The sequence below is a fragment of the Venturia canescens genome, chromosome 7, assembly GCF_019457755.1.
Source record: "Venturia canescens isolate UGA chromosome 7, ASM1945775v1, whole genome shotgun sequence".
Lineage (NCBI taxonomy): Eukaryota > Metazoa > Arthropoda > Insecta > Hymenoptera > Ichneumonidae > Venturia > Venturia canescens.
In genome coordinates this window covers 15,414,844-15,675,735 of record NC_057427.1, presented here as the reverse complement: position 1 = coordinate 15,675,735, position 260,892 = coordinate 15,414,844, and the positions used below count along the sequence as shown (strand labels likewise).

General features: G+C 39.5%; 14 protein-coding genes and 4 long non-coding RNA genes across 44 annotated transcripts; 9 read left to right on the top strand and 9 right to left on the bottom strand.

Annotated features, from left to right (window-relative positions):
* Window positions 1-5,247: 5,247 nt before the first annotated feature.
* LOC122413690 (uncharacterized) lies at window positions 5,248-7,977 on the bottom strand. The gene is made up of 5 exons (XM_043424204.1): window positions 7,822-7,977; window positions 7,179-7,698; window positions 6,029-6,325; window positions 5,801-5,933; window positions 5,248-5,729 (listed from the first exon to the last, which is right to left on the bottom strand). Exons 2-5 carry the CDS (start codon window positions 7,542-7,544, stop codon window positions 5,707-5,709), a joined length of 819 nt encoding a protein of 272 aa, XP_043280139.1. The 5' UTR covers window positions 7,545-7,698; window positions 7,822-7,977; the 3' UTR covers window positions 5,248-5,706.
* A 2,532-nt stretch (window positions 7,978-10,509) lies between these two features.
* Window positions 10,510-22,179, top strand: LOC122413019 (serine protease 33-like). 2 transcript variants are annotated; one of them, XM_043423084.1, is made up of 10 exons: window positions 10,510-11,628; window positions 15,438-15,983; window positions 16,092-16,148; window positions 16,678-16,947; window positions 18,861-18,946; window positions 19,024-19,109; window positions 19,193-19,330; window positions 19,416-19,552; window positions 20,016-20,173; window positions 21,415-22,179. In XM_043423084.1, exons 2-10 carry the CDS (start codon window positions 15,452-15,454, stop codon window positions 21,571-21,573), a joined length of 1,623 nt encoding a protein of 540 aa, XP_043279019.1. In that variant the 5' UTR covers window positions 10,510-11,628; window positions 15,438-15,451; the 3' UTR covers window positions 21,574-22,179. The 2 variants fall into 2 exon arrangements, with proteins under 2 accessions (XP_043279019.1, XP_043279020.1); XM_043423085.1 differs by lacking the exon at window positions 16,678-16,947.
* A 26,377-nt stretch (window positions 22,180-48,556) lies between these two features.
* LOC122413671 (segmentation protein even-skipped) lies at window positions 48,557-52,027 on the bottom strand. Its single transcript, XM_043424176.1, has 3 exons — window positions 51,591-52,027; window positions 50,329-50,492; window positions 48,557-49,534 (listed from the first exon to the last, which is right to left on the bottom strand). The coding sequence occupies exons 1-3, from the start codon at window positions 51,730-51,732 to the stop codon at window positions 48,701-48,703; spliced, it is 1,140 nt and encodes a 379-aa protein (XP_043280111.1). The 5' UTR covers window positions 51,733-52,027; the 3' UTR covers window positions 48,557-48,700.
* Window positions 52,028-72,130: 20,103 nt separating this feature from the next.
* LOC122413523 (uncharacterized) lies at window positions 72,131-79,431 on the bottom strand. Its single transcript, XR_006261566.1, has 4 exons — window positions 79,117-79,431; window positions 77,599-77,825; window positions 76,514-77,152; window positions 72,131-72,410 (listed from the first exon to the last, which is right to left on the bottom strand). It is a non-coding gene; the product is annotated as an uncharacterized lncRNA (long non-coding RNA).
* A 628-nt stretch (window positions 79,432-80,059) lies between these two features.
* Window positions 80,060-82,095, bottom strand: Alg2 (alpha-1,3/1,6-mannosyltransferase Alg2). The gene is made up of 2 exons (XM_043423930.1): window positions 81,724-82,095; window positions 80,060-81,582 (listed from the first exon to the last, which is right to left on the bottom strand). Exons 1-2 carry the CDS (start codon window positions 81,964-81,966, stop codon window positions 80,542-80,544), a joined length of 1,284 nt encoding a protein of 427 aa, XP_043279865.1. The 5' UTR covers window positions 81,967-82,095; the 3' UTR covers window positions 80,060-80,541.
* A 173-nt stretch (window positions 82,096-82,268) lies between these two features.
* LOC122413522 (uncharacterized) lies at window positions 82,269-82,964 on the top strand. The gene is made up of 2 exons (XR_006261565.1): window positions 82,269-82,572; window positions 82,721-82,964. It is a non-coding gene; the product is annotated as an uncharacterized lncRNA (long non-coding RNA).
* A 346-nt stretch (window positions 82,965-83,310) lies between these two features.
* Window positions 83,311-90,718, top strand: c11.1 (maestro heat like repeat family protein c11.1). The gene is made up of 19 exons (XM_043423293.1): window positions 83,311-83,660; window positions 83,746-83,891; window positions 84,057-84,268; window positions 84,435-84,601; window positions 84,681-84,993; window positions 85,065-85,359; window positions 85,425-85,577; window positions 85,675-85,818; window positions 85,910-86,187; window positions 86,284-86,809; window positions 86,998-87,155; window positions 87,255-87,339; window positions 87,427-87,614; window positions 87,696-88,132; window positions 88,214-88,407; window positions 88,498-88,878; window positions 88,954-89,271; window positions 89,351-89,871; window positions 89,989-90,718. Exons 1-19 carry the CDS (start codon window positions 83,618-83,620, stop codon window positions 90,182-90,184), a joined length of 4,755 nt encoding a protein of 1,584 aa, XP_043279228.1. The 5' UTR covers window positions 83,311-83,617; the 3' UTR covers window positions 90,185-90,718.
* Window positions 90,719-91,731: 1,013 nt separating this feature from the next.
* LOC122413136 (coiled-coil domain-containing protein 28B) lies at window positions 91,732-96,972 on the bottom strand. 3 transcript variants are annotated; one of them, XM_043423297.1, is made up of 5 exons: window positions 96,919-96,972; window positions 94,519-94,992; window positions 94,022-94,262; window positions 92,707-92,787; window positions 91,732-92,404 (listed from the first exon to the last, which is right to left on the bottom strand). In XM_043423297.1, the coding sequence occupies exons 2-5, from the start codon at window positions 94,672-94,674 to the stop codon at window positions 92,196-92,198; spliced, it is 687 nt and encodes a 228-aa protein (XP_043279232.1). In that variant the 5' UTR covers window positions 94,675-94,992; window positions 96,919-96,972; the 3' UTR covers window positions 91,732-92,195. The 3 variants fall into 3 exon arrangements, with proteins under 3 accessions (XP_043279232.1, XP_043279229.1, XP_043279230.1); XM_043423294.1 differs by having other exon boundaries at window positions 92,707-92,841; window positions 96,919-96,965; XM_043423295.1 differs by lacking the exon at window positions 96,919-96,972 and having other exon boundaries at window positions 92,707-92,841; window positions 94,519-95,139.
* Window positions 96,973-97,722: 750 nt separating this feature from the next.
* LOC122413137 (uncharacterized) lies at window positions 97,723-98,831 on the top strand. The gene is made up of 2 exons (XR_006261517.1): window positions 97,723-97,813; window positions 97,887-98,831. It is a non-coding gene; the product is annotated as an uncharacterized lncRNA (long non-coding RNA).
* Window positions 98,832-103,136: 4,305 nt separating this feature from the next.
* On the top strand, window positions 103,137-117,305 carry LOC122413906 (facilitated trehalose transporter Tret1-like). 2 transcript variants are annotated; one of them, XM_043424580.1, is made up of 8 exons: window positions 103,137-103,430; window positions 104,991-105,210; window positions 112,214-112,343; window positions 112,448-112,583; window positions 114,096-114,552; window positions 114,633-114,882; window positions 114,978-115,377; window positions 115,840-117,305. In XM_043424580.1, the coding sequence occupies exons 2-8, from the start codon at window positions 105,191-105,193 to the stop codon at window positions 116,088-116,090; spliced, it is 1,644 nt and encodes a 547-aa protein (XP_043280515.1). In that variant the 5' UTR covers window positions 103,137-103,430; window positions 104,991-105,190; the 3' UTR covers window positions 116,091-117,305. The 2 variants fall into 2 exon arrangements, with proteins under 2 accessions (XP_043280515.1, XP_043280516.1); XM_043424581.1 differs by lacking the exons at window positions 103,137-103,430; window positions 104,991-105,210 and adding an exon at window positions 111,869-111,991.
* A 55-nt stretch (window positions 117,306-117,360) lies between these two features.
* Window positions 117,361-144,468, bottom strand: chb (chromosome bows). 8 transcript variants are annotated; one of them, XM_043424568.1, is made up of 27 exons: window positions 144,206-144,467; window positions 142,903-143,294; window positions 139,338-139,443; window positions 139,022-139,193; window positions 138,677-138,853; window positions 138,460-138,536; window positions 128,597-128,628; window positions 127,733-127,820; window positions 127,323-127,480; window positions 126,972-127,208; window positions 126,364-126,617; window positions 125,797-125,981; window positions 125,283-125,429; window positions 124,857-124,967; window positions 124,687-124,722; window positions 124,407-124,505; window positions 124,038-124,218; window positions 123,549-123,750; window positions 122,835-122,900; window positions 122,132-122,463; window positions 121,736-122,039; window positions 121,474-121,646; window positions 121,259-121,388; window positions 120,859-120,988; window positions 120,609-120,771; window positions 120,058-120,517; window positions 117,361-119,722 (listed from the first exon to the last, which is right to left on the bottom strand). In XM_043424568.1, exons 2-27 carry the CDS (start codon window positions 143,089-143,091, stop codon window positions 119,525-119,527), a joined length of 4,407 nt encoding a protein of 1,468 aa, XP_043280503.1. In that variant the 5' UTR covers window positions 143,092-143,294; window positions 144,206-144,467; the 3' UTR covers window positions 117,361-119,524. The 8 variants fall into 8 exon arrangements, with proteins under 8 accessions (XP_043280503.1, XP_043280505.1, XP_043280504.1 ...); XM_043424570.1 differs by lacking the exon at window positions 144,206-144,467 and adding an exon at window positions 143,994-144,008; XM_043424569.1 differs by lacking the exon at window positions 144,206-144,467 and adding an exon at window positions 143,399-143,947.
* Window positions 144,469-144,880: 412 nt separating this feature from the next.
* LOC122413905 (uncharacterized) lies at window positions 144,881-151,518 on the bottom strand. Of its 3 annotated transcripts, XM_043424577.1 has the most exons (12): window positions 151,502-151,518; window positions 150,865-151,040; window positions 150,590-150,652; window positions 150,024-150,152; window positions 149,817-149,951; window positions 149,525-149,682; window positions 149,058-149,123; window positions 148,638-148,815; window positions 148,325-148,552; window positions 147,421-148,189; window positions 147,060-147,345; window positions 144,881-146,897 (listed from the first exon to the last, which is right to left on the bottom strand). In XM_043424577.1, the coding sequence occupies exons 2-12, from the start codon at window positions 150,937-150,939 to the stop codon at window positions 146,762-146,764; spliced, it is 2,223 nt and encodes a 740-aa protein (XP_043280512.1). In that variant the 5' UTR covers window positions 150,940-151,040; window positions 151,502-151,518; the 3' UTR covers window positions 144,881-146,761. The 3 variants fall into 3 exon arrangements, with proteins under 3 accessions (XP_043280512.1, XP_043280513.1, XP_043280514.1); XM_043424578.1 differs by lacking the exon at window positions 151,502-151,518 and having other exon boundaries at window positions 148,638-148,788; window positions 150,865-151,445; XM_043424579.1 differs by lacking the exons at window positions 149,058-149,123; window positions 151,502-151,518 and having other exon boundaries at window positions 148,638-148,788; window positions 150,865-151,444.
* A 188-nt stretch (window positions 151,519-151,706) lies between these two features.
* On the top strand, window positions 151,707-177,739 carry ced-6 (PTB domain-containing adapter protein ced-6). The gene is made up of 9 exons (XM_043424582.1): window positions 151,707-151,916; window positions 172,337-172,441; window positions 172,602-172,669; window positions 174,024-174,206; window positions 174,947-175,273; window positions 175,342-175,601; window positions 175,690-175,925; window positions 176,039-176,325; window positions 176,446-177,739. The coding sequence occupies exons 2-9, from the start codon at window positions 172,366-172,368 to the stop codon at window positions 176,518-176,520; spliced, it is 1,512 nt and encodes a 503-aa protein (XP_043280517.1). The 5' UTR covers window positions 151,707-151,916; window positions 172,337-172,365; the 3' UTR covers window positions 176,521-177,739.
* A 1,628-nt stretch (window positions 177,740-179,367) lies between these two features.
* On the top strand, window positions 179,368-242,531 carry LOC122414090 (uncharacterized). Of its 10 annotated transcripts, none has more exons than XM_043424945.1 (19): window positions 179,368-179,733; window positions 180,726-180,809; window positions 209,615-209,895; window positions 217,658-217,903; window positions 221,055-221,243; window positions 221,780-222,293; window positions 222,420-222,653; window positions 223,103-223,471; window positions 223,556-223,690; window positions 224,241-224,983; window positions 225,377-225,551; window positions 226,088-226,399; window positions 228,537-228,573; window positions 230,253-230,395; window positions 235,030-235,365; window positions 236,818-236,823; window positions 237,134-237,568; window positions 237,732-238,205; window positions 238,571-242,531. In XM_043424945.1, exons 3-19 carry the CDS (start codon window positions 209,654-209,656, stop codon window positions 238,640-238,642), a joined length of 4,662 nt encoding a protein of 1,553 aa, XP_043280880.1. In that variant the 5' UTR covers window positions 179,368-179,733; window positions 180,726-180,809; window positions 209,615-209,653; the 3' UTR covers window positions 238,643-242,531. The 10 variants fall into 10 exon arrangements, with proteins under 10 accessions (XP_043280880.1, XP_043280881.1, XP_043280877.1 ...); XM_043424946.1 differs by having other exon boundaries at window positions 225,362-225,551; window positions 230,274-230,395; XM_043424942.1 differs by having other exon boundaries at window positions 225,362-225,551.
* Window positions 242,532-243,930: 1,399 nt separating this feature from the next.
* On the bottom strand, window positions 243,931-247,854 carry LOC122414094 (ubiquitin-conjugating enzyme E2 N). Of its 4 annotated transcripts, XM_043424959.1 has the most exons (4): window positions 247,709-247,854; window positions 246,781-247,038; window positions 245,974-246,220; window positions 243,931-244,083 (listed from the first exon to the last, which is right to left on the bottom strand). In XM_043424959.1, exons 2-3 carry the CDS (start codon window positions 247,023-247,025, stop codon window positions 246,010-246,012), a joined length of 456 nt encoding a protein of 151 aa, XP_043280894.1. In that variant the 5' UTR covers window positions 247,026-247,038; window positions 247,709-247,854; the 3' UTR covers window positions 243,931-244,083; window positions 245,974-246,009. The 4 variants fall into 4 exon arrangements, with proteins under 4 accessions (XP_043280894.1, XP_043280891.1, XP_043280893.1 ...); XM_043424956.1 differs by having other exon boundaries at window positions 243,931-246,220; XM_043424958.1 differs by having other exon boundaries at window positions 243,931-246,220; window positions 247,617-247,741.
* Window positions 247,855-249,188: 1,334 nt separating this feature from the next.
* Klp64D (kinesin-like protein 64D) lies at window positions 249,189-253,392 on the top strand. 2 transcript variants are annotated; one of them, XM_043424954.1, is made up of 9 exons: window positions 249,189-249,365; window positions 249,596-250,014; window positions 250,319-250,509; window positions 250,632-250,771; window positions 250,893-251,090; window positions 251,167-251,558; window positions 251,704-252,121; window positions 252,372-252,497; window positions 252,728-253,392. In XM_043424954.1, exons 1-9 carry the CDS (start codon window positions 249,351-249,353, stop codon window positions 252,860-252,862), a joined length of 2,034 nt encoding a protein of 677 aa, XP_043280889.1. In that variant the 5' UTR covers window positions 249,189-249,350; the 3' UTR covers window positions 252,863-253,392. The 2 variants fall into 2 exon arrangements, with proteins under 2 accessions (XP_043280889.1, XP_043280888.1); XM_043424953.1 differs by having other exon boundaries at window positions 249,191-249,365; window positions 252,725-253,392.
* On the bottom strand, window positions 253,303-256,264 carry LOC122414093 (lysosomal Pro-X carboxypeptidase). Its single transcript, XM_043424955.1, has 7 exons — window positions 256,043-256,264; window positions 255,585-255,725; window positions 255,209-255,489; window positions 254,856-255,013; window positions 254,589-254,761; window positions 254,145-254,494; window positions 253,303-253,869 (listed from the first exon to the last, which is right to left on the bottom strand). The coding sequence occupies exons 1-7, from the start codon at window positions 256,199-256,201 to the stop codon at window positions 253,638-253,640; spliced, it is 1,494 nt and encodes a 497-aa protein (XP_043280890.1). The 5' UTR covers window positions 256,202-256,264; the 3' UTR covers window positions 253,303-253,637.
* A 118-nt stretch (window positions 256,265-256,382) lies between these two features.
* LOC122414096 (uncharacterized) lies at window positions 256,383-257,328 on the top strand. Its single transcript, XR_006261699.1, has 2 exons — window positions 256,383-256,495; window positions 256,739-257,328. It is a non-coding gene; the product is annotated as an uncharacterized lncRNA (long non-coding RNA).
* The last annotated feature ends 3,564 nt before the right edge of the window (window positions 257,329-260,892 follow it).

Below are 260,892 nucleotides of genomic sequence, written 5' to 3'. Positions count from 1 at the left end.
GAATCGGATATCCACGTATACCGAGAGCTAATAAACCTACAATTTGTCGTTCGTGCCCAGCACATCTCATTCGACCAGTCTGCCCGTCGTTTTTCCAATCGGCTCGTAGACCTGCAGCACTGTATTTACCGCTGATCGATTCGACGAGTGCGTGCACTTGTTATTTCTTCTCATTTTCTTCGCACGATTGTAAGGAAAAAAAATAACGAAGCTTCGCAGAGGGAGATCGAGAGGCGGGGAGTCGGTCAGCTGGACTCGGGATATTTCTCTTACGAAACATTATCGAACTCTCGGTGGTGAGCCGCGTTGAATTAACCATCCGGAATGATTGTGATTCGCCCGAGCGGATCGCACATACAAATGTTCACGAGTGCACGCGCGCACAGTCCGAGTGAAAGTGAACGGATCGGCGAGGTTTTTCATCACGAAATTTCAGAGAAAACCCACTTTTATTCTCGTTTGTTTTCCTCCGAATTTAGAGCGACGATTGTCCAGGGGAAAAGAAAAAGGCTTTTGCCCAATTCCTGCTGATTCTCCTGGAATCCTTAAAATAGTTGCCCCGAGGAGAAACGAGACGGTGCCCGCGACGAGGCTGCCCCCGTAAATCGACAAGCTGGACGATCCACCTGCCGAAGACATAGAAAATATGACTCCGCATTGCTGAACCGGTCAGTCCCGTTTATTAGAAACGTCGTCACGTCTCATTCACTTTCACTAATGAAAACGCGAGGAGGATTCGCACGCCTGCTCTCATCTTTATTCCTCAGCAGTTATATTCGCTCGTTGTTACGTATCAATGACAGATTCGAATAATTCGGTTTCGTCGCAACAGCTGCTCCATCCGTCATTTTAATTCGACGACTCATTAGCGCTCATTCAAAATTCATCGAGAAGAAACGAGTCCTCTCCAGAAGAGAGGGAGACGAGATTAAGCAGTTGGAAGAGAAGCGCTCGTAGTTTCCACTTGCGAAGATATGTGTGGCATTACAGAAATCGTAGCCAGTCAGCATTATCAGAGCAAACGCTACTGAGAAAACCAACCAGACAGCCCGACCGATCCCTCATTACCGAGAGAGAAAGAGAGAGAGAGGTGAGGAGGCGCCCATTAAAACCAGTACTCGCTTCTGTACGTTACATATTTATACGTATGTATAAATCGCTTTTTATGTTTCTCTATAGCGTAGTGCACGGTCATGAGGATAATTGGATTGAGACTCGGTGGCTCTCCAACGCATGAAAGTCGCTCGAGATTTCAGGTGCGAGAGCACACGACCGATCGAAAAATCACGAAGCACTAGACTGAAAAAACGAAACAAGACTCTGATACTAATTGATAAAGCGTGAATTCGCTTTCGATCGCACATTAAATTCTACATTTGCGTGCGTCAATGCTCCTTCCAAGCGATGAAAACCAAATCGTCATGTTATTTTCAATTTACCACGAATTCTAGAACGTGTCGGCGCGGTTGTGCGTTCCGAAATTTTATTGGAGGACCAATCGTACAGGGATTCTCCGTGAGTCGCTCCAGCATTGTTTCAATATTAATGAAAATCTTCGGTTTTCCTTTTCGAGATAAAGTCGCCTCTGTTTGGGGAGCCCGAAAATTTAGGGTTTTCGGCGTTTTTTCTCCCGCGCGAATGACGAAAGGACGCCTCGGCCAACCACGCATACGTACTCATATTTTTGGGACCTACTTTTGGAGCATTCACGTTACTTTGGAGAAAGTAAAAGATGAATGTATATACGTAGTTTAAAATACGCGAAGCCTCGTGTATGTACTTACTATATTGTGACTTATGAGAAGAGAGGAGGGATCCATAGTGACGTTCGCGCTCTTGTCTATGCTCCTCGATTCCGCTTGGGCCGCGAGCCGTCCACACGTGAAAGTCTTCAAACTGTTTTATTGGCGTAGATTCTTATTGTATTCGTGGAACGTGTCACTTGGACTGCCAGATGACATAAAGCCATAAAAAGAAAAAAATTGATGAAAGAAATGAGCGACACGTTACGATTTAATGATACACGTTACGTTGCAAAAGGAGCTGAATGACTGCGTTTAACAACATGCTCGTTTCGTGAGGTCAAAAGTATCAACACCGCTTGATTATCATAAGGGAAATATATTCGAGGTGGTGATTAATGTCGAATTGATGGTATTCGAAGATTAACGTCGTATTTATTAAATCCGTAGACAGCGAGTAGTTTTTTTTTTATTAAGGTTTTATATACATTTGTGATGGGCGGAAAAATGGAAAATTTTTTTATTAGATATTCTTCAAGTACAATGTCTGAAGAATATTTTCACCAAATTTCAAAAAGAAGAGCATTAGATTCGTAGCTGTGGGTGGGGGTATTTCGACCGGCCGACCAAAAGCGAATCGTCTTTTTTAAAAAATGCCTTTGCGGTGGACACGATTACTAAAAAACTATTGATCCGATAATAGCTAGAGCCTGGACGAAGGATGTCGTATTTTGTTGGAAAAAAAAATTGTAACAAAAAAACCGAGAACTTAGCACCTCAAAAGGTGAATTTTTTGTTAAAACTGTCGCCATTTTTTTTTAAATCGAAATTTTTACAAACTCTTCGTCCAGGCTCAAAAGCTATTATCATAATAAATAAGTGGTATAAATTTTGTATGGATCGGATTAATAGTTTTTAGTTATCAAGTCCACCGCAACTGATGCACAAAAGAAGGTGCTACTGGAATACAGCTGGGCCGTTTTAAGACATTTTTTGATGGAAAAAATTGTACGAGTACCCGAACATATGGTGCTAATGAATGATGTTCACAGTTTTTTAATAAACATTTATTTTCTTGTCGAAAAAAAATCAAGAAAATCACGTTTTTTCGTCCACTGCAATAAGTGCATATAAGGCCTTAAGGGATCTACCCTAATTAGAATTTTCAAAAAGTCGATTTTTTTATTGCATTTTTCGAAAGTACACATATTTAAAAGTATCATAGTTAAGTTTTATAAACATCTGAGCAGTTCAAGTGTCCTTTTGAGCGACGTTTACTCGGCTATCTGATGAGCGCGCTAATACGCACCGCTCAGTGCGGTATCGCGTACCTGCGCCTTTGTTTAAACGCGTTTTTCTCAAAATGACGTTTTTCGACGGCTCGTTCATAAAATCTCCGAAACCATTCAACCGATCCTTACCAAAATTTTACCACATTTTTTTTTTTTTTTACGAATTTTGAAACTTGGAGAGTTTTTTTTTACAAAAAACGACGAAAAATAAACATTTTTGAAAATGAAAATTTTTTTGAATCTACAACGAATATTTTTTTTTTGTCATCATCCATTATTCCATAGATTTTATCAACAGCCTACGCCCACTTTTTTGTACGAAAATTGAGTAAAATAAATATGAAAAAACTTTTTTGTGTACCTTAAGAGGGCATTTTTTAGGCTTAACACTTTTTATATGAATTTTTATATTTTATTCTGATAAAAAAAATTTGTGAAAATAGTATTTTTTTTTGTCCCCTTAATATCTCGCCGTTATCGAATGTTATTATTTTGTTTTTATAAGCATACTGTTTCAACTCGTTTGCGCATCTCGATCGTTTAAAGGACCCAGCGATGATATTTCTTTGAAAAAAATAAAAAACGCATTTGAAAAATTCGCGTGATTACGAGACGTTCGAGCGGTAATTAGCCAATTAGGTTGATCCTTCACTTTCGTTTTTAAAAAGTTCTACTCATGCAGCACACACGTGCTCGCGTCGTCGCGTACCTTATTTGCCAAACGGTGCTCTCTAAACCGGACGATCTTTATCGAACCTGTGCGGAACGCTCTCCAAAGCTGTGCGAGGAAAACTGGCCAATTTTATCGACTGCGCCGAATTAAGACGTTTATGGAGAAACAATCGCAGCCGAAAATAACGTTCAAATTCAAATTCCCAAAATCGAAAAAATGACCTCCAACGATGGGTTCGAAACGCGTTTCACGCGATTCTGAGTCGAATGAGACAAAGTTGTAATGACCGAAAAAATTCCGAGATTCGAAAATTTTGAAAATTATCGAAAATTTCAAAAATCGAAAAAATGACCTCCGACGATGGCTTCGAAACATGTTGAACCTTCAAATTCCCTAAAAAAATCAATGAAATCTCTGTGCAATAAAACAGCAACCGTAATTTTTGCGTGCTTCTTATATTCGCGACGAAAGTGAAATACTTTTTTCTCGAGTTCTAGAATTTGTTAAAAGTTGAGATGCGAGGAGTTGCCCACTCGGAGTGGGGCACACACCGCGAGTAAAAGCATTTGACTTTCGAGACCGGCCGCGCGGGCTCTTGGAGACTCGGAGAAAGTTACGGCCAGTCGATGCTATGCTTGGCTTCGGCAAGTTCCTCCGGTCGCTGCTACTAAGCGTATATAGATCTTCTCCGTTTCTTCTCCCCCCCCGGGCCGTCTCTCCTCGTCTTTCCTTGTATTTTATTCTCGCGCAAGCCTCTCACATCAGCTAGTACCATAGTCCAGGTAGCATCAATGATCGCAATCGTGATCTCGTATACGACCTAGATTTTTAAATCTCCGTTTGCAGAGTCCATATCCCCGTGCAACTTGACAATACAGCTTCCCCGAGGCAAACGGGTCTGACCGCCGACACTATCCGCTCTTTATTTCACTTTTTTGCATCTCAGTCGTTCGCTCTTTCGCACGTTCGAGACGTTGTTTCATCGCCCGGACTCTGCATTGTCTTCCTAATTTCCGGCCGACAGAGCACGTGGGCTGGCGGACGAAGAATAACATCTTTTCGTTTCACGACGACCTTTCGTTTTCTAAATTTTACTTTATTATTACGTTACTGAATGCAAACGCGATCTGGACCACGACTCTCGGCCGGGCTGCATGCGCTTAGACAATTTTTTACGTTTTCCTACCTTCGACTTTTCGTTACTTCTCATCCGCGGTGTGCGCAACGTTCGTTCGATCTCGTTACACGTTGCTTAAGGTATGAAACGATTTAATTAACAGATTACAAAGAACATTCGAGTGGATTTTCTACGCGAGCAATGGTGTCGAGCGCGTCTAGAAATTCCAGGATGATCGGGACCCCCCCCCCTGCTGTGGCTACGGGTTCACGCAGCAGACTGACACACGCGTGCACAGACGAACGCGCATGGGCACCGGATCTTGAATAGCCCGTTATGACCGTTATGACAACGGGCTCGACGCGTTTTTACGAGATATAGCTGCTGACGAAAAGCTGTAGACTGCACTGCAAAAACAAGCGTGTTGTTAGGTGTGTTGAAACAACGCACAACACATCTCGCAGGTGTGTTGTTTTAACTAATCGTGTTGCAACAACACACAATACATCTCGCAGGTGTGTTGTTTTAACGAATCGTGTTGAAGCAACACGTAACGCCGTAAAATTTCGAACAACACGGCAATTTCCGTTTTGTAATTTATATAATACTGATAATGTGTGTTGTTTCAACACGGATGATTTCAGCACGGTTTTGGGAAGTTACTCATACTTATATGTACAACACATTTTAGAAAGTAAAATAAAATGGCAAATATCTTGTCGTCAATGTCGACCTAAACGAAATTGCCGTTTTATGATATCCAGTATATTTGTGTAAATATTTTTATCCATTTCTTCCGTAAATTCACAGACTCTTTGAGCAATAGACGTACGTGCGGTGTGTCACCGGAATTCATATTTCTTTCGAGCTCTTTTAACGCATCTACTCCATGTACATCAGGACGCCTGCGAAAAATAAAAATGTAACAAGAGATCCCCTAATATTTATGGAAATTAATATAGAAATTCAAACGTACTCTTTATGAATCGTAAAACAGTTGGAATATTTTGACTGATTTTCAATTTGTCTTCGCCAAATTTCATTACAGATCGTTCTGAATTAGCACGTCGATTCCGCACATTTGTACTTGACTGATGTCGTACAATCCCCTGCAATAATAAAAGAAAACTCAATAAAGAAAAATTTAGCACATGACGGCTTTGACAATTGTAGTAACTGGAAATGTAAAGAAATGAAAACTTACACATCCATGGTCTCCGCCGCTGAGCTCTGGATAAGCACTAACAATGGCTTTTGCGTAGTTGAAATAATCATTTTTACTCAGCATGCCATTAGTGCGATGCAAAAGATCAGTTGCCCAAAAATACGTTAATGACTTTTGAGCAAGTAACATTCCTCCGTTGTTCACTTTTTGAACCAACTCCGGGGTCAGTTCTGGCAATGATGTTGGCGTTCCAACGAAGCTTGAAATTATGCTTCTTTTTTCAGTGAAGTCATTTGTTTTCAGTTTTTTAAATTGACTGTTGATTGATTGGTTTTCCTGAAATTCCAAAAAATAAGCTCAACAGTTTTATTTCTCAAAGCATAAAGCAAATCTTATGACCGTTCGACCTAATAAAAATCTCAGGAGTTCAAAACTTTCTTTACAATAAAAGAAATTTCATGTAAGCTTTCATCTTTGAGTACACTGAGTTCATTGGTTACAATAGAATATTCATAATTTTCTTAATGATTTTTTCTTGTCAGCGGTAAAAGTCTGGATCAAATTCCTTTCTCTGCAAAAAAATTTGGATCAAATTTCTTTTCTCGCAACAATTTTGATGAACTTTCTTTCTAAGTAATGAAAGTTTTGATCAAATTTGTGTACCGCAACAGTATTCATAAGATTTTTTTTCTTGCAGCGGTGAAAGTTATGGTTGAATTTTTTGTACAGCAGTAAAGTTTTGAAAACATTCGCTTTATAGCAATCAAAATTTTGATAACGTATTGATATTTTATTAAAATTTTGATCACTTTAAAAAGAATGTTTTCAAAACTCTACTGCTATACAAAAAATTGAACCATAACTTTTACCGCTGCAAGAAAAAAAATTTTATAAATACTGCTGCGGTAAACAAATTTGACCAAAACTTTTCTTGTTTACAAAGAAAGTTCATCAAAACTGCTGTCAGAAAAAAATTTTGATGCAAATTTTCTTGCGGAGAAAGAAATTTAATCTGAACTTTGATCACTGGCTTAAGAAACACTTATTAAAACTCATTGACGCAAAGAGATTTATGAAAAATCTTATCGCTACCAATGAATTAAATGTGTTATAAATTCTTTATCCTATTGTAAATCGTTTAGATTCATTATTCTACATTTTATATAATAAAACATCGAGATAATCTTACCTTTTCTTTCTCCTCCACACATTCACTTATTTTTTCTTGGGTTTCAATGAGAGAGCCGTCTTGATCGATAGCGTAGATCGTTGAACACGATAGAAGACTTTCGCCTAACGGAACAATGCAGGTTATTTCCAATTCATCGATTATTTCTTCCTCTGCTTCGATGTCACATAAAATGTTTTGATTTTGAATCAGCTTCTGTAACACGATGGCTTGATTTTCGATTTTCTTTTTCAGAAGCAAGTCGTTTTCACAAGCTTCGCGGATTTTTTGGGTGACACATTCGGAATCACTCATTTTTTCGTTCACTTTGCAAAATTTAATTTTTTTGCATCGCTCTTCGTTTTTGCAATAAATCGTTTTTTCCATTTTTATGCTCGCTGAGTGGCACAAATAATAAGTGAATTAAACGTATGCGTCTTTTCGCCGACCGAATCGAACCGAATAATCACGAAAACGAGAAGCAAGTTTTCATCACATGGCCGTATGGTCTTAACGCTATAGGAGCGCAGACTCGAGCCAACTACAAACAAAAAGAAAAAGAAGAAAGAGTCTGGCTGGACAAAGGACGAAGACGAGGTTAGCTCACACTTACAAACGTAAACAATGTTTGCGTTTCGTATAACGGACTTTTTGACAACATTACCTCATGAGCGAATTAGTGTAGTGGGTAGCGTGCGTCCGTTAAGTTAGAGCGTGTTAGGTAGGTAGGTCGATCGAATCCCCCCTCGTTGTATACGAATTTTTCTCAGAAATAATTCGTTTCCAAATCTTCGAACTTTGATATCCGAGGTTCACGAACGAGACGCATCCAGTAGTAATTCTCGGTAAAAAAAAAATATTTTGTTGTATTTTTCGCCATTCTTGCGAGTGAATTTACTCGCAAGCCAACAACGCATTTCAAGTGTGCGGATATGCACAACAGCAACACGCCATGATATGTGTCGAATCGGGCGACAAAGAGGAAAATGCCTAAAACGTGTTGTAACAACACGGAAAGCCGTTTTTTTACAACACGGGAAACCGTTTTTTAACAACACGGAAAGGCGTTTTTATAAAACACGATTAATATGTGTTGTTTTCATGAACAACACGGCAAAAAGCGTGTCGAAAATGGCGACAACATAAACACGCTGGAAACGTGTTAAAACAACACGCTTGTTTTTGCAGTGTGACGAGAAATTCAAGGGCATGGAATTCCGTAATGTCTCTGCGGAGAGGTTGGAACGCGCGTCGAGAAATTATTCGGTGAAAGTAAATAAATAACTTGTTATAACGCTCGATTATTCGATGCCCAGGAACATTTGATGCTCGAACGAGTAAATAATGGTCTAATTGATGGAGGACAGGATTATTTTGAAAACGGACTGACAATCGGGTCAGACAGTACCGCCAATAAAGTGACGTAAATTCTGGTGTTGCACAATGATGGAAATTCCCAAAAGACTCGAGCGCTGACGGAACTGTAAAGATTTCGAAAGGCGGATGTAAAAAAACGGCGACTTTTGCTTTTCAAGTGTTCACAAAAAGACTTCAAGTTCAAACAGGTGGATTGAGATTTTTTCGTCACATCGTTTATCTCAACAGGATGAGATTGTCGAGAGTGTCGATGAAACGGAAAAACAAATAGCAGTCACGGACACTCCGCGGCTCGACTTATCGCACCTCCGCTCGAGACTCGGTTTCTTCCCTTTTTTTCAAAGTTATCTACCGAATTACTCGCCATGGATCATTAATATCGCCGGACACGAGCGGAAATATTAATCTTTTCGCAGCCCTCGAATTCCGCGCGGCGGTTCATTAATTTCTGATGGTGGATTTTCATGACATTTTCTTGGCAGCGGACGGAGGGGAAGGAGGAAGGACAGGATCCTGGTACGGTGAGTCGTTCCCAGGACAACGGACTCTCGAATTTCGTAACGTCGCGCTTTTTGTTATTCTTATGATTGTTTTCGAATACCGTGGAACGAGAAAAAAAAGGAAATAAAGTGTTTTTAATACTAATTCGAGTTAATGAAAAACTGACAAAATTTTACTCGACAATTATTATTATTCTTCGGGCCTTGTTTTTTGTGTGGCGATATAATTGAGCGAGAGGTGCGAAACGATTTGTGCTTCTCGCTCCGTTTCCCCTCGGGACAATGGACAATGATGATGAGTTCATGACAATCGAGGTACAAAATTACGTCCAGCTATACTTGTCCGACAATTATTTTCGACACTTATTCGATTGCAAAATTCGTTAAATAGTAACGGAAGAAAAAGGCTCGAAGAGTTACCTGCTACGACGATCGATTCTCGGGACTGAAAAACTACGGTGCGATTAAATTGTCCATTAAGCAACGTGTTATTTTCATCGAATATTAGGTACGACGGATGAAGCATCGAGGAAAAGAAGCCAACATGCAGATTTCTCGAAGAGTTTATTTGTAGAGGCCGAGTCCCCGCTGCTGCTGCTAAACACGCGGGAGAAATGACAATCGATTGCCAATATTTGACGGATTTAATTGTTCAATTAAGTTACCGATTTATTAGGAAAGCTCGTTGCAAAATACTACTTGATAGACGTCGCACCGCAGAGAGGAAACAATCTCTCGTTGGTCACGCGATTTCATGCGGACCCTTACCTTAACTCCTCTCCTTCCGTCCCTCGGAGCGCTCCAACAGAAAATAAAAGAAAACCTCTCCTTTTAATATATTGTTTAAGAGGAAGAGGTTGCTCGGCGATTACTAAACCCACAACTGTATATAAATATATAAAAATGAGCATCCGTCTATACAGACAGAAACGACGAGCATTATTGCCTTCTCAATTTCACGCTTCGAGTTCGTTTTCACATTGCAAAATAATCTTCTAAAATAGAGACGGAAAGTTAAAAAACGGTGCTTCGGTACTCGAAAGTTTAGCGTTCGTTTTCATCATTTTTTTTCCTTCCCTGCTCGTAGCAGCGAGGCTGAAATAATTCAATAGTGAATAGAAGCGAGAATTTGATCGGTGAATTTTTCCAAGAGTCCCGCACACTGGAAGAGAAACATCGATTATTCGATGAGTGTCAAACGCATTTGAATCGGTTGTTCGGGCAGGTTTGCAAACAGCCTTTAAAAATGAAAGTCGAATGGAACTGGGGAATGAAAAATAATGGTGAAATCGGGCAAAATTCGCGTTGGAAATAGGAAAAAAATGAAGAGCGGATCGGAGGCTTTGAAAAGTTGTGGATTGATAATAAAAAAAAAGGGGGAGAGGAAAAGGCGTTACGCGGGAGATGCGGTGGGAGTTGCCGCGAGGGGCAAACACACGGTACATCACTAGAGAGTTTTAACAGTCACCGAAATGAAACTACAAGCGAGCGAGTGGAAGTCAGTCAGTCAGTCAGTCAGCCAGTCAGGGGAAGAAGAAGCCAAAGCGGCGAGCCACCAGCAGAGAAAGTGAGAACGTCGTCGACGACGACGACGACGACGACGTCGAGGACGAGGTGGACACCGAAGAGAAGAAAGACGACGACGACAACGGCTGCGAGGAGCCCGAGAAGCACGAAGAGAAGGCGGCCTGTTCAGGGAGCTCGTGCCTCTGTATACGTTAGTCGGGCTTTGAGTCAGCTTGCCTCGAAGGCAGTTTATCTTTAGCGTTGGGGGCCTGACGGACTCCTCGGTGGAGCGCGCGAGGTAGCCGACTCGAGTCCCGAGACAGTGGAAAGTGCCTCGTTTAACCATCCTGCGCGCCGACTATTTATTCAGCTCTGTTTAAGCACAAACTTTGTTTATATTCCATTTATTTCGAGCCAATTCATCGATTCGAAAAGCTACGAGAGACCTTCCGGAGTCAGTGCGCTTGGCAGTTCCTTAAAGCTGGCTGGTTTGAATTGAGCGGAAAATCGTCGCGTATACCAATGTGAAAATAATATCGATCGTTGAAAGTGATTTTTTCCGACCCTTATGGGTCTGGAGTGCGCGATTCAGTCGTCAACGAGCAGCCCTTTGAAGAACTCTCGAAAAACAGACCTCAAGGGGGTTTAAAGTTGAAGAATTTCTTGCACGAATGGCCAACGGAAACGTACGAAGAGCGCATATAAAATGATCAAATGAGAGAGGCGCGATGCGGGGGAGGAAACAAGCCGATTAACGCTGTCGAAAGGAAGAAAAATTCTTTTAGTGATCGCACTTCATTTCGTATCGAATAAATAACTCATTTAGGAAAGGAACGACGGATCGATGATGCGGAGCAAGCGCGATGAAGGCGTGCGAATCGGTGCGAAATTTATAATACTTCAAAAATTCGGCGTTTTTCAAAAACGAGTTTAGTGCCTTGGCATTATTGAACCGACCGTTTGCTTCATCGACGACGAAAAAACACTCGGACTATTTGGACTCCCCGTTCGGGCGATATCAGACTTTTGGATTATTTGGAAGGAAAAATAAAAAAAAAAAAAAAAATCGACAAACAAAATAGAAATCGGTAAGTTTCGTTCCACTCAACAAACTATTGTTATGAAAACAGAAATTGGGATAATTTCTTCGGACAAATGAACATGTTTAGCCTGCTCGTTGTTCTCATATTGTTGTCTTCATTGTTGTTGAAATTTCCAAGTGCTCAAAGGATTTGCCTTGACCATGGAAATGTGATACTACTTTCACTGCCCACGTGCGTCCCGCGATCTCACAGTACACATGTACATTTATACACGTACATAATCTCTCGGTTGACTTTCAGTGTCGGTACTGGCTGATTTTGCTCTTTCTCTTTCATCGAAAACTCGTGAGAGTGAAAGAGTCACGGACTGAGAACAAAAAAATTGTTGATTCAATAGCAATCGATGTTATTGGAAGAACTGCAGCGTTAAATTATTTTATTCGCTTAATCGTTTTTAACCCTGTGACGATCATTTAATCGGCACTTTTTGCAGTCTCCGAAAAACGAAGCGTGGAATTTGGAAAAATGATCGTTGAAGGAGTTTGATTTAATATCGCGAATAAGATAAGATACGAATGAAAATGGTTACAAATCGAAAACGAGCGAGCGGCTATTTTCGACGGGAGAATTCATCGCGCGTTTTGTTGATTGTTTTTTTCAATTCATTTTCGATCGTGTAGTATTACGTAAAAGTAGAGAAAGCAAGGGAAAAATACGCGTTTGTGTTTATATATATATATGTATGTCGACGTCTTATCCAACATTTGGAGAATTCCACGAATCATCGAGAGACTCGGAGTCGAAATGAGTGTTAAAATGAAATACTCGCGCGGTCGTCTTCGAGTGAAAGTGCTTCCGGGGACTTTCGAAACAAAAAGTGGCCGTTCTCGCTTTATTGCACCGCGCGCACCTCCACGTTGAAAAAAAGGTGCTTCGTTTTTGTTCCCGAGGAAGAATAAAAATATTCATTTGATAAATATATACGATTAACCGATCGGGATAGAGGTCGAGTTATTGGGAATGAATTTTACTCGATATCCGCAACGATTTGCCAGCGGTCAAAATCGCAAAGACTCGGCATATCTCACAAAAAATTGCGCTCTTCACCGTCGACGAATCTTCATTTTCCACGCGATCGCGCGGTGAAGAAATTGGAAAATTTGCGCAGTCTTTCGAATCCACGAATAGCGTCGTAATGACACTTTAATCAAAGTTTTATCAACTTTTAGAAAGTTTTATTTCCCAAATGTACGAGGGATCGTGATCTAGGAATTAATAATTCATTTAATGATTGACGTGTTTTTTGAAGGCCGGGAAAAAGGGGCGGAGACCGGGCCAAAAAAGGGGAATGAAGTCCGCGGTGAAAAGTGGCGAGTGGGAGGGGTGGGGGGTCAAATTTCCGTTACACAATGGAAAGTATTCGTCACGAGAGCGGCTGCTGGCTATCAGTGAATTAGACCGAGAAGAAGGCGCCGCGCTCTCTTTCAAGGCCACGAAGAAAGAGTGGAACTGCTTCCAGCATACACGAGAGATTCATTTTTACAGGCGCACACCGCAAGCCCAGCGCGTTCCCATACGAGTACGAGATCCATCTGGGATTTCTTCGAACCGGTTTTCCAGGTGCCGCCGGAGCCTCCCGTAATTAATAATAACAACGGTATGTTTTCGGCTGCCGAGGTACACCGAACTTTCGTAGGCGGGAAAGAAAATGTTTTACGCGCCGATGCAACGGAGCATCTCGGATGCACACGTGAGCCGCGACTCATACGAAGACTGAATGCGCGTTCAGCATCGAAAAGAAAATATGAAAGATGCTAGCTTGGAAAATCATTTGGCCATGAAATTTTGACGTTGCGACATCGAGTCAGATTTCTCGAGAGCAATGGACCGTTCGTTAGTAGATTGGGATCGCGTTTCGTCACGAAATCTTTTGTTTTCACTCAACGATTGCACAATTAATGAATAATTGAGTCGTACGGTTTGATGGACGAGGTGTATTCGAGCAGCTGAAACGACGACGAATTTTGATAATCGGGATGATAAACTTAAATAACGAGTTCGCGAGAGAAAAGTGGGAGAGAAAGTTTTACGCGGTCCAGCTGACGAGGAGCAGTAGTGAAGCAGCGTCGGGTGATGCTCCGAACTCGTAACGAAATAAACAACGTTGGAAGAGAACTGGGGGAAAAATATAATGAAAACAAATAAAAAGATTACGAGGAGGAAGCGTTCGCGTACGACCGCGGCCTCGAAAATCTTCAACACTTTCGTATTTTCATGGACTCGGACACGAAGGCTGCTCCAGCGCCGGATACAGGAAGGTGAAAGTTCGTCTAAATCTTCGCTAGACCAGACGCGACGATAGAGATCTTTGGAGAGAGAGAGAGAGAGAGAGCGCGCAAGAAGACAGAGAAAAAATGAAACGAATTACGATCATTATAATATACGAGGTAAAATGAAGAAATATTTGCTACAGAGAAACGCTCTCGTGATTCGAATACAATAATGGAAGCATCAAAATTCGAATTAGCATAAATAATAATCGGGAGAAAAAAATGAAGAAAATGCGAGATAACGAGGTAAGTTGGAGGAGAATCCATTCGGTCGCATCAATTATGCGCTCAAACGTTGATGAATTGCAGAGGACGAAATTCCCCGAGATGTCGTCGGAGAAAGTGAACGCGACTCGTCCATCTGCTTTAATATCCTGCGTCGCACAAGTGTATTCAATGATTTCACGGAGCGATATCAATTTGCCATTTCAACGATAGCTCGAACGACTCGCTCTTTGAAAAAGATGGAAAAAGGAAAATGAACGTGTCACGCGGAGAGTGCATATTATTTATATAATTCATGAAACTCGTTGCGAATGACAGTGCAAAAGCGTGGAGAACGTGAAAGTGCGGGTCTCATCACGAAGATTTGTTCATCCGGAAAGCATTTAACTCCTCATGCGGGCGGCGTTCGATCCGCGACTGCAAAGAAGCGCGATTTCGAGCAAAAGTAATAGCGAACGATTGGGCCGCGAAGCCAACGTTTATCAAACCTTTATTATTGGCGTTTGCGATTGTTTGCGATAAATTAGTGGCTGGAGAAGCGGGTGGATCGAGCTGGAACGGCGTGAACGTGAACTTCACACCGCGCGTACTTTGAAAAACACACGAAGAATTATTATTGTACGTGCCGGCGCGCACTTTCACTTCTGCCGAGTCGGTGCCGCGTGGCCGTTGCGAGTCACGATGGATCCGCACGAAAGAGTTCATAATGACCCACTAACACTCGGGATCGTTCGACTCGGCTAAGCTCGCCGCGCGCCGGCAAGGACGCTCCTCATTGGACCAGCGACTTTCGTCTCGACGTCTCAGCCAAAGTGATGCTGATAACGAGAAGGAAACACGCGCGGGAAACTCCCTCACCGAGTTCCGCTAAAAAACGAGATTCCCGATCGACCCGAAACGCGCGTTTCGAGTTTGCCGCTGGATCCACGAGATTCGAGAAGACGCGGGCTCGGGAGCGGGCTTTTCTCTCAGCTCGATTGCCTAACACCACGCGAGTCGATAAAATAATTCGGTTCCGGGTTGGAGCGAGGAACGTTACTCTTCTACTTTCACTTATACGCGCTTCCTGGCGCACGGAGTCACTTTTTCGATGCATACGCGTACGGGTTATTTCCATCCGATCGCATCGCCGACGCAGGCATATGCGAGCGCGATCTGCTCTCTCACGACGAATCGGCGAATAACGCGCCGAGCGCTCCGCCGACAATAAAATTGTTTCCTGCTCGAATATATACTGGTTTTCTCAACACGCCGAAACGCGCGCGCGCGCATCATTATTTTTTTAAATTTCTGCTGCAGAGGCCCCGCGTACGATGACGACGTTGAGAAAGTGCCGCTGGTTTCTGACCTTGGGAATGATAACTCTGTGGGTTGACATCGCTCGCGGATCATCGAGCGGTCGCGCCGGGGACATTGGCCTCCGAGCGCCATTAGGAAAATCGCCCGCGGCAGTGGGCGCGATATCGAGCGGCCTTGAGAGCATTGCCAACCGAACGGATCCGAAGGACGAACGGGTCGCGAGGGAAAGACGTTTCATCCGTTTTCCGACGGGCCCCGGAGCCATTTACGAAGGGCCCGGACCGACCGGGAGGAACATCGCTTTCACTGGGATCCGCTTCGCGCCTCAGCATCCGCAGTATCCGCCGTGGCGACAGCAGAAATCTTCTTACTGGAGATCGCCGCCGTCGTCCTCGTCCGCACCCAACGAATATCCCAGGCCGGTGATGGCTCATCGCACTCCGAGGCTCATTTTCAGGGACGATTTCCCATCCTTGCCGACCGGTGGAGCCGGTGTCTCCTTCTTTCAGTCGAATCAACTTCCCGAATTGGACGAAGATTATCGAGGTAGAGCTCACTCAGTCAAATATTTCTACGGCGACGTTATTCCAAATACAATTTATCCATAATCGAGCGCTCCTCCCATTAATCCACACAAAATCGTATGAATTTTAGATTTTTTTCCAGACCACCGCAAGCCCATTGCCAACGATTTTCCAAGACTGGACACAGGTACGTGAATCCTTGGCAATATATTTCCTGAGAATATTTCATACCGTCGCTTCGGCTCGAGATACACGCGAGCCTGCCGCTCTTTAGTCGCATATACTCATGCCGCCAGTCCCTGCTGCTTTTTGTACATGCAATTGTGCGATGTATGTTCGATTGTCTTTAGATTTATAATCATTGATCGTGTACTCGTTAAACATGGCTTGTGTCCACTAACATTTCGTCGCATTATTTTTGCTCTCTCGTGTTCCTTTTTATCACCGACCGGAGTTAATACGACGACGATGACGACGACGACGACGACAACGACGACGACGACGAATCAGACGGAGCTTTTTGGACTTGGAGTGTTTGTTTTCCTCGGGGTAACGAGACGCGGTGGTATACCCGGGTGGATAAACTTTTGAAAATACTTTTTCATATTCCTTTTACGAAGCGTGTATGAATGAGCGTTGAAGCGAGTGGGCAAGGGAATGATAAAGGGAGGGAGAAAGAAAGATGGAAAAAAGAGAGCTTGTGTATTTGTCAGCAGAATCGCGGAAAGAGAGCAAAAGACCGCTGTGGGAAGGTGACGATACTTTGTGCGCTGACGGACGGAGCTGTGAATTTTTTCTTAAGTGCTGGATGTCCGCCGGCCTTTTGGACGGCAGTTGTGGTGGGATTATGTACGCTTGTTGCCATCGCAAAGACGCTAAAGCTATTAGCTCATCACCCGATTATAATACTATCACGAGCGAATCGACCAGAGATCATTTACAGCCTCAGTTTCCACCGGATATCGACGCATCGAATATCGAGCATCGTAAGTTCAGCAAGGCGTTGTGTATATAAAAACAACAACCTTCGCATGCTTCACGTACATTGCAAGTTCATCGAAACCAAATCCAAATGACGTCCTCGTCGTTACTATTTCATTAAGGTAGATCATGCCCGAAGAATCGTATTTTACCGGTGTTTAAATTCGATCGACTTTCATTCCCTAATTAAAGACATAATCACTTTAAATTCATGTTCAAGTTACTAATTCGAAATTTTAAATACATTTTTTCAACTTATCTTTCGGCGAATGAACATTTAGACAGCGCAAAGGAAGATGGATCGAGAAAAAAGTATTAATTAAAAGACAGAAAGCTATATGACAGGAATGGGCCGAGCCAAGAAGAAACGAAATACCGAAATAAGCAAATGTGAGGTTACACGAGTGCTCACTACCAACTTCGTTCTATCTTTAACGCAATGTATCTTTATTACTAGTAAGACAATCGTCTCGAATTTTTTCCCATAGCATCGTCGTTGTGTACGTTTTTCATAAACTTCGTAAGAGGCGTTCATTCGTAATGTGCGAAGACAAACGATTTTTTACGCATAATCTCTATGACCCTGTGCATTTTTATTCATATTTAAAGACGATTATATCAATAACGATTGAAGAGGGTGGATCACGAAATCAAAATAATCAGAATTTGAAACATTCTTTGGTATCAAGTATACAAATACAATTTTTTTCAAATTTTTTTACCACATTCTTATCGAATAATTGAACGTTAAGGAGGTTGAAGCGTATCTTATGTTAAAACTATTTTTCAACTTTGCACGTTAAAATTTTTTAAACAGAAAGCTTAAGACAGTATTAAACTTTGGTTTCCTGTCGTGAAATTGAGATATTTATTGTTGAAGTTTGCAATTTTTTGAAAGCTTCCATAAGAGCCCATGCTTAACCTTGTCATTTTCGACAATGAATATCTCGATTATATATTATTTTATGCACGAGATGTATATGTGTAAACTCTATGCTTATACAGGTGAACTTTAGTGTTCAATTACTCGAGAGCTATGTGGTAGAAAAATCAAAAGAATTTGTATTGTCTTATATATTTTTAAAGAATAAATTTATCAAATTTCATTAAATTCTTATTATTTTGAAATTCTTCATATTTTTAACATGGTTTAGCTTGGCAACATTGTATCGTCGCGATCCACCCTCCTTAAAACGAAGCCTTGAATATTTGATGTGCGTGTCAGTCGACTATTCATTTAAACTCTGCGTAGATTTAAAGACTTTAGAAAATCGTTTCGTGCATGAGCTACCTTAATTATACTACTTCGAAGAATACAATCGATTAAGTTTGAAAAATGTGTCTGATGTACACAGAATAGAGTCGCTTGTTTCACCGCCTCCAAAATTTCTTGCTTCTAAAACCCGACCGATTTTGAAGAACTGTCGAACGAGCTCACTTCGCTGAGCTTCCGATTTTACGTTTTCTCCCATTCACAGTCGCAATTCGCAATTATTTCAACTCACGAATCTATTCTTCAAATCGGATAACTGAGCTTGTTCAAATGAATTTCATTGCCACTTGTATATTTCCGAGTCGATTTAACGTGGAAACATTTTGAGAGATTAATCGAAAAATGGTGCATGCTGCAGCAGGATTGGCCTGGGATTGCGTGTTGTGCATTGACTAACGAACGAAATGCTCGCCCTTAATTCTGCCGGTGGATGCCGATAAAAGGTCTCGCTCAGAGAATAATCGGTGGCGAATGTACTGTTGAAAAAGTAGGGAAAACAAATATCGCTCCAAGTCTGAAAGTCCCATAGTTTGTTTGTTTGTTTCGTGCATTATCAAAGTAAAAACAGCGACGAAGATTTTAGCATAAATAAAGTAACTGAAAAGTGATTGATAATTGAACGATTGGGGTTGACGTGGTCGGCAGGTTGTGGAATATCGACGACGAAACAAACGGCTCAGAGACGAATAGTTGGCGGTGACGAAGCCGGCTTTGGAAGCTTTCCGTGGCAGGTACGTCGATTTTTCAATCGGAAAAAAGTTTCTCAACGACGAATTCAGACTAATTGTATTTTTTGCTTCGACTTTAGGCTTACATAAGAATTGGGTCGAGTCGGTGTGGCGGAACGTTGGTCAACCGATACCACGTGGTGACCGCTGGTCATTGCGTTGCCAAGTAAGTCAATCGTTTTTTCCACCGAATTGCAGAATGTCTGCCGCGATCAATTCTTCGCGTGATTACAAAGTGAATTTTCCTAGGGCAACTGCTCGTCAAGTTCAAGTGACTCTTGGCGATTACGTCGTCAATTCAGCCTCGGAAACGCTGCCGGCTTACACTTTCGGTGTTCGCGAGATCCGAGTCCATCCCTACTTCAAATTCACTCCCCAGGCCGATCGGTAAGAAACTTTTTTCCACTCTTTCCTTCGCGAGGAATCCGAGGTGATCGAATCTTTCGTAATTCTTATTTTATTCCGTCAAAAGGTTCGACGTCGCGGTACTGCGACTCGATCGCCCGGTCCACTACATGCCTCATATTTCTCCGATCTGCCTGCCCGACAGAAACGAAGATTTTTTGGGACAATATGGTTGGGCTGCGGGTTGGGGTGCTCTGCAAGCGGGTTAGTAAACAAATATGAAATCATTGTGATTTAGAACCGTTTTAAAAACGCTGCTGAGTCGATAAAAAAAGTATTTCGTCTGCCATTTCTTAATGCCTTTATTTCGAAATGATATTTTTTGACTCAAGAACATTTTTTCGGAGCAGCGAATCGTTAGCAGCAAAATAAAATTCGTTCGTTCAACGAGAATCGTGTTGGTTCGAACACTCGATTTCCTAACTCAAACGAATATTTCTCCCTCCAACAAAAACATGGTTGTTCGAATCGACAAATATGCTTTCTCAGCGTAATGAATTTTGAATTAATCGAACAAAATCATAAGAGAGAGCAAACGAATGATCAGAAAATCTTAAGTTCTGACCGTGTTGATTCGTTGTGAAATCTCTAATAAATGAAGTCACAAAACGTGGAACAATCCTAGAGAAATTTTCAAAAGAACTGATCTTTCGATGATTTTCAAAAGGATCGAGGCTGAGGCCAAAAACTCTGCAAGCTGTCGACGTGCCAGTGATCGACAACAGAGTCTGTGAGAGGTGGCATCGATCGAATGGCATCAACGTTGTTATTTACGACGAGATGATGTGTGCTGGATATCGAGCAGGGGGCAAAGACTCGTGTCAAGTGAGTAGTGGTCGAAAAATCATTTGAGGCCTTATACATACACTTGCAGCGGGTGAAAAAACGTGATTTTCTTGGTTTTTTTTTCGACAAGAAAATAAATGTTTATTGAAAAGCTGTGAACGACATTCAATAGCACATATTTTCATGTACTTGTACAAGCCGTATTCCAGTAGCACCTTTTTTCGAGCATCAGTTGCGGTGGACTTGAAACTAAAAGACCATTAATCCGATCCATACAAAATTTATACCACTTATTTATTATAATAATAGCTTGGGCCTGGACGAAGGATTTGTGAAAATTTTGATTTAAAAAAAAAAATGGCGACAGTTTTAACGAAAAATTCATCTTTCGAGGTGCTAAATTTTCAGTTTTTTTGTTACAATTTTTTTTCCAACAAAATACGAAATCCTTCATCCAGGTCTTATTAGCTATTATTATAATAAATAAGTGGTATTAATTTGGTATTGATCGGATTAATAGTTTTTTAGTAATCGTGTCCACCGCAAAGGTATTTTTCAAAAAAGTCGATTTTGAGATAATCGCGCTTCAAAATTCAAGTATTAGACAGTGAAATACCCACAGCTACGAATCTCATGCTCCGGTCTTTATGAAATTTGGTAAGAATATTCTTCAGACATTGTATACTTGAAGAATATCTAATGAAAAATTTTCGACTTTTCCGCCCATCACAAGTGTATATAAGCCCTTAAGATGATGGATCAGTCGGTAATCACAACCGTGAGTGCGAGAGAGATAGTTGCAAATTTTGAAAAGGAAATTTTTCCACATCGTTCGGCTGATCAAAAAAATAAAAATTTCATCGGATTTTTGCGATCGTGCTACGTACGATGACATTTTTATTATTTTAATCGGACGAACGATGTCAAAGAGTTTCAATTTCAAAAATTCGAGGTGTGATTACCGACTGATCCATTATCTTAAGGCGTTAAATCAAAGTTCTTATGGAAACTCTATGCTTATACACGTGAACTTTAGTGTTCAATTACTCGAGAGCCATGCGGTAGAAAAATCTAAAAAATTTTATATTGTCATAAATATTTTTAAAGAATGCATTTACCAAATTTGATTAGAGTCTTATCATTTTTAAATTTCAATGTTTTTAACATGGCATGGCAACATTGTGTCGTCGCGATCCAACCTCCTTAAGAAACGGGATAATTCGTGAGTTTCCGTTGATACAAATGCAATCGAAACGTTGTTTGTTCTCCGGGTTTTCTAGGGCGATAGCGGAGGTCCACTGATGCTGGAGAAAACGGGACGATGGTACTTGATTGGAATCGTATCGGCAGGATATTCCTGCGCTCAGCCAGGACAGCCAGGAATTTATCATCGTGTCGCAAAAACGGTTGATTGGATAACTTACGTTATAAATTCGTAGCTCAGTGAAAGCGCGCGGTGATTCATAAGTGAGAGGAGCCCCGAGAAGATAAAATTCTTTCGGGGTTATTTCGATTCCGCCCAATCCTTCGACAACGAGAAAAAAAAAAAACGGTCGAAAGGGCAAACATACGTGAGCAAAATGAGTGATTCTTTATTAATGACACGACGATATTTATTACTTTTCGATTTTTTACTTGTCCGCGTGCGAATGTGCGAATGTGTGAACGACTGTTTTATCCAGAGCATGAATTCGGATGGAAAATTGGCCTGTTGATACGTCGCCGAATCAACTTTCGTTGTAAAAAAAGGGACCAACTGTTTAGGCATTAATGTGATACATCCGTTGTGTAAATATTTAACGTCACATATCTTTACATGTTTTTATATCTATTTTATTGTCAGTATAATTATTTTTATCCAAGATAATAAATTATGACGCATTAATTAAATCGCGACGAGTGTTGATGAATTCTGTTGAAATTCACACTCTGTCGATTCATCGACGAAGCAGTACTTTTTCTTTCTCGTTTCAAATATCTTTCTTTAATTTACGTGTGTTTTTGTTTATTTATATTTATTATTTGTATCAAATAAACACGACTTTCCCAATGTCTATCGAGAGCACCACGTTTTTCTCAATTCCATATACATTCGATGTGACGGATTTGAAAGAAATTTCATTTCTTTCCCCCGCCCTCATTTCCACCTTACCGTCAGTCAACAACTCTCGTCCCAGTCCAAATACATCCGGAGAACCAAGCGTACAGAGTGAACTGATCTCATTTTTACCGTCTATGCTGAGCTTTCCCACGCGGTGATCGACTCAAACTCTGCTCGAGAACGTTATCGAGCAATTTGGAGCGCAGGAGCGAGGTTTCTTTACCCTCGAGCGATGTTGCAGTAAACGAATGCCACAAAATTTGTTCGCGCCAGTTTTCATCTTCGACATTCGATTACGCGTGGCCTGTTTTCAGCTTTTTCTGTTCTCTCTGGCAGATGGCTCTGGTAGATTTGTTCGAGGAGGACGAGCAGGATTCCCGAGGCTCAAGCTTTTGTATTTTATTTTTTCAATGAAGAAAAAAAATTGAACAGGATTAACACGTAAAAGAATTTCAATGCTGAGAGAAAATGAAAAGTTTTTCGTCTTCGATGAAGAATGGTCAGGTCGCGAACAGTCGAAAAATTTGATGAGGAATTCGATGACGAAAATGGTAGCAAAAATGCTGCTTGATTCTCTCGAAGCCTGCTCAAAAAACGTCGGACAATAAATTCCGGAGAGACATTCCCCGCCATAATTGTGCATCAGTGATTTCATTGGGGCAGAAGTACCCAAGGAATAATCAATTATGAGTTTAAATCTGTAAGGAGTGTATATATAAGTATCGGTGGAAGGTAGACGCCGAGGAAGAGGAAAATCGTATCGCACCACGAACTGAAAAAAAGTTTCGTCTCCCCAGGGAAATTATTCAAGGACGATTGGCGAGAAGGCTTGAAAAACAAGCGAAAAAAGCTCCGAGTTATCCCCGTGGGCTCGTGACAAAACAGGGGAAGAAAATTCGATCGAATATTCTCGTTCTCCGCCTTTTCAACCAAATCATATTTCTTCCAGTCCGTCGTTTTTTTTATCCATTGCACACCTCTACATTCTTTGCCTGATTGTGTTCATTTTTATAATTGCAAAAAAAAAGAGCTTTTTCAACTGCAGACGTTCAGTGATTCATTCGAATGTTTAGAAAAAAAAAGGGGGAAAGTCTCTCTTCGCAATCTACACGGCTGATGGGAATTTTTGTTCGTCATTTTTCGTTCGCACACGATGCGGTGATCCGACGCGGTATTGCTTCGGGCTCGGAGTCAGCCTGCTATTGTATGCATTTACACATCGACGTCGCGAATCGCACTGACTGCACGGGTCGAATCTCGTCTCTATTAACTGCAATACGACACACAGATATAGAGAGCTCGAGTTTAGCTCGATACTTTTCCTCCTGTCGAGCGATAAATCCAACAAGCGTACGAAACGTCGAGCTCGACGAAAGGCAGAGAACGAGAGACTTTCCCGATCGAAGGTGTATACGTGTATAGAGTTCGGTGTGGATACGCGCCGGCTCGAATTCACGGAGCAAATGAATGCAATAAATAAGCTCGCACTGCCCATTATTTCTTTCCCATCTCGAAATATACGAACGCCTTGTTTTTCCCGTGTTGTTTTTTCTCCTGCTCCTTCCTCTTCCGATGTCGCATCTTCCCCTTTTCCCAGTTGATAAATTTTCATGAAAAACAGAGCCAGCGCTCGGGGCCGCAAAAACGCGAAAGGCGTTCGCGGGGCCAGCGTCGCCGAAACTCGGAGGACGGTTCGTCTCTTCGTTGTTATACGAACCTCGGCCAAATGGACAAATTATTTTCAGAGGGTCACATATATTTCATCATTTTGAGGATGGATCAATGGTTTTCTCGTGCACGCGAAAGAACGAGCAGGAAATTCAAAGTTGGAGAAAACCTTGAGTTCGGATGACGTTTGACAGGGGGCGAAGCTATTTTGTGGTCTGATATTCGTGGCTGCTGTGCTCCAGGCGAACATAAAAGGAGCGTGGGGCATGTTTTTATTGCAGTTGCCACCACGAGAGTCCCCGACATGATCGCACCCGGGAAAGGGAGGTTTTGGAAGCCTTAAGGGGGCCCCCGGAAGGTCCTTTGAACGAGCGGGGGGGCGAAAGCGCTCTCTCGCCCACGCGATGGCATATGGGTCAGCATCGCTTCTTCCTCTTGACCGATCGTTTTCACAGGCTGGCCCTCCTGCCCCTCGCTCCCGGGCTCATCTCTCTTGACCATCGCTCGCATTGCGGGGGTGTCGATCGCTTTTCTTAAACGCTCCAAATGAGCGTCGCCGTGCGCACGCTCCATTACATTCCACAATTATCTTCATCCCCCATTTAATCACGAGCCGCAACTGGCCAAATGTCCTTGCTTCCTCCTCTCGCCTAATTTCCAAAGGGCCCTCATTGAATTCGCTCGCTCGAGCCGTCACCGGATTCGCACCTGGACCGAGGTCGATTGGCATCGATTAAATTTATTACCGAGACCATTCTCGACACGTTGTTCAGGCTCCTGTTTTCATTTTATCCTGTACCACAATGGGAAAATTAGTCGTTGAAAAATTCTAGGCTATACGAAATTGTTGGTCCAACAAGACACTTTGGTTGAACCGCAGCGAGCACCTTGCGGACGAGAAGAAATTCCTTGGATCGTCAAAAAGTTGAATTTGCTGCTGGCTCGAACAAAAATCGCACGCTGCACCGAAAGCGTCGCCAAATCGCAACGCGAGCTTCTTCCTCGATCGAACGAAAAATCCTGTTAAATCGACAGTTTTCTTCGGCAGCGGCCAGCAGCAGTGCTTCGAGAAAACCATCGAGAGCGCTGCGGAGAAGAAAAAAGTTAATGAGATCGTCGCTGACGAGAATGATTTCCCGGTCCGTTAATAATCCGACGAGGAATATAATAATGTTGGAAGGAGGGTGAGCCGATGCTTACGGTGGCGGGCGTAACGAAAGTTAATTTCACGCCTTAACACCCGTTCGTTCTTCACAATGTGTTTTGAGAGACGGTACAAGAAAGAAAAAGACGGAGAAAGCGAGAAAGTAAAGACGTCGCGGCACTTTCAAGAGCCACCCGCAATTTCTGTCGGCAAACAGACATCGTAAATTTACGGAAAACTCGTCACGGAAATTGGCGAGCTGTCCTGGAATGACCTGGGCGAGCAAGGAAGGCACCGCGGAGAGAGCGAGAGAGTCAGAAAACCGAAGGATATCTCACGTTACACCGACGGAAAATATTCACGGTTGAAAAAGGGCCTCGTTTCGACGATCCGACGGAAGCCGAACGCGTACCTTTCCGCTCTCGTAATTCTCTTCGCTCGCAGTTGCCCTTAGCGGTGCTCCCTGCACTTTGGCTATACGCACAAACATAAATATATAGATACATGTTCGCAAGCAGGTTCTTTCGGTACTTTCTCACGTCTCTGAGTATCCATGAGGAGGCCTCGTAAGTGTTCCCGAAGAGAGAGAGAGTCAAAAATGTCCCCGCGCGAACTATTCGTTCACCGCGGGGATCGTTGTTGAAAACGATCACGAAACTCCTCGTTTTAACACCAGCCCAATTTTATGTAAGAAGCAAACAGAATGAATAATAAATAGAAAAATCACTTTTCCTTCGATCCTCACTTTCCTACGTTTACTCGCTTATTTATAATATTTTATACACACACACACACACACACAGATATCTTTAGATACTGCAACTCTGTAGATGGGGAATTGTCGAGGGGGTTCGGTGGTCTCAGGTGGCGATGCTCAGAGCCAATTATGCGAACGGCCTCGTCCCGGCCACGTTCCCACTCCCCGAGCACAAACTTTAACTCGTCTGCCAGCTCGTCTATATACACATCTAACTAACTATCTATCTATCTATCTGCGGGTACGGGCTCTGTCTGTACATGCGCCCCTCCATAACGTATCGGTCGAGGAGGCGGCGGGGAGCGGGAGGGAGCAGTTTATATTCCCGCGAGTAATGGTCCGTAGAGGCTTTAATTAACTCGCATTTATTTCGCGTAATGCGACTGAGAGAGCTTTCTCTCTTCTCGCCCTCGCCGCGAGCAATTTATACACGGACGGCGGGGAGGGAGAGGAGTTTAAAAAACGAGTTAAAACGGCCACGGGAAAGACGATCTATTTCGCGGAGAAAATATCGCATTTGCGGGAGAAAAAGTTTGTGGGGAGAATCGTGTCTGATGATTCGGAGGGTACGCGGTGAGTTTTTTCCCTCCTTACGGACCTTACGGACGGAGAGCGCTTATAAATAATGTGGAAGACAGTTCTCGGGCAAGCACCTTATCTTTCCTATTATCGATAGCTGGCTCGGGACCAGCGCGGCGAAGTTCGACCTCGAAACAACCCCCGGAATCCAGCCTCGAAGAGATAGCACTGTTTTTTCTCTAGTATCTATATTTATTACTTTTTTGCGCAGTTACTCGGATGCGCGTACGTGGATAGGGTCGTAATGTAGCGCAGAAACTCCGAGCCCATCATACGCTCCATTATCGTGGCTTTTTCCATAAATAGGGAAAAACCGACCGAGTCGCCCCAAACGGGAGACTATTTTGCGATGAATATTCCGCAGGAGTGTGCTCGCAGATAAACATAAAGAAAAATCCAAGAAGCGAAGTGAGTCTCTCGATGGAAAGGAAAAAAAGTAATAAATTCTCTCGCAGCTAAATGATGTTTTCGTAGCGCTATCCGCCGCTCGGAACTATTCCATTATGTTCTCCTCCCCGATGATAAAGTAAATAAAAAGCGAGTGTATATATATTCATACGGAGAAAAATATATGCGGAGAAAAGGGAGGAGCGGAGAGAGAGAGAGAGAGATTGAGCCGGGGAATTTCTTCGGCAAGCAGAATTTTATTGCTTCTCTGATTTTCGGGTACTGGCCAATGTATCTTCATCTCGTTCGTCCGTGCCGAGCTTCGTTCGTGCTCAATGTTGGAGGGGTAGTTCTCGATAGGGGTCGCGAGGCGGCCCCTCCGGATAAACCCTCCTCGGGAGCAGCTCCGTAATAGCCAAGATGGCGTCTCGCGCCCTTATCACCCGTTGAGTCGAAGCCGCGCACGGGGATTTACTCCAGTGCGAGGGGATGGAAACGCGGCGCACACCACCCTCCGCTTCTTCCATTGAGACTTCGTATAACCCAATTGGATTGGACCGGAGCCAAATACGGCGTCTCTCGTCAGCGATATCATCGTGCTTCTTTTTCGGATGCTATCTCTCTAGCTTGAAACCCTCCCTCGCTCCCTTCCTCCCTCCGCTTCTTCCCCGTTAACTCTGTACCACCCTCGCTCTGACGAGACGATTTCACCCCGATTATCCCAGCATGGAATTGGATGAAGATTCGCCGCCATTATACGCGTCAATAGCCTTATGTCGCAGACGTGTCTTTCCTTTTTTTCACCCCCTCTATCTCTGATGGTGGATCATGCGAAATGGTGACCGTATTTCGCGTAAACCTATTCGGAGATTCCATTTTTACTAGCTTTTCGAGCTATTCTTTACTTTACACTGGAATAAATATTTTGGTATTCGAGTCGATCGGTTTTGGTGGACGGAAATGTGCGGCGGATGCAACGATTTCTTTATTGCATGGCAAATCGTTCGGTTCGTCCGAGTAAATCGCATGAAAGTTTCTTACGCATAGATCAAAGTGTTTTTCGACTCCTTCAGAAATATTTTTTCGGATCTCAATTGCGTCGACTATTGTTGGAATTAATTAATCGTCGTTTCAATTCGATGATATTTTATTGTATATCAACGTGCATATGGTTGCACGAAAGCTTTGTCGGTTCTACCAAACACCACTTACTTCAACAACTACGAATTATTTCGTGTGTTATCTAACGAATAAAATTCATTTTTTTTTTCACTTCCTCGATCGAAATACCAGTTTACAAATTACATTTTTCTGGAAGCCCAAAATCTTATTGCATCTTGAAGTAGTTCGGCCGTGTTCTATGACTAGTCTAATTTGCAACTATACTTTGTGTTGATTAAATTCAAGTCTAAATTATTAATAGAATTGACGAATAACACTTACGTTGAGAATATTTTTATCACAAGAACGTAATAAAATGCTTTAAGAATATCATAAAAGATAAAATTTATCAACTTTTGACTGGTTAATGATTGAGTCTGACCCTTCGAATACACATAACCTAGGGAACTTTTTTACTGTGCGAAAGAAAGTTTATATCGGTGTAATGGCGCCGATAAAGAAAGGAATGGTCAATTCGTTGAAAAAAGCGAAGCTACTAAACGAATAAAAGTACTTGGGTCAGTCTCAAAAATAAATTTAATGAATGATTTTGACACGTCAAAAACTAAAGTTTTTTCATGTTTTTTCTGTCTTCAAAGTCCCGTCAGATAATAGTTTTTTTAAGAAACGGAATCTGTGATAAATTTTCTCCACGATATGAACTTTTCCGCGCAGCTCGAACGCTGTAGAATGAAATAATTGAAAAATTTGTCCCGTAAGAGGCCCCGCGGAGCTGTGCTTATCGTTATTAGGGAAGCTTAAATTATTATTTACCGGAAAAAAGTGGACTTTCACCGTACTTTATCGAACGGCCGAACTACTTTAGAGACTCTAGAATTTTTTAAGTTTTTTTTATTATACCCTCGAGCTATTTTGTACTTTGGAATAAAAATTTTTCGGCCTCCAGTGCGCGTCCGCCGGAAATTCAATTTTTTAGCATTTTTTTCTCTCCGACATTTCGCTGGCTAAAAATATTTTTCCACCTGCGTGCGAGTCGACGTTGGAAACGTGAAATTCCGAGAGTCAAGTCCGAAGGATATGGACGATTCGAAAAATCACATAATTTTCGTTCAATAGGTCGAGGACGAATCTCCCCGGGATATCCTTCCTCGTAATTCTCAAACTTTTGGGTCACGCGAGGCACCTTGAATTTTCCCGCGTGCCGAGAGAAAGAGAATAAGAAGAAAGAGAGGCTTCGAGCACGATTTTCCGGGGTGAAACACGCGTGCACGCGTCCTTGACACAATATTTTGACTCGTTCGTTTCTTAAGCGGCTTCCACGCCCTCGGGATCCTCACAAAAATATACCCGCCCTTTAGCCTCGCAGACTCCTTTCATCCTCTTATCCCTTCCACGCGCTAACTTTCTAGTTCCCCTTTCTTTCGTACCCATGCACGATGGGCGCATCATCGGAGTCAACCGGAAGTTTTTTGCATTCATTTTGCAGGACAAGAGTTCCGATCAACGAGAATGAATATGTATAAAGCTTTTTGATCGGAGCACAAAATCAATTGAATGAGAAATTTTTTAATTGCAACTCGAAAAAAAAAATTATCATGAAAATACGCTCCCTTTGAAAGCTCGCAATGCACTTTTGCTCAATATACAAACTCATTTGAAGGCGAAGCTTATTGCGTCTTGCAGGAAAAATCACTAACTTGGAACGAGGCACGTCCGTTAGAACTTAAAACGGCTTCACCGGACTTGGTGTCTACGGGGAAATAGAAAATGTGTAATTTGTAAATGAATTTAAGGGTATTGAGCGTACGAGAGAGCCTTTGAAGTTTCAGGTTGCACGGAGAGAGGAGAGAAGTGTGTCAAATGGGAAAAGATATAATTTCGAGCGCGTGTCCTACATAAATTTAGTGCGAGACCTTGGAAAATGAGCCTACCGAGTGGTCCGGTGGATCCCTACGCGCAATTTTTTTTCCTCGTTCTCTCTTTCACTTTTCGTGTGTAAAACTGGTAAATATTTTGAAAATATTTAGTTGGACCACCCGTGGACGAGCTCGGCACGCGCCACTCTGTCCGTCGCGTTTCTTTTTCTCGCGTTCCGCCCTCCCCGATGAGGCTTCCTCCGCATTCGTTCTTCTTTCTCCTTCTCTATTTTTCTTTCTACGAGTTTTTATTTATTTTCTTTTGTCACTTTAGCGGGATAGAATTTTGGCGGAGTGTCCAAGTTGACCTCGCCCTTGACCTTCAGCCGGTAAACGTGGCCCACTGTCCTCAGGAAGACCCGAACATTAATATTTTCTCACAAAACGTTCTCCGGCTTTCGTCGCATCACGAGAAAACAGCAGCCACCCAACGGAAGTTCTCTCCCTCGCTTTTCCTCGTCAGTATCTCACTAATTTGCGCGGCTATGAACCGAAGAAAGTTGCTTTATTGGGACGCATAAATTTTCGACTCGCCCCGAGAGCAGATCCCCCGACAAATTTCATATACACTCGAGAGAACGCCTTATGCCAGTTGAATTTTACGACTCACCCCCATCTTCTTACCCCGATTCTTGCGAAATTTGACCTTCATCATCGCGCCTTATACCCGCTCATTTTCTCCCCGATATACTTCGGACAACCTCTTGGCTACCAGCTTCCGTGTGTATTTTATTGACCGAGGCAGCTCGGTCCTTAAACTTTCCACATCACAGAAATTCATCTCCCCTGACAGCGAATTATTTAAGGTGGTAGTTCATGCACGATACGATTTTCTTAGGAAAGTCTTGAAATTTACTCAGAGTTTAAACGAGTATTCTTATTGAGGATTGAGATGAACGTGTTTAAATATGAAGAAAAAAACACAGGGTTATAAGGACTAAAAAATCGTTTATCTTTCCATATTACGAATGAAGGCACACAATGACAATCAAGTATATTACAATTGAGGTCTGGGAAAAAATTCGAGACGATTGTCTTACTAGTAAAATAAAAATATATTACGTTAAAGATTGATGAACGAAATTGGTAACGGAGCACTCGTGTAACCTCGCAGCACATTTGCTTATTTCGACATTTTGTTTCTTCTTGGCTTGGCCCATTCCTGTCATAGCCTTCTGTATTTTTATTAATCTTTTTTCTCGATCGATTTTCCTTTGTGTTTTCTCTTTGTCCTCTCTAAAGCGTTTTTTCACATAAAAATAATAGTATTTTCGCCAGGGACGAATGAAATTTCGGGTTCGTTCAGTGATGGATGCCCGATTAATTATAATAGCTTGTTATTTCATTCGCCAAAAGATAAGTTGAAAAAATTTATTTACAATTTCGAATTAATAACTCTGACATTAATTCAAAGTGATAATATCTTTTATTGGGAAGTAAAAACCGATACAATTTAGACACCCATAAAATACGATCTTTCGGGCATGATCTACCTTAACAAGTCCTCCCACGAATATCTCATTCGAGACTCGAATTTTTTCTTTTTAGGTATTTTTCAACATTCTTTGAAATAAATCGAATCTTTTTCTTCTCCTAATTCTTCTTCATTTTTCGAATTTCATTACAACGAAATGCACAAACGAAATAACTTGCTGGGCGAATTGGATTTCATTCAAGAATTTTTGTTGTTGTTTTGTTGTTGTTTTTTTATTTTTTATTTTTTTTTATTTTTTGAAGAATCGCACAGAATCGCACGTCCATCCAATGGCGGTACAGTAAACCGGTAGCCGGGTCCATACGAGCCTACGAGGCCAAGCAGCAGCAGCTTAGCGTTGTATTTTAAGGGTCAAAGATATTGACGTCGCCCTCACACGCGTGCGAGTATACGTGTGCAGAACTATTGTAAGGAGTTATATTGGCCTGTAAATTATTTTTGGTGCGCTATGTGCAATCGTGGACTTTCGATTTTAGTGCCGCCTTCGAGATGGCTTCGGTGACTTTCCGGCATTGGGTCAGTAGGCTCAGTGACCTCGTCCTTCGAAACTTGTTCCGTTTTCATCTTCGCGCTTCCGTACTTTCACTCGTTACAGCATTTTTCTCATTTACAGCTGCATTCTTTTACTGTTCTTTCATTAGATAATCGTGCGCGAGCTTCCAATCCTCTCGATGAAAATTCGTCGGAAAGCCTCGATCGAGAAACCCCCTATAGTTGAGAGCTTGATGAATCTTTCCTATCCGCGAGTATTCCCGAAAGCATACCGACCGAAGGAACGTTCGGGAAACGTCCGACGCAACGATTTCTCACGTTGCAACGAGCCCACGACCGAGTCGGTCATCACCCTTACTCAGCACTAAATCATAACACGAGAATCAATAGGATTTGTCTATTCCACTGGAGACACTTTCCCTTTTCCACAATTATATTTTCCTCTAATTTACCGTAGACTCGTATTATTTACAGTGGCCAAACGGGGTTCCCTTCGGCGACGGGCATTTCGAGCCGTTTCGAAAATCGTACCGAAGAGATCGATCGGAAAATATATGCGATCGGCATACTCGGAATACTCGGATTTTTTCGCAACTTTTATCGAGATTTTTACAATGATTTATTCGTTTCATCTTCGTCTCCGCACGAGAGCTGCTCCTATTCGGTGAGAGGCTTCCGGGGACTTTGTCAATATAATAATCAACAGAGGCAGAAATTGAGTAACGTTGCGCGTAAAAAGAGAAAAGTCGCAACCGATTCGAGGAGCCGATTGGTCAGCGCGGGGGCTACCGTTCGACTGTGAAAATCCAGTTGCATGATTTACGATGATAATCGACGTCAACGAGAGGGCAATAGCAAACGTAAGAATAAGAAAGAGGAGGAATATTTGTGAAAAGAAGAGAAGAGAGGAATGAGCAAGCCCGAGCCTCTGACTACGAGTCATGTGTACACACAATGCATAAGGTTAGCATCGTAAAATAATAAACCGGGCTATTAGGGTTGCTAGCTTTCGTGCCTATCTCTCCCTCTCACTCGGTTTCTTCGTCCCTGTGAATTCGTTGCAGAATATAAAAATGAGGAGGGAAAAAGTGGAGGAAGAAATTTGAGGACTGCCGGTTTCCTTGGCGACGGAAGATGCAGACCCACAGAAACGGCTACCTTTTAACGTTATTTATAACGGGCGTAACTAATTTGCCGCTGCTTCGCTGACTATGTAACCATGCCGATTCGTTGACGACACACATTCTTTTTTTTTCTCTCTTTCTCTCTCTGTCTCTCGATACCAATTTTATTCCCCTTCCGCCAAACTCTCGCGTGCTATTCCGTTGATCCTTCATCCTTCGCTTGTGATCGTTGGAAATAGTTGAAATAATTGAACTCGTTTGTTTCCGGGCTCAAATTCGTTCGGTGCCGAAGAAAAGAAAAATTGAAGAGAGTGAGCGGAGGTGAGAAGACGACGTGGAAAGGAGGAGGAGAAGAGATAGAAACGGGGGAGACGCGATAAATTATTTGCTACGTTCGAGGATTTACGATGTCCTATATTGGATAATGAATCAGGTTTCCAAGCCAGATGGAATTAAGTTGGGCTGTCGTTGGCTCTACACCCAACGAACGAGATCTCGTCGTCTCTCTTTTCTGCAGTTCTTTCCTTATTCCCCGTTTTATCCGAGCCTCGATGCTCTTTTTCCCTCCATTTTTTCTTTACTTTCATTAGACTTCAGAAGCGTCGAATGTCGGGAAAAAACGTGTGCTGATAGACGCGTCGAAGGGAGGAGGGAAAAGCGAAAAAACCAGACGCAACGAATTCACGTATTCGTTCGAAAATTGTATTTTATGACGACACAACGAACTTTTGCACTCGATCTCTCGACCTTTCGAGACGCGTCGACGTTGCATTCGTTTTTGTAAACTTTTCTTTTCTCACTCCCGAGTAAATACAACGCGCTGAATAAAGAACGGTGGAGAAGGACAATGAAAAAAAAACACACGGTCGAGCATTCAGGACGAATGATTTTTCAATATCTGACGCAACGTTTCCGCTCCTCGCAGGGGAATGATGCTCCAGCTAGCATTTGTGCGAGCGCTGCGAACGAGTATGGGGATGAGTATACACGTTCGTTCGCGTGTTTCCCTCGGTTTTGGGTCGTAAATTTCGAAAATTCTTCGCATCCTCCGCCCTCTCGTTGAAGAATCTCCGTTCGCCGTTCTTCTTCTTCTTCTTCTTCTTCTTCTTCTTCTTCTTCTTCTTCTTCTTCTGTGGACGGGGGTTTATGTGTTTATGTATTTATTCGCGTCGTTGTCCCCGAAGCCATTGGTTTTACGATGCCACCACAGAGGTCTTGTTGCTGCAAATATGTATGGGCAAAATACCTCACTCGGGGAGCGAAACCTCCTCGCCACGGCCTAATCGTTCCCGGCAGGAACGGATCTCCGGATTCGAACGTACGATTTTCCAGAGCCCTCAAATTCCGACTCATTTTCCCTCGGCTCTCCGGGCGTCGTTGCGTCCCTGCGTTACTTCAAAGAGAATATGCCTTTGCATAAGGATAACTGCTGCGCGACCGTTTCGGAAGCTCTTCTCTTCAACAATCTTTCTCACCCACCACTTTACCGGCTTCTTCGTAAATCTTCTCCTGGTTTTATTCCCCTTTATTATTTCCACCCGCGCTGCTTCATTTACACGCGCTTTTTTCCTGCTTCTCTTCTTTCGTACGGTCCTCGCTCTTGCATCTTTTTGCTATTCTCCTTCGTATTAGGTACCGTAACGACTCTGCTCTCCGTTGAGTAACAACCCTCGACAGCTTCATCAGCGAGCATCGCCGAGTTGTCACTGGCGCGACAAACTTTCCTTTACTTGCTACGTATTTTATGGTAAAATGAACAAATTGATTATTGCACCAGACTTTAATTTACGATGAAATATTTCATTCAACAAATGCGGTCTGAAATTCATTTTTCTGTTCTGCTGAACAATTACCGAAGAAAAATAAGTCAGTTAAGTCATTGTACTGAACTTTTTAACAGTTTCGTTCTGTTGCACAGACAAAAGGTTTGTACGTTTATTACGAACAATGATAAAATATTCTCTTTGTCTCTGAGAATGCGAATGACTAAAATTTTTTTCGCTTTTATAAAAAAAAATATATGCCTTCGTAAGGAACAACCTTTCCGTTGTTTCAATAGCACGATTTATATAAATCGGAATATTTGGCGGTGCAAAATCTTAATCAGCTGATTAAAAATCCTGAGAAATCAACCAAATATCGATAGTTGTAACAATCGATATTTGGTTGCAACAAAATAAATTTTGACCAAATGAATTTTGTTGGATCGCCAAAATTCCGTTTTCAGTATCAACGAAAAAAATTGGCTCGAGTCAAATGAGATCGACCTCGGAGAGACAAACCGCCAGGAAATAAGACGCATTTTTCTGTACTCCTTCCTATTTCACCCGTGCCGCGGAAATCAAATGAACGAAATTGAATATTTTTCACATGCATTTAAAGTCTCGACGATTCCCATAACTAATTTTCGCCCTTTCCCCCCGCTCCCCGTCAACATGCGTATTCGGCAGGGGTGCTTTTGGATAATTGCCCGATCGTGGTGTATCACTACAGTTTATCGATATGCGATAGACGTCACATTGGAATAAAAGCACTCTTATGCTCGTTGCCAGGCTCGGAGGGGAGAAAGATCCATTACAATCGAGTCTCTCGCTCTCGCGTTCTCTCGCGCAGCGAACACACCCCAACGTTTAGCCGAAGAATAAATTTATCTTCCGGAATCCCGGGAGGGGTTCGAAATTGACTCCAAACTCGCTCAAACTTCAAATTACGAGAGGTTCATAAAAAAAGATTCTGCCAAAAAAAAGAGATTTTGTTGGACCAACGAAAGCTGTTTCCAGCGTAGAATTATATTATTAAGTTTGTTTGGGATTGTTTGTTCAACGATATCCTGGGAACAAAATGAGCACCGAATTATTGAGTAAAAATGACGCAATAAAAAGTAACTTTTTCATGATTCGACTCTCTCCAATGCGCTCCAATGTCTGCTACCAAACCGCTGGGTTTTGGCCTAATCTAATGATTTTTCTTCGCGCAATGTAGAATCGTTTCCCACGTCCAAAGATACGCGAGTTAATTCCCAGGGTTTGTCTCATTCATTATTAATTGTATCAGTATATTATGCAATTCGTTCCATGGATAGGAAATCGATTTTCGATAGGTTCGACTCTATTTCTGTGTTGCATTGTCGAGTGATTATTTTCGTCTATCAATGCACGGTACGATTTGACACGCCGAAGGACTCTATAGCTGGTTATTATTTATTGACATCGAGTCTCTGTCGGGTATGCGAGAAATTCTGGATGCTTGTGCTGTGTGCTTGTGTATTACATTCTTCGTACATACACGTGTAACAGGAGAAAATAAGGTTGAGCGTTTTCACCCTGTAGCGATGGGTTGGCACGAGAGAGGGAGAGAAAACGATGCCGGGGGATGATTCGCAACGCGTTTTCTTCTTCGTGTTTATACGAACGAAATCCCATTCGATTTATCCCTCGGAAGAAGATGGCAACAGATCAAACGGGAGATTAACTTTATGCTCTCAGCGTATTAAATTGATTCGTCATAAAAATCCCAAGCAGTTCGCCTGCGATAGACGACAATTATTGTATATCATTCTTCGCCTGCTTGTATAACTGTTTGGACATATATTTATCTATTCGAGTTTGGCATGAGCTAGCAATCCTCGATTTTTCTACTACCGATAATTGAGTTGGATATAATTTATTTATCAGAGCAATCGCTTTTCCATTGTCCCAACGCTTGACAACAAGAAGGATTCTTGTTTTGTCGAGAGCAGACGAAACGCTACTGCGATCGATCGAATGATTCTGTACATTTTTTCAATTTTTCTTGCTGTTCACATGTTAAGTTAAATTATGCCCGAAGGATTTTATGGGTGTCTAAAATTGGGTCGATTTTTTACCTCCTAATTAAAGATATTGTCACTTTAAATTGATGACAGAGTTGTTAATACGAAATTGTAAATAAATTTTTTCAACTTATCTTTTGACGAATGAAATCACAAGCCATTAATTAATCGGGCATCCATCACTGAACGAACCCGAAATTTCATTCGTCCCTGGCGAAAATACTATAGTTTTTTAAGCAAAAAATCGCTTTGGAGAGGGCGAAGGGAGAACACAAGGGGAAATGGATCAAGAATAAAGTATTAAATAAAAAGTCAGAAGGCTATGACAGGAATATGGCCCAAGCCAAGAAGAAGCAACATGCCGAAATAAGCAAATGAGAAGTTCCGAGTGCACATTTTATCAATTTCGTGCAATCTTTAACGTCTTTATTACTAACAAGACAATCGTCTCGAATTTTTTCCCAAACCTTCATTGTATATTTCATTGTTATTGTCTACGTTTTTAATAAACTTGGTAAGAAGCGTTCATTAGTTATATGGAAAGATAAGCGATTTTTTACGCATAATCCGGATAATCTTGTGTTTTCTTCATACTTGAAGACGTTTATCTCAATAACCAATGAGACGAACCCTTTAAAATTTGATTTGCGTGTCAGTTGACTACCCATTTAAGGAGGGTGGCTACGTTCGTCAAATTGATAAGAAATTGATGAAATTTGGTGATAATGTTCTTCAACATCAAGTGCGAAGACACAATTTTTTTCAAAATTTTCTTCTGCTTAGTTAGTTATCGAGTAATTGCGCATTGAAGCAGATTTCTTATGCCCCGAATGTAATCGATCGATAACTGTACAGAAGAAAAATCTTAAAAAAATTGTATTTTCAAATTTAACTATGCTCACCAAATTTTATTAAATTCTTATCATTTTGAAATTTTTAATGTATTTTACATGGTTTAGCATGGCAACATTGTATCGTCCCTAGCCACCCTCCTTAAACTCTGAGTAAATTTCAAGACTTTCTTAAGAAAATCGTTTCGTGCTTGAACTACCTTAAAATTGCTATAACAAATATTCTGAATCAAATTGAGCATCAATATTCTGGTTTAACACCATCTTGTGTTGCGCATGCACTTTTTCTGCTTCGGAACTCGTACCATTATCAACTGCGGGTGCTATCGAAAAGGCCGAATCGTTTTGGAAAATCTCGTCTCAGTAGATTCGTTCCGTGTTGTTTTCCACTCATTTCGGTAGTTTTCGCAGCCTCTACTGCACCCGTCACTTCGTAACGAATTATCAGCAAATTCTCAAACCATATAACGAGCGAAATAGAATTTTACAATGAAAATTTCACTTTTTTTCCTTCGAATATATATATACTAATTGAGGGACTGTGAGTTCGATAACCAGTTTTCGAAACTTCGATAACTATTTTCTTCGAATTCGATTCGAATCTACTGCTTGATTCGATAAATAAAAACTGGGAAATTTATTAATACTTCAACTGAATATATTGGTCGAGTAAATAATGAGATAAAAAATGAAAATTGTGCAAAAAATTTATTCTTTTTGCATGTTTTCCAAGAAAAAGAGTTTTCGAATGTTTATGCATTTGCATTTTCCAAGTGCTCGCCGTCTCAATAAAAGTGTGAAAAAAACGTCACTAAAAATCACAATTTTTTCACCCGCTCCAACGATGCCTTCTCTCTCATTAGTGCGAATTTTTCGTACTCATTTATTACTATTTCATCATGTCTCTCGTTATGAAAAACAAATGAAATGTAACGTGGAGTCAAAAAATTCAGACAAGAAAGCAGCAATTTTCAATATTGTATGGGCCCTGAGCGTCGAACTGTTTTGGAGTTTCGCAAACGGTGTAAAAAACCCCTACGAAATTGAGGCTATTGCACGAAGCGTTACGGGGAAGGAAAAAAATATATATATATATAACTACAATAGAATCTGAGATGGTAAAAAAATTTCGGTAAAAATTCCGTAAGCGTGAAAGATCCAGAAGTTAAAACGCATTTACGATCTTACCTCGGATGTTTTGTCGCGTCGTTGGACGCTCAGATTTTTTTCGTGCCCCTCGAAAAAACGGTTCATTTTTTAAAAATTTCTCGGATTATTGCCCCGAAAAAATATAACTACGTTCAAACTGTTCGAAGAGCAGGCAAAAAATGAGTGAAAAACGTGGCTCAAGTGACGGTGAAAAAAGACCGAAAATCATGACGACTTTGGTGGATGAAAAAAAACGTACATTTTTTTCAAAATTCGCTTCATTTCCGATGATCGAACACTCTGAGCGTGCATCATTTTGCATCATTACGATGTTTACCCGAAAAAATTCTGATTTTTTTTCATAAACAACGAAATAAGAGGGAGCAAAAAGTTTGCATGGGTATCCGGAAGTTTGGAGAGAAGAAGAGGGGAAAAAATCGTAGGAAGAAAACACGTGTTCGTGCCCGGATAATTGAATTGTCATCCCTTAAATTTAACCCTTTCTCCCTCATCTTCGGGTCTTCTTCAAAATTTTAAAGCAAGATATTCTTTATTTGAGCCCAAACGTCGCGTAAAAAAAGTGGAAAACAGAATCGGAAGATATGCGTGGAAAAACCACCAAGTCGAAGTGCTCCGAAAAAAGGGACTTTCAAGCCGAGAGAATTTTTTTTTCTGGGTCAGAGGGTTGCCTCGGTCAAAATTTCTGAACGGTATAAAAAAATATGCGAAAAAAGAGCAGTCCACGAGAAGCGGTACGGGAAAAAAACGGGGCAAAAAGTGGAGCGTCTAGCTGATTTTTTTGAATACGAGGATTCCGTGCGGCGCAGTATTACCCTCGATTCTGTCCGTCCGAGGAAAAAAAGGGTTGAGCCAGTAGCGAAGAAAGGAGAGAATGAAAAAACGGCTTTTATGCACTTTGAGCTTTTGTTTGGGCAAGAGGTAAAGGGTTGACTCCCTGAAGCCGACGTGTTAACGTGGCGGGCGGCCGTGCGGTATCGTAAAAGTTTGGAAAACTTTGAGGGTTTTATATACTTGGGGCCCGAAGAATATTCGAGCCAGGAAAGCGCTACTTATGGGCTGCGTAGGCTCACTTAGAGGGAGTCTGAAAAACGCCTCGAACGCATCGACTAGTTAATTCTGAAACGCACACTGAAAAAAAAAAAAAAAAAAAAAAAAAAAATTTCTCGGTTTAACAAATTTTTCTTCACTCAACGATTTTCTCTTCGTAGCGAGCAATATTTGTTGTAGCTGGTAGAAACGAAGCGACTGAATCGACCTGATTTTTTTCTCCAGTTAACAAACTGCGTGAATCAACAAAAATGCATAAATGTTGCTGAATCAACGAATTCTACGAGGCTTCAACAAACGTCAAAATTTTTCTCTTCGCGGGCTCCCTGCACCTTTTAACTGGTTCCCCAACGCAGTAGCCTCAACTTCCGGGACATCCTGTATGTACGGACTCGAGTTAGAGATATAATAAATGGTAATGAGCCAAACGGCACCGAAAATTTCACTGGCGAGGTGTCTGTTGTTGCTGTAGCTTGTTGTTTATGACCGGTCATCGCTTCGACTGCCATTAGGTCCCGTGTGGTACGGCTATCCGAGACTTACTTGTCGGATCTGCACCCAGGACTCCCCAAGACGAAGGAGCTGACGATTATCATGTACTACGATATATATCCAACCATCATCACTCACAAATCTGTGTCAATCGGACTAGGGTATAATCGGTAGGTAGGATTTTCGAGTATTTCAAAATCTCATCAATCCTCAATCTGAAAGGTAATGACTCTAATTTTCTGGGTGGTATTGAGTGGATTAATATTTGTTCGTTGAATCAACAAAGTTTTTGGTAGTCAATAAATTGGCAGAATAACAATCGTCCTCTTTATGGCTCTACTGAAAAACAACGCTGCTCCAAACGGCTCTATAGTCTCAAATTACAGAATCGATAAAATGCAATTTGTCGCCTCTTTTGTCATTAATAATCTGAGTTATCCGCCTAGACATGTTGAAGAGTAGAGACGTTATCCATGCATAAAATAAAAATAACCTTTAAAATGGAAACGTTGTCGAGTAGGCGATTTATAAGAGTCGAGTTATGTGGCAACAAGTCAATGATGCTATTCTCAGTAAATGTATTCAACAACAGTTTGCCTCTAAATATACACGTTTAAGGTATTCCTTTCGCATTATCGTATTTTTTGGTGGCACAAATCGGGGCACTCGAAATTTGGACTGATTTCTAAACACTGAGAAGTCGCGGTTATATAGAAAAAGCTTCTGCAATTTTTCCAATTTCTATCGTTAATCTCTTTTAAGCATTCGCGGTAACTCTTTATTTTTATCGTCGTTCCTTACCTTTTTTCCATCTGTGAGACAGTTTGTATCAGGAATTTAGAATCATTTAGTACACGAAATATTGAATAGAAATTTGGTGATGGTGGAATCTCCATAAGCTCACGTATAAATTTTGCCATTTTTGAAGTTTTTATTCTTTATTGAATATTCGATAACTTGACCTGAAATTTTGCTAATCTATTCTCGCCTGCACTTTTACTTTACTGAAATAAAAAAACAAAAAAAAAATCAGTTAATTTTGCAGAATATTCGGGTTCGTGAAAGGAATACCTTAAAGAACGAAGTTGTTATCGAGTAGAGCTGCGATGAGTATAGTCATGAATAGCTGCTAGTTAACACTTAATAACTGAGGATCTACGTAGAGAACGTCTAGCCACCTTAACATATTTATTCCGGTGCGATATTTAATTCCCAATATCTCTAATCATAATCATTTCAGAACATATCTCATCATGAATAGAGATATCGAAGATCATGAATTATACATGAGTAGACTTAGAGTTGTTATGAATTTTGGAGTGAAGATTTTAGAAGCAGAGTTTTTTTTTTTAGTAGAGGCGTAAAGAGGATGGTTGTTATTCTGCCGATAAGTTGTGACGAGCTGAATGAAATTTGTTAATTGAACAAAATTTTTGGCGTAGTGACTGTTCAACGATTGCATGTTTTTACTTCGATTTATTATTTCAACAAAAACTTTGTTACTTCGAATCATTTCTCTGGACACTGTAAAGTCGTGAATTGGCTTCGATTCCATATCCGAAGTATTTGGTTGCTTGCGAATCGGTGAAGGGTCCCGCGCTACGTATTCCTGGAAAGGGCGTAAATAGAGTTGTTTTATCGACAATCCCTGTGAGAATTCACCGGATTGGGGGGTCCAGTTTACTTTCGAATGGGAGCTAAATCGTTCCAGGACGAAATCCATTATTGTTGAAACAATATTTGCAAATCTGCGGTGATTTTAAAAAACACAACAATATTTCCTTAACTGTCAACCGCACCGTCTAGTCATGCGACTCTTTGCTTACGCTTAGAGCGAAAAGTGGACGTATACGAAGCTCCATTAAAGTGGAGGATCAACTAGAAATGATGGAGGCATCAAGAAAAATGATTGCCACGAGGAAATGAAGGCGCGTATGATCGGTCGACTCGAACAAAATGTCGAGAAATCGAACGGCGGTCCGGACGGAGAAGAAGAAACGAACAATGGCGCTTGTTGTTGCAAAGTGATCCTGGGGGGTCCTTATTTAGTCGCTTCGGCAACACTCGGTGACTTTTCTCTCCCCCCTGTGGTGCAAAAGTACATAATCCTGGAGACAAAACGCCCCTCCACGCTTTCACGACTAACGCGAAGGCGGAGAAGACACCAGACCCAAACAGAACGGGCGCTGCGCATCTTTTCACCGGGCCCGCGCCTCTGCTCTCCCCTCGTTCCACTCTCTTTGCTTTCCACCTCGAGTTTTGACTTTTCAATTAGCCACAGACTCGCCTTCACCCAAATATTGAGCCTCGTTCCGTTTAGTCACGGACCGAGTGCGAGAGAGCAAGGGAGAGGGAGGATTCGGCGTTCCATCCCTCGACATATTTCGACATTACTTACCACATCGCAGGGTGCAAAAATCCATTCATTTTTTTCTCTCTCAAATACGACGCAGATGCTCACTCAGGACGGACTTATTGCGAGGTAGTGTCCATCATCGGAGTGCTTGATTTGTCTTCGATCGTTTACCAAGTACGAGATTCTTAACGGGGGGGTCCTGCTTTAAAAAGTCAAAAAATCAGTTGTTTTCGGGAATGCTTTTAGAATGGACGGAAACAACTCACGATAGTGAACTTTTCGGTACAGCTTTAAGGATATTTCAAAAGTACAAAAACATTTTTTTAATGCGAGAAATACTCATTTGTACATGGAGATCGTAATTATTGTTTCCAACAAAAATTCCAAATTCTTTTTACATTTTCATATATATTTTCCTCCCACATGAACCGATAAGAACTCGTTGAAGTGATATTCTTTTTCTTTAGAAACGTGTTTTTTTTTTTCAAACTCGATAAAAATATAGAATTCCGCAATTTTATCGGGTTCTTATAGGTTCATATATGGAAGGAAAATACATGAAAATGGGCAAACAACTTGAATTTTTGTTACAGACAATAATTACGATCTCCACATTGTAAGTATAGCTGAGAACCTTCGACAATCAGACTTGGTGTATAAACCATGAACAAATCAGTATTTCTTAAATAAAAAAAAAAAGTTTTTGGACTCTTGAAATATGCTTGAAACTATATACCGAAAATTTCGCTGTGTCGAATTATTTCCGTCTATCCAAAAACATTCCCGAAAACAATCGATTTTTTGACTTTCCGGAGCCCCTCCTTAACAGGCAAAGAAATGTCTATCACTGCGAAATATCATTGCTTCGAAAAAAGTACTGTCGTGAGCTCTGGCAACGAATAAAAGAAATCTCGAGTGCTGATTGATTAAGTAAACAGGATGAGAGGCCAATTTGCACCTCCTTCGGTGGTCCAAGTTTACACCGTTAGGCATTTTGAAATTCCTTCGTTTCAAAGTTTCTCCTGCTGAAGAATTCCGGCTCGAAAATATGCGGACGAAAAAGTGACGTTCTTTGGACTGATTGTGTAAATGATTTTCTAGTAAAGCCTCCTAAGCTCGTCCAATCAGTCGAGCCGCTTGATTGAGTCTTGAAATTAGTTTCGCTCACGATTGCACTGTAGGAGCGCGAAGGCCCGACGAATTCGGGAGCTTCGCTTTTTGCTACGCTCGAAAAAAATGACGGGGATAGCGTTCGAGAACCGTTTTGCCCCGCTGTGCCGAAACCGTCGTCTCCAAAATATTGTGTCCGAAATATTTTCGTCACGCAACACGTGGATGTTGTACCCACTAAAGAAAGATGTAGACTCAGATCGGAGGGTGTTTGTGCTGCACCGGAGCTCGAGAAAATACAAATTTCGTTTCGCATCTTGCTGGAAATTTAGCGATTTCAACGCTCCGCGGCGGTCGTAGTGGTCTGAAGAATCGTCCGAAAACATTCTCGCGCTTCCATGTCCGCACCATGTGCTTACACCCGAGGATTCGATGTGGCTCCGCGGAAAATTCTTCTCTTCGTTCCGGCCCTGGAAAAGAACCTTCTCCACGGTCTTATTTCGTGTTGTCGAAATATTGTGACCCGGGCAAACATTCAAAGCTGTGAGAATGGAATTTTCAAAGAAATTGGGCAATTTTATCAGTCCTGACGATTCAATTTTCGGCGAAGTTTAAACGTGAAAGCGACGGAACGCGTTTGAAAAAAACAAACAAAAAAAAAACAATTTTTTTTCTAAGAGAATTTTTTCTATTTGTAAGATTTTTTCTATTTGTTAAAAAAAGTTGTTCGCTTTGGCGGCCCGGATGGAAAAAAAATGGCAAATCACACTGCTACGGAATCGTCCAAGCCTCGTTGTTCCCCTCGACAAGAATTGTTTCTCCTATACTCCGGTCTTCCGCACTGGCGGACTGTGAGTCTAGGCATGCAACAACACCAAGATCCTTTTTGTCAAATTTTTTCGATAATTTTTTTACAGCCTCGCGACAAAACCAAGTAATTTAATATTTATGAGGGTAGATTAGCGTCTCGGGTGGTAAAACGAGCGCAAGACAGACCGAGAAAGAAGAAACCGGCAGAAAAATTGATGCCCAGCCTCGTTGCTCAAACTTTACGACTTTATCTTTCAAAATTTTTATGATTTTACGAGAGTTACCCTTGAAGCAACGCTCACTACAGTTTCCAAACGTATATATACGAGCAGCTGATGCTTATTATTTCACTCGAGGCTTTCCTCACCGCGTTAGACATGCCTGCTCTCCACTTCTTTTTTTGTTACGCGTCTATTTTAATATTGATTGAAAGATCAGAAGGCAAAAAAGAAGCGCATCAGTAGGCTGGAAATCAGACTAAAAATAGAATTTCGACTAATTGACTAGCCTTTAAAACACTTCTATAATCTTTTTACGAAAATCGATTCAACTACTTTATCCCTTTTTATAAAGTAAGGTTGTGACGCGTGAATTAGCTGTTTCATTGTCATCGCTTTTCCGCGATTCCAATTGGTTCTTGAAACACGACCAATGTGGGGCTAAATTCATTCGGAAAAAACAACGTTCATTCGTCCCGTCAAAATGACAGCTTGGAATTCAAACCATCTTTGACATTTTGTCAAAGCCATACCGTTTCGCTCGACTCGATTTTTCGAAAATTCTTCGAATTGGACATTCTTTCAATAGTTATTTAATAATTATTAATGAGTTGAATAAATCGAGTTGTTGATTAAATTAAAGTCTAAATTACTAACAAAATTGATGAAGACTTACATTGAGAATATTTTTATCACAAGAACGCAATAAAATGCTTTAAAAATATCATAAAAGATAAAATGTATAATTCAACTTGACTAGTTAATGATTGAGTCTGACACTTTGAATACATAAAACCTAGGGAACTTTTTTACGGTGTGAAAGAAAGTTTATATCGGTGTAATGGCATCGAGAGAAAAGAATGGTCGATTCGTTGAAAAAAGCGAAGCTACTAGACGAATAAAAGCACTTGAGTCAGTCTCAAAAATAAATTTGATGAATGATTTTGACACGTCAAAAACTAAAGTTTTTTCATGTTTTCTGTCTTCAAAGTCTCGTAATATAATAGTTTTTTTAAAAAACGGAAAATTTGACCTCGTAAGAGGCTCCGGGACTGTGCTTATCGTTATCAGGGGACCTTAAACTATCATTTACCGCAAAAAATGTGGACCTTCACCGTACTTAATCGAACGGTCGAACTACTTTAAACTACTATGAAAATAAATTAAATAATTAGAAACTTGTAATAATATTTTATTTCGATTATACCAAATTTCATTGTATTCAAATCATACGCAAACTCCAGAGATATTTTTCTTTTCAGGACCTTTAAATTTTCATATTCGCACAATCACCGATAACATTTTAGTCTATCTTTTGCAAATATGATAGTTCATCTCAATATTTCAGAATATAATTATTTTCTCATTCGCAACTTCATACGATATTTGCTATTTCCAATCATTTCAATTTTCATACGCGAATAATCGTCGATTACAATATTTTTGTTTGACTTGTCTCGTTCGTGACGAATTCTTTCCCCGCTCCAAGACCCCAATCTCCAGTCGAAGTAGTTGATATTGAATTCCATTTAGCCTCACGACAGCGAGTTAAACGGTTGGCCAACCCGATGATAGCAAGAATTCTCACGTGTATAGTTGATTGACGGTCCCGAATCGAAAGAAAACAAGATTTTCGTAGCACTCGCGAATTCGTCGTCTAATTTTCGTAGATATAACACCGAAGAGGGGATACCGTTTGGTCGAATCACCCCATTTATTTCAATCGCTTACGAAAAATCATCGTACGAAAAATTTAAGAAAAACAAATACCGTAAATTATAAATAAACCAATAAATAACCGCCGAATCTCAAAAAAAAACTCGTTTTCATCCATTTTTCCCTTTCGTTATTGCGAAAATCATCGTGAGCACAAATCGACACGTTAAATCCTGACGAGTCTCCTCAAGCTCTGAGCTAATTCGACATAAAACCGTTTCCACATGTATCGCGGAGTATGTTAATCCCGAATCACATGTTACCCCCCGTCCTTATATATATCCGGTCCAAATGTCATTCGCCCTTCTCCGAATCGCGTGATAGTTTCGAACGATCTTGAGTCATATGAGATAAGCGTATTGATGGCAAGCGAAGAAAGTCGTATGCGTTTGAGTTGAGAAATAGTTGAAGGGAGAGAGCGTTGTGGTTGGAGCAGGCGCGGCGTTTAGTATACAAAATTATCTTGTTCCCCATGCACTTTGCGTCGATGTTCAACGCCCTCCGACACGATGCGAGAGCGAGGGGGAGTCGCTTCTGCTCGACCGTCAGCTTAATTGGCCAATATATAAACACTGATACAAACACGAAGTGTGCCGCATATGTGATTTTATGTGCGAAGAGTTTCGAATAAAAACGTTTACGAATAATGTCTCTTCGTTGTGGGAACGAAATTGCTGTATTATTTTGATTCAGTCATCATTTGGAGTCGACGGTAATTAATCGGGTAACAGGGCATTTTACATTATGTAAAAAAAATAATGAGAATGCATATTTATGATAGATTTCGTAGAAAGTAAACGAGAAATGTCAACATTCATTCATAAAAATGCGATCTAAATTTTATAACTCAATTTTAAAAATCGTCTTTTTTCATTTGTTTTACAAATGTCTATAGAACGCCCTGTCGAACGCTCGTGAGCTCTGTGTTATTTTGAAATTTTACAAGCTATTATCACGCTTGTGGACTTTTATCCTTTATTTTATTAAAATCGTATCACGGAAGACGGTTTTGTGAAAGCAGAAAGTGCAAATCGCCACCAACGCTGCTAAATACGTTGATGGTGTCGAAACAGCACGGTGGTTAGCCGTTCCTCACGAAAATTCAAAATCGTAAATAAAAAATAGGTCTCAAGACACTTTTCGGTCTCATAAAATTAAAATTAAAATTAAAATTCTACTGATTCATTGCGATCTCGGGATAATTTACAACAGTTTAAAAAAAAAGTGTAATGCACCATATTTTTCTCGGTCGAACGCTTCAACGACTGGACATCTAATCACGATTCGGTACATGAGAAGTAAATAAGAAGTAATAGAGGATGAGGACGAGGTTACTGGCGAAAAAGGAAAAACGAGTCGGATATTCATGATTATATACAATATTTATTTTGTCCCACTTTCGCATCCCTGAGTTCGATGTGTGTGTGTATATATACAATATATAGATTCATATATATGTACGTAAATAATAATAGGCGCGTCGGCATTTCGACGCTCAGCTACAATTTTGTTTGTACAGTGACAATAATTCGATGTGATCTAATCACGATAGTCGACGAGGGGTGAATTTCTAGAAAACAATATGTACACACGAATGAAAAGGTACGTCGATACGATAATACATTAACGTTTTAAAAATCCGGTTGATTAATGCGCGCGCGATGGATCGATAAAAAATAAGGTTTGCATCAGTACAAGACGCGATTGACTGGATTCTCTCTGCCCTCTTTCTCACACGCGCTCGCCTACGCGCACACAGATGGCTCGACGCATAGGGAAGTGCATAAAAAACGAATAATTTCGTCGAGTCAATGTTCGCAAATATAAATAAGAATAAAAGTTGCTAATTAGATAAATGTTTTATTGGTCGGTCTAATCAATATACCGCCAAGGGATTCAAACTAAGACGACACGATTAACGTTGTTGTCGCGGCCAGCGATCTTCGACGTATTGACAACGGAAAAGGTTTCAATCTTTGAATCTCGTATGTACAATTCTCGTGATCCTCAATATTTACAAGCTTCTTATTTCGTTATAATCTAGAGACGCGGGAGCGCCTTGACGCCAAGTATATTGAAAAGAAAATTTTATGTACAGAAGAGAGAGAGAGAGAGAGAGAGAAATAAACGAGATTCGAATCTTTGGGTTGTTTGTGCGATTGCATGTGTTTTCGTTCAGCTGCTTGTTCGAAGAGGGAATTCACGCTCTTTCCGTAATGTCGGTTTTGTAGGGTTGAAATAGTTTCGGAGGCTCGATTTTGATCGTCGTCGTTGTGTTGCCGGTCGGCGAGCTCGGCAGCACCGCCGTGTGGTACGAAGCTGCGTTTTTGCTCTCGAATGCTCCCTGGATCGTTTGAATTTGTCCGGGTAGATTCGTCGCGTTGAGCTCCATCGGGAACTTCAAAATGGCACTTTTCTCGCGCGATCCCGAATGCGCGTGGCTGTGATGATGGCTCGCGTTGTTGTTATTGTTGTTGTTGTTGTTGTTGTTGTTGTTGTTGTTCGCGTTGCCGTTGGTACCGCTGTTGTTATTATTGTTCGAATTGCAGTCGCAGTCGCTCGAAGCATCCGAATGCGCCGGACTCAAATCCGGAAGCAAAGTCGGTCGATAAGTTGGCGCGGCCGTTGCCGCGCTCGGATTTACGTAGGCGTTACCGTGCACGCCCAAGCCCGCGAGGTGGAGGGGCGGCAGCGGGTGATGCGCCTGTATAAGATGGGGATGGTGATGCTGGCCGAAAGCCGACTGCTGGGGATGCGGCCTGTGCAGCGACGGACTCGATCCCATCGCCGGGTTCCCGCTCGGATAGGGACTGTAACGAGCCGCGTAGTAGGCCGCTGCAGCCGCCGCTGGGTAATTTGGCGCCAAATGCGAGGCCGGAATTCCGGAGGCCGGGTGATACGGGGGAGGCGGCAGACCCGCGGTCGCCGCTGCCAACAAGGTCGCTGCCAATGTTGGATCGGTGTACATGGCGTATGGCCATGCCATCGCGATGCGCTGCCGCTTGTCCTTCATACGACGGTTTTGGAACCACACCTGGAAAAGGGAAAAATCTTTCATCAGCGACTGCCTTTTCCTCGCACTTTTCTCCCGCTCGAATATGCGATGCTGGGCTTCAGCAGGGAGCTTCGCGTCGTCGCGTAATTGTTGATCGACGATCGGAAGTCGTTTTTCAGAACGGAGCCTTCGAAAGGAATGCAGTACTTTCGTAAAGACGGGCGGTAAATCCCGAAAAGAAGTTGCTAATTGCGTCGATTAACACCTCGTGTGTCGGTGTGCAACGTCGGTGGCTACCGCGCTTGTGTTTGTGTCCAGCAAACTTTGTCGAAAGAGGCTTTTCAATGCCTTTTATCTCGGAGATACTCTAGCGCGGGCGATAGTACCGTTTTATTTGCTCGGACGGTGATTGCTCGCAGCGGCTATAAGCGATGAAGAGGATTGAAGAGGGCGCGGGCGCCATCGCGGGGAACCGAAAGAAAGAACGCGGCGGGGGAGAACGCGCTATAATCGCTGATCAAACATGCCATATGAGACGAGCAAACAAGGCTCATGGCGAATGGAAAAGGGAGGGGTTAAGATCATCCCGAGCCGGCAAGGCGCGGCGAAAAAACTTGAGTTTCCAAGAGAAAAACGCTAATTGCTTCGATTAAATGGCGTGAGTAGGCGACCGGGAGTCTCCGACATCTGGCAACGAGAGATGCCAAATGGCTAGTTTTTTCGGCTTCTTCCGCGGAGTAAAAAGTCTCCCAGCGAAGACTTGTTCGCGGGTTTGAAACTGCACGGGAACTGGATGAGAGGTTGAAGATATAACGGAAGAAATTCGGACGCACCTTGATCGTCGATTCCGGGAGATGAAGCTGTGCCGCCAGCTCGCACCTGCGTGGACGGCTGACGTAGTTCTCGCGATGAAACTCTTTCTCGAGCCGAGCGAGTTGCTCCCTCGTGAATGCCGTTCTGTACCTCCTTATGTTTTGATCCATCGGCGGTGAAGAATCTGAAAGCAAAAGAACGAGAATAAAACGTTAGAAAACAGTGGGTCCAATTGGCGAAGGAAAAAGAGCGCAAAGGGCGGTTTCCCATCTCGAAAAAGCCACAAACCACTTTCTACCAATGTCCTCGGTCATGTCCACCCCGAAGGATGTTTATTTGTACCGGAGGTCGCGTCGGAACGAATCGTTGGGTTTCGCGGTATTTTCTCGATGCGATCGGGAGCCAAAAAAAGAGAAAATCTCTGAGCGCGGGGGTGAAAAGCGAGGCCGGCGGTCCACGGCGGGACAGGACCCCCGTCGTTTTTCCGGCGACTCTCAAAGAACTCGCGAGCTACACGCGTACCGAGCGTCTTTCCGCCGACAAAAGTCGGCCGGATTCTTTGATCCGGAAAATTTGTCGGACCACTGTCCAGCCCCGAAAAGACGACAAAAGTGTCGGAGCTCGTTGAGTAGGAACTCGAGCCGTTCGATCGAAAGAGTTCGAAATTCGATAATGCGCACGCGAAAAATTTGAACGAATTCATTAGAATTTGAAGAGAATTGAAGCCCGAGACGAGTTATTTCCGACCCATACCGCAGGGTGCTTACAGAAATTAATTTTTCCAATTCGAAAAACACGCCCCGTCTGAAGAATTATTATTGAAAATGTGCCATAAAACAGACGTCATCGAAATTCTAAGAATGGACTGGGCCGAAAGCGAGTTTAAGCGACGAAGAAAACTTACAGCGGTCAATTTACAGAAATGGGTGTTTTTCCATTGCCGCAATAAAGTTAGGACTGGGATCATTAAACGTTTGCGGGGGTTCGGTCAGGAAATTTTCTCAGAAGGATTACAATTAACCGGGCAAACACCCATTGACAAAACGTCATCGCTTCGCGAATATTGACCAGTGGAGAAAACTCTCAATCGCGCACAATTCCTCGAGCTCGTGCTTACACAGACGATCAATTTGGACTTGTTATCGTTTTTCTCTCTCTTATCGACGAATATTTGAATAAACAATATGGGCCTGTGTGAGCGAATTTCACGTGGAGGCACTTGGAATTTGATCGCTTTTTTCCACCCTCTTCATCGCTGAGATACAAATTCAACTATGCTAACCTTTTTCTGGTGTTTTCGGGATGTTGCCCGACTGCGGACTGTGCGGTGGGCTCAATTGGTACTGAGACGGCACCATATCCACCACTATAGTTTCGTCCTCCCTCTGCTGCTGCTCCTTGTAGTTTCTCTGATAGCCTTGCATCTTTGCAGAGTTTTTTCTTCGACCTCTTGAGTGTATCGAGAGTCTCTAATTATCCTTTGAGTCACAGATCCGACGTTTGAGCGTTGACGATAAGAGAATACGGTGGAACATCAATGGGGAATCACTTTGCACTGTTCACTCGAGTCATTTGTTCATTAACGAAACAATGGTCCTTCGGAGATGAAGTTTTTGGCACTTGTTACACGAGTAATGGGTCGGAGGGTTCTGATTTTCCGTCGATACTTTTTCGAACGCTCCGGAGTCTATTTTCGGGGACGTCAGAGTCGTAAGTCCGCGTTCCGAGTGAACTTGGGACGAAGCAGTGCCAAGGATTTATACGGCCACCCTTCGTGAGGGTATTTTCAAAAGTGGGGATCCGACCAACTGATTTGACAGGGGTTTAAAGGCGCTCGGGATTGGTCGGAATTACGGCGAGAACGTCTCTCTTTGGCCGAGCGTTTCCTCCTCGCGCCACGCCCACCACCGCGAACTCAATCCCCACCGTGCCATCTTTCCAGCATCCCAATTCTCTCTTTCTCTCGCTCCTTCTCATTTATGTATTATATACGCCCTGGAACACGAGCATATACATTTGCGTATAAAGATCAGGATCTTTTTTGTGCTGCATTTGGACCGAGCACCAAATCCAAATTATACGTGATTATTTGGTCTTATAAATTCTTACTACGCGAGATATCCTCGGCCCCGATATTCCAGGTCGATTCGCAGTGAAACGACACGGCGATCGGGAGGGTGCAAAATATCTTTCCATATTTTTTTTTTTTTTTTGACAAGAAACAGATAATCATGGTGAAAAATTCATGGGCGATCGCAACGTTTTTCAACGCGACTCGACGATCCGATCAGCTCATTTTGTCTCCCTATTGGACAACTTTTTACTGTTCGTTGCGTCTTTTGGCTCGCCAGAGAGCAGAGGAATTAGGTGTCGTGATTTTCTAACGAAATTCGTCACAAATCACGGGGTAGTAAAAAATTCTTGGGAAAAGGCGAGTTACGACGGCGAGAGGAAAATCGCGTTGACTGAAAACTGGTGTGCATACGCAAATGCGCGTGTGTACAACGCAACGGCAATACTCGAAGCGTCGTAAAAAGAGGTTTTTCCTTGAAAAATTGAAGAAACATAAATACGTAGCAGAAGTCACTTCGTACGATTTTTGCTCCATTTTAAACGTTTTTACAATCTCCGAGGTAAAGCGAAGCCGAGTCGAAATCAGGGCAGCCTCTTTTTGGGATACGCGGAGGGTCGAGAGTGTTTTTATATTTTTATGATTTTTCGAGAAAATATTTTTATGCTCGACGATGAGAGACTCGGCGGAAAATACATCGGTGTGAAATTTTTGCTCCGCATTTTTTCATCTCCGGAGCTGTGAATGTGCGGAGCCAATTTTTGGTGCGTAATATATCTGGGAACGAGCACCGCATCGCAGGTAAGGTCAAAACGGCCAGACCGTTGGTCGAAATTAGATTAAGAACCATTATGTCCTATAGTAAAGCTGTGAATTGAGGTGACTTATGTAGAGCACAAAACGTGCGGCTCGTAAATCAAAACATAGGAAAAACTCTCTTTTTCTGTTTCGTTTTCGCAGGTACGTCGCCAAGGTCGCGCTCGTTCGACGGAATTTTGTATCTCCGCTTCTCTGCGAACGGTCGCTCTGATAATTCCCAGTTTTTTATCCAACGGAGGATTCGCAGATTTACCTCGTTCGAGGCGAAACTTCGGAAACGCGGATTCAAAAAATTTTTCGAGCTCATGAAAATCCAACGACGCCCCCTCGTACCGCATACTTATTTTCGTAATTACTCCGAATTTTCAGAAGGCAAAAACCGAGAATGATACTCGTTGAACAAGATGAATCGGAGAGTAATGGAAGACCGTGACGGCTCTGCTAAATATTTGGAAAAAGTTATTCGAAGCGGCTTTTTACCGCTTGGGAAAAAGTCCGTTACGGTTTTGCGCAACTGTTTATAGAACGGACCTACTATAAAAATGTGTAACGGACTACCTGTAATTGGGGATGGAAACCGTCGAGAAAAATCTCGGGAGGCCGAATTTTATAGACCAAAAAGCAAAATGCCGTAAAAATGGTATTGCGCGTGGAAAAATGAAAAACCAAAACTGGATCAACGGTACCGCAAGAGACGGCGAAGGGAGGGGAGACCTCATAATTCTTTCGAAAAATACGATTTTTAAGATTTTAAGGTACGAGCCTAAGCTGAAACGGTGCCCGCTTTATCGAATTTTTATTTTTATTGCACGAATTTTTGCTTGTTACGTCTTTTTTGTTGGCCTGCTCCAAATGCTCGTGCTCCGTTTTGTTTTTTTTTCCACACAAACGCAACGAGAGAAACTTATTTTCTTTTCGTTCTCCATAAAATACGACCGATGTTTTAAACCGGGTCACTTTTTTCATGCCTCCTCGCAATGTCGTAACGACAAATTTTCACCCCCGCTTGGGAGTATCGACTAAAGTCAAATGCCGGGAATCGCTGGAACTGCATATATTTTCAAAAACGTAATATACGACATATCGCAGAAATGTTCGAACTCGCCGAAGCACTTTTTGAGCTCGGCAAAGCCGAGCGGAGACCACCGCAGCGAGCAGAGCCGACCGAAAAAAGGTGGGAATATAACTTTCCGTCGAATCGCTGCCCAGCCATTCGTCGAGAAACGTATTTATTTGTTTTTTCAAAAATCTCCATTTTTTTACTCTTTCATGATCTCTGAAAATAATCTACGAAAATCTCCAACCAGGTAAAAAAACCGGGACGAATGTAAAAAAACTCTGAGTGAGTAAAGTGGGATTAGAAAAAAATCCAGCACCGCATTGTTTTTGAATTTAAAGCGCAAGGAAAAAATAATGCGGCGTATATAATAGGAAGGGCCGAAAATCTGCAAGGGTTGGGGACGAGAAACTCTTTTCCAGATTTTATATCGTTGTTATTGTTATGGGTGCAATATTGCAAGTGAAATGGTATGCGTGGAGGAAAAGGTTAAACTTTTAAATGCGGACACGAGCCAGAATCAAAGCGTGCTCAGAACCGAGATGAGAGTGAAAGTTTATTTTTTCTTCGCTCATAGGGTCGAGAGAGTGCTGCATTTTTTGTTCGCCAAGCGTTGCTTCAACCCTTTTTTCAACCCCTTCATCGCGCTAATCCTTCTGAGCCACCGAGTTCTGACCAAAACCCCCACCATTTTTTTCACCGACTTAAGCGGATTAAAAATTGAGGCACGAAGAGAGGCAAAAAATCCAGCAACATTATAGCGCTCGGACGAAAATACGAAAAAGGGTTGATGAGACGCTTTAGCCGTACCCTAAAATATGCGAAATGTTTTCACTCCTTTCGGAGATTAAGAGGAATTAAAAGTACCAAAAGTTAACGCTACTTTCGAAAACTACTCGAGTCGGTATTTCAGAAAAGAGCCGAGTACAGTTGTTGGAATGTTTTTTTTATTTTTTTTTATTTTTATTTTTTTAATTATTTAACAGCGTAACCGGATAAGAGCTCAAAGTAATAAACAATAATCCTGGTTTCTTTTTCTGAGTCTTTTATTCCAAATTTTTCAGTCTTTTTGTAAAGAAATCTGTGAGATGGACGAAGAACACAGAGTACAACGGTGGTCCAATGAAAAATCAATTACTATAAAATAATCGGCAATTCAATCGACAATAATAAAATTATTAAATTATTGATAAAAATGTGTTCTCTTAAATTCTCGAATACATTACTGGCGATGAGCGTTATTTGGAAATAATTCATAAAAATCTGCCGTTACCCCACGCTACGACTAATGCGACCTGCTGAAAGTATAATTGGTAAATGATCGATCGCTATTAGCCAGCGAGATTTTTGGCTCATTCGTGCGACAGGTAAGCAGAAAACGAGAAGGCAATTTCACGCAATTAGTAATCGTGATTACGCCAGTTTAGCGGCATAATACGTGATATTTGCCCGGTGGATTGAGCCGGAGACGAGCGGATAAAGCCTCGAGACATAATCCCGCATCGGATTTTCCTTCTAATCCTAACGGAGCTGAGAAAAGCTGGGAAGAAAACCTGTGAGAGACCTCGACACCGAGCGCGACAACTTTATCGCACCAAGAAGAACCTTCCGTGTCTTTCGCTTTCTCTCTCTAAACATATATATCTGTATAGCAGCGTTAATCCTCAGCTTTACATTGATCCGTGGGCGGGTACACATCCAAACAAACCGTCCAAGCATATCAGTCTCGGATCAGCTCTCGCCGCACGGTCAACAAACTGTCTCTTCCATTTCCAATAATCATCCATGAAATTAAATCCTTCATTGAATGTGCGCACATTAATTTCATCGAATGGGACTACCGGTTTTGAGAGGCCGCAATCGATGCTCCACGAGAGAGAAATTCTAAGGCCAATGTCCAGCTGCTCATTGGACGCACATGCCCCAATTATTTCGTGCATCTAGTCCGGATGCCAACTGTTCCTGACGTCTTTTTCGGCTCCGATGGCTCCTCGTCAAGTGCATCCTTTCGACAGAAACTCGCCGCCGGGGAAACGCGAGGCCTCAAGTGCACTTTTCCCTGAGAAGTGCAACGCTACTCATCGCTCGAGATCAAGCGACGAATGTGCCTCCTCTTCTTTGGTCCAAAGGTTTCGAAGCCCGCGGTGCTTAAACGCGTATATGAAAAAAAAAGTGAGCTTTAGACCACACAATTGAAGTAAAACTTTTTTCGCAACGTACAGATGTATGGGTCATTCCACCAATTATGGAATTAATTTCTGCCGGAGGGTCTGAATTATGCATAATGGTCATTGCTTTTCAAAAATACGTGTCACTGTGAACTTTCATGATTTTTTTCAATTTTTTGTTCTCTAGCCGTTTCAAAGTTATTAGAAGTTTGAAAATTTGAAAATTTGCAATTGCTAACTTCTCGTGTTGAAAATATCGAACCCCTGAATTATTTTTCGGAACACTAAACGTAGTCATTTTTATGTGAAAAAACCTCAGCTTTTCAATAAAAATATTTTAAATATTCTCAGGGGTCAGATAAATGCTAAAAAAGCAATTATAACTTTAAATTTGCTTTTTCTCCTAATGTACCATTTTTTTAATATTTTAGAATATTTTTTTTCGTAAAGTTCAGACCTTTTTTTTTTACAAAGGAACAGTGCTATTTTATTTTGAGATTCTTCAAAAATCAAGTATAAAACAATCAAGTTGAATGATACGTCATGAATTATCGGTGTATGCCGTACTGCAGCAACGGCTGTCACGTCATTTATCCGTTGAAATTCAAAGATCTCGACATATAACATTATATTCAGTATCTGTGTACTTGAATATGTATACTAAAAACGTGAAATTCTTGTGGTTTTTCATAGATAATTAATTTCTCTAGTAAAAAAGTGTTACAATTATTGTAATTTAAAATTTTTTATAAAATCACTTATTTTTATTGTTTCGTGCTTGGTTTTCATATCGTTCGTTTGAAGCTACTGAACTCAAAACTCACACACGCTTTACTGAGATGTATATTAGAGTGGCGCAGAAAAATCGACTATTTTTTTTTTCAGCGTCTCCTATGAAAATATGTTAATTTATAATGTTTCACGAGCCCCCTCTAAAGATCAAATCAACAAAAATATTTTTAAAGGTTGCTCGAGATTTTAAAAAATTCCAAAAATAGTCGAAAATTGAATTTTTTTATTTAAAAAATTTGTTTGCTCGATACACCGGAATGTAGTCCAGAAAAAACCAATGCGTTTCTGAAATTTTTAATTAAAAATATTCATTTTAAAAGGTCGCTCATAAATAAAATTTCATCTTTTATATGCTTTGCTTTTAATGCTTCGAGAGACCTTTAAATAATTATATTGATTATTCATTTTAATTTTCACTTTCAATAAGTAAGATAATGGTTAGAAATACACAATGAGATGAAGGAAAAATCTGACGTAACAAGGTATGATTTTACAATAAGTCGATATTTTTATTTAAACAATTCAAACAATTGCGAGAACTAATTAGCAGAGAAAATGTAATTATGAATAGAGCATGCCTGTTTAATCAAAATATTTATTGACTCTCATAGTGAGTGAAATTGGTACAATACTGAGTGATGTTTTGAACAATTTGTTTTAATAATTATCAAGTAGATATTATCAACATAAATACTTCGAATTGTTGTTTGCAAACAAATACTTTATGATTGAATGAAAGCAAAAATAGCGCAGGCTCAAACACTGTTTGCTACGCCGATAAAAAAATTTCCGTGATTCTGGTCTATTACCTACATTGATATATACGATTTTTCCTCCGTTTCGTAGTGCATTTTCATCGGTTATCTTACTAATTGCAACTCAAAATTCAAATTGATAATCAATATGAATATTTAAAGGTCGCTCGAAACAATAAAATTTAAGTATTCAAAATTAAAATATATTTTTTCAGCGACCTTTTAAAATGAATATTTTGAGTTGAAAATTTCAGAAACTCATTGGTTTTTTCGGTACAAAAATTCACTGTATTGAGCAAAAAGATTTTTTAAATAAAAAAGTCGAATTTTGACTATTTTTGGAATTTTTTTAAATCTTGAGCGACCTTTAAGAAACATTTTTTGGAGCTGATTTTTGGAGGGGGCTCTTGAAACATGATAAATTAACATATTTTCATCGGAGACCCTGAAAAAAAAAATAGTCGATTTTTTTGCGCCACCCTAATGTATATATTTCATGAACTGGCAGTGAGAGAGAGAAAGAAAATGTGCGTGCGCATCACTCTCTCTCTTACTCTCAATTATCGTTCGCCTTGCCCAATCATACGAGCCCATGGCAATGAGCGTGAGAGAGAACGAAAATGTACATGCACATGCGCATTCACACCTTTCGTATAGCACTTCCGTTACACACTTCCGTAACAAGATTTTCATTCACCGGTTTACCTCCCGAGCCTATAGCGCGCCTATAGAAGTTTTACTTCAAAAAGCGCAGATACAACGGGAACCAATTCACCGAAACGGGGGTAAAGGAAAAGCGAAAATTGACACAATTGACAGGCTGGATTAGTCACCATAAAAATGACAGTCTGGTACGGGAGAAACACGTCAAATATTCAAATTCTTTGGAAAATCAAACCCTCCCACAACGCTGCTAATTGCCCACAGAGTCGATTCTTCATGCACTTAATAAACGCCTTCTTGAAATTCTCGCAGAACACTGACCCGGCGGGATGAAGTCAATTTTCAGTATTGTTCCCGAGCTGTCTGGCATACTAAATTTAGTACACGTAAAAATGCACGGAATCGAAGAGAGGTATGCTTGCGACCTGTGGTTACTCGCAACATTATGTGGGAAGCCGTTCCCGGCGAAAGGATACCTTAAGGATTTTGCAAATTTATGAAAATCCTGTTTTTAATAACCTTCATCGAAAGGGTTCGGCAATGCAATTTGACGAATTTCAAATAGACCGAAAACGCCTCCAATGTGAAATATTGCAGGCCGCTTCGCAGGATCACTCGATCCTCGCCAGGTTCATTTGTTCGTTAATAATTTGGAAAAAGGAGGCACAAAGATCATGCAGTTTTCACTCGTTCCGCGAACGTTGAACTGTGAACGAGATATTTGGTGTTTTTTATCGATCGTTTCAAATTATTGGTGCGTGTGCGCAAAATCCTTTTTTTATTCTTCCACCAACGCTCATATCGTTTCGTCAAATGATTTTCGCATTTCCGGCCCACGAAACGTAGTACCTGCATTCTGAAAATTGATGCTATTTCATTGCGCTGAAAATCCATCGATGCATATGCACGACGTATAGAGACCATACGGTTGGCCGGCTAATTGGAAGCAGAGCGAGAGGCTGCAGCGGGAGTGTGCGGTTGCAATCATGTAGCTGATTAAACAGTTTCATTAAGGTCCTAATTTAATCGTGGCCATCTCTCTGTCCTATCGCACGATACAACAACGACGCTGCGCTCCGTATGACCTCGGCTATTGGTTGTAACATGCACTGACTTTACGAGTTAATCAATACCGGGCCTCGACCAACTACGGAGGAAGGCTCGCCTATCGCAACAAGTACTTATACTCCCGTCAAACTTCACAGTGATTTCACTTGTATTATGAATTTCGATTGAATAAGTGTTACAAAAGAATGCGAATTCACTGGCTTTTACCCGCGGCTTTGCTCGCGTGGTAATTTGAAAAATTGAAAAACTCTAAATTGATGTCAGAGTTATTAATTCGAAATTGTAAATAAATTTTTCAACTTGTCTTTTGGCGAATGAAAGTACAAGTCATTATAATTGAACGGGGATCCATCACTGACTCGATTACTCAAGTTTTTTTATGTAAAAAATCGCATTTGAGAGCGCAAAGGGAAAACACAAAGGAAAAAGTTTATCTGCTTTAATGCGTAATACTCGATAGAAGAAAATTTTTTTAAAAAAATTTGTGTTTTCGCACTTGATGTTGAAGAACATTATCACCAAATTTGATCAATTTCTTAATATTTAGACATCAGCACCGAAACTCCTTAACGATGCTGAAGTTTGCAACGTTGGAGTCCAACGAAATGATGTAAAAAAAGCCTCCAATAATTCCAGTAATTCTCCAATTTCGTTCCCTCTCGAATTTTCAATTCGTAGTTTTTCAACCTGCACCGATACTTCGCGAAATAAAAAATTAGTGAATTACAAATGTTTTTTTTCCTCCATTTAGGTGGACTCCAACATTGCAAACTTCAGCGTCGTCTTTATTACCAGTAAGACAATTGCCTCGAATTTTTTCCCAGAACTTCGTTATATTCTTCATCGTTATTATGTACTTTTTCATAAACTTCGTAAGAAGCGTTCATTCGTTATATAGAAGGATAAACAATTTTTTTCGCACACTCCCTATACTCCTGTGTATTTTTCTTCATATTTAAAGACGTTTATCTAAATAACCAATAAGACGAACCCTTTAAAACTTGATATGCGTGTCAGTCGACTGTCCATTTAAACTCTGTGTAAATTTCACAGAGACTTTTTTGAGAAAATCATTTCGTACATGAGCTACCTTAAGGACGCGTGTGTAAATAATGTTTTGTGTCTTTTCCTTTAACTGCTAAGCCGTGTAAATTTCGAGTATTGGAAGAAGAGCAATTTTTACTTTGAAAATACGAGAATATTCCTGTAAATCTCCCTTGGGAACTTGATGTTTTTCCATAACCAAAAGTAGCCTATTTTACTCTCCATCCTTTCAACCAACTCTATGCCAAAAATCAAGTAGTTTGTTTGCTTAGTTAGGGCGTGAAGGAAGGACAAACAAATAAATTAACAAATACTTTCGTATTTATATTAGTTAGGTTAGGATTGATATGGAAAATGATGAAATAATCATTTGAGAATGATGATTAATCATTGGTACATGATAAGAGCCGGGAGCTTGATTTTTTCATTTCAAGAAACGTTTTTGGTTTTGCGTTGGCAAAACCCGAAGCCACCGGATCGCACATAAGTAAAAAGTTGGTTTCAAACAGTGAAATTTCAATAAAAGTTGATTAATTGCCAATTTTCACGAGCAGACAATTCGATTTGGCTGACCTAAATAATTTTCTATAAAATTATTTAGGTCAGCCATCGCGGTTTTTCCTTGTGTTTGTGTACGCGTGCGAGTATAAAATATAAGAAAAGAAATAGCCATCCGGTCTGCGGGCTTCGTATTGTCACTTGAAATGATTATTATAACTCATTAATCCTGTTAATCCCATTGTATATATAATAAAAGAAAAAAAAATCGATGCTGGACTTGGGTTCGCGTGGTCTTTTAACCATTTATTGCCTCTTTCCTCATTTCTCCCAGTCCTCGCTTCCTCTGTGCGATCAGACTCGCTGAGCGACCTCGAAAGTAGGACAAATATAAATATACGAAAATCACTTATTTTAGTCGTACTTTTAGTCCTTTCGTGTAAATACATATAAATACACTGCCTAAGCCGTTGAAAGGAAACAATGAAACCTGGGACCGAACGTCCTCAGGCACATGAATCTTTTGTTGATTTACATACGGTTACATTCTATGCGAAACCGTTACCTTTCACAATCGAATAAACTCATTGACTTTTGCTTCAAGCATACCGCTCATTTGTTCAATTTTTTCCCACTCTTTAGTCTTAAGGCTGTTGGGGGTCGGGCCGTCGAGGATGAAGCCTGAGGGGGCGCCCTACGCTTATGCACCAAGTCGATGAACTATTACCAACTGTTTGTCGTCAAATTATCGTCGTAGTGGATATAATTTTCCGAGGAAAAAATCCACATCAGTTTAAAATATACATTTTTGACAAAGTAATGGTTGCAGGAATTATTTTTAGTAGTTTATGGCATTATTTTCGATAATTTTTTAGAGATTAATTATTGCGAGACGTACTGGCAACAACGTAAATAATGACCCATGATAATATACTTGGGTTGGCTGCAGTGTCGCCAGCATTATCCACGCGCCCCGTTCCTAACCTCAAAATTGAAGCAGGGAGCACTTTTGCCGAATACGCTGCTGTTGCCATGTTTTCGAAGCCTTACATTTTGTGTGCTCAATTTCTGGAAAAATTCGCGATTATAATCATTGAATCAGTATTCTAAATAATTATTTTCAAGTCACCAAAAATTAGTCCGATATTCCATTTAGCTGCACCTGTTTTTTCAACTCCTTGGCATCGTTTTCTCGGCAGATATATATATAATAATATAAGCACACCGAATAGTCCAACTTTGCGATTTTTTTTCTAAATAACTGTACCGTGAATCGTTTTGAAATTTGACAGGTTGATTGGTAAAGGGATCATGAACGTCCACAAAAATTTTTATCTCAATTACATCGTTTCGTTCTGACCCCATAACAATCTTAACCGTGAGTGGGAGAGAGATCGCTGCAAATTTCGAAAGTAAAATCTTTCCACATCGTTCGTCCGATCGAAATAATAAAAATGTCAGCCCATTTTTGCCATCGCCCTGCGTGTGGGCTGACAAAGCCTTTTTTTAATCGGTCATTGCCGCATTTCTACATCGCAGTCTCAGTTAACCCAATATGATCGTGATGCAGTCTCATATTTTCGGTGATTTCTTGTCTTTTGAGTCGATAAACTGTCTTTTCTTTTCAGTAAAATTATTCTATACATCGTCCTGATCCGAATTCTTGTTTTTCTAATAAATTTCTTCATTAATAAGAGTGATATAAGCGAAAAAATGGGAAGGTAACGACTTCGTCCCGTTCAACCGATGCAACAAAATGACATTTTTACTCAACTTCGACGTTAACTTCTCCAAAATTAGTTCGGTACCTAACTTCAGTCGTATTCCTTGAAACAGTAAATTCAGGAGATATTTATCAACAAATAGAAACATTTTTCTAGACATCTATTCACCTCAAAAAATTTAAGCAACAACCTCAACTGAGTAAGAAAGAACTTTTTATTTATCGAATACTTCACATCGATGTTACAATTCAGTATTGTTGCGCTTGATGAAAACTCTCATAGGAATATGGCCGTCGAGTAACGGAGAATGTATCGTTCACAAATACGTACGAATTCTCGATCCAAAGCTGTATCGTCCGACTCAGGCACTGCATCAATTCATCCTCGTATACTTCAAATATTTACTTGTTTTCCAACACTCTTTTCTCGATTAATTAATTGGCGCTGATTTATTTTTAGTGCTGTTTTTACAAGCCCTGTTTCTCATCGAACTGTTATTCCCGCATCGCCGAGTCCATTGTGCTCAACGTGTATCCACATTTATATGTTTTTGACTTTTCATTTTGGTCAAAAGGGTCTTATTACTCATTTCGGCCGTTAGCAGCTGTATAATAATCAGGACGTACGGCAATTTACTATTATTTGAAAGTTGACTTTATTATTGGATTCTAATATGGTTAAAGCCTTAATGCAAAATAGTCCTTCTCTTGTCATGCTCGAACAATCGAAGGCATTTTATAACTGCACCGTATTTATGGGCTGCGACACACTATTTCGTGCCCAATGAGCACATAAAAACAGGTTCCAAAACTTATTCTACAATCAAATTGAAATAACGGTATAAACATTAAAATAAAGAGGATTAAATATCGACAAATGAAGTATCGGGAATCGGCATACCAATGAAAAATTCCGAGTTCCTACACCCCGCCACGCCTTCCGATCGCGACGAACATCCAATACTGAAATTTGGACAATCTCTTGGCACTTTGCGCTAGCGTTTTGACTTGTAAAGCAGTGGCTATCGCCTGGACTAAAATCATACGGAAATATTCAAAATTGAAGAATTTTCGCACTTTGAAACAGAACATTTCAATTTTCACAAATGTTAAAGCGAAAAAATCCTTCAATTTTGAATATTTCTGTATGATTTTAATTCAGGCGATAGCCATTGGTTTACAAATCAAAACACTTTTTGGTTTTTTCATCTCAAATCAACGAATCCCTCGGAATCGTGAAGACCATGGAGAAACATATATGAGTTCCTATGGACCAGTTTTACACCGAGAATTCATCCGAGATATGAGAGTTAAAAAAATTCTATTACAGAGTTGAAATACCGATAATAGGGTATTACACCTTTTTTTGAAAACTGTTTTAAAATAATCCTGAGATCGTAATAAATCAGTGGAATTTTTATTTAAATTTTATAAGACCGAAAAGTGTCTTAAAAACTATTTTTTATTTATAATTTTGAATTTTCGTGCGGAAACGCTAGCCGCCATGTTGTTTCGGTTTGTGACGTCACTCCGTTAGTAAACAATACGATTGCGAAAGACCAAGTAGCAAGATTCGTGAATATAATGAGTTATAATAATATATCATTGGGGTCTCGTGCCTGAGTGCGATAATACAAGTGTAAAAATGCCACAAAAATTGTGGATTCTTCGCCACCATCGACATATTTATCATTGGTAGATTTGTACTTTCTGCTTTCACAAAACCGTCTTCCATGATGCAATTTTAATGAAATGAATGATAAAAGTCCACAAACGTACATAATAACTTGTAAAATTTCAAAATAACACAGAACGCACGATAAGAATCTAGATTGTTTACTATCGGAGGGACGTCACGTTGGAATCCAATATGGCGGATGGCGTTTTAGACATTTGAAAAACAGATAAAAAAGGACGATTTTTAAAATTGGATTATAAAATTTACATTGCATTTTTATGAATAAATATTGACGTTTCTCGTTTACTTTTTACGAAATCTATCATAAACATGCATTTTTATATATTTTTTTACATAATGTAAAATACCTCTATTAAACCCTTCAAAATTTTGAATTCTGTTTTTTTTCTCGCAGGAAAAAGATCGCGAAAAAACCCCGCAAAGTCCGGCTGCCACAGGGGTGGCCCCCTTAACGAGAACTGAACTCGTTTGGGTTCGAATTCCGTTTTAAAAACCGGACGTAAACATTCTATTGAAGAGAAAGTGCCTCAAGTGATGTTTTTGGAAAAAGCAGGATAGAAAACGAGATCGAGACTGCTAACGATCGAAGAACAAAATGGGAGAAAATGTAATTCGAAATCCCGAACATCTATAAGAATAATTGATAAGTGGGAGCAGGTGCAAGCACGAGATAAACGAATTCAGAGACACATTGGCTCCGAGCTTTTTCCTCGTGCTCCTCGATCGTAACGTGAAGCGAGAGATCGAGATACACGCAGAACTCCGTGTGCAAGCATGCGAGCGAGTCTTTGTACCTCAATATTTTTCATGGCGCATTGCATGTTGCATTCCCATTCGCTTCTCCTTTCGGCGCAGTTTCGTCAATGAAAAAACTTGTGAGAATGAATATTCGTGACGAGATAAAGCATGCGACAAAAAGTGAATTAATACAAAAAGAGTTTCTCACAATCTCGAGTGAGTGCATGTGAGTTTCGATGCGAAAAAAAGTCGCTCCCGCAGCGACATAAGCGGTGTAAAAAGCCCGGGAATTACTGCGCGGGACTCCACGACCGTAAAAAAAATCTTTCAACTGTTTTTTACGCATAAATATTATGAAGAATATGGCAGGAAAAACCTCAATTTTCAAGGTCAACGAAGCAAAGGTCCGTAAGAAAAAATGGTAAAAATGAATAGAGTCGGTAGCGACCGAAAAATCATGTACCTAAGCCGGACATTTGCGGGCAAGATGGTGCGTCAGGGAAAAAGTGAGACCATGTAGACCGTCGTTGGGCAACGAGAAGACTTTTCGAGTTACGGAAAATGCAATAATGTACGCATAAAGCCATTATAGAGCCTGCCCGACCAGCCCCCATATAGACACGACCATGTTGGAATATCTTCGGCAAACTTTTCGACTCGCACAATGCTATGTACTAAATTCGTAAAATCCTGTGGCAAGAAATTTCAAGGTCACGTATACATAGATATATATACGCATAAACGTATATACCGTCAGCTTCATTATATCCGGTTAGGCTAACTATCGTTCAGTTAGGATTTCGTGGACGACACAATGGGAGCCATATTCACGGAGCTTGGGCAATCCTTAATGCCCGTACCAGAGAGAATTGCTCACATACACACATAAATATCTGGATACACAGCTTGTGTTTCATAAATTTTTATTACGCTGCAGTCTCCACGACGACTCTATTTGCACAACCAGCGAATCTTCCTGCTTCTATCTCTGGATCTCTTCATCCCCTCTTTCTCTTTCGTTCTCTCTCACACTCTTTCCCATCCTTTGTATTCATTTCGGTCACTAATTCGGCTCACCTTTTACGTCACGTTAAATAATGCGCAACACTCTCGTCTCGGCCCTTTCGGCCCCTAACCCGAACTAATACAGTTGACACCGTCCATATTTAGTGCGCTTCTTTCTATATATATAAATACTTCGAAGGAGACTTTTTCGTAATATATTATATAACTCGTCATCCCTTCGGGCCTGCCAATTCGTGAGAGAAAACTCGTTCCTCAAGCCGACGAGTTAATTTTATTATTGCCACCATTGTTATGAATGGTGATGCATATATTTTGGGCAAGAAAATATTGAAACACAAAATATATCATCTTGGGATGGACACCGAAGGGATGAAAGATTTTTCAAGCTTTTCTGTGTCCTTCAACGCCATGGAGAATGCAGATTTGGGCAAACGGTCTTTTTACGGTACTACACTTGTTTTTTTTTTTCTATTATAAAATCAACTTCGATTGGAATTATTGAGTTGACTCGGAATCAATGAGTGGCGGATGAGAAACGATGACTTATCATTGGATTGCTTAAATTACCATGAAAAATCTCATTTTTCGTAGCTTTCGGATTCTGTTTGTGATTTTTGCTCTTCGTGCGACTCGTCGAATGAAAATTCTGTGTCGATACGCGACAACGGCACAGTGAATCGATCAGAATCACGGAAAAGCGATGACATTTAACAATTGTTGCAAGCGTACTTCGAGAAAAGATGGTGAAATTTTTATTTTATGTGTAACTTACGATTTTTATAAAAGTGAAACACTGCTAATAACGAACGAATGTTTTTTACTTTATTTAGAGGAGGAAGCGACGTAACGTCGAATGAAAGGGAGAAAAAAAGTACTTGGAAATGCACTCTTCGTTCCGGAAGTCAGTGTATTTTACAGGACGCTCTAACCAATCCCACACCCTTGGAAGCTGGTGGTTCATTTTTTTTTGATAAAATGTAAGAAAGCGGCAATGACAGGAGAAGAAGAGCAGGCGGAAAAAATGAGCGCCGAAAAAAAACGAGCGCCCGGATTAGAATCGTTAAGAGGTAGGCAATCGGACCTAGACACTGCTTTCAAGTACCACGGGAACGCGGAGGCTCCGCTTACTATTTCCGGAGTTTAATATCTTTCTGGGCCTGGTATTTATACGCGCATGTGAGAATTATGGGAATTATTGTCAATAAATATCTTCTGGTGTGTACTTTTTAAGGGGTTACATGGGTTTAATCGGGGAAAAAAAGTCTATTTTCAACTTTTTTTTTTTTTTAATATAAAAAATGAAATATTTTATTCAAACTTTTCACTGTTTTTAAGATATGCATTGAAAAAAAATTTCTGAAATTTTCAAAGGAAAATATTCAAAACTCCGCCATTATGACGTCATTTCCGGTGACCCCTCGGAAAAAAGGTGCGTCCGCGTTGACAGTAGAACTCATGACGGGATCATCTGAAGTGAAAAAAAAAAATTGTGTTTTAGTTAAGATCGTAAACTAAAATTTGGACGAAGGAAAAAAAAGTGAAAATTGGATTTTTGGCAGATCATTTTTTTTTTAATAGTTATGATTGAAAAAAAATCCTTCGTCCAAGCCCTCGTGAATTGTATTTCGAAGATCTGTGTAAAATTTCATCAAGATCGGTTGAGTAGTTTTCGAGAACTTTTGACAACCCACTTTGAAAATACAGTTTCGAGAAAAACGCGTTTAAAGTTTTGAGTAACAATAAAACTGGAAAAAAAATTTTTTTGCAACTTACATTGAATCGTCGATTCCTGGGCCATACTATAAAGTAAAGAACTCTCGAGATGTTGTAGAAATTAATAAGACAATAAAAAAAAAAAAACGATTTTTTGAAACTGTGAAACCCACGTAACCCCTTAATTGAATTCTCTGCCCCGAGAGTGATGATTTGATTATGTTTTTGGGGGTTTATTGGCGAACGTGCAAAAATCAATGAGCGGTTGGTAGGTACGAAAAAACCTGATGATTATACAAACTTCGAGTCCTCGTTCAATTCTTTTTTTTTTATTTTTATTTTTTATTAGCCATCATAAAAGAAATATCTACGCAAACGTACGAAAAAGGTCCTTCACGAAAATAAAGTTTCCGTTCGTCAACGTATGCGTGTTCGCACGATGAGTAAAAAAATATAAAAAAAAATTGACGAAAGAAGGAGAATGGGAGAGGCGACAGAGTCGAGTGGAAAAAATGAAATACGAGAAGATGATCTACCCTCTGCGAGGGCAAATGGCGGCAATAATAATAATTGTTGGCCCACTGATGACAAAAGGCGAGCTGGGCCAAACTCGTTAATTGCCTCGATAAACGAGACGCCCAGTCTCGATTCTTTTTTTACCATCTTTTTATTTTTTATTGCTTCAACTCCTCAAAAAATCTTTCCCTCTCCTCTCTCTCTCTCTCTCTCTCTCTTTTTCACCTTTATTACGACGCGAATGAAAAGATACACTGTTATTTGTACGAAAGTCCGACTCGCTAACGAAAATGCTGCGGTATTGCACACTCGTCTCAAACACTTTTTTATTCCTATTTGTTCAAAAGTATCGGCCCGAAATTAGTAGCGTTTTTTGTGGCTATTTCACGCTGCGATACTCGCTCGTCTTCGATTATTCGGAAGGGCAACGGCGCCCTGGACCTCGTCCGTGTTGAGTTCGAAGAGTCAGAAATGAAGAATCGAGTTGAAATTTATTTGTGAAACTGGGAAAAATTGTTCTCTCAAATAACAATGTGGAGCATAAAAATAATGAATTTTATCGATATTTCATGAATCCCGAAAGACGACACGGTCGGTACATGCCGAGCGGAGAAATCCTCGGAGGTCGTGAGAGGATTTAATATCTCTAATTTGGCGCGATCATCCCCTAATTTAATCAAGCACGTTGAGAGTCACGAAGAGGAGAAAAGGAGAAATGGAGGGAAAAGGCGATGGAGAGATCTACTTCCGGTTTTCGAAGGGTTTAGAGCGGTACCGACGAATCGCGCCCACCATTTTCCTAACTCGATTATATCAAGTTTAGCCGAGGTGGAGTTCTCCAAGCGGGAGGGGTCCAACGATATTATTAAGGTTCCTACATCTCCCTCGTTATTTCTACCTCCCCCTCGTTCCCTCTTGCTCACTCTCGTTTGGGATTCGTGAGGAGAGGTCGAGATTTCGACCTAACGATTTTACGACGAGCGTTTACCTGGGGATTACGAGAGCATTGATTTTTAGACGCCGCTTTTTCGTAATGTTTTCCTTCCCTTTTTTAATCAGTCGTTGAGGCCCGTTTCCATTTCATTCGGCATAGAACCTTAAATGTCATTTATAGCAACGATGATGGAATTGGGAAAGAAGAAAAAAGTACAAATCTTCGTGACGTTCGGGATAAAGTATTTGGACACTTTGACATCCGGTTATGCGGGTACGCGGTGTGTTTTGTTTTTGAGCCCACTTTTCTCGCGTGTGGCGGCTCATATCTCGAAGCTTTTTCACCAGCAGCAAGCAGCTTGTCGGCACATCGTAAAGCTTTCACACGCTGCTTCATCTATTTATCCCGTTACGATCTTTCGAGAGCTCCCCCACTCTGCCGCACACTCATCCACTCAATGTCCTTATGATACGAGCGTTAAAATTCACTCGAGTACATGAGCGAGTGCACCAGATGCGTCTCTCCGTTCACGACTCTCATCCGCGCGTAGCTTCCTCATAGAGAAATCTTTGTTTTTTTCTCTCTTTCAAGTATACGACCGTAACACGATTTTCGGTTTCTCCGGTTTCCGAAAACGCGACTGAAGCTCGGACATTTTTTTCATAAACGCGAACCCTTCTCGCTAAAAATATAGAATTTCGCAATTTTTTCGGGTTTTTATAAGTTCGTGTGGAAGGAAAATACATGAAAATGGAAAACAAATTTGGAGTTTTTGTTGCAGACAATAATTACGATATCCGCATTGTACGCAGCTGAGAAACTTCGGCAATTACACTTTGCGCACAAACCATGTACAAATTAGTATTTCTCACATTAAAAAGATGTTTTTGTACTTTTTAAATATCATACCGAAAAGTTCGCTATGCTCAATTATTTCCGTCCATCCTAAAAACATTCCCGAAAACAATCGATTTTTTCACTTTCTAAAGCAGGACCCCCCCCAAAAGGATCACCATTTCGACGAAAATTCATCACTTACAAAATAAGAGAAAAAAATGTACGTGAAAATGGCAGAGCAAAAAAAATGCTTCCTCCTTGAATTTGCATGCAGATCTCTCTCGTTATCGCAAGACCGGAGGCAAGTTTTCACACAGCTATACCCGAAGCCCGGTAGAAATTACATTTTTTTAATTATCAACCCCCTGCGAAAGCGAGTTCATAATTGGTGCTCACTACGCGGGGGATGAAACTTATTAGCCGGTCGGGGGAGCGAGGCGTTAACCCACCGCTTCTTCAACCTCCACACTCGCAACCTTCCAAGTTTATATACGAATATATACGAATATCCGCATATACCTGGCTGACTCGTAAGCTGGCAACCTCGCTTTTACGCCCCCGATCTACCTCCCGACAACCCCCTTTAGCATAATACTGCTTTACATCCCGAGAATATCCGGCTTCCGCAAGAATATTGCCACTATAAGCTCAGGCACGTAACCTCGACAAATCGACCCTCTTTTCCAGCTCAAATATTCTCCCTTAATAATTCCGCCTATTTTTTCATCTCTTATTCGTCTCATTATATTTTTTAATCAACGCTACAATTTTATTCTGTTTGCAAGAAAAAATCGGTCAAAAATGATGGATTTCATCGAGTCGTTCACCGATAAAAAAAAAACCTTATTTCTTAACCAACTTTGTTGAATGAGGATTCCGTAGATCGAACCATTTTTTCGTCGTATGTGCAAATGATTCAACTTTTTACAAGCGAATCAGCCGAATCACCGGAATTTAATGAATTTATTGGAACAACTGCGTTCTCATGAATTCGACTGAACGTTAGGACGAATGCATGAATTATTTAATTTCAATGATGTTTTGTTGCTTCGACAAAGATTCGTCGAACTGCACCAAGAGAGTTGTGACAAACGAAATTCCTTTGAAAACGAATGAAATCCGATTAAAATGAATTTTCTCACTCACATCAATGAATTCCATTCAAACCGAGTTTAATAAACTCAACAATTTTTACTCATTCTCGAGAAAATGTTGCTCCTCTTTGTCGAGGAAAAAAAGAGATTTTTCAAGATTTTGCAAGCAGAGAAATTTCGTAGTTACGTCCCTGGTGCTAATCTCGAGTTAGATGGCAACATTTTCTCGTATAGGTGGTATATACAGGAGACGAGATAAACTCTTGGTAAATATAGTCTTAGCGAATGGGAAAGGGAACTTTCATCTTATTTACTCTGCTGGCTACCGAGATATTTCTATGGGCTGCTACTCTATGTACAAGTTTATTTTTCATGTACAATCTGCTCCATCGTTTTACGTTTTTTTTCTCGGATCTCTTCATTGACAAAAATTCGACAATCTTCTGCTTGCCAGATATTCATTGAAGCTCCAAATTGTCACCAAGGTTTTGTGTTTATTCGCAAAATTTTTTATGACAAAATTTAATCGTCAAAATTCCAGTTTATCGTTAAAAAATGTTATTACATTGGAATGAAATACGAAAATCCATAACGATACACGAGTTGCAGAGCCTCTCAGACGTCGAATACAAAAGCTGAGAGGTCCTGCTTTTCTTTCTCGCAATCCAAGGCACGACGCTAGGATAAGAAAAATACTGAGATACATAATAGATCGGGGTATGTACATGGAACGGTGGAAAATACATAAAGCCCGGGTGTGCTTCTGCTCGTCCTCGGAATGGCGTGTGCTGCAGCTTGGATGAGATTCCCCTGACGGGACGAGCTTTCGTTGCCCACCCCCTTTTCTACCGAAGCATGCTAAACCTGTTAAGCCTCCTCCCGGACACCTGTACAGAGTTTTTCAAAAAATTTCATCCCAACATCGAGCGAATCGAGAAATGGGGGCTCTAGAATTTTTCAATTTCCAGATTGATGTTTGGAAAATCGAATAACTTGTACGTTGTCATCGAAAAAGTCTGAATATTCATCAAAAAATTAATATATTTCAACGTCACAGTTCATAGTTTATTTAAAAGGGATGGCAGTAAAGTTTCCCACACCCCGTCAATATGAGCGTTATTCCAAAGGTCAATGAGATCCATTCTATCATATTGTTTTCCCTCTAAAGAAATTCGTAATTCTTTATCGAATTTCAAAGTAACTCAAACATGAAAGTTCAAAAAGAAGGTCGATTGGAAATTTTCTTTTCAATTTTAAGCCTGTGTCGGATCAGTTATTCGATCGACGGTTATCAAGGTAAAAATCATGCCCGAAGGATAGTATTTTATAGGTGTCTAAATTGGATCGATTTTTACATCCTAATTAAAGATATTATCATTTTCTATTAATGTCAGAGTTATTAATTCGAAATTGTAAATACATTTTTTCAACTTATCTTTCGGCTAATAAAATTACAAGCCATTAATTAATCGGGGGTCCATCACTGCAGTGTAAACTGCAGGGAAAATACAAAAGAAAATCGACCAAGAAAAGAGTTTTAATAAAAAGACAAGAATGTCCCGCCGAGCCAAGAAGAAACTAAATGCCGAAATAAGAAAACGTGAGGTTACGAGTGCTCGTTACCAATTTCATTCGATCTTTAACGTAATATATCTTTATACTGGTAAGACAATCGTCTCGAATTTTTCCCAGACCTTCATTATATACTTCATTGTTATTGTGTACTTTTTTAATAAGCTTCGTAAAAGAAGCGTTTATTCGTTATATGGAAAGATAAACAATTTTTACGCACAGTTCCTATGACTCTGTGTATTTTTATTTATATTTAAAATTTGACATGCGTGTCAGTCACCCATTTAAACTATGTGTAAATTTCAAGATTTTCTTAAGAAAATCGTAAGGTAGATTTGGGTGAATATTCGCTATTCAAAATTACGCGATGATATTTTTGGTAAGGAAAAATGAATACGTACTGGATGGATTTGCAAAATTTCGACGCTAGTTACCGTGTAGTTTAGCAGCAAATTAATTATTGAATATCGACTTTTCTCTGACACTTATCACTCCGGCATATGAAAGCCGTACACACATGAAAAGTTATTGAATTTTTTCGTTAGTTATATCCAAGATTTCGTAAAAAAAAATCAATCGTCATATTTCGTGGATATTCAAGAATACATGAGTATCTTAGTTTTTAAACCTTGCCATTGAAAATCGGCTGAAATATGAAAAAATATCTGATGAGAAATCATTCGGATTACACGACAAATGGATCAGTAACGTTTTGGTCATATTTTGTCGTTCGTTAGCTTCGCCACGTTTTTTGTAAATTTTTACAAAACGACGATTTTTATTCCGGTAAACTTTTTGATTGTTAATTTTTTCATTTTCCTCCACTGCAATACTACTTCGGACAGTAAACTCACTTCATAATCTATAAAATTTGTAAACAAAACTGACAGCGTGACATCAACAGCAGCGGCAGCTGCTGCACCACGCTGGTCAAAATGAACTCTTCAAACGTTTTTTAAATAATAAAATTGTATAAAAATGTTGGTTCTTTACCAATTATATTTCTAAAATAATAAAATTATTGTTTTCAAGCAAGTTTCGTCTTTTGAAATTTTCGAAAAATATAGTTGCTGCAAAAATTACGTAGCCGTCACACATCAACCTTTAATAATTATCATTTTAGATAAAACAGAACAAAAACCCATTGATCCTCCGGATGATTCGATCCTTACCTGGAGCTCACTTGCCCAGGATTTCAATCTATTGGGTCAATGACCACCGATTATGATTCGTGAAATCTCATCAGCGAGGCAATGGAGGAAAAAACGCAGGGCTTTTAGTTATGACAAGTTGTAATTTTCCAGGAGGCGCTCAACAACTTTTGCAGCGGCTTGTATCTATATGGATATAATGCGGGGTAATGCGGGCGGGAAAATGCGGCGGGTAGGCAATAAGGCGTTGGGCACCGCGCTGTTACGACCCCTGATCTCTCGTCGGCTATATTCCTACCTACGAGCTTTTCTCACCCCTGCTCCAAGGAGATGGGGGTGAGAAAGCTTCACATGAACTCGCGCACACACGAATGCGAGGTTTCTATTCAGCTTGCATTGTAATAGCCATAAGGCCTCCTTATTCGGACAGTTCGATCTTTCGATTTCACGTTCGACCAAAAAAATATGGTGTTTGAAAGAAACTCAGCGAATATTTGGAGCAAATTTATTTTTGGGTAGCACACAGCACAGTTGGGATTGGAGCGAAAAGAAAGCGGAAAGTGGAAAGCAAAAATTTTCGCAGTATTCAAGTGCTGTGACAATGAAATTTTTTGTATGAAATTTGAAGCCATTTCCTTCTCAAATTTTCGTATCTTCTTTCGTTTTGGAGCAAGTTTCCTCAGCAGAATTCTCTATTCCTGACGACGCGAAGACGACGACGACGAAGGCTGGGTCAATACTACGTTAGCCACCACCGGCGAGGGGAAGGGCGGCTAAGGGGTTGCAAACGAGAGAGAGCCCCTGGGTAACTCCTGTCGGGCTGTGTTCATACCAACTCGTGGGAGGCTCCCACCGTATAAACGAAAGCATCACCGGGGCGTTGCCGATTCGCGGGGGTGGAAACCACCACCTCCTGCGCTCAGCTAACATTATACGTATGTACGTACGACTAAATTCGTATCGCTTTATAACTGAAATTTTCATGTGTTACTCTTCGATTAGCATCAGGACTTTTAAACTATTTCTTTTCGTTCTTCCAACGTAAACAATTGAAACTTGCTCTCATTTTATATGAAGAAGCTATTTTTGAAAACGGGTAGAATCACAGGGATTTTTATAAAAATGTCTCATTACTGTTCGTACGCTTTAAAGTTTAATTATCGACGCTTCTAAAACTGGAATTTTGTTGTTACCTTTTTTAAATTGCAACAAAACATTTCAACGTTTCAACAAAATTTTATGTTCGAATAATCACTCAATCGGTCTTCAAAATATCAGGAATAAACTTTGTTATAAACAGCGCTAAATGAAACAAACTGTTTTCCAAAGATTCATGATTTTTTAAATCAGTTTCGAAGTGAAAACATTCGAAGATTGAAACAGCAATTGTTGTTTTATAGACGAAAGTTGTTTTTCGTTTATATTTAATTTGATGTTAAAACGTAATTCGTTTCCAATATTTCTCAGACAAGGTAGGTCTGCAGAATAAATCCTGATTTCATGATTCTGTGAACTCGTAAAATAATTTAATAAGCCGATGGCTCTCGAAGCTGTTCCGAACAACGATTACTGGTCTCTCGATCAGAGCTCTTGTTGCTGGATCATCTCAGCAGCGATTCAATCCGGAGTTATCCAAATGTCAAGGAGGATTGATATTTTATGGTGGGTATAAAAACAATTGGAGATTTCTACAGAAGAGAGGGAGTACTGAGTACTTTTTTCCAAAGCATCGATATCAATAAGACATAAAAAAAGTCATCACGTGAGAAAAGACATCGAAGAATAATGAAGCTCCGGAAAGCTCGAGAAGGCGAAATAAGGATGAAAGGGAGGATATCGAGAGGACGATCGATCAAAAACGCCCCACAATTTTTCGTGCAATAAAAAAAAATCATTCACGATTGGTAGTCCGACGGGGCGAGCGTAGTAGAGGGCGAAACGAGTCCTCGAGGGAAGACGATCCGAAAATGACTGGATAATCCATGGGACAAGATGGGCCAGCTTATCATATTAAAAAATCGAGCGAGTGGCGATCACAATTGATTACTATTATGATTTAGCTTGTGATTTTTTTTGCTCAACGCCTCAAGTAAAACGACCCCCGAGCAGTGTCACCGATTCGGCGCTTCTTCAATAGCGTTGCTCACTTTAACGCGTTCGAACAATCGTCAAGCATATGTCGAGGGGTAGTTGATAGTTTACAGGGAGCACGTTCGAAAAAGGGGGAGACCGAGGGGCAACGAAAGGAGAACTGGAAAGTGGCGTACCACCAGCAGTTGCCTCGTGTACACCGCACCGTATGTGGGGACACGAAGCGTAGGATCGTTTTGTCATCGGGATTTGATGAGTTCCTTTACCCTTCAACCATCCCCGGAGGATCCTGGCCCGATTCCTGTGGGATTATCATCCGAGGCACACGTATACCGCCACAAAGTTAGCCTGACCCTTCGAGCTCCGCAGACTCGTTTTGTTCCGATCGCTCCGCGTACACGCGGCCGCGCGCGCATGTGTGCCACCTTGCCGGGATTTACTGCACCGTTTACACTTGCTCGATTCGCGGGATAATCCTGTTTGACTGCGATATGCTATTAAATCCACTGTATTTGATGGCTGTGGAGCGTGCGTATAAAGCCGGGATAGTCAATTATCCTCCTCCGCCTTATTTTCCAACTCCGCGCTCTTCTTCCTTCCTCCGTTTATCACGTGTGGCCCCTTAATAATTTGTTTTATTTTCCTGACTGACGGTGCCCCACGGTTTCCCACTTCTTTTGAGAACGTATCGAGCTTCAAACTCGCCTGATCCCTCGAGCCATCGAACACTTTCGACTCGAAACAAACGAGCGAAGCTTCTTCCGAAGAGTTCCATTGGCGAATCAGCATCACGGAAAACCGTCCGAGTACATTGTCTAGAAAATAGAAACAAAAAGTACAAGCTACGTTGAACGACGAATAAATATGAGAATTACGGAGGGGCTTGAACCCGGGGACGGATTTTCATGCTCGATTAATTTTATCATGCACCCTTGGACCATTTCACCCTTTGAATCCTCGTGATGAACCCTCCCGTATAGCGCGACTGGTAGATTATAATATTCGAATGACAGTGTGTTTACTCGTTGACCGACAGAGGGTCGGGATTAACTCGTTCGACAAGTGTTTCCTTTTTTACGATTCCTTTCGAGCGAGGGGTGAAAATTGGTATGAAAACCGCTTCGGGGTGGGCAGCGTGTAAGTATATGAATTTCCAGGCCCTTCGGAGCAGCCCCCATTTTTGACTCGCCTCTTTTTTTCACTTGGAATATTTCACTCGAATAATAATAATGGAGCAAGTCTTTGATCCGTCTTTATTTACATCAATAATTCAGCAACCTTATGCCCTTGTGATGACGTTTTTTGGCTCTCTTGTGCACTCGAATGCAACAGCGAACGAGCGATTCCGAATGATTAATGGCCTCCTTTGCCTCCTCGGTGACTCGTGCTCGAGTCCATCGTTTATTCCGTAAATGCGAGACAACAAAGAGGATCGTAATTTTCATTTTTTCGCATCATCCAGTTACGGGGAAAAAAACATTTTCAGGCCTGAAAAAAGAAAAGAAAAGTTCGAGTTATCCGGAAATATCATCTCCGATTAATCAGTCGAGTGAAAATAAATGGATAAAGGAACAAAGAAAAGAACTGCAAAATGGAGCGACGAGAGACGTAGCCTGGAATCCTCGATCGGAGTGATTGGCGCACTTTCTTATTCATTCCTTCACATCTCGAGGGTACGCGCGTGTTGGCCGCCATCCTAATTCGAGGAAACGACTGCTATAAAGCGAAATCAGAGCCGAGGGGCTTTCAGGGATCAAAAAACTTCTCTCCGCTTCTTATATACACCGAAATCTCGCACATACGTACATATTCAATGTAAACTCTGGGTATTGTACGTACACAACACACACTATTGTCGAGCGTATGTACAGGAACGAGTGAATTTCTTGCTGCGAGACGGCTTGCGAAACTGCACCGTTGGGTATAACACTCTCTCGACCCCACCTTCAATTTCGGATTCGAGCGTCCCTTTTTTCTCCCCTTTTCAACTCGTCTACCACCTTTCTTCGTCTTCCGCATGCTCTCTCGCACTTGTTCCTTCTCCCTTTTTAACTTCTGCTCCTAACCTCCTCCCCGCACGTTCCTATCAACGCGAATAATTCGGGCAAATTGTCTTTCTCGTGCTTATTCTTTTGGCCCTTTTCTAGCATCCTTTAATCTCGGAGAGAAACCCTCAGCAAGGAGGAAAAATACGTACGAGAATCGAGATTCGAGCGTAGATCTTTTGCATCGTAACATAACGTTTTTTTCCACGAAACAATCATGCGTTTTTGTAACATTGACAATCGTTTTTTTTTCGTTATTCAATTACGTTCGAGTACAACTGTCTCGTTGAATTTTTAATGAATCGTTTGCTCGAAACCTCATATCGATGGAATTTATGTACCTGTTCCTCATACTCGAAGCACAAATTCTTCTCAAGTTTTCTAAATCCAAAGAATCCTTCGATTTCATATATTTTTCAAGTCGCTTCGATTCGCTCTAACCTCGAAATCTGAATGCACGATATTTATAATTGTCTCAAAGTGTTTTTTCTTTATTTTTAATTGAATACTTGATTGTTTATTCCAATCTCTCATTCGAGCGATACGCGTGCGTAATATACGTACAAATCTGGTGTTACAACGAGTATGAACAGTGTGTAAATGGGAAGGGGCTTGGCGTTCACCGACGGACAAATCATATTTTAAATATTTAAAGGACGAGCTTGGGTCCCATGGTGAATCTCTCGCAAGGACCTATTCTCGTATGTGTATAAAGTACATACGTTTATACATACCATGTAGCATGTACACACGCTGAAACGAGATTTGAGATCGTTTCATCCCTTCTGCCGTTTACCTCGACCATCTATCTACCGACGGAAATGAGAACCCCTCTTTGCATCGTCACTGCGATGCGATGCGACACGAATTACGCAGTCGTTTCACTGCTCGTTTCTATGATAGGAAAGGTTACGACTACAGATTGACTCACGCGAACGAGAAACCGGAGAAACAATGTATCTTCACATAGTACAAACAAATAAAAATACTGTCCCACATATATATAAAGTTATGTAAAAAATTGGTTAAGACAATTATCACCGTTTCGAGGAGAAAACTGACGACAAAGCAATATCCCCACCCACTGATCGCAGTGAAGGGCATCATAACTCCCACCTTTTTTTGCCCTATGGGCAGTCGGGAGTTAAAAAAAAGGGACGGTTAGGAAACAAAAGTACAAACGTCATGTTTTTAGGTTATATTCGATTAATGTACCATTTTTAGGAATTCATTTCGATTTTTCATATAATTCAAATACTTTTTCATCTCTCTTGTGTTCTTTGGATAAAACCTGCCTGTTGAAAACCCCTAAACGCGGAAAGATTCACTGCACACGAATAATTATGATGTTGAAGTCGAGACAGATGCTGCATGATTACATTCGAATATTCCTTCGATATTCGGATTCAGTTCGCAACATTCTGTTTTGTCAACTGCTTTTCTCGCGATGAATGAAATTTCATCTCGGTGGTTAATATCGACACCAAGTATCCTTACCTTTTTGGCATTTCTTATTAGGTTTTACCCAATGATTGCCACTTTATCGACACTATTTCGTCGACCGTTTCTTTTGGTCAACATTTGAAATTGAAGGTCTCGAAGCAAAAATAATTCTATTCATGTATTGAACCCTAAATCAAATTTCTAGTTATATTAATGATGAATAAAATCAAGGTATTCAATAATCATTCAAATATATATTTTATTTTTCTCTTCTTACTCTTCTCTTACACGTTATCGTATGTTCAACGTTACCATCATACGTGAGCGGAATTCTCAGTTCAATACGCGAAAATATGAAACAGAACTCAATTACCTTTGAAAAAAAAATAAATGAGTGTATGATAAGCTGAATAAAGTTGAAAGCAAAAAGTACAAAATAAGATCGTTCCGTTTGCGGGTTCGATAACTGTAAGTCGATGAAACGATTTATCAATCGAGACTACCGTTTTATCGTTTCGTACATTGAATTAACCCTAAAAAATATGCAAATGCAAGACTTCTGTATTTAGTATGGAAGTAAAAAACATTTCAATAACTAAATAACTTTCCTTTTTTTTTTAAATTACAGGAGAAAACCGTTCATCTTCTTTAAAGCTATCTCTTACCGACCAATAGATCGTTTTAAAACTTATATAGGATTTTTCAGCTATGGAAAACTATAGATTGTTCATAGCAGTTTTGAATTGCCCCATGGTTTTGTCCATGTTAGCATTCAGTTGTCGAATAATTGTTCCCATGCTGAGATTGTACACGGCTGTATGGAGCTTTTTGGTGAATGCTTGGAAGCTGAATGTTTCACAGAATCTTTTGTACCCAGCCTCGCCAAAAGAGATTAATAGTTGTTTATTGTTCAAGAGCATCGCTATTCGATCAGCAATCTCTTTGGAAGAAGGTCCAACAAGGTAACCAGTTTGACCGTCAACTATGGATTCAGTGGGGCCACCCGAGTTCTGAGCAATCACAGGCTTTTTGCAGTACATCGCTTCGAGAGGAACTATACCAAAATGTTCGTTGATAGGCGTATAAATCAAGAGGGTACAATTAACAAGGAGAGAAACTTTGGCAACGTCCGAAGGCGATTTGAGAAAAATGACTTTATCGTTGAGGTCCAATTGGTCCACGAGTTGCACAAGCTCCAAATGGTGCTCCACATTTTCATCCACTCTTTTGTCATACCCACCGGCCATCACGAGATAAACTTTATTGTAAACATCAGTGTCCAATACTTTTCCAAGATCGGCCAGCGCTTGGATCGCCAAGGACAAATTTTTCTTCCTCTCATATCGATTTATGGACAGAAGTACGATTGCTCCTTCAGGCAAATCCCCGTCCAAAACTTCACTCAAGTTTATAGACTGTGTTTCGTCAAAGAATTTTGTGTTTATCGAAGGATAAAGTACTTCTGGCTCAACCTCCAACGTCTTGAAGGTTTTCTTGAACACTATTTGTGTGTAAATGCTGTTTACAAATATTTTGTCCGCTTTGCCTGTTGTCACCTCTTCTAAGTAGTTCAAAGGCATTCGATACAATGACTTCCAGCGACCTTTGCTATCTGTCAACAACTGGTCCGGATGGTGACAGTAGAATATGACCTGACTGACAAATAGACGCAGAATTGGTATGCATACAGACACCAAGTCACAAAATACCATGTCTGGCTCGAGACCCAGAAAGTATATACAAATGGCTGCGTATGTCTGAAAATATTTTTTATTTTTTAATTATTTGATCAACAAAAATTTCAATTTTATAACTAAATATATGATATTGAAACAGAAACTCCAATAAAAGAGTCATTAAGACGTTTTCATTTCAATAATTCGTCATCAGATTCTTACCATTCGTAAATATGCACAAAGCGCGAACAATTTTCCAAATACGTGTCGCGGCAACCAATCTCCAACGACGATGACCGGTATCGTGCCATCCGTAGTCTCGGAAAACGCATGTTTAGGATCATGATGAGTGGTAACAATATTAACCTTATGTCCTTTGCTTTTGAGAGCCAAAGCGGCATCAACGACGAGCCGTTCAGCACCACCAATTCCCAAATCGGGATGTAAAAATGTTACAGAAACCATTATTTGAACATCTGTGCCAAGTTACGCACAATTGTACAGACACGACATCAAACGACGTCGTGGAATGGTGCCGGTGGTGCCGTCACTGCCGTCTTCTTCTTCTTCTTCTTCTTTCACTTTTGGCTGGACTAAGTCGGTTTGTTTTTATCATCTGTTCTCTTTCTTCCTTTTCCCTCTTAGAATTGCCATGCAACGTCATGATGGTCATGATTCATGTTTCAAAACAAGAGCGAACTAAATTTTCGTGAACTTTATCGACTGATTTTGGATTTCTGCCTTACCGGCCATAAGAAAAAAACAAATTCAAAATTAGTTGGCTAAGTTCACGGAGGTGACAATTAATAAAAATTTTGGAACAGGAAGTCCAAGGATGATATAAAATATATGATGATGAAATAATAATAATTGCCTCCGACACACGTACAGTCGGAACAGAAGCGAAGAAATCCCATCCCATTCATTCATCAACGAAACTACAAGTAAGCTGTGGTAGTGGTTCTTGCCATCTCTATTCAGAGTATTCAGTAATCATCGAACACGAGTAACAACAAATATGAGTGGAGTAACTGGATTCGTTAAAAGCGTCTATTACGATCCTTTCAAGTGGTGAATAATACAATATTTATGTTTTTTCTTTCTTCTTTATACTCACGCAAACCCATGTGGCGAACATTATATATACTAAACGAATAAAAAAAAAAAACATTTCAGTTTTTGAGGTTATAAAACGTGCGTGAAATTCTCTATGTTTCAGGTCGCTAGTAAAGAGCGTTGCATTATTTGCTCTTGGTATAACGATCGCCGTCGAACTTCGAGGTGTCGATTTAACCGCTCCAACGACACCGTAAAGTTTTTATAATCATTTTTTTTTAATTACACTTTTACGTATTTATGAAAATGAGATTCGGTTCATCATGGAAGCCGGAGCAAATTTCTTCACAATCTTCTCATGTACAAGATTTTTCAATGGTGATTAAATATATTTTATGTTGATGTAAGCTATGGATTGATATTTATTTCGTTGTAATTTCAAATAACCTACTCTTATCAATTGATTGATTTTGTTGATCGCATTGAGCTCAAAATTGATGAATTGTACTGAATACTATAATACTTTTGATATGGCGAATAACGATTATTACCAATATGACGGGGCTCGCAATGACCCGGCAGCAAAAATAATAAATAAAAATATCTGCAATCAACAATGTGGTAGGGGTGCCGTGGCGAGTCGATAAAAGAAGAAACGATGCAGTGCATGACATATATGATACTATATATGTTGAATGAATCATATATACAATATTGCTTCTACACTTTTCAATCTCTTCACGACGAGAAATGGCGCATCGGTACTCTGTACGTGCATACAATCAGGGGTTCATAACCTAAAAACAAAATAAAAGATCGAACGTTGGTTGCGCTTGACAGTTGAGTTGACTGTCAAAGCCTAAAATTCATTCATAATACATCAAAAACTACAGTTTTACGGTGAAGGTAGAAAACAGAATGAATATAATGGTAATGCGTGGAGATAAGAATTAAATTTCCACGTCGCGCAGTTGCGTAATTGTGAAAAATGAAAGATCATTGAAAAACGAGATACAAAAGGATTGGGACTTGCAGAAGTGCAGAAACAGATTTTTTCACTATGAAGGAAGAAATCGAAACGAATGGGAATTCGGATTTGTCAGGTATATAATTTTGGGAGAATCATTTTTTTTTTCTACTTATCTGGTGAAAAAATAATTATTTAAACAATTCGAAACTCGTCACAAGGCGTGGTCGGAGCCCTCTTGGATACTTTGGATGACAAAAATGAGGTTGTTAGAGAAGCCGTTGTCGAATCAGTACGAAAAATATCCCGTGAAAGTCCTGCAACGGTGATTCATGCTGCGGTTTACTATTGGGAAATGCATAGAAAAGTAAGGTCAAGAAAAGTTTAGGTTGAAATTCTCTGTTCTGTGTGATGAATTTCAAGACTTGACATAGAATACTAGTATAGGAATTTAGATTTTTCAATCAAAAAATGCATATTCCAGTTCATGTAATCAATTGATTTACATGGACTAATATTCAATCGTTTTAAGATGTCGACTTGTCATGTTGCCGCTGTTCTGAGAGTAATGATGGAAACATGTAGAGACGAACCTGTTATTTTGGTTAATGATCTAGCAGCATCTGTGGCAGAGCTAGCTGTGACCGAGCTTACAAATGGTAACATTGACAAAGAAGCCTCTGAGTTGCTTGTTTCACTCAGTCGATCGCATTGTACTCAAGCTATGGGTGGAATTTTGTGCAAGTAAGAAAGTGAATTTTAGTTCATAATCCGATGAACAATGATTGTCTTGTGATTATCATTTATATAATTTTATTATTGATATTTATATTATTAAGATAATAATATTCATTTTTAATTGGTGTATTCAAGTATACGAAATAATATTTTATGTTGAAATATAAAACAGATTCGAGCCGAACATCCTTCCAAATTGTGCAGTAATCAAAGCAATGGGGATGGTAGCTTCCTGCAATCCATTTGGAATGGTACCATTTATAAAATTAACATTGAGTGTGATGTTACCGATGCTTAATCTGGCTACAGAAGATGCACACAAGCGAGCTTTCTGTTTCAGTAAGTAGGAATGATTCTTTTTCTATGCAACTGAACTACTTAAATTTAATGGAGATTTAATTAATTTTCAAACTGTTAGCATTGGGAAAATTTGCTGAAGCAATAAATGATTACGTTATGAATCTGGATGAGGCACCTGACCCTGGAATAACGAAAGATGCATTTTCTGAAGAAATGTCACAAATATTTGACATTTTAACATACAATTGGTTGAAAACTGGTCGCAGCGAGGTAAAACTTGCTGAAGGTATTCTCAGCGCTCTATGCCCAATACTGCCTCTCCTTCCAATCGATGAAAGAACAAACGATAAAACAGGGAATCGAGCATCGAGGCTTACACCGATATTACTCAATTTGTGCAAATGGCCAACCGTTCGTCTGGCCTCGACCAGGTTATTTTTCGTTCAACTTTCCGTCACATCAATTTGTGACAAGTTTTAAAATCTACTCATTTATGAAACAGGGTTTTAGCGATGCTACTCAACTGTACGAATCCTGAAGACAAAGAATATCTGAGACCTTATCTCGAGCAAATGCATCAAGTACTCTTTGACCTTGTCAGCATAACTCCCTTTGAGACCTACCGAGATGCTCTTCTCACTCACTATGAAGTACTTCAGTGCTCGAGAGCCATCGTTGTGCTTTATCCTGAAGAAGGGCTAGATCGAATTTTGCAACAATTGAGATCCCCTGCTGGAAATCACAGGGCAAAAGCTCTTGTCATATTGAAACATTTGATAAATACTCTTCCAACTGAGGTAATCCTTGGTTGGAGCGTCCTCTCCAATAGTTCCCTCAAAAATAATGTTTGCATTGATTCTAGGATGACGGGACCCTGCAGCGAATCGCACTGAGCCTTCAAAATACTCTTGGTGATGGAAGTGCCCGACAAATGGTCGGGGCGATAGTCGCACTAGCAGCTCATCCAACCTTACCGCTTCTGCCTTCTCAGAGAGCAGCATTTATTCGATTCATGGTAGGATGATTTATTCAAATGGAGCGTTTCTAGTCTCATGGAAATTATGTCGAGATTGAGGTTTTATTCTAATTAAAAAATTGATGATTGATCAAAGGTTCTTCGATGCGGGTTGGCTAACGACGAGCCTCAAGCTTACGAAGAGGCGCTATATTTGTTAGCGACAACAGTCGAGGGCGCAGAAACTTGGTTATGGCCTTCATTGATTCGAGCTCTCCTCGATCCCGCGTACGTAGCTTCGGTAAGAACGCAATTTCCATTTCACATTATTCTTAAGTCTGGTAATTGAGAATGAATAATCAACATAATCGAAAGCTCATTCGACCTTGAAGGTAATTCCAGTGCTGAGAGCGCTCTCTGCACTAGCTGTAAAAATAATAAGGGGCGACAGTTCATCGGCTAATTTACAAAAGGAATTTGCCGGAACGAAAATTCTCGCTCGCTGCATCGAATTGATGGCAGATGATAGAAATCGTTTTGGTATCGTCGCATTTCTAAGATCATCAGCGCCTTTGATGGGACACAGTTTGAAGCCTAGATGGGATGCGAAGCTTTTAGAAATGACGAGAGCGTTGGAAGCGGAAGATGCTATGATTTCATCCTCCGAAAAGTCAGAGCGCAATTTTTATACAATTTCGCACTTTCGATCGGTATCTTTTCGATTCGAAAAATAAAAATTCGTCAATTTATTATTTACTGTTCACAGAGCAATCGTATGGGAGGAAAGTATGGTTGAGTTTTTAGAGCAGAGTGTGGAATTGGAAGGTGAATCGTGGGGTCAAAAGCTGGGCGAAGAACTCGTCAGTTGCAGTAATTTATCAGGAGTTGCGCCTTATTTGGCAGCGATTACGAACGACCCTCATCACTTATCCCTACTCGTTTCATTGACCAAGGATCATCCTTCCTGCGAAGAATTTTCGAGGGCCTTAGGTTTTGCCTCAAAAAGGCATCTCGATAAAATGTTGAGCCTTATGGAAGAAGCATGTGCAATTGAAGATACCAAGAGAAACCCAACGAGGCTTCTCGGTCTTGTTCGCGATACGAAAGCTGCTGCCAGCACCGAAGCTGTCAAGACTAATCTCTTAAGATCGTATGGGGAAATCGCAAAACGTTCCGAAGCTGCCAAACTGTTTCCGGCTATTGAGAGACACATTCTACCCTGGATTCTTAGACAATTGAACGAGAGTAAAGATTTGAATAGCAAAGAAGCTGGTCTCATTGCACTTGAACAGGTCCACTATTTTGTTTAATTAAACTATTTTTGTCACTCACAATACTTGAACTGTCGACCCGAGTGGAAAAAATCGGTATTACATCTTCGTTTCGAATATAGATTATCGTTGTACAGCCATTCATTCGCTAAGAGATTTTTCTCCGATAACTGTTGAAAGAGGAATCACTAAACGTTTGTCGCTTTCAGATTGGGGGAGCCGTACATCCGAATAGACTCGCCAATTCGACGGGTTTAAAAGCAAGAGGAGGGAGCCTTGCAAGCCTTCTCGCTCTTTTGCAATCGCACACAGGACACAGACCACTACCAATCTATCCAGCTATTCTAAAAGCTATCATAGCTCTTCTGTATCCTTTGTCATGGACTTCGTTAAAAAAAAAAAAAAAAAAAAATTTGTTGTTCACGTTATCTTAAAAAAAACGTAATTTCTTAATACAATAAATTAGACGAATTCCACCATTACTCAACGTCGACGAGAGGCAAATTTTGCTCAGCACCGTTCTTGATAAAGTCATCGGTGCCAGTACCGAGGTTTGTCGATCGATAACATAAAATATAAAATAATCTCGAATATAAACAAGTGTTTTTTGAAGTAAATGATTTCATTCGAAACATTAGATGGACACGTTACTTCCGTCGGAAACGTCAAAGAAAGTCGTGCTCAGTTTGTCAACAATTTGCAGCGAAGTCGTTCTCGATTCAGCCGACGGAGTTGCCGAACTCGTTGACATATTATTGCCTTGGATGCAATCAAAATCTACAGCTGAGAGAAGAACCACCTTGACAGTGCTTCGCTCCACTCTTAAGTAAAAAACATTGTGATAACTGCAGTATTTTTTTTGTGATTGTATTTCGTTCGTCTCTTTGAATGGTATTTTTTTTTTCAGATCGTATCACGATTGCCTGAAGTATACCTATCCTGGTGGTAAATTAGAGCCGGGTAAATTACTCGGAAGAATTTTGTCTTGGTCTGCCGATCCGGAAATTACACTGCGACCTTTGGTGGTCGATTGTGTTTCAATTTCGTTGGGGATCGCAGCTCGCCACCGATCGACATCACCTGACAATAATTTGACTCACGATCTGACTGAATCGAAAAAAATTCTAAACTCCCAGGACACAAGTATGCTTTACGAAGGCGTTAAAATATTGGCAATCGCCGGTTGCGAGAGAATCGCCTCAGGTGAAGTTGTTAGTCTCGCGGAAGGATTCGTCGAAGGTCTCCTTTTTCGAGGTGAAGGTGGACTAGCGGCTGGCATCGGACTTGCACAATTGTTTCGCATAAGAGGATCCGACATTCCTCGTGCCGATTTGTATTTAGTGGGTCAGTTTCATTTTACACTTGGCGGAATTCAATCGACAACTTTGATGAGTACTTGTAACGTTATGAACTTTTCTTCTGCAGATAATATTATTTCGCAGATGCGTCAAATGGAAAACATAAGTTGTCGAAGAGGTGCAGCAAGTGCAATCAAATCGTTAACTATTCATCATCCGGAGGAAGTGATGGAACACTTGTTGCATCAACCGTTGCCTCCAGATCGTGGTACTGAGGAATGTTGGTACGAATTGGGAACTGATGAAATTTTTGGACTCCAGGCAAGTTTTAACCAATTATTTTCCCCCGTTCTTTTTAAATGAGAAATTAATTTTTATCCACGTTCTAGAATAAATGTGTCATTTTTCCAGGCACTCGATTATCTCTTGACGCGCCTCGAAAACCAAAGCACACTGTCCGAAAGTTCAACGAATCACGGCCCGAATGGGAAGCACAACACTGCCGCATTCCCATCATTATCCGCCATCGTTTCCCTTCGTCACCTTTTACAGTCAACCAATGCAGAGGTTTTTATTGAAAAACGTTTGGCCGAGCTTATCGCGGTGTTATTGAAATATTTGGCTGGTTGGCTCCACGTCGATCCACCGGTGTCGATAATTAGTACGAAATTTGGTTTCGTGCCGAATCGTGAAGCTGCCAAACTCAACCCTCATCACGAAGTTTATTCAGTTCTTACGAATATTTTGACTGTCGTTAATTCGAGCGTGGCGTCAAGTTTGCTCAACGAATCGGTTTGTATTTACTTCCTTTTTTTTTATCCCTTGAGATTGTTCACAATCTTCATGATATTTTGAGGCTCCGTTAAGGTTTTCGACTCCGAAATTCGAGCAGAAGAGAATTTGGTTTCAACGGTGAGATCGGTAGTTCGATGTCTTTCAAATAAAAGTGAAGTTCTGGCAAGCCTGGCTCATTCGCTTGGAAAACTTGTGACAAGTGTCATAGCGGCTCAACGAGCAGTTGCCGCCGCCTTTTATGCCGAGTTAATTGGTCGGGTCGATTGCGGTGTAATATGGCTCGATGCTATTATAAATTCGCTTCACGAGGCTAAATCTGATTCGTCGCCACTAGTCAGGAAATTGGCAACGATCGGACTCACCAGAATCGCATTTCTCGATGCTAAACAGGTCTTTTAATATTTTTTTCTCTAGTTGAGATGTTTGCACGATTGGACAAACTAATTATGATAAATTTGGTGTGTTTCAGATCGAAGAATATTACGAGAATTGTTTGGAAGGGCTTTTGGAAGGATTGGAAGAACCGCCAAACGGGGAAGGGGGAGCCGGCGTCGTTCTCGAATCATTAAGAGGCCTCTCGATACTGTTATCAATAAAGACAGAACGGCCCCCGAGTCCGAGAGTCGTATTAGCACTTAAACCTTTTGTCGAGAAGGAAAATTGGGAAATGAGATTATCAGCAATAAGCGCGCTCGGCGCGATATCGAGCGGATGGTCAAAAATGTTCTCACAACCGAACGACGACGTTACCGATCATTTACTCGGTTGCCTTCCCTGTCTCACGATCAAAATCGAAGACTCCAATAATTTAGTCTCCAAAGCAGCTAAGGAGACACTCTGCGAAGTGGCTAATCTTTTGCAGTGTGAACCACTCGCGAAAATCATAAAAAGCCATTTGGCCCAAGGCAACGAAACGAACGTTGAAAATTTTCTCCGCGATTTAATCGAATGCTTGAAAAACAAATTGCCACAAAGAGCAGAAGAAATGAGGTGAGAGTTAATAATTGAAGAGATTAACGTGGTTTTATCGAGGTATTTCGAAACAAAAAACCAATTGAGAGACCGGATTTGGGTAGATGCCTTAAAAGAAAAATGTGATATTTACAGGAATGCTGTGGTACGTGGTTATTCACGGTCGGAGAACAGTTCAACGCGAGCCACCGCTGTCCTCGTTCTAGGTCTTTTTGGTCAGCCTAGGCCCGAAGACGTTCAACGTATGCTTCAACTTTTACGAGACAAAGAAAGCCTCGTTAAAGTTCGCGCTGCTAAAGCATTGGCCCTTGGATTTACTCAGGATCATTAGTCAAATAAGAACAGTTTTTAAACATACGTTCAATCGCCGAAAGAATGGTTGACTTTCGTTAACATAACTGCTCTAAAGCTAAGAACAGGAATAATGCAGTTGAATACTTTCTAGAACCTATTCTCGATCCCACCAGAGTGAAAATGTATAACGTATTCGTATTACCTTTACCCCCTAGAGGGCTGCGTCCTTCTCGATCTTAAAGCAAGCTTGAAAGAAACATGCCCGAGAAACGGGTATTCCTTATTTCAAACATTGTTTTTTTTTGTATTCCGATTTTGTGGTCTATTGATTTGAAAAAATTGTAAAAAAAAAAAAAAAAATAAGTGCAATTATATTTTTACGATAATTATATATGGAAAAAAATTAATATATTCTTGAGACTATTGAAAATGTCGGCGAGTTTCATGGCGAGAAATCATTGTCATTCGTAATTGTACGACTGCTTTATCGTGTTTATAAGAAAAAATAATAATTTGAAAATGTTGTTAACGCCATTGATGAGAAGAAAAATAGAATGATTTAAAAATAAAACGATTGTTTTCGTTTTTTCATGTAATTTTCACCGATGCTTCAGCCGTTTCCCTACAAAATAAAAATTCATATTCGAATGACAGGGAAACACGTAAGGTTTATAATTAAACAGTGAAATAATTTCTCACACGACAGAGGTTTGCGATTCTGCAGGATCTGGATGATTTGTGGATACATTTTTCTTCTCCAAATCGTTTCTACGTACTAAAGACTTTCGTCGACCATCGTAATTCGACAAAAGCTTTTCGTCGGGTTGACGTAATGTTCTTTCATTCTTCAATTCACGATCTTGAACAGGTTCACTCAACTTTTGTCGTCTTTGAAAGGAAAATAATTTTTTTTGTAAATATAAAATTTTTGTTAAAAGCAAATTTGAGGTGAAAATGAAGAAATACCGAGGTGGCTTTTGATCGTCGATGACCGTCCGATCTTGCAAAGAATCCCATTTTTTCGCGGCCCCTTTAAATCCTGCTGGTAAGCTTGGTAAGTGTTGGAATTCCGAAATGCCCTTGACAAATCAGAGATAACAAAATGAACTATTTTGTTGGTAAAATAAAAAAAATTTTCTCCGTGCACATCTATCGATTATTACCGAATTTACAAAATCGTTGCAAATCGGAACAGACGATTGAGATTTAATCAAATTTTGCCAGACTTCTTCAGCGTTCTGTAATTTCCACGTTTTGTAGGTGTAATCTAAAACAATTTTTCGCAAATCTGGATCTTCAACTTGGTCCAAGTCTACCGCGGGATTTGCCAACGCAAACGATTTTTCTCTGAGTCAATAATGGAGGGGAAGGAATGGATATCAATCAATTCAACCGACGAATTGATACATAATCAAATGACTTGTATAAGCGATTTAGCCTACCGAGAGACGGGAGGCTGCTTTTTAGAAGATGGTACGCAGAAGGGAACACGATATTTTAAGCCGACGGTTTTAGGCTGATCTGGCCAAAAAGCGTCGAAGGGAGGACGATTCGCGTAATCCAATTTTTGTAAAGTGTCATAACTCGTTGAGAATTTTGGAGGTTTTATTGTACTTTTTTTCGAAAAACTTTTTTCATCACAAACTTTTTTGATATCACGGTGAACCGGGTGAGGTCGAAATTCATCGAGATATTCGGTTGGTTCACCGCAAATCCCGAAGTGTTTTTTTGACGTCATGTCCATTGGATCAAACGCTTGAAATTGTCTCGTATTTCATTTTGTTTCACTATCATTATACTTTCATTTATTTAGTCCATAAAATTAACAAACATGTCAACGTATGATATTTCGATAAATATTCTCGTTAATTGTGCTTTTTTGCAGCTTCTCACATCACTAATATACATTATTAGATATCTGTATTATTGAAAATGATTTCAACGAGCACTGTCTGTTTACGGGAGCTTGTATGAAAATATCCAGTCTTAGAATAATCCTGCTCATAGCAATTTATAAGAAAAAGCGTTGTGCAATTGATCGCGGACGTTTATTTGCTGTGAAGTTTCTCGATGCAAACGCTCAGCTGCTGCAAACGATGGAGCAAGTGTCTCATATTCGCACTCGATTGTCTCAGATCAGTTTGTTCACCGCCTCCCATGCCAAAGTCCTGACGCTGACCTAACTCAAAATGAAGACGAGCCAAGCGTTCCTGTTGTTCTCTTATTTCTGTCATTTGTTCCATGCTACAATCCTTGCCTGTCAATAATCGACCATTTTATTATAGCAGCGAAAAATATTTAGAAAAAATATTCACAATCAGCGGAGAAGGATTATGTGAAATTTGCAAAGTTGGACAGCAACGAAATATGTTATTTTTCTTTCAATTCTGCTGAAATTTTCGTTTGCATTATTTTAGAATCCTTCCAATCGAATTAGCGATCAGCACAGAGTATTTAGAGGAGAATTGGGAGCTAATTTCGTCGAATTCCAACAAGGCAAACTGTTATTATGAAAAAACGTTGAATGAAAATATTCAAGATTTACAAAAAAAATCTCACCAAAAGCTCGGAGATTGCCACTGTGGAAATCCTCGAGCAACTGAAGCAGTGCTTGCTCCATACATCGAACGTCGGGTACCTCTGACAAAAAGCAATGATGTTTGCACACCGTGCTTGCAGTTTCAGTCATTCCGACTAGTGCCATTTATTGTGCCATTTACCAACAAATGAAACGAAACGAAACGAAAACAAGACAAACAAAAAAATATCAGAATAACTAATTGTTCTACATAGCAGAAATAAAAATTAACCAAACATAACAATGAAAAAAAAATAACAATAATAATAATAAACTTAAACAATAATATATTATTTGAAGAATACTGTTGAAAAATCATCGTGTGAAAATCAATGCAGTGGTATGGGGACGCCTAATTTAAAGCTTCTTGTAACCTAGCTCTTATACTAATTACTTTGCAAAGGTATTGGATGTCCTTATAGAAAATCAGTCTCACATTTTGATTATTGACTCATCAATTTCAAAAAGCTATGACCAATTCAGAATCCTTCATTTTCGATGACTTCATATTGAAAAGAGTTTTGAAATCAATGAGAAATGAATGTGTCAAGGGTGAGGTAACGTCTATTCAGTGGGAAAAGGCCCAATTTTAAGAATTATTTTAGATGCTACAGGTAATAGCAAATCCATTTTATTGATTGTGACATTGTATTACAATATATAAACAATATTTCTGGAATTTGTAAAACCCGAACATCTATCATTAACTCGATGGTAGCAAATCTTCAGAGGCACTTCAGAAAAAAGTTGTCCACCGGTGAACAGTGCAAATCGAAATCTACTCGACTTTTGAAATTTAGCATGATACTTCCTTACATAATTGACCAAGGATTTTTTTCTTCGATTTTTTGTATTTTTTGTGACACTTAGAAGTGAAAATACTGATTTTCTCCTAAAAAATAAGCCCGTTTGTTATTGTAAAATTAATAATTAGAAAAAAGCTCTCGTAGATACCTGGTCAATTGTGTAAGAAAATACATTGCCAAATTTCAAAAGGATCAGTCAAGTAGATTTCGATTTACACTGCTCACCGGTGATCGACTTTTTTTCCAAAGTGGCTCTGCTACCATCGAGTTGATTATTGATATTCGAGTTTTAAAAATTCAGAAAATCTTGCTCATAAATTGTATTATTATATCACAATCAATAAAATAGATTTGTATTATCTGTAGCATGTAAAAAAATTCTTAAAATTTTTTTCACCGAATTGACGTTACCGCACCCTTAATACGGATTGATTCAGGACGAACTGAAAAGTTGACAATTCAGCTAAATAAATCTGTTCTAATGGAATACCTCTGTGTTGTCTGGTAGTTCTTGGTGGATCTGGTCTGGACGGTTTCTGTGGCTTCTCTTGCTTCTCATTCAAATAAGTTATGCGAGGTTGATTGGCTGATGTGGTACCAGATGCTTGATTCGCTGAATTCGCTGCTTTACCAGAAGCCAAAGAGGCTTGGCTCGTTGTCGTAGGCCCTGAGCTACCATTTTTGCTCGCTATCGGTGATATCTGAGTGCTGCTTTCCCAAGCAACTTGTTGCTAAAAGTATGTTATTGATGGAAATGTATTTTATTGTTTCTGTTCTAAAAAATTTTTCACTATGTAATAGCTTCACACTATTTTGGTATAGCTTTTCTGTACTTCTTAAAACAACATCAAAATAGGTGGAGTATTTTCAAATGAAAAGAAGATTCCATAACACCACAGCAATGCAAATATCAGCTGACGATGCTTATCTCATATTTGGCAATTTTTTAAATAAGTGAAATAGGAAAACAACTGATAATCAATTTACCGTGTTATGAGACGGAGGAACTTCGATTTTACTGGTCCTATTTGACCTTGCTGGTGTCGAGGGTGGCGTAGCTTCACCCCCTCGACTTGTCGGTTCCTCACTCTCTTCCTCCTGAACCAATTGTTGCAGTTCTCCAAATCCCGAACCTTCGTTCATTTTTTTGGCTATTCGATAGAACGATGGCACTAATCCACAACAACAATTGAAAAGTTTTCTTCTTCAAATTTTGAAGGTTAGGTCACAACAAAACACCTTTCCATGGTCGTAGATAAATGGCAGGAAATTACAATAAACGTATCAAACCACAAATGTTCTTTCACTACATTCAATCGGCTCCAAAGTTGAGAAGCTTTTTACGGCTTCTTCAGTTTCTTGACTAAGTATCACTAAGTATACAGTGACAGTTGACATTCACTTCGAACAGGTGACAAGGAAGGGCCATTCGGGAAATGTTGCTTGGAGTACAAATTAAATCTGAAAGATGGAGCCAATGCTTTCAGAAAGTGGTGACCTCATCGTTACCGGTGTGAAATTTTCCATTTTCTTTTCCAATCTTTATCGTCAGTAAAGCGTATAGTAATAAATTATTGTTAAGAAAAATTGAACGTTTGAATTTAAAGATAAATCAATCAAAAATTATTTCCACAAGTTTCAGCACAAGTTTCTCTTCATCCGCTAGCGATAAAAAACATTCAAAATGAAACCATGTGAAATAAAGGCTGTAGCAATTTTTGCATGAAATGTTTTATATCGCGTTGTAGGTGTTTGAGCGGTTTCCGAGTAATCCGGATCACGACTTTTACAGAATCCCCCTCGGCCCCGTTTCGTACCACTTCACACAATAAACGCTTCACACTTATCTGAAACGTTCATAATAACGCTTATAACAATCCTTTCAAGTGTTAAATCTACTGTTTTATGCATCTCCACGTCTTCTCGATGACGAAAATAAATGTGTTTTCTTACTCTCACGTTTTAAACGAAAGAATAAAGATAGAAAATTATTCTAAATAAAAGTTCTTTAGAGGAGACCGGGCCAAGAGACAGAGGAAGTTTTTAGAAATTTCTCGAAACCCTGAAGTAATTTTTTGTAATTTTCGAAAAAAACACTTTTACTTGGAACCAAATAGAGACCCCACAAAAATTGTTGAAATTTTTTTTTTCGCTGTAATTTCAAAGCAATGCACCTTGATTATTCCTTTCAAAAAGCAGTCGAAAAGAGATTAGAATTGGTTCAATATTTCTTCTTTTTTCCAAAATTTCTTATTTTTCGTCCCTTTGAAGCTTTCTTTTAAAAATTTTCAAAGTATTCTTTTTTTTTCCTTTTCTGAAAAAATATACTGAATTTCAAGAATTAAAACAAAATGATTTTCTTCATTTTTAAAGTAGCCCGTTTGCCCCAATTTCCCCAGTATACATATAATAATATAAATGGTCAAATCTAAGAATTAAAACAATCAAGAAGTTGAAAAAAAAACACGATCGAAGCAATATTGAACAAATCATTGAAATATATTTTTAGAAAACCAAAAATTTGCACCGGAAAAAATAGTGCAAGTAAGAACTTATGAAAATTTTTCAAATTCTTTTGTCAAAATTAGCATGCATCCAGGCTAAGATATTTCCGGTGAATCGTGCGATTTAGTGGGATCAATACTGTGCATGTGGAAATTTAAAACCGAAAGTGTGGTGTGAATTATTAATTTTTGATTTTCCTGAGCGGAATAAAAAGACTCATATCTTTGTTCCTTATAAGCATATTCAAATGATCCGCTATTTTGTTTTTAACCTAAGCCGCAAATCTGAATCTGAAGGCTCAACGAACGAAAAATCTTCTTGAAGATCACAAAAGAAGCATCACATGTCCTCTCTCACGATTTCCGCGTTTCCTAGAGGCCGGTCTCCTATTCATTTCCAAAAACTAATAAGCTCTTAAACAAAATGAATTCCAAACTTGCAAGTTGCATTGAGGGGTCTAGCCTAATTAGAATTTTCAAAAAATCCACTTTTTTATTGCATTTTTCGAAAGTATACATATCTAAAAGTATCATACTAAAATCTTATAAAGATCTGAGCAGTTCAAGTGCACTTTTGAGCGACGTTTGCTCGGCTGCCTTTGTTCAAACGCGTTTTTCTCAAAATTACGTTCCTTGAACGGCTCGTTAATTAAACACCTCCGAAACTGTTCTATCGATCCTTACCAAAATTTGACCTCATGTTCTTTATGACTATAACTATAGCGCCTATCATACGAATTTTGAAATGTTGAGCGGTACTATTTTCTTTTGCAAAAAACGATGAAAAAGACGTGTTTTTTTCGTAGTTTTTGGAAAAATCGCCGCCGTTTTGTCATTTTTGAAAAAAATAAAAATCGTGATGATATACGATATAGCCATTTACCTACTGAATCTAAAACCACTTTTTTTCTCCGATCATCCATTTCAGAGATTTTATCAACAGCGCACACCCATCTTTTTTGGACCTGCCCCCACTTTTCTGTACGAAAACTGAGTAGAATAAATATAAAAAAACCATTTTTGTGTACTTTTGTAGTGTATTTTTTAGAGCTACACTTTTTATATCCAAATCTATAATTTATACCGGTCAAAAAAATTCGTAAAAATAGTCTTTTTTTTGCCCATCTAATCAGAGCAGACCCCTTAAAATTTCACAGACTCACGTTTCACAGACTGCACTGGGAGGGTCAGGGGGACTGTATTTCAATAGCACAGTTTCCAAGAGTACGAATAATTAGCCTATCACATGGGCTTTGTTATGTAAATATGTCAACTGCGTTTCGAGATTTATCTATTGACCACTGATACTGCGAGTACGTGGTGTTCGCAGATTCTGACCGAAAGTCTCGTTGAGTGCGGAGAGGATGATTCAACTAACCGAAAGTATCTCGATTAACCTTAAAACTCGATACGAAATTCGCGTTGTTATCGAAAGTTGTTGGTGTTTCTAAGGAACTTGAATTCCGTAAATTCCGAAGAAGTCCGATCCGATAATCAGCAGATTCATTATTAAACCGTTTCCTCGTTTGGACGATTTTTCAAGTCAATGCGCCGCTGGAATTTGTGACGAGTGAAAAGGGCCACATCAGATTGTTGCTGAACGGATTTTTGTACCACAAAAATAGTTATTACAAGAATACCGATAGCACCTACTGGCGTTGCATACATCGGGTGCACAAGCACTGCGGTGGTCGAGCGATCACGAGTATGGAGACGGAGTCATAAAGGTGGTCGAACACACGCACAGTGTCGAAGCTTCTTTTATCGCTAAGGAAAAAGTAATAGAGAATTTAAAACATCGCGCCCTGAATACTAGTCTCAGTAACGAAGAGCTGATTTCTGGTGTTGCAGATGAAATGTCAGACCGTGTTATTATTGCCCTGATGCCCTCGACCAGCTCGTTGAAAAGGACTTTGCGGCAGATTCGTCACGAAAGTGAAAACTACCCAACGAATCCGGAAAATCGAAAAGATTTTGTCCTCCCGCAAGAGCTTTGAGAGACGGAGAAGAAAACAGGTTTTCTGTCTACGCTTTGTTGCGAGACAAGAGGAAAGTCGTGTGTCGTCAAATGCTCCATCGTCCGATCGACATCCGGGCAGATCTGAGCCCTTCGACTGTACTCATGAACATGAAAAAAGCTGCTGTTCGAGCATTCCTGGACGTGTCAATCCGCTTTCCTAATTTCCACTTCAGTCAATCGGTACGGCAGAAGCTCACATAACTTGACATCGGTCTACGGCACGGGCCAAGTTTTTCCTTAAAAAATCAAGCTTCTCGCGACGCTCGCTTGCGTTCCAGTGGACAACGCGAAGAGTTTATTCGCTCGGATCGTGGACCAAGTTTTTCACAACCCCGAAAAAGATGCGGCAGATTTCCTTCTGTCCTTTGAAAAACGGTTCGTCGGTCGCCGTCACTACCGTCCTCGACGAAACAGGCACAATCTGAAAATTACCCAATAAAACATTGGAATCATTGCGACTCGTGTAAAGCGTGCCTCACGAAAATAACTACGTCGAAGGATGAAATCGCGGATATAATTCGTTTTTTAAACGAAAAAATTCAACAATGTTGTTTTTCATTGATTGTTTAAAAACGGGACAGTCAGGGAACGAAGAATTCATTATTGAACAGAAAAATTATTCCAGAAAACATTAGTGAAAAATAATTACAAAACTGTGAGAATTCGTTGACTTATTTCAGTTTTTTTCTAAGGAAAGCTGATTAATTATGTGCCAGATTAGAAAAAGACTTGTAACGATAACGTGCAAGAATCAAAATATATTATTTGGAACAAAACCTCGAAATTGTTATTTTATCTCAGTTCCCCCGATCTCTCAAACCAATACTCATGTCTGTGTCTTATAGAAATACAGCGTTCGATCCGCAACCGAGAACTACAACATGCCTCGCCCTCTCTCGGGAGAAACTGCGATCCGCTGCGGCCCGACTATTCAAACGAATATGAACCATTTACAGTATCACTAAAATATATAAATATATCGGACGCACCATGCAAAAGCGTTACGACTGTTTTGAGAAAGATAGTCTCTGAAGGATCATTTTTTTCACATACCGTAGAGAGAGCAGCATAAACAGGACTCCGAAACGAAGATAGAACGATGATTTTTGACAGTGTTGGTACCCTAACTGAACAGTCATTCCATGTGACAGTGCACGTCCCAATATACTTATCGCTCAGGATAATATTACTGAAGGATTACATCGAGCGCTAGCTGAAACGTTGTTACTAGGAATCGCTCCGAACAAAGTGAATTTAAGGTAATGGAGCAGTTGCTATCTCGCCACCGTGAGTGCGAGAGAGATAGTTGCAATTTTTGAAATTGAATATCTGCGACATGGTTTGATCAATAAAAAAAAGCCCCTGTCAGCGTATTTTTGCCATCTTTCCGCGTCCACTGACAGAGCCTTTTTTTGATTAGTCAAACGACAGCGGAGAATTTTCATTTCAAAAATTCGAGGTGAGGTTAGTCGACTGATCCTTTACCTTAACCAACAAAAATGGAGAAACAAGAAGTGATCGAATCACTGGAACACTCATTCTGGGGACACGCGTGAGCCTCTTCGCCATTCGTTGATTGTTGTGAAAAAAATTGTTCCAAATGGTTTACCGTTATTACTCGTAAGATGGCGCCGCAGTTTGACAAAACCACCGGGCTATGGATAATCTGGTAAACGCACAGCTGACAACCAGCACTCGGCAAAGCCATCTATTCGCGATATCTTAAATCGCAAATTTATAAATTCTGGATAGAAGGAAAGAATGTAAAAAAATACGCGTACCCGTAACATCGCCAAAAGTGTTGTATTCAAATATTATGGACAGAAACTTTTTATGAAAAAGCCGATGTGAAAAATCGGCGTTACGGCAACTGAACGAGTTCTATCATATTTCCTAAGTAGTTGCGGATATAAATAGAATTGCAAAATAAAGTAGAAGCATGCAATTCGTTCGAAGTGAAGCTGCATGAATTTCAACGAAAAAATATGTATTCTGAAGAAAAATAATGTGTTGTTGGATTGTATTCGAAAAACAAATATAAAAAGAGAATAAAAATGATTTGAGTCGGCTGTTGCTGCTGAGGGTTAATAGACCAATTGAGCTCGGTCAAAATGATTCTGAATTACACTGACACCCGCTCGCGTGCTCGAGTTTCCAGTGTTGTGCACGTGCACAAATGCATGTTACTTTATGAAATGAAGCACTTTAATTTACAGTTTGATTCTATGTGTATGAGTCAATTTCAGTTCGACCAGTCGAAGTCACCATCTGGCATTTTTTTAAAAAACTCAATCAAAATATCTCAAGGTTCCCTTCGACGAAGTGAGAAACTTCCGGGAAATTTTTATCCCTTAAGTTTTGAAAAGATTATGAATTGAAGTATGGAAAAACAATAATATGTGTGCTGCCGTACACAACACTAAAATCCCGAATCTTGATTCATTGCTTTTAACCAACCCCCTTGTTTTTATTGTTTTCTTCCAAATTATTTTTATTCCCCCATAGAGCATTGCGATAAACGTTCCTCCCAATTCACTGTCGAAAAGAGTGGTTCAGCCTTCACGATAGAATCGTACTCGCTTTGTGCTTGACATGGGATCAGGATGAGTACGAAAAAATTCCCTTACAAGCGAGACAACAGTAGAGTGAGGGGGGGGGGGGGCGCGCTGACGGGCCGTTTGTCCGAAGTTTGAGAGTTTATATGCACCGATACGTGAGAGTTACAAAAGACATATTTTTTTATGTGATTCGCCATACAGAGGCTCTCTAAGGTATAAAAATTGAAAAAGGGCCGACAGAGGAGGATTTCTCACTACCTGGCAACGAAGAAACACAAAGAACGTAGCAACGTCGTTGAAACGATACGGATTTTCGTCTTTTCCGAACTTTGTACTGTCGAGTCCAAGATTCTTTGTGGATACAGGTATAAAGCGTGGAATATAGATGTCGTGGATGAGGGACTGCATAAGCGCATATGCGGAGAAAGAACGTTTGCCACCTATTGGCAGATTGAATCACTTATTGAGCATTCGTAAAAAAGAAGGCTTCAACGACCGCTGTCTGTATTTTGCGCGTAGTCACAGACACATTCTGATGCAGGTTAACTATAATCAATCACGTTGAAACTCCTGTCAATATGCGATACATTGTCTGAAAACAGGTTTAATAAAGTGATTCTCTACAAAGGCGTAAGAATAAACAATTAAGTTGACCGTTGTTTTCCTGGGGAGTAATTTATGCTTTAGCAGAGTAGAATAGAAGGAAAGTGAAGGCGAAGAAGGGTCTCTACGTGGGATCTAATATCAGCTGACATAAATTGCCATCTGCTTGGCACGTGATTTACACGGGGCTACTTCATCACTCTCCATAGACTTGTTTCGAATTTCTTCTTTTTTTTCTCGCAAAACCTTTTTTGTTTTCGTTACTGTGCGAGCCGAGTTCACCTACGTAAAACAACATTCAGAGACGGGAGGCGAGCGTCGCGACGCCTAGCCTGGCGCTCTCCCTCCCTCCCGCTCCTCTCTCCATCTTTCCTCCCTGGCTTACAAATCGATACACTCGCCGGAGCGCCAACTTGCCTCGTTTGTCGTACGTTTCACTACGAAAATTTGTCCTGGCTCCTTTGGCACGCGGTTTGCACAATGACACGAGCCAACGAGCTTTGACCCTTCGATCGCAACTGCTGTATTTTTTGTTTACTTTTCTGTTCTTTCTATGCGTCACGGAAAATATGATTGCCTTTAACAATAAGCGACGAGGCTCGCGCGACTGTCATTACTCTGTTCGAAGATCCAATTTGTCGTTCCGTTCCGTTAATGTTTAAACATCGGTTTGGAACAGGAAAATTTTATAAAAAGTTAATAAATCATTCACCGTCGTTTGTCGATCCTGATAATCTTTTGTTTCATTCCTTCATTCGGACAAACTGCTACGGGACGTTCTTTCGTCGATGACCTACGACAACAACGAAACCCAAACCTTTCACCGCATCAACGGATCGCAAAGGCGACGTAGATCACGTCGCTAGTTGGCTACTTTTCCACTCTCGGCAAAGGCGACGCCACTGTTGCGAGTAAAACTCGGCGAAAGGGAAGAACAGATTAATTTTTCTTACGAAAATTATGTATGGTGCAATGGAAATCCAAGGACCCGGCATGTGTAACGTACGTCTTGCAAATGCATTGACATATTTTGACCACATTTTGACATTTCAAGCTTTTCGCTCAAATAAAATAAGAACGAAGGCACTATACCTCGAAATCAATGGGCTTGCGTGTTTACGGTGCGAGGGCGAATCAGGTTTGAGAAAGGAAGAAATCACCCAAAAAAAATTTTACTACTCAGGTTTCTTGAGTTTTCGGAAATCCCAAAAAGAATTCTATTGTTAATAGTAACAATATACCGTATAGGTTATGTTAACTTGGCGTAAAGCTGGTAGATCGAGCCCTCGGCGCCTACGACAACATATGAGCTTGGGGGCCGCCCAAATCTAGCGATTTCAGGAATTTGATTTTTGGTAGAGTCCAAACGAAACTGATATTGGCCTTCTTGGAAGAATACCAGTAAGAACCGTTGATTAATAGTGGCATTATCAATTTGTAAGAAAAAGGTTATCGTTATTGTTATATCGAGAATCGTCCCGACTAAATGAGGCCAAAATAAACTGAGATTTAAATACTGCTTACTCATTGTTTTTTTTCTCAATATTTGCGAAACTTCTCTCAAAGAGTAATGCAATAAATATACCAACAATATGCTCGATCATCGAATAAGACGTGTTAGTTGTGAATTTCAATAACGAATGCATTATTTCTGAAGTCAATAAACTCTTGGCTCAATTTTTTTTTTTTACTATGTGTTATATTGAGGTTGGCTTTCGTAGATACTTTTAGTTGATCCTTGCTTTTGGTCTCCGCCCCTGAGGAGTGTGTATTTGAGAATCGACGCAGCTGCGAACCAGTCTTCCGCGGAGGTTTCGAGTCGAGGGAAGAAATTACGTAGAAAAAGAAAAGAGAGGATATCGAGAGAAGAAGGTGCGCACGCACAATACCATCGCTATACGTCAAAATTGTTCGGGTTCGAATAGCTTGCGGTCAGTCGCGGTTCGACCATCGCGCCGTCGACACGTACAAATTTTTTTAGTTTATCCTCGCCCGTTTTCTTCCTAAATATATTTAGGACTCTTTTGTTTCATTTCTTTTTCCATCTCATACAATCAGGGCCGAGTCCGAAGTCCAAAAGTTGTCGCGTCGCCGGATTTTTTCTACGATATTTCTCGCGCGGGCCCTCCGCCGATAAACGTTATTTAATTTTTAATCGTTTTAATACTTTTGTGTATGTGGACGACCCGTCTGATCACCGAACGACTCATATAGGTAAGTTTTAAAATCGCTTATTCGAATATAAAATTTTCCGTTTTTTCGCTCGGATGCCAATGGAGAAGTGACAAAGGTCGGGAAAATAAGCGCGGATCATCAAAATTGTGAAGCAATTGTTTCTCTCTTTTCGATTGCGATTATTGTTTCGAACCTTCAAAACGAAATGAACAAGTATTGAGATTTCGTACAAGTCAATTGCATTGTAATGAATTTTTTCATTGCTCGACAACTTTTCAATAATCAACGTATATTCGATTGAGATCGTGAGTTCAATTTGAAGAGAACAACATTGAAGATACGCTCTCACAAATCAATTCGGAGGTGTTCAAAAAGCATGTGACAAAGAAATTTGAAAAAAATTCGAATATTTTCGAACATCGGAACAACGAAGGAGAGATTCGATGATGTAATAATAAATTCTCAAATAACTGTACATCGCCGAAGAGGCATTAAAACTTCCAACAGTCGAAAAATTTTGCACGAATGATTCTGTTCAATACTCTCGAACCTTGGTATGCAAAGCTGACACAGACGTGTACGGGCAAAAACGTTGGCAAGAGATCGCATTAATGTTTGAAAACAAATCACGAATACGAGATTAAGCATGAGAAGCGGCGAGGTCCTTGTTTCTCGTTCGCTCTTGCCAACCGTCGTTATATCATTTTCTTATTTATCAAAATTCCTTGTCAGCTAATGAATTTAGAGAAAAGTTAAATTAGCTCGTCAAATAAAAGCAATCGATTTCCTAATTAATTGAATCCTAGTAAAATGACAGAATTCATTTATTTTATTATATCGATAGCGAAAAGTAATTTTTTTTTGGACGATGTGACCTTTGTGCATTGATTCACATCCTAGTCGCGTTGAAAATTTGCACCTGCAAGGTCTCGTGTGTGTAGCACTTGTTGACTGGCGAGACACAAAGCCCACGCCTGAATTTGCTCTCTACGAGAAGTTCGGGTTCTACGAAAAAGAATCTGTTTGTGTTTTTTTGGTTCGATTCTTTTTGGCGATCCAAGAATTCTTTTAAATTTTTGAAATTGTTTTTGTTGCTACGCATACAAAATCATCGCACGTCAAAACAACTGTCACGAACACGTATCGAAATTTATGTTAATTGGTGTTAGAATCGCGATTATTCTCCAGTTTTGGTGTCGATATTCCGGTGACGATTAAATAATACGTGAGAATATTTGATTTTACAAGCTGTACAATCTATCGGATAAGCCCGCGAAGTGATGGACGAAACAAAATTTACGATCCGATAGGATATCTCGCCGACATTTTTGTTTCGTTAATCGCGGTTAATCGCCAGGGGTATATTTCGATTGATTCAACGAGGTGGAAAATTGTAGCAATGGGGGGTATTTACAAACATACACTTAAGGTCGTTGGTGTCGTGTATGAAATCCGGGCCGGGTGAAAGTCGTGTCTCTACGAAGCGCGAGTAATTGCGAATCCTATTTTTTTTCTGCCTCGACTCGCTCAAGCCTCGATCTGCATTGTGAATGAAAATAAATAAAAATGGCTGAGAGAGATGACATTTGATATTCGCAGTTCCTAAAACGACGGCTGCCGATAAAATGGCGGAGAAAAGTTGACGGTGCGTTCGGGTCGGGTCCACGGAGAAGAGAAATAACCAAAATTCCACGGCGCTGTCGTCGAGCAAAACAACAGACAATAACGCAGTAAAAACAAAACCAAAAATAAACGACTGCGAGTCAGTATTTTTGTTGGCTGTGTCGGAATAAACGATCATGGATCCTTATTCATTGAGGTGAGTCTCTTGCCACACTCGAGTATACATAAACCTCTCGCATGTGCTCGCTCTTTCCTTCTGTATTATCGCATATACGTGCACATGCTCTCTCGTACATATGTATCAAGAGCGAGAGCGAACGGCGGAGTCGTAGAAAGGAAATATATTGCGTGAAGATGTTGAAGCCCTGTCCATCTACCAGCGCGTTCCCGATCCTGGAGCCTCTGCACGCATATTCCCCTCTCACAATGTCAAAAGCACCAATCCCGCGCGAAATAATAGTTACGCGAGAGCCGTGTTGATGCTTGCGCCGCTCGGACGGTCTCTCAAAGCGCATGGCACTAACAACACTTCATTTTTCACAAGTAAACGCGGCGTCTCTCATTCGCTGAATTCTCCGCGCTAGTATATCGAGCTTCGAGCATCCTTTTTTCTCTCCTGCTTCTTCACTTGGTCGAATTATTATTCCCGTTCGAGCCGATTTCAACGAGATTTTCTGCCATCATATGATCTCCGGGTGCGCTAATCGATCGGGCAGCGATTAACGTTTCTTTATAACCGTTGGCCAAAATGGAATCGAAACCTGTCGATTTCGCTTGTACAAAAATGTTTTATCATTTTTCTTTATACATCGAAGACTCGTTTGAAAGCGCATACGATTTTAAATATTTTAATATCCGTCGTTTGAGTTGCAGCGTGCGTAACGACGCGTCGTACGTTTTTTCATTTTATTCTCAGCCTCAAAAAGCTGTTGCTCATCGACGAACGTTTCCGGTAGCATCGTTGCAGATTTGTGGAACGAGGAGCTTCGAGTTTCGTGTGCAAAAGTATCTGGGAATCGTATTCATAAATTCATAACGTCACTCTGTACACGGTTTCTCCGACGATTATGGACTTATGAACGGTGCAAACGTCGGAATTTCAGGTGTTTTTTGTTTATTGTATAAATAAAAATTGGTTGGATGGATTTAAATAAAACCTTGTACACTTTTTTTACATACTCAGAAGTACTGGAAAAATTGAAAAAAATAATTTTTTCGTCGTATTTTTTTGTACAATGGTGCGCCTTGAAAATGACATGCCTTAAATCCGCGTCGACAGCAAGCCTCAATAAAAATGCAACATCTCAGAACACAAAAAAGGAAAAAGATTCTTAAAATATATGCTGTCAGTTGTCACATGAAGTAGGAGATTTTCAAAATATTGTTTAGCATTAAATTGGCGACCATTTGAAAAAAAAAAATGCTGGAAATGGAAATTTGCAAATTGCTTCCTCAGAAATGGTCAAGATGCTCAAAGCTTGCTTGCATCGTTCTAAAAGCTTGAGAAAGCAATTTATTACTTTTAATTTTTTTTTTAATCAAATTATAACTTATTTATTGACTTTTAACTTTTCCAAATCCATTTCCAAAAAATGAAGCGGACTTTTCGAAAAACTCATATTTTCGTAAAATTCAAAAAATCATAAAATTTGAACCGCTTAACCGATATTTCCCAAATTCAATACCAACCTTCCTATTATGATAATCTATTTATGAAAAAAAAAAAAAAATTAGTAATAAATCTCGAAATTTCCGGAAGTTGGAGCGTCGACACCCTTTTTTTTAAATTTCAAAACGTCGCAGGATTCGTATTTTTTTTCAAATTCTGACAAAATAATGAGAGAATGAAGAGCTTCTTCAGATTAACATCTAGGCAAAACGGTTGCTCTATCTCAAATCGTTTTCGAGTTATAAGCGTTTGAATTTTGCAGTTCCATAACACACACACACACACACACACACACACACACACACACACACACACACACACACACACACACACACACACACACACACACATCCGGACACATTTTTTCTAGATAAGATTGTTTGATGTTTTTGAACATTTTGAGCACATTTCTCGATAGAAAATTGTTTATAAAAGAAGAAAAAAAATGTTATCAAAAAACGGCTACGTCATGCTGAAAAAATACGTTTTCCTTACAAAGTGCAATTTGAATTAAGTCGCTGGGATAAAAACTCGTCCCGTTTTGCTGTCAACGTCGATTCGAAGGGTGCCATTTCGATACGCCATTGTACAAAAATATTTATTAAAATGTATGTAAAAGATGCGTACAAGGTTTCATGTAAATCCATCGAACCAATATTTTTTAAATAAAATAAACAAAAAAGACCTAAGATTTCAACGTTTACACTGTTGATGGCCCTCAAAGCACGAAACCATTGAAATCAACAAACAGGACAGTGCTCTGAAATTCTTTTCGTTCTGTTTGATCGATCGGAATGTTGTCGAGTTTCCGGAAGAAAATGTACCCAATTGATAAAAACAAATAAATAGAGAATTTTATGAACTGTAAATCGTTCGATGGGCTCGATCAAAATTTTAATCAGTTTCGGACAGATAACAGAAATTTGTAGGAATTGAAATTGATGCGCGATCAGATGAATCGTCCAGAGTGCGTAAAAAATAGTCGAGCGAGTCTTCGTCACAGCTTATATTGGACAAATGGTTCGATACGAGCGAGATATCACCTTTGTCCTATCCCGAACTCGCTGTCGTAACAGGCTGATCGGCGTCGTTACATTTTCATTAGAATCTGTTAGCGCGAGTAAGGCGGATTGCGTAACGCGTGTGCTGAGTCGTCGTTGAGACGGGAGGCAAATCTCGCTGTGAATTCTCAGCGTCGCAAATTTTGTTTTAACAAGAGTTCTGAGCCTCGGGAGGTTCGGATATATTTGGAATATTTCATTCTCCGGAAGTACGGATGGGCGAAGGGAGGAAAAACCTTTGAGACACCCTTCGACTCGCGAATACTCGTATCCACGAGATCTCCGATGTCGCTTCACTAACGACCGTATTGAGAAACGAACGTATAAATAATAATCACGAACGTGACTGTGACACGCGATCATTATCCAGATAAGCGAAAAGAATTTTATTTTATTTGCAACAAACCACGCAAGTCCTCGCCGCTGTTGCGCAATCACACATTCTCGACTTTACAGCATTTTCTATTACGAATTAACACTTAAGGCTTTACATACGCACTTGTAATGAGCGGAAAAATGGACATTTTTTTTTATTAGATATTCTTCAAGTACAATGTCTGAAGAATATTTTCGTCAAATTTCATAAAGATCGGAGCATTAGATTCGTCGCTGTGGGTAAATCATTGTCTGGTACTTGAATCTTGAAACGCGATTATTTCAGAATCGACTTTTTTTAAAAATACCTTTGCGGTGGAGACGATTACTGAAAAACTATTAGTCCGATCCATACGAAATTTATACCACTTATTTATTATAATTGTTGTATTTTGTTGGAAAAAAAATTGTAACGAAAAAACCGAAAGTTTGGCACCTCAAAAAATGAATTTTTTGTTCTGTCGCCATTTTTTTTTTCAAATTAACATTTTTGCAAATCCTTCGTCCAGGTCCCAAGCTATTGTTATAATAAGTAAGTGGTACAAATTCGGTGTGGACAGGATTAATAGTTTTTTAGTTATCAAGTCCACCGCAGCAGCTGATGCTCAAAAAAGATGATGACACTGAAATTTGCAACGTTGGAGTCCAACGAAATGATCTGAAAAAACTCTCCAACGATTCCAGTAATTCTCCAATTCTCTTACCTGCTTAATTTGCAATTCGCAGTTTTTCAGTCTGCACCAACGATTCGTGGAATAAAAAATAGGAGAATCACAAATGTTTTTTTTGGTAATTTCGTTGGACTCCAACGTTGCAAACTTCAGCGTCGTAAAAGATGCCACTGGAATACAGCTGGAGTTGCGCCATTTTGAGAAATTTTTTGACGAAAAAAATTGTACGAGTCCACGAACATATGGACCAATGAATATCGCTAACAGTTTTTCAATAAACATTTATTTTCTTGTCGAAAAAAAATCAAGAAAATGACGATTTTTTGCCCGCTGCAAGTGTACGTAAGACCTTAATAAACAGCAGTTTCCAATTTTCTTTAAAACTCTCCGTTCCAGAGGCCTCGCGACTCATGACTAAAGTTTTCCTCCTCTAATGTTCCTTCAGAGTTCGCTTCTGTCACCCGGAGATTTGACTAGGGAAAAATTGACCGAAAATCTTGCTGAGGAAAAAATGAATAAAAATCATTGATTTTTTTCAAGCAGATTAGCACAAATTTTGCAAACCCGCTCAGTGTGCGGGTTGAGCGGACAGTGAAACGCAGCGATTCATTCGCCTTTGCATCAAAGGTTGATAAAGATTTTTCGTGACCTCAATGAATAAAGAAGTGAAACTGCACCTAAACTGTCCGTCTGTGCATACTCGTGGGAGTCACGCGTACGAGCTTTCAATCTGTATACTTTGAGCGTATAAACAAGCCGCTAACTTCCGCATTGAAACGATCGACGTGGTCTCTCGTTATAAATAGTTGATGCTACAGACCCGTTGAGGCGAGAAGTAAACGTACATTTGTCAAAAAATGTTTTGAGCGTGAGCAGAGGAATCGCGTTTCTGTCAATCGATCATTAAAGTGTTACGAATAACGCGAAAGCCATCGGAATAATGTGTCATGAGAAATACTGTCGTACACTTCCGATTGCGAAGCGTTCTACTATCAAAGAATTCAGGGTCGATGATACAGTTGAAACAACTGCCAAGTGCACGAACGTAACATTAGCTCTCAAAGAAGACGATCGATTGCAACACAATTAAAGTCCGATAATATCGATGATGTGGAACTCCGATAAGCTATCATTTCATTTGATTGAAAAAAAAACGAGAGAAAAAACTAGTAAAATAAACATTGTACCGCAATAAACGGGCTTTTTAAATCGCATCATTTCCCGATCAGGATAAACGAGTATTAAATGACAATTGATCGGGTGATTTGTATTTTGCCGATGCGACTGTGACGTCCGCGTGCTGTGTCGATCGATCGCGCAATCGTCTGATTTTCTATCGATCCCAAAAGACCAATTACTCTCAATAATTTCCGGATAAATGATAAATGTATAGGAATGATCCTCGCTCCTCTTCGCCAAGGATTTTCCGACACTTGTTTCCGCGGTGGAGCTTCGCTCGAGCAAATTCTTCGGGATAAGAAACCTCGCACTATTTCGCAACTTCAAAATAATATACTTTTTTGTTTCATTAATCGGATTTCGAAGGTTCCCCGCGGAAAGAAAGAGCCCATAAATAAAAGCGGAACTCCGACAGCAGCCTCGGGGGTTTGAAATACGAGATTGACTGGTACGAGCACGCAGGTGACATAATTACGTTGTAATTTTTCCCCGGAGCTCGCAAGCAAGTAAATTGCAGTGAATAATTGAAGGACAATTATCCCAACGCTGCGCGCACTCGAATTGTAGAAACCTCGAGTATAATCGCGCTATTTTTCGAACTAACTAATGCTTCGTGCTTATACGCGATGGTTAACCCGTATTTTTCCAATTTGAATTATCATCACTAGGCAACGTCGGAGTCCAACATCTAAAAAGAACTCTCCAATAATTCTAGTAAATCTCCAATTTTGTTCCCTACCCAATTCGCAATTCGTCATTTCTCAAGCTGCACCAATGATTCGTGAAATAAACAATTGGTGAATTACGAATCTTTTTTTCCTTCATTTCGTTGGACTCCAACGTTGCAAACTTCATTGTCGCGAATAAATAGATTTTTCTCACAAACTAATTGTGGTACGATGCCGTATCGTTGTTAGTGCTAACTCCACATTTTTTGCACTCCGTTAAGGCCTCGTACACACTTGCAGCGGCCGAAAAAACGTGATTTTCTTGATTTTTTTCGACCTGAAAATAAATGTTTATTGAAAAACTGTTAACGATATTCATTAGTACATATGTTCGTGTACTTGTACAATTTTTTCCATCAAAAAATTTCTCAAAAGTAGCACCTTTTTTTGAGCATCCGTTGCGGTGGACTTGATAACTAAAAAACTATTAATCCGATCCACACCGAATTTATATCACTTATTTATTATAATAATAGCTTGGACCTGGACGAAGGATCTGCAAAAATGTTGATTTGAAAAAAAAAATGGCGACAGAACAAAAAATTCATTTTTTGAGGTGCTAAATTTTCGGTTTTTTCCTTTCAATTTTTTTTCCAACAAAATACAATAATTGTAACAAATAAGTGGTATAAATTTCGTATGGATCGGATTAATAGTTTTTTAGCAATGGTCTCCACTGCAAAGGTATTTTTCAAAAAAGTCGATTCTGAAATAATCGTGTTTCAAGATTCAAGTATTAAAGGACCACGTGTGCACCGGGCGATCGGTTGAAATACCCATAGCTACGAATCTAATGCTCCGATCTTTATGAAATCCCGTGAGAATATTCTTCAGACACTGTACTTGAAGAATATCTAATAAAAAAAATTTCGATTTTTCGACCCATCGCAAGTGTACAAAGGCCTTAAAATTCCGATGATGAACGTATTTAAAAATTTGTCTCATTGCTAAATTCATGGAAACGAATGTCATCGAAACAAGCGGAATTATGATAAGGCGAGGGGTTAAGCAAATCGTCTGATACTTTAATCCACTTATTGCACGCTTTGCAAATTATCAACGTGCGTTAGTTTATTTGTCTCGACGGCAAAGTCCGCTCTTCAATATGATAAATGAGAGACTCGTCTCGCACGAGCCACGATTATCGGTCTAGACAGGTGTCAATATTACAGGTTACATGCGTTATTACATTTTTCGAGTGTCAACATTGTTTTTCACGCAATATATTTACCGAGTACAGTCCAATCCTTCGTCAATGTGTATGGTGACCGTTGGAGCGTTCCCCAGTAGTCTGGTAATTCTGTTTTTTTTTTGGCTCTGCACGTTTTTGCAAATTATTATCTCAATGAATTGAATAAAATGATTGTTACGAAAGCAGAAAAAAACGAGTCGGGAGCGCTCGTTCATTTGTTTGATCTCTTTCCTTTTTTTTACGTCGAGCCACATTTTTTCGAACTGTGAGCTCGAATCCCTACGCATCTCACATACGTACTAATTATTTGAAATATTTTTTTAGTGTGGAGCGCGAGGCGTCGAAAAACATCGAGGAAAACGAGAGGGAATGTTTCAAGGACGCAATTGTTTCGAGTCGGAGTCTCAACAAGGGTTTCGTCGAACCGATTCAACTAAAAAATGCCGTGCCCGAGGTACGTGAGCGAAGAAAATTGAAAATCAATGAATAAATAAGTCGCTGACAGAGAAAATGAAAAATTTAATGTGTTTGATGTGAAATAATGATTCTTGCGAACAGATCGTGGCGTGCGTGCTGGCGGCCAGTTTCCACATTGCCGTAGGACTGAGTATGGCCTACTCGGCCATCCTGATTCCTCACTTGGAAAAAAAAGATTCCGAGATTCCCGCGACAAAAGACCAAACTTCGTGGATAGGTACGTACACGCGAGAGTTCGTCACCAATATCCGTGTCGTGGCATCGGAAGAGCAAGAAAAGAGATTAGTTTCAATAACGTTCGTCAAAGACAAACAAGAAATACAAATTCCGGATATCATCCTTTATGGGAATCGAGAGATTAAAACTTTCGCTGAAAGCGTCGATTCTGATCAAATTTAAATGCCCTCTATTTAACTTTGTTGTGTACAGTAGGCAGAATCACTTGAAAACGTAAAGTCAAATGAAAGTTATACAAGTTCGTTGCGGTTTACAAACATGCGAGATTGTTTGGGTCATACAAATCGATTGAAGTTACGACCAGGATCCAAAGTGAGTGTAACGACTCGAGATAGTTATTTGTTTTTATTTTATTTAAAAAAGCCTTTTGCATATGTAATCAATTCTGATCTTCCATAAACGTAATTAAGAATGTACGTGCATTCATATATAGGAGACTATTAGTAAAAAAACATTATCTTAATTTTATAATCATGAATAATATTTGAGTTCATTGCAGAACACCTTTCATACCGAGTCTTTCACATGATTCGATAGTACATTGCGAAAAGATAACGTTGAACGTAGTCAGCTGACAGATTAGATCAGATGATGCTGAAGTTTGCAACGTTGGAGTCCAATGAAATTATGTAAATAAAACCCTCCGATAATTCCAGTAATTCTCCAATTTCGTTCCCTGCCGAATTTGTAATTTTTAGTTTTTTAACCTGCACTGATACTTCAGCGTCGTTAGATCAGAGATCACTACATAAAACCCTAAAAAGTACAGCTTTGATGTAAAAAATGTAAAAAGTACATTCATTGATGACATGATTTAGGTTGCGCTATATATGAGAAGTGACGTATGTGCCTGCAAAATTTTAAGATTGTGTCTTAAGATTCGTCGTCTTCGAGTCAATGTTTCTAATGCGGGTGGCCGTTGATCCCCGTTTTTTAACGTACCATCAGATTCCGTGCGATTCAATTCATATTAATAATGGTTTTAATCTTTGACATCTGAATTAGAAATATTTTACATTTTTAGTCGAAGATGGTTGGAGGGACCAATAAGCCATTGTAGCCATAAGCGACACGTTAATTTGTGTACTTTTCGACTGTAAATATTTCAACCAAACAGTCGATAAGGGGTCTTGAAATTTCACAGGCCTAGAAAAGAAATCTTGGATTGTAAGGCATAAAAAAATTAGAATGCTATTTAAAAACAGCCCTCGTGCTTTACATCCTCAAGATTTCTTTTGTTTTCGAAGGATACAACGATTTTCTGAATAATTATGTTTTCTAATGGGTTCGACATTTAATCGATTTTTATTGCTTTATGTTCTTGCGGATATATTATCGACGAATTCATCATTTTATTAGAAAATGTTCCTTATTGTAGGAAATTTTATTTTCAACGATACAAATATTTGTTGAACTTTGTCTTTCCACAAGTTTCAATCCCATATTGTTATCGATGAAACACCTTATTCTCATTCCTCTCTTTTCTCTGCAGCGAGTGTAATCGTAATAACGGCACCGCTGGGCTCTCTGATCGGTGGTGTCTTGATGGAATGGGTGGGCAGACTCAGGACCCTTCAAATTGGTGCGATTCCTTGCATCGCGGGCTGGATCCTGATCGCACTGGCGGAAAATATTCCGATGATATTGGTAGGTCGAGTGTTGGCGGGCCTCGCTTCGGCGATGGCAACTTCGCCGGCCATAGTGTACATAACGGAAGTGGCGAGACCGGAACTGCGCGGCTCTCTCATGTCATTCGGTCCGACACTGGCGTCCTTTGGGATGGTGCTTTCGTACGCGAAGGGCGCATTGCTTTCGTGGCGGCTGGTCGCTTGGTTGAGCATCATCTACACCTCGGTGCCGATTTTGCTCGTCCAACTTTTCGTCCCTGAATCGCCTGTTTGGTTGGTCTCCAAGGGTCGAACGGTCGAGGCTAGAAAATCTCTCGAATGGTCAGTTTCACAGAACGGAATAAAACAGCTTACATTTCGAGGACAAAATGATGTACTAATTAATGGATTTGTCAACGAAGGTTTTACAAATCGGAAGCAAAAGCGGGCAGAGTATCGGCGGCTGATCATCAATTTACTACGATTATGAAAGAGAACGAGATTAAATTGAACGAGCAGAGACGCAGCAAGCACGGCGGCTTTTCGACCAAAGTTCGTGCCTTCCTCAAACCAACCGGATGGAAACCTTTATTTATACTTTTCTTCTTCTTTCTTTTTCAACAATTTTCCGGGATTTATATCACCCTCTTTTACGCCGTTACATGGTTCGAGGTACGGATTGTCTTAACGAAAAGGTCAATCAATAAACAGTTTTTTTCATCTGTGATATATATTTTCTGATTTATCTCAAACTTTTATTATTGCAGGAAGTTGGAGCCGGAGTTGACCCCTATCTGGCCTCGATTCTCGTCGGACTCACACGTTTCTTTTGTTCGATGGTTAATACTTGGCTTCTGAGGAGATACAAGAGGCGACCTCTCTGCATTATATCCTCCCTTGGAATGACAGTATGCATGATCGTCTCGGGTTATTTCACCCTGAGAATAAACGAGGGTGATCGTGCCGGTGCTTGGATACCTGTCGTCTGTTTGCTTCTTTATGTATGCACTTCGATGATCGGGATGCTTACAATCCCTTGGACCATGACCGCCGAATTGTTCCCCACCGAAATTCGTGGCATTGCTCAATCCTTCAGCTACGCAATGGCCAACGTTCTTATGTTTGCTGCTGTGCAAAGTTATCGAGGACTCAGCGACTTTTTGGGAGGTAATTGAACTCTGCTGATTTCTTTTTGGAATTTAACATTTCACATCGCTGTTCATAATTCCTATTATTTTTTTTTTTTAACCAAAAACCAGAAAATCAGCTATTTTTTCTAGTATTTCGTTCAAAATAATTTTGTCTCCTGGTCGATATAAGGATTTCCTAAGACATGGCAAATTCCTGGCTCCAATTTAAATATTTTTCCTCGTATTTATATTAACTTTCTCCTCAAAAAATAGTCCTGTTTTTTTTTTTTTTAATTATTTGACTCAAAGATTCGAAATGGTTCAGTCAAATTTTGCGAGCAGCAACAAAGTCTGGAAGATTGAGAATTTGAACCAAACTCATTGAAAACTGACGTATTGCTTTTGCAGTAACAAAATGATATTTTGCCATTTGGCATTTATCGTTGGTCTAGATTTTTCGCATTGCAGTGGTCATAACGTTTTTTTTTCCTACCAAAAGGTGCACACGCAATTCAATGGTTTTTCGCGGCTGTATCGCTCGGATCGGCAGTATTCGTTTGGCTGCTTTTACCCGAGACTCACGGCAAGAAGCTTTCCGAGATCGAGGAATACTTCCACAACAATTTCCTAGCGGTTGGGGCTGAAGCGAAGGCGCGCAAGAGGCGTGCACAGAAACGAGCGCAGAAGAAGAACCAAGCGGCGGTGACGGCACCCCTGAATCCAAAATCGGGTATACCGGAGAACGTCTGAAATTCATTTTGTTCGAAATGAAAATGGACAATTGGAAAGATCAATACGAAAACTCATTCGCAATGAGTAAACAAAACTTAGGAATACATTTTTCGTAACAGGCGATTTAGGTTAACGACGGCAATCGAACAAAGCCGAGGCTTTTTGGCTGCTTGCATTCGCCATTTACTTGATACGCCCCATTAAGCACATACGACACGAAAACGACAATGATAGAGGAAGATGAACGAATAGATTAAGGTGCGGTGATCCTGCCGAGAGTCTTTCACCATTCGGTCGATTACTTCTATTGAATTTATATATATATATATAAGCATACACCCGCATATATTCATGTATACATATTATAAATGAAACATGAAAAAAAAAATATATACATTGTCGTCCGAAAGTGGCCTTTGTGATGCATTTTGCACGGTCAAAATATAATCCGTGTAGTACATGGAAGATATATTCTGTGGTGGCTCGTCTTTTCCTGGCGGACACACAATTTGTACATTTGTATTTGTCCCATTAAACGAATTGTCAACGTCCCTCTCGCACAATTGTAACAATAATATCTTCATAATAGTCACTCGAGTACATAAATTCGTGTGTATACACGTATTACGGAACATAACAAAGGTTCGAAAAAGACCACCCTGAAAGATAATTTTCTAATGGCCTCGGTTGTGTACTTTAATTATAGAGTTTGAACGAATTCAATGAAATATTTGAAGCGAACGAATATGTAAGAATCGTGTTTCTCAATGGTTTCATGACTCTTTGGTGAATTGACGTCAGTGTACCAGAATCTATAAGACAAAGGTCTGAATGAAGTAACGAAACAGTATATTTGAAAAATTGTAAGAAATACTTACCGTTAACATTATTATATTATTATAATTCCTATTATTGTGATGGCTATGAATGCCGAGAGTGCCCTTCCGCATTACTTATTCGTTCAGTTTTTTTTTCTTTACCCCCGTCTCCCACGGTTTATGAACACAGAGTATGCGTACAGTTAAATATTTAAATATTTTCTTATACACTTGCCCACAAATTGTACCTCTGGATAGTCCATTTTTATGTATCGCGTTTTTTTTCCCGAGTCTACGTTTTGCCATTGATGAAAAACAAAACAAAGCAAAAAAGACATTCGCATACAACCTGATTATGTTTAAAAAAAATGTAATTAATAAAGATACAAAGCGTTTTGTGATGAAAACAACAAAATGTGAGTGTTTTTTTCAAAAGGATCGTAGGGGAATTAAGAAATTTGACTACGTCATTATTTTTATCGCAATACTTTAATTTATTATATCAAGTTGGCAATTACAATAACAATACGGTAAATATTCTAATAATCAAGTCCTTAAGATATATTACAATAGCGTGAAAAAAATTGCCTGTGTCATTATGCCTTCGTTTAATTGTTTATGCTGTTTAATTGTGATAATTTTTTCGGTTTTTTTTTCTATGCATTTCTTCAATTGCTTCTTTGAGTTGTAAATAGACGTTTAATGTTGTTTTCGAGCTCGTAACAATATCCTTTTTTTTTCTTCAATTCATCGTTAACGCTGCCTTATGCAATAAATCAGAGGCGCAAAGAAATGGATAAAAATAGCGATGATTAAGAAAGGTCGTATGCGTTAACGAAATCTGCAGGATTTCACCAACTTTCTTTTCGTCGTTTATCACGTGAGAAGCGAATAATACTGTTGCAAAATCGAATAGAAAGCGCGCCGAGTAAAAGAAGAAACAAAAATTGGAAAAAAAAATCAGCAACACAAGATCTGAAAAGCCGATAGGCGCGCGATCGCTTTGCGACCCCCTTTGCGAATCCAATCGATCGTAGCCAATGATGCTTGCAACAGGCGTGAGTCTTCAATTTTTTATGCTTCGTTTTTTCCTCATAAGCGATAATAGCATTCCATATCACTCGGACGAACAATTCGTACAACTATATAGTATATAAAAATAGTTAATAGTACGTAACGGTGAAAAAATTACGCGCGCATAAATATTTTTTTTCTTTTGAGTTTGTGTACAACGCGATTGCAAAAGAGCGCTTAATATGATGAGCGCCGTGAAAAAATAAAAACGATAAAGGAAAAAAACAGCAAAGTCACGTCCAATCTTCACCGTATCATTTGGTTGAAAATGAATAAAACGTCCATCATGTCGATGCAATAGTTAATATATAAATTTCAATATCAATGCAATATAGTACTCGAGAAACTTAACAGAACAAGCTAAAATTTGTTATTCAACTAATTCTTTTCAATTGTCTTATTTCTCCATTGTTTTTCGCCTTCATGTTCGTCGGTTTTAAAATCAATGTACTATTTTTATTAGATCGTATTCTGTTGGTTTTTTTTTCTTTTCGTGTTTCAATTCGAGTGAAGAAACGCCGGTACGCGTGCGACGGTTCGTCTAGGACCGAACGCGAAACTCGAATTTCCCGAAATGTGACGTTCCGGCACGAGACGAAACCCGCGCCCGTGACCGAGAACACATGGCCCATCTCTTCCGCTGTTTTCACAAGTTTTTTTCCTTATCGATTAATCATTATTGTAGGCTTATTACTTAAACGTATGACGCAATGTATTTACAAAATTGTCACATAATCGAGACCGTCATCCTGATGATAATTCAAAAAGGAAAAAAAAACGAACAACATTTGATTTTTCTGTATTTTATACCGAGCAAAAAACAAAAAACTCACAATCAATGACAAGTTTATGAATGATCCTTACTTAGCTTTTAATTTTCCTTTCATGCCGTTAAGGCCTACGTATCTTTGGCACCGAGCGGCCATTCTCTCTCCTCGTTTCACGATATCGGACTTTGCTATACATACATATGATACACGAAGTAAGGAGTAAAGAGAGCAAGAACAGTTAAGGAGTTAGAGAAGGAGAGAAGAGAATTGTTGTTTTAGCTCGTCGGTTAATGGCACGAAATTGCAATTATTAGAGATAGAGAATTGACATCACGTGGATTTTGAAACGAGGGTAAGATGAAGAAAAAAACGCGCGAGGTAAGCACAAAAGAAAAATACGATAAAAAATAAAAATACGCGGAAATCGTGTGTCACTCTCGGCATTTATTCATCCTGGGATGCGTAAACTCGGTTATGTACAGTGGATATTTTAATACCGTTGTTTGTCCTGGACAATCGCACGCGCACGAGCTCATATAAACATAAATATATATATATACATCTTGTGTATATATATAAATATATTTATAGATGTATACGGGTACAGATTCTCTTTTGAGGGACTTTTGTTTGAGCGCTTTTGAGACTCTCAGGCGCTCCTTTTGGTGAGAAAGTGAAGGAGCATGAGCTCGTGCTTAGCTCCGAGTCTAGCGAATCTCTTGAGCAAGGAGATTCTAAGTGTCGCGATAGTCGCGGCGGTCGCGGCGCTACCACCGCTGTTCCCTACCAGTTAGTTCTTGCCACGAGGACTCGCTGGCTGACTCGCCGTCTGCTGTGCTCTTTGTATATAAATGTTCAACAGCTTGAGCTTACTTCCATACAGTGGAACCAAATGCGGCTTCATTACTTCTTGGCCAACCGCGTTGTGTATTGCTACCATGCAAAACACAGCGCTCTTTCGTACTTTACTCTCGTGGTCATCGTAAGCCTGAAAAATATATCAGACCAAGCATTTTCATGAATTATTTTTTTATTTCTTTCAAATTAATGATTTTGTCAAGGAAAATAAGGAATTTATGTAAGATCATGAACTCCAAATTGAATGAGACGATTTGAAAACTTGATCATAATCTTTGCCACTGTAAATTTTGTAATTGTTCACATAGGGCAGTTTTTTTTATTCAGATTATAAAATTATCAGTATGCTTTATAGCTTTAAGTCCCGAATCCGAACCATCGCAAGGAGGTTGGATTTTCATTTCATCATTCGTTTTTTTTACAAACTTTTGAGGGACTGTAAAAAAAAAAAGCGACACGGCTTACCGTGATCAGACCGGGCATGATTTCCGATAAGTATGGTTCGATTGCCTCACGACCTCGATGTTCGACAGCCTCGTGCAACATTTTGATGGCCCCAACATTTTTGGGAAAAGGTTCTGTCGTAATCGAGGTTGAAGCTAGGCGTATTATTTGATCGACCGGCAGTACCCTCGCAATCATTGCCGCACATTTTTCAGCTACTTTAAGCCCGTGCCACTGTTTGGCAGGTCTGTCAGGACTGGTAACAGCAACTGCGCTGGAACTCGTCGCGTCGCATGGTTTTTCTGGCGGCTCGTCGATTTTGTGAGCATGCAAAACCTTCAATACCACCAATTCCGCGTACTTGCTGAACGACTCAACAAGCTCTGGACACTTAAGCATCTCGATCAGCGTCTGAAGCACCTGAATCTCAAGCTGTTTATCCTCTGACGCTAGACACTCGAGAAGGGTCTTTAGTAATTTTCTGCAAATTATTAACGATTCGTCGTTATATATTGATGAAATAAATTTCTAGATAATTGCAAATGGATTAAATCATTCGGAATTTGACTAACTTGAACTGCTGTTTTATGTAGGCCGCGTCACAGTCGCGTACGTACAGTTGAAATTCTTCAAGGGCTTGAACTTTCGCAGAATTCTGACTAATCGCGGACTGGAGCGTCTTGATCGTGTTATCAACAACTTCCGGACCTCGGAGTAGCATGTCCGGAGAAGAACCTGCCAAAGTGAATTTTGATTGGTACTTTTCGCTTATACTCTCACTGTTACCGTAAATAAGTGACGTAGTATTTGCAATCAACTTACTATGTGTTCCGTAACCGTTATTTTCCTGCTGTTGCGGCAATATCAAATCGCCAGCTATTGTGTCACTCGAGCCATTATTGTTAACAGGCTTACCACGCTGCGTAGGCGAAGACACGGACGAAGAACGGCCCTTAATTTTTTACAATAAACGTAAACGAATATAAAATCCAGTTTTTATTATTGTCCAACATTCATTATTCAAGAGAAACGAAAATTAAGTGAAAATTAATGAATTGACGTTTCAAAATACTCAAAATCTTCCGAAGGTTCTCGATTTTTAGCAAGTTTTTACACATGATTTTTTTAAATTTCGTTGCACAGATTCACAACCACGGTTTTTATTTATAGATATCAACAAATATCTAAAATCAATCATATTTCATAAATAGGTTTAACTTACGGAATTTGTTAGAGTGAGACTCTCCATTTTCTCTTCGACATCAGCCATGTTGCTTATACCGCTATCTTTACTGGTTGTGGTTCTTTCGAAACCATAATTTTGTATTTCGGCTGTCGTGCGTCTCAAAGACCTGGCGATTGAAAATATCCGTTAAAATATCTGAGTATGAACGATTGGCAAAACGTTCTTCTTTCTAATTATCATGATATACCAACTTGTAGACTTCCTCGGGATTGAGATTGTCGGCATCTGTCATATCGACGTCTGTTTTCGTTCTCGTGCGAGCTGGTGAATGCAACAAACGTCCGGTTTCCATACCCGGTGACGACGGATTGCTCGAACTCGATGATCTTTTCAAATGTGCCTGAATGAGAGGCATAGCTGCGTCCTTCGAAATGAATTCACAAGAAATTCCGTTAGATTTCCTTTTCGTGCGTTCATTTTTTATTTTCTAATTGTCCTACAAGAGTGACGAACCTGATAGAATTTCGGCAATTCACCGAGAATCATTGGGAATTGAGGCGGGTTGAGATTATAAAGTGCGATTACGGCTTCTTCGGCGTGTCTCCTTACGTCCTGGCTCTTAACGTCCATTGTCCAATTAAGTAATCGCGCGAGAGCTGATTTACAAGTTGGGTTGAGAGCAGAAGGTTGCGAATTACCGGCAACGTGCATCAAAAAATTCAACGTTGCTACTTTGACCCGAGAATTGGGCGTTTGCGTAGGATCCGTAAGAAATCTCATGACTGCGGGTAACAACAGATCACCGGGAAAGGACTCTCTGTAAATAAAAAGAAAAACATCGTGAGAGTAATTCCGTTTTAGCTGTTCTCAAACTTTATATCAATTTTCCCTTATGATTGCCATACGAACCTAACAACATCAAGAGTTTTGTAAACTTTAGTCTGTACAGAGCCAAGAAGATCGGTGCCCAATTTGTTGAGGAGCCTCGCACAAAGCACATAAAGCCAATCATTTAAATCCTCTCGATGTGTCGTTATCAATACCGTTAGTGTATCAAGGAAAAGGCTAAACACTTTGGTGTGCGAATCCATAAACATTTTAGCAAATATGTCGGTGACTTTGCGGAGCTCCGAGGCTGATAGCGTATTTCCATTAGAGAGAAAGTTGTGAAGCCCTATGAGACCTTCTTTTCGATTGGTCCATGGGTTACGACCACAATTCTCGATTATTTCCTTGATGTCCTAATCCATTGCAAAAAAACAATTTCTATTAATCAAGAAAGCTGAATTTTCGTCTTGACTGAATTGCCAGGAAAATCTTTCGCGTGCATCATTCAAAATATTACTTCCCCCGTTGCTAAATCGTTTTAATAGAATGAATTTAATTAGTTGGATTCCAAGTAGGGAAAAGAAAGTGAAAGGTCAATGACGGGCGTACATAAATGTTGAGGAAAGAGAGGAATGAGGAGAAAAAAACAACGAAAAAAACGAGCACACATTTTGGACACCAAACCCAAAAATAAAAGCAATAAAAATATGTGAGTGAAATTGTACAGAGCAAATTTATAGAGAAAGAAGCTTTGAAAAATAAATAAGGTACTTGATGAACAAACCTTAACAATCGATTGATCCCAATGGTCGCGATAAAGTCTCTGTTGCGAGCCGCTCCACGAATACGACTGAAGGAATGCAGGAACGTAGGAATTTTGTTGCCAGGATACGCGGGTTTGGCAAAAGAAAAACAACAAATAAACATGATAAATCGCCAATTCGCAGTTTGTATAACATGTCATGGTGTCACGAATACGTAGGTCATTTGAATTTTTTGAAGATTCTACTACGCTCGTCACTCAAACACGTCAACGGAGTCTCGAAAATAAACATAAAAACAATTCGAGGTATACATCCATTATTTATTATAACTAATAACTAATTTTAAACAGAAATTGCAGTTTGTTAACTCAGCTTGAAATGAAAACTTTTCCAATGACCAACGTATACACGTACATATGAAAAAGATTTTTGAAACTTTGGATCCGATATTGAATGTTGTTCCTTAGCTGAAGGGAATCAAGCTGAGGTTTAGATTCACGAGTAAACTCCATGTTTTCGAATTTTATGTGAATGATCCAAAGAGATTCCTCAGAAAAAGGTATTGCCCAAATTTGAGAAGATCATTCGCGATTATGCGACATTTACAGAAAATGACGAAAGCACGAAATGAAGGGCAAGAAATAATTGAAATTACATTATGAGAAAAATTTGAGGCAAGGAATAGAAAGGACGTGAAAAGGGGTCAGAACGAAAATTTAAAAAGGTGTACTCACATCACTGGCACGTCTGATACCGTCGAAGCTGTGCTCCGAGCAGATACTGTTGGTTTCGCTGTCATCGCTGTGGTCACCTTTACCGGTGAGCGCATCAGCCAGAGCAGATTCCGCCTCGCGCGACTGTTGCAGCATTTTCTGAGCCATCACCGGCCTTGAAGTCGGTGGTCTTTCACTCGGTGACATATACATATTTCGTCCTCTGTTTCATAACAAAAATAAAAAGAACCATCCATTTAAATACGAAACATCGAAAGATATCGAGATTATTTTTTCCCAATGGACAAATAGCATTTATATTCATCCTTTTGTAAAAAAAAAATGTATAATGATTTTCTTCGTTTTAGATACAAAAATATATGCCTGCAAGAGAAAGTTCAAAATTAGTCCTTCGGTGGTTTTTATAATTTGCGACTGAAAATTAAATGACTCGTGGTCTCATGAATAACGTTATTGAACAACGAATAAATGTTCAATTTTTTCCATTACCTTATTTTCGAAGCGAAGCTCCGATCCATGGCAAATCTTTGAGGACTGGGTTCGCGACTATTGCTTCCGCTACGAATTCCCTGTCCGGAGAGACGACGTGGTCTAATCGCTGAATTTTCGTTATCGCGATTATACGTCGCGTAACTCGATCTCGACGACGGTGAACCTGATCTGCTGTTCGCTGAATACAAAAAACCAAAAGACATGAAATATTCGCTCGCACAATCATTTCCTGTTGGAAAGTCGATAATATATTTGCAGAAACAAATTTGTTACCAAATATCAAGTCCTTGAATTATTTCAAGTGAAGCAAAATCGACTTTTTTGAACGGCAAATAGAGAGTGAAATATTTTTATTGTTTGACTTACGTTGAGATTGAGAAACACCGGCAACTTTTGTGCGAGTCCTCGGTGTTCTTTCGGTGTTCGCGGCTGCTGCGGCCATGTCCGGTGATCTGTTGAAGCGAGCTGTAAAAATCGACAATGATTATATTTTTTACAGGATTAAATGTCAGTTCCTTCACAAGTTAACATCTGATGTTAATGTTTTCATCATGATCGCTGCATGCAAGATTAATCCAGCCAGGATTCTTGGCGTATTATCGGTCAAATTTACCAATCAATAAATTACATCGAGACGCTGCAATACCTTGTCTCGTAGCACCTTCACCTCCATGATCGTTATCTATCCGAGCGCGCAGCGATTCGCAAACGACAAAAGATTCACACAACTCTATTTTCAATTGTCGTTCGATTGTAGTGAAAATAACTTAATAAGGAGAAAGGTGAAGCCTAGAAGTGATTGGAAGTAAAACTCACGCGGAGTGGCTCGCATGCGGTTCAAATTGGCATAAACCGTTCTAGCCTGGGCTCGTTTCGCTGCTTGAAGATCGATCGCGCTCGTCGATCTCGGGCCGGGCGTGACTCGACCTGATTTTTCGATAATAAAATCATTAATTTCTCATTTTCTTTCTTCGTATTAATTTCATTACAACCAAAAGAATAAACAATCATGCGGACTATTGAAAATCATCGAAATTCTGAAGCGTCCAAGGATTTAGTGAACGAGAAGGATGGATTCGAATGGGAACTATGTTACTCGAGTGCATTTGGGAATGATTTATGGAACAATAAAAAAAAAAACGTGAAACATTTAGTGCCTGAAAAAAAAACGATCATATTTGCAAATTAATGAGGTCTTGCTCATCAAACTTTGAATGACGATTAAAAGGAACATGGAATTACAGTAATTGTCAGTGGACTGTCGCTGAAGAATTGGTATTCCGGACTGACGATAGGAGCGTGGCAGAGACGGTGTCCGCCTGAGGAGCCCGTGGGGCGGGCTCTCATTCGCTTGCAAATTTTCCGTGCTGCCCGTGTTCACGACAGTTTCTTTTGCACACGTGTTTGTTATTTTTTTTATTTCGTTCAATGGTTTTTTTTTATGATTTTTTATGTTTGAGCGCAGCATGGAAAGAGAAAAAGAAAAAAAAACGAGACAACTGTGGATTTTGATTTTTACTATTTTAAATGACAATGAAAATCGTCGAGAAAAAATTTGATATATCAAATGAATTGGCGTTGAATGAAATGCCTCGTGGCGCGTGTTCGAACTTCAGCGTCGAATACAAATATAGACGATAAATGAAAAATTTGTAGCAATCGATTCCTCACAATTGGAATTCAATGAATTATGTATTTCTAATGCAAATAATAATTTTTTTTTAAAATCAACAAGCGGGTGAGAAGGAATGCTAACCTGTTGAAGAAAGCCCCGGCCTCGAGGCACGAGGACTCGTGTTCATTGACCTTGGTACTGTATTTAGGCTGTTTATACTCCCGCTGTTACTCAAAGACATGAGGGATCTTTTGTAGGTAGCGTCAAGACTGTTCAAAAGAACCTCTGCTTGTTCCGGAAAATGATCTTTGAAAGCCCAGTAAGATCTGCGAGAAAAATTTTATTCGGTCAACGATTTAAACCGGATCGATCAATGGGATTTATTGCACGGCTGAGATTCGTATCAAGAAATACGTAATTTTTCTTATGCATGGAAATACGTAAGAGAAAAAAAGTACTTCGTCGTTAAACGCATTTAATATTCAAAGCAGTCCCATTTAAAAGTTTACACTTTGCAAAGAAATGAGACCAAAAAAGGAAAGAAGCAATTTTTTGGAGGAATTGATTTTTGAAAACTGCTCGAGATCGAGAAGAAATGCTTTTCCCGAATTTCTTAATCTTTATGAGACTTTCATAAGAAGATTCCCTCTGCTTAAAGAAAAATAAAATCCCATGTGAATATGAGGGAATGAATAAAAATAGACCTACTTCCGGGCGAATGCACGAGCTTCCGAGTCAGAATCAGCGACGCCTTTTTTTATCGCATCCTGAAGTACTGTCACATGTTTCTGAAGAATTAAAGTGGGCCACGATTGCAGTATGAGGTTGAGATACTCGCAAGAGGCGCGACGTATATCTTTACTCTTGTTGCTCAGAGAAGCTGCTATAATCGGAATGAACCGTCCGCTGTGGGTATTTTGAAATATGAAGCGTAGCGCCACCGCACCCGCCGTTGCGACCACCTGGAAACAAAAAATTAACTCGTCAAATCAAACAAATCTAGACAGTTGAGTGTTTCATTGATTCTTCCTTCGTCTTCATAACGAAAAAAAAAGAAAATTCGTTCATTCCTTTCGAAAATTCCGTTTTCTTTTGACCCAAGAATTCAAAGCTTCTATGTGAAAATGAAAAAAAAAAATGAATGGTGAATTGGATGTAAAAAAAATTGGATCGAGAATTTTAATTATGATGATCAAATTTGGAGAACACCGATGTTTTCTGGGGGAAGGTCGAGATCAATTTGAGATACGTGAATCGCCAAGGAGATTTTATGGTGCGCGATCCACGAGGATTGTCATAATATCGAGTGCACTCACCTTGGCACTATTTTGTATGAGGTTCATTATCGAGACTAGAATGGCCTCAACGAAGCCGGCGAGTTTGTTCTTCAAATGATGACTTAGAAAGGCCAGGGTTATGCACGCCTCCCTGACTACTTGAGACCTCAGATCTGTGCAGGCGCCCGCAAATGGCCGCTGGATACTTTTCAACAATTCCGTAAAGTTTTCGTAATTTGTACCACCCGCGACTATTATGCCTCGTAGCCTTTTCAACTGCAAAACAAGCGCAAACATTTCGATAATTCAAACACTACGAATTTCCAGGCGTTTTTTCCCTTCTTTGTTTTTTTTCTTGTTAAACTTGAACCAGTTTCTCTCGAGACTTACGCTGTCGGTTCTTTGTTTCCAGTCTTTTTTGTCGTCGCCTATGGTCTCGCTTATCACCTTCATTTGCTCCTCGAGATCCTTGGCCGAGAATAATTTAACAGACGGAACATCTTCGAACGCGGTCAAAAAGGTCTCCTCGTCCACGGCACCGGCTTGGCCTAAAATCATTTCGTTTTTTTTTACAATCATCATAATTAGCGTGAAGGATTAAATAAATTGAGCGGCTCATCACGATTCTATACGCTTTCGTAAATTGGACCAATTATTATAACCATTAGTTTGTGAAAGCAATCATACGATTCTGAAAATTCTCCACTTGCTGAGTCATCCGAACGCTCAGGTTTTAACGAAATGGACACAAAAACGTTTTTTTAGATACTTTAATTGGTATGTAGAAAAAGTATACATACCTGGAGTACTCAAAGGGGCTTTTGCAGGACCAAACTGACTTCTCTTGAGTGGAACGCTCGTCGTTCTCTTGACCGGCGCGGACTTGATCTACGTAAATTGTTTATTGAAATTTAGTTATTTCGTCAAATTTCCATTTCGTCATCAAAGTAATTCGATCACGGGGATTCGATCGAGTACACACCGAGAAAAAATGTGTACATTGAACTTAATTTGTTTTGATGGTCGAAAAATGGTAAACCGAAGAATTTCTTAGTGTAACAGCGCAAACGATTAAACTCATTGAACCGAATTACGAACATTTCTTTATGATTCGAAACGAAATGGCGCGAGATTAATTTTTCCCGAAATGTCAGTTGCTTCCTCGACATGATTGAATCTCGAATATCGATTACTCGACGGTAATAGTTGGGACGAACGAATATCGATTAATTTATTCGAGTAATATTTTGTTACTTTGACGTTCATTTTTTGAATGTTCCTCAGTTTCATCAGTTCGGGGAATACTTGCAAATTATTTCGTTTCCTCCGAAAAAAATGTTGGAGAGAAACAAAATTTTTGGTCAACGAACTTTTTCTTCGTACCAAGCTCCATTTGTATAAGCAGTAAAAATCTTTTTAAGGTCCATTTGTATTGACTGGCTCGAGTTTGACAATTTTCATGGTTCGCACAAAAGTACATTTTTACTGGCATCGTAGTGGCACGAAAAAGTGATCTCCAAAAAACTTCATTATTTTCGTCAAGCAAATAGTTCACGTCGAACGATAAAAAAAATCAAGAGTAATTTTCTCGGTGATCGAACTACTTTGAAGTTGTATTGATCGGATTGGATGAAATACGTGGTGGAAAATGGCTGGTGACTCACCGCTCTATCTGGCTCGTCGTTATCTTTACCAACTGTAACAGAAGAATAAAAAAAGAGTATAAATGATTAGTGAAAGAAAAGTATGGGCGAACGTTTATTAAAAAGGGAATATAACGGAATCGTCGAGTTTCGAATGTCAACGACGTCAAAGTGCGTATCGTCGTAAGGCAACAAGAAATATTCGTTAAAGAATATTCATCCAGTAATCGAATTAAGGGCTATGAACAGTGTAAATGTTGGAATTTCAGGTGTTTTTTTGTTTCTTTTATGAATTGGTTGGATGGATTTACATAAAGCCTTGTACACATCTTTTACATACTCGAAAGTACTATAGAACATTTTTTTAAATTTTTTCAATGGTATATTTTTGTACAATGGTGTGTTGAAAATGACACGCTTTGAATCGATTTTGACAGCAAAACAAAAAGAGTTTTTATCCCAGCGACTGATTTGAATTGCATTTTGTAACGAAAACGTATTTTTCCAGCATGACGTATCCGTTTTTTGATAACATTTTTTTTCTTTTACAAACCATTTTCTACTAAGAAATCCACAAAAATTGTGATTTTTTTTTAAACAATGTTTTGAAAATCCCCTGCGTCACAAGAAAACTAATAGCATATATATTAAGAATCTTATTGGTTTTTTGTCCTGAGATGTTGCATTTTTGAGACTCGCTGTCAACGCCGATTCAAGGGGTGCCTTTTTCAACACACCGTTGTACATAAAAATACTATATGAAACAAATTAAAAAAAAAAAAGTTCCAGTACTTTCGAGTATGTAATAGACGTATACGAGATTTTATTAAAATTCATCCAACCAATTTTTATTTATAAAACAAACAAAAAACACCTAATATTCCACCGTTTACACTGTTCGCAGCCCTTAAAAAACCGACGATGACGATAAATATTGAAATACAGTATTTTGCGGTTTCCCGTCTGTTTACATGAAATTCGCAAGCATCGACAAACATGTACGTAAGAAACTTTGACAACTGTGAAAAAAAAATCCAACAATCGCTTGTATGAGTTTGAAAAATCTTGAAATACTCATGGGTTCGAAATAAACTAATTCATCTTCGAAAAGGACGTTAAGCTCTTGAGCCTAAGCACTCCAAATATACTGAGCCGACTACGCTCTCCGCAAGAGATTTTTTTTTGACTTCCTTCGTGTCGCAATGAAGCGATATACAAACTTAAACATCATTCGGGTTTGTACCTAGATCAGGGTACAACCAAGGAGGCTTATGAACGTCACAATGACAGCCACGTGCTCGTGCACCCGGATGCTTAACGATGTTGTCCCACTGGAGGATCCAAGTGCTCGACGGATCCCACAATTTTTTATCGATACTCGGGTATCTGACGAGACCACGATGCGAGCATCGATGCCCGACGCTCGAGACTATCACGCCCGAATCATTCATCGCGCACGCCAGCTACTCTTCACTTTTTTCGGTCCTAATTCTTCACGCTCTAAATATAATCGGCTCAATTGTTATTTGTCGAATGCAAATATTTCAATGCAAATCGGCTCATGCACATTTCATCTGAAATAAGCAAAAAATTCACTGCTTTACGGAAAACACAATTGTTTTTTTCACTTCACTTTGTTTTCTATCGGGGAAGACACGAATCTCCGAATCGGTCACTCTTTCGTTCGATTTATATCGAAGTCTCGACAAGCCGCTTGTTAAACTCAATCGTTTGAGAAATAAATATTTTCTCGTTAAGGTAGATCATGCCCGTAGAATCGTATTTTAAGGGTGCCTAAATTCGATCGACTTTTACTTCCTAATTAAAGATATAATCACTTTAAATTCATGTCAGATTTAGTAATTTGAAATTGTAAATACATTTTTTTAATTCATCTTTTGGCGAATGAAATTAATTAATCGAGGATCCATCACTGACCGAACCCGAAATTTCATTCGTCCCTCGTTGAAAATACTAGTTTTTATGTAAAAAATCGCATTTGAGAGCGCAAAGGGGAAACACAACGGGAAATGAATCAAGAAAAAAGTATTAATATAAGGCCAGAAGGCTATAACAGGAACGGGCCAAGCCAAGAAGAAACAAAATGCTGAAATAAGCAAATGGGAGGTTACATGAGTGCTCATTACCAATTTCGTTCACTCTTTAAGGTAATGTATCTTTATTACTAGTAAGACAATCGTCTCGAATTTTTTCCCAGACCTTCATTGTATACTTCATTGTTATCGTGTACTTTTTCATAAACTTTGTAAAAAGTGTTCATTCGTTATATGGACGTTTTAAGGTATTCCTTTCACAAACCCGAATATTCTACAAATAACTGATTTTACATTGCAGTTAAGTAAAAAGTGAATGCGAACAGATTGGCGAAATTTCAGATCAGGTTATCGAAGATTTAATAAAGAACGAAAACTTGAAAAATCGTAAAATTTATACGGAAGTTTATGAAAATTCCATTCTCATCAAATTTCTATTCAATAATTCATATACTAAATAATTCTAAATTCCTGATACAAACTGTCTTACAGATATAAAAAATGTAAGGAATCCATAGCGACGATAAAAATAAAGGGTTACCGAATGCTTAAAAGAGACATTAACGATAGAAGTTGAAAAAATGGCAGAAGCAGAAGCCTGTATAACTGCGACTTCTCAGAGGTTAGGAATCAGTCCGAATTTCGAGTGTCCCAATTTGCACCACCAAAAAATACGGTCATGCGGAAGGAACACCTTAAAATTTGATATGCGCGTCAGTCAGCTGGCCATTTAAACTCTGTGTAAATTTCAAGACTCTCTTAATAAAATCGTCTCGTGCATGAACTACCTTAATTCAGGATTTCGGCGAAACTTGAGGGGCACACGAATCGAATTCAGCCACGCGTCGCTCGAACAGACCCTCCGTGAGTTTCAACACTATTTTCCGAGAACAAAAGACGAAAAAAAAATCGACCAAATGTTTCCCGAAAACCAGAAAGTTCATTGAATTCGGTAGGATCTCAAAAGTTCTCAATGACCTTCAGATCCCGTGACAGTCGAGCTATTTTCCTTTTTCGAATGGATTTCCTTGAGAAAAGTTTTCGTTGAGCAAAAACAGTTAGAGACAAAACAAAAGGTTATGTAAATTAGCGTATCCCATGGTAATTACTGTGACAGCTACATGCGATAATGAGAACGATTTGATCCGAGCCTCTGATAACTTTGTGTGATCAAGGTACCTGGGAATAATTAACGTCTCGAATGTGCGTACGGTAATTCGTATACAAACACGAGACGAAATGTGGGGTGCACGCGTATTTCATTCGGAGGTTAAAAGTATGGTTGGCCAACACGGCGAGAGAGAGAGAGATTAGAATCTGTAGAGTCAACGGAGCGATTAATCGTTCCCGTTTCGCTCGGGAAGTACACGAACGAGTTGTCAAAATTTGTATACTCTTTTCCAAGTTATTTGAGATTCAATGAAACTCGGACGTGCATAATTTCACGAAATTATGGAGGTCGTTATTGGCAGTTGAAATAAGGACGAAGTAGAGAAGAATTGTTCGAAATTAGTTGTAAATGTAACGTGTGAAACGAGAGAGCTTATTAACTCGAGAATTCCGAATAATTTGCGAGTCAACAATTTCTAAGCAATTCATGCTTTTCTCGCGATTATTCGTCGATAAGAGGCTCTCTCGTGCTGTTCCGCGAAGCGGTAAATAAAGAGACTCGTTTCAAGGTCACTCATAATACTTCCTCGCGCATCTTGTATTATTTTTTTTTCTTTGCAAAAGTAGACAATCGCCGTTTATGAAAAAATTTCAATTGAATTGCGTGTGGTAACGCGCGCATAAATTATTTAGAAAAAAGAAATACTCAAGATGAATAGATTCGCGTAGTTTTGTCCACAATTGATAAACAAAATGGGGGGTTTTTCCAAGGTTATTCGTCCCCGGGGGGGATTTCCAGTCGATAACTTTCCCCCTGCGAAATATGCCGAAGAACATTGAAGAAAGTGTGTGAGGAAGGAGTGAGACCGAGTGAGGAGATACAAAAAGCGCGAACATTCGGGGACACTCGTTGCATAGCGTTTTGAAAAAATCAGCAAAACGAATTGGGTCCGGTTTGAACGACGGATATATTGTCGCGTGGTACACGAGAGAGTAAATCGACTGACCCATTTCACGGGGACGCGAAAGAAGCGAGAGCGCGTACACACGCTCGTCGTACCGCACGCACGCAGCAGCGAGCGGCGCGTTTCTCCCCCATAATAAATCGTTCGGTGGTTTAGCTACGACGATGCGTGCGTAGTTGAAAAAAAAAAGAAATAGGATGATAAATCTCGGTCATTAATTTTGGCGATAATTGGCAGTCAGGAAAATTCCCACGGCAATAAAGCATGAAAACAAAGTGCGACTTTGTTTACGAACGAGATTTAAGGTGACTGCGTGGCCATTGTGTCGGAGACTAACGAGGGCATGTTCGAGAAAACGAATATAAAGTTTCTTCGTCCGAAAGAACTTTCTGTGATTGAACGAACATCCCGATTCGCAGATTCGACCTAAGTATCCCCCGATCGATTGCTCGAACGCTGTTACCGTTTCCGACGTAAGCACAATATTTCTCGGTACTTGATTACCGCTTCCGGGTGGAAGTGAAACAAATGAGAGGTGATAAACACGTTTGCTCACTGCCACCTTGTTCGACGAATAAATCCCACTTGCGAACTATCCCGTTGACAGTTTTCGAGAAGCACTATTGCTCACGCACCACATAAAATGTCCCGTTTCGCATAACCTAAAAAACCCCCGAGGATAGAACGAAGAATGACGGATTTTTATTCTTCCACACACTATCGGTAGAAAGTAGCGAAAAAGATGAAAAAATCGCGAGATAAATAAAAATCGCGATGGAGACTGTGTTTACGAGGCAAAAGAGAGGACACGCAGCGTTGTTGTGCGTCCCAGTAGCTCGCTCGCTACGGTGGCACCGATGCTAGTACCATAGCATAGAATGTTTCAGGAGAGTTGGGACGCTCAACGATTCGCCTCGTTCGAGTGAGCGAGCGCTTCAGCGAGAAAGAGAGAGGAATATAAACACACACGAGCACGAGAAAAAGACAAAATAAAATAGGGGCTATTGGTGGTGGGGGGGCCTTACCCTACGGTTCAACAGAGTTGGGGGGCTCGCGAATAGTGTACCATCGATCATAAATACATACACGCACGTAAGAGACCAAGAGGGAAAAGTTGCGAGCGGTTGACAAGCCGAAAATCAGCGCCGTTCGAGCACCATTCGCTCTTTTTTCTCCGTACTTTCTTTTCATTCTGTTCCCGGAGAGAAACAATTAAAATAAAAAGTAGAAAGCCTTAAAAATAATACTGCTCACGCTTTTGGAATAAAGCGAAGAGCGAATCAGGTGAGATCGCGAAAGCACACGCTTCGATTGGTGGAATAATGAAACTTTACGATCGACCGGACAATTTGTTATATTCGCATAACGGACCGTTAACGAAGCCCATTATTTTGGTTTAAATAACGGGCAATTCCTCGGAACGGCCTGTCTTCGCGTCTCATCAGTTCTGCTACGCGGCGACCTTTTTTCCCCTCTTCGTTATTTTTCCTACTTTCTTGAGCTCTGCTCACGTAAGTCGCGCCGCGGGAGCATAAGTAATGAGGAGATGCGAACTAGCGAAATTCACGACGCGCCTTCCGCCGCTCGTTCGACTATCAGCGCCTCGTTATACCCTCGCTCGCGAACGCTGCGTATTTTCTACAATTAAAAAAGACACGGCATTACTGTAAATAATAAATATTCAAATGTTAGTAAACGTACAAACGAGTCGACGGCTCTCCTGCGCCGGGGAGCCGAGAGAGTTATTCTTCGGAGGCCACGCGACACGACACCGCTCAATGGCATTTACACGGGAGGAATTTCACAGTGTGATCTTCTCGTAAAGGTTAACGTCCCATCATTCGTACCCACTTTTATGTTACATCAAGAAAATCAAAATGCAAACTGAATACATGAAACATTTTGTTAATTCATCGCAGTCCATTACGAATTAATAAACCTGTCTAATTTTTCGAAAGCTAATTGGCATTTTACTAATTAATGGTAATAAGACTAATTGTTATTTCATTCGACCGAGTCTGTGCAAAGATCGATGATTTTAGATGGGGCACGGAGGGGAGTGTCGACTGGTTTTGGGAAGACGAGTTCGTCGAGATAAATATCGAGGACAGAGGAGTGAGATCATAATAAGAAGAATTGGAAAAATTCGACGGCGTGCGTCCCGCCCGGAAAATCGTTTGAGCCGCAACGACTCAATATAAGTTTTCAACTTTAAATTACAACGAATCCTTTTCCATTAATTAGCGCTCATTTATAATTGGTGGAAAGATAAACGAAAGCGCGATTCGTGCCATGCCTATAGCCCCTTAAGAGCGAAATGATAACGAGAGTGATTGTAACCGAATGAAAGAGAAATGATTGCCATTGCTGTTGTCGCTGTTTCTATTATTATTACGACTCGCCCACGTGTTTGAAAATGATGCACCGAGAGAGACAGCAAAGCCGAGGAGTTGCGTAAGACTCGCTTAGCGAGAAACAATTTACGAGGCCGTGTGCCACCACAAGTTTTTCCTCGAGTATTGAAAAACGAAGAAAAAAAAGACGAACGTTCGGTGTTTTTCTTTGCCGCATTGAAACTCCGCTCGACGACGTCTAAGCGTTTAAACAAATAATTGCGACCCCCCCACCGCCCTCTAATGGAAACTCTAATCAGTAGCGCACTGAGATCGAAGCGGGGAAAACGAGGCAGTAAAAAAGCGAACGAAACAACGACTCATCGTTCACCTATTTGGCAAGACGACCTGGATTTTCACAGGCTCCACAACTCGCACCGATAATGACTGCTCTTTTTTTCTGACTCATCATCGGCTTCTGGTAAAAACAAACGAAATATTCACGCTCGCTAAAGTTTCCTTCGATTTTATTTCCTATTTTTCCCCTCCCAACAATAATCCTAGTGATGAAAAACATGTGAAAAAAAATATCTGAAGACAAAAGCTCCACAAATTTAATCTCGCCGGCCCGTTTCGACACAATGGTACGAGGAAGGAGAAACTCGAGAACATTCGGAATGATCTGAATTTCAAACCAGCATTGCCAGCTCGAATGAAGACATTGTTTGCTCACGCAAAAAAAAACATTGAATTCACACTCGCAAATGTTGGATAAAATTTCGAAATATTTTTCCGTGGCGACAAAACAGTCGAGGCGTTTGTACGCGTACGCTTCTCGAAAGTGATCCGATGGCTCTTCTTCCTTTAGCGCCGTTCCCATTGATTAATTATGGAAAGCAAGCTTCCTCTTGCTGTGTTTTTTTCCTCCAACGGTTAACTTCCTATTTATTAAATATACTTGGCACACTATCCCGCGCGTTGCCTCGGTTCGAGTAACGTCCTCTCCCCTCTCACCCTCTGCTGCAAAAAAGACCTTTCACTTTCAACACGTGAGCGAGCCCGGTTCGCATCGAGAATAAGCGCGGCGGAGAGGGGCCAGTGGCAATTTTACCACGTGGATATGAATGCCGGTTGTGTTATTCATGCGAGAAAGAGAGAGTGAAGGGACTCTCGATAATGACGTTTTGCTATTCGCGTCAGCCGCGTCACACACACCCCTCCCTCTCCACGGAGGGGGACTTTACACTCCTTAAGAATTGACCGTACACACAAATACTTTCGTAAAAGCAGTAGTTCGCATTTCACCCTCCGAATTATCAACGAATCATCAAATCCGTGAAAATAAACGATTTCGTAGAGTTAAAGTGTGCTTGAGACCCTGCTACATCGCTCGCTGCACCGCTCGGCGGATCTTTCGTTCGTGGTATTGAGTTTTGTAAGTCGCGATACTAGATCCAAGCGAAATTTAATCCGATCACATAATCCACTGGTGCGTTTTAACATTTCCGATGTTGCGATATGATTTCACCCCTCGCACCACAATATCGACGATTAATTGACTCGTTTTCACGCATTTTCTCCTCGGAACGCTCAAATTTTGACATTTTTGTTCCCGCTCCCTACTGTCATTTTCAAAAATTCAGATTGCAATGGTGCAATGGTCTCTGGTGATCTCCCTGTCCTAAAAAATGAGAAAGAACCATAGAATATTCGACAAAACATTTTGACATTCATCAGGTTTTTATACTCTACAGCATAAGCATTGAAAAGGTTCGAGAGCGCGAACGCTTCGAGTCATCGAACGTGTGCGAGACGCTCAAAATTTTTGGTTTTTGTGCGGCAGGAAATCGTGGAGAAAATACGAAAGAATATTCATTCAGTGAACGTATTTCGCGAGAATCGAAGTCGACTTTTTCAACGGAACGCTAAAAATTTTTTGTGCGCACGGTGAAAAAAATATCAGCTCTTGTAACAATTGTGGATAAACGATCCTGGTTTCTTACTCCGACGTATTTAGAGTCTCAGAGGCGCGTGTCTAGACTCGAAATTGAAGAAGTTCGTGCGAAAATTCTTCGAAGCAAATTCAATGATAAAGTCACGAACGAATGGATCGACGACGTAATGTTCGAGGAACTGATCGATCAAAGATCGACGAGGGCGTTACGAATTTTTATGGCCCTTGTACCGATTGTCAATGTTCGTTCACGGTTATTAGGAGTTGTATAAATAAGGCGTCTGTAACGGAGCGAGACAACGACTACCGGCACGACTCTGCAACGATGATCGGTTCTCCCATTGCCAAGCCCATCTATGACCTAATCGTCACGAATGCTCATATTTTTATTTTTCTTTTCTTCTAGTCTCCGAACGTCGGACTAAGGTGAAACAAAATGTATCGAAAGATCCTCGTAAACTTGACAAAAAGAGGCAGAATACACAAACGGAGCGGCGACGCGAGTTTACCAAGAGACAAGGCTCTTGAATACACATCACATGTTTTTCTTTGCCTACGATTCTTTCTTGACACGAATGGTTAACGGATCGCTTCTCCCAGCGTGATAGACAATGCGGCAGAAGGAAAAATACGAAAAAAAAGTCAAACATGAAAGAACAGAAAAATCAAAGAACCATCAATGAGAGTCGAAAAAAGAAGGAAATCGAAACTGCGCTCAAAAAAGAAATTCTGGTCGCACATTAGCAGGTGCGAAAATTGTGGTTGAAATTTGGCTCGAGCTTGGGATTGCTCAAACGAATGTACGGAGGAAGAAAAAAGCGTGGAACCCGATCGAGCGAATATTGAGAGAATCTCGAATAACTCGAAGAGTATCGAATATTTGCGATCCGTAATTCGAGCGCGCCAATGAAGCATCGCCAGGAAGAATATACGTATGAATACGTGCGAGAGCCACATGGTGTTTGGTCGGGTTCCACAGCGTCGTTGGTTCTCGCACGACATCAATCTCGATCGTCCCTGTATCGATTACCACCATCGCAAGAGTGCGTATCACGAGTCGTAAGGAAATACCGATCGGTATGTTTCTTCGACAGAATGTAGAAGATCAAAATAGTCCACTGAAATGAGTGAACAAAAATGAGAAATATACTTTCGGAATCGACATTGAATAACGTATGAAAAAATGTCAGTACGAGTATCGAATGGTCACTCGAATCACGTATTTCGCCCGACGACTTTAGTGACTTTCGTAAACTTAGCAGGACTGCGAGAACCGATAAATATTCATGGGGCGTCTCGCGAGCGACTCGGAATCGCGTATCGTTCAACCAGGAGAGAGAACGAACTTTCCAGTCGTGGTTAAAAGTCAATGACGCACCAAGATGGCAGCACTCCTCGGTGGGCTCGGTGCCAAATCAAAGAAAGTAGACAAGCTTTTATTGCAGGAGAAACGTTCGTTCGAACTCACCATCGGAAGACAATGCCAGTGGTAAAAAGTCTCCGTCCGTTTTTACTTGATCGAATTTTTCTGCCAGCAGAGCCCATCTAACGAGGAATGAAGAAAACAAAACAGATTTAGTATCCGCGTAACAAAATTCCAAGACTCGAACAATCTCATAAATTTGCTTTGTTGACGAATCAATTTAAAAATGCTTCAGTAACCAAGTTAGACTGTCCTAACTCACTTTGCTTGTGGTACGTTGTGCTTTCTCTGAAGATCCATGCGGAATCGCTCGCCCACGTGGGTGTAGATTGTCACGGCTGTGTTGACAGCGGTCTCGCGAACCTTTTCGTTCGGGTCCGAGAGCAGTTTGACGATACTCGGTATCACGCCTGAAAGTAGCATCTCGTCTGCTCCGTGTCTGCGAATTAATCGAGTATCATTTTTTAGTAAAAGGTTCAATGAATCTTCGAAATACGAGGGAGTCAATGGAAATTTAAGAGATTGTATTTTTCAATCTTCCGACGGGTTATCAACACGATTTCTGATCGAGGATTTCGCTTCTGTTTATGAAACAAAAAAAGCTTACTCGTTAAGGGTCGTTGTGAGCAGCACGAGAGCTTCTTCTCGAAGTTTTGCATTCTTGTGGCCGAACGCTGGATGGAGGCGATCGAGCAATTGCTGAGGCATCATGCTACCCTTTTCCATAACTTTTAGTAATACGAGGCGAGCTTTCTCTCGAGTCAGATCTTTGCTGTCACCTGTCAAAAAAACGAAAATCGATCAGAATACATGAAATATTTTCAATTTTTATCAATTTTCATCCACAATCGACGATTTTTAATAAATTTTATAGAAAAATCGAAACAAATGAAAGCATGTTAATAAATTTTTTGAATTCTTACCTAGCCTGTCTATCGTCGGTTGAATAATGGTGGAAATGTAAGGCCTGAAATCGTGGCCCATTCGGTCCGCGAGGTACGTGAGAACTTCGAGGCCATTTTGCACTACCTGCAACAAATTACAACAGAGATGAGACACTCTTTTTCACAAAAAAAAACGATGCAATTGAAAAAACTCGATCGAGGCTCTTTTGAGTTGCTGTAAACAAATTTTGTAGATTGTCGAATTCTATTCAATAATTTTCTATCTGCATTTTGTTTTTTCTTCCAACTGAATATCCTCAAGCACGTCACTTTTATTTGCCAACGTCAAGCCTAATTCACCTTTTGAATCCCTCGTGCATTCGATTCCAAGCAAGAAAGAATATTCACGTGACATTTCGGTTTGTTATTTTATTTTATTTTTCAAGACACCAGAATCGTGTTCCCCCTCCGAGCCTCGTGCCCCAGCACTCGGACTCTCGGTAGATCCCCGCAGTGTCGAGTAACTCGGAGTTCAAGCAAACGTTTAACCCTTTAACTGCTCGAGTCGAAAAAAATCAATGAACGATTGTTTTTTTTTAGCCAGTGAAAATGAAAAAATAAAAAGAATTTGAAAAGAAAATAGGAGGAGACTCGAATTATAGGATCAATCGAACGTGACGTTGAACGCTCGTCCAACGAATTTAGGAGCGTTGAGGAGATTGACCCTGGCAAGAGATGTACATAGGTGTCACGGTGAAGACGAGAGAAAACGAGCAAGAAATAAGTCATCGGGGATCGCGCTCTAGTTCGTTAGTGGGGATCGAAAAAAAAGTGACAAGGGTCGTCGAGGGGTGAATAAACTTGTGTATCATGGCTGCGGTGAGATCAATATCAGGTGGGTGGTGAGCAAAAGATACGTGTCGTCAGCTTTGAAGACCGAACGAATAAGCAATCAGTGAAAGGGAAAATTAAGTTAATTTTATAGAAGGAAGACTCTTTCTACACGCGCTCGATTCGAATAACTTCTCCCACAATTTTCACAGGAATTATTCTCATGACGATTAAACAAGTACGAGATTAAAAGCGAGCTCGAGGGCCGCGCGCATGAATGTGAATGCACGCTAGAAAAAGGAGAGTCGAAAACTATTTTAGTGTCGGAAAGCGAGGTAAACGCTCTTTCGGTCTTGGTGCATAGCCGAATGGTGAGCTCGCCGACTCGGCGTGTCACACATCCTCATTCACATTCTTTTTCTTACGCTCCCCGAACGTCAACCCTAAATTAGGCTTAAGAGCTGAAGAACATGGAACCGAAATTGTACCGAACTGGGCGTGTGTGCGTGCCCCTCGATTGCAACTGCAACGCTCAGACTTTCTCGACAACTTTTATTCAAATTTTTTTATTCCAAGCTTTTTACCGTTTTCACTTTTTCTCCCTCGCCCCTTATTTTCCATTTTTCTATTCTCATCATTCGATGACATCGAGTTTACGTTTATTCACATTATTTTGTTATCTTTATGCACCGTCATGTCCAATGATTTTCACCTTCTCGTCGCTCCCCGTTGTCCATTTTCTTCTCGTATTGTTTGAGCGTGCAGCCACGACGTAAATAAACACATTCATTCATTCCTTTCGCCGATGCACAGTTGGCAGGCGCTGTCAAATTTTCTATCGTTCGAACCCCGACTACAATCTTCGTCCTTTCATTATTTTTCCAAGTTTTTCATCATCGAAATTCAAACAAAATTTCAACATGTTCGTCGAGCTTCTTAGTAATTCAGGAAAACGCGAAATTTATTGAAAAAATGATCATTCGAATGGACACACATTGATCGTAACGAATCCTGGAAGGCGATGTTGTCACGATATCTTAAGGTTTCATTTTTATCGAGCTTCTCAGGTTATTCATAGATTGCTGGATCGTAACTCAACAGCTGTAAATGAGACGAATGAGATGCGCTGACGTCTCAGTCCGACGGGGATTCTATAACGGTTTCCACGTGCGATAAAATTCGAGTTTTTGTCATTCGAATCGAAGGCACCTTTTCCAGAGCCGAAAATTCTGATGAGCACGGTCCTTTTGGAATTTGGTTTCATTCAACGGGGCCACGATCGAAAATTTTCTCATGAAGAATCGTAGGTTTTTCATTTTTCATTCTTTTCTCCCCCCCCCCCCCCCCCCCAAGTTGTTTTTTTATTCAAAATTCAAGAAAGTATAGAATTTCGCAAAGAAAAACATTCGTACAAACAAACGTTCTTTACAATCGTTTAAACAGATGTTCAGCAATAATTGAATAAAGCAATGCGATGATATTGATAACAGAATTCGAGCGAAATTCGGGCCCTTTTTGGTCCGGTATGAAAAATAATCCGAGCATTTTCAGACGACATCGAGTTCATGAGAGTCGAAATAATGACGTCACTCTGGTCGCAACCCAAACAAGGAATTGTGCGAGTTGAATTAGAGGAGGAGGAGGAGGAGGACGGGGAAGCGGAGGGGGGGGGGGGAAATAAAAGACAAAACGAAAAGAGAATGAAGAGAAAAAGAAGCGAGCTGAAGACGGAGCAGAAGAAAAAGAAGACTGGTAAGCAACGGTTCAACGAGTGGTGCACTTTGCGTCCTTGACACCGATCGAATACGAATCCATCGTAATGGCCCAGCCCAAAAACAAAAAACACATTGAAAACGAGCAGAAAATACGCATTGACTAGTTTTTTTTTTTTTTTTTTTTTCACGTTATTTCGTAATAAAAACGATGACACAAGCGACTGAACGACAATGGGAATTGGGGCGTGAAGAAAACCGAGAACTCGTCGAATTCATTGGTAAATCATTTTCCTCGAATGATTATGGTCATTTTAAAATCTAAACGACTCCGGAACGACGTTTGCATCATTTTTAATCGCATTTTTTATGTGTTAGTTCGTCTTGGTATCGACTAACACATGCGTGATCGAGTTGCAACGAGCCGGTGAGTCGACGCTCGACGTATCTGCAGAAACGTCTTGGGGTTTCGTTTTATCCTTGTTTTTGTAGACGATAGAATTAAATGTACTAACTCTCGAGACTCGAACATGGGAGAAAACGTTTCAAAGCGTAAATGGCGTGAAAGTTTCGATTCCCTTAAAGGCGGAAAGCGGGATTCGTCGCGCGAACCGGTACTCACAGTTCCACAATTACGACTATTTCTTGTAAAGAAATCATGAAAATGGAACCTGTTCTTTTCGATCGTGCAGGTTTTATCATATTTCGCTCGTATCATTCTATTTCTTGGGAGCTACCTTCGAACGAATCATCCGTCAAGTCCTTAGAGACAATCAGAAGTAGGCTTTTCACTCGATCATCACACGTTTCATTAATTTCGATTGAAAACATTCATTTGTGACTGAATCATGCGAATATGTTCATTCAGAGCGCTCTCGATTTTAATTTTAGCATCGAACGCGCATTTTTCCAAAGACGACGATACTCTTTGGAACAATTTATGTCGAGGGCACTCGATAATATGATAAAATACAAAGTTCGAGTTCTGTAATGATAATGGCAATGAAATAACTATGGAAAGATCTACGAATAAAAAAAATGAAGGGACACAAATTTCTTACCTTGGCATTTCCATTGGCGAGCCAAGGAATAATTTGGTCGATGAACAAACCGATATCCTGGCACTCTATACTCTTGGTAGGATCCCCGAGATAATTGAGCAATAAATTTCCAACAGTCAGTTTTTTCTTGATGTCAGAAGTGGAGAGTAGCGCGACAAAGGCGTCCATATCTCGAGGATTCAATGCCATGATTGACTTGTGATTTTTTTCTCTTTTAGCGTCTATAGATCTCCAAAGACTGGCACTATTTATCCGGACCAATTAATCCTCTGACGGTTGATTATCAGCTCGGTATCTTGTTTGATCTTTTTACCGACTCGCCGCCAAACTTTGCTGAGCTCCTCTTTCGTCACATAACGCGTTTATCACTTTTCTCCCAAAATCTGTGATATCTATTCAACAATGGAATTTTGTTTTGTGAGTAATCAATGCGAACAGGGAGCAGGACAACACCCTCAGAAAAGTGAAAATTCCTTGTCAACCGGCTTGTACTCACTATTGATTCTTTGCCAAAACTTTAATATTAATGAATCATCCACCAAACTTCATGCAAACACTTATTCATTGACGAAACAACCGTTTAAAAGAATTGGAAACGTTTCTTTTCACTTTGAAAACACGCGATTACAACACATGGTTTTTCATGAGATGAAACACACTAATGACGATAAGGTTAGGACGATTAACGATTTTTCACTTTTCTTGTCACCGGTTTTTCCGCGCTCTTTCTCGTACGAGAACTGCACTCTTTTTTGACAGCTTGATCGTGACCGAGTTGCTGATTACACCGGGAAAATATGAGTTACGAGTTTTGGTGAAAAAGTTAAATTTTTGTTGGAGTATATACTGCACTCGAAGAGATTGAATATCATCGCGATATTTTGTTCTCCTCTTTTGAATCGAATGGAAATAACTTGTTATCGAAAAAACCGACTATGTAAATTGCGAGACACGGGGGAATCAGACAAAATTTAGTTATTGAAACACAAAATGGCAAGGGAGAAGAGAGAAAAAAGTGAGCGAAAAAAAATAAACACCGAGATGGCGATTGAGCGATCTTGGTGTGTGGGTAACAAAATATAGGTGTGTACCTCGAGAGAGTCGTTCGCGAAACTGAAAATCTTTCTCTCCCCTCCTTCAAAATCTCTTAAAGTGTGTGACCTCTACCGAACTACGGTTCACGTTAATATAAAATGCCAATCCTGTTTTTTTTCGCACTTTTTTGTTCACCCACTCGTACCGTTTTCGTATATATATATATATTTTTTTTTACATTTTCTTTCTATATCCTGAAAATACTCACGGGACCACGGGTGATAAAAGAGCACAAAATGTTCTCGCACTCTATCCATCCACCGGGACGCCCGATGAAAAACATTCAATGAGAGTGCACGAAAAACAAAAAAACAGAAAAATTTATGAAATACAATGTGTCTTTATCGGAAAAAAGATTTTCTATTTTTTTTCTCAGTTCGTTTTTTTTTTGAGCGCACCGTCCCACACACGAACTAATCGGCCTAATCGGCGATACCCGCAACCGTCGCCATTTTGTTTTCACTGTGGCGCTGCTAACGTAACGGCGGCGACGGCCCGCTTTATGAAACTCGCCGGACTTGGCACCCTCATTACCCTCACGGGGCCGGCGCTGTTTGTCCGTTGCTGCACGGTTTTCTTCTATTTTTTTTATCCTCCTGATCTGTGCCTTCCGTCGGTCTACTCGGGAATCCAAAAAATACCCGAAACGATTACATCTCATTTCATTTTATATGATTTCGATTTTCATTATTTCTTTAACGATCAAATGTCATTGATGTACGATTTTTTTCATTGCTCTATTCCAATCTTAATTCGTCACTGCGTTCGTTCGCCTCCCAGCGATTTTTTACGCCATAATCAAAATAATCAATCACCAAGCAAATTCAGTTACCTCGACGCGTTTCGACCAGTATTCTGATGGAGTCTAATTAATTCAAACATATTCATTTGGTAATGATGCTTTAATGATGAGTCGCAGTATATACATATAGGTACAGTCACATATACAATATTTTACACGTAATATTAATTAATCATAATAACATGACTATCGTAATGTGTTGCTGTTTTTTTTTTTTTAATCGACAATGATAATTACGTGTTTTTGGTGTGTCATTGAGCATCGCTGAGCTCGCTCGGCTTCACAGTGAAAAAATTAATTAAACGAAATCACACGATTATCCACATTACTAAAAAAAAAAAAAATCAAGTCCAGCCGATGACGTACGAATGGACAAAGCAATCAGCTCGGCATTTCATTGACTAGTTTAATTGGGTGTGCTTCACCTAATAAAGTGGCATTATTCTAATTACATGCTAATCGGACCGATCGTCATTAATGGATAAATCAATTTTCGTTCACTAATTAAACGGTTGAATCACTAATGTAGTATCGTTAAAACGATTATTCAGGCAAGTTCTCGATGCTGTTTTTTTTCGGCCATTTTAAACATGGAAGATTGGAATTTATTTGAAAATTCTTACGAATCGAATAATCTAATCGTTTGAAGCTGGTATTATTTTTTGTCTTGCGGAATAGTTAATCACGGTGACATTTGAATCGTTGGAATGCAACGAAATTTTCTTCCAAAAAAATTATAAAAATAAGAAAGAAAATTTGAATTCATGAGAAATACTTTTTAGTTTTTTTTTACGAATTTCAACCGAATGAAATCAGTGAATTGAAAAATTGCTGAATGTTGAAAAATTGAAAAACTTTGACGACAGTGAATGAAATTTTTGGTGTACTCCAACAATCCAAGATGCAATAAGAGCTTTTTTGCCGCCTGTATTCCTAAATTTAATCTAATATTTTCGAATTCGTAAATCCATTTGACTCGAAAAGCAGCCATAACATTTTTCGTACTAGTCCACATTTGATGTTTTTTTTTTTTTTCTTCATCGGTGCATCAAGCCTTGTATCGAGAGTAAAATTACGTGCAACATATTGTAAAGTCGACGTGAAAGGAATGTCGTAGAAAAATGATTCAAGTTAATCGAGATATTGGTTTGACGTTCATTAGCTAAACAAAACGTGTGCTCATGACCAAGAATGAAAATAAAGCTCCAAGGGCAAACGCACTTGGATTATTTTCGCTACTTTTCTGTAAACTTTACATAAATTCGTGACTCGCTACATTGAAGTTGCGAAAATGATTCAAGCTGCGTTTACTGTGCTTCAGTTTTGAATATGTATAAATGTTTTGTACCTTAAAATCAAATGCGAAACGTATCGAACAAAGACGACTAAATTTTCTAAACAATCGAACGAAAACTACAAATATCTCCGATATTTTTATTATTATTAGCCTTTCTCGTGTATTTTAAAATTGATTGAATTCATTTTTCTATTTATTTACTACCAATAGACTACGTAGTGGACAGTATTGCTTCAATATTCCTCGCAATTAGACTAATCGAATGATTGATTTAGCTTTGAAACTCGCGAAAATGTACATAGCTCCAAAACTCGTCTTTCTCCATAAACATTCTCACACATTCGAATAATTAGGCTCCCACTCATTTTTCCCACAACTAACCGCCATAAAATTAACAACAACCATAACGACTCGTTAAAAACAATAATGGAAGGCAACAAATATAAATTCTTTTTTTTAAGCATAAAAAGCGTATAAATAAAATTAGGAATGTGAGCATCTTCAAAAAACTCTGAATTCAACGATATTTCGTTGATTCAACTAATTATTTCGACGGAAGGAAACATCGACGAATCAATGATGCGATAGTTTTCCCATTCGTTTTTACTCATCTCCGCCGGAGGGAGAATTTGTTATTAAATAAATAAATAAAAAGCGGCTTTTTGTTATTGTTGCTGTTGCAGTTGTTGCAGCAGGGGACACACCTCGACTAGAGGAGTTCCCAAAATATCTTGACACACTTGGTTCATGTCTTGCTCCATCATCAGGGACGATATTTGATCCTCGCTGAGCATTTCCACGCTGAAATACGTTTAGTTTAGTACAACAATTTGTTTTGTTTTTTTTTTTCGCCAAACGCTACATTCCCATTTTATTTTTATGTTCAAAGAGCGTTATTATCGAATATTCAAATAAAGACCGAAATTTGAAAAAGTTCCTTCTGTAGTCGTGAATTTCACAAACCTCGCCAAACTCTCGCTGTCCGATGTTTCCTCGTCGGGATTCAAATAGCTCAAAGTTTTCTCGAGAGGGCTCGGTACTTTTTTACCCTTGACAACCTCAGTCTTCTCGTTCTTCTCATTTTTATCGACTCTTTCAACGTTCTGTTGCTGTTTTCCATCGCCTCGGAATCTTTCGGAAAGATTCCCTATGTCGAGCATCATGATACCGTGACTCAGCAGTTCTGCGGCTCGTTCGACAGTTCCGGTGCTCCAGAGCATATCGAGGGACTGTCGACGACTCGAATTGACTGAAAAAAAAATTATTTTATTTCTCACGTTCCAAACTGTTATTGTTTTTTTAGAATATCTTTATTTGTCCTAACCAGAACTCGTGCAGCTCGTTTCACCTGCTGCCGAACTCCTCGATATCCAATTGGCAAGACTGCCGTCCAATTTAGCTCTGCCTTTGCTCGACGGACTCGCGCTCACCTCCGATGGTTTATTTTCCTCACCGAAACTCGTCGGTGGTTCATTCTTTTCCAACATGACTGGCAGTGATTTTTGATTGATCAACTGTTTCTTTCTTCTCGGCTCGCGACTCGTCTCATCAACGTTCGTGGCCGTGGCCGCTACTTTTCCGCTCCTTATCCCTACAATGGTAGCGCGTTCATTACCCATTTCCGGGCTCAATTCGCTCGGCAAAGGTTTGTACGGTATTTGATTCTCCTCCTCCTCGTCCGAGTAATTGTCGTCGTTGAATAACAACACCTCGTCCGGTGAATCGTTCAGACTTATTTCCGTCCATTCCTCACCGCCACCGCTGCCGTTTGTTGCCGTTGTTGTTGTTGCTTTCGCTGCTTCCTTCGAGCTCGGTAAATATTTTTCACTGACTTTAACTTCCTTTTTATTTACGTTGATTTTTGACTCTCTATTGTCTACGGGAGATACAGCGGCGGCAGTCTTCGCAAGATCTAACAAACTCGTCGTTCGAACTTCCTTCGAAATGACTAATTTACTTGTATCACTTGGGGCTGCCATGCTACGAGGCCTCTCACGCTTTATGTATTTTCGCGGTTCGATCGATGACAAATTCAGATTACTCAAACCTAAGTACTCCGACGACGATGCTGAGGTCGTGCTTTCTTTTTCCATCTGCAATTATTAACTCAATTAAGGTTTTTTGCTTTTTATACTTGCTTTAAATTCGCCCTTCTTCCGATTTTTCAAGTGACAATGACAATTTTTCAGTTGGTTCGCTCACATACGTGTACAATTTTTGTTTCTCACCCTCTGTGGAACTGGACACGATGTATTCGGACTCATTTTCTCAGGAAGACGAAGATATTCATCACTCGCATAATCCGTGCTGTCCGGTGATCCCGTTATGCTCGAATCCGAGGAATTTCGAGCGTCCGCTGTCGTGGCTCGATCACCCGAATTTTTCGATTCCGTTTTTCCTCCCTTCTCTCCTTTTTGGTGCTTCGAATAATCTTCCGTTCCATCGTAACGTCGTGTCTGGACAAAGTGTAAACTCAACAAATGAATACATTTTTTGAATGAATGGGAAAAATGTAGGGAAAAATTATTTATTCGTACGAACCCGATGAATCTCGTCGCTTATTCTCTCGAGGTTTCTCAGTGCCTCGGCATAAGTCATCTTAGCTTCACCGACGGATCGCTCGAGAACGCTCACTCGAGTTTTTTGCTCCTCCAGCATCTGGTTGAACAGCGCTTTCATCTCGTAGTAAGGTCTGCATGCAAATGCGCTTAGTATGAAACTGAGTATCGTCGAAAGATTATCGCGATCTAATTGATTCCGAAAAAACTGCGTGCAAACTTCTGTATTTTTCATTCACGTGTATTCTACTTTACACACGGATTCGAGCAATAATTTCAAGCAAAATAAACGAACATTCGAATATCGAAATGATGAAAAAAAATCATTTTTTCTTCGGTTCGTCGATAAACGGGGGGAAGGAAAAAACATAATGAAGCAAAAATTAAATACTATACTACTTACAACATGAGTAAGGTGTGCCTGTAGGCGATACTGTTTATCAGAAGCAAGCTGCGACGTGCACCCATACTGCCAACATTAACACAACCAAAGAGTGACTTAAAATTTTCTACTTCTTGCTACTCAAGGAAAATAATAACGAAAAGGGAATCTCACTGGATAATAAAAGTTAAAATTTCAATAAAAAATGTTCATAATCATTCATGCACGGATGCTTGTTCAAAAACTAGCCACGACTTCCCCGATTTTGGAAAAAACGAATTACGACTGTTTCTTTGGAATAGACAAAAATGTTGCTATGAAATTTGATGTTTTCATCATCGTTGCTATTTCTCATTCGTCCCAGAATAAACTACATTCGAAAGTTTTGTCCGATGCAAAAACGAGTAAAAGTCAAATAAGTTGTCGTCGCATAAAAAAAAAATTGAACGTGCGTGCGTAAGTGCTGACACGCATTGTTGACATTTCACCTGGATTTGGCAATGACGCGCTTCAACTCGCGTTGGAGTTTCTGTACGTTGTGCTCTGCTTTGTGATAAACGGCAGTAGTGTGTCTGTGTTCAGCCTCTGAGAGGGCTCTTTCGTGCTCCGATTCGTTAACCCTGGATGTCGCATGGTTCAGCATTTCCTAAAGAGAAATGACAACGTTAGGTCAAATTTTTGGGATTTCATTAGGTTTCTAGCTTCACAAAAATTCTTGATATAATTTGAAACCTTTTCATATGGATCGACGATAAAAACAGATTTGAAAATATTCTGTACCTGCCACGCATGATCAAAACATCTTCCTTCTGTTTTCAGACCTTCTTCAGCCAAATAAACCATTTCCTTGGCAGCCGCGTGTTGTCCGTTGGCTCGCTCAAACCTGATAGCTGCTTTCTGAGCGTCTCTGAGCGCCTTTGAGAATAAAAAGCAATGAAACTGTGTAACGTTATTCGGGACAATTTCAAGCATCTCATCCCTCCTTACCTCCTTTGCTTTGAATCTTGCGTCGTAATAAGGCCTTGATTTTTCTATGCAAGCTCCGAGGTTCTTTGCTAATCGATCTATTTTAACACTCGACTCGCACAGTAATTCCCTAAAAGTTCTTCTAGCCTCCTGTATAAAAACCATTGAATGAAATTCTTTAGCAACGTGTCGTCAAAAGGTAGAATTCAAAATATTTATAGACTGATCTGTCAAGCTCAAATGCTTAACGCACAGATATTAGAAGTCACACGAGCACCTGAACATTTTTCTAATCATCGTGACCCGGCGATCCTCTGCAATTGTATTGAAACTTTGAACATAAGCAGCACAGAAACTCAGGAAGCTTTCATAGACTTTTCTATGGTGGTAGGGATAAGTGAAAGGAAATAGTTTGATATTCAGAAATTGAGAACTGTCATTCAAGATGACAAGAAGCCTTCATAATGCAGAGACTGTATGATCACGTGTTCATTTTTGATTATGAAAATTTTTTATTGATAAATTCTTTAGAATTGTGCTCACAATAACAATACCTTAAAATTGTAATGTTTTTATGGTTTACTCACGTCCAAATCGACTTCCAACTTGTTAATATCATCGGTTGCAGTATTGAGACGTTCCAATTCGATCTATTTTCAAAAAGCATAAAATAATGTATTTTTTTCACTCCAATCTCCATGACGAATGGATAAAAGTTATGGGATGTCCCAAATCTTGTTTATGTGAATATTTATCATTGGAAATATCGGTATAATATGGTACGGGTCATTAGGACAGACTGCACCCAAATCACCTTGATGTTGCACTTCGAAACTTGACAAGGTTAAAATGAATGTTTTACCTGTACACGAGGATCAACCGCATCCTCAAAACGGTCTTCATCATTGGCACAATCATTTTCAGCATTCTCGTTCATTATTACAGTAGGTGAGAAACACTTTTTCCGTTAAATTCAATCATAGCCACCTGCCATCGTCTGCTACCTATCGTTCCGCCATGTTGCTGCTTATCATTCAGCTGCTTGCAGATTGAGAAAAAAAAAACATGAAAAAAGCGCGGTGACAGGTTTGCGCGCAGGGCTTACTATTTTACGAGCATGATACTATGGTCATGGAAAGACTCGCAAGGTTTACGATAGAATAAAGATGTTGGCTAGTAATTATAAGATTCTTTCCTCTCTGGGTGATCAGGGTTTTTTCAACACATAAACAGAAGGCTGAACGTCGGATGCGAGGTTGGTTTTCTTTTCAATGATTTTTAATCGCCCGCAGCAGCAGCAAGCCCGCAGCCATTGTTATATCCGGACTATAAACGTCAACTTCAGAATTAATTTACAGTTATCGAATAAATGTCATTTTTAATACTTTTCATCCATAACACATGAATGAAGAAGCAAAATTGTGTGCAAATGTTAGTAATCATGTCGTAAATCATTGAAGAGAACTCTCGGCCGATGACAGACAAATATTTTGACATACGGAGCTTCGGGAGAAATCCGCCAGATGGCGGTTCGACGTGTTTCTTGTTCCTGAGATACACAATAAAAGTAGATGGTTGGCCATTGCGAAGGCCGAGTGGCGCTCCACTCACCTCGCTCGCTCGCTGTAATCCCCACACGTTGCCTCATTTTTCCGCACGCTCCCCCTCCTCGCGGGCCCGCTAAGAGACTTGAAAAAAAGAAAGAGAGAACCTACCGAGGGTGTCTCTCGCGTTCGCGCTGGTTCGCGCTCAGTGTCCTCGGTGTCGGAATAACAGGTGGATTTGTTTGAGCGGCCGAAAATCACGGCCACGAGTGTTGCGCGTTTTGGTGTTTGTTTGTTTTTTATCGTTGTGTGGAAACGTCAATCACTGTAACAGATCGTCGTATCGCGCTACCAGGCGATTCTCAATCGGGTGAGTGAAAATTTCTCAACAGTCACGATAATCGGAGCCCTAAAAGCGACTAAAAATCGCGGGAGGGAAGAAACAATAGTGGTCGATTTCGCACAATATTCTCCAAATTCTCAAAAGACCAAACACACGCGGATCGATTGGTTTAAACCGAAAAAATACGATTGAACGAACTTTAGAATATTTGAAGAAAAAATTGTTTTCAGATTGGCGAGAAAATCGGTAAAACTTCGATCGTTCACAGGCCTATCGGTCGAGCGCCCCTGTTACTTTCTACTCTAATGTTTAATTATATTTGCATACTTCATCGAAAATATGACATTGGAGTATGAATAGTCTCTTCAAATATTTACTCCTGATCGTTGAAACGAGTATTTTAACGATTTTCGTTATTCCTGAAAATTTGTATGTAACACGCGAATACCCACGGTCAAGGGGAAATCGAGGTTCGCACAGAACGTCCATAAATCATTGTTCGAGGATCGCGTGGCACATGGGTCCACGTCGGGATTACGGGAATTTCCCATGTTTATCGCTGAATGAATAAACACGATAGAATCCGGACCCAAAATGTATTTGTAAAAGCATCATATTTCAAAACGGCGAGGCGTTAAAATCTTCCGCAAATTTCAACGCAGTGCAGTGATTTACAATTTGAATAGAATTTCTCGATAACACACGTATCTCGCCTTTCAGCACGCCCACCCATTCGTTTATCGTTCCTCCTCCCAAACTCATCTCTGTATTTCCCATGAACACGATCTCGCACAAAATAGTAAAATAATTCGTTCAGACCGAATCAGTCGCCGCTGAATATTTCAAAGTTTCGACCACGAGTGATCCGATTTTTTCAATTTTTATTTCTTCCCCCGCTCGGTATGTGGCATTTTAATATCCTCGGTGACCGTATGGTGCATTTAGTCGCTTCTGGATAGTCGTCGCTTTAGCGGCAGAGGATGCGGTGAGCGGGGGCCCGGGAAGGGGCGAGGGGCAAGGCTCCGGCGTGTATAGCAATCGTTGTCTCGAGTCTCGATTGCTACGAGACTCTGTATAAAAGCACCGCTGCCTTTTGCTCTCCGTGTCTTCTCCGCACGCCTAACCACCGTATCGCCCTCTCTCTCGCTCATTCTTTCTCTCACGGATGTATATATATATATATAAACAAAGTATTAAATGATGTATAGAAGAACCTGTATACGGGCCTGTACCTGCTGCACACGACTTGCCGCCTGCTCTCCGATCCCAGTGCGCCGAACAAAAGATAGTTTTGCGTCTGGTTCGCCTCGAAACTCCCCGTTCCCACCGTCGCACATATATATGTGTGTTTTTTTTAAATACATACGCACGAGTGCGTTCACACACTCGCACAAGTCCTTCGTGCCTGAAGGATGTTTTGCAGCGTTCTCGGTCGGAGTGCGGTTTTAATGCGAGTTCGTCTAATTTCGTAATTCGATAAATAATTTATAAACTGACAGCTCCTCGAGGACTGCTGAACGTTGGTTTTTTGTAGCAATTGTGAGACGAAGTTTAGCTACTGATTGATAAGATTTGAAAAAAATCATTGCGCGATTAGGAATCTGTAAAACAGGAGGTTTTTGTTTTGTTTTTAAACACCTCGATTAACAGTGTATACTGCGGTGCGTTGAGTCGAGAAGAATATAGAAAAGTGAAATTTTCTCGGTACCACTCTGTACTTTTGTACATGAATGATAGAATAAGAGGCAAGTGGCCCGAATACCCTGCAGCTGTAGACCGTAGATGCACTGTTTACGTGAATATGTGTATGTATATAAAGACTGAGAAGCACGAAGGCGAATGTGCCGTTGTGTGAAAGCGCAGAAAGTTCATCCGAATAATTAATCAAGGAATGGAACAGATAGATTATTGTACTGAAATTATTTGAACCTTGCTCTCATACTTGACTGTCATTTTTTTTTCTTTCGTTTCGTATTACGCGCTCACCACGCTCGCTTGCTTATACGCGCATTCATTTATCACTTTCATTTTTTTTCCCTTAATTTCGTTTTGTAATAGCGCAATTTTTGCAATTGCCATTTCGAAGTGACCGAAAACTTTCTGGTTTTTTCACTTTTCAGTACAAATTTACAAAAAGTTAATGCTGCTGCTGGTCTTACTCTCGCCTTTTAACTGTTTTTACATCCGTGGTATCGAAAAGCTCCGAAACTTCACGAGGGAAGATCATGCGTTATAATTGGCGCTCAAAAAAGCAACTGAATTTTCTTACTCTTTTGTGATCAAAGAAACGATTAAAATTTATTCTCCCAATTATTAAAATAAAACTTATTTGTTGAGATCGACGAATTTTCAAAAGCAGTTAAAATACCTTTCGTAGTAATGAAATCGTCAAGCGAAATGTGACAACAGCCATTTTCTGTTTATACGCGTATGCATGTCTAGATTTTAAGGAGGGTGGATCGCGACGATACAATTCTGCCATCCTAAATCACGTTAAAAATATGAAGAATTTCAAAATTATAAGAATTTCATAAAATTTGGTAAATCCATTCTTTAAAAGGATATTAAATAATATACATTTTTCAAGATTTTTCTACCACATAGCTCTCGTGTAACTGAACACTAAAGTTCACGTGTATAAGCATAGAGTTTACACAGTTACACATCTCGTGCATGAGAACTTTGATTTAACGCTCAATTATTCGATCACCATGTGGTAAAAAAATTTGAAAAAAATTGTATTTCTATACTTGATGCGAAAGAATGTTATCACGAAATTTGATCAAATTCTCATTATTTTGATTTCGTGATCCACCCAAAATATTTCCGACATTTCGATTATTTAATTTAAGCATTTTCCAAATTTAACTTGGGAACATAAAAATACGAATTTTTGCTACGTCGGAGTATCACAGTTTTCGGCAACATCGCGATATTGTAACGAAGCGAATGAAAAATATAAAGTGGTGATAACCATGTGGTAAAAAAATTTGAAAAAAATTGTATTTCTATACTTGATGCCTAATAATGTTATCACCAAATTTTATCAAATTCTGATTATTTTGAATTCGTGATCCACCCTCCTTGAACCAGGCGGCTCATGGTCAAACCTTCCACCGTTTGTGTCGTCGTTACTCGTTAACCTCAAATAAGAGTTTTTCTTTTTCCATCGCCAAGTGATTATTTTCACCGGTAACAAGGCCTTTTCTCGAGACATCATTGAAGTCTGAAGACATATTTTTTTTTTATTCTCGTTTTTGGCTCTTCAAAGTTGGGAGGATCCTATTTCATTAAGGAGGGTGGCTACATTCGTCATAATGATAAGAAATTGATGAAATTTGGTGATAATGTTCTTCAACATCGAGTGCAAAGACACAATTTTATTGAAAATCTTCTTCTGCTTAGTCATCGAGTAATTACGCATTAAAGCAGATTTCTCATGCCCGGAACTTATATAGTTATATAGAAACGCTATGCTTGTACACGTGAACTTTAGTGATCAATTACTCGATAACTGTACAGAAGAAAAATCTTAAATAATTTGTATTGTCAAATTTGGCACTAAAGAATATGTTCACCAAATTTTATTAAATTCTTATAATTTTGAAATTTTTTATGTATTTAACATGGTTTAGCACGGCAACATTGTATCGTCGCTATCCACCCTCCTTAAATCCAAACGATCGCGCACAGGAAATGTGCCTGCCACAAGAGGCTGCGTAAAGCTCTTAAAAAAATGCGATTTTCGTTAATTTTTTTTTCTCAACAATTAGACGGTAGATTCTACAATAAATTTGGGAACAGATGCGCGCTGTGTATTTCTAGCATATTTCCAAATTTCGATTCTTAAAGTCGGAATTTTCGATTTCCATTAGATTCGCGTGAGCTTCCTTAAAAGTCAAATATTATTCATTCGCTTTCATGCCTTCTCCAATAAATGATCAGTGTTATTTGTTTTTGCCATTGTTACTCGGATTTGAATACCAAACGCATGGAATCCTGCATAAAAATTTAGTATAGTAAATGGAAATTTACGGGACCGGCTTAAAAGAACGGCGCGCGCTGTATTGTTCGTCCTGCGTACGAGGATTCTGCGACCTTGGCACTTCCCCGTGTCCAGGATGTGCACAACGGAAAATTCTACTTGAGAGGCTGCTCTAATCTGACCGTATGACCGCGCGCGCGCGAGAGAGAGAGAGAGACGTTGGCTCACTGCGCGCGGTCACCAGCTCTCGATGGCTTCCGGGTTGTCCAGGGTAATTGCTCGATTAATTCGCACGCTTCACCAGTCCGCATGTGGACAAGGTCCCTCGGTGTTTAAAAGAGGAAAATTTCCACGGAGAAAAAAGCCAACTTTTCCAATCAAACTCGAGTGTAATTGAAAAGAGAAAAAAAATAAATAGTGTCGATCGTCGGAGCCTCGAGACCGCATAAAATAAAAATTTGATAAATCGTAAGCACATTTTCGAGCGTCAAACAATTTTTCAATTTCAGTCTGACCAAAGATAATTTTATGATTCGTGACGGGACGAGGGTTATCGCGCCTTTCGCACGCAGGCCGTGCAAAAATGATAACTAAAAAAAAAAGCTTTGCTTTCATCCTCTTTCATTATTTGAAACGAATCTCGTATTTCGCAAACGCTCGATAATTAAAACGATGTCAACACTAAGTTTGATTATAGCAACGATTCCCAGAATTTATTGCTCAATAACAATAATAATAATGACAACGATAATGATAATAAATCCAACGAAATAATACTTTCGCCGAATACTTTCACGCGACTACTCTTCAATTTGTCCTGCCCCCCTCCCCCCTCGGCCGCCATCTTTCTCCATGACCGTGAAATTCGTCCGAGGTAAGCCAGATGGCAGACGTTACGAGAACAGCGAGATTGAAATACGACGCGACGACTCGATACACCGTGTAGCAGGAGAGCGAGAAAGAGCGCCTCGTAGTTAAAAGAGATTGTCACGATCGGGCAACACGATGATCGCGAAATCCTCTACAATATCTGAATTAACGTCGTCCGCTCGATGCCAAACTACACGAGGCGACCCGTACTTTAGTCATTTCTTATATTTCCTCTTCCCCTCATCCTCCTTCCTCCTTCCTTTTTTTGCTCATCGCGTACTAACGTAATAACACGCTTGGTGAAAAAAAACTACGTTGAGAAAGACGCAGAAATTAGTCACGCATCTCCTTGACTCGGTTTTCCCATCCACACTTTGCTCAGATTCTCTAGCGAGATTTCGAGCGCTTTGGAATTCGAGCTCCGACGTCTCCGGGTTAAACCAATGCCCAGTTTGGAGGTTATGTAATTGCGCGAGGGACTTTTGAATATTTATTAGTGTTTTCTTTTTTAACTCTTTTATCTCATCGAGACTTCTTCCCCCGAGTTGAAACCACTTTCGTGTCAGCAGAGCCCTGTTAACTAGTACAAAACCGGTACAAGGTGGTACTATAATGGAAGAGACAGGAAATGACAACCGACCATGACCGGATCTCCCGAGAATCACCGCGCGCGTCCCTATTGTTTTACACCGTCTCGTATTTTTTCTTTCGTCATTTGATTTTAGGTTTTATTTTTGACGCTGTCACGCGAATTCTTCTTTCCGTTCACTTGCACAGGCAGATACGAGGATCGCGCGAAAATTAAATAATTACTGAGGAAAATTCGAAGCTCACCATCGGAGTTAGTTCTCAAATCGAATCCCTGGGCTTTTTAGGAAACAACGAAGGATTCGGAAGGAAAAATTTAGCAGGTAAAAATCACTCGAACTCGAGGAGCCGGAACAAAAGTCTCACGAACGTTCGAGTCGCTGAAGTGTTACGTCACGTGTGAATCGCAGTAGTCAACGAACTTCGTGCTCTTTTGTTCATTGCTGTAGCCTCGATGCGAAACAAAGTGACACTCGCAACAGCTGATCTCGCTCGTCGAAACCCGGGGCTCGAATTCTCCCGAACGCACGCTTCCAATTCCAGGAAAACAAGCTTCTCTCTCCCTCTCTCTCTCTCTCGCGCCAACCAACGAAGGCCTCTTCTTCGTGGAATATTTTGTTTTTCAAAGAACTCGCAAAAAACAGCTGTCGTCCTCTCACTCTGCTTCTCACACGATCAGCCGCGTGTTGCTTTGCTTCGACGCTCACCACAAGCCTGCGCCCTTCGTACGAGAGTCGAGTGGAAAATGTGTATGTAAGAAGTGTGGCCAAGAAAGGGGAGTACGCGTTCTCGAATCGGCGATCGGTGCACATACGCCCGCCTGCACGGTGGCTGGTACCACCATCCTCCCCCTTCTCCTCTTTGACTCCACTCCCACGGCTCTCGTGCACGAGCTCCCTCTACGGAGCGAACGAACTCCCTTCCCCTTCGTGTGTCATCGGAGAATTCATTTCGCGACGAAAAACAAACGAAAAGTGATTAAAACATTCCAACGGATCTGGTTTTACGAACGACGTTTTTTTACCGATGAAGAAAAGAGTTCAAAAGAGTTGGTGATTTTTTTAATAAATTCAGTAGCGAAAGGAAAACTGTGTTGCGAAATAGTTACTCTCGTTGTGTCTCTCGTTCATGGTTTTGGAAGCGAGCAAGCGCGCAATCTCATTTTTCGGATTTTTTAGCGAGCGATATACTTCGTGGCGAAGCTTCTGTCATTCTCCATCTCAGAAGAAAATGAAATTTGAAAAAAATTCAGCTGGAGGCGCGATTCACATTTTAAGGTCTCAGAAAATCCTGCTTTCGAAAAGGTTCTTATTTTTCATCGATCCTGACGAGGAACGAGCTCCTGTTAAGGAAGTTAACGCGAATCTAATGGAAATCGAGAATTCCAACTTTAACACTTGACATTTTGAAATATGCTAGAAATATACACCGTGCGTCTGTTCCCGGAATTATTAGAGGATCTACCGTCTAGTTATCGAGAAATCAACAAAAAAATCACATTTTTTGAAGGGTTATACACAGGCTCTTATGACAGGTACACTTCCTGTGTGATTATTTGAATTTAATGTAATAGGATCCTCCCAACTTTGAAGAGCCAAAAACGAAAATAAGAAAGTTGAATGTCTTTAGAGACCAATGATGTCTTAAAAAACCCTTGTTAACGTTGAAAATAACTTGGGACTGGAAAAAGAAAAAACACTTTTTGAGGTTAACGAATAATAACGGCACGAACAGCGGAAGTTTCGACAATCCCATGAGCCAGCTGGTTTAATATAGATATGCATACGCATGTAAATAGAAGATGGCCGTTGTCACATTTTGCTTGACGATTTTCCTACGAAAGTATTTTAACCGCTGTCATAATATTCAAAATTGATCAATCTTAACAAATAAGTTACACAAAATTTTAATAATTGCGAGAATAAATTTTAATCGTTTTTTTTTTATTATCAAGAGAGGAAAAAAGTTCAGTTGCTTTTTTGAATCACAAGTAACGCAAGATCTTCCTTAACTGTGAAATTATTCGAAAAATTGAGAAACAAGAGATTCCGTTGAAACGTTACGCCCGATGCGTACCCGATTCGATAATTATTCAAATTTCTAAACACCGGTTTTCGGGATTTCAGGCTTTTCTGCTCAGCATGTAGGGCGATGACGAAGCGCATGTTTTTTCTTCCCTCGCGTATAAGATCGAGTTCGGGTTCGAATTTCGCGACTCTCGAAAATGTCGAGTGAACCGAAACCTCGGACGGGGTCATCGAAGCGCGCACGGCCTGGCCGGTGGTGAAAGTGCGAGTCGGGGTAAGGTAACGCAGAGAGAAAGAGGGGGGCGGAGATTTTCTAAACGACCGGCATATCCGTTGTGTCTAAATGGTTGTGTTTTCGTCCGCTAGGCGAGAGATTGGCGGCGTTGTGCGCGACGAAGCGTTTCTACTACTTCGAGACTCCCTACGACTCCCTGTTCTTCGTCACCTCTCGTCAACCATTTGCTATCGAGGTTAATGTCCCTCCAGTCCGAAATATTTCCCGGTCAAACGACCATATTGAAATTATTTTTACAAATCGTTATTTTCCGACAAAGATCTGAGTGGATTAGACAAAAATCGAATCGTCAGTATTATTTGAGATCTTCCGGTTTATCATTCGATTTGACGAGAAAAGTTAACGAAATCTTGAACTCTTTTATATTGACATTTGTCAGTAGAGAAATTTGAGCTAAACGTTTCGAAAGGTCCGGAAGTTGTCACCTTATCAAGTCGTCGAAGTTTAGAAAAACAAAAAACCTTAAAAAACTGGCAATTTAATAAAGTTGAATATGAATCGGGGTGAAAGAGTCGAAAAGCGTGAAAAATTCGAATACGTTGTTTATTCGACGAAGAGCAATTGCTGACACGAGAACAGCTTCGAGTCGGCAGACCAATGAAAATCACTTCCGCTGGATTCCACCGTTCGAAACTTTGAATATGACTAAAAGAGGTAGTGGGCATTATGGAGGGTTGAACGTTCAGCGATCGAGAGCTGGAGAGATACTTTTACAACGATAAGAGGATAACCGAGCGTAGCTGACGCAAACCCGACTGATTCGTATATGGAAACTGGTTTACGAGACGATTCGTACGATGAGATAGAGAACGTATGAAATAAACGATAAACCAAGCGGATACAGACACCTATATGTACGTGTCCGTAGCAAACTACGACCAACTATGAGTGATCGTTTCGAGAGTCTCACTCTCGTTGCACAGACTCTTCTAAGCTCTCGACCTTCGGGCGTCCAACAACGGTACAACAGCGTTCATAATGATTTTTCTTCGCGATACGATCGCCTTCGAACATTCGATCTCCGAGTACGATTCATCGACACATTCGGTGAATGTAAACACAAGAGGTTAATCCCAGCGGTTGGTATTTGTTTTTCTTTTCGTCCCATTCGGCATCGATCGTCCGTCCTTCTGAAATTTTCCAAAAAAAAGTGAGCAACGACAGAGGCGTTGAATTATCAATTCCAAGTTTCCTCTCCATAACCTCAAAACCGATTTTTACTGCACCGATGTCCGCATTTTTTTTTTTGCCAGTCGCGTTATCCGAGAGATTAATTAGTTCCTCTGGCCTGAAGAGCGCAAAAAAGGCGACCCAGATGCCGGAGCCGTTACGGAGGCTGTCCGGTGTCACTGCGTCGCGAAACAAGTACACTTTTCACCTTGAACATTATGCAATGTAGTTGGTGGGGGATTAGTAACGTTTTAACATAATTAAGGTAGAACGAAGAGCGCCTCTTCACCCAGGTTCGTAGGAATGAAAAATATCGAACAGACAGTCGAAATCGTCGTCGATGGCGCTGTCGCCACTCAAGATGGCACTCGATCGCTCCGAGTTTCGAGACGCACGTATCGATAATCCTCGCACAATATGTCAAGTCGGATCCCAAGGCCGTTGTTGTACTCAATGCTAGCCATTTGCGCTTAACCATTGATTTTTAACCCAGTGAACTACTTGCGTGCGTGCACAATCGATCGCGCGAGCCTATTATCCTAATTGGCCAGCGAAAGTTGTCGCCACCATCTTATTTCTCGTTCCAAGTCACGTATATCTCGCGCCCCCGCTGCCGCGCTCGGCTCATCTCGCGGCTAAAAAATCATTTCGTTCTGTATTCATCGCGCAGGTCAAGCACTCGAGCTCACATCTTAATTACACTTCAAAATACAACTGTCACGCATTTGTGTATCGACAATCAAGCGATGCTCGACGACGGGAAGTCTCTCGAGAATTGAATCGTATGAAAAAATAGAAAAGCGAAGGAAATTCGACGCAATTGTTGCGGAGACAACGACGGCCGACAAAGTTCGCGATGCTCAAAACAATTGATTATTCAAACGCGTTTTCGCGTCGTTTATATATGCGCATTGTTCCCAGGATTGTCGCAGCAATATTTTACAACTTTTAGAAAAATGCTTTTCACTGAATACTGTTGTTTTTTGAGTTAATTTACACTTGTGTTTATTCACTAACCTCGTTCCCATCAGCGTGGAGTTTGAATTTATTAGTTCGTGTGTGCGGAACGCTACAGTGGACGTTATTAGCGAGGTTTCCGACAGATTTTTACTTCGACTCGACTCGTTTAGGGGACACTGGAATCGTTCGGGCTCGGTTTTTTCTCGCAAGTGTTTTCTGCGGTTCTGATGCTCATGCGAGTCGTAATTTAATCGTTTGAAAAATACACACGAATTTAATAGTTTTCTTTCAAACGTCCATTCCCATTGTTTTTTTCGCTAAATCGAAGTCGCACCAACTGGGGAGCACATGCGGCGTACGGAATCACGTGGTTTATCAAACAAGTATGGTGGGGGGAGCCAAATCGACAGCAGCGCACGCAGTGCTCAATTTCGGCGTTTCAAGGCGCTGTTTTAGTTCGTTTATTCATTGGCGCTGCAGTCGGCACCAGTCGTGCATGGCGAATCGGTCCGAGGGGTCCGAGGTCCGAGGTGCAGCAGCCATTGACTGCGTTACAATAACCTCGAATCAATAGTCTTTATTTCTATTGCGGGAAGTTCGCAATCGCGTAACCGTAGTTTCTCGATCTTTACGTAATTCTGATCGAAAATTTATGAAAACCGGGTGTGTGAGCCGAATGCAAAAACGTTCGAAAAACTTGTCAATTCGAACAATTTTTTCACGTCCTCACAGTGCTCGTTTGGATCGTCTCACGAACCGCAGTTACCGTACTTTGGTTGGAGCTTGTTAAGAATTCATTTCACGAAAGAACGAAGCATGTTCCACGGCGATGTTCGCAGGAAGACGAGAAGACCCTTCCCGGATCGTTCATCTCGATAAAAAAGTGTTTGTGGCCCCGCTCGGTGCCCCGATGCCGAGCCTTTCGGCCGGTGCTCCCCACCAACGTCCCTCTTCTGCGTCGCGATAAGTTTTTCCATGCATTATACACGAAACACCTTTGTGAAAGGTTAGTGCACCTTTCGTCGAGGAAGTGACATTTGGCGTACTCGATGCTCGCATAAATACATGCGAACATGACTCGAGAATTTCGTTGAATAAGTTTCAATCGAGTTTTCGTTTCTCTGCCGCTCCGCGCTGTCATTCAACTTTGTATTGTTTCCATATTTCGCCAACGAACTACATTTTTTCAACAGTTTTTTCCCGAGCCTAAGCTCGAAACATTCGAAGTTGACGCAGTCGAAAAATTCAAGAAATTCACCACGCTCTTCGTCAACAAAATAGAAGAAAAATCACACAAATTCAGCTGCAAAAACGAAGTCGAAAAGTGCAATCGGACCGGAAGGAATAATGGAAAAAAATAGTCGGGCGCCGCGGAATACGGAATAATCGGCGATACCGCAGTTCTTCCGTGTTTGCACGACTCTCGGCACAAACCGAGATCCCCAACCCACATACGAATGCACGAGGCGACCTCTTTGTCACCACAGTCGGCGTCTCTGCGTGTATATGTACGTGGGAGGAATAGGAAGTCGGGCATTAAACGAAACCTCCGCTACAATATGTGTCTCATTGTTCGCCGTCGTTGCCTTTTTCCAGAGCCCAAACACATGCGCGCGCAAGCCTCAAATTATTTTACCAACCAAGACACGTTGCGATGTTGAAACTCTCGTGGGAATAACTGCAAATGAAAGACTCCGAGGCATCGAAAGCCTCGTTTCACGTACTCTTTCGAACCAGCTCGGATGCGTTGGAAGGACGAAAAATCTCACTGAACATGAAGCTCTCACGACACGAGTGCTGGAAAGTTCGGTTCAAACGTTCTCAGGATTTTTTTCACGAATCTCTTCCGCACGTCGATAATATTGGCTGCGAAACACTGTAATTTATCGACTAACGAAAATTGACATTTGACAAGAAAAATGGACGATTCAAACACTTGCCCTCTCGAATAAATATTTTTCAATACGATAAAAAAGATCGATGAATCAACCAAATTTTTATCGAGTCAGAATCGTTTTTTCGGTCCATGAAAAACATTCGTTCAAAAAACTTGTTTTCTCGCTGCGCAATTGATTTCGTATTGCCTGTGAATTTCGAGTTTAGCGATTGGGGAGCCTCCATTGATTTTTCATGCAACGTCGTGCGTGCGTCATGCTCAAAACGTCTTTTGACAGGAGATTCAGTGTAAAGGTCATCTCGTGGGAGAATCAATGTGAAATTATGATTGAAAATTCTAAACTGACGCGGCATTTGGAAAAAACGATCGTCTTTCGCCGTCTCTTGGAATTCGCATTGAAAGGAGATTAAAAATAATGGCAATGCTCGACAAAACGAGGCACCCGCTATATCGCGATGCTCTCACTATCGCGGTGCACGGAGTGGCACAGGGAGGCGCGCGAGCGTGGCTAATAATCAGCGAGAATGGACGGCCGATGCTGGTCTCGAAGGTCTCGTGGCGCGGGGGGTTCCATTTAATTAAAATGGGAAATTTATGATCCTGGAAAAGCACATTGGCCAAGTAGCACGAGCAGATTTCACGAATCGGTTGCACCGTTTACGAGGCAATGATGGCGACTGGAAATTTCGTCGGTTCGAATTCTCTCGTTGAATGTTTCATTTTTGAAACTCTGCGAGCGATGATAGAAAGTAGTTTGCCATTCTTCGATCTCCCACCTCTTTTCGGGGGCCCCTTAATCTGGGAGAAAATGAGTTATCGCTGCGGCACAACGGCGGATGAAAACGACCGTTGTTCTCGTTGCGGAGAGTCACGCATAGAAAGTACGCGATGAATCGTATTAGGGAAATCTGCGCGCACAAGCGCGCCGCTGTGCAAACTCCCGCCGGGAAACCGGTAGAAAGTGAGTCGCGTGTCGCATACCACGAGAAAATCATACAATTCTCTACATCCGTGTGAGCAGCGCGGACTCTCAACTGCTCCTGGAAATCTCGAGGGAACGTTCGCGGAGGCTCGGATCTTTCGGAAGTGGTTCGATCGCGGGGCTGTTGAATTTTCGGAAATCCGCTTCCAGGACTCGGGCACTCTGGAAAGGGAAAAATTTGTCGACCGCAAGTGCACGGAGCAGCAGCCGCAGCAAATGATCTTTTGGAGGCTCGAGGTTTGGAGGTCAAAAAATGCCAAAATATTTCCACACGTTTTGACCGTTTCGCAAAAACTGCTGCGACTGCTTTCCCATGCAAAGTCGTGACGCGAATCCTCGATGTGCAGCTCGGCCAATTCAGCGACTGTGATACTTCCTGAAAAACCCATCGACCAGATCCAGACGCAGGATGCCAATCTGAGGATCGATTTTCCCAAGAATCGATTATTAACCGACCGAAAGTCGATTTCTCAGATCGATTTTCTCCCACTGATTGAGAATGTGCATGCACTTCGTATTAGTCGTGACAGTCTTTCCATATATTTTTGCAGAAATTACCTCGGTCATTCATATAGGGGAGACCGGGGCAAAACGGGATACCTAAGGAAATATTGAACTTTTCAGAAATTTGGGAAGCACCGTCTATTTTTTACTCCCAAAAACTAAGAAATGTACTGGAATTCTTTTCAATTTTCAAAAAACAAAAAATTTCGCGGCAAAACGGGGTACCTCTCAAAAACTCATGAATTTTTTTTACTATGATTTTAATTCAATGCACCTTGGGTGCACTTTGCACCTGTAACCAAGTGCTTTCGACTTACCGCTGTAAGCGTTGAAAGCGATCTCAGCGCTTACAGCGCTCAAACGTAAGTCGAGCTCAAGGTGTGAGCGCTCTCAGCGCTTACAACGCTCTAACGTACGTCGAACGCGCCCTCTGTAATTAAATTTCAAAATTAATTATAAGAATAATAACGAAGATTGCCAATGTTTATTTTGTAAAAATTTGTATTCTTTATCCACTGAATCATGGATTCAGTGGCAAAATTGTGCGTAGTGGGCACATGATTCACGTGCAGGTGTAACCACACATGATAGTCCGCAAACTTATATCTGCGATTACTGTCGTAGACAGTAATCTGCGAGGCAGTAATCGCAGATATACAAAACTTTTTGTATATCTGTGCAAAAACGTTTTCACTTTGGAAGTGATGTAAAAAAGAGGGAATTTGAAAAAAACGAATTTTTTGAAAAAAAAAATCAAAATCCCCCAAAAAAAACAAGATATTTTGTAAAAAATATGTTTCATGTTCTTTTCGGACAAGTATAAAAATTGAAAAAAAGACAACAAATTTCTCTCATTTTTCGGGCATCCCGTTTTGTCCCGGTCTCCCCTATAGCAGAATATTAGTAAGAAAGCGTTATCTATGACGCTGAAGTTTACAACGTTGGGAGTCCATCGAAATGATGTAAAAAACCCTCCAGTAATTCCAGTAATTCTCCAATTTCGTTTCCTGTCGAGTCTGCAATTCGTAGTTTTTCAACCCGCACCGATATCTCGTGAAATAAAAAATTGATGAATTACAAATGTTTTGTTCCTTCGTGTCGTTTGACTCCAACGTTGCAAACTTCAGCGTCTACACTATCTTAGTTTTTTAATCGTGAATAATATATTGTTTCGGTTTCCCCCTCTTGTATGTGTATGTATTTGTCTTATTACTAAAATGAAGACCTTATGTTCCCTGACAACGATCGTCCTTAGTAATAAACAAGATAAAAGACTCGGAAGACGTACGAGCCTCGAGCGACACACGTCACATTGTATTCTGTTATATAATAAACCGCTCCATACTTTCTGAAAACTAGTTTTCAAACGTTTGACAACGTTGAACGTAGTCAGTTGACAGATTAGATCAGAAATCACGATATATAACCCTAAAAAGTACAGCTGTCACTTCCATTGACAATGTGATATAGGTTGCGCTGAAAATGACAAGTAACGTGTGGGCCTGTAAAATTTCAAGATTCTGTAATCATTCGTCGTCTTCGAGTCAATACTTCTAGTTCAGGTGGCCGTCTTTTTTTTAACGTACCATCAGATTTCGCGCTATTCAGTTTATATCAATGATGGTTTTAATCTTTGACATCTAAATTAGAAATATATGAAATTTTGAGTCGAAGATGGTTGAAGGGGCCAATAGGTCATCGTGGCCATAAGCGATGTTAAGGTAGGAGTCGCGCGACAATCGATATTAGACGAACTCGTGATTTTTAAATTATATAATTTTTACGTGATAAACTTTCATATGGCTAAAGGATTTAATAGGTTACCAAAGATTATATCAAGAAATTTATGATCAAAAATAGAAATTTAACACGACATCTTATGAAAAACCCATCCCGCCAACACTATGATTGCAGAATTCATTTCCTTATCGATTAGATATAGTTTATGTTAAAATTGCTCCTCATAGATTATATTATAAAGATTCCAATGTGACCATAAAAATATAGGGCCATCGACTCATTCGAAGAGAATTTTTAAAATAATCTCGACGAAAACTCAGAAAATGGCAGGAGATCGACTGCCATGAAGGCAGACTTCCATCCCTACCAGAAACATCTCTACCAAAATTCAATACTACCAATTACATCTCTACCAATAGTATATTACACACCTAGGGCAGGAAAATAAGGAAAGTCTCAGATCACATGTAATTGTCGGCCGAGGCGAAGCCGAGGCTGACAAACATGTGGTCTGAGGCTTTACTTTTTCCTGGCCGAGGTGTGTATACGATTTTTCTGTCCGACGCAGGCAGAATGCGGCAACTTCGGCCCGAAGGACAGAAAAATGCATTTCTATCCAAAAAAACAAGTCCCGTAACATTTTTACCACGATTAAAACACTACCCCGTACTACTCGGCACATTTACATCCTCTTACCAAAAACATCTCTACCAAAATTCAATACTACTAATTACATCTCCACCAAAATTAATGTCTATCCAAAAAACAAGTCCCGTAACATTTCTACCACGATTAAAACACTACCCCGTAACAACCCTACCAAAATGAATATAATTCATTTTATAAATGTCTACCACGTAACATCTCTACTAGAAAATATTTCCACCACATAAAATGTCTATCCGTATACATCATAACCTCCTCTTTTGTTGGTAAGGAAGGGTTAACTTTTATAAAAAGATAACCTGTTTAACCGTGGAAATTGAGTCATTAAAGTCATTAAAATCTTTTAATGACTCAATTTTCAAAAAGATAAACCTATTTAACCGTGAAAATTGAGTCATTCAAGCCATTAAAATATTTTAATGACACAATTTTAATCGTGGTAGAAATGTTACGGGACTTGTTTTTTGGATAGAAATGCATTTTGGTAGAGATGTAATTGGTAGTATTGAATTTTGGTAGAGATGTTTTTGGTAAGAGGATGTAAATGTGTCGAGTTGTTGCGGGGTGGTGTTTTATCGTGGTAGAAATATTACGGGACTTGTTTTTTTTGGATAGAAATGCATTTTGGTAGAGATGTAATTGGTAGTATTGAATTTTGGTAGAGATGTTTCTGGTAGGGATGGAAGTCTGCCGCCATGAAGTGACTCTATATACTTAGCAACGTTAAGAACGTATACATATATGTATACTTTTCGTGATAGCCAGCGAGTTTGGAAGCTAGGATATCTGTCGACTGTCAGGTGAGAAGAGAACCGATATATATATGTATATATTGAAAAACCGAGACAAATAAGCAATCATAAGACATTTCTAATCATAAATTATTAAATATGATTTTGTATAAATTTATACGAATACAGTTTAAATTGCCCTAAGATTTATTCAATACAGAAAACCTTTCTTATAACCTATTTTATTTCGACGATTAATAAATAGTCATTTGACCATAGAGTCGTGCGACTCTTACCTTAATTTCTGCACTTTTCGACTCTTATGGAAGTTTATCTGATATACAGAGTGGATCAAAATAAAAATTATTGCTATTAGCGTAGTCGGTCCAATGAGTTTGGCAACGCCGCGACCTCGTAACCTGTACTATCTGTACAGCTGTTATTGACAGAATTTTTCACGCGCGTTCGTGTCATAATCGATGTTCAAAACACAAGTTTTTCTCAACTACATTATCAATATTTTCTCACTCGTCCTTCATATTTTATTGAAAGATCCTGGAAGTGAGTTGCATGAATAGGAAATCGTAGTCTCCGGTTTCAATAAGCGCGCGGTTGCAACGTTGTCATCGTGAAAGTGACATATGGGTTAACCTCTCAATAATCACGATTTTTCGAGAAAAATCATTAACTGCGAACTATACGAGTATTGAATGGATTTCACGAAGCTGTGAACATATTTTTTTAATGTTTTTCTATTACTTACGCAAGTTTCTGCAAGAACTGTTTATCGATGCCTGCAAATTTCATATATGAAGACGGGAAATCCACCGAAACCCGTAAGAGACCGTGTTAATTTGGAGAATCCCTTTTAATTTATTTCCTCACGAACAAAGTATGCGCGTACATTTTTTTTTCATTACTCTTTACTGTATTAACATTTTTTTCTTCACAGTCGGTCGAAAGTACGTACTTTCGGCACCGATTTCAGTGCCGAAAGTACAACATTTCTGCGCTGTCAAAACTGCACGCGCTTCATTTGTCTCAGCGGGAGCAAAGACTTTTTTCTGTATTCCGAAAGGGTTGACGTAATTATTTTTTTTATTTTTGACCTTTGACGTTTCAATCGATACTGCCTACGTGTTTTTTGAAAGGTTGTGTCTAGTCATCCGCAAACCGTACGAATAAGGTTATGTTATTCATTCGGAAATATGTTATGGAAATGTCATATTATTTCCAAGCATTATTATCAGAACAGCACTATACTGCTACAAATCTGAACGAATAACATACATTTATCCTTCCAGATAAAGTCAATGCGAAGACCAAAAATAAAGTGACCAGACTGATAAAACGAATATAGTCGTTCAGAATCCCTTTTCATAAAGTAAGGTTGTGAGGCGTGAATTAGCTGTTCATTGTCATCGCTTTTCCGCGATTCCGATGGGTTCTCGTAAAGATCTATTTTCAGGTTCATAAGAATGCAAATATTCATATAAATTATCTTTGCTAATATCTTGTTTTTTTTATGCCTGCCCCCTCGACCAGCAGCACTCGCTTCGCTCGTGCAGCAAGTATCGGGGCAGGCATCAAAATATCTTCTATCGATAGATGCGTATTTCGGAAGAAACGTACTTTCGACCGGCTCAGTCGAAAGATAACATTTCTACGCTGTCAAAACTGCACGCGCTTCATTTGTCTCGGCGGGAGCAAAAACTTTTTTCTGCATTCCGAAAGGTTTGACGTAATTATTTTTTTTACTTTTGACGTTTGACGTTTGAACCGATATTGCTTACGTGTTTTTTGAATGGTTGTGTCTAGTCATCTGCAAACCGTACGAATAAGGTTATGTTATTCATTCGGAAATATGTTATGGAAATGCCATATTACTTCCAAGCACTATTATCAAAACAGTACAAATCCGAACGAATAACATACATTTATCCTTCCAGATAAAATCAATGTGAAAGCCAAAAATAAAGTGACCAGGCTGATAAAATGAATATAGTCGTTCGGAATAATGATCTATTTTCAGGTTCATAGGAATGCAAATATTCATATTAATTATCTTTGCTAATATCTTGTTTTTTTGATGCCTGCCCCCGACATTTGCTGCACGAGCGAAGCGAGTATCTTCTATCTTCTATCGATAGTTGCGTATTTCGGAAGAAACGTACTTTCGACCGGCTATGAAGAAAAATAGTATACACCACACGGGCAGAAGTTTGATAGCCCTGAACTGCGCGTCAAACTTTCTGCCCTTGTGGTGTAATATACTATTTATCGAAATTTCTTTGTTAATTCGGTTATCAGATGAACTTCCTTTTTCAAGCAAACAGTCGATGTCGGGTCTTGAAATTTCACAGACATAGAAGACAAATCTTGGATTGTAAGACATGAAAAAATGAGAGTGCCATCTAAAAACCATCCTGTACATGCTTAATTGAACAGACGCGCGCTCCGCGCACGTCATCTTCTTGCGAAGCGTAACTTTTTATTTATCTTTACCATTCAACCCATTAATAACTATTGAAAGTATCTCCAACTTGAAGAATTTTCGAGAAATCGAGTCGAGCAAAACGATATCGACGAAATGTCAAAGATGGCTTGAATTCCAAGCTGTCATTTTGGTGGGACGAATGAAAGTTGTTTTTTCCGAATGAATTTAGCCCCACAATGCTCGTGTTTCAAGAACCAATCGGAATCGCGGAAAAACGATGACAATGAACAGCTAATTCACGCGTTACAACCTTACTTTATAAAAAGGGATCCGAATCAATCTTTCAATCGTAAGATCGGTTTTTAAAATACCGTTCTATAAATCGTTGATTCGGAAAAAATTTGTATGAAATACAATCCACATGCACACCGTCTTTTCGTAAATTTCATATTCTCGCGTCGCGTCAGCCCTGTCAGTCGTGAAGTGAATTGAATAAGTATCTAGCCAAATGGAAGAAGAAGAAGAAGTTACATTGACACGGTGCTTTTGACTTCCCTACCTCGACGCAGAAGAAGTTGACTCCTCTTTCAATTGCTCTGCTTCTTTTCGAAATTCACAGATCCGATTCTCAGTCGAGCGATCTCTGGGTGCTCAATTTATTATGAAACTGACTTGTTGTGCCTCGATTCGGTTCGATTAAATAAATCGATCTTTTTCTAACAATCCAGACAAATGAGTCGGTCCAATTACATATTTTTCAAACTTACAAATGATTTAAATTATTCAGCAAAATAATAATCGAATTCTCCACATCTTCGTCCATCCAAATGAACTTTATTCCGCATGAACAACCTTTTTTTCCTCACTCGCGACTGAAACGTGTGCGTACACAGAAAAAAAAATAGGTCCAGTCGGTCGACCAACCGATTCGACGATACGCACCGTCGTCAGCTCGCAGTCCAGTGAAAAAAGTGTTGAATTATGAGAATTGGTCGATCGTACACGTACCGCAGTCAGACAGACGAATGTTGTTTGACAGATAAGTTATCCAAGAGAATATAGAATGATAGAGATCCAGAAATAGATAGTTGGGGTGAGAGTGAGAGAGGATTGTAAGGAAGGATGCAAATGGCAGGCAGTTTGTTGCTCCGTTATCGGCTTGACCCACTATCGGGCGTTTCAGAATCCATTACTCGTGTGTGACGCGTCGTCGTGATCGCATAACGCATGAAAGGCGAGAGTGCAATTATATTAGAGGTCTCGAAGCTCAAATGTTCGAAGGGCCAGGAGGATGGGAGACGCGGAGGAGCGTAGCTTTGCCCGCGGCTCCACCACTCCCCCGACAATAAATGTGGCAGCTTCACGAATGAGAAAATCGTTCTCTCAACTCGCAATTTGTCTACGAATCGTTGCCTCCGTTTGTCCTCCATTATCCACTATAAATATTCCCATTATGTCGTTGTTATCGACTGATTTTTATCATATTCCTTTTTATTTAACAATTCATCGGTTCGTCAATTTATTCGTACAAAATGTCGAATTTTCGCTATAATTATTTCGATTTTTGCTTCCTTCTCGGCTCCGGACTCGGGTAGGATCTCAATCTTCAAATTATTGCGGCGCAATGAGGAACTCGACTCTGTTAAAATGGGCTCAAAATTCGACGAACAACAAGAATCAACAATCAAGCAAAAACGGAGGTTCGTGCGAACAAATGCAAATTGTTTTCTTTTTTCTTTTATTAAATATGTAAAACAAGGAAAATGATTTATCTTGGTGCTATTATTTTATTGAATCGATGATACTGTCAATCGTCTTTGTAAATCAACGTTTCGTAACTCTTGCGCTTGCTATTTGCAGGAACAAATAGAAACTGGATACACCCACCGGACGCGTTACAAAAAGGCCACATCGCCTACCTAGTCAAGGTACGAATCGACCGCTTCTTTCCGCACTTTCTCCCATTTTTTCCCGTCATTATGTTCCCCCGTTGCCCGCCAGCCGGCGCATCGAAGATTTTCCAAAGTTCCTCAACCGACACAGGGGCCCTTTGATTTTAAAGATTTTCGACGCCGTTTCTAGATTCTTTGTTCGGAGTGAGTGGGAGAAAGGAGAGAGAAAAATTCGAACGACGCTGAATCCGGGTGCATGCTTCGAACGACGTCGAGGCTTTAAACTCATTTCGAAAATGCGTAGAAATAAAGAAAACGACAAACTTGTTCTCGCGGCTGATCCAAAGTCCGCGAGCGATGGATCGTCCCGGTACAAGATTTCATCACCGTTCATACAACGCAGATGTATATTGGCACAATAATAGACAAGATCCGCGAAGCAGCATCATCACACGACTCTATAAATGCATGGCGCCGCGATTTCCGAACGACGACGCAATTTCCTTGTTATTACTCTTTTTCTTTTTTTTTTCTTTCCTTCTTTCTTTCAATTACTATTACCGCGATCATTCGCTGCGACGTAACGAAACGGAATAAAAAACACCGAGTGGACTCGCGTACGCGCGTGAAAGCATTTTTATGTTACGAAATCCATCAAATATTTGCGTCATTTAGTCGCCGTTCGGCTTTCTTGCTATTGTTGTTTTCGTATTCACGCTGATAACTTTTTCGTCGCGCCTCTCTTTCAATACTTCTCCTCATACTCGACCACGTGTTGGACGCTCGTAAACTGACGGCCAACTCTCAACTATGCTATTCCGAGCGGAAAAATGTTAACTTGGCACAGATTCTCTCTCACTCGCATGGGCGCGGACTAGCTCAGGAATTTCTCCCTCTCCTTTAACATTGGAAATCTCTTTATTACTGCTTTTTACTTTTTCTTCTTTCGATTCGTGCATTTTTATATAGTTTTGACATTGCACGTGAAAAATCTATTTTTCGCTCCACTAAACGAAGCTAAAGATTTAAACGATACACTTTCGGCCCGTGGTCTCGGAATAGTCACGTTCGGGAGCTTGCTCCCAGTCAATCTACGCAAACTTCCATCAAACTTGGCTTAAGAAATGTTCAAATGAAAAAAAAATCTTCAATAGAAATCTTCGGATAATTTCATTGAAGCTGTTGAATCGCGCAGTAAGCAATTGCAGGCTTAATTTCAAGATTTCGATTGAAATGTATTTTCGTTATTTGTGGCATCTCAAAGGAGTGATTGTAATTCAAAAATCTCTGCAAAAGAAGCTTTGGCGGAGCGACCACCTTAATCTTGAGCGGAGAGGTGGAAACATCTGTTAGAAATATTAAAAAACGAAAGGACGTTGATATTTTTCAGTATTTGGGGAGCACCGAGGTCGATCAGTCGAAAGGAATCGAAGTTGTCAAAGAGGCGATATGCAAACTCAAGTTTACCCAACAATTGCGCAAGAGCGAGGGAACGAAAACTCCGAAAGTCGAACTCACGATAAGTATCGACGGTGTGGCGATACAGGAACCAAAAACCAAGACTACTCCAAAGGTATTATACATATAAAAATCGTTGATACACAGTTCACATAGGAAGTGTCTGAAATTATTAAGGAGAATATGAGTGTGACAGGCTGAAAAATGAGGAATTTTTTGCGAATTTTTTTTGAAAATATGGCTCCATGAAATTATTTGAAATTATGTGTGATAATTATTGAAGTAATGAAGTATGCAAGGATTTTTTTTTTTTTTCATTTTTAGTACATTTTATTAAGCAGAGGAGCGGTCGCAAAATGGCGTCTCAAAAAAAGACTCCCCGAAGGTTGACAGCATAAGTGCCGCAGCAAGCTTTTGAAACCAAAAATTCAACAAGATTATTAAATTATAATAGTACAGCTATCGCAGCGTGGTAGAAAATTTGAAAATTTTAATTAGACAAAAAATGACGGTTATTAAAAAAAATCGAATTTTATACAATAATTTTGCAGTAAATTGTTGGTAAAAAAGTAAACAATTTGAAAAAACTACGATGCGACGATAGCGGTAAGTTTTCTGAAGACAAAATTTGACAGAGCGATGCTGTCAACCAGGTCAAAGAACACGGTTTCGAGAAAAAAGCGTTTAAAGTTTTGAGAGGATAAAATTGAATGGTGTAACTTAAATATTAATATAAAGCAAGTTTTTACCGATTAGTCCGCTATCCCTGAACCATAAAGAAGCTCTTTTTTCCACACTCATATTCCCCCTTAATTCTTGCGTCGATTGATTTTAATTATAATATTGATTTTTTAGCGAATCATGCATCAATATCCGCTGCATCGGATATCGTACTGCGCCGATGACAAAGGAGAAAAGAAATTTTTCAGTTTCATAGCCAAGGAGGAGGACGCGGAGAGCCACACGTGCTTCGTATTTGTCAGCGACAAACTCGCCGAGGAAATAACGTTGACGATCGGGCAAGCCTTCGGTCTCGCTTATCGACGATTTCTCGAAACATCCGGCAAAGATCTCGAGGCTCAGAGGCGGTCGATGCTCTTGCAACAAAAAATATGGCGCCTCGAGCATGAGAACAACGTTTTTCGACAGAGGCTTCAAGATATATCGGCAATAAAGGGATCTGTAAGTGTCTCGTCAAACCGCGCAAAAGTCGAACACTTGGACATTAAATTAACTGGGCATTCTTACAGGCCGACGTTTCGTCCTATTTGGCGCAGCACAATTTGCCGGACATTCTTCACGTGCCTGGTAACCCTGGTAATTCTGCCGGAATCGCGGGCTCTGCGGCTCCTCCGACCGATGAGGAAGCGCCTCCTCGAGTGAACGGTACCTCCGGTGGTAAACTCGGTGCGAAAAATGGAAACGATACGAACGGGAACAGCAGTCAACAACAACCACCACCTGTGCCGCCGAGGACTTTTGAAAAATCTTTCGACGACGATTTCATGGGGTAATTGACCGCCATTGGAGCGCTCTCTCGATCCTGCATTTCTTATTTTTCCATTCTAAATGCTTTTCTTTTTTTTATGAATTTGAAGAAGCGAGTCCGCTCCTGCGACACCTTCCGTTGGTACGAAGCTCGAAGGATTGCTGATGGACGAATTCGAGGAAGATTTCAACCCCCGCGCTTATGAGAGCGCTTCCAATGGTTTTCCGACTCGTTCCTCCAACGCGAACAACTCTCAGCCCATTATTACCAATGGTCAACCTCTGACCCCCGGAAATCTGTTGCCACGAAGCAACGGATCCAGCGCCGGTTCTCCTCCACCACTTTGTGAGTCTTTGCTCTCAGATTCGTGTGTTTTAATCGTCTCAGACGACTCGTTGATTCGCGATCGGATCAGCAAGTATTCGAATGAGGATGAATTTTATTTCGTTTCCGATTAGTGGCCCCACCGCCAAAGGCCAAGGATTCGAGACGCCAAAACGGGGTCATGAAGGAGGATCTTTTCGGCAGTGTTCCCTTCAATCCACCGACGATGGGAAGCGAAACGACGACGAGTGGCTCCTCGTCACCGCCTTCAAACGCGAGCACCAAAACCATCAATAACCACTTTAACGATCCGTTCGAAATGGGAGAGTTTGGCATGAACGTGCCTCAACTCTCGAGCCCGAGTCAACAGGAGCTCGAAAACGCGATTGGATTGTTGGACAAAAGGCTCCTGGAAATGAAGGTTCGTCACACGATTGAGTATTTACTTTCGATTGGTTCGATCGGAAAATTTGCCGAATTATTCCCGTCGAATGTGCCGATGGAACATGAACGAACGCTTCATTATAAATATATTTTGCAGGATGGCTTCAGCAGAGGATTGTCGATGGGCACGGATGATTTCTCTCTCGAGAGTCTCGATCCACTACGAAACTAAGATCCATCGTTCAACGCACAAAGATGAAGCACCAAACGCGCAAATCCAAAAAAAAAAAACAGAAAATATTCCAACGCACGCAAGAAGAGAGAGAGAGAGTGAGAGAGAGTGACCGAGCTGTCGCTCGGGTTGCACAGTAGGACCTTTCGCAAAGCATTTTTGCTCGAGGATTGTTGATCGCAATAATAATCCTCGGCAACTGAAATTAGTCAATTGCTCTATTTCAATAACTTCCCGGTCAAACGGAGAAACTACGCGTCATGGCCTTTTGCGATAAGTAGAAGAAAAATCAGGCCTGCGCATGAAACAATCGTATTAAATTTTAATAATATTCTTCTTATGTAATTTCACGAAAGTAGATGAAAAAATGAATCTCGCAAGATGCGAATCGCTATTAGACATTTTTTTTCAATCAATTAAACGAATCTGAACGGAAAAGAAAGCTTTTCCTAGCTTTGGCGGGTACAAAGAGAGTCTTCCAAGAGTTGAACTGAATATCACGCGCAACAAATAGCTTCCAAAATTCCATTGCTTAAACGTTCAACGAAAAATGTTGCAATTACCATTGCTCCAAAAATTGAATGAATTTTGGTTCACGAACATTCGGCTCTTGTCATTTTCAATGAATACTTTCGCGACATTTTTTTCTCATCAAGTTGTTGGTTCATAATACAGCCCCGGTTTTATCACACGTATAATCGTGATAAGAATTTCCACCCATCGCGATACAGCGTTCGAAGAACCAACTTTTCATTTGGCACAATCAAAATTGAATCTGAAACAAAAGGAAATAGTCCCACCTCGATCGATCGATAATAATAATTTTGTAAATAACGCTATTCTAATTCTCATCATTGTTGCTCTATTTTTTAAGTATTTTATGCCTTATTATTTTTGGTTAGCAGTTTACATCTAAAAAAAAGAAAAGGAAAAAAAAAACAAAACTCGTAACAGTTTTTCTCGGTTATATTCGTACAATCTCGCAGGCTTTATTACTATTATTTTATTATTCAAATATACGGCTAGAGCGAAAATGAATTTAATATTCCTAACGAACGATAATCGTTCAATAATCATCATGTAAATACGTAAACAGGAAATGAAAACAATCTAAATATACGTCTAGTAATATAATATGTTGAAATAATTATTATCATTGTTGCTTTATTGTCTAAGAATTTTATTAAGAATATATGAATATTGACGGACCTGGCGAAAACGTGTTTTATTTATATTCGTTTAAAGACTGTTAAATCCAATTGCATTACTTAAAATTTCACCGAGTTCATCAAGCTCCCATATTATTCAATGATCAGAAATAGTATTTAATATTTGTGCACAGAAACCAGCAATTCTGGGGACGAAAATTCCACATTTGGGAATTCTGCAACTTCGACCGAGTTTAATAACGGCGAAATCTGTTACTCCAACTGCGGGTATTGCATAATCAACCGTCCGCGTGTTCTCGAGTCAACCACGGCGAGGAAGCGCCATCACAAAAGAACCTGAGAAACGATTTGCTACCCCTCACCGAACTAACGAAGATTTTTCGGTCAGAGCTCGTCTGAGAGATAAAGGAATGCCACAGAAGATTATGAATTCGATGCGTTAACTCGAGACAAATTAATGAACGATGTTCTGGAAAAAAATTCCATGGAAATTACTCTTGTTTTGTTTTTCAGATGAAAAAAAATCATTTGTAATTTTGTTCCCAGGTTCAATTATACTCGTTTTCATGCATTTCCTCATCGGGTAATAACAGTAAAATTACTAATAGTGATGTCAACATTGGATCTTCACCACCATCATAATTCCGTGATAAACTCCGATGGTACAGAGGTTCAAAAGAACTGCGACGAAGAATTTTCAAGCATGATAAGGGAATGATATTACATTCGTGCATATATCAGTTTCCATTTTATATGAAAATATTTTATTGAAATACACGACAATAATGTAAGCCAGTATTTTTATAAATTTTAGCTTATGTGAGGTTAGGTGAGGTTGGACAGTGACGACATCCGACGGATCCGTTGATCTCACGAATTTACAAGGCACTTTGGCGGGCGGGTGGGTGCTTCACCACATCATACGTCTATATATTCATTACATATAGTTAAACCTCCATCATCGTGCGTCAAAGACGAATTAATAAATTATGACATTTCGTGACGAAGATAATACTGCATTAAACGGAAAATACAAAACAACATTGAGTGTTTCTTGAAAGGTCCGAAACATTTATATTTGGAAATCACAACTAAAACGCTACCCCACGGGAAAGCCATTTTCGTCCCGAATGAGTAAAACCTGTATTTCGAATGAATTCGTCACTGGAAGTTTTCGATCGAATTTTTTTTTTTAAATCCGCCTTTTTTCAAGAACTCATAGAATTTTCACATTTATTAGATTGGTTGAAACAAACGACTTGAGAGACTGAACAACGTGTTCGAGGTATAATGGGTAGAAAAAGTCGGATCCGAAAATAACCTTAAATTTACCATCAAATATGAATTAAAGAAATATAATAAACGTCATTTTGCAGGTATCGTTTCGATTGAATCAAAATGATGTAAACAATAATTTTCTCTGTTCCTCGTATTTTCTTTAAATAAATAAAGAATTAGAGAAGTAAAATAAAAGTGGGAGATAAAAGTTTGAGAATTTACGAGGGTTCGTACTGTATACATGGAAAGTTAGTAGTAAGGTGATGGGGGTAGGTTTTTCAGCGAGTGAAGGGGAGGGGGCGGTTTGCGCGTGAGGGTTGGTGAGAGAGCTGGTAAGCTTGATCGTACGGTGGCGCCATCTGTTTCCTCCGTTTTGACCGTCCACCCTGTGCCTGTGAAGCGTATCAGTCGCGCATTTCGGTCCGTTTCGGACGAATAGCAAGGGAGGAAAAAAGGTAGTAGCAGAAGCAGCAATTTCACCATCGCGACCACCACGGCCACCACCATCACGACTATTATCACTACTAGACCACGACGACTAGCACCGCGAACATCGTCACTCCGAAGAATCGTAAGATAAAGCGAGAGAGTGCCGTCGCGGACATTTGATTATCCAGTGCTTCGTGTGTCGCCAGGAAAGTGACAAGTGTGCGCGCGCGCGTGTGTGTGTCTGTGGTGTGCGGTGAGTGAAAAAAAAAGAAAAAAGAGGAAAAAGAGAGTGTGTTTTGAGATAGAAAGGTGTCAGGAGAGATAGAACTGCTAAAAGGTAAATTTCGACAACAATAATGTGACATAAAATATACGAAAATTGTACACTTAATACCGCATATACACGTGCATATATTTACACACATTTACGGGGACCTCTAAATCAAAACATTAGTTCAGAATAAATTGAGAGAAAAATCGTCAACACTTTTTTATTGCTCTTTTCGTCTGGTTAAGAATATGCTCTACGGGTTTTGCTTCGATATGCCGGAACACGGGATACATTTACGTGTTGGATCGATTCCCCTTTCTCAGGTCACCTACGAACCATGCCTATAATCCCCCCTTGGTTAAGACACTTTTACTTCGCTCACGTTCTGCCACCATCCCCATTTCTTTTTTGCCTTACTGCCCATTTTTTCTCCTCCTTTCAACCCCGAACATATTTCGAACGTCCCGTCGCTTCGTCCCTCCTGTCAGACATTTCTAGTTTATCCTTCTTTTGTACGATCTCTCTCTCTCTCCCTCGCGCTTTAGAACGACATTTTTTCTATTTTTCTATTTCTTCCTACATCTTTTTACAACTCTCCCCGCCTTGTTTCTTTTCTCTCCCCTGTCTCCTCCCCTTCCTTCAAGCGCCCTCTTTTACTCGCCTAACCGACGTAATACTTGGTGCACTAAAACCCAGAAAACCTTCGTCCTCTCTTCCATCTCGCTTAAGGCAGCCTGTATATATCGGCAAGTTTAGTTACGTGGAGAGAAAACTCGAAACTGTGTGTTGTAGGGGGTGTTCGAGTAAATGGAGTCACGGTGCCTACATATACGCAGCTACATCACAATTTAATACACCGTTTCGTTGATAGAGCTATTTCTTGAACCAGTTTTTTATCGAAAATTTTTTTTAAAAAAGTAATAACAATGAAAAGAAAAACAATTGAAATGAAGTAAAATAACACTGTGTCGCATTCGTTATAATTTTCCTTTTTTTCTTTCCTTTTTTTCCTTCCACTCCGTTCGCGTTGCATATACATGGTGTCTAAATCCACAAAGACAAGAAGGGCATGGAGCGATACTAACGTTCGAGGGATAAGAGTGAGAAAGTGGCGAGAAATCGAAACCTCTGCGAGAGTGTGTGTAAGTGTAAGATTTCGTTTTTTTTTTTTTTTTTCATTATTTTTCGACACTTCTCGACCGTTTCAGCATTGCGGTTTCGCAGCACACACTTTTGTACATACACCAGTGTATTGGCTATGCTTCCCTTTCGGAACTCGATAGTTTTTTTTTTTTTAAGGTATTACTGGATGGATAGCCCAGCCGATAAATTGTACCTGATCGGAATTTCCGTGCTTCGTGATGCAATAAAAATCTTAAAAAATTCAGCAACATTTGAAAAGTTATGAACTACAATTATCAATAATAATATTGCCCAAAAGTTATTAATAAATTGTTTAAATAAATAATTTTTTAACATTTTTACAGTAAACCCCTGTTTTTTTTTTACGAATCGAATGTGCGCATTTTTCTGAATGCTCACGATTTTTTTCAGAATTTTCGTGGATTTTTGAAATTCCCTTTTTTAAATTTTTTAAGTGACTCTATTTGTACATTTTTGATTCAGTAACCTTGAGACTTTTCAGAACCGATGGTAAATATGACTTCTAAAACGTATCCAAAATTCAAATTTTTCAAAATTTTTACAAGAAATTTCAAAAATCCACGAAAATCCTGAAAAAATTCATGAGCGTTCGGAAAAAAACACACATTTCATTCGTAAAAAAAAACAATAGGTCACCGCAAAATTACTGAATAATGAATTGTTTAAACAATTTGTTATTAACTTTTGGGAAATATTATTATTGATAATTGTTGTTCATAGCTTTCCAAATGTTGTTGAGTTTTTTCAGTTTTTTATTTTTATCACGAAGTACGGAAATTCCAATCAGATATAATTTTTTCTCGAGCTATTCATCCAGTTATACCTTAATTAACCATGGTGCACCGTGCACTAAATCTTTCACCGTTTATTGCTATGTTCACACTTCGGACACTACACTAATAAATAGCCCGATACCCCTGACTTGTCGCACAGAAGTTTTTCGAAAATTCTTACGCCCTCTGTAGCTCTGTTATTTTTTCCTTGATTTATGACCCCAATTATGTCTGAGAATTTTCACATTGGCTTGGTGTTTCCATTTTAAAGCGTTCGACTTCTGATTGTTATGTTATGAAATCTTAAGACATCGATATTTAGTGTGAAATCATGATATTTACTGCATGTGTCATAAGACTGTGAGGAAAAGGATGTAATTGAGGTGACAATAAGTCTTTTCCACGCGATTTCAACGCGACATGGGACAGAATTTGCGAAATTTCACTTTTTTGATAATTCCAAGGCGCAATGGCTTTTTATCGTTTCCCAAAAGCTTCGAATCCACGAAGCGATTGTGGGGTTAACCTTACATGGGGATAATTCTCAAAATATTTGGAAAATCGATCTGAACGTTTGCAACGGGAGTCGTCCAACGATATGAAATGTCGCTGAAGTTTCCAACGTTGGGCTTCAACGATATTGAAATTAAAAACAAAATTTGATTCTCATTTTTTTTATTGTACGAATCGCTTTTAGTGATCGAAAAAAGAAGACTTGCCAAATTTGATCGAAATATTCTTCCCGGAACACCCCCGTAATAGGGGTTGAAATTTCGAAAATTTCATAAAGTTTTTCGTATCAGCATTCTCATATTTTTTATTTCACGAATCGTTTCATGAGGTCAAAAAAGGAAGACGTGCCAAGTTTGATCGAAAAATTCTTCCCGAAACACCCCCGTCATAGGGGTTGAATTTTCGACTCGACCGTCCCGAAAACGAGCGACGAGACGTATCGGCATTCTCATCTTTTTTATTGTTGCACAGTTCAGCGTCATTTAAAAAATTATTTCCGCCTAGCTGTTGAGCGACTTTATATTTTTCATTTAGTTCATTAAAATATCGATGTTGCTGCCGAAAACCGTGATACTCTGACCATGACATTTGAAAGGACAAACAAGTGCACAAATTCGTATTTCAATGTTCCCAAGTTAAATTTGGTAAATGCAAAAATTAGCTAATCCAAATGTCACAAATTTTTCGTTGAATGAAAAAAATCGATTCCACTTTTTCACGCGGTTGACTTTTACTTAATGCGGATGGAAAGTAGCCATTAAGGAGGGTGCATCGCTAAATCAAAATAATGAGAATTTGATCAAATTTCGTGATAACATTCTTTCGCATCAAGTATACAAAGACAATTTTTTTCAAATTTTTTTACCACATGGTTATCGAATAATTGAACGTTAAATCGAAGTTCTCATGCACAAGTTGCGTAACTGTGTAAACTCTATGCTTATACGCGTGAGCTTTAGTGTTCAATTACTCGAGAGCTATGTGGTAGAAAAATCTAAAAAAATGTATATTTTTTAATATCCTTTTAAAAAATAGATTTACCAAATTTTATTAAATTCTTATAATTTTGAAATTTTTAATGTATTCAACATGGTTTAGCATGGTAGCATTGTGACGTCGCGATCCACCCTCCTTAAAGGATGGCTACAGTGCTCACGCCGATTCAAGAAGCCCGCTGAACGAGGAAAAAGCAATTTTTTCGTTACCGTCCGAAAATTTTCTACTTTGAACATCGCTTGTACGTACCTGTGAAACTCAATCGCACGCCTGTATGTATCGAATCGTATATTTCGCTCTGAACGCATAATCTATTCGCGCGATGAGTGCTCATTGAATTATTAATAGTACTATTGACGCGCTGCTTCTCCAAATGGAAAATAAAATATTAAGTTCGTCGTTGAGATCAGCGATTCGCATCGATCTAATTACACCCGTTTTCGAGTCTCAAAGGAATAACGAGATTGAGACTCCGCTTAACGAGTAAAAAAAATATTTACTCAACGGCGGATACTTTTCTCGGACTTTAGTTATTTCGGGCTCGTTCTCTGCGCTGTTGAAGTCGAAATAAAAAATGGCTCTGCGAAAGGTCACGTTTTTATGACTCACGAATTTCGAGACTGTAAGCTCCTCGACTACGTTTATATGGTTTGCCCTTGCTGCAGAATTAATCACGTTAGGGTGGCTGCTTCGCCGGGAGCGCACTTGCCACGGTTATATGGGGGGCACCCATAGTGTTTCTCTTCAATGACTCATAGCCTCGGTGAGTCTTCCCAACGCTCGAGACAACGGGCCACCCTTGTTCGACAACATTGTCCGCGCAGTTGCTATTTTATTCACAAAAATCATCTCGTGCTCATGACTTTTTGTACCGCGACTATTTTATTTTTAGCGTAAACTCTTTACTACTGATGACGCTTCGAAAGTACGAACGAACATTACGACACTCATTTTACTTTAGTATGAAATAAAATAATGTTTACGCGACGCGATAAAAACGCGGTCGAAACGAGGGTATTTCGGGAAACGGGAGGCAACCAATTATTTTTGAGCTGTTACGCATTTCAAGGATACTTCGTCAAAAATTAATTCGATTCGAACAACTTTCAAAACTTTTTTTTTTCTTTTCATCCAACTTTTCCAAGTGCTTTCATTGAAAGGGTATTTTCAGCCTCCAGGCGGAATCGGATGAGGCGAAAAATCCTCATTTCTCGAATTTTGGCCTGCCCTCGACTTGGTTCGAGTTCCAAGTAGAAAAGTTCGGTTTTCATGAACCATTGGTTTATCGACTGACGGTACACTGATCAACGATACCGACCTCTGGAGAAAGGGGATCGAAGGAGATTCTAGAAGCGAGCCACTTGTCCATGTCCATTTCGAGGAAACGCTCGTCTCCGCGGGTTCGACGAATTTGCGGTATTTTCGAGCAACGCGCCTTGCGTGCTTCCGACGTTTTTTCGAAGCGTCGCAGAAATGATTAAAAGTGAAATCTCCCCGAGACGTAAGGGCACCGTGTTTTAATAAGCCCGAATAAAAATTATCATTTTGCCACTCACTTTCGACGAATATTCCGATCCGTTTGATCGTTCTTTCGGGACGCACGCACGGCCGGATCCCACAGCGTGACATTTTCCAAGCGCTCTCAGCGAAGCTCTAAGCTCGCTGAATCTCCGGGTGGAATGAAAAATTCGATTAGTTCGAAAGATTCGCGGCAGTGTATCGGAACAGCGCTCGTCCCAGAAATCTTCCGATCGTCCTCGTTGCTGAAAACAAGTCCGATTCCGGTGAAATAAAAAAGTGTGTTCGAGTTGTGAAAAAATGTTTATTCAAATCGATGGATTCGTAAACTCGCCAATGATCCAGTAAGCTTTACAAAAGAGTTTGAAAACAAGTGGAGCCCTTGACCGGACAAAGGAGCGATGCTATCTCGTTCAACACTTGTGCGGTCACGTACTCGACTGTTTTTCGTTGTTTCCTCCTTCGCGCTTCGCTTCCAGTGTCACTCTTAAAGCCATGTTTATACTCGCACCGAGCTCGATCGGAAGCCGAAGAAAAAATAGGCCTCGGAAGGGGGCCATTAAAATTCCGAAAGAATTCATTTCCTTTGTATTATTATGCGCATACATCTTCACAAGTAGAGATTCGGAGGAGCAAAAAAACTCGCTCCTACTTGACCCGGTGCTTGACTCCGAGACAATTTGCGCCCTGGGATCGCAAGATCGTATTCTTTTTTCCGCGTGACCTTTTACCATTTTGCATAAACATTCGCCGCACCGTTAGTACTATTTCACCTGAACTTTCATCCTCGAGTGCCCTTAAAATAAACATTTTCTCGCTCGCACTCGCCATGGAAAAAAGGTCACCTCAACGAGAAAATCAACCGCCTCAATACGACTAGAAAAAAGTTAGTTGTTTGCTGCACAAAAGGCAAAACCGATGGAAATCCAGTTTCTACTTTCGTCATTCGTACGCCCGGAATCTTATTCAGCCCAAAGTCGCGCGTATGCTCGTCTCGAGAACTCCACAGTCGACATTTCTTTTCCATTTACTTGGATTCGGCGTTTTTTTTCGATTTACCCTTAACCCTAGAACGCATGACTGGGGTGTGAGCACACCCCACGCGAACTTCAAACTACGCTCCCGTCCTAACAAGCGATATTATCGACTGATTATCGACGGATTTTTTAATATATAAATTCAATTGAAATTAGTTTTATCGTACATCATTCTTTTCGTTATAAAAAAACGAAGAAAATGGTGTAGGATAAAGTCAGTTTAGCATCGTAGGACCGGATTTATAAGCAGAAAAAGAGTGGGGTGCGTTCAAACCCCGGTCATGAGGTTGAGGGTATGAAAAAAGGCACATGAGGTGTAGGGTTAATGGTTACACGGACTGAATTTCGGCCGGGGTGAAATTCACCCCTCGCTTCTAGAGAGCCTCGTCGTTATTGTTTGGTGGAAGGGCTCGTTTCTTCAGTTTTGGAAGCCATAGAAATGAGAGCTTGTAAAAATCTGGGGTGCCTACAACCTCGTGTGACTAAAGTGTAAAAAACGAATTTCGAAGCACGTTTTTATTTATTTTTCCGATATTTTGCTACAGTAGGTAAAAAAAACAAAGTTATTCTCAAGTCGGGAATTTTTTTTTTTTTTTTTCAAAATTACTAAATTATAAAATTGCAAGATGGCATATAACCGGAGATCGAGGACCATTTTTTGAAGACTTTTTTTAAATTTCTTCTAATTTAGAAATATTTTAAAAACATTTTCAATAATATTTATGCAATAGTGTATCAATGCGAAAAAATTTGCTTGTTATTTTTTCTGAAAAAAGCCTTCAGATGTTAAAATAAATATACTTTTTGGAACGGTCGCAAATTTAATCATTCCCATCCGGAAGCATGATATTTCAGGCTTACAAACTGATTCAATTTTTATCTTTTATTGAAAATTACGATTTCTACATAATTTTTTGTGAAAAAGTCATTTTTTCGAGATTTAAAAAAAATATTTTTTAGCAACAAAAATTGGCATAAGTACATGATAATTTACTAGAAACATTGCTAGATAACTAACTGTTCTAATTTCTTAATTATTAACTGTTAAATTGCTAAACTGCTAACGTCGCTGAACGACGATTCTTGATCAGGGAGCGTTAGCTCATTAACCCTGGAATTGCGCACTCTACGAGCATATGACGAGGCATTTAAACGCCGATCACTCGAAAAGTATTCTAAAACCAATCATAGATGGGGCTAATCTAGAGCATTTTAATCGACTTATAGAAAGACAAGACAAAGCCCGAATCGCCAGTTTGCGACTGTCGACAATTCACTACCAAATTAATTAACACTCGGACGACGCTGAAGTATGCAACGTTGGAATCCAACGAAATGAAGGAAAAAAACACTTGTAATTCACTAATTTGTTTATTTCACGAAGTATCAGAGCAGGTTGAAAGACTACGAATTGCAAGTTCGGCAGGGAACGAAATTGGAGAATAACTGAAATTATTGGAGAGTTTTTTTTAGATCATTTCGATGGACTCGAACGTTGCAAACTTCAGCGCCACACAGTCGCAGTCATTGGTCTCGAGGCAACACCGCACCTCGGCTTTAAAATCTCTTTTCTAAATAAACTTATCGTTAACTCGTTTTAAAGTAATGAGCCGGAGTTCGGCTCGTTTGGAAATGCCCCCTTAAATCACCCATCCACGAGCCGGTTTTCGCGGGCACAACATATGAAAAATTGCACGAATATAATAAAATCGTCATGGTCGTTTCTCAAGGGTTGAAAATGCACTGTAGCATTGTTATTTTTATTTTTATTTTTTTTTACATTTTTCCAACCATTTGTCGCCTTCCAAAGTAAGTGGGATGGATTACACCCCCAACGACTGTTACGTCACAACCCGGAGATGTGACCTCGAACGGCTTGTCAATTATAATATTTGGAAAGCCTTTAATAAAAATGTAGAGTCCGCTCGAAAAGTTCCTCGAGGGCAAGTGACACGATTGTTCCATTCGCAAGCGCGCGACTTCCGGTCGAGCGGCGAGCGAAGCTTGCAGCGTTAATAAATCACCCACTTTTCACCATGATTTTCGATGCTCCTCGCTACTTTTCAGCGTCGGGTAACCTGGGCAGAAAATATCAACGGGAAATGTTTCGTATGCAGAAACGGCGATGAATTAATAAATACACGACATTCGTATACGTTTATGTGTATACATGTGCGCGTATATAAAGGTAGCCAGTAACGTGTACAATTTAAAGCATATCGACCGTCAGCTCTCGTTGCAATTTACCGCGTAACGCCGCCTCGTACATAATATTCTTTCATCTGCTCTCATACATCGGGCTCTGTACATTACGTACGGCGGAGAAAGGGGAGAAAAAACTCGGTGAAAATGTCGTTCGCGTGTCAGCGAGACTTTTAGTCTCCGCTCTGGCATACTTTTCGACCCCCCAAAGAAATCAGAGAATTTCTTTTTTCGCGCTGCGATGCGAGAAAAGGCTTGACGACTCCTGACTCACAAAGCGAAGAAAGCTTGCTCGGATCGCGAGTTCAGGGAAAGCAGATTCGACGGGTGACTCGAAAGGGCTCGCGAGATACTTTTTTTCTCTGAGGCTCCAAAGAATCTTTTGGAATATCGACGTTCTTCGACGAGGGAACTCGAAACTTGAAATGAATATTTCAAGTTCGGAATAATTTTCGTACCTTCGTCGAGTGGTCGCGGAAGCTTCTCGAGCAGCAAACAATGCGACTGTTGTTCCGGCAACGGAGGGAGAAACGACGGAAAAGTAGTGCAGCAGACCGGAGTCGCTCGCACGTTAATGGATGTCGGAGAATTTTTCATGGTTAAATAACTGAAAAGCAGCTTTTCCGAGAACATTATTGCAGCGGTGAAAGGATTTGTGGGAAGGCGAGATGAACGAATACTTCGTTCATGATTCGCGTCGGGGGAGCGGGCGAAACTTTGTGTTATCTTAATGGACGGGTGCTGAGTTATTGTGAAACAAGGCACACGATACGAGATCGCAGCGTTTTTAATTCGAGAACGGGGACTGCGAGGGCAACAGTTATGTGATTCTAGTCCCTGCTCCCTCGCGCGGCCAAGAAACGGCGTGAAAGGCGAATAGAAAAAGATCTCATTAACTGGAAAATTGTCTGATTCTTCGGACCGGTGACCACACCGCTTGAAAAAGAATTTAATTAATGTTCCAACGGCGTCGCGTCCCGGTTTCCTCAACATTTGGATTCGCATGAAAACCTCCCAGGGAAAAAGTCCTCGAAATGTGTCAACGTAATTGTATCGCGCGTTACTTTAATTAAGGTAATAAATGCAGCAGGAATTTCGATCAAATAATTACGGAATTCTCATTTCATTTCGAAATATATAAACTTCCATTACGGACGAGACTGCCCGATTTTCGTGGGCCCCGAAGTCCATTTGAATTCGCTTGCATTCTCCACGAAGCTCCCTTTACGCGATCAGAATTTACCGAACGACCGACATTTTCCTCATTATAAATGCATCGATTAAAATCGCATACGCCCTTCCATTGACTATTATTATTCACGAAGCGATAACGAGCCACTGATGCAGCTTCATTAATTATCACTTCATTGATTGCTCGTTATTTATAGGACTCGAAACATCACTGATTTTCAACGATCCTGCAATCGGAGGCTGCGCACACATTTCTGAGAGTGGCCCTTTGATGTCTCATTCCCGGTGCGAAAAATCGCCTCGATATTCACAATTTCTACGAGTAATTAGGCCACGAGATTTGCACGGTTCAATAAAACTCGAATTTCAATCCTATTTAAATAAAACAATGAGACAAAAGGGACGAAAAAAGATCAAACGTCGTTAAGAGGATGGATCAGTCGGTATATCGCAACCGTGAGTGCGAGAGAGATAGCTGCAAATTTCGAAATCGAAATTCTTTGACACAGTTTGACCGATTAAAAAAAGGCTCTGTCAGTCGATTTTTGCCATCGTCCTGCGTAGGCTGACAGAGCCTTTTTTTAATCGGTCAAACTGTGTCAAAGAATTTCGATTTCGAAAATTTCAAGTGAGGTTAGTCGACTGATCCATACTCTTAAGGAGTTTTGGTTAAATTCAAATGTTTCGAAGCGAAGCACCGGCAAAGTTTTTTTTTTTTGAAAAAAAATGTCGATTCGTCCTGGTGGGACGTTCGGTCTGTGGGAGAGGAGAGCTCGTCGTTTTCGTTGACGAATGTACGAATAATCAGTAAGCAATGTACACACGCTTAAATTCGTCATTGGGATGAAAAATCTAATTTTGTTGAACGAAATTACGAAGGATTCGAGTAATTCGGATAATTAAACGAAAAACAGTTGAATCCAGCATTTTTTCGTCCAAATGAACGGGATTCTGTTTGGTGAATGAATTTTTTTTCACGTGAAACTTTATCAAAAGAGATTCATTTCTTCATATTCAATACCAGGAGAACGGGGTAGACGAATGAAGCTGAAGTTTGCAACGTTGGAGCCCAACGAAATGATCTAAAAAAACCTCTAATAATTCCAGCGTGTCTCCAATTTCGTTTCCTGCCGAATTTGCAATTAGTAGTTTTTCAACCTGCATCGATATTTCGTGAAATAAACAAATTGGTGAATTACAAATATTTTTATTATTCGTTCATTTCGTTGAACTTGAACGTTGCAAACTTCAGCGTCGTGGTAGACGATCGATTAAGAATTTCGGATAAGAGTCGTCTACTCCATGGATTCGAAGCGTATGAAAAATAACTTGGCAACGTGTGAAAGCTCCTTGATCTTCGGGAATACGAAGATTCCGCAAATTTCCTCAAAGTTATTAAAACAAATGAGAAAGTTATCAAGGAAAACATGCCACTCGGGGATGAAAAAATTGGAGACTTTATTCGAGAGAGTTGTAATAAATGGAATTTATATTAGTGACATTCCTCTTGGCTATCCTCGTCTGCTTTCATATTTTTATCCTCAAAGCGCAGATAAACGGCAAAATAGCTCGTGATAAAAGTACCAGCACCAGGAAAATCCTTCGTTCCCTTACTCCACACGCGTCTTCCCTCTTTCTCTCTCCTTCGTAGCTAGCCTTTTGTGGCCATTATTAGATCTCAATTGGCTGCCTCGGCAGGTAGATATAAACCGTCCTGAAACATGGCTGGTTCGTTCGAGCTCTTTGACGAAGGCGCGAAGCTTTGCGGTTTCAAGGGAGTCCTCGCGAACGATAAAACGATCCACACGCTTTCGCCATACAATTGTGGGCTGCGGATATAGAGAGGCTGCTCTTTCCATATAGAGTCTCAACGCCGCATACGTTTATGCATTACATTGATACGTGGAAATACATCAACACCGCTACTTCTGTGGTCCGCGTTCCATGCGGTATCGAACAATGAGCGAGACTGAATGAAATCTGTGTGGGTGGGGATGAAATGTTAGAATTACTCAAATTTCGAAGAGGTCAAATCTCGAGTTCATAAACTTCGAATGACAATACGCGGAGACAGATTAATTCGACTGGGGCTTTGAACGTCGAAAATAAATAAAGTAGAACTTCAATAATCGCGCCCGTGGAACCGCGACTGAAATATCGATTTTCCGAAAATTCGAGCATCACTCTTTCGATTTATAAATTACTACGATCAGCAATGCTGTGAATATTCACTATTTCGAAAATATTATAAGGAAAGACTCAATATTACTATGAGCTTGAAATACTGAAACACCAAAAAGTCGAACGGTCAAAATAGTGAAACGTTAGAAAGTCGACCGATCGAAATAAAGAACGACGCTGAAGTTTGCAACGTTGGAGTTCAACGAAATGAACGAAAAAAAGATTCATAATTCATTATTTTTTTATTTCACGAATTATTGATGTGGCTTGAAATATTACGAATTGGAAATTCGGCAGGGAACAAGATTGGAGATTTACTGGAATTATTTGAGAGTTTTTTAGATCATTTCGTTGGACTCCAACGTTGGAAACTTCAGCGTCATAATAAAGAAACGCAGCTGAGCTCAATATACACGCGTCGCAATTACTCAGACCGGTGATCTCCAATTTTAAACATCGTTTTTTTCGATTTTTTGCTTCTCTATTTTCTGGTGGTCTGTCTATAAAACAATTACTCTCCACTCTGAATTCAAAATAATGAACTTTAAAAATATTTATAGGAGTAAAATAATGATGAATTTATTGCAAGAAAATAATTTGTCCGAAAAAAAGCAATTTCGCATTGAAGTCGTTTTGTAGATTCGAATAATCTAATGTTTTTGATGCGGTAAATGTAATTAATCCAATCAATAAAAATTTAATCAAATCTATTCTAATAAAAATATTTTTAGATACAAAATAATGATGAATTTATTGCAAGATAATAATTTTTTCGAAAAAAGCAATTTCGTATTGAAGTCGTTTCGTAGATTTGAGTAATCTAATGTTTTTGATGCGGTAAATGTAATTAATCCAATCAATAAAAAACAAATCAACAGTGATTGTCTTGGTTCAACAAATAAATAATCGAAACAATACTTTGATTTGATAAGTAAATACATATGTTCTCAAATTCAATAATTTTTTCTCTCTGTGTAGGGTCTGTTAAAATTGCATTCGAAATGAAAACTATGGAAATATAAATTTTTGAGTAAATCGAATTCAAAGTAGGAATATTCGGTTAAACGCGTAATCTGCTAAATAGTTAACCGGAAATAAGAATTTCGAGTTACTTATTTTTCTCCAACCAGATGTTACAACTTTTAAAATTCCGTTAGGGAGAGGTTAGAGTGCGAGGCTCGCGTTCGCACACTTCGGTCAAACAATTCCATTTCACCGCAACCGCGGATATTTGACAAACGAGTTCGAGTCCGATTTTGACACGAAATGTCATCGAAAATTGCCTGGAATTGAAATATCCGACGGAGGCTTTCTTCGTTTGCTTCGAGCGTCCACGGAGCTGATTTTACTGCGGTTTTTCATGAATATCGAGTGACAGAAAGATCCGCAAGTAAAGATGCATCCGCAACTCATGTTTGCCAATTTTCAATGGAAACGTTTAGAAAATCGATTCCTATGAGGATTGAAATATTCACTATCTCAGCCGCGCGCGAGTTAAACGCATTGGAATCTTGGGAATAACCGCGACGGCGACGACGTTGAGCCTCCAGACGTTTTGACACGAGTCGGATATTCTTATGCCGATAGAAAAGTGACAGCGATCGCGAAATCTACCGATCAATTCGTGCGTATAGTCCGTCAGGCTGGATGGCAAACGGCGTTCAAAGTTTCGTCATCAACGAATAAATTAGCTCGTTTTCGAGAGAGCGCGCTTCGCCCACGCGAAGCGCGCTAGAATGGAATTGATCAATCGAAGTTGAAGAATCTTGGAAAAAAACTTGCCCATCGGTTATTCGAAAACGAGAATTTTTCACCCTCCGTAAATCCGAATAGAAAAATGTCTGTATTTGATGTTTAAAAGGCTTGAAGCTTGAAGAATCGTCATTCGTATCTCGTAAAAGGATTCTCCGGGTGGAGTCTCGCTCGGTATGTTTTACGATGTCGATCGTAAAACGCTCGGGGGCGCGGGGGGGAGTTTGAAACGGCGGAAAAAGTGGTTGAGGATTTTTCTGCCGGTTGTGCGTCGGTCCGGCAATATTTCATTGTTCTAAACTTGCGAGGGAATAAAGCGGAGAAGGAGTGGTGAAAAAGTAGCCTGCCGATCGAATTAGTTGGCCAAAGAGCCGGGGTCATGCATTCCCGTCGAAAATGTTCGGCCGAAAGTTGTCCTGGGCGCAGGCCTGCCGAAAAGTAGGTTCTCTCCGTTCAACAAAGTTTGGAGCAAATAATGGGACAAGGCTTTGGTGTAACTGCAGTAACCCGATGAGTGACCAAACATTCGCGCGAAGCCGTAGCTAATGTAAATGTTTGAACGTCGATCGAGTTACTCCGTAGCGAGAGCCATCATTTGATACTGAAAATTGCTCGAGCGGTGTTCGTCGGAGGCTTTTAAAAGTGCGCTAGTTCAATATTGGCAAATGATTTGGTGGAGCAACACACAGCCGCGTGGCACCTCCGGATGGGGGGGTCCGTAAAATACTTCCTGGCGATCATAGATGGAGTCTACGAGGTTTGGAGCGTGCCGGACGCGCGAGAGCCAAAGACGCGTGTATATATGAACTCGCTCGTAAAAGGGAGTTGATATTCGTAGCTGCGCTCAAGAAAATGGCGATTGTCCAAATCCGTAAGTAAAGTCAAGGCTCTTTGAGCTGGTTTCCATTCGCCGTGTTGAACGAACAAACGAGAGGCTCCGCGCAGGAGCGATGATGGAAACTTCCCAAAATCCGTTAAGGAGTCTGAACGACGATGGCTCTCGAGGCAGGCCTCCGAGAGGTCTTCAAACTTGTATAATTGATAACGAGGAGAGAGAGAGTTATGGAAGAGCGATGTTTCGGCGCATGAAATGGCTCATGCATAAAAGTGGTTGAGAGCGCGGTGTGTTTGGACGGAGCTGCGAGTGCCGTCCCGCTGTTGATGAGTTGCACTCGAAATGTGCCGATTGTATCTGTTGGTGCCAGTGACCCCCTATTGATTCCACGCTCAGCGAAGCACAGTCTACCCCGAGCGTCCTCCTCGCCCTCCCGTTTTCTCTCCTCCTACCTCGAGTCTCAGGGCAACACGGTGAGGGTTCGAGCACCACCACTGCCGCAACCACCGCCGCCAGTGCCGCCATCCCTAGGAAGCAGGCCGCCCCTCTTCCTTCCCCGCAGGAGGGATGGGGCACCAGCGTCATCCCTTATACGCCGTTGGAGCTTTCGTCCACGTCCATATTGGGACGAAGGCGGAGGACGAGGGAGGGTGAGTTCAGTGTGTGCTTGTGACCCCGACGCGCATATCCCGCGGCGCTAGTTCGTCGCCTTCGGCCAACTCTCTTCCTCTCTCCGTATAGAGCTCGGCAGCGAATTCTCTCGTTGTATGCGGCGAGAGCTGGCGGAACGCACGGCGGACCGAAGCGCCGCCATTCGCCACTATGGTCTCGAACACTATTGTTCCTCCGTATCCGAGCACGGGGAGTCCACCTACGTCACATATTCTCCCGCGCCTCTCTTTCTCTCGCTCCTTGTTGCGAAGGATTTGTGTACAGAGACATGTGGAAGCTTTCACACGAATATAACTTTCCCACCGAATGCTCGAGCTTACTCCCCGGGTCCCCTTGAAAATCCTCTTCCCCGTCGATTCCCCGAGCGTTATTTCGCTCACCTGGCCTCGAGACGCGCTACAGCCGAGAATTCCCCTTTCCGCAGTCTTCTCCCCGCTTCTTCCCGCACTCGCTGAACTTTCTTTTTCCCTTGCCCGCGATCCCTTCGGGGATAACACCGCTCGGAGTCTACGCGCGCACTAATACGTTTTATATTCGAGGGTGGAAAGAGAAAAATCTTTCAGGGTGGAAGGAAGCGCCGATCGATCGATGCCGAACGCGGCCAGATTGCACAACGTCTCGTGGCATCTCGCCGTGCATAAACTTGTATCGCGAATTCCGTTCGGCCAGCAGCATCGGAAAACGTTACTTCTCTTGGTTTTCGCTTCAAAACTTTCGACTAAAAGACTCCCTCCCCCGACCCGTGGGTCAGGGACCGATGCCGATCGTCCGAGCGATCGGCATATGCACCCGGAAAACTTGTTAATTCGCGTTCGTCCAAGTTTAGCTCCCCGATACCGGAGCGACGATTCCAGTTATTCAAGCCCGCCGGCAAAATCCAATTTCACTCTTCCCCCAGCATCGATCCGTTCGATTTTTATCCCCCCCCCCCCCCCCCCCCCCCCCCCCCCATAACCTCCCGTGGCCAACGAGTCTCCGAATTTATCGACCATGTGTTGCATCTTCATCACCACCGCATTCAAACGCCTTCATGCGCCAGCCACTCGCACGGGCTTATTCGTACTGAGCATTGCACTCGAATATTGTCAATCGCTACGAAGGTAGCGCTCTCTTGGAGCTCCGAAGGAACACCGAAGGATATTTACCAAAGCTATGCGGACCGGGGCGAAACGGGATAGTGCAAAGATTAGGCCAATTTTTTATTTCATTTATTGAATTTTTTAGATTTTTTCCAAAAATCGAAAGAAAATGAAAAAATTCTTTCAAAATTTTCTCTTATTTAGATTTTTCCAAGCTTTCATTGTATTGCAAGTTTCGTTTTTTCCTTTCGTGTTTTTATGCACTTTATGTAGCTTGACCTGCTTCTTAAAAAAAGCGATCGAGGTGCGTTAGATTGAAATTGCAGTAAAAAAAGCTTCTCAAATATCCGAACGGAGTATGTACCTTGCTTATGGACAAATTTTTTTTTTATTTCAAAAAATTTCGCTACATTTCTTGACGATTGAGAATAAGAGACGGACGAAATTTCTTAAAAAAGCACAAACTTGTGTAATTATTTTTTATTAAATACTTACAATACTTCTAAAAATGGTTCTGCAATTTTATCAGCATTATTATGAAGAAAAATCCAAATGAGGGTTATTTTTAGAGAGAGAAAGATACAAAAACTGGGGAAAAAAAATTTTGAAAAAATCCGAATGAAATTTCAGTTTCTTCGCTATTGTCATCAATGAAAAACAGACCCAAAATCATTGGCGACGTGTAACATTTATAAAAAAATATACTACGATTAATTTTAAGAATAGGGAAGCTAAAACAATGAAATGAAACACAATTTTGTTTTTATGAGAAAAATTCCAATTTCTCGGCTACTGTAGTCATTTCGATGCGTGTGCGGAATCGCGTTGGGTAGGCCCGGAACATCTTTCTTATTTCGTCTTTTCCTTTTCCTACCCTCCCCTTCGTGATTTTTTTTAAACTCACAAAAAATGTTCAATGAAATATGTTTACCTTCCCCCTCCCCAAAACAATGCTTAAAAACTGATTTGGCAAGCTTTTTAGCAAAAGTATTGTAAATATTTACCTATTTTTTTTTTCAACCGAAGAAATTAAAGAAAAAATTGGAAACGCGATGGCTCTTGTAAAGAGTCTCTGCGGGAGCGAATCGCTTAAGGAAGTTGAGGCATTAGAAAGAAAATGATGTCACCGCTTTTAAACCGATTGCATCTTATAAAGTGAAGTGTAAAAAAAAATCAGTTAAATTTTCAGACAGTTTAGGAGCGTCGTTGCTGAGAAAAATCAATAACAATTTGGGCCAAATAACATGTAATCTTATGGCAGTCAAGACACATTCGGTGATATCTCCGTTAAAAATGATGCTAAAAATATGAAATTTTTTGGGCAACATGAGCAAGGCTTGCCGAATAATGTCAATTTTTTTCAGATTTATTAGGAGATTTGCTGAGATTATATTAATAATAATCTGTTTCCTGTGCAGTTTTTTGAGGTTAGGATCGTCACTGTTCGTGTTTTCGACTGAGCTTTCAGCAGTTTTTTGTCTTTTTTTTCCCCAACTTTTCTTTAAAGTGTATGCAACATTGCCAAACTGTAAACTGGCCTAACTTTTGAAAGGTACAGGTCATCACTTTTGAGTAAAAAAAATGACTGTACAGCCTCAACTTCCTTAAGGAAGTCATTAGTATTAGAAAGAAAATGATGTCATCGCTTTTAAACCGATTGCATCTTACTAAGTGAAGTGAAAAAAAATCAATAACAATTTGGGCCAAACAACCTTATGAAAGTCAAGACACGTTCAGTGATATCTCCGTAAAAAATGATGCTAAAAATATGAAATTTTTTGGGCAACACGAGCTGAACACTGTCAATTTTTTCAGATTTATTAGGAGATTTGCCGAGATTATATCAATAATAATCTATTTCCCTTGCAGTTTTTTGAGACTAGGATCGTCACCGTCCCTGTTTTCGACCGAGCTTTCGCCAGTTTTTCGTCTTTTTTTCCCCCACTGAGCCTAACTTTTGAAAGGTACAGGTCATAACTTTTGGGTAAAAAAAATGACTGTTCGGCCTCAACGTTGTTGAGTCGCTACCGCGACTTTACACGATTCCCTCGTTACCTCGTTTTGTCCCGGTCTTTCCCTCCACATGCCATTCTAATCTGCTCTCCCGTACTCCATATTCGTAGGATACGTGAAAGAAGCTGATGCGCAAAAGGAGTGCAATAAAGTTTGTTCGATGAGAAACTTCTATACATAGAATCTGCGGTGGATTATACTCAGCGCGGTTCGGTCGTCGCATATATACGTGTAAAATAGCGTAACCGAGACAAAACCTCGAAATACATGTATATACGAAAAGGTACTTCGGCGATATATATGGTGTGACTGGAGGCAGCGGAGCAGATCAAGAAATCGATGAATCCCTTAGCAACGCTCCATCTATTTCCAGAGTCACTTTCGCCCACCTTTTATCCCGTAAACTCTTGTTCGCCTTAAAAATTCAATCGAATCGGGAAACATGATTAATGTATATGCGAGTAAGATCGAATGGCGTACGGTTTCGCCTTAACACGCGAAGCTGCAGCAACGTTCGAAACGGTAAATATAAGGGCGACGCTGCCACTCTCATGTCAATACACAATACGAATCTATTGGAAAAGCAAAGATATCGGTCACACACCGCGATGGCAATAAGTTATTCCCGATGGTGCGTCGTTGCGAGATACAACCCACTGATCGTTCACACCGCATCCAAAGCTTTTTCAAACTCCATTTTTTTCCCGTGCATAAATAAAAGCTCCTCAACGAAGTAGCGCAACCTTTGTCAACAGCACAACGAAATTGGAAGCTGATGAAGAAAAAAGTGACAAAATATACTGGGAGGTTCGTTGCTCTCGAGGGTGCAGCTTCTATCCGACGCTCGAAAGCATCATCCTGTCACGTAGAACAATATTGGCGATGGCTCGCGAGCCAATTGTGGCCGGAACACTATTTTCCGATCCTCCAATCTCCTGTTTCTCCTCGCAAACATAATTCCGTTATTTTCACTTCGGAATATTTTCGAAATTCCATTTTCGATCGGATCCTACTTTCGCAGTCGGCGTCTCTCCGTTTCAGCGAGAGCCTGCTGCCGGGACTCGTGTACACTGAGAAAAAAAATTATTGATTCAATAAACACATTGATGTTGTTGTCTTCATTCAACTGAAATCTTTTCGGAGAGAATGCAGTTTGATCTAAAAGAATTTTCGTCATTCGAGCATTTTTAATCTTGCGATGATTGAGGAGTTTCGGTACAGAAGTATAAATATTAAGAAATTTATCAAATTTGGTGATAACGTTCTTCGACATCAAGTGCGAAAACACAAATTTTTTCAAAATTTTCTTCAACTTAGTTATCGAGTACTAATTACGCATTAAAGCAGATTTCTTATGCCCGGAATGTATACCTAAATAATGGAAACGCTATGCTTATACACGTAAACTTTAGTGATCAATTACTCTAAAGACTATGTTGACCAAATTTTATAAAATTCTCAACTTTTTGAATTTTTTAAATCTTTTTCGCATGGTTTAGCGTGGCAACATTGTATCGCCTGTACCGAAACTCCTTAAGAGTATGGATCAGTCGACTAACCTCACTTGAAATTTTCGAAATCGAAATTCTTTGACACAGTTTGACCGATTAAAAAAAGGCTCTGTCAGTCGATTTTTGCCATCGTCCTGCGTAGGCTGACAGAACCTTTTTTTAATCGGTGAAACTGTGTCAAAGAATTTTGATTTCGAAATTTGCAGCCATCTCTCTCGCACTCACGGTTGCGATATACCGACTGATCCATCCTCTTAACCCAAGACGGTCACATGGGGTGTGACACACCCCAGGCCATCTGTGCACCGAATGTACACTGGGCATTCAGTGAATTTATTTTTATAACATTATTTCGCTGTATTATTATTATTTTTACATTACTTTTTTATTTTAGAATAAAGGAATTATCATCTTACATGAAAAATCATTGACATCCTGTACATCATTTTGCCGCTGAAACCCGCATATGTTCATAGTGCGGAATAAATATACTTTTTAAAATAACCCAAAAAAACTATTATACTCACTAGAAAGAGAATGCTTTTACAAATCAGACCCTGCTTGAATTTTGTTGATATACGTAAAAAAACAAAAACAAAATGCAGCATTTTTTGTAAAAAAGTGCTCTCCCCCGATTTTTTTTTCAAGAATTTTTTAAACATACTTCAAACTAAAATTTTCGTTCCGTTCTTGGATAGGATAATAGAGAAACGTTTGAAATATGTTCTCAATTTTTGTTGAGCCCCCAAAATAATTCTACGAAATGCTACAGCGCTCTAAAGTGCTTGGGGTGTGATACACCCCATGTGACCACCACGGGATTCTCATGCGGTGTGGTCGTCTTGGGCAATTCATTGGCACTCCGTAATGCCACATTTCGTTGTTGCAATGACTTCTCTTAGTGTACGTACAATCGTTGTATTGACAAACGGGTTTGGAGTGTGCCGAGTCCCGGAAATAAAGGTTCAAACGCACCTCCGAACTATAAGCAGCGCTGGATCAACGAGTTTTCATTGTTATCATTATATTAGCCTCGTTGTTATCCAACGTACTGAAAATACCGAAATTTAACTCTCGTTTATTTTCGCGTTATACGAGTTCGGGGTAGGTACTCGGGAGAGGAGTACTTGAACGTACGCAAAGACCATACACGCGGAGAGGTTGTTTAACGATGCTGCGAGCTAAGGGGTTGAACCAGGTCAGCCGCGTTGAGCTCCGTTAAATTCGCCCGAGCAAAACTGCTGCCTCGCTCTCTCTCTCTCTATTCAGTTTCCCTTGCTTTTCGTTTCGCACATAAGCAAATACGAGCGCTCCATGTTCGGTTCTCCTTCGACCCCTGGTCGTAGCTCGTCTCTTCAACTTACTATTTAAATGTGTGAGTTAATGGCCGAAAGGAGCGGACGGATGAAAGAAAAATATCCGGACTGAACGTCTGCCCCGGAGAATAACGAGGCTGGAAGCCCGGACGGAGCACAAACTTAAGGGAGTATTCGCGAGGGGTTTGAACCCCGCGATTTTGAGAGAATTATTCTTACGCTGTTCTTCGATCGAGCTCACGCCGCGCCTCTGACGCCTGAAATTTATTGGGGATTCTGCAACTACACCTCGCGGCTCATCCTGCTTGTGCATTCATTCAAACAAAGGGATGCTATTGCGCGAACGAAATGCTTGCATCCGAGCTTCGTAATGAAGTCTCTGGATCCCGTTCACCACCGCGATACTGTTTTACAATGTCTTTCCTCGAGTTTCTTCGTGATTCGTTCCTTAGCCACGAGATTCTTCGATGCCGTGTTCGCCAGCAGTCAATTCTTCCCTGAGATCCTCCATTTCTTTCGCGATTTTCCCGAGATTCGGTGTCAGATTCTATGTACTACAATGACGAACGAATCGTGTGCGATAACTCGCAATGTGGGTTCCGATTGTTGTTGTCTTCTGACTGGGAGGGTGCCGAATTAAGGAAGTTCATTTGGTAATCGAATTAACGAAGAGATTTCGATAAAAGAATTTACATACAGTAATAAATAATAAAAAAATGTCCTATCAAAGTTTCAAGGCCCGAGGACATTTTGTTCGCGGGAGAAAAAAATGAGAACGGATTCTCAAAATTAACACGGTCTCTTACGGGTTTCGGTGCTTTTCCCGTCTTCATGTATGAAATATTTGCGGGCATTGACAAACAGTTATTGCAGAAACTTCCATGAGTGATAGAAAAATATCTGAGGAATAGGTTCACAGCTTCGTAAAATCCATTCAATACTCATAAAGTTCGCAATCAATGATTATTTTCACGAAAAATTGTGATTTTTGGGCAACGTTGAAACCGCGCGCTTTTTCAAACCGGAAACTACGTTTTCCGGTTGACGCAACTGACACCAGTGATTTCCAATAAAATATGAAGTTCGGGTGAGGAAATATTGATGTAATTAATAAAAACTTGTTTTTTCTTGACACTTCTGACAGGTTTTAATTATGCCAGCGTTTGAATACTGATTTGGCATGAACACGGGTAAAAAATTCAGGACTGGTTACAAACTCACTGGAGCGACTCCACTGTTAAAATTGTTTGTAAATTTTCAATAACTTTGCTAAACAATGGTAGAGTAAAATTACAAACTAGCGTATCGTAATGCTCTTATACTCTTATACATTTTTAGTAACATTACATGCCCCTCTAGTAATAATATTTATGGACTTGCAGTTTTATTATATTTTTGTATTTATCAGATACTCATTGTAATTTTGCATTTCGGCATAGTTAGTTTCATAGAAAAGCGAAGTAAAATTACTAGATATGTTTGTAATTAAATTCTCCACAACTGTTCTTCTCCACAAAAATTACAAAAAATTGTTTGTAATTTGAATTACAAGAAATGTTTTTAAATTTACTAATCAATACCCTATAAACAGAACTTTTGTTTGCAGTTCTAAAATTTTTTGTGTTAATAAAATGCCAATTGTAATTTAATAATTTTGTATCGTAGATTTGAATTCCAAACGTGGTTAATTTCCTGTGGACATTTGCAATTTCATTTCACTTTAATCATCAGTGAAATTAAAAATCTGGAATCGCAACTTGAATTACATAAAATTGTTAGAATTATGCGAAAGTTAATTCGTTTTCTACAACTTTCATCATGAGGAAATTTTTATGAACAGTATATACGCTAGTCGCAATGATTATTCTTTCGACTAACTCGGCGCCAAATGAACTTCCTCAATTATTTGACTCGGACGCGCAGTAGTCTCGGTGAAACCCTACGTGTTACTCGTGTACTCCAAAAAACAAATATGCACCATGATTCATAAGAAGTAGTTCGATCTATTCTCTCGAGACTTGCCTCAAATGAGCAATCCATTACCAAAGGTTATAAAAAAAATCATCTCAGACGTGACGAATACAATAAAATGAATCTGCTGAACGTCAAATAGATGCTGATTGTCAAATAAATGCAAAAGTGACGAGTACATCGCGTGACGATTATAAGAGGAATTATTTGCGAATGAAGAAGGTAAGAAGGTCTCATAGTTCTGGTGAGCTTCGACGACGCATGTTTGCTGTTCAAAGAGCCAACACAGCGGTTGAGTTGCTCGGAGCATCGGAAGGGATTACTTCGTCGAAGTCCTTTTGGCCCGCAGGTGCTGTTGAAGGATCGAGGAGCGTGGTGAGAAGCAGTCGGTTACGCCAAGCCCTTGAAACCCGAAGCATCAACGCGGTGTTGTTACAAACTGCAGGGATGAAAGTCACAATAGATCGTGGAGCGCGGAGAGACGCGTTTCGCCGGGTTTTACGAGGTGGAAACGGCGGCTTGAAATCCAACGACCGTTATCCCGAGTCTTCTCGGTTAATAAATATCGGGAGAGTCACGGCGATCGGGTGTCTTGGCACGAAGCATTAACCCAAATGCGGAATTGAGTCGATCGAATGTTGACGGAGAGTCGAGTGTGCCAATCAGCTTTTCCGCAAAGGGCCACTCTCGTAAATGCTCCCCGAGCACTCGAACCGACTCGATGGTTCGCCGGAAACGCTGGACCTCGTTCGCCCCGCAATGAATTCTCCGTCGAAAGATAGCGATCGGTAAAACGGTAAATCCCTCGGAATAGTGGGCCATCAAATGTGCTGCTAACACGAACGACCTTGCTCCAACTTGGCCGACATATACGAGCGACCCGAGTCCAAACTTTCGAGCCGGTCCAGCGCGTCGCGAATTCGGACTCTCGTCATTCCCCGCAAACGAATTCCCGTATCAACAAATATTTCGGCTCCATCGTTCTACTCTTTTTTTATCCACTCGCCTCTTCTCCCGCTCCTCTCTATCGCCGCCCTCCATCTCCGTCTACATCGTTCTTCGTGACTGTCGTCTCAACTCAAAGCACGAGCCTTTATTCACGCAGAGTGTGGCGTGGCGTAGGCGCGACGATGCGAGAATCGTGCTCAAGATAGCGAAGGAATTGCAAGAGTGCGAAAGCACACGGAGCTCTATGGACGACGAAGACGACGCAAGTGCCGAGGATGAAGTGGATTACCGGGCGTTGAGAGTGCACGCTATGAGATTCCCGACGTATAACACTCTACAACACTCTCTTCCTGTCTCTGTCTCTCGCCGTATAAAATGTTATACCTTCTCCGTATAGCACACACTACTTCTCGTCTCGGCGCCTTGGCAAGCACTTCTCTCTTACATTTCTTTCCTTATCCGGCCTCTTGTTCGAACCTCCTTCGGCGTGTGCCGCGTCGAGGCTTCCTTCTCCAGCCCCTCGGCGGAGTCTCCGCTGCTTCCTCATTCTCCCGTTCTCCTCCCGGTCTTCGTCTTTTTCCATATTTTCCAATTTTATTTTACTCCGGGTGAGATACCCGATGCTTGTGGCCAGCCGAGCGTCCCGGCGTGCAAATCCTCTTCGCCGAATAATCTCGAACGACTCGGGGGCTCCGTCACATCGGAAAATGGCCGCTCTTCATCAGCCAAATTCGCTTCCCTGCGAACCCACGCGGGCTCCATTTTTCATGAAAGCGAATTTGCACAACAACGTCATCCCAAAGATGACGCTGAAGTTTGCAACGTTGGAGTCCAACGAAATGATAAAAAAAACTCTCCAATTTCATTCCCTGTCCAATTTGCAATTTGTATTTTTTCAACCTGCACCGATACTTCGTGAAATAAACAAATTGGTGAATTACAAATGTTTTTTTTTTCCCTTCATTTCGTTGGACTCCAACGTTGCAAACTTCAGCGTCGTATCCCAAAGTTACACTCGTAACGGACACCGCACACGTTAGATTGGGACAATAGGAAAATTCCATAAGAAAAATTATGAAACCGACTGTGAATAATTTCAACAGAACGATTCGAAAAATATTTTACAAATCATGAAAAAACATTACGTTAAAAAAAATACAAATCTGTAATTATATTTTAAAGTGCTGGTCAAAAAAAATCAAATAAAACATGAGAAATAAAAAACCGAATGCTCCGTTCTTCTTGTCTTATTGTAACAACTGAACCGCAATTGAAAAAAAAATTCCATCCAAGTTACGTGCGGCATTAAAATTTATCATATCAATTTTCCAAGGCCAAGTATTTTCTAATGAATTGAAATAAGTTACGACTTGAGTTACGTGCAGCACTAAAATTTATGATATCAATCGGAGGACAAGTATTTCATCAGCAACTTCAAATTTTAACATTATGAAATTGTTAGAATCCTGCGGACGAACGAAAGGTTGAGTGCGCTTGTTAAGTTTTGTCGGCGCGTCATACGTAGGAGAATAAAACTTCTGATCGTAGCCGTTCAAACCGCACATGGAATGCCGCTAAAAGTTTCTTCTTTTCCGCCGTGCTTAGTCTCGTGGGCAAAGGATTAAAGAAACTTCCTTTTATCCCGAGCATGAGAACTCACGCAGGAACTCCAATGCAACGAAAAAAGTGGGATGCTCGCGGCAGATGTGGACGAGCCGGGTGTCGAGTTACATTCGGAATTGCTGATTATTTTTCCGAGTTTCTGACAGTGCTGATTATCAAAGCCGAAGCATACTCCGTCGTTCCTCCATTTCCATTTGCATCCACTGTCGAAGACACCCTGTAGAAGGCCCACCAGAATTTCTCCAACTAATCTCCATCGCGGTCGTTTCACCTCCGGCTGTTTACGTGCGATTTCCTAACCAGAGGCTCCATTGAAATCCTCTCGAGGCTCCAGGTAGCCTTTGGAGCGGCCTGATGTAGAGAAAAGCAGAGCTATTTCGTCCAGGCTAATCCAAGACGTGCTGCCTTGCTGCGTTTAAATCTCTCGGAATCGAGCCACCCAATGGCGGATAATATCTGAACGAGGCAACTTCATCGATCGATACATTTAGCTCGGCCATCTTTTTCACGAATTTACGATCTCCGCACCGCCCCGTTTTTCCTCTCAACCTATACGAGCGAACCTAGGCGCAGACATTTGCTGACGTAACTGTGGAAATTCGCGTGTACTACGCCGCCATCGGAGGGGGCAACGGACGAGAAGATTTTCCGAGTTTCATCCCGTTGCTGCGATCGCGCTGAGGCTCATCCTGATCCCACCGCGTAATTCCACGTGTACCCAACGTGCGAACTCGCCGTGTCCAACATTAAGCCTACCAAAGTTCCGTGAGTCCTGCAGCACTATCATCGCTGGAGGTTCCCTTTGCCAGGAGTTCCGTCGTCCTGCTTTTTCCTGGCTGAACTATGTCTTCGCACGGGGCTTAAACTTCCCGTTCGGAATGGCAATGTTTCGCTTGATTAAATTCAAGGATTTAGTTCATCCTCACGGTTATGCAAGTGGAGTGGATCAAACCTTTTTTCGTCTCCTTTTGTATTCGGGACTCGTCATCGTGCGTCCTCAAGGGAGACGAATGTACATGGAAAAGTCCCCGAAAGTACAGCCTCGTTCCGAACGTAAACCAACTTGGAAACAAACTTTCACCGCGAGGTCCCCGAGGCTTTGACGTTTATACATTTCCGATGTTCATTAATAACGAGACTCGAGTCGAAATTTTCAGCCTGTTTTGATGCTCCTCTGGTAGGTCGCGTAAAGGCACTATGGTTGGACATAAAATAATGTAAAGTGAACTCCTACTTAACTCCTATTGGATACGACGTTTACAGGCATACATGAAAGCACGTAAATGGAGCCATTTATTAATAATGTTTTTTTAACACGGAGAAAAATGTTTTCTAAAACTATCTAGAAATTTTTGATAAATCTGCTGTGTTTTTTTTTGTAAAGCGTGTGCGATCTTCAGGCACTATAAAAAACATAAGTTGCACAGTAAATTTGCCGATCTCCATGGCAAAGTTTCGGTAGTGTGCAAAAGAACATCGAATTTCGATAAAGGGCTTTTTTTCTGTCGTACCAGAAATTTCACCGTGCTACATCATAAAATTGCTAAGATTCGCAATTTCAAATGTATAAAATAGTTATCATTTTTCCTAATTTCGCCTGATATTTTCGTCCGGGAAGAGACACACTCTCGTCCGGTTCGTGAGCAACTAGTATTCAGGGTTTCTTTGTCGTAACGCAATCGGGCAAGGCCTCGCAAGAGGGTACTTCGATAGAAGAAATATTCTCGATTATCAGCGATTTCTGCCACACGAGAAATCGTGCCAGGAAATAAACTTTGAGTGTTGTGAATGAGAGAACGTACATGCTCTCCGTAGATTTGAGTGCTATCAAAACAGGACCTACACGCGGAGAAAACGAATTCGTTTTGTAGAGTGAGGAGTATATTATTTTTCAAGAATTTTCAAAGTATTTAACCACCGATTACAAACAGCATGGTATTTTTGGAATTTTACCATTTTTTTCGTCCCTTGAATTCTAAACAGCTTTATGTCGATAGCAAAAAGTGATGCACGTCAGATGTATATTTCGTTTTGTTTTCGAGTGTCATTCGTCGTGTCAGACTAGTACCTACTGATAAGGGAAATGTATCGTAAATTTTCATTGTTAGCATAGTAAATTCTATGATAAATACACGAATATACACCGAATACGTGTGAGATTTTAGCATAAAAATAGTTTTTTTCAGAGTCGCCCGAGCATACTTTACAATATAAACATTTAAAGTGACTGAAAAGATTGTTTACTATGTCTATAGAGAAAAAGAGTTTCCTAGTTTTTTCTTCTTTAATTTTTGGCCTCGTTTTCTCCGTGTAGGGCTATTCAAACTGGGTCTAGAGGAGAATAAGGTTTTGTGCAGGAGGTAGGCCTTGTTGCAGTGGTCAAGGAAGAGGAGAAGTTGGTTCAATTGAGACTTTTAGGTGCATAGGAGGACTGGTATTATCGAGTGACCTCATATGAGGCTTAAATCGAGTCAAATTCCTTAAAATAGGTGCAAAATTTCGACTCGGAGAAATTCGGTTTATTTTCGTCCAAACGATTCTGTCCGGGTCCGGCCAATCGTTAGTTGAAGAGTTTTTGGGGGATTCGGGAAAGAATTTCGGAAAAAGTGTGAAAAAACGTTTTCGACGAAACTGATTCGTTCCAGTGAAAATCCCGAACAATATTTTTTCCAGCGTCACTTGATTGTGAAACGGAAATAAATTTGTCCCCCCCGAGCGCGAGCTCAGGATTCATCTAATTTCGTATTTTCACTCAACGGCCCGGTGGGTTTGAGAATTTCACGAGTTTTCCGATTGATCAGACTTCGCCTAAATTCGGCGCAAGACCGCAGCATCATCAGGCACATTAATTAATAGAGAATCCAGACGAAGCGCATACGTTAATGAACCGATTTAGTTTGCGGTTCTCTGCCAATTCGAACCCTCGTGCGTAATGGTCCACGGCGTACAACGATGCAAGGTTTCAACTCTATTTCACAGTGGAAAATGACAGCCCTTCCCAACGCCCCACGCTACTTCAAAACGGAAATATATCGACCGGAAACTGAACGTTTATCGTCCATAATTTCGTGACAAAAGATTCCAACGATAAGCTCATTCTGCACAGCTGCGATTCCTCTGTAAAAACGAGTAACAATAGCAACGTCGCGTAATCGAAATAGCTACGAATCTCGGGCAGTTTACGAATCAGTGGGATCACATTTTGTCATAATTACATTAAAAACAAAAAAAACGTTCGCTTAATCGCTTCGACAAACGAATCTGTAATCACCGGTCTTTAAATGCGGAACCTCGATATTCCTGTAACAAAATCGACGTAAATGCGGAACGACATCAAACAACGATGAACTTCGTAATGGAATTACAGAATCGCGCTATTTCGAATGTTGGTTCGATTAAAACAAAACATTTTTAAAATCGCTTCAACCAATAAATAATTCCTCGAAAATGCTTCCAGAGTCTTTTACGTACGGATTTGAATATTTGAAGAATTAAAAAATGAGATAAAAACGATACCGAATTCCCCACTGTCCTGAGATTTTATCTCGAGGATTTAATCGAACCACCACAATCCGATAAGCCTTCCAAAAGTTTGTGAAATCGCGCTTCAACGAATAAACAACTCTTTTACAATCGCCACTGAAATTGGATGCGAGGTCCGAAAAATTTGACAATAAATGAGTGTAAATAAAAGGCTGTGAACTTGGTGTACTGAGAAAATAAATTTGGTTGTTCAACAAAATTTTGAGTTGAATCCGCGCATCGTAACGACCGAATGAAATTCGTTGATTCAACCAAACTTTTGTTTTTGTATAGTAAGAAATATTTCTTTCACCCAATTCATTAAATCAAGGAGGAACATCGGCTTGAGAAAAACGGTGATAGCTTGATGAAACTTTTAGAATAAATTTTTCGATTTATCTTTTATAGCCTCTCTAGTTTTTAAGCGATTTCATTGAGCCATTTTTTAGTAAATAATTTCCAAACTTGGAACATTTAACATCTACGCATAGGAAATAACTCCACAGGCAAAACAAATAAAAAATGGCGATGGGTTTTAGAAAAAAAGTACTATTACGCAGTTTAAATTATAAAAAACCCGTGTGCAAAATTGGAGGTCGTTTGATTCTACCATTTTTTTATATTTCACATAAATTTCACCCAAAAGTGACGTATTTTGGGGGTTATCCATCACAAACAAAGCAAACAGAGTTTACATAATCTAGATAATTTAGATAAAAACATCCGAATCCGTATTTACATAACCTCACTTTACGTGAAGCTGATGTTCCTCCTTAAACGTTCTTTCGTTGGGTTAACAAACTTCATTCCGTTCGCCACGATTCATCGATCCAACATGACCTGAAGTTTGCAACGTTCCAGTCCCAACGAGATGATCCGAAAGACTCTCCAACAATTCCAGTAATTCTTCAATTCTGTTAGCTGCTTAATTAAAAACTCGTAGTTTATCAGTCTACAGCAACGATTCGTGAAATAAAAAATAGGCGAATTGCAAATGCTATCTTCGTTAATCTCGTTGGACTCGGAACGATTTTCTTTTCTTCTGAGATAAATTATTTTTCTAATAACTTATTGATTTTCATGATTGTGATGAATTCGTGTTAATTACATTTGGTTAATGATCGTTACAGAATGGACAACCTGCTGGATGATCTGAACGTGACGTGGCGATGACAAGTCTGATATTAGAGAACGCAGACTTGAACCGACTGTTTCCAAAATGCCGGCCTAGGGGCGGACAACCCCCGAAATCGGGGGCCATAACGCATACCGGAAGCCAGCCGCATGACAACCATTTCTGTCGTAACGAAAAGCCAACAATCGCTCTCGAGAACGACGCGCATAACGTGACGACAGCCACATTTCCTATATCCAACAATATGATAGACCTCGAGCGCGATACGACCGACAGGCAAGTTTATCGGCTCTGATGTGACGCACATATACAGAGACACGCGTCGAATATACAAACAAACTTTCCTTTTTTCTTCTTTCGTACGTACGCACGCATATCCCCGATTATAGAGTCGGAGCCATTTGGTGGAAAAGGGGTTTATGCGACGTTGCTTTTCGACGGGTGCCAGAGAAATCCTATCGGAAATCCCAGCAATCGATTGCTCGAACCGTTGGCCCGGTCAGTGCTTAGAAGTTCATCTGAAAAAACAACAAAAATAATGCGCCATGAGAAGCGTTCGAAAACGAAGGATTTATCAGAGGAAAACACTCTCTTTTTTCCACTGTTTTCGAGCGAGTGGTGCGAAGGTGCTCAAAAGTGGTAAAACTGAGGCTCTCGAATGTGGAAGATGATTTCGTATCACAACTAATGGAAAATCTTTTCGAAATGGTTTTCCAAAAGGAACCACTTTCACGTTTCCAGTGAAATCCTTTTTTTCGGATTTTTATTCCGATTGTTCTTTGCCACGTGAAAAAGACTTTTGAACGCTCCAATAAAACTTGCCTGATTCGGTACTTTTCAAGGGGTCCTCTTTTTCGAATTTTTCTACCGAGCGAACAAGCGTTCGGTGACTTCTCGTCGCTGTATTTGTCGCATGAATTTCGTCATGCATGGGACAGAGCTTCGCCGTTTGAAATCGAATTTTCGGAAGAATGAGAGAAGCAGCAAATATTGCGTGCCTCAACTTCGTTCGGGAACACTTCGCCGTCTTTCTCTCCATTTTTCGTTTATCCACGGGGCTGTCTCTCAGTCTTTCCCCTCGTTCCGGCACCGACTTACATTTATGAATATAAAGCGGTGTGCTGTAACTTACTCCCTTTTCCGACGCTATTCTTACTCAGCATTTGTTTCTTGACTCGTGAAAGAAAAGGCGATCGAAGATTCCGCCATTTCGAGACCGAACTAGACCCAAATTCGAAGTTTTCAAAAACGTGTTTTATGGGTGTTTAAATTGGATCGATTTTTACTCCCTAATTAAAGATACAATCACTTTAAATTAATGTCAGAGTTGTTTATTCGAAATTGTAAATACATTTTTTCAACTTATCTTTTGGCGAATGAAATTACAAGCCACTAATTGAGGAATTTTATAAAATTTGGTGAACATATTCTTTAGTGCCAAATTTGAGAATACAAATTTTTTAAGATTTTTCTTCTGCACAGTTATCGAGTAATAGGGTATTGCACCTTTTTTAAAAAACTGTTTCAAAATAATCCTGAGATCGTAATAAACCAGTGGAATTTTTATTTAAATATTATAAGACCGAAAAGTCTCTTAAAAACTATTTTTTATTTATAATTTTGAATTTTCGCGCGGAAACGCTAGCCGCCATGTTGTTTCGGATTGTAACGTCACTCCGTTGGTAAACAATACGATTGCGAAAGACCAAGTAGCAAGATTTGTGAATATGATGAGTTATAATAAATCTTTGGTGTCTCGTGCCTGAATGCGATAATACAAGTGTAAAAATGCCACAAAAATTGTCGATTCATCGCCACCATCGACATATTTATCATTGGTAGATTTGTACTTTTTGCTTTCACAAAACCGTCTTCCATGATGCGATTTTAATAAAATGAATGATAAAAGTCCACAAACGTACATAATAACTTGTAAAATTTCAAAATAACTCAGAGTGCACGATAAGAATCTAGATTGTTTACTATCGGAGTGACGTCACGTTGGAATCCAATATGGCGGATGGCGTTTTAGACATTTGAAAAACAGATGAAATGCATTTTTATGAATAAATATTGACGTTTCTCGTTTACTTTTTACGAAATCTATCATAAACATGCATTTTTATATATTTTTTTACATGGTGTAAAATACCCTATTGATCACTAAATTTCACTTGTATAAGCATAGCGTTTCCATGTATACAGGTATACATTCCGGGCATAAGAATCGATAACTAAGTAGAAGAAAATTTTGAAAAAATTTGTGTTTTCGCACTTGATGTTGAAGAACATTATCACCAAATTTGATAAATTTCTTAATATTTAGACTTTTGTACCGAAACTCCTTAATCTGGGATCCCTCGCTGACCGAATCCGAAATTTTATTCGTCCCTGGCGCAAATACTACAATTTTTTATGTAAAAAATCGCATTAGAGAGCCCAAAAGGAAAACACAAAGGGAAATGAATGAAAAAAAAGTGTTAATAAAAAGACAGAAGGCTGTGACAGGAATGGCCCAAGTCAAGAAGAAACAAAATCCTTAAATAAGCAAATATGAGGTTATACGAACGCTCGTTACCAATTTCGTTTAATCTTTAACGCAATGTATCACTTGTTGTATGGAAAGATGAACGATTTTTTACACATAGTCCCTGCATCCCTGTGTGTGTGTTTTTTTTCATATTTAACCCTAGAACGCATGACTGGGGTGTGAGCACACCCCACGCGAACTTCAAACTACGCTCCCGTCCTAACAAGTCACATTATCGACTGATTATCGACGGATTTTTTGATATATAAATTCAATTGAAATTAGTTTTATCGTACATCATTCTTTTCGTTATAAAAAAACGAAGAAAATGGTGTAGGATAAAGTCAGTTTAGCATCGTAGGACCGGATTTATAAACAAAAAAAGAGTGGGGTGCGTTCAAACCCCGGTCATGAGGTTGAGGGTATGAAAAAAGGCACATGAGGTGTAGGGTTAAGAACGTCTGCTTTAATAACTAATAAGACGAACCCCTTAAAATTTGATTTGCGTGTCAGTCGACTGTCCATTTAAAGTCTGTGTAAATTTCAAGATTTTCTTAAGAAAATCGTTTCGTGCATGAACTCCCTTATGACGATTAAATATTCTTCACTGTTTTGAAGCTTCGCGAGAATGGCCGCAGGCTTTTTTACATTTCGATTCGCAAGTTTAGTTGAAACTCATCGATTGGCATTGGAATTCCCTCCGAAATCGTCGGCAGTTGCCCAATGAACTTAATTTTTAAATTATTGATGATTTTTAGGCTTTTTTTAAACATTTCTGCACTCTTTCATACTCACCGCTAATTTCGAGAGCCTTTCCGGGTTAAAGTAATGGGGAGCATCCGCGAGTAAATCCAGCGTCAGTCTCTACGTGTAAAAAAATACTCAGAAAACCCTCGCCACCGTATTCATGCACGATCATTCTGCACTGTGAGACGTGACGTTTCGAAATTTTGCCATTGCTGGCTTTGGAAAACTGAGCTCTGGAGGCGTCCCTGGAAGGGGCGGAGGTCATGCGAGCTCTGCAGTTACACCGAGCAACCCAATTATCTTTGCTTCTCAATGCGAGTCTCGTATAGAATTCAAAAATATCGAAAAAAATATCTGGAAAGTTGTCGTTTGCAATTTTCCAACGAGTGTTGCTTCTGAGCAGAAAACGAGCTCCACCGAATATTCAAGATCAGAATTTATAAAAAATCATCGAACCACAATTTCGTTTCCCTCAAAAATCGTTACAACCACGAATTCGAGCTACTCAAATTTTGTCGAGCTTCAAATGTTCAGAAAAATTTCTCAATCCTTACTTGAGGAGGGTGGATCACGAAATCAAAATAATCAGAATTTGTTCAAATTTGATTATGACATTCTTCGCCATCAAGTATACAAATACAATTTTTTTTCAAATTTTTTTACCACACGGTTATCTAATAATTGAGCGTTAAATCCAAGTTCTTACTCTATGCTTATACACGTGAACTTTACTGTTCAATTACTCGAGAGCTATGGGGTAGAAAAATCTAAAAAAAATGTATATTGTCTTATATATTTTTAAAGAATAGATTTACCAAATTTTATGAAATTCTTATAATTTTGAAATTCTTAATATTTTTAACATGGTTTAGCACGGCAAAACTGTATCGTCGCGATGCACCCTCCTTAAAAAACGCGCAACCACATTTTTTCTCATTGAAAAATAAGTTTTTCGACATTTCATCCAAAAGAAACGATCTTTTTGTCGATTCTATCGAATAAATAACCAATCCCCGAAATCTGAAATCTGAAGCTGTTTGAATAGAGCTCTAGTAAATAATAGTTATATTCGTTTGAACAATGACCTATAACGTCATAAGTAAATGCATATTAATATAGTTAGTAGTCATAATACACGGGAGACGGGGGCGCATGTGTACTTATTCGGAGTTCGCAGGGACAACACACAACGTGACGATCGATGGAGCGAACTAATCAGAGCGATAAAACGATTACACGTTCGTAATACATGTAGAACGGTCAACGGCCACTGTACTTTTAATCCATTAGTCATTCCGTGCGCCCAACAATTTACGTATACAAATCTATCGTGTACGTGGAAAGCTCTCAACTGAGGTAAACCTCTTGAAAAATGTGTGTATACAAAATGCGCCAGCACATCGCCTTTATTGTTTGTCTCAAATCATGTCAATTCGTTTTAACCGCTTTTCACACTTTTCGCTACCTTTTTTAGGGTTGGAACGAGAACGAATGTTAATTCGAAACGTCAAAATTTCTACTGACCATTCGATGACGATTTTGTTGGAAAAAACATTGAATTTTTCAACATTTTAAGATTGAGACGAGTCTTCATTCATTTTTCTACGAATTCCACGCGGAGAATCAAACGTTAATATTTGGCGTGAAATTCGCTGTGAAATTTATCGGATATATATTTGAGTGCGGAGACAAGTTAACGAAAAAATATTTATTCCAGTAACGCACTGTGAAATTTTCAATATTTCCCGCGGAATTTTCAGTTTTATAACAGTAAATATTGCAAATAGTAAAATTTACGGTACGAATACTAAAATTTACAAAACGTTTAGTCAATTTTACGGTGCATCACGGCTAAATGTCTTTGCCCTAACGCAGGTATCGATCACTCGTTTCCGAATTTCGTAGCACACCGATTTAAACACTTTGACAAAGGGCTGAGCGTATAAAAAGAATGGGGAAATATGTCGATACAGCGACAAGATAGCCCTGCTTAACCGCATCCTGGCATAAACATTCGTACAAAAATTTGTACACTACGGCGCGTTAAGCTAACATCCTAGTCAAATGAGTGCTAAATTTTCAAAACGCTTTTAGAGCAAGTTTAACGTACCGATTAAATGTATTGTTAGTGGATTTTTATTACAGCATATCTTATTAACATGTAAAAATATTAAAAACGCTAGTTTTGCAAAAGCATCAACTGATAAATGCAAATTTCCACGCTGACACATTTTCACTGGTATTTTTCAAATAATTATCTGCGCTTTTTCATCGATTTTATTGCAACAAGTCTCATTTTGTTCGTCAACTGGTCCTCTATCAATCCACCTTGTAGTTGTTATTTCAACTTGGTCGTTTCACCGTTGCAGCTAATTGTTCATTAAGTGAAAAAACTTTTTCATTCATAATTTCTCTCAGGATTGAATTTAAAGGAAAATCTACGTGGTGAATTAGCAGAGGATCAGTTGAGGAACAAAATGAGACTTGGTGCAATAAAATTGGTTAAAAAATACAGATGATTCTTTGAAAAATACCTGTGAAAATGTGTCATCATGGAAATGTGCATCTATCAGTTGATAGTTTTGCAAAATTATCATTTTAAATATTTTTTCACGTTAATAAAATATGCTTGGATACATATATCTATTAACAATAAGTTTAATCGGTACGTTGAACTTGGTCCAAAAGCGTTTTGAAAATTTAGCACTCATTTGACTAGCATGCAGTACAGGAACAGTTACCTTAAATTCCCCGTGGCGTGTTGTGAGCGATGAATATTATTTTTAAAATAGGAAAATTCAATTTCTTTCCGTTTGCTTCAGGATTTTCAAACTGTCGAATAAAAAGTCCGAGTTCTGTCATGCCGGCTGTTAGACGAGGAAAGGACGAGACTAAATTCGTTGTGTGTGAGAGAGAGAGAGAGAGTGTTCCATTCAGCACATAATTCCATTAGGGAGCCTCTAGAAAACGTTAATTTCAACATTTGCGAGGATCGATCGGTTCCACGTTCCACGAAATTTTCAGCGCGATAACTGCTCTTGTTACATCTCCGTATGTGCACAAGTGATGGAACGAACGATGGCAAAGTTTCTAATGAAAATACTCCTCCCGCTGAATGTACGCACTCGAAGTACACATGCCCGAATTAGGAAGAGGCTTGAAATGAGGAATGAGTTTGGACAATAGTCCCCGAGCCTCCGCTCCCTGGGGCTGTTTGCGAAATCTCTCAAGACTCCTTGTTGAAAATGTAACAAACTTCGGAGAGCATCCGAGTTAATTTAGGTACAATAGTTCTACCGAAATTTCCTTTCGCAAAAGTTCACGAGTTATTCGCATAATGGTAAAGAATCACTATTTCGTAAGCACGCTCAGTCCCTCGTTCTCGCTCGTTCTAATTTTCGTCGTGTCCATTTTTTTAGACGTTTTTGCATAAAACGTTCTGGAACGAATGAAACTGCTGCAATTCGTGGCCATCAATTCCCCCTCCCTCCGTCCTCTCTCTCTCTCTCTTTCTCTTTTGACTTACTTTCGTGAAATTATAGGACGAAGGATATTACGGGATTAGAATTCAATGGAGAGCATGGAAACTGATGCCTCGAATCATATCTCTATATTCATGTATACAATATAGATGAGTTTTGTGCCGGTGGCGTGTTTGCAACACGTGAAGCACAAATGTATACGTATATTCGGGGTAAACCTTCAAAATTGGAACAGTATCATCGATCGTTCCATTTTCTACGTTGGAAAATAAGTTGTCCCCTCCCCTGTCTTCGTTCACACGCTCGCACCGGTGTGTTCGTTGACCGAGTACACGTACAATGGACGACGTTCGAAAGAAAGATTTGAGGAACGAAAAACAGAGAGCACGAGGATTTTTGTTTGTCGACATCGCGGCGACTTGCTCAACGATTTTCTCTTTTCTCCACTTCCGAATTTGCGGAACTCGCTCCGCGCTATCTCCATCTTTATCGCACTGTTCTCTTTTCCCTCTGAATGTCTGCTTGCTCAAAATTAAGCAGCCGCGGAGTCAAGCGAGCTCGCTGTCCGAGCTCCTGCTGGTTTTTCTCATGCAAATAATGGCTGTGCGAGCTTTCAAAAGATCTGTTTTTCCTCGTATCGTCTCTTGTATCCGAGCACAAACGTCGCATTTTTTTCATCGTTATAATTCTCCTGTTTCGGCCCTTTTTTCTTTCGATAACACAACGCGCGTCGTTCAGCTTTTTCGATGTAGTTTGCGACCAATTTGCGACCATGTTTTTCAGCCATTTTTATTCTTCACTTCGAACGAATACTTTTTACAATCAAAACGGACGGTTCACTTTCGAACAAACGAACCGCGCTTTCATTCGACGCATTGGAAATAATGAGTGTAGAATTATTTGATAATTCCTTTCTCGAGCGAATGAACGAAGAACAAAAGGTTTATACGCGCGAATTTGGCGTTATGTTTACCTACGCGCGGGGAGGGGGGGGGGGGAGCGAGCAGTCGCCGAAAAATGGTTGTTACTTTCTTCGAGCGTTATTCTCATCTGTGAAATAACCGTTGCGTCCCTTTGTTATTATTTCGCTCGGCACTCCTCTTTTTCTCTCTCTCTCTCCCTCTTCCTTCCGATGTTTTCGACTTACGGCGAGTCTGTTGATCGTCGAGTCAGCACACGATAAACCGTTACAAACACGACTTTTAAGAGTTCCAAGTTACATTCGTAGGTGTAGAAAGCGAACGAGTCGCAGGAAAAAATCAGGTTCGCTGTCCCGTAGGACGGCAAGCGTGATGCCTGGATTCGGTGGGGATGCTCATCAGCAGATCGGGGTAAATCCGAAGCCAACGTCTTCCAGCTCGTCATCGGCATCGGGGCGTAGCGAGGATCAGCCGAATTATGGAAGTCTCGGGGGGAGCGATCATCAGGCACAATCCCAGCAGGACGATAGCGGACCGGACGAGGGTCCCGTTTATATTTTGACCTCTGCTAAAGGCGATCGGAGTTACAAACTTCGCGATTCCAGGTAAGTTCATTTGTCGCTTGAAATTTCATCGACTTCGAATTATAAAATTACAGTTTCAAGGTGTGATGTTCACTTTTTTCACAATTTCACTGGTTTGTTTCACTGAGTCTGAAAAAAAACTCGATTTTTGTGACTTCGAGAAGCGAAGAAATTGGTAAAACTCCTCGATGCTCGAACGAGCTTCAATCGGGTCGTAAGCAATCGATTTTAGTACGTTTTTTCCTCTGGAATGCCAATAACCGTGCAGAAAGTGAAAAAATGTATTATAAAAACGAGCATGCCTGTGTAAAATTTCATCAAAAAATACACACTGAGAACCGACAGAGTTATAACAGCTTGATTAATTTATCGATTTTTACATTTTTCCGGCTCAAGAGACCAGCTACTCCCTGTATTTTTGTTGATTATCCTTAAATCCTGCCGGGAATATTCTCCGTGTCGAGGATAATGTCCTGAATATCGATTTTTCAAACCTAACGAAACGACCTCACAACGTCGATTTACTCACAGGGAATAAAGTTTCGAATTTACAATTTTTATGAGTCGTGTTCGTTTTGTAAACTTGTCGTAAGAAATTGAAAATTGGTACGCCGAACTTGCTGAGATTAATATGCAAATGCTCGTTTCATAAACTTTTTATTAAATCTGATACATAAATTTAAAAAAATCAATACTCTAGTTTCACGTGTACAAGATTTAATGATGAAAATTTAACGACGGTAGATTGTGTTGGAAAAAAGAATCTATCGAAATATTCAATTTTCGTATTAATTTTAATGCGCGAGAATTTTGAAGGAAATGTCGGATTTTCCGGAGCTGACGCTCGCATATTGCTGGCATGTCCGAGACGTTCCCTACGACAATTTGTGCATCAGGGCTGTGAGCGCGGTGTATTTTTATACGGAAATAAATTTTTCCCTCGTATATTTCATGGGAGACATGTGCTTGTTTGAAAAACAGAGAATCGATATTCGGTACGAAAAAAATTCACGCGAATTGAGTTTCGTGGACGCACGCAAAATGAATATATCGATAAACAAAGCACGTGTATCTATATAGCGATTCGATATAATTATCAATTCAGACAACAACGCTTGTCTCGTTTCAGTTTTAGTTGCATCGTTGCCTCGGTTATTTCTTTAAATATTTTAGGTTAGTTAATAAGCGAAGAACAAAGACGCGATACTTTCAAGAGATTTGTGCTATTTCAACGAAAATACACTCAACAATGTCGGTTCTGCAATATAACCGTTTCTGGTTACTGTGAATTTGGAATTCTTCGAGAATATAGCTGTACAGATGCATGTATACAAAACACTGGCGCTTATCTCGTTGGTAGTGTATACGGTAGTACGTAACTCATTGCTAAAACCGCGAAATCCTGAAAATTCTTCGAAAGTGGAGGAGAAAACTCGGGAAATGTTTGTTCGGTTGTTAGTTGCTTGCACAAAGATTGAGGTGAGTGTACACGAAAAACTCTTCGAGGGTTCGAGGGCGAGAGAATGAAAAAGAGTGAGTGAAATAAAGTTGAGACAGGGTTTCAAAGGCGTACTGAAAAGCCGTGAATGGTGGAACGCGCCTTTACCACTTTATACTTAGAAAATGCGAGTTTTCCCGGTGCGAAAACATGCAGAGTTGGATTAAGGTCTTTGCACAAACGTATCACGTAGCATTTGTTCTGGTAGGAGTTTTTTCTCTTTTCCTTTCCAGGCTATGCCTTTTCGTAACGCTTTGTTGAATAGTCAGGAGCGACGTTCTGTGGGCCGATATACATTTCTCGTGTATGCGAATACCTATATATTTGACACAATATAGGTATATGATACATGCATCATGTTGTATAGCTATATACATGCTCGCGATAAAGCCCAGAGGGTCGTTAAAAAAACTCTTTGTTAGCGACGGCAATGACATTTTTTAAATCCCACTAAAATTATTATTATAACATTTCTTTCATACTGCTTTTTTGTTTTAATTCTCATTTTGAATTCATATTTCATGCGCAGACAGAAACGTTCGTTCTACGTGTAGTTTGACAGTGTTTGTGAGGTTATAAAGGTGGCGCAGGGCGGCATCGGGCACCTTCGAATAACTCGTTACCGTTACTTTACGTGAAACGAAAATCACGATTGCCTTTATACAGCTGCGAATGCAAACCAGACAGTATCCACATTTTTCTTTTTGACGCGATTCTTTGAAACGAAATTGTTACGAAATATTTCAAGACTTTTGTTACGTTGAGGATTTTGATCGCAAAAATGCAGGGAATTCATCTCCCGGAGTGTCAATAACAAAATCAATGTCTCCTGTAGGTAGTGCCACACGTTACTTCCGCGATATTTTGATCACACATGTTTCGAAAAAGCGGGAAAACTAAATCCTATGATTGTAAAATAAGCGTAAATAAGTAAAAGGAATTATGGCTGAAATTTCATCCTGATTGAATTATATATTGCAAGGATTGATTACATTTATAACTTTATAATAAGATGACCGCTTGAAATTGAAAATCGAAAAAAATGGCAGCAAATTTCCCGGGTTCATCGCTAGTCGAAACTAATATCGATGTTAAATCGATACTGTATCGGTATCGAACTTCTGACAGTCGAAAAAAAAAGAAAAAATGTTTGCTGTTGTGACTGACCTTTTATATATTCGTATTTTTTTCAATGGGGAATTAAATCTGAACGAAATTTCGGCAAAAATTTAAGAAAAAATAAGTCTTAACATGAATACTGTACTGTTCCAACAGACGGTCGTACATTTAAATGGTTCGTTCGAGAATACATAAAGTGTTTCTTGCAAGTGTAATCGCTAATTAAACTCATGTGCAGTACATTATTTGACCATACGGTTTATCCATTATTCATTAGAAACAAGTGGTTACGATACGTCGTGTCAATACACTAGAAAAAGAGAACTAAACAAAAGAACAACGAATGAGGATTAAATTTCAATATAATAAGCGTGTGTACAGTAATGCTTCAAGAATTCGTGACAAATAGTTTCGACTTGATTACTTTTAACTAAAATTTTTTACTGATAAAAGCCGTTTTCAATAGTATGAATTATCCGAGAGTGGCAACTTCAAAGTTATAAAAGATTTTTCATAACTCTACGTTTTCTTATAATTGCTGAAAAAATGTATCAGGATCATCGAAATTGCTGGTGGTCGAGAAGTTTTCTCCCAGAGCAGAGGCAAGGTAGCAGCTAGAAAGCCACGGTTCCTGTCAACTTCAAAACCTCAGGCCAACGACGATCCACCTACCGATAACAAATTGGCTATCAAAAAAAATAACAAATCACCCAATAGACAGAGCGTATGGGAGTTGCGTAGCAGGTGACTATAATTGAAATCACTTCTGTTTATATAAACATCATAGAATTTTTTGACAAACTACAAGGATCTGTATGACCGGTTCTTGATTCTTTACATCGATTGAAGATTCATAACATTACATCTACCGAACCTGTAAAAATTTCAAATAAACTTTTGGCTGCTCTTCACTTCATCTTGGGGATTCAAAAAAGTACAATACTTGATGCTCATATTTTTTATACTCATAAATATTTCTAGAGTAAGTGCAGCTAATTTGGGATAGCATTATACACGTTTTTTTGTATTCCAAATTAGCTTCCTTTCCTCTACTAACAATTTGCATTTCCAAAAAAATTAAAAATAATGGATGATTGAGTTTTTTATAACTGGGATGTTAATAGTTTGAACAGAATTCGATAAAAGTTTGTATCCCAGTCAGAATATTGAGGAAATACATTGAAAATGTTTAATTGATAAATCTCCTACAAGCAATCAATTGTGAATGAAATTGTTACTGGATTTATTATTTTTTTCTCATGGCTTTTTGGAAATTGCAGATGCGGTGAAACAAGACGTCAGAGAGCGAATCGTGAAGTAACAGAGACTGTATTTTCATCGGAGGTTCATTCGGTGCGCCGTAATCCATCTAAATCGATATTGGATTACGATTCGCCGAAAGCTGTCCGTGGCAATCGTATAATAAATTACGATTCGGTACTAAACAGCAATAATGTAGATTACAACGCATCGAAGAGTATCACAGATTTGGAATATGGATTGCCAAAAAATTGCATAGATTACCAGTCGAACAATACAACGCCGGCTCGTAGTATGGCGATTGTGAGTGATGGTGAAGTCGTCGTTTTTGACGATATCGATGATAATTGGCAAGGTTTGCGTCTTGATCTCGGTACTACAAATACCAGTCAAGCTTTGACCGGTTGTATTGAAGTCGAACACGATGATGACAGACAGCGAAATCGAGGACAATCGGAACGTCCTACTTCGAGTGTCGGAAGTACACCGAGTCCGACACCGACTTATACGCGCAAAACGTCGGAATTTATTAAGGTAAAGCTAACAAAAATTCATGAATGCCAGCTAAAAGAAAATGGTAATTTGTCCTGAACAACATTAAGTTACCTCTTAATGAATATTTTTTGTAATCTACCATGCTTCACTTTGTATTCTCTTCAGGTCGTTGCACCTACGAGCGATTGTGAGGCGGGTTCTCCGTCGCCTGAACGTAACCATCAGGTAGCAAGAGTAATTGGCGAATTACCGATAGCCCAGTATTCAGGAAGTCCACGGCGATATGGTGTTCGTGAAAATCCAAGATTACCCAGTCTTCTCTCATCGCCGTCTGTATATTTGACACCGAGACCAGGTTTTCCTCAGAGAATACTGCCGACTACGCCCAACCAAAAAGAGGTGAAAAATCAAATGCTCGTCAGGCATCAAATTGATGTGTCAGAACTTTTTATTTCTGATAAAATTTGTTATTTCAAAGAAAATAATTATGAATCCTCAATTTACAATTATTGTTTGGGATTTGAAAAATGTAGTCCTTAAATGTCAAGGTTCATCTTCATATGTTAACTTCTCTAATTAAATTGGATATTTACACGCCATGAGTTTATTTTAAAAATTATAATTTGAAAAAATTGCTAATTGCGTTGTTTCAATAATCGCTTGCCTTTCGTCTAGCGATTTTATCGAAATATGCAAGCATCAAGTAGATATCTTCATAATAATACAAATAGAGTCGAATGCTTGTAAGGGAAAAAGTAAAAAATACATTCTTCGTAGTCGGAGGCTAACCATTTTCTTATATCCCTCGGTATTAGCTGTATTTCTCATTTGTATTTATCGATTTTTAGAAGGACGATAATTCGACGGAAGTCGTTGTCGATAACGTCCAATTGGAAAATAATACGGCAAACACAGTAGAACCCTCGCCCGATCCAGTGCCAGTCTCACCCGAACCTGAGGAGGAAGAGGAGGAAGAAGATGAAGAGGAAGAAGAGGAGGAGGAGGAGGAGGAGGAGGACGACGACGACGAGGATGACGATTCGCTAAAACCTTCAGTAATCGATGGTGACAATTTGACGAGTCTTGTCGCATCCGGTGGCAGTACTTTCGATTATCTCTACGAATTTTCGGAAACCCGCAAAGTATTGGAGGAATTTTTCAAATGTCCACCGCCGAACGAAGAGCCGGAAAACAATGGCGAATCGTTCCCATTCCAGGTATTTTTCTTTTCCAGAGCTTCTTTTCTATTGCAACACCGATGACCATTTTTTTCAAATTCTTCCATTTTCCCTGTCAAACAGGATCTTGATTACGAATTACGAAGACAAGGAGGCAGCTCGTACGTTGGTCAAAGACTCGCAAGTGGATTGCCTGGCGTTGAGGAAGTTATGGTTCACGAATCACCGAAAAAACAAAGATCAGACTTTCCCCAAACCGTAAGCTTAACATTTTTACTATCTTAATTATACATTCAAATAGATCAATGTAAAGAGAAAATGTCGTATTTTACATGCTTGTAGGCTTGATGATCGAATATCATCAACTGTCAGAAATATCATGCAGATTAACGAACAAATAATACCAATATTTACAAACGCAACAATTTTCGAGTCGTGTCAATCTTGATATTAGTTTTTACGTTCGGTAAACAAATTACAGGTAAATAAACACGTTTGGAATTGTAGTAAAATCAATAAGTCACTGTTTATACGTTGCAGCGTAGAAACATTTGAAAATTAACTAAGTTTTGATTCAATTTTCATCATGTGGACCATGGAACTTGTTCAATTGCAGTGTTGATAAGAATAATAATAAAACTCAACATTCCAATTTTTGTTGCATTTGTTCTGACTGCGATACGATGAGTTAATCGTGTGTGTGTGTGTGTGTGTGTTTTTTTTTTCACTGAATTCGCACGTGTTTGTGTCGCTGAGGAAAACAAAACTAAGGAACGCGTATACGAAAGTGTGAAAATTGTATTTTTAGACGGTGGAGCACGAGAATAACTTTCTGGATTTGTCGGTGGGGACCGGGAGCAGCGAGGATCTCGGTGAGACAGAAGTTGGGCTTCAAGTCGGTCATTCGCGAAATTTTACGTTGAGTCCGGAGACAACGGATTGCGACAGTAATTGTGGGGATTTAGACAGTGACATGTCGCTAATGATGATGGACAATGAATTAATGCCGGCATCGGGGTTGCTTGGCTCGGTCGGTGATTTGGGTAATAATTCGGATTCGTTGAGAATACATACGAGCATGCCAGTATTGGAGGATGGATTGTCGAGCGGCCACGCGAGTGATACGGACAACAATAATCCGACAGTTATGTTAATGGAGAGGCAAAAGCGCGAGGTTGATGTAGAAATAATACCGCGTACAAGAGAGGACGTTATGTCTACTCTCGGTTGCGAACAACCGAAAGACGGGGTCGTCGATATCACAAAGGATATATTGAGAATGCTCAAAGAAACATCGCCCGATTTTTTCATCGCGCAGAAAGACAACGCGTATGAATCGAACGAATTGAACCTCGACGGATTAGATCCACTCGGTACTCCACCGCCTCCGGCTCCCCAGGGTCGACAAAGTTCCAATCTCGAGGTCGGCGGAGAAGTCGAAGCTGCTATCAAAGACATCAGAATGGCACTGCAAAAAACTAAGACTCTACCTGTTAAATCACCTGCTGATGACATTCCTGAAACGAGCATCAGTCCCATATGGATTCCAAGGTAAATCATTGTCATTTTTATGCTATATTTCTTCAGTTTCATTATTTTTTTTTATTACTTTTCCTGACTACGTACAATTATTTATTGAAGCATTGTTGTAAATGAATTTCACTTCAGACGTGTGAAAATGTACGGTTCTATTTGGTAGAATTTGCTGGAACTTAGAGAAAAGCATGGAAATTGATCGACAAAGCTAATTACGCTGATTATTGCTTATTTCTTGGAATCGATCGACTATTACCTGAAAAAATGGGGATTTTATTTTCATTCGAATTTGATTCTCATTATTCACGATAAAAATTAATAATTATATCTGCATTTCTGCGGATACACGTATTGGAAATTTATGAGTCGCAATTGCATCTAACTAAGTTGTAGTATGTTGGATGGCAGGCGGCGTGTCTGCAATGAGAGCAACAGCGAGGATTCCGAAGCGAGACGAATCGACGATGAGGCAGAACCTGAAATCGAAGAACAAATTGATGATGAGGAAGCGGATACCGATCTCGAAACGGACAGATTACTCGGGCAGCAGAGGACCGATGATCAGGGATTTTACGACGATAGTGTAAGTTTGATCTGTGAATGGAAACGAAAACTTGGCCACAACTGACCTGAGTACTCACTGACATCGATTCGAAAACAAAAAATCTTGAATTACAAATCACATTACCGTGGCTCAGTTCTAAACTTTTATTAACGCAAAGTGACGAAGTTTAACGTAGTATTTTTTAACGAATTACGCTCATTAATGTTTGTCACCATGTTTAAGTTAAAGCTAAACTGAAGATATGTGCAAATATCGTTGTTTCTCAATATTTCCCCCACAATCCTGGCTTCATGCAATACCCACATTGTATATTTCCGATACACATTGAACATTTTCCACTGCTCGCAATTAATGCCCCCGGGGGATTCAATGGATACCTTTATACATGATATATTCTATTTCCTCACAAAATTGTTTCCTCTGGGTTTTGGTTTTTATGCATTTTCTTTCTCCACGTGTTTTTTTTTTAATATTTCCGTAAAATTCCCTCTGTTAATCGGTCCTTGGGTGTGTTACTAATGAAAAAATAACTCATCTTGGTGTTTCAAAAGCAGGGGTGGCGGAAACCTAAGACTAGGACAATGTTACCACCAATGAGTACAAAAGTCGTAACTCCAAAGCAAACCCCACCGAAAACCCTGAGTGTTGCTCCATTAGAAACGCTAGCGAGCCCAACGGAAACCTTACCCTCGACTTCAACGTCCATGTCACCGCCTCCCGTTGTCACGAACGTACGTACTACGTCGTCTCCCGAAATCGACGTAACAACACCCACGAAAATCACTACGAGTCCCCAGAAGAGTCCGGTTAAAAATTCTCCCTCGCCCACTCAGAGCCTCAAGGAGTCCAGCGGCAAAGGGAAAAAGGTGCCCGTTAAGAAATGTGCTTCTTTTTTTGTTTTTACTCCGTTAAACGATCTCAAAACTAAACTTTACGTCGCAATAGTTCTCTACGCTTCCATAGTACTTTTTTTTTCATTAGTCAAAGCATTTTTAGAAATAGAATCGTGTTGGGGATATTACGATATCTGTGGCCCCAAGTTTTAGCCATGTAGTCTTCATATTTGGCCCGAAATAAGACTTTTTTCAAGAGTAAAAAAATATCGAAATTCGGCTTTTAAGGGGGTGAAACAGAGATTTTAAATTTTTTCTAAGAGAAAGTATTTTTTGGCAGATTTCCTTGAAATTCGACATTTATATTCTAGAATATGTGTAATTTAAAAAGTGTTCGGCAGTTATTTGGAACTTATCGAAGGTGCTGCAGACCCACCTAACGATTCCACACACACATCGAAGGTGCTCCAGACCCACCCTACGATTCCGGACATACATTGAAAGTGCTCAAAACTCGCCCAATGATTCCGCACACACATCGAAGGTGTTCTGTGCGCGTCTTCGCGAGTTGGCTACCGCCACACAAAAATAATGATAAAAATTTTAAAAAACATTTGCCGCGGTTGCAATTTTAGGTGTGATCTTGTTTTAACCTCCTTCTTATGTGTGCAAAAGCTGGGTGTTCAAATCGAAGTGTCCCTTTCGGAACTATATCCGCGATCGCAACCATCAACGGGGGGGGGGGGGGGGAGATCGAGGGGGCTAAGCCCCCTGCGGGGCAGAGCCCCCTCGGGAGAACACATTATTTAATTTCCAAATTTTTTTAACACAATTTCGGTACCCCAAATAATATAATACGCAAACTTCATGTCTCTCATTTTCCCCCCTCAAAGGCCGAGTCCCGATTATTTTTGTTTAAAAAAGTTTTCATGGTCATAATTAGCGACCACAAATAATATACATTATAAAAATGCTGCAACTTTGAAACCACTCTATCACCCTCTTAATGGTCGAACTTGGATCTTGAGTATATTAAAAAAAAGTCTGATTTTTGATGGAATATAGATGCTGTATCGTCAGAATTAGGGACCACAAACATTATAATGTTTCAACTTTCAACCCCCTGTTTCACCCCCTTAAAGGCCGAATTTCGATTTTTGTCACTCTTGAAAAAATTCTTATTTTGGGCCAAATATAAAGACTACATAGTCAAAACTTGGGGCCACAGATATCGTAATACTGCCATCGTGTTTACTAAACAAAAACTGATATAACAGTGAAAAATATTGTCTTGCAAGAGCACGAATCATCCGGGCGATCATATGCTACGAAAATCTTCAAAAATTTCGATCCAGTAGATAAAAGAAGGAAAACGCATATTTTTACGAGATCGCCCATGAGGGTGACGATAGTAACTGCAGCTTTTATATTTTCAATCCTTATTTCAAATAGCTAAAGATTTCTGAGTTAACATTCATCTTCCCACGAAATACAAATATAATTGGAATAAGTTATATTCAAATTTGGTTTTCGTCCCATTAGAATAAATCCAGTTAAATTTGTGCATCAGTGATAATTCTTGCTTCATTGCATCTAATTTTTATTTCCCTTCGAGTGACGATTATTTAGACTCTTTACAGAGCTTGCTGCAACCATTTAGATGATAATTTTGAAAAATTAGCCAAAATCACGTGCTTTTTTTCCCTTAACTGCTATGCTCGATCGGTCGATCTTATTGTGAGGGTTGAGAAATTGACAAAAAAAAGGCTCAAATCCTTTGCGCATGATCGTCTTCTTACTGTTGCTGCACGTTTCCTCAATTTTCATCCAAGTCCGACTAACTTCTTTGTTGTCTTTGTCAATTTGCGTATCCCTGTTCTTCGTTTTTGGTGTTAATGTCTTTTGTTTGATTGAAAAACATTGATTCCTGTTTACGTTGGATTTGACCCAAAAATATGCAATATCTAATCACTCTAATCGTTTCCTGCATCAAGCATGATCTTCAAAATGTTTACACATTAATGAAAGTCGCATGATCTCATTTTCGATATGTGCATACACGTGTCTTTGTATCTTTTCGTTCAGAAATTTGTAGTTTCTTGTTATCGCAATTGACCACTTTCTACTGGAAGTTAAAGAATCAATTTTTTGTGTTCTTCCTATTTTGCAGGACAAGGAGGGCAAAAAAAAGTCACGAAATAAAGAAGGTAATGATGAAATGCTACTGAATCAACGTGCAAGTTGTGAACTCATTCGTGCGAATTTTTCTAAAAGTAATCGTGATGTAACGAGTGCTCGACATCTCAATTTTTTTAACATAATTGAGCAAGTGACTGAGGATGAGAAAATAAATTTATTTCATGAAAATTTCTCAATATCATCGACACATGACTGAGCAATTGCAAACGCGCGAATATTTTTTTTCCTTTGAGAGCTCTTGCTCCGATATTTTGTTGAGTTTTTGCGAATTCGATTGATAAATCTTTTGGTAAAATTAATCGATGAGAAACGTTGAATTTATTTTCTCAAAATTTGTCAAGCAACTTCGTTGGAAAAAATATGCATAAAAAAAATTATCGAATCGCACGTGTCATGTGCATGAAATGATAACCTTTTTGCAAATATTTGCAATTGCAGCAATGAGAATCCATTGATATAACGTCGCTACACAACAATGTTTAATAAGAAACTTGGAATGTCGCTTCGAACTAATGCCAAACTCGTCTCACCTGAATGCTCTTGGCGTATCTCCAATCTTATTCTTGTCCTATTCTCTCTTTCTTTATTGTAAAATACGATTGATAAAAATTTATGTAGTTTATATAGATTCTAATAATTCTTTACAAGCTCGTCAGAAAGTTAAAAAATTATAAATTCTTTTTTATACGATCGAAAAATATGAGAAAAATTATTGAAATGTTGATATTGTCCAGAACTCGCGTATTTAACGAGCATTGCTCAAAAAGTTACTGACCTCGTGTCAATCAAGTACTAACGTGACGAAAGACATGTGGACCCAATTCGAGAAATCCATCAATTTAGTTTATTGAATTTCAATTTATACGAATGACTTTTTTTTCCTTCTTTCAACTTTGCATCATACGCATTTAAAAATCACAATCTTTATTCCTGTTAGACACAATATTTACAATAACATTTCCATTCGCATGTGGGTACTTGCGATACGAACTCGTAATCATTTTATATGATGGTTCTTACCGATTGGCATGTACAAGACTAATGACTCGTTCTCGATCCTTTTTCAATGCTGCCCCCGGGATATTTGCCGTGCACTTTGAACCTAAATCGCTTTTATACGTGGTAAGTTTCTCTAAACTAATTGTCGATACTTTAATCTGGATTCTTGTCAAACCGAATGGTGATAACTGAATATTCTCATTGACGATAGTCTCGTCTAAAGGTGAAAAAGAAACGAAATGATTTACAATCCTCATATTTATCTTCTTTTCTAATTATCTTATTATCCCCATTCACATTTGAAGTTCCGACGAAGAAAAAAGTCGTATTTGCTCACAACCGTAAACGGGCTTAATGGTAGTTGAAGTTTATCTCGGGTATTCACGTGCCATTACCTTAATAACCTTAATAATAGAAGCGCGGTGAATTTTTCTTCTATCCGCTACGATTTAGTTCATCATTTTCTCGAGTCAACGTCGAACCGCGTTCATCAGATGGGAAAAATATATCGGGGCGGTGTATGACATTTTGAGTGGAACTCGGAGTGAAAACTTTTGACCGTTTGACGCAATATTAAGGATGAAATTTATGGGATGTTCCGCGGGATACGTGTCCTCGTTCGGTGAACTGACGAATTTGATCGACGAGAATGGGAACCCTAAAATATTCATATCACTGCGGTTTTCAGGATTGCTCGATGATCCCTCAGTTTTGATCGAGGGTGTTTTGTTTCGTGCCCGCTATCTCGGTTCGACCCAATTGGTTTGTGAGGGTCAACCGACGAAATCAACGAGAATGTGCCAGGCCGAGGAAGCCGTTTCTAGGATAAAGGTATGTAGACGAAACCCACTCCTGACAGGGATTTTAAAAGAGAAAATAAAAATCACTATTTCATACTTAACGGACAAGTTGATTACGAATTTTTTCATTTTCGTTTCTGTTCTTCTTTTTCTTTCTTTCTCGATCGACGCTGGTTTGAGGGTTTTCCGGGACTGGAAGACACCGGAATTACATTCAGGATTGTTCGAATAATTCTTAAGAACGTTGCTATTTATCCGGATCCTTTTTCAGAGGAATTTCCAGGCACCTCGACGAAATTTGCTTTTTTAAAGAAAGAAATTTTTCCTCCAATCAGTTCTTTGCCACCGGAAGCTATTTAAAGTAATCGAAGAATTTTTGGAATTATTGATGAAATGTCAAACTTTCGATAGCTCTCCAAAAATTGAGAGAAAACATTCATTTTCTGAAAGACAAAATCTCTGAATGTAATTCCGGTTCATTGAATCTTGAACTCTTATAAAAAAACTATAGGTTCTATTTCAACGGATATTGAAAAAAACATCAATCGACAAAATCCAAGGATTTAATTAGTAAATCGACTATTCTTTATTTAATTTTTCGTTTCAACACTTCAAATTTTGCCCGTATAATAAATCTATAATCACATTAAAGTTGTTTTAAGAGAATAAAAATAGAGGCGGTGTAAAAAAGAAATTGGAGCATAATGGCATGCTTTGGATGCTTTCGAATTATTTTATTTGCCGTTTATGTTTTTATATATTTATTCATATATGAGGTATTCCACACGAAATCTTTGCTCCGCCCCTCGCCAATTTAGCTGATATTTTTTCATATCAGCACTTTGAGTCTGAACGATACTCTGATTTTGTTTTAGATTTTTTTGAACAGCATTCACTGAAAAAAGCCCCTTTTTCAAAATCTGAAAAAATTTCCAAAAATTTAGTGCAAAACACTTGGAGTAGTGGTAGTATGATTTTATTAACGTTGAAAAAAATCTGAAAAAAACGCGCCCTTCGGGCCAATAGTTAAATATTTCGGTATTCAAAGCTTACTTTCTTCACAATTTTTGATCACGTTATTTTAGGAATTTGTAGCTACTAGCTGATCAAGGTCTATAATCGTGATTTGATCATTCGAAAATTGTAAAGTGGGATACCACTTGGGGATACCAAAATACTGGACCATCGGCCCAAAGTGTATGATTCTCGATTATTTCGAAATTTTTTCAACATTAATAACTCATAAAAAAGGACAAATTATTCTGCGGGCCGTGGCTAAAAATGTTTTGCATATAATTACAGATATTTGGGAATTTTTTCGAATTTTTTTTTCTAATGAGGACTGTTTAGGAAAATTACAAAAAATCAGGGTCTTATTCAGACTCTGTGTAATCATATGAGAAAAAAAATTGTCTAAATTGGCAAGGGTCAGGGAAATGGTCCGCCGGTTTCGCGTGGAATACCTCTTATATAAATAATACAATTAGTATCGAAATATTGCAATATTCTCGTCGAATGTAAAGATGTTCCACATCAGTGTATATTACGTGTTGATCATTTGGGGCGCAAATTATTCGAAGAAGTCATTTCCGACGAATAATCTGAGATATGTTGATAATTTTTTGAATTATCTGACGACTATTATTCGGAGGCTTCTATAGATAAAAAGTGGTTTTTATAACATCGTTCTTGAAATCTGTAAGTTATTTCTACGTAGATTTCTCCAAATTTAGAGATACCAATTTCCATTGTGAAAAGTAGTAGAGAGTCACACTTGAGATTATTGAGCAATGTTATAAATTTGATGGGTGTAAAAATTGATATACGTATCAAATTATTTTCCAATCCTTCGCTATACTACAATAAAACTCGCGAAATAAATCTTAAGTGCTGATCCCTGCAAACGAAAGATTTAAGGAGCCTTGAATTGTCCGAAATTGTGTAATTACAAATTGTAAATTAATTCGCCTCAAACAGTCAAAGTAATTAAGTATTTATAGGATTATTATTATTAATTGGGTTAAACCTAAGGGTTTTGGGAAGGGTATAATAATTATTGACGATTGATGGTACAAAAGACTATAATGTACAATAAAGACTTATAGCCTCTACATAAATCAACATATCCATATATATTTTGTTATCTACAGATAATCTGTGCTGATTGCGACCTCAAACTCTTGGGTTAATCTCGGAATTTATCTACATATACTACATGAGTGTTTAGAGAGTGCTTTTCTCTGTGAAAATTCGACAAGAGAATCTTCTTTTCTTTGTTCTTTTTCATTGAAATTTTCTAGTAGACTTCTTTTAATGCACTATGGGAAAGGGCGTAAGATACGATGTACATTTTGAGTTTCTTCGTTTTCGATGGAGTTGATCGTAAAATGTTGTTTGACAAAAAAATTTACTTCATTTTTGACGGTTTCGTTGAATCACGAAATTTATTCTCGATGGATCGAGACCTCTGGCGATGCCAAGAGAATATTTTTTATTCATTCATCTCGTTGCGTCGGTGGAATGAAATCAATTTTTTCAACCATCCACAAGATCGAATGCTACGGTGTGGAGTTGTTTTTTTTTACGCGGAGGAACAATACGAAAAGACCAATAAATAACGAGACATTCGAAACAGTTGAAATGCTGGTTTAATCACTCCAATCGACTCTCTAACCGATAATACGAACTTAATGTTTATTCGCCGTTATGCAGAAAGGCCTGAATGTTTCGGTGTAGCGACCCCCTTCCTCACATCACGAAAAATAATGATAAAAATAATACAACACTGCCACCCGACCACCGAACACTGTCATCTTCTCGGTGTTAACTTTTGATGTGTCTGCCTGTCGGTCTGTCTGCGTCTGTCTTCATTTTTAATTGCCTGCCTTTGACCATATTACGTAATTGTGCATTCTGCTATATCGTAGACTAAATACATTTAGATATTCGTATATACATTTACGTATTTCATATGTAGATGTATATACATCGGTCACATTGTACTTGTACGCCCATTGCACAAAACGTTTTTCCAAAATCGATAAATTGCTGTTACAACGAATCGTATAATTTTTTTCCCCCAAGAAGTTAACTCCTGTGGCTTGACGTTGTGTTTGCTTTTAGTTGAAAGTACTGTTTCTGACGGGGGGGAATATCACTCGGGATCAGATTCGGAAAGTGAATAAACACCAAATTATTCGGCCACGCTCGAGCAATTCGATTGCACTTTGTGTAACGATTCTTCGGCTTTAATCCCGACAATGTTTATCGATTAGAAAGTAGTTAGATACAAGCTGTAAAAAGTGTGAAAGAAAATGGTTTGGTCATGAGTTTTTACTGTTTTATTTGATGTGCGTTGAAATGAATAGCCGGTAACAATTTTTATGGCTTTTGAAAGCTGATTTTTCGACTCGCACCATTGAAACAACCGAAGTTCCTGATTTTGGGAGTAACTTCCCTTTTCTGAGAGTCGCTAAACCATTCAACAAGCTTGTCAACGCTGACTTAAAATTGAGCAATAAAAATTAGCGTCAGGAATGCAAGTGAATTAAACATTTTTTGCAAATTTCAACATCGATGGCTATGAATTTCGACGGATTTTTTCTCTCAAATATGCTAATGCCATGTTCGTTTTTGTTTGGGTATCAATCTTTCGAAAAATAATAACAACAGAAAGCTGTAGATTGTTCACGAGCAGCCATTAGCTGATACGATTGTATAAGTGGGTTTTGTCATAGCCCATTGATATAATATACTATTTCATGACAATGCTGTAGTTACGACGTAGTATTTTCTGTACAAATTTTGCACCGTTGCCTGCGTTAAATTCCGGGGGAGAAATTGGTACAACTTTCTTTTGTCCGTCGATTGTTTCAGCATTATTTGATGACGTTAACATCTCTATATTTTTCGTATATACATATTATTTGACTAGCTGATCGGTAAAACTACGAGTATTTCATTTCCAATTATATCTTTGATCTTCATTTCCTACTTTTAGTGTCGTTGAAACGTACGAAAAAAATTCTCACGAAACTCTTTGTTTCATTTTGCTGTAACGTCGATCTCGGTTATTTCGAAAAAGTCATTACTTTTGAAGCGAAGAAAAAAATAAAAAAGGTTACTCTTTATTCGAATCATCCTTCGCGATCTGTCTGAAAAAAAAAAGAATCGACGAAAATGAATAAATAAATATATTCTTTCTGATTCGGGTTAAGAAGAGTGGACGACATTAGCGATCGCATTGGCATCGAATGAATCCCATGATCTTAGGAAACCTGGGCTCCAAAAAGTTTGAATTAATAAAAATCATTTGATTCGAGGTCGCATCGACCTCGTGCGTTTTGAGGTAGAAAAAGAAAAAACAAAATAACAAAATGTATCCGAACTAAAGAACAAATGATTGTCGTTGACTCAGGTTTTCCCATGATTCATCGGGGACATTGCCTTGTTCAGTTTTGTTGTATATCGAGTTTGTTTTATTTTGTTGTTGTTATTTTTTTCCGTTAAATTATCTTATTTTATTTATAATAAATTTGATTTGATTTTGTCGTTTCGTTTCGTATATTGTTTTGGTGCTGTGGCAATGTGAAACTAGCAGAAGGCCTCTGTTTGTTTGTTTGTTTGAACGCGCGTACCGTTGACACTCCCCGAAAAAACCTGAAGGATGACGTACCAATGCCGATGCAGGCTACTCTCTTAAACTACGGGAGCCAGCACGGTTATGGTCGCTGCAGCGTCGCATCACAAGGAAGTCTAGATGAAGACGATTGCGACTCGAGCGAGGAACTGATAGGAAATGTTGCCGGTGGTGGAAATCATACCGAACCGCACACATTCGGTGGACAAACTAAGATATTACCGATCGGTGGAACCTTGGGTCCAACCACCTCTTTCAGACTACATTTTCTCGGTTCGGTTGAGGTGGAAGAGGAAGGGGGACGAAAACGGCGTAAACGCCTTAAGAAGCACATGGTCGAGGAGGCTGTCACTAAGATAAAGGTCCGCCTTGCCCTTAGTCCTACATCAAACGAAAGAAATATACGAGAAAATGAGTTAAACGATGAATCGAAGAACGATTACATTGATGTCGACATATTTTATGCCAATTCGAACTAAGTTTCACCCATGACAATCTTGAATCCGATTGGTTATATTTTTATCCTCGCCCCCCTGCCTGCCGTTCCGCGTCTCACGCGGAATATCAAATTTCTTCGGGAATTTTTTTCGTGCTACTACATTTTTTATCATCATTTTCTTCCCCCAACCTCAACACATATCATTTGTGTCAATGTTTCTTGGTATTTCTCATTGAGAATTTATTACCATGAATCCTGTAAATTTTTTAATCGACATATATAATGGGTTTAAAAAAACACGCACAATCCCTCGTGATTGTATTTTCGCGTTACATTTGTAGCCGTTGAATTTTTAATCGAAAGTAACATTTTATGGCGCATACAACCTTTTATCGGTGTGGAGTTCTCCATAAAATGTAAAGCAAAAAAAAAGTAATTCGAACGGTTTTTATCGTAACGACTTATTTCGTCAAAAATACTTATCGGCCAAATTCTTCAACTGGCTTGAAGTTTTTCAAGCTATGTGTTTTGACGTGTGCCCAATCATTAGTTAAAAATGATTTTTCACTCGTGCTAAGGGAAATTATTTTTTACTCGCGAGTGAAATAATAATTTTTTTAACTGGAAGACGACCCGAAATCCAATCCGAGATGATCGGGGCTAAACATCGATCGGGTTGGCAATGTCTCGTGTACTCGAACCAACATGAACACACGAAAAGTCACGATCACACCCACCACACACACACACACACAGACACTACAAATTTATTTATAATTACTGGTAATTGGCTACGTAAAGAAGAAGAAAGAAAACGAAGAAGAAAACGATTGTGCGGGTGTCTCTTCAATGATTTGTCAAAGGACGATACTCGTAACGTCCTCTGCTTCAACACTCTATAGTCGACTGTCTCTATTCGGCTTCTTTTCCCACGATAGCCGGTTACGTTTTAGCATGGGTCTGCAAATTCAATCACAAAGGCGAATGAATGTCGATTGTATTAACAGATATTCGAGGATCAATTATTATTCCATCCACAATCAATTCCCATTGGTTGTGATCAAATAGTATACACGAGTACCATTATTACTACGGATCGTTCTTACTCATCCAATATCGTGATGATCGATCGATACCGATTCGCAAATGTGAACGTAGATCAACCATTATTGTCTACAATTTATTATTCGATTAGTTTTGTGAATGTGTACTATTTTTTTCGTTCGCATATACGTTCCGTTAGACTTATCAAATTATTTATATTATTATTATCGTCATTATTTATATTATCATCGTAATTGAACTGCATAATTGACTTGTTTCTCATAAAGCGATACTTTACTTTTTTCGCTTACATGCTGCTTTCTTGCGATAGGCATTGGTGAGTACAAGCAAATGAGAAATAAAATATATACATTTATTTGTGTATGTATATGTCCGATATCCGGTTATATTTCGTGTGGGTGATTGACGAAATTTTTCTTGACCAAAGGTGCTTTAGTGGTACATTAATAACGATTGCGTGCGGTGATGCTTTGAAAATTGTTTACAATTTTTTGTTTACTTGAAAGAGGAGAGAAAATTGAAAAAAAATGTTGAAAGTATAAATATTAGATGAAGCGAAAGATCGTAGGTGTTCCCAACGTCGGTTACCTCATGATGAACTTTTCATTCTTTGTTACATTATACAGGCACCGGATGGAGAAACCCAACCGAGCACCGAAGTAGATCTCTTCATATCGACTGAAAAGATAATGGTTCTGAATACCGATCTAAAAGAAATAATGATGGATCACGCCCTTAGAACAATCTCGTACATCGCTGATATCGGGGATCTCGTCGTATTGATGGCACGACGACGTTTCGTTCCTCATGAAATGGAAGATCCGCCGAAAATAAATCGTACACCGAAAATGATATGCCACGTGTTCGAGAGCGAAGAAGCTCAATTCATTGCACAAAGCATCGGACAAGCGTTTCAAGTTGCTTATATGGAATTCCTGAAGGCGAACGGTATCGAGGATCACAGTTTTGTCAAGGAAATGGACTATCAAGAAGTTCTCAACTCGCAGGAGATCTTTGGCGATGAACTCCAAATGTTTGCGAAGAAGGAGATGCAAAAAGAGGTAAATAATAAAGTTGCCAATAAATTCAAATTATTTACAATACAATTGTCTGTTTTCTTGTTACGTATTTGTTACACCTCTATTGATGACAAAAACTCTTAGCTAGTAAATAAAGTTTTGCCTACTAAACCGTACTAATCTGTTTCGGGCCCTATTTTTGCAGGTTGTCGTACCAAAGGCAAAGGGTGAAATATTGGGTGTAGTAATTGTGGAATCCGGTTGGGGCTCGATGCTGCCGACCGTGGTGATAGCGAATCTTGCGCCAGCCGGTGCAGCCGCGCGATGTGGCCAGTTGAACATTGGCGATCAAATAATAGCTATAAATGGTGTCTCGCTGGTCGGTTTGCCACTATCCACGTGTCAGACTTATATTAAAAATTCGAAGAATCAAACCGTGGTTAAATTAACGGTTGTACCTTGCGCTCCGGTCGTCGAGGTGAAAATCAAGAGGCCCGATACGAAATATCAATTAGGCTTTAGTGTACAAAACGGCGTTATATGCAGCCTTCTACGAGGCGGCATCGCTGAGAGAGGTGGGGTTAGAGTTGGACATAGAATTATCGAGATCAACAATCAGAGCGTTGTTGCTGTACCGCACGAAAAAATTGTCAATCTCTTGGCTACGTCCGTTGGCGAGGTGAGTCCAAAACGCACACCGATTGACATTATTTTTCATTTTCTTCTTCGACACTTCGTTATCGTGTTGCAGGGGTCATAATCAATTACTATAATTTTTCGATGAAATGATTGAATCTCAAAAAAAAAACAAATTAACATTTTTTCCATCGGTCGAAAGCAAATTGTTTTATATTGAGCAATTATCAATGTTTCACGAAACTTGAATAATTTGCTGCAAAAACGTTTACATTTTCGTGAAGTCTTTTGTTTTGTTTCAAATTATAAAGGGTTCGACCGGGGATAAATATACTATTTAATTTCGCACCCCTCGTCTCTCGTGCACATTAGTTTTCAATTCGAGAAATACATTCATTTTCTTCACAGATCTTGATGAAGACGATGCCGACTTCTATGTTTCGACTGTTGACTGGCCAGGAGTCTCCGGTGTACATATAAGCGTTCAGTTTTGCCTGGCCGTTACGTAGTGAACAGACAATACATCCGCCATCCACTACTATTGCACCATTCGACACGAAGAAAAGCACACATCTAAAATAAACACCCACACACAAACACGAAAACAAATAAACACACAATAAGCAACTTAAACTGTACGCGAAAAATACTGAAAAGGTAGTTCCGGGCGAGAATCGCTTTGTATTCCAGTTCTTACGGAACAGCCTGTACATTTACCAGCTCTTACATAGCAGCAAGCCATGGCTATCCTCGCGAGCCGAAAGAAACAAGTGAAAAACGAAGGCTAAATATTTACTCGAACGTAATTATTTCTATATGATTATGATAAATATATATATATTTTTCATGTATATGTGTATATATGTGCATCAGCGCGCGTGAATATATACACATATATACTCAAAAATATATACATATATAAATTTTATCGAAAAATAGGATTTTCTATAGCAGTCACGAAAAAAGAATTCTATCGCGTCATTTGCAAAAGATCTCGCTTCAAGGATTCGTTGGAATGCGTATCGCTGTTCAATCGCATATTTGCTATGTTCGAACAGCATTCGAAGCACTTATTATCAAAGGGGCAAATTCTGAAAGAATATTCAGGAAAAATTTGCATATTAGAATATTCTCAATAGTGGCGACAATCAAGGATTTATAGAAGGAGAATAGCCAGATCGATCGAGTTGCAGTTGTATTTTTTTATTTACAAAAACTACGAAGAACGCTAAGAAGAACGGAGTTTGAAAAGACACGAAAAAAGCTCGGATTATTGAAATATTTGCTACTATTGTAGTATCATTCAAACTTTTACACGTGATCATGATCAAGATTCATTTGTTATATCCTACTTTTGTACCTTCAAACACTAGCCTTTGTCCGGAAAATCCAGACCATACGAATTATTTCATTTCGATCTTAATCGTTAATGCTGTTTTGTTCTCAGTATTAAAAGAGTTGAAATAATGACGCTCGATCGTTCCATCCAGTATCTATAAATTCCTTAGTTTCGCCATTTTGAAATTTCGTGAAACAACAAGGACGTAGGGAGGAGAGAGAGAGAGAGAGAAAAAAAACGAAAAAACTCTTTGCTGCTATGGGTGATCTAAATAAAATGCGCCAAGGAAGATGATAGGGTGAATCGCGATGCACATGATTACAAATAGCACAAAGCTCTATGAAAAAAATTCTGTCTGGAGCAGGGCTGAAAACTGTATATTATGCTAACCAATGTAGTAATATTTCCAAGAAAATAAACAAACAAGGAAAAAAAAGATAAGAAAAGAAAAATGGGCACTCCCCTATGATTTGGAGTCGCAATCTATACATTCCATCGTTTAAATCTTCTAAAAACTTAAGCTCCAGGAATGCTTAAAAACGCGGTGCCCAATTTCATTCGTTTGTACTAAAAGAAGAAAAGTATGAATAATATTAATATTAATAATATTGTACCTAATCTGTAACTTCGCATTTATACGTCTGATGGTAAACTCGTGCTATATGCGTAAAAGAGCAAAGAAGATTGAATTTTTAAAGATGACGAGAAGTAATAATGAGAATTAACAAATTACATAAGAGTTTATCATTTTTGCTGCTAAATATAATTCTTTTACTTCCAAATCTTGGAGTTCACCATCAACATTATATATTTGGCTGATGCGTTATTTATTTTCTATTTCACTAGTTCAGAAACTCTTAGCAAAAATGTTTACTTGTGATTGAACGTTAGCTGGACGTTCAAATGTTGGAGGCATTTCAAATTCAAGGAACATACGAAACTAACAGAAATTGTGACGATAATAGGAAAGAATTAGTGTCGTGTAATCTTATAAGCAGCTAAATCGTATCAGATTAATTGATTTTTTTAATTGAGCGACTCTGATTGGCCTTCATGGGAATTCTAAAGAAAAAAACAAACTAATAATGTACATAAAATTCGCGTTTTGTGAATTCAAGATGTAGCGACGAGACATAGATAGGAATAATGGCTGGAAGCGGCTTAGGAAGAAAGATAAAAAAAACCAACTATGCTCTTTTACGCAACATAGCGCCAATCGTTATAATCTAAGTTTGATCTATTTTTGCTGCAAAAAAAACTTATCGATCGTAAATTATTCCGCTTCGAGTATAATATGGGAGTGCGCGGGCAGTTGAAAAAGGTGCAGATACTAAAGAAAAAGATTCCTAACATCTAATGAAATTTCAACGCCAAAATACTTTTATTGATCTCGAGGTCCATGATCACCTTTAAATCAAAGGCTGTAACTTGCTCGGGAATACTCGAAGTTACTTCAAAATATTACTACTATATTCCTTCAAACCATTCTGTTGATATTTATCCTTCATTTTTATCAATTGTTTTGCACTCTTATTTGCAGCAATAAATTGCAAACGAAATCACTTTCAATTTTATTCTACCGCCTTTTCAGAGTTTCGAGAGACGCAAAAATTCGAACAAAGCCTATGTAAAAAGAATACTAAAACTATATAAATATAATAAATATAAAAAAAAGCTACGATAAAATTGGTATTTTGGCATCGAAATTTCGTTGCATATCTTTGATGAGCATTGTCACGGTATGAATATATAATATGGGATCAAACAAGATGTTATATAGTTGGGTGGCTAAAAAAATCCAGTATCTAGTCATTAGAGCTAAGAGAGAAGGAAAAGAACGAAAGAAGAGGAGTTAATTATAGTTAGTAAAAAAGCCATGAAAGAATACTCAGCCATCGCCAGCCACCCTGACTGATCGTGTCTAGCTACATTTTTACTGTTCCATCTTGTATCCAAAAGAGCAAAAAAAACCAAAAACGAAATGTGATTAATCTGACCTTGCGTGATTTCTCCCAAATGTTATGTCCCGCGAGAACGGAAATTGTATGTAAACCATCTTGTACGACGATTATACTATTTCATTTCCGGTGATCACGAACGAAGATACAAAAAACAATCGGATAAACGCTTCGTTTTCTTTACTTTCATCTCAACTACTAATTGATATTTTTTTAAATTTCATTCTTGTAGCGATTCACCGGTACGATTGTTTTTTGTAACATATATAAAAAAAAAAAACGTCATTCACTTTCATGACACACTCATTGCATATCTTCGATGAAAAAAAAGAAAAAAAACATGTATCTTTTGGCCTTTCGATGAGTCATCGATCGAGAAGGAGGAACGAACGGAACAGTTCCTCTTTTTCTGCGTGTTAAAAGAATTATAAAGAAAAATCAAGATTCCACGAACTATTAACGAGCAATTTTTCATCCCATTACCGTAATAAAAATTGTGACGCAATTGCGATTTCATCGATCGAAACGTACACGCCATGAGCAGAAACTGTGTGTACTGGAGAGCAAGTATCGGGCAAATTTGATTAATTGATACGTAAACGCGTGATCAATTGATTACGAAAAATTACCAGTTGAAATCGTTATTTATATATAAATGAATAAATTTAAAGAAATATATATATATATATATATTCGTACGTTCATATAAATTATATAGCGAAATGTATATTTATATGAATATACAAATATATAAATGACGCCCAATCGTATAAATAAAAAAGAAAAAAAAAACAAAAATAATCTTATACATGCTAGAGCTTTTGCGCTATAGCTTCGAAAGTCATGAGGGCACGCTACGTCACGGAAAAAGAAGAAAACGGAATATGAAAAAAATGGAAAAAAAAAAACAATACAAAATAATAAAATTGTCATGACTTAATCTTTATCGATGTTTGTGAGTGGTTAATATGTAAGTTATAATTATCTAAGTGAGCTATTGAATGTGTATATGGTAATATTAAATTATACTAGTCCACACAAAGATAACAATAAACTGTAATTTTGAATTCAATATTTATAAATGTCTTATCCATCATACCGTTCAGCTGAGATCATTTTCTTGTTACAGTATCAATGGAAGGGATAACGTTGCTCAATCTCCATTGGAAGGTTCGTTTTTTCGCAATCGTCGAATCTCCTTTTTCCTATAAAAAAAAAAGGATTTCGCCGAATTGTCTTTCGACAGCGCATTTTCTTCGGTTTTCAAGATTGCGAATTTGGACTGTTCCGGAACAATAGAGTCGGGTTGACTTTGGCTTATTAGATGATCCCTCTGTAGGTCGTACATCGATTGTTGCATTGGAAAAATAAGAAACCAAAAAAAAAAAGGGAGCACCATATGACGAGCTCAGGAAAAATGAAAGAGACGTTTTCGTTGTCGTGGCACTTGAATAATTGAAAAATAAGTTAAAAAATTGTTGGTTTACTGTTTTTGCAATCGAATCGGAGTACGGAGTTATCAAAGGCCACATGAAAAATTAAAATATACCGGACACTTCAGTTTCAGATTAGTCAAACATGCCGAATCACGGCACACGACGAAAATTGTTTTGAGAGTCCGATCGACAGGACTGCAAAAAATTATAAGAAAATAAATATGCATGAATATGTGCGCAAAAAGGAATGATATCGATCCTTGTAAGAGTGATTATTTTTTTTTCTAGTGCGTTTACTCGATACACAAATCAAGTAATGATTGATATGTTTATCGTTACGAATCGATTTCTATCAGAAAAGTATGAAAAATTATTGAAAAATTTGTTCCCTGACTGCAAAAATTTTTGGACGCAAAGATAATAATTGTTGTACTCGAATAGTATCTTTGAATATAATTCACCGAGAAAATAGTAGTCGCGAATGTGAATATCCACAGAATTTTATAGAAAACATATGAAAGTACCCGAAAATTACGGAATGACTACTATCGATCGTCGAAAAGGAATGATTGTCGATTGAAAGCGTGTTTTTTTTTTTCGTGAAGCATTAAATTGAGAAAAACACAAACATGAGAATTTGCAGAAAAATAAAATGTTCATCGGATTACTTCAACCACAATGATAAGTTGTTTGAACAGTAGGTAAAATCGTACCATTGATTGATCACACAATTTTCAGTTTTTTTTTTGTTTTTTTTCTTTTTCTTTTCTAAGGATACATCGACAAGCACATTTTTTTCCTCGTAATACTGTACACCACATGGAATCTATGAACAAATGAACAGCTTGAGCCATAATCGTTCGACCAGGTTCTTTCATTTCGTGATTATTATTTGAAATATTTTTTTTACATTTATTTTATTTTCATTTTTTAGCCCGAAGGCACTAGCACATGCCTTTTGAATTTAAAAATAAAGAATGGCAGAAACCAACGAATCGTAGAATCTGCGAGGACTTTTCCTTCTCGTTTCCTTCATTTAATTACTTGAAAAATTTGTTTGTTTTTTTTTTACATCCTTTTGTAAAACCTCGTTGGAATTGGAATCATCGAATCTTGTGTCTCGATGTCGAAGTCATCCATCATTTCTGTAGTTACATCCGGTTCTTTTTTTAACGCAGAGCCAAAAGACTTGATCACAAAAAAAAAAGAAAGAAAAAGTTTCAAATGCGTAAATCTACGATGCGACCGCAGCGGACAATAATAATAATCATAATAGTTATTATTGTAATAAAATTATGACAATAACGTTGAGAAAATTCACCGCTGCACACAACGACCGACAACGGGTTTTTGATAAGTTTAAAATTTAGCTAAATAGTTACGAGCTTAGCCATTGCGGAAAATTCTTCGGCGCAATCAAATTATTATTTTATAAGTAATTAGGAGGATCGGGGAGAGAAACAAAAAATCAAATGCTTTCATTGAATGGAATATTCTTGTTCTTCGCCTCGAAAAATTTGCTGAATTAGATTGATTTGTATAAGACGCAACTTTTTAAAAGAGAAAGCCAGGTTGGGGTTGAGAACGTGCTCTTAGAAATACACAACTCGAATTTCGGGAATAATCATCAAAAGTAAGCTAATTATTATTTTTTTTTAAATATCCATCGGAGCTAGTATATTCGCGCGTTACTTTGAAAAATCTCAAAGTTTCATATGTTTCATTATACGCATAAAACAATATGTATTTTTATCGTACAGGTTTTGTTTCCAATGACACAACAAAAAAGAAAAAGATTCTCCTACCAACTCTCATACATGAACAATGTCATAGGAACGGAAAAAAACGAAGCATCAGAAAAATAACGACTTATCTCAGAGATCTTTGGTTACTTTGAACTAAAAAAGTTAAAAGAAAATGTAAGACAACGGTTTCTTGGTGTTTGTCCTTTGCACGTCACGAATCATTTCATGACGCGCTATTTGTTATTGTACTTCATAACACAAGTATTTTTTATAATGTATTGCATCAAAATTACAAATTAAAAATACCAAAAAGCAATGTAATATTGGAATTAAAGTAAAGTCGATCGAAATCACCTTTCAATATGTAGTACATAACCCATGAATGGAGAAATATTTTTTTGCTCTTACAATGGTTGACAAACAGAGTACCGATGAATATGAAAAATTGTATCGAATTACTATATCGAAAAAAATATATGCATATTTTTATTTCTGTTTCAATCAGAAAGAACAGCAAACTGTTCGTTCGAAAAGTTCCATTATTTGTTTGAAAAAAAAAAAAAAATTAAGTTTGTTTATCGCAAATCAGAAACCATCGAAAGCGACTGTGCTCACACTTAATTGCATTCATATCAGTGTAAAAACAATTGTATTATTTAATGTATCCATTGGATTGTAAAGAAATCCACATTTTTTAAATTCAGATCTGAGTGTTTGTCGCTATTATCGTTCAAGCATTTCCAAAAATGGTTAGTTTATGGTCAATTTTTCTTGAAAAAAAAAAAAATATTTTCTGTTCAACTTTATAAATGGACCGATAAAACAACAAAATTGAGAAAGATAGATGCAGGTGAAAGGACTTTCAAAGTAACGAAACATTGCCTCCGAAATTCATCGTTATTCTTAGTTTTGCACGAGCGAAAGGCATTCCCTTGTTTTCGCATCAATATTTCGTTTCAAATTTTTCACTTCTCTTTTTTATACAAATCCGACGTTCGAGTCAAGAAAACTTGTATTGAATCTCGAGCAAAATCTATTATTTCGTAACGTTATAATATTATTGATTCGTTCATACAATATTGCAACGAGAATCAAAGAATCATGAAACTTGCGCGACAAGCCATTATTATAGAAAATACAGTACCGTCACGATTTTTTTCTTTTTTCATTTTCACTGTTACAAAACTTTTATTGTTCGCGTAGCAAAATTGTGTCAGGACACGGGTATTTTGTTATTTCTCTTCTTTGCGTTTTTTTGTTTACTTTACGCATCCAGTGCCAAAGGAGGGTAAGTCTTAAGAGGATATTGTTTCTTTAAACAACGACAGCGTACGGTGAATGATGAAAATAATCCGACGTAGGGTTGAGATCAGTTGTCCATGGCATATCTACGAGTCCATTCTTTGGCATTACGTATCGCCTCGCTCTCATTAACTTTCCATAGTTCGGCAACATCATTTGCCAAAGGATCGTCCGGATTTGGAGCGCTAAGAAGTGCTTGTATGGACAATAGAACTGTTCTTATCTGAAGCGCCGGACTCCATTTATCCTTCAAAATATCCAAGCAGATCCTACCGAGCCTAAAAGGTTTTTCAAAGAGCAAAACAATAAATAGACTCATGTAAAACCTGTGAATTTTGTAATAATCTTATATTGATATTCAACGAATATGGGTAAAATAAAACTCAATAAAAAGTTATGCAGTGAAATGCAATAGAAATTAAATATCTATTGTTTTCTATCTATCGGTGTGGGCTATAGTTCCACAATCGAAAGATAAAATTTAAATATTTTCAACTTTGGTAGAAAAATGGTACACTGAGAGGACATGGCTTGCGAGAATACTCTATGATCGGTAATTATTATGAAATGAATAATCGGTTGAACATTCATAAGAGATCAGGGTTTTCAGTTAATTGCTATTTTATCAAAGATTGTGTCAATACGATTATGCAAAAATGTACTCGTTAGTTTGATTTCGTATAATTGCTGACAATTTCATTATAAAATTGATTTTCGATGTTCAACTACTTCTGCTAAATGGGGAATGCAAACAGGTTTTACAAGGAAAAATGTAAGCTTCTTTTTTGTCGATGATGCAAACTTCAACACTGTTGATTAGTCAGTTTGTTTTTGTTACCTGTCAATATTAGGGTGATAGATTTTTGTAATGAATCTAACTTTAGGAGCAGACATTGGATAATCCTCAGGCAAAAACAGTTCGAGTTTGAAGAGTCCTCCTTCAAACGGTGAATCCTCTGGTCCGGTCACAATAACATGAAAATACCTAGCATTTGTCTCATCCGGTACAGCGCTTATTCCTGGTACTGGCTCTTGCATCAGTCTCTGTGTTTCCTTGACAATTCTTCGTGGCAATGCAGCCATTTTTTAACTAATTCTGCAAGAATTAAAATAGTAAGAACACTAAATGCTGAAAAAGAATTGCATTGGAATAAAAAAATTAAACAACCTTGGTGACTAGCTGTTGTTTATTTTTTTGTTTGGATGTAACGAATCAAGCTGCAAATTATAGTTTCGAGCAAACGTAATAAAAGTAGTGTTGTCAAATTAAACTAATTAAAAAATTCAAACAACTAAAATTCAATAGTAAAATGTTGCAAAACAGAAAATGTTAAATGAACGTTGCTTAGACAATGTATGGGAAATGGTGCTGAAAAGTTATAATAATTCTGTACACTTCGGGCTTTTTTGTTCTCAAGCAATAGACATAAAATGATAAAAGTATCGGGTATTGAAGGATTTCGATCGTTATGAACTGTACTATTCTTGAAGACAGAGGTGCTATGTAATAAAGCTTGACTAAGCTGGTTATGCGCAATGTTCCGGCCAACCTCTCTTGGCGTGATGTACGTCTGTTTTTTAGAGGGAGGGGATGGGGGAGATTACTCGTTGCTCGTTGTATGTTGAGCTCGAAAAGGATAAGTGTCGTAAACAAAGAACAAAAGATTATCTTGCCGTCTTATCAAGAGAAAGTCCAAAAAATTCAAGCGCTGTTTCAAATAATAGAGAAACGCGATAATTTAAATAGTTGAGCGGAAAGTACGTACGTTTATCTTGTTTCTGTTTTTTTTTTTGCGTTCGGCAAAATATGCTCGTGTCACCGACAGGCGATCCTCGGTGGTGCGGATTTTTTTGTCTGTCTCTCTCCGGCGCGCACTACGCCCTCCCACATTCAGCGGCGTTTTTCGCAAGTTTTCCCATCGTTCAATGTATAGGTTCAAATCGGAGTCCTCGATCCCTTCTTCGTGTTTTTTTCTTTTTGATTGAATCCATTTTGAATTTTTAACTTTTTTTTCGGTGAAAATCGTTTATCGGCCTTTTGTCAGTGATAGTCGGATTAACATTGATGTTTGTCGGAAATTAGTTAATTAGAGAAATTCAATACCAAAATCCGTATAAAGTTAGCCGATTTTTATTTCAATTTTGGAAATCATGTATAAATTAGAAGTGTCATCGGAGCGCAATTATTCTTCGGTTACGAATTTTGTGTTCATTAGAAAAGAAATAAAAATCCCTTCTCGAAGAAAAAAAAATCGGACAAGTACAAAGATGATTGCGCGTTTCCGCATTATATCACGAAAATTGTAAAAAAAGATTCTTAAACCTTTATTGAAGATCATTTTAAAACGTGAAAAAAATACAAATGCATCACACTAAAACATTGCGATTCTATATAGGATCCAAATCCTGGCTTGAAAATATTTAAAAAATTGATCCGTCTAATTTTATTCCGAGGAAGAAACGATTAAATGAATTGAAAAAGTTACCATCTTTGTTACGTGGAGCACCAAAATTTATAACTATTCTAGGTCAAGTATTCATTGACTACGTTTACACGGCGCTCTTATTCCGGTTTAGTTATATCAAATATAGATATAGAAAATACATATCTATTGATATAAATAAATAGGTCTGTTTGCGCTGGCTGAACTTTCTGCACTTTCTATATATATAGTGATATCGTAATTCACGAAAGTGCAGAAAAGTACATAAAAGTGCAGAAAGTTTATAGCCAGCACGAACAGACCTAAATATATATATCCGTCTGTATATACAAGACCGGAATAAAAACGACGTGTATAAGCGCGTAGTAATTAACAGTAAAATACCATTTGGAAATATTATTCTGGTGGACCCACGACTTAAGGGGTGAACTATTACATTGTTATGGTTTTTCATTAGCGATTTTTACAAGTAGGTTTTCAATCATCTGAAATTTTCATATTTTTCTAATGAACGAACATCCAACAAACTTGTTACCCATAAAATCCAATAAGCGAGTGTGCTTCGATTAGAAGTTGGAATATACCGGATACCTCAAAAATTTTTTAAATCCATTATTTACATAGATTGCTTTTGTTTGTTTTTTTTTTAATTAACTAAGATTCGACCAGTATGAGGATTATTAGCAATCATTACATTAGGCAAAATAAAAAGGACTACGAATTACGAATAGTCAGCCAAGTTCACGAAGGTGTGAAAACATTTCAGCCAATAACGTTTCTCCGTGCCCCCGTCTCGCCTTCTAGTGCTTCTTCAGTGTGCTGATGGTGCTGATCGATCCGTTTGTTTACGGAGTTTCGTCTGCTAGTTTGCTTAGACGTCTCGTTAAAAAAAATTATCTTTCACGAAGTGGATATTTGATGGTGAATTTTTCTATCGCATGAATTTCTAGAACACATTGGAGCGATGACAGGAAGCGGAGTATGTATCCAGTGTTTACAACTTATTTACCTACTAGTTTGTTTTAACGATATTTCGCTAGTCTTTCAATAAATATTCATTTCCTTTTGTCGTATTACCGTCTCGTAGTACATCAAATTCCTAAATAATTTGGAAAATGATATGATGAATATGAATTAAATTTGTAAAATATTTGCCAAGTGATAATAAAACTTATTTTTGAATATTTATTTTACACTATCAACTTTAAGGACAACGCAACCGAGCTCGGCGAAATTGAAAATGTTCGTGTGGTAGTTCGTGTTCGTCCACTCAATGGCAAAGAGTTGGATGGTCACAGTAAGAATATTGTGAGAGTGGACACACTCAACAGTGAAATTACAGTCGAAAATCCCAATGCAGCTCAAGGCGAACCACCTAAAGTATTTTCTTTTGACGCCGTCTTTGACATTGATTCTACTCAAGTTGATATTTACAATGAAACTGCACGTCCCATTGTTGACAAAGTTCTCCAAGGCTATAATGGAACCATATTCGCTTATGGACAAACGGGCACTGGAAAAACTTTCACCATGTCTGGGGCTAAAACTTCGCCTCAACTTCGTGGTATCATTCCTAATACATTCGCTCAAATATTTGGACATATTGCAAAAGCTCATGATAACCAAAAGTAAGAATGATACATATAATATTCTTTTGCCATTTAAGAGTACTCATATTTATTTTTTTTAGCTATTCTTCATATTAAAGCTACAGTCTATTATTTTGTTCTTCAACCTTACGAAGAGTCAAAAACTGCAATTGTCTTTTTTGTATAAAATAGCTCTTGTATGCGATAATATAGCTCAAATATCTATCATTTCATTTTGAGAAATTAGATATTCAAGATTAGATGAAATTGTATTGAATAAATGAATGTTACAAAACTTTTTGTTTTTAAACATTTCCATAACTGATTCTGTAATTATCAATAGGTTTTTGGTAAGAGCAACTTATCTGGAAATTTATAATGAAGAAGTTAGAGATTTACTTGGGAAGGACCAGAACACACGTCTGGAAGTGAAAGAAAGGCCGGACATTGGTGTTTTTGTTAAAGACCTCAGTGGATATGTTGTTAACAACGCGGATGATTTGGACAGAATAATGACCCTTGGAAACAAGAATCGTGAGTCCTAAATATTGGTTTGCAAAATTTTTATTAGCAAAAAACAATTTTGCAAGATTGTCTTCTGTTACAAAAAAATACACTTCTGAACAAAAAAATAATATATTTAAATTTATTCAAAGGTGTTGTTGGAGCTACAGCGATGAACGTATCGAGTTCACGGTCCCACGCTATATTTACAATAACAGTAGAGTCAAGTCAACTTGGAGAAGACGGCGAACAGCATGTTAAAATGGGAAAACTTCATTTGGTAGATCTTGCGGTAAGTAACAGAGATAAGGGGAACTTTCTTGGTAGCTTGAAACGAAGTCGCCCTGTGTTTCCCAGAAGTCAGAAACGTTTTAGTATTCCATTTTCTATGATTATTTTGTCGTTAAATGCAGGGTTCAGAGAGACAGAGTAAAACAAAAGCCAGTGGCGTGAGGTTGCGCGAAGCTACGAAAATAAATTTATCTCTATCGACTCTCGGCAATGTTATATCAGCCCTTGTCGATGGACAGAGCTCTCACGTGCCTTACAGAAATTCAAAATTGACACGTTTACTACAAGACTCGCTGGGTGGTAACTCAAAAACGCTCATGGTAATTACTGTCTCATTGAATAAATGATTTCTTTACTGAATAAATCATTTTTGACACAATTTGATCGAATTTTCAGTGCGCTAATGTCAGCCCTGCTGACATAAATTACGACGAGACTATAAGTACGCTGAGATACGCGAACCGCGCGAAAAATATAAAGAATCGTGCGAGAGTCAATGAAGATCCGAAAGACGCTTTGCTTCGACAGTTTCAAGATGAGATCGAACAATTGCGAAAACAGTTAGAAGAGAATGGCACGGAGATCTCAGGATCAGACGTTGAGAGTGAGGAATCTGAGGAAAACGGCGAGACCAAACGAGATCGAAAATCTCGTCATAGGAGAAGTCAAATGTTGACGATGGAAGAACTCGACGATCGGGATATCGAAACAACGGAAAAAATTGACAAGGCCGAGCACGAGGATAAGAGTCCAGACGATACGGATGTTATTGAATTAAAAAGAACTCAGTAAGACATTGTTTCAGTTAAAGCAAAACATTTAAAGAACGATGAATTTTAGCAAATCATGATTGAAGGTTTAAACAATAAAACATGCAAAAAAGAGATTCGAAGAGAAATTCGACCGAATAATGTTTCATTTTTTTTCTCACAGGAGTGAAAAAGAAGCCTTGCGTGAAAAGATGCAAAATTTGCAAAACAAAATTTTGGTCGGCGGTGAAAATTTGTTAGAGAAAGCGGAAGCACAAGAACAATTGTTGGCTGCAGCTGCAGTGGAGTTGGATCAGCGCAAGAGTAGAGAAGAACAATTGAAACGAGCGATCGAAGAAAAAGAAGCGGAACGTATTGACATCGAAGAAAAATATTCATCACTTCAGGAAGAAGCTGCAGGGAAAACGAAAAAACTCTCAAGAGTTTACACTATGCTGATGTCCGCGAAGGCTGAGTTGTTGGATTTACAGGAGGAACATCAAAGAGAAATGGAGGGTTTGTTGGAGGGTGTGAGAGGCATTGGAAGAGAGTTACAGTTGCAAGAGCTCATTTTGAACAGTTACATACCCGTTCAATATCAAGTGAGTTGAATACATATTTGTACACATATTTTTCTTACACGAAATACTGTCACGCGATTATTTTAAGCGATTCGATTGGCTTGAAAAAACTAGTTCTTCGAGACCCAGTGCAGTATGTGTAGAAAAACACATGTTTTTACCGAAATGCGAAAACTTGCCAACTTTTTCTTGAAAATCTAGACCCGAACGTTGTTCTTTCTCTCATTTTTTGTGTCGCACTTTTAAATTTGATATTTTAACTTGTCCATAGACGATGATCGAGCGATATGTTCACTGGAATGAAGACATTGGCGAATGGCAATTGAAATGTGTAGCGTATACGGGAAACAATATGCGGAAGGCACAAGCGACTCCACCGATAGGCAACCACAAAGACGTGAGATATCAGGATTATTATTATGTTAATGGCGAAGCGAATTTGAGTTTTTTTTGGTCAACAGATCGTATCAAAGTGATAAGCATCCGGAGCTTTCGAAAATGTAATAGCAACGCCATAGAAAATCAATAGAAAAAATAGTTATTCTTACAAAAGTTGGACTCTTATGACAACTCTATTTTATTGAAAGCGTTCACCATTGTTATTCGTTTTCAACTGTTTTGCAGCAGCCACAGCCAGATTTGTCAAACATTTATCTGACATACAACGTTGGTACGGAAAGTATGTTCGGCCAGCCTAAGAAATTACGTGGACGTTCCGGAGTCCCTCGACCGACAACAGCCCATCGACGAACACCGCATTGAAGTAAAACAATTTGTACTTGAGGTATTTTTTTTGCTTAGGTAATTATTTTAGTACATTTTTTCAAGCTTCGTATTTATTTTTTTTGTTTATATTGTTGACTCGTCCTATTCCAATCATCGTGATCATAGAAGTCTAAATTTTGTATTATTTTTTGCCAAGTTAGCGTTGCTGTGAGTTTGAAAAGTGATTGCGCCTTTCAAATGTACAAATTCTGTTACAAATTTTTTATCATTTTTTAAAACTATTATATACATATTATATATTTATTGTATCGGATACGACGCATAAATGCTTCGTGATCAAACGCGAGATAGGTATTGTCACGCATTATTATGCACCCTGGTGATTTAATATTTCGTAACACATTGTCCTCACATCCGGAGATGCGATCTTTCGAGTTTATGTGCTATCATTATCATTATTGTATTTCGCCTCGATGTAACCCGTACGACAGAACTGATATTTATTTCGCAAATAAAGTTACAATGTTCTTGTATCATTACAACAACAACAACAACAACAACAAGAAACTTGTAACAATTGTTTTGACCTAGCTGAAAATTATAAAATTTTTGTCCAGATTGAAAAATTAAGTGTACATCAGTCAATAATTATTTCTTAATACATCCATCAATTTTTCGGTCAAGCTTTTTCGTCCATAAAAACCGGCAGCACACATTTTTCAAGAGTGTTCAATTTTTCTTATGAAAAGGTAAAGGGTATGTCAGTCAACGTTTTCTTCATCGTTCATCACTGAATCGTGATGTTTTTAATCTACATGTTATGTTCCAAATTTTCCAATCGATGGAGGGTACGATGATGCCTGATCCATTTCTTAATCGAGGAAATGTGGTATTGTCGAGCTTGAACCACGTCGCTGGGGTCGTGAGAATTAGCACCTCGAAGGTCAAGATGATGCGCACCTTCTGGTATCAACACCGCACTTGCCGTGGACGAGACGTTCGTTAAAACACCACCAGCTGACCAGGGATCGAGTAAACCGTTGCTACGAGTCGAGAAGAAAATATGAAAAATGAGCCAATGCAGAGAACCAAATATTCTGCAAAAACGATTTCATTTTCGGAAAAAGCATGATAACCTTTGAATTCGATTTTTATGTTAAGATATGCCAAAAATTACGCGTAAGAAAAAGATGGATTTTTCATTCGTTCGATCGGTCGCAACCCGTTGATTTCTCTAGGGCTTCGATTCGTTTTTGGTTTCCAAAATGAACGATCCCTTCAGATAAAACTCGTGAAAATCTCAAAATAGTTGGATTACCTGAAAACGATATTTGTAGCTGCAGAAAGGTCTTTGCAGCCGTAATTTTGACAGGCCAAGTTGACTTGGGGCCTGACTTGATATTTTTTGAAACATTCGTCGCTGTATTCCTGGAAATTCCACGGGGTTGGTTCGAACATGTCGTGGACTCCGTTGCTGCACATTGGCATTACCATCTCTGTGCAGGCCTGATATGACCATCCCTCTATACCCAAATCACGACTGAGAACGTCGAGGTCTAGACAACTCGTTTGCCCGGTATAATTGGCGTACGTGTTTATCGCTTTGTTCAATGCGACCAATAAGTCTTTACCGTTGAGGCTCGAATTCGTAAGATGATGACAGAAAACCTGTTTAGAACAAGATTATTAAAAAACAACATTCCTAACGAGATAAAGAAAATTCGAATTATAAAGTTGAAGAAAAATTAATATTTTTTCTCACGGATATCGGTTTCGCGGCAAGTGGCTTTAGGAAATTCGTCTCGTAAGGATAATTGAGCATTCCCAATGTCGAATAAGCGTCAGCGATCCAATTCTTGAGATCTTTAACGTCCGTTGTATTTTTCAGAGGTCTGCAGAGCTTCCACGTCGTCGACAGCCATTTTTTACCATCGTCTGGAGAGTCGGACAATTTGAGTATTCAAGAATTCTCACACGCTCATTGTGAATGTCGAACAGCACCAACGAACGATAAAAATTGAAAAGTCACCTGTGGACGAGACGTTGGCTATTGTGCGCCAAGATTTCCGAATGAGTTCCGGGCATTTCGGATTCGCTTGTCGGAAGTCTGACGTCACGATTCTCGAATATGCTTGACAATCCGTTATTCCAGTAAAATATAATACCGGTGCGGATGCTGCAATTGCTCTAGAAACATGACGTTTGTGATTAGTCGGGTTTTGTCATGGATTAGAATGAGGCAACCAATCGTTGAATTCAAACCCCCGAGGAAAGTGCTCGAGTGCGAAAATTTCTCTCGATATCAAGAGATTTAGTTTTATCGAAAAAAGTGTGTCGGCTCTATAAAATTCATGCAGAAAAGCATGCAATTTTGAGACTCACCCATGTATTATATGAGGATATTTCATACGAATCCAGGCACTGAGCATACCACCGTAAGAGCCGCCAAAAGCTATCACAGGACTGTGTTTAAGGTTTTCATCCGACTTGATGAATTGAATTAAATCAACGAAATCAGCCATCGCTTGTTGGGCCGTCAAATATCCTAAGTACTTTGGCTCTGTGTAAGATTTGTTGCCATAAGGCATTGACTCGCCGTAATAACGATGTTCGGCAAAAACGAGTAAAGCTCCAAATTCCGGAGCAATGTCCCATATGAAGCCCTGCAGTGGCGTTCATAAAAAAGAAAAATTATTGAGAGTTTTATCAGCTCGAGTCTTGAAGAATAATTCATTGGCTTATTTATTTCCCAGCTTACGGAATTTTCCGCAAACATCTTGATGTCTCCCTCGTTACCAGTGTAGAAAAATATCGGAGGATTTTTGCCATACTGCCATTCATTGTTTACGAGATATCTCAAGGCGAACGTATGATTTATGGCAAAACTGAAATGATCCACCTACAGAAAATACATTTGTGAAACCACAACCGATCGGAACTCAAGGTGAGTTTCAATGAAAATGAGCGTGATATTTGGCTGTGTAAAAATTCTCATTACGGCGAATAATAAGTTCTCAAATAATTTATTATCTGAATTGGAAATAAAAAAATAACATTCAATCAGCGATAATCGAGCATTAATTAATATTTTATCATTATATTCGATCAATATTTATTTCATGAAGTGCGTCTTTGCATACAATGAAATAACAAAACACCATGATTTCGACATTGTTTGAGAAACAAAAAGCATGAAATTTCAACGTGTTTTCTTACCGGGACAGTGAACGTCTTGACGACATAACGATATCGTTCTGCGACATTTGAATTTTGGTTGAAAAAAATCTGAGTCGTGTTTACGGGCTGTACGTTGAGAATAAATTCGCACAGGAACAGTACAAAGAGTGAAAATAATACACGAGTGTTGAACATCATTGTGTGATGATGCTTGCGGAGCGATATCTCGACTCTGACTGAACGTCTCGCAAAAGTTAACCGATGACCTCTCCGATGGACTCATCGGATTACGAATGTGAATGTATACGTGTATGTATAAGTGGCTAATAGGATGTTCGAGTAAGGATTTTGTACGATCTGTACCCGAAGCAGATACATTATTTTGAAACGCTTGATAGACGATCTACTCGAAGGCTGATAATGAAATTAGAACTCTGTATGTGACAACGATAACATCGCTTACAGTCTGTTTCAAGCCGCATCGTTCCTCGTGTACGGTGATTTTTATACTCTTTGAGATTTAAAAACTTTTTATTCTTAGCAATTATTTTAGCAATTGGGACTCAAAATTCGACGGAAATTTCAATTTATTTGGTAGCTTCACATTGTTCGTCATTTTTTTTTCTCGAACGAGTTTCAATCTCATTTTTGCCTCTACATTTTTTTGTCGAATTAGTGGAGAAAAAATATGAAATTCTCAGACCCTCGTTGCTGACCTTTGCTTTCTCGTTTCAGAGCACACTCAACTGTACACTGGCGCACTGAGAAGATCGCTCACTTTTCTTATGTTTTTGGGAATCATCATTTGGAGTTTTTCAAAGGCTGCTAATGCTCCACTCCAAATTGTAGTCCTACGAAGATCGAGTACAGCTGATGGCTCGTGTCGAACCACGTGGGCACTGACCACGTCGCCATCAGCAATGAAACAATCGCTCAATTGTCCGAACGATATGGGGAAGTGTAACGTGAACGAACGCCGGAAAGTCATTGTCCTGTGACATAATACCATGGAGGAAGAAAAGAAAGAAAAAACGGAAATGAATTTTGAGAAAATTACTACGCAGCTAAATCGTTGAGCTAAACAAAACTAGAGAAAAACAAGTCGGAAAAAACAATTGTGTAATGGCATACAACGGTATTTTTCAACGTTCAAAACATTTTTAGTTTTCAAAGTAAAGTTTCCATTCCTATTGATAGAAAACGATGAGAATCTTTAATTTAGTTCGATACAATTAACGTAATTTTCGTTGGTGCTCAATTCAAAATATACTTGTAGTACGAGAGCACCAAGAAAAAAAATAAACGACTTAATTGCCAATTAAAAATGCATGTTATTCCAATTGGATCATTCGATGTAAAAGTAAAACGGAAGCGTCGGGTTTTTTGATGGAAATTATAATGTTTATCTCCCCATTGAAAGGGCCTCGAAAGGGTCAAAGTTCAATTTTAATGAAAACAAGAAAAGTCATATAGTTTTAATTAGAGACGAAAATGGAGGTTGGTGGAAAGGGCCACTGGCACAGAATATGATGGAATGGAGCGAGGATAGATGAAGGATATAACGTTTGTTGTAGGCGCATAGATCATGATGATGAAGCGTAACGAGTGCGTGTTTGAGCGGTTAGGGCGATCATATGGGCAAAGGGGTGTAACCGAGGGGAGAGCGTCGAGCGAACGATTCTGAGCGAGTTGGAGGTCGGAGGAGTATATTGGCCATTTCCGCAGGAAGTTCTAGGTAACCTGTAACGTCCATTGAGATTGAGATTGGACGCGCTATAATTGTTATCGTTTCGTAACCCTGATCCATCTGAATTCGCGAAATTATTTAATGATTTTGGAAATAGGGCTCAACTTCATTTCAACTAATTTCCACTGAAAAATCTACCATTTGTATGAACTGATCATCGAACCGTCTGGGCGAGACTCCAAATATTCTCGGGGAAAATGTTCGTTCAATCCTGTCCGCAGATCAGTACGAAACTCGAACCTTGCTTTCATGACGCTTTCTTTCCAAAGTACTAATGTCACGTCTGACATCGTTATTTTAACTTTTAATAACAATGAAGAGCTGCGCCACCTGATTATTTCGGGCTTCGAGGTCGAATAATTATCGAGAGATCGTAAAAAACACAACGGACGACGGGAGAGACGAAAGAAATTTTAACTTGCAGCGGGCGAAGGAATGTGATTTTCTTGATTTTTTTTTTCGACAAGAAAATACATTTTTATTGAAAAACTGTGAACGACATTCATTAAGGAGGGTGGCTACCGACGATACAATGTTGCCATGCTAAACCATGTTAAATACATAAAAAATTTCAAAATGATAAGAATTTAATAAAATTTGGTGAACATATTCTTTAGGGCCAAATTTGACAATACAAATTTTTTAAGATTTTTCTTCTGTAAAGTTATCGAGTAATTGATCACTAAAGTTCACGTGTATAAGCATAGCGTTTCCATATACATAGGCATACATTCCGGGCATAAGAAATCTGCTTTAATGCGTAATTACTCGATAACTAAGCAGAAGAAAATTTTGAAAAAAATGGTGTCTTCGCACTTGATGTTGAAGAACATTATCATCAAATTTCATCAATTTCTTATCATTTTGACGAGTGTAGCCACCCTCCTTAAGTGGTATAAATTTGATACGGATCGGATTAATAGTTTTTCAGTAATCGTATCCATCGCAAAGGTATTCTTCAAAAAAGACGATTCTGAGATAATCGCGTTTAAGGAGGGTGGATCGCGACGATACAATGCTGCCATGCTAAACCATGTTAAAAATATTAAGAATTACAAAATGATAAGAATTTTATAAAATTTGGTAAATGCTTTCTTTAAATATACATAAGACAATATCAATTTTTTAGATTTTTCTACCACATAGCTCTCGAGTATCTGAACACTAAAGTTCACATGCATAAGCATAGAGTTTACACATATGCAGTTATACGTCTCGCGCATAAGAGCTTCGATTTAAGGAAGTTGAGGCTGTACAGTCATTTTTTTTTACCCAAAAGTTATGACCTGTACCTTTCAAAAGTTAGGCCAGTTTACAGTTTGGCAATGTTGCATACACTTTAAAGAAAAGTTGGGGAAAAAAAAAACGAAAAACTGGTGAAAGCTCAATCGAAAACACGAACGGTGACGATCCTAGCCTCAAAAAACTGCACGGGAAACAGATTATTATTAATATAATCTCAGCAAATCTCCTAATAAATCGGAAAAAAATTGACATTATTCGGCAAGCCTTGCTCATGTTGCCCAAAAAATTTCATATTTTTAGCATCATTTTTAACGGAGATATCACTGAATGTGTCTTGACTTCCATAAGATTACATGTTATTTGGCCCAAATTGTTATTGATTTTTCTCAGCAACAACGCTCCTAAACTGTCTGGAAATTTAACTGATTTTTTTTTACACTTCACTTCATAAGATGCAATCGGTTTAAAAGCGATGACATCATTTTCATTCTAATGCCTCAACTTCCTTAAGGTAACTCCTGTACTGCATGCTAGTCAAATGAGTGCTAAATTTTCAAAACGCTTTTGGACCAAGTTCAACCTACCGATTAAACTTATTTTTAGTAGATATGTATCCAAGCATATTTTATTAACGTGAAAAAATATTTAAAATGATAGTTTTGCAAAACTATCAACTGATAGATGTAAATTTCCATGATGACACATTTTCACAGGTATTTTTCAAAGAATCATCTCTATTTTTTAACCGATTTTATTGCACCAAGTCTCATTTTGTTCCTCAACTGATCCTCTACGAATTCACCACGTAGATTTTCCTTTAAACTCATTCCTGAGAGAAATTGTGAATGAAAAATTTTTTTTTACTTAATGAACAATTACCTGCAACAGTGAAACGATCAAGTTAAAAAAACAACTGCATGGTGTATCGATAGAGAACCAGTTGACGAACAAAATGAGACTCGTTGCAATAAAATCGATGAAAAAACGCAGATAATTCTTTGAAAAATACCAGTGAAAATGTGTCAGCGTGGAAATTTGCATTTATCAGTTGATGCTTTTTTTAATTTTTTTACATCTTAATAAGATATGCTGAAATACAAATTCACTAACAATACATTTAATCGGTACGTTAAACTTGGCCTAAAAGCGTTTTGAAAATTTAGCACTCATTTGACTAGCACGCAGTACAGGAGTTACCTTAACGCTCAATTATTCGATAACCATGTGGTAGAAAAATTTGAAAAAAATTGTATTTGTATATTTAATGCCAAATAATGTTATGACCAAATTTTATCAAATTCTGATTATTTTGATTTCGTGATCCACCCTCCTTAAAGGTTCAAGTATTAGACGACCGCGCGCACCGGGCGGTCAGTTGAAATACTCATAGCTACGAATCTAATGCTCCGATCTTTATGAGATTTGGTGAGAACATTCTTCAGACCTTGCACTTGAAGGATATCTAATAAAAAAAGATTTTTTCGCTCATCACAAGTGAATATAAGGCCTTAAGACAACATTTGAAAGCATTTTCACTTCTTGTATATGACAGTCTTTTCGAAAAGGCGGTGCACAAAGCTGCGTTGTTTCAATAACGTCAATTTGCGAATGTTCTGATTAAATATGCAGATTAGAAAAAGTAGAATCCTGCATTGAGTGATTTCCGAAATTTGTTTCACAAGTTTTAACTCAACGCTGTCACTTCCGTAGTTTTCTCAAATCTTGACGGACAGTTTTTCTTCCAAATACAATATTTTCGATTAATATTTACATTCGGATGATCTGTCAAATGCAGAAGAAAAATCTTTAGGTGCGAAATTCAAATACCCCACGAAAAAGGTAAACTCAGCGTCGCGTCGATGGCGAACACACTAAAGTTTGTTCAGGATTCACTCTT

Excerpts from the sequence above, each read along its gene's own strand:
- c11.1 (XM_043423293.1), top strand. The coding sequence starts at position 83,618 with ATGAAGGAAGAAATCGAAACGAATGGGAATTCGGATTTGTCAG. Across the intron at positions 85,360-85,424 it reads TAAATACTCTTCCAACTGAG|GATGACGGGACCCTGCAGCG; the intron begins GTAATCCTTGGT and ends CATTGATTCTAG. Across the intron at positions 89,272-89,350 it reads CATTTCTCGATGCTAAACAG|ATCGAAGAATATTACGAGAA; the intron begins GTCTTTTAATAT and ends GGTGTGTTTCAG.
- LOC122414094 (XM_043424956.1), bottom strand. The coding sequence starts at position 247,025 with ATGGCTGCATTGCCACGAAGAATTGTCAAGGAAACACAGAGACTGATG. Across the intron at positions 246,221-246,780 it reads TATCACCCTAATATTGACAG|GCTCGGTAGGATCTGCTTGG; the intron begins GTAACAAAAACA and ends AAAACCTTTTAG.
- chb (XM_043424568.1), bottom strand. The coding sequence starts at position 143,091 with ATGGCATTGAATCCTCGAGATATGGACGCCTTTGTCGCGCTACTCTCC. Across the intron at positions 127,481-127,732 it reads AGCCCCTTTGAGTACTCCAG|GCCAAGCCGGTGCCGTGGAC; the intron begins GTATGTATACTT and ends AAATGATTTTAG. Across the intron at positions 124,968-125,282 it reads ACAGTCCACTGACAATTACT|GTCGAGTCACGCCCGGCCCG; the intron begins GTAATTCCATGT and ends TCGAAAAATCAG.
- LOC122413019 (XM_043423084.1), top strand. The coding sequence starts at position 15,452 with ATGACGACGTTGAGAAAGTGCCGCTGGTTTCTGACCTTGGGAATGATA. Across the intron at positions 19,331-19,415 it reads TTCACTCCCCAGGCCGATCG|GTTCGACGTCGCGGTACTGC; the intron begins GTAAGAAACTTT and ends TTCCGTCAAAAG. Across the intron at positions 20,174-21,414 it reads GGGGCAAAGACTCGTGTCAA|GGCGATAGCGGAGGTCCACT; the intron begins GTGAGTAGTGGT and ends CGGGTTTTCTAG.
- Klp64D (XM_043424953.1), top strand. Across the intron at positions 250,510-250,631 it reads GACCCTTGGAAACAAGAATC|GTGTTGTTGGAGCTACAGCG; the intron begins GTGAGTCCTAAA and ends ATTTATTCAAAG. Across the intron at positions 251,091-251,166 it reads GTAACTCAAAAACGCTCATG|TGCGCTAATGTCAGCCCTGC; the intron begins GTAATTACTGTC and ends TCGAATTTTCAG.
- ced-6 (XM_043424582.1), top strand. The coding sequence starts at position 172,366 with ATGAGGAACTCGACTCTGTTAAAATGGGCTCAAAATTCGACGAACAAC. Across the intron at positions 174,207-174,946 it reads AAACCAAGACTACTCCAAAG|CGAATCATGCATCAATATCC; the intron begins GTATTATACATA and ends TTGATTTTTTAG. Across the intron at positions 176,326-176,445 it reads AAAGGCTCCTGGAAATGAAG|GATGGCTTCAGCAGAGGATT; the intron begins GTTCGTCACACG and ends TATATTTTGCAG.
- LOC122414090 (XM_043424943.1), top strand. The coding sequence starts at position 209,654 with ATGACAAGTCTGATATTAGAGAACGCAGACTTGAACCGACTGTTTCCA. Across the intron at positions 221,244-221,779 it reads GTATGGGAGTTGCGTAGCAG|ATGCGGTGAAACAAGACGTC; the intron begins GTGACTATAATT and ends TGGAAATTGCAG. Across the intron at positions 238,206-238,570 it reads TGGCTACGTCCGTTGGCGAG|ATCTTGATGAAGACGATGCC; the intron begins GTGAGTCCAAAA and ends TTTTCTTCACAG.
- LOC122413905 (XM_043424577.1), bottom strand. The coding sequence starts at position 150,939 with ATGAACGAGAATGCTGAAAATGATTGTGCCAATGATGAAGACCGTTTT. Across the intron at positions 150,153-150,589 it reads AGTTGGAAGTCGATTTGGAC|GAGGCTAGAAGAACTTTTAG; the intron begins GTGAGTAAACCA and ends GTTTTTATACAG. Across the intron at positions 148,553-148,637 it reads TAAGCGACGAGATTCATCGG|ACACGACGTTACGATGGAAC; the intron begins GTTCGTACGAAT and ends CACTTTGTCCAG.
- LOC122413671 (XM_043424176.1), bottom strand. The coding sequence starts at position 51,732 with ATGCAAGGCTATCAGAGAAACTACAAGGAGCAGCAGCAGAGGGAGGAC. Across the intron at positions 50,493-51,590 it reads CCCGAAAACACCAGAAAAAG|ATTCTTCACCGCCGATGGAT; the intron begins GTTAGCATAGTT and ends TTTTGCTTTCAG. Across the intron at positions 49,535-50,328 it reads TCCCGGAATCGACGATCAAG|GTGTGGTTCCAAAACCGTCG; the intron begins GTGCGTCCGAAT and ends TCCCTTTTCCAG.
- LOC122413690 (XM_043424204.1), bottom strand. The coding sequence starts at position 7,544 with ATGGAAAAAACGATTTATTGCAAAAACGAAGAGCGATGCAAAAAAATT. Across the intron at positions 6,326-7,178 it reads GTGTGGAGGAGAAAGAAAAG|GAAAACCAATCAATCAACAG; the intron begins GTAAGATTATCT and ends TTGGAATTTCAG. Across the intron at positions 5,730-5,800 it reads TGTTTTACGATTCATAAAGA|GCGTCCTGATGTACATGGAG; the intron begins GTACGTTTGAAT and ends TATTTTTCGCAG.
- Alg2 (XM_043423930.1), bottom strand. The coding sequence starts at position 81,966 with ATGGTTTCTGTAACATTTTTACATCCCGATTTGGGAATTGGTGGTGCT. Across the intron at positions 81,583-81,723 it reads TTTGTGCATATTTACGAATG|ACATACGCAGCCATTTGTAT; the intron begins GTAAGAATCTGA and ends AAATATTTTCAG.
- LOC122413906 (XM_043424580.1), top strand. The coding sequence starts at position 105,191 with ATGGATCCTTATTCATTGAG. Across the intron at positions 112,584-114,095 it reads AGACCAAACTTCGTGGATAG|CGAGTGTAATCGTAATAACG; the intron begins GTACGTACACGC and ends TTTTCTCTGCAG. Across the intron at positions 114,883-114,977 it reads ACGCCGTTACATGGTTCGAG|GAAGTTGGAGCCGGAGTTGA; the intron begins GTACGGATTGTC and ends TTATTATTGCAG.
- LOC122414093 (XM_043424955.1), bottom strand. The coding sequence starts at position 256,201 with ATGATGTTCAACACTCGTGTATTATTTTCACTCTTTGTACTGTTCCTG. Across the intron at positions 255,726-256,042 it reads TCAAGACGTTCACTGTCCCG|GTGGATCATTTCAGTTTTGC; the intron begins GTAAGAAAACAC and ends TATTTTCTGTAG. Across the intron at positions 255,014-255,208 it reads TATCCTCATATAATACATGG|AGCAATTGCAGCATCCGCAC; the intron begins GTGAGTCTCAAA and ends TCATGTTTCTAG.
- LOC122413136 (XM_043423294.1), bottom strand. The coding sequence starts at position 94,674 with ATGAACGAAGGTTCGGGATTTGGAGAACTGCAACAATTGGTTCAGGAG. Across the intron at positions 92,842-94,021 it reads AACTACCAGACAACACAGAG|TCGGAATGACTGAAACTGCA; the intron begins GTATTCCATTAG and ends AAATGGCACTAG. Across the intron at positions 92,405-92,706 it reads TGGCAATCTCCGAGCTTTTG|GCAAGGATTGTAGCATGGAA; the intron begins GTGAGATTTTTT and ends GATTATTGACAG.